Here is a 288,358-nt window from a genome sequence, read left to right on the forward strand (position 1 = left end):
GATGTCCTTAAACAAAGTGAACTTACTGCACTGACCTTAAAATATTCAATTTTAATTTCAATTTATATTCACAGTACAATACATATGTACCTACATATGTATGTTACACTAACAATAACAACACCCAATAATAACCAAGAAAAAAACAAAACAACATTGAAAAATAAATAACGGTTATTTGCGTGATTTAGTTCAGAAAAAATATGATGCGGGTCTGCGGGTTGGGTGTTTTGTTTTTTTGTTTTATGTAGCACGAGAGGTTGCGATGAAGTATAGGAAGAAACAAAAACACGAACAACAATAGCAAAGACAAGGTGTTGGTGTGATATCAAGTTCGTTCGGATTGTTTTGTGGTTGTTACAGTTATTATCTCTCGGTGCAAGGTAAAAAAGATGGCGTGTGCTTCAATGGTTATATCATCTGCAGCCACAGCAGCGCCAGCCACCATTAGGTCACCGACAAACGGTGCAGTGCATCAGTCAGACACTTTTGATTGATATATTGACTCATTAATTACCCACCATGTGAGATGAACTGAATAACGTAATAGATCATTTGGGCTCAAGATGAAAAGTATGTTTTAAAAACTTGAACGATGCCGTTATATGGAGATATACCTAAAAGTTGGATTGAAAGTCGTAATTCCCAGCTAAGCATGCAAAAATCAACAAAATATGTATGGAACCTTATAAATGTCGAAAATAGGATTAAAAGTTTTTCTGTCTGAAGAAGAAATGCCGAATGTCCTTGGTCTTTCGAAGAATACAGGATCCGTATGTAGAAGTCGTGTACAAAGTATGTGCAGGGTTTTTTGTTTTGTCTAGAGAAGTAAAAGTTTATAGAAGAACTGTTGGAAGCCTTCAGGCTATAGAAGACCAATGATATTACTCTCTAATGAGTTTTTGTTTACAGCAAGAATATATGATTTTTTTCCGATTATGGGATCTATCAAAATTAAATAGGTTTCAAGAATAGACAATAGACTTAAAATGCAGTACCCTCCACCATTTGGAACGAATTTGGAAATTTTCAAAAAATAAAATCATTAAAACATTCTGTTAAAGTTTTAAAAATACCAAATATAGCCGTTATATTAGGGTTTATACGACGTGGACCTACATAGGCACTGTTTGCTTAAGCCATTCCATATTAAAATTCGAAACTTGAAATAAACGGTGAATAATGTAGCTAAAATCATCAAAATATCGTATATAGGGAGGTACCATTACATCGGAGCTGTGCGAAGACCTGGACCTGCATAGACAATTTTCAGTCACAGGCTGTAGCATCCATTACGAACTTCAAATACCACATCTCAAACAACTTCGGTGGGTATTCTACCTAAAATCGTCAAAATACCGAATATAGGGATGTACTGATATATGGGGCCTATACAAAGACCTTGACCTGCACAGACAATTTTCTGTCTTAGGCTGTAGTATCCATTACGAACTTCAAATATCAAATTTGAAACAATTTCGATGAATAATGTAGCTAAAATCATCAAAATACCGAATATCGGGTGGTACCGTTGTATGGTGGTTATACGAAGACGTGGGCCTTCAAAGATAATTTTCTGTCATAGGCTGTAGTATCTATTTCGAACTTCAAATACCAAAGTTGAAACAATTTCGGTGGGTATTGTACCTAAAATCGTCAAAATACCGAATATAGGGATGTACTGATATATGGGGCCTTTACGAAGACCTAGACCAGCATAGACAATTTTCTGTCACAGACCGTAGTTTCCATTACGAACTCTAAATACGTAATTTGAAACAATTCTGGTGAATAATGACGCTAAAATCATGAAAATACCGAATATTGGGAGGTTCCGTTATATGGGAACGTGGACCTGCACAAACAATTTTCTGTCTTAGAGTGTAGTATCCATTTCGAACTTCAAATACCAAATTTGAAACAATTCAGGTGAATAATGTCGCTTAAATAATCAAAATACCGAATATAGGGGGGTACCGTTATATGGGGGCTATACGAAGACGTGGACCTACATGGTCCATTCACGAACTTAACGTGCCTACTGGCAAAATATACATGTGTGCAAAATTTTAGCCTTCTATCTCAATTTGTTCGAAAGATAGCGTGATTACAACAGACAGGCAGACGGACAGACGGATATCTCTAAATCGACTTAGAATTTTACGCTGATCAAGAATATATATACTATGTTGGGTCTGACACGAGAATTTCGAGGAGTTACAAACGGAATGACAAAGTTGATAAACCCTCCATAGTATGGTGGAGGGTATAGAAAACGGATCAGTAGTGGAATTTTCAAAGTCATTTTTTCATCAAAACATAAGTTTGAGAGTCCCACTACAGGTCGTGAGAAGTAAGAAAAAGTACTAAAATTTACTAAAAATTAAATATTTTATATTAGACAAACGGAATTTTGAATTAAATTTGGAATGAGAGTCACTGACGGAGTGCAGGATAGATGTACCAAAGAGTTGTTAGAAATTCGAACTTTTAGGGTTACGAAAAGTTCTAAAATTGTACTATATTCAGTTTAAAATGGTACCATTTGGTACTATATGTAAACCGATGTAGGCAAAAATTTGAAATGTGGTATGGGAATCAAGGTTGGAAAGAAAGTTTGAAAATGGTTTCGGAAATGTGTACATAGCATATGAACTGTACTAAATGGTACTAAATTTGGAACAGTTTGGCTTAGAGTGAACGAATAAAGTAGGCATTTTGAAAATTTGTATTCCGGTCCCTGTTGGTGGTAGGTTTTAGAATTTGTAATTGTAGGTGAAGTATTAAACAGTACTAAATTTGTTATTGGGGGAAGGAGTAGAACTTAAATCCTGAAACTTAGTACTGAAGTATCTGTTGGTATCTGAGATTGAGATATGGAGGTGGTTTTAAAAAAGTGTATTTTAATTGTACGAAAAGTACTAAATAGTACTATATTTGGAAAAATGTGATTGCGCTAAAAATCTGAAATTTGGTATTAGTGTAGCCCAGACGTATGGAGGTGGTTTCGGAAATATGTGCTCTAATTTTACCGAAAGTACTGAATGGTACTAAATTTGGTATTGGATGAAAGGATAAAGATAAAATTCCGAGATTTGATGTTTATATTACCGATGGTATATGTGTTTGAGATTTAGCGGTGTTTTGGAAAGACGTCCTATATTTGTACGAAAAGTACTAAGTAGCACTAAATTAGGTATTGGGTTAAGGTTAGAATCCTCAAATTTGATATTGAGGTCTCTGTTGTTATGTGGTATTGAGATTTCGAGGTGATTTTAGGGATTTGTACTAAAATTATACGAAATGTACCAAATGTTACTAAATTTAGTATTAAGTGGATGTATGGTGGATGTGGTTTGGAACTGTGTCCTGTATTTGTACGAAAAGTACTAAATAGTACTAAATTTGGTATTGGGTGAAGGGCTAGGGCTGGAATCCTCAAATTTTATGTTGAGGTCTCTGTTGCTATTTGAAATTGAGATATGGAGGCGGCTTTGGAAATGTGTACTATAATTCTTTTCGTACAATTATAGTACAATTTCCAAAGCTGCCTTGTACTAAATTTGGTATTGGATGAAAAGATAGAGATACAATTCGAAAATTTGGTACATGGATTATTGATGGTATCTGTGTTTGAAATTTGACGGCGGTTTGAAAATGCATCCTATATTTGTACGAAAAGTACTAAATTTGGTATTGGGCGCAAGGATAGGTCTGGAATCTTCAAATCCAATATTGTGGTCTCTGTTTCTATCTGGAATTGGTTTGGAAATGTGTACTAAAATTATACGAAAAGTACTAAATGTTAGGAAAATTTGGTATTGATTGGATGTATAGAGGTGATATCCCGAAATGTGATATAGATTTCACTGTTCGTGTCTGTCGTTAAGATATGGAGTTGCTTTTGGAAATTTGTACTATAATTATTGGAAAAGTACTAAATGGTACTAAATTGCTGGAATCCCGAAGTTTGATATTGAGGTCTCTGTTGGTTTCTGGCACTAAGATTTAGAGGTGGTTTTGGATATATTGCTATTGTATTGTTCGTACTGTTCGAAGTGCTATTAAATGAGGTATTGGGTGAAGCAATAGAGATAAAATTCTGAAATTTGATATTTTGGTGTCTGAGGCTAAGATTTGGAACTGGATTTGAAAATGCGTGCTATATTCGTTCGAAAAGTACGAAAAGCTACTAAATTTGGTATTGGATGGAAGGTATATCCCTGAAACCGTAAAATTTTATATTGCGAGAACTGTTATTATGTACTCAAATTATACGGAAAGTACAAAATGTTACCAAATTTGGAATTGAGTTCTCATCATCTCAAACTGGAGTCCTCAAATTTGATATTGAAGTCTCTTTTGGTATCTATTGTTGAAATCTGGTGGTGGTTTTGCAAATGCGGACAAATAGTTATGGATGGAGAGAAGTAGACTGTTTTTGGATATGTGTACTAAATGTATCTAAATTTGGTAGTTCTGCTAAATTTTATAGAGACCTGTTCAGACCGGTATGAGTCTAATAATCCATACCTTTAAAAGGGTTATTAGGCTCATACGACATCTATTTTTTACTGGGTATTAGATTATTTTCACTTCCCTCAACTGTTCTTCACAACCTGCCTTATGACGTTTTTCACCACTTTTATCCGACCACCATGAAATCTCTAATCCGCCTCTTATTCAGCTAGAATCTTACCAACCGCAACAAATGTAAAAAATTGCAATAATTTTGCACAGGTAAAACATTAATTTGAAATGAGAACCTCCAACAAAGAAAAGCAAATACAACAAAAAATGGAATATTCATACCATAAAAAATCCGTCATAATAAAATATAAAAAAGAGGCTGGCTGGCTGACACAAAAGAATAGACATTTGAAACCAAACTATAAAAATCTTTTTGTTAACAGAAAAAAAAATTAGGTTAATGTGCTTGTGGCACACGCTATTTGCACGGAGACATTCCCTCAATTTATCCAGCATTCAGACAGGTAGCCAGCCAGCGAGCTAGACACACAAAACCTTAGATTACCATCCAAGCGCGCCTGTGCCCCCACCATTTCAAATGTAATGCGAATCAGATTTTTCAAACGTGATGCCATAAGAGTTCTCGTCATCTCAAACGAACAACAACCACAGCCAGAGACCCAATTTGAACTCTCCATGACTGGCCGTGAAGATCTACATAGAACGATTCTTGATGAAAGCAACAAAATTTCTTCGACTCATCATCATGGCATCTCTAAATTCATTGTTTTCTTCTCTTCAGATTGTCATGCCATGTTGATTTCGATTTTGTTCTTTTGTTGTTGCCTGTGCTTTGTTGTGAACGTCAGACCAAGATTAGCCAACTTCTTGGTGATATTATCTCTATGGAAATTACGCTTTTGTTCTGGATCGAAATAACATTAGCCAAAGAAGGCGAGGTCGGCAAGCTTTGTCAATTCGATATGGCACGTCATACTTGAAGGGTACTTAGGGCATTGGGTTTATAAGGCGTACATAGATTTTTATACCCTCAACGATATGGGTAGAGAGGTTATATATCATTCGATACCGCTAAAACGTGCCTCATCACTCTCAGGGATCTTCTATAGAGTAAAAGAGTCCTCAGGGGTCTTCTATAGAGTAGAAATGTCCTCAGGGGTCTTCTATGGAGTAGAAATACCTCAGGGGTCTTCTATGGAGTAGAAGAGCCCTCAGTGGTCTTCTATGGAGTAGAAGAGCCCTCAGGGGTCTTCTATGGAGTAGAAAATCCCTCAGGGGTCTTCTATGGAGTAGAAGAGCCCTCAGGGGCCTTCTATAGAATAGAAGAGCCCTCAGGGGTTTTCCATAGAGCAGGAGAGCCCTCAGGGGTCTTCTATAGAGTAGCAGAGCCCTCAGGTCTTCTATAGAGTAGAAAACCCCCTGGGGTCTTCTATAGAGTAGAAGAGCCCTCAGGGGTCTTCTATAGAGTAGAAGAGCCCTCAGGGGTCCTCAATAGAGTAGAAGAGCCCTCAGGGGTCCTCAATAGAGTAGAAGAGCCCTCAGGGGTCCTCAATAGAGTAGAAGAGCCCTCAGGGGTCCTCAATAGAGTAGAAGAGCCCTCAGGGGTCTTCTATAGAATAGAAGAGCCCTCAGGGGTCTTCTATAGAATAGAAGAGCCCTCAGGGGTCTTCTATAGAATAGAAGAGCCCTCAGGGGTCTTCTATAGAATAGAAGAGCCCTCAGGGGTCTTCTATAGAATAGAAGAGCCCTCTGGGGTCTTCTATAGAATAGAAGAGCCCTCTGGGGTCTTCTATAGAATAGAAGAGCCCTCTGGGGTCTTCTATAGAATAGAAGAGCCCTCAGGGGTCTTCTATAGAATAGAAGAGCCCTCAGGGGTCTTCTATAGAATAGAAGAGCCCTCAGGGGTCTTCTATAGAATAGAAGAGCCCTCAGGGGTCTTCTATAGAATAGAAGAGCCCTCAGGGGTCTTCTATAGAATAGAAGAGCCCTCAGGGGTCTTCTATAGAATAGAAGAGCCCTCAGGGGTCTTCTATAGAATAGAAGAGCCCTCAGGGGTCTTCTATAGAGTAGAAGAGCCCTCAGGGGTCTTCTATAGAGTAGAAGAGCCCTCAGGGGTCTTCTATAGAGTAGAAGAGCCCTCAGGGGTCTTCTATAGAGTAGAAGAGCCCTCAGGGGTCTTCTATAGAGTAGAAGAGCCCTCAGGGGTCTTCTATAGAATAGAAGAACCCTCAGGGGTCTTCTATAGAATAGAAGAGCCCTCAGGGGTCTTCTATAGAATAGAAGAGCTCTCAGGGGTCTTCTATAGAATAGAAGAGCTCTCAGGGGTCTTCTATAGAATAGAAGAGGCCTCCGGGGTCTTCTATAGAATAGAAGAGGCCTCCGGGGTCTTCTATAGAATAGAAGAGGCCTCCGGGGTCTTCTATAGAATAGAAGAGGCCTCCGGGGTCTTCTATAGAATAGAAGAGGCCTCCGGGGTCTTCTATAGAATAGAAGAGGCCTCCGGGGTCTTCTATATAATAGAAGAGGCCTCCGGGGTCTTCTATAGAATAGAAGAGGCCTCCGGGGTCTTCTATAGAATAGAAGAGGCCTCCGGGGTCTTCTATAGAATAGAAGAAGGGTCTTTTGTAGAGTAGAGGAGCCCTCAGGGGTCTTCTGTAGAGTAGAAAAGGCCTTTTGTAAAACTCTCCGAAAACCCTCTGCACTTATGTTGTCAGTCAGATTTTTTTCAGATTTTCTATTGACCGACGACTCTCTAGGGACTTTAATAAACAAAAGATCAATAACACATTTTCCCTCTGTCTCCAAATTAATTAATTTTCTAAATTTTATTACAAAAATAACAACACACCTTCCCTCCCCTTTTAATTACAGATTATCACTGCGGATTTCGTTTCAGACAACCTCACAAAAATGGCGACCACACTTGGTCCCCTTAGCAGTAGCAATAAACTACACACACATACACCGCCAACAAAATCGGGACCCTCTTCACTGCAGCAAGGATCGCCCACGTTAATGAATGGCAACAACAATAACAACAACAAACGTGGTCACATACGTTCCGCCTCGCTGGAGAATGCCAATGCTTTGGTATCAAAAAACACCCTTGGCCTACCCATGGTGCCATCACACAGTCACACCGGGACCCTTAAGTCGCGCAATGAACAAAAACGCATGCGCAACAAATTCGGCAGTCACAGCAACCTGGACGACTTTGTGCAACAGGGTCGCAACAAATTCAATAACATTCGGCAAATGTTTGAACTAACCAAAGGTAGTAAGGGCGGGGACGATGCCAACACCAACAATGAACCACAATCTATGCAATCCTTGCCACCAATGATGACAACATCACTGACATCGATGACAAGCTGCACCTCCACCTCCTCATCCACCACCAATTTATCCGCATCATTGAATCAAAAATACTCACCAATGATGACAATGCCCAAACGTTCGCCGGTGACACGGAAACCTCCAATACCCACACCCAATGCTGGCCCGGCACAGGCGGGAAAACCAGAAAACGGATTCGGCGGAATGGTTGGTAGTCGCAGCAGTATTACGGAAGTCAGTGAGCGTTTAAATATTAATGAACAACAATTGGATGTAGCGACATCGAACAATAAACTACAACAACAAGAACAACAGCGGCAGCAACAACACCACCAACAACAACAGCGACAAATATTACAAGCTCAGCGTACCCAAACCCATACAGCCTTGGTTCATAATACCCAGCAGCAACAACAACAACATGCAATGCATCAACATCAACAACAGCAGCAACCACAACCACAACGGAGTGCAAGTGATTTGTCTCACATTCAGACCATTGACGAAAATCATGAGCAACAGGTTCGTATGGATATTGCATTACGGGAGAACCGACGTTAGGTTGCATTATACAAGAGGTTAGGTTGCAAGGGACTTTTGTAGAGCAGTGCTTTGAAAGGGTCTTCTCTAGAATAGAAGTGCCTTGAAAGGGTCCTCGATAGAATAGAAGAGCCCTCAGGGGTCTTCGGTAGAATAGAAGAGCCCTCAGGGGTCTTCGGTAGAATAGAAGAGCCCTTAGGGGTCTGCGATAGAATAGAAGAGCCCTTAGGGGTCTTCGATAGAATAGAAGAGCCCTTAGGGGTCTTCGATAGAAAGAAGAGCCCTTAGGGGTCTTCGATAGAATAGAAGAGCCCTTAGGGGTGTTTGATAGAATGGAAGAGCCCATAGGGGTCTTCGATAGAATGGAAGGGCCCTTAGGGGTCTTCTATAGAGTAGAAGAGCCCTTAGGGGTCTTCTATAGAATAGAAGAGCCCTTAGGGGTCTTCTATAGAATAGAAGAGCCCTCAGGGGTCCTCCACAGAATAGAAGAACCCTCAGGGGTCTTCTATAGAATAGAAGAGCCCTCAGGGTCTTCTATAGAATAAAAGAGCCCTCAGGGTCTTCTATAGAATAAAAGAGCCCTCAGGGGTTTTCAACAAAATAGAAGAGTCCTCAGGTTTCTTCTACAGAATAGAATAGCCCTCAGGGGTCTTCTATAGAATAGAAGAGCCCTCAGGTTTCTTCTATAGAATAGAAGAGCCCTCAGGTTTCTTCTATAGAATAGAAGAGCCCTCAGGGGTCTTCTATAGAATAGAAGAGCACACAGGGGTCTTCTATAGAATAGAAGGGCTCACAGGGGTCTTCTATAGAATAGAAGAGCACACAGGGGTCTTCTATTGAATAGAAGAGCCCTCAGGTGTCTTCCATAGAACAGAAGATCCCTCAGGTGTCTTCCATAGAATAGAAGAGCCCTCAGGTGTCTTCTATAAAATCGAAGTGAACACAGAGGTCTTTTATAGAATCGAAGAGCCCACAGGGGTCTTCTATAAAATCGAAGAGCCCACAGGGGTCTTCTATAGAATAGAAGGGCTCACAGGGGTCTTCTATAGAATAGAAGGGCTCACAGGGGTCTTCTATAGAATAGAAGGGCTCACAGGGGTCTTCTATAGAATAGAAGAGCACACAGGGGTCTTCTATAGAATAGAAGAGCACACAGGGGTCTTCTATAGAATAGAAGATCCCACAGGGGTCTTCTATAGAATAGAAGTGCCCTCAGGGATCTTCTCTACAATAGAAGAGCTCTCAGGAATCTTCTACAGAATAGAAGACTACTTTTCGGCCTTCGATGCAATAGAAGAAACCTTTGGGGTGTTCGATAGAAAAGAAGTGCTTTGAAAAGGTCTTCTCTCGAATAGAAGAGCTTTGAAAGTTTCCCCAATAAAACAAAAGAACCATGAAACGTTCTTATATAGAGAACAAGTAAAAAACATTAAGTTCGGCCGGGCCGAATTTTTAATACCCTCCACCTTAGGGTAGTACTAACATTAGAACTAATTATGACCCACTAATACCAAATTTTAGACATATTCGTGGAAAATGTGGCAAAAATCATCAAAATACCGAATATCGGGAGGTACCGTTATATGGGGGCTGTACCAAAACGTGAACCTATACATGCAATGTTTCGCCACAGGAACTAGGACCCATTATGACCTACAAATACCAATTTTGAGACAAATCCGTGAAAAATTGGGGCAAAAATCATCAAAATACCAAAAATCGGGAGGTACCGTTATATGGGGGCTATACCAAAGCGTGGAGCCATACATACAATATTTCGCCACAAAAACTAGGACCCATTATGACCTACAAATACAATTTTCAGACAAATCCGTGAAAAAGTGTGGCAAAAATCACCAAAATACCGAATATCGGGAGTTACCGTTATATGCGGATTATACCAAAACGTGGACCGATATATCTCATTTTCAATACCAACCATCCTAGACGCAATACAAATTATTCTGCTAAATTTTGACGCTCTACGTCAAATAATGTGGCCTATATCGTGATTTATACAGAGAGACAGACGGACAGACAGTCAGACGGACGTCGTTAAATCGACTTAGAATTTTATGAATTTATGAATATATATACATGGGGTCTACGACGAATATTTAGGGATGTTACAAACGGAATGACAAAGTTAATATACCCTCCTTTCCAAGGTGAAGGGTATAAAAAGGTTCTTTACAGCTTCCTCTATCAGAACCTCCGAGGATATTTAAATTTGTTTTATAAACTAAAATTTATTTTTAATAAATTCCATATGCAAGACTCCATGTATGTAGTCAATTCATCTGGGTATTTCTTTCAAATAGAACAACTACAACCGCATTTGAATAATATCTCTTGCCCTAGACACTTGTCCGCTTGTATCCGCTTGTCGTTTGGCCTGTCCGGAATATTTCATGGGTGTGTCATTAGAGTTGGGTTGCACTTTGCTCACAAATGAAACGCTTTTTTTTGCTCTTAACTGTCAATATTTAGGAGATAAATATTTTTATTAATCACAGCATTTTTTATGACTTTGAAATGTGTTTTTTTAAATTCAATGTCTGGAATAGGGTACATCAAAGGGAGTGATAAATATTATAATATTAATTATGAAATTACAATAAATTGTATCCCCCTTTTTTTAATCATCTTATAGGCACGATCTTTGTAAACACGTAGAAAATCTCATCTTTCCTCTGACACCACCCTTTTCCCGTATATTTTTATGTCCACACATTCTTTTATAATTACCTTCAATATTTTATCAATATTTCTGGTTTCTCCCCTTCAATTTCTTTTATCATTGATTTGTTTGACTTTGTGTGTTTTTTTGTTTTTTTTTTGTTTTTTTTTTTTTTTTTTTTGTTTTTGTTTATTCCATTTTTGTTCTCTTTTTTGCGTTTGTTTAGACTACAAATCTTTTACGGCCGATTGCCTTCAAGCCGATCCCTTTCGAGCCGGACTATACCATTCCCAGTCGTTATTGTGACGTTGTTGCGTCTGCTCAGTCAGCAACGGCATCGGCTAATAGTAACAACCCCAGTTGTGGTTCAACAACAACAGCGATGAATAATAACAACAACAACATCAGTGGCAGCAACAATCACATCACCAATTCAACAACAAATTCCCACCACCACAACCACCATCACAATATGGTTGTGGGCGATCGTTATGGTTCAACGCCATCATTGGCGGCCGTCCAGGGTTCTAACATGAGATTTGGAAGTAAGTATTGAGTTTTTGATTTAATTCGATTATTATTACAATTTTCTAGATGAAATGGAGCGCGTAAATTTGTCAATATGTTCTTAAAAGGCCTGGACACATTTTTTGGTGGGAACATCGATTTTTTTTGTCCAGAAAAAATAAATGTCAGAAATATCCACTAAATGTTTTGATATTCTTGAATATTCAATTCTATACTTGGCACATCCATAAATTGAAAAGACAGTCGTAAAACGTCGGAGTATCTGATACCCACCAAAAAGATTGAGGTATTTTAACCGTATCATTCCGTTTGGAAGCATTTTGATTTATTCGTCGGAGAGTCCACAAAGTATCTAGGTATATTCGTGATCATCATAAAATTCTAAGTCGATTTCAGGATTTTCGCCTCCTTTGTCCGTCTGTTATTCGAAAAAAAAATGATTTCAGAATACAAGAATGAAATCTGGCATAGATGTTTGTTGTGTCCCTAAGCCGTTTAGTATTGGGTTACATCGGTCCACATTTATGTATAGCCTTCAGATTTAGGGTATTTTCAAGGTTCCGTCCCCATTTACATCCAAAATGACAGCAATTAGATATTTCGAATTCTCTCAATAATATTCGGTATATCTATTTTACACCCCATCAGAGACCTTCGGTACAAATTTCATTCTAGCTTTATCCGTTAGACCTATCCAATCGATTTTATTATACCCTCCACCATACTACGAAGGGTATATTAACTTTGTCATTCCGTTTGTAACTCCTCGAAATACTCATGTCAGACCCAACAAAGTACATATATTCTTGAACAGCGTAAAATTCTAAGTCGATTTAGCGATGTTCGTCTGTCTGTCCGTCTGTCTGTCTGTCTGTAAGCCTTTCAGCCTGTCTGTTGTAATCACGCTATCTTTCGAACGAATTGAGATAGAAGGCTAAAATTTTGCACACATGTTTATTTTGCCAGTAGGCAGGTTAAGTTCGTAAATCGTCCATATAGGTCCACGTTTTCATATAGCCCCCATATAACGAAAACTCCCGACATTCGGTATTTTTAAGATTTTAGCGATATTATTTACCGGAATTGTTTCTAATTTGGTATTTGAAGTTCAAAATGGATACTACAGCCTAAGACAGAAAATTGTCTGTGCAGGTCCACGTCTTTGTATAGCCCCCATATAACGGTACCTCCCGACATTCGGTATTTTGATGATTTTAGCGACAATATTCACCGGAATTTTTTCAAATTTGATATTTGAAGTTCGAAATGGATACTACAGCCTTCTTCTTCGTATAAGCCCCATATATATCAGCACCTCCCTATATTCGGTATTTTGACGATTTTAGGTACTATACTTACCGAAATTGTTTGAGATGTCGTGTTTGAAGTTCGTAATGGAAGCTACAGCCTGTGACAGAAAATTGTCTATGCAAGTCCAGGTCTTCGTATAGCTCCGATATAACGGCTGTATTCGGTATTTTTAAGATTTTAACAGAATTTTTAACGGATTTCATTTTTTTAAAATGTCCAAATTCGTTCCAAATAGTGGTGGGTATTCAAAGTTCGGTCCGTTCGAACTTACTGCTTTTTAACTTGTTTTTAGTACACTTACAGTACGAATTTCCAGCCTTTTATCTCACTTACTCCCACACACCAATATTGACGTACATGCAATATTCGAAAATTATAGTTTCAGCCGTTTCGCCTGTGCCTTGATTCTCAGTCAGTCAACTATTTCACTACTCTTTATATTTAGGGTGAGATAAAAAACTGCAACAAAGTCAAACGCCATAATTTTAATTTTTTTTTTTTTAATTTTTTTAAATGAAAGAAAAAAAGTCGGAAATAGCATCCAATTTTAGAATAAGTTTAGATTTGTTCGAATTGGTCATCTTTGGCACGAATTATGGCCTTCAAATGGCCAATGAAACCATCACACGCTGCCCGAATGTTTCTATGCGGTATTTTGGCCCATTCCCGGCGAAGCGCTTATTTAAGGTGATCGACTCTTTGGTATTTTTTAGTGCCAACATTGCTTTCCAAAATACTCCACAAACAATAGTCTAACGGATTGGTGTCCGAAGATTTTGGGGGCCATTGTGCGCTGGAAATCAAACAAGGAACCTCATTTTGTGCGATGGTGTTGAGTCCTGTTGGAATGTCCAAGGTCTGTGGCCATAATGTTTGCGTGTTCAAGGCTTTAATACACCCTCCAGAATATTTTCGCGATAATATTCGGTATTTATTCAGATGCCACGGTCGATTAATGCGAGTGGAGAGCGACCATCGGCTGTTGTGGCGGCCCACACCATCACCCTGGCTGGCGCTTGAGTTCTGGTGGCCAACGGAAGGTGCACATTTTCAGCTGACCTCTTTGGCAAGTAAACACGATCACTTTGTTTGTTTACAAACTGCTGGACAACGAATGTTTTCTCATCGGACCGGAGAAAACCAAATTCGGCAGTTCACCACTTTCGGCCAAGCGAAGCAACTCTTTAGCTCTTTTGAGTCTATTTTCTTTCTGTTGCGGTGTAAGTTCTTGCACTTTTTGGAATTTCAATGGATTTAGCCCGAGCTCATTTTTTAATATTTGCTGAATGGAAAGTTGCGATATGTTCAGCCCACGAGCAATTTTTCGGCCACTGCGAAGCGAGTTTCGATCAAGTTGCTTCTTTACTTTTCGAACCATTTCTGCGGATATTGCTGTTTTCTCCATCGGACAACTTTCTTGACGTCGGGCTACGCTACTAGTATCACGGTAACGAACGATGGTACGAGACACAGAAGATTTATTCACATTAGAATGCTGGAGTGTTCTTACGATAGCCACTTGTGGTTTTCCAGCCAAATATAAAGAAGTTCCATTATCACGCTTGAATTCCATCACGAATAACTTGTAATACCCTCAACCATATGGCTACAGAGGGAAGGACCAAATCTGTTTCTGGACATTTGGAGTCGATCTAGCGATGTCCGTCCGTCCGTTCCTCCGTCTGTATGGCTGGTGCCCACGATAACTCTCGAAGGGAGTATGCGATTTGGTCCAAACTTGGTACATCGTAATATTTTTGTCAAACTTAGATCGAGTTCGGAGATGGTCAACATCGGTCCACTCCTTCTGGTACCTCCCCCACAAAAGGTCGAAATTTCCAAAAAAAAAAAAAAATACTGTCTGCACAGAAAGGGAAGCAATAGTCCAATTTTTCTCCAACTTTTCAAATCCTAATATTTGCGTCAGTTCTAGATCAGGTGCAAAAATGGATAATATCGGCCCACTACTTCAAGTACCTCCCCCACAAAGGGTCAAAATTTTTCACTGGAATAATTTTAACTGTGAGTGACTCTGAAATGACAGCAGTCTGAAGTTGGTTGCAGTTTTTTCATCTCACCCTGCATTTAATACAAGTCTCTGTAGAATAGTGTACTACTGGCAATAAGACTCCTTGAAATCAGAAACACACACAAAACAAATATCATTGCAAATCGCTCGAAAAAAGAAAAACAAGCATTGGGCCATAAGCCAAGTTAATTACCATTGCAGTTTTGCTAATTCGGTTTTATTATTTGTTGTGGTTATATTTTTTGGATTAACACTTATTTCATTTGGAAACTTACCCTCTCTTTCTCTCCTCCCTTACTCCTCTTGCAGGTACAACCGACTTAAGGCACAGTGGTAGTGGTGCTGGCGGTGGCATGACTCTTATGACAGCTGGCGGACTCCATGGCAACTGCAGTGTCGGCAGCGGAGTTATTGTCGGTGGTTATTCAAGCAATAATTATTGCAACAGCCTGATGGCACGTCGTCGCGGTTCCAGATCGTTGAAAATCAACGATAGCGTGGAATCTATTCGACATACACCGGACTCGGATATCAACAGTCAAACAGGCACCCTGTAAGTAGCGAGTCCCAAAATGCATCGACGTCAGTTGCAAGGCAGACACGCTCCTAAATGGCAGCAAACCTGTCGTGATATTGCCGACGAGCACACGTCTCTTGATCTGTCTTGGTGTCTTAGCTTAGAAATCGGTCAGTCTCAGTTGGTCATAAATGTTTGTTTATTTTTGTTGTAGAAAATCCAATGACAGTGGTGGCAGTGGCCTCAACATGGCCATGAGCAGCGTCGGTGGTAGTGGTGGCATCCACACCAACACCATGGCCAGCAACAGCAGTTGCAGTAGTTCGAGCAGCAGCAGCAGCACCACCAACAAATACCACCTGTCCAATGACGATATGACACCATCGCCCTCCGACTCGGGTATATCGGATTTGGAGGCCGCCCTAAAGGATCGTGATTCGGAGTTGTCGTATCTACGCCAAACCATGGAACACAATGAGAAAGTAATTTTCAAAGTACAAAAGGTTTAGAAGAATACTTTTGAAATGCAAACATTTCGAATAATGATATTAATGTTGTTATTTTTCTCTCTCCCTCTCCCACTCTCTTGCTGTATTGTTCTCTCTGGCTCTCTAGGACAAAGAATCGTATTGGGAAAATGAAACAAAACGCCTGAAATTGTACTACGAAGCCCAGCAGCGTGAGTACATGTTGAAAATCAAGAAAATGGAACAAATGGTCGCCATGCAACAGTTCCAATTCAAGCAACACAAATTGCGCCACAACGAACAAACGCAAAAGCTGAGAGAGCAACTCGCTGAGCTGAAAAGTGAATATGAAATGTTGAAGTGAGTATTTGGGCTATTTGAGTATTTAATGTAGATAATTAAAAGAGTAAAGTAATTGACTGATTGACTTAAGGATTCAGACGAAAGGGCTGGAGCTATAATCTTGAAAGTGTGGGTGAGGATCACTCTTGGTCCGAAGGGGTCAGATAAGGCTGGGTTTTCGGAAATTCGTACTAGAACGGCACGAAGAGCACTAAAAAGGTACTAGAATCTTGAAATTTTGGGTGAGAGTCACCCTTTCTCCGAAGGTGTCAGATATGGCTGGGATTTTAGAAATTCGTACTAGAACGGTACAAAAAGCACTAAAAGGTACAAGAATCTTTAAATTTTAGGTGAGGATCACTCCTGCTCCGAGGATTTCATGTATGGCTGGGTTTTTTGAAATTCGTACTAGAACGGTACGAAGAGCACTAAAAGATACTAGAATCTAAAAATCTTGTATGAGGATTACTCTTGGTCCGAAGGTGTCAGATATGGCTGGGTTTTCGGAAATTCGTACTAGAACGGCACGAAGAGCACTAAAAAGGTACTAGAATCTTGAAATATTGGGTGAGGGTCACTCTTGGTCCGAAGGTGTCAGATATAGTTAGGTTTTCGGAAATTCGTATTAAAACGTTACGAAAAGTACTAAAAGCTACGAAATATGATAACCTTTGTATTTGAGGAACCAACAGAGCTATATTTGGAATGAGGTTCACTGATAGTGCATGTTGGGTATACCAAAGGGTTTTTGGAAAACTCGCACCAAAAGTGTACGAAAAGTACTGAAATGTACTACATTTTGTACAATTTTGTATTATATGAACGGTTAGAGCTAAAAAACTTGAAATTTTAAATGGAAATCAAATTTTAGGGGTGAAGTCGATGAAAGGAGCTAATTTTGGAAGTGTGTACTCATGTATACGAAAAGTACTAAACGGTACTAAATTTAGTAAAATTTTGAATTTGAAATGACGGATGGATTTGGAATCCTGAAATTTAAAATTAACACTACTGGGGGAGTGTAGGATTGGGGTGTGGAGGAAGTTTCCGAAATTAGTACTTATGTGCACGAACAGTACTAAATGGTAGGTATTTTAAAAAAATCGTACTTGTTTGTTCTAAATTTGGTGCAATTTGAATTTTGGTAAAACCAGTAGAGTTGGTATTCAGAAATTTTTGAAAATATGATTTCTATTGGACTGTCTGATGTAGGTAGCTTTGAAAATTTGTACTTAAATGTACTAAATGGTACTAAATTTGATACAATTTGAATTTGAAGGAAATGATGGAGCTGGAATCCTTAAATTTGAAATTAACACTACTGGTGGGGGGGGGGGGGGGGGGGGGGGGGGTGTAGGATTGGGAAAGGAGGAAAATTTGTACTTAAGTGTACTAAATTTGTGACAATTTCGATTTGAGTGAAGCGACAGAGCTGGAATTCTGAAATTTAGAAATAAGATTACTATTGCATTTTAGGACTGAGGAATGTAGGTAGTTTTGAAACTACTAATTTATACTAAATGGTACTAAATTTTTTACAACTTTAATTTTGGTAGAGAGTTGTAATCCTGAGATTTGGAAATAAGATTTCCTTTCGACTGTATGATGTAAATAGTTGAGAACTTTGTACTTAAGTGTACTAAATTTTATGCAATATGGTTTTGGGTCAACTAATAAAGCTGGTACCCTGAAACATCGAAATAAAATTACTGTTGAAGTGTAGGATTGAGATATGTAGGTAGTTTTGGAAAATTGTACTTATATGTACTAAAACCAAACAAAGTACAATTTTTATTTGGGCCAATCGTTAGGGGTGGAATCCTATGTAAACGAATAAAACTAAAAACTTGAAATTTTGTATGGGAATGGAGGATGGAAATTTGGTTTGATATGCGAAGATAGTTTTTGGATATGCGTATTTTAATTGTACGATAAGTACTATGTGGTACTTAATGGAGTATTGGGTGAAGGAATATAGTTCAAATCCTCAAAATTTGATATTGACGTCACTGTTGGTACTTAGTGTTGAGATATGGAGGTGGTTTTGGAAATGTTTACTACGTGAGGGAACTGTACTAAATAGTACTAAATTTGAAACAGTTTGGTTTAGGGTGAACGGATAAAGCTAAAATTTTTACATGTTGTAATGGAGTTCCTGTTGGTGCTAGGTTTGTGATAAAGAGGTGATTTTGGAAATGTGTACTACAAATGCACGAAAAGTACTAAATCGTGCTATATAGCTGGTACAATGAACTAATAATACTTGAGTTCTGAAATTTGGCATTAGGGTCGCTGTTCATGTGTATCCTGGAAATATGGAAGTGATTGCGGTAAAGTGTTTTTAATTGTATGAAAAGTACTGAATGGCACTATATTTGTTATTGGGTGAAGGGTTAGAGATAAAATTGTAAAATTTGATATTTAGATTAGTGATAGTAACAGTGTTTGATTTTTGGCAATGGTTTTGAATTTGGTGCTGGTTGGTTAATGCATCCTATTTTTGTACCAAAACAACTAAATTTGGTAATGGATGAAGGGATAGGCTGGAATCTTTAAATTTTATATTGAGGTCTCTGTTCATTCATTAGGTGATAGGATAGAGCTGGAATCCTGTAATTCGATATTGGAGTCACTGTTGGTTTCTAGGGCTTACATATGGAGACGTTGAGATATTAGTGGACAGAACAATTAGATGTGGGTCTATATTCTGCAATAAATTTAAATCCTTAAAAGTCTGAAAATATATAACAATATATGACGTTTTATTTAAAGAAATATTGTCAAAGTGATCAAATTGTGAATTTTGAGTACTAAAATTCTAACACAAACTGTTGGAATGAATCTAAAATGTTAAGGTGGACTTTTCGCTGGCGACATTGCGGGAAATTTCTTGATCATATAGCAATGGTCCCCAATATTTTAAGATATACTTCGTATCATTTTATATAGACCTTTGAAAATTTATAAAATAATTGGGATTACTTCAAGCATCATTGGTCTAAAAACTGGGTCATATTGGTCCACCTTTTTGTATAGTCTCCATATAAAGGTACATTCCGATTTCAAGTATTGTTTACATTTTAGTATTATATTTTTCATTTAATTTCCCAAAATTTTGTTTTATTTTTAACCAATTATTCTTGAAGTAATCCAAAGCTTTCTATTATATTATACAGACCTATACTAAATGCTGCGAAAAAAATTTCTCAGAATATTGGGGTTCCCTTTTATATTGTCAAGTCTATATGAAGACCTTAAATGAGTTTGGCCCAAGAATTCGATTCTGTTTTGGGATTTTGATCTACAAATCGAGTACGATTAAAGTCTCTAGGAATTGGACAGTGAAATAATAAGTCAAATTGCGACAAATTCGGAAAATATATTAAATTTGTCGTTAATGAAAAAAGTTGTTAATAAAAACAATTTTTGCCTAAAACTTAATTTCATGTTAGTTTCCGGTGCGACTCAAAAGAATTCCGAGAAAAAATTATTCAAAAAAATTATAAAATATTTTTGCGTTTTTTTTTTTTTTTTTTTCAAAATAATGATGTAGATATTTTCTTGACATTTATAAAAATATTTGTGTCCCTTATGTCATAATTCTGAAATTATGTTTTGTAGAAAAATTTTGCATAAGCTCAGAAGGAGTACGGCTATAACCCTAAATGTTTTTTATTAATAGGAATTCCTGTCATTTAGGTAAGATTTAAATTTTATGGCAAATAATTTTCTATAATATTTTGACTTGCTACCTTTCTATAATATTTTGACTTTCTACTAAGGGGGTTTTGTTGACTCGTATGAGAGTTAACATTTCTACCGAAATATTCTCCGTATTTTTATCTGCAATACTGCCGAAGACGATATATGCCTAAAACGCACGGATTCCAAGAAATCTTAATGCAAAAATTCCAAATAAATGTAGAAGAGGGGGTAACTTGCCCCCTCTATTTAGGTTTTTTTTGCGATGTAAACTTTCAAAACGCCGATACACGAGTTTTCTATTTTTAGCTCTACTATCAGAATCTACTTAGTTTTTCCTGTAATTATTGAAAATATTGAATTTTGTAGCACAGTGTAATTTAAGGACCACCAAATTACAACAAAAATTACGAAATCCATTAAAAGTTTTCAAATTTATTTATCAAATTTTTAATTTTTTTCCAGAACCAACAACATTAGCATAAAGAATTCGGAAAGAAATCTAAAAGATCGTTCCGCTTACATTGAAGAACAATATGAAGAGAGTCAAAATGCGGTCATACGACTCAAAGCCCAGTTGGAGGAGAGCGAATGGAAGGTGTGTGAGAAAAACGGAGAAATAGCTTTACTCAAAACCCAGCTCAAAGAGGCAACTGTAAGTACAAACAAAATTCGCTCTCATAGCTCTCCCATTAATCACTCTCTCTCCTCTCTCCCCCTACAGAACGAATTAACCCTTAAAGAACACGCTATAGTCCATCTGAAACATGAAAATACCAATGCCGAAACACAAATTTACCAAAGTCTACAAGAGAATCAAAAAATTACCCAACAACAGTTGCAGGAGGAGCAGCAAAATGCCCAATCCCAAAAAGAGACTCAAACGGAGTTGAAGCAACTGAATAAAATCATTATCCTCAAGGATCAAGTCATACTGGCGCTGACCAATGAATTGGCCAAGTTGCGTAAAGAACTCTCCGATTTGGCGATATTCCATGAATACGGTGAAGAGCCATCGGGTAAATATACCCGACTAAAGCAACAGCTCGACAATCTAACAGATATTTGCAATAAAACGCGCAAACATACCCAACAACGTATTGAGAATCACAAGAACGAAGAGAAACAGGATCATCCGTGTGCGGAAAAAGTCATCGATGAATCGAATTTAGAGGTTATCATTAATTGTTTGAAAATCACCCCTCCCCAGCTGGATGAAAGCGAGCAGCTGGAGGATAATCATGAACGTGAGCTGAACAAATTAAGCTGTGAACTGCGTTTAGCCAAGATGACATCGGATATACAAAATTTTGTCTATGGTTCGCAGAATTTACCCGACATAACTCTGAATACCAAACTCTCATCGAAACTGGCCAATTGCCCGCTAGAGGAGGCCACTCTCGATACCCTGATTGAGGAATCGGCCAGTTATGCCGAAGAAATTGCCAAATTACGAAAACAATTGGATGTGGTGAGAGTGAATTTCGAATTGGAGAAACGCCAATGGTCCCAGGAAAAGGAAAAGGTGCTGCAGTATCAGAAACAACTGCAAAGCCACTACATTAGTATGTATCAGAAGTTACGGAATCTGGAGAAATCCAATGAGGTTTAAAACGTAGTAGCTAAATATTCTTAATTTAGGATCTAAAGATTAATTATATAATCACTTTATATATTAAATGTCATTGTTAAGTTTATACACCTACATACCAACAAAATTACTTACTTAATTACTTCCTATGTAATGCATCATCTTTTCCTCTATTCACCACCTTGAACACAATATTCCTTAAACAAAAATATTATTTATATTTATTTCATTTGATATTTATTCAATACAAAACCCAAAATACTCCAAATATTTGCCAAGGGAAGGGAAGGTCAGTCGTATCCTGAAGAACTTGCCATGATCGAATCATTGGGCATATCAAAATAAAAAAAAAACATATTACACATCGAAATAATTGTTTTCAGATGTAATCACCTTCAGAATAATATTTAAGTTGCATTTCTGTAAAGTTTTAAAGAAAAATCTAAATAAATATTCACACAAAATTAAATATTGAAAGTGTTTATTTATATTTTCAAAAGAACATCGGAAAAAACTCCTTTGATTTAGATATCCTCTGCAATTGGATAACCTGTCAATTTTATTACTCCATTTATAACACGAGGAAAATACCCCATATGAGTATGGAAATTTCAACTAAACCAGTAAAGAAAGTCTTAAAGTCGGGCGGGGCTGACTTTATAATACCCTACACCACTTCGCTAAATTAGTAGAGCTCCACATAACAATGAAAAGTTTTTATGGGAGAATTCAATCATATACCCCATGACTATAATTTTAATTTAAAGTTCAAAAGACTAAATATGCCGAAGCATTTGTATCTTTTAAATTCGGCCTTGTATTGCCCATTTGATATATATGGAAGCTATATCCAAATCGTAACCGATCTCGATAAAATTTGGCAAAGATATGTCTGAGCTGTGTTTGATATATTTCCCTGAATATCGTTGTTACGGAGTGCATATTACGGCTGTGGGTAACAAATATAACAAATCGGATTAACAATATATATGGGAGCTATAGCTATATCTGAACCAATCTTCACCAAATTTGGCATACTAGCTTCTAGACTCAATTCGGTCGTAAGTGCCAAAATTCATCACATTTGGACAATTATTAGACGTTTGGTGCACAATAAAAGGTAAATCGGACGAAGTTATATATGGGAGCCATATCCAAATCTGAACCGATCTAGATAAAATTTAGCAAAGGTATTTCTGACCTGCGTTTGATATATTTCCCCAAATATTGTTGTTAGAGAGTGCATATTACGGCTGCGGAGGACAAAAATAACAAATCGGATGAACAACATATATTGGAGCTGTAGCTATATCTGAACCGATTTCGATCAAATTTGGCATACTTATTTTCAGGTCCAATCTGATCGTACTTGCAAAATTCCATACTATTCGGACTGATATTACACGTTTGGTGTGAAGATATATATGAGAGCTATATCTACATTTTTACCGATTATCTCCAATTTCAAAAGGGTTCGTCCTTGGGCCAAACAAATGATCTGGACAAATTTCATCTGGATAGGGGAATAAATGCGAACTGTACTTTGTTTACAAAAATACATGGACAGACGGACGGACGGACATGAATAAATCGACTCAGAATGTGATTCTATGCAAACCATCAAAAGGAACTATGGGTCTATCTCGTTTCCTTTTACCTGTTACAAACAAATGCACAAAGTCATAATACCCTGACCACTTTGTGGTGTAGGGTATAAATATAAAAAATTAACTAACTACGACAGGATGTCAACGATCAATGAATGTGCGAAAAATTAAAAAAAAAAACTTATTTAAAAAGCTTAACTTTGAGATCAATAAACGTGGATTTTAAGAGAAAGGACTATATGACTTACAAACCTGGATTTTGTAAGAAAACTTCTCCAAGGACTTTCATATCAACATACGTAGATTTCCCAAAAAAAATTTTCAAAGGAACTGTAACCTTGAATCTTTTAAGAAAATCGTTCAGATCAGTAAAGGCGATCTTAAAAAATGCTCATGAACTCTCAGGCCAATTAATTAAATTTTCTTGGACCATTTTATCAAGGACTTTTTTAGACCAATAAACGTGGACTTCAAAAAAATGTTTATGGACTCTCAGGCCAATTAACGAGATTTTTTTTTTGAAAATTTCCTTAAGTACTCTTAGACCAATAAAACTGCAATTTTATAAGAATATTTCCCCCAGGATTATAAAACCAAAAAACGTAATTTTTTAAAGGACATTTTTCCAAGGACTGTCAGGCAAGGATTTTTAAGAAAATTTTCAAAAGGTTATTGGTCCTTTGGATTTTTTGAAAAACTCATTCAAGGGCTATCAGAACAATAGATGTGGAGTATTTAAGAAAACTTCAAGAAGGACTATAAGATCAATGAAAGTAGATTAAAAAATCTTCAAGGATTATGAGACCAGTAAACTAGGATTCTTTAAGAACAGGGACTTTGAGATAAGGAAACATGAATTTTTAAGAAAATTTCCTTAGGGAATATCAAACAAATAAACGTGGATTTTTAAAAAGAATTGCTGGCCATTTAAAGTAAATTGTTTAAGAAAATGTCCTTAAGAACTTTTGGACTAATAAACGTAATTTTTCAAGAATAAATTTAAATTTGTTTTGTTTTTCGCACAGCTCCGATATAACGGTACCTTTTAATGATTTTAGCTACATTACTCACCGTTTATTTCAAGGTTCGAATTTGAATATGGTAATGGCTTTTGACAAACAATGCCTATGTAGGCATTATATTATATATATATATATATATATATATATATATATATATATATATATATATATATATATATGTATATCGTATGGACCCCAATATAACGGCTATATTCGGTATTTTTTAAATTTTAACAGAATTTTTTAAGGATTTTATTTTTTGAAAATTTCAAATTCATTCCAAATAGTGGAGGTTAATCAAAGTTACTTACTACTGAACTTACTGCTTTTTAACTTGTTTTTTTTTTTTTTTTTTTTGAAAGTTTATCCAAGTAGTTTCAGGGAAATAAACGTTAAGTTTTAATATTTCTACAAAGATTTGCGAACCATTGAACATGGATTTTTAAGACAATTTCTTCAAGAACCATCAGACTATATATATATATATAAATATATATATATATATATATATATATATATATATATATATATATATATATATATATATATATATATATATATATATATATATATATATATATATTTATATATATATTTCTATATATATATATATATATATATATATATATATATATATATATATATATATATATAGGATTTTGAAATTAAAAAAAAACAGTTTTTTACAATTTCTCCAAAAAAAAATTTTCTTAAATTCTTAAATTTGACATGAGGGGCTCTTCTTGTCTGTAGGGATCGAAAACGACTTCGTGAATGGTCATTATACCCTCAGCCAGAGGGTATATATATATATTGATATGGCCAAAAAGTGCATTGTTGAAATAAAGATTTTAGCCCCTAGGTTTCTTTAGACCAAATTCGTTTAAGAACATTTAGAGTCGATTTAGAGGCCTGGCTGGTTGGTGCACAATATACACTTTGGTCTAAACTAGGTACACCGTAAAATAATTGTGAAACTTACATGAGGCTCGGAAATAGGGAACATCCGCCCACTCCTTCTGGTACCTCCACCACAAAAGGTAAAACATTTCGAAGAAAATTCACCTCAAAGAATGAGAAAGCACCATTCGTTTTTGTTCAAATTTTACAAATCCTAATATTTGTATTAGTGTTAAGTCAGGCGCTAAAAAGGACAACATCGGTCCACTCCATCAAGTACCTCCCCCACAAAGGGTCAACATTTCGAATAATTATAAATCTTATAAAATGTGAGATAAGAGTCCGATTGTCCGAAAGTTTCACACATCCCAATAGTTTTGTTAACAAAAGATCTGGTGTGAAGATATATCGGTATACTCCTTCTGGTACCTCCCACACAAAGGATCAAAATTTTAATATCAATATAATATTCGATTCAGACTTGCCACATTTCAATATTTCTACCAACACAAGATCTTTTATAAAGATAGATATCGAACCATTCCTTCTGGTACCTCCCCCACAAAGGGTCAAAGTTTTGAATAACAAAATATCCGAAATAAGCATCCGGTTCTCTTCAAATTGCACAATATTTTTGCTAACGCAAGATCTATTGTAAAGATAATATATATCTGCCAACTCTTCTGGTACCTCACCCACAAAGGGTCACAATTTCCAATATTTATATATGTCATAACTTGCAAAACAAGTCGGCGATTCTATGAAACTAGCTATATTTAAATATTTCTCTTAAACAGAAATCTGATATTAATATGTAATTTATCGGAATTTATGATATCGCATAAAACTGTATATAAAGGTTCGATTTACCTCAAATTTTGCACATACCAATATGTTTATCTGTATTAGATGAAGTATGAAATGGAAAATATAAAGTATAGGAAGTAGTCGATATAGTTCAAACCTTTATATACTGTTTATATCAGTTTTAGGGCAGATACGAATTATTGGCCAACTGCCTCGGAACATCCCCCATAAAGGGTGAACAGTTTGAAAAATAATAACTCAAGGCTGGGGAAATAAATCTGTCGGCAAAGCTATTTGCTCTTTATTATATGGCCAGGGTATGCTTGATTTATTTGTTAAAATAATTTACTCAATTTTAAGTAATATATTATTGTTGCCGGCAATAAATATACAATTGTAAAAATTATACGAATGAGTATCAAGCACTTTTGGTTTCTTGTGGAGCGCCATCTGTCACTGAATAGATGTAACGGCAATAGTTTGTGGCTACAATAAACATTTGTTATTGTAACTACTTCAATCACAATAATTCCATATTCGTAGTATATTAAAATGGGTATAGAAGTTATTACAGTAGACTACAATTATGCATATATTAACAAAAATAAAAAACGGATGTAAGAAACCTTTTTCAAAACACCATATCATATTCTCCACAGCAAAATTAGTTCATATAAGAAACACACTACAGTGAAACCTACCAATAGTGTTTATTTAACAAAATGTGAACATTCTCATTACAAAAAAAAAAAAAAAATAAGATAAAAAACAAGTAAAAAAGTATCGGTCGGTTTTGCCGGACAGATGTATAACCTCAGCCAATGTTCGGTTTTTTTAAAAATTTGTTGACTTCTGTTATGATTATTCAAACTCTTGACCCTCTATGGAGTGGGTTTTGAAAGAATGGGCCAATATTGTCCATTTCGTATCGGACCTAAATAAACATGATATAAATATTGCGACGTGCCAGGTTTGGACTATATTGGTAACTTCCTTTACTTTACATGGGATATATGATAATATTTAGAACATGTTAACATATGCCAGATTTACCAGAGTTAGTCGACCCAAGAATTCCATTTTAGACTTCATCTATTATAAGAAAATCGAACATTTATATCCAATTTATGGAAAATCATATATTCCATATTCATCTGAGGTTTCTGGTTGAGAGACATATTTTGAGATATAGCAAAGTGGGAAGAATCGCTGAGTTGTTTCGCAATTCATGACAGATTGTGACCCTTTGTGGGTGAGGTATCAGAAGGGGTTCGCAGATAATAGCATCTTCACAACAGATTTTGTGTTAGCAAAAATGTTGGTACGTGTGATATTTGAAGAGAGTTGGATGCAAATTTCGCCTGCTTTGAGCGTTTTGTGGGGCAAGTGGCAAAATAAATTGTCCGATTTATACCATCTTTATAACAGATCTTGTGTTGATGGAAATACTGAGATGTACCAAGTCTGGGATGGAATCGGATATTGATTTCGCTTTTTATAAACTTCATGGGTATTCAAAATTTTGAGCCTTTGTGGGGGAGATAACAGAAGGAGAGGACCGATATATCCCAATCTTCACAACAGATCTTGTGTTAGCAAAAATGTTTCTAAGTGAAATATAAAGAGAACCTAATGCTTATTTCGGATTTTATAAACGTTTTGGTTATTCAAAACTTTGACCCTTTGTAGGGGAGTTACCAGAAGGAATGGTCCGATATCTACCGTCTTTATAACAGATCTTGTGTTGATAGAAATATTCAGATGTGCCAAGTCTAAATGGAATCGGATGTTAATTTCGTGTTTTTTCGAGCCAACGAATTTTCAGTAGTATGACCTTTGTGGGGGAGGTACCAGAAGGAATGGACCGATATATCGCATCTTAACACCAGACCTTGGGCTTATAAAATTATTGGGATGTGTGAAATTTGAAGACAATCGGACTCTTACATCACATTTTATAAGAGTTGTAATTATTGAAAATGTTGACCCTTTGTGGGGGAGGTACTTGATGGAGTGGACCGATATTGTCCATTTTCATACCTGACTTAGCACTAACGCAAATATTAGGATTTGCAAAGTTGGAGCAAAATCGGATTATCCTTTCTCTTTCTGTGCAGAAAATATATATTTTTTAAAAATTTTGACCCTTCGTGGGGGACGTACCAGAAGGAGTGGACCGATATTATCCATTTTCACACCTGGCCTAGCACTGATGCAAATATTAGGATTTGCAAAGTTGGATCAAAAATCGGATTATCCTTTCTCTTTCTGTGCAGTAAAATATTTTTTTTGAAAATTCCGACTTTTTATGGAGTGGACTAATATTGCCCATCTCCGGACTCGATCGATGTTTGATAATATATTACGATGTACCATGTTTGGATCAAATCGGATACTCCCTTCGAGAGTTATCGTGCGCACCAGCCAGCCAGACGGACGGACATCGCTAGATCGACTCCAAATGTCCTGAAACGGATTTGGTTCAATGAGACCTAGTTTCTAAGACCGTTATTTCGATGAGGCACGTTTTGGCCGTATCAAATGAAATATACCCTCTCTAGCCATATGACTGAGGGTATACCTAGCCATATGGATGAAGGTATAACTAGCCTCGTTGTCGAGGGTATAAAAACATCGCTAGAAAAAAAAACACAACATATTTATATTTACTCAAAATTTATTTGAAATATTTACAATTTGTTTCTTTGTATTCTACTGAAACCATATTCCATGTGTGGAGGGGTTCGACTCTTAAATAACTATGTGATATTCTTCTTAATCGTTTGGCTTAACTCTAAAAAAGGCATTAAATCGAAAATCATATGATTACTAGCTAAATAAGTAAATATTGCATTTGTTTTTTTTTTTTGTTATTGTTGTTGTAGAGCTGCATGTGGGGGACATGTCCAAATGAAGACAACATTAATCTGGTGTACAAAATCTTCATTACTTATTTTCAATTTGGACCTCCAGTCATTGGATGTCTACTCTATACAGGCAGAAATTAAACTTTGAAAATGGAAGCTTTGGGAAAAAGTAGGTTTAATATGCTAAGATTTACATTAGATTTCGAATCTTTTTATTAAGAAATAGTTTCGAACGAACATCATACAATGATAACTCAATTGTTTTTTTTTACAAAAATAATAAATTTAAACGAAATTTTTAAAAACTTAAAGAAAAAACTTGCTAAAACTACATCATGTAATGAACAACTTATAGCCGAACTAGTTTTTTGGGGTTTAAATAGTTTAAAAATTAAAAGACAGTGTTGAGATGACTTAATATAATTAAATTAAATAATAATAATAACAGTAACAACAAAAATAATAATAGAATATGAATGCATTAAAAGTAAAAATATTCATTTTGTTTTGTTTTTCGTGTTTTTGGTTTAGAAGAGTGGGTAGAAGGGGTGGGGTGGCTTATTTATAGTTCTTAAAAAATACACAATAATTATGCGAATTTTATTCGTCTATTAAAACCTATGAAAATGAGAAAAATCATTTTTCTTTTATTTTTGTTCTTTTTACGGCCATTATTCCACTTGCCAGCGCTTTCGTAGAGCAAGACGAAAACGAGAAGGACCTGTTGTAGATCCTCCTCTCTGACACTGCAAGTGAAAAAAGCTCCTTTTATATAACAATTTCCTTTCAATGTGATGTGTTCCTTTATGAGATACATGATTTTCCTAAGGAAAACAACAAAAGGCACTACAAGTTTTCACTAATTTTCCTCCCCCGACAGAGTTTTTTTTTTGTTTCGAATATAATTTTCTATCGTTTTAAATGAATTGTTGGCAATTTAATGGTTTATAACTTGGATTGTAGTAAAGGTAGAGTAAATATTTTGAGGGTGGTAGATTTTAGGGTCCTTAGCAGGCCTTACTGGAAGATAATGGAATCTTTATAACTTCAAGTACATTTTAGGGTCCCAAAGAGACCTTAGAGAAAAAAAAGGAATCATTATAACTTCAAGTAGCTGAGTTATTCATAAAAATCAATTAATTAATTATTTGGATTGAAAAAAACTTAAGCTTAAATATTTAAAAAATTATAACTTTAATATAAGATTTGGAGGTTTTTTTCATGATTGCTGCAGGGATTTATAAAATGTTAATTAAAGCAAAATTAATACCCATGGCTTTCAAAACAATCTAATTCTGTGTGTCAAGAAAATAAGTTCCAATGTTTGAAGGATTTGTATCCCAACTATCTTCCCTTAAGTCATTTTAGACCTGAGCTATTAGTTTTTTGTAAAATATTTTAATTTGGATGGATAATTATAATTTTAAAATATTAAAACGTTCAGTTTTCTAGGAATATTTGTAAAAATGTGAAATCTTTTAAGGAAAGTGAAGGAGGTCTAATTAAGAAAAAAAAATTAATTCCAATTTTTGAACTATTTTGGAACAGAGTTAGACATTTCATTCAGAAAGATATGAAATCAATCAAATGGATTATGAAAACTGATTTTTAGAAGAAAAAAATTATTAAGCCTCTAATAGGTCTCTCAACAATAAATCAGGTCCCAATGTTTTCAAGTCGCAAAACTGCCGCCTTTTAGGTCGTCTAAGGAAACTGAAGAAGGTCTAATTTTTGAAACGAACTTAATTCCAATTTTTGTATTATTTGTCATTCAAAAACATATGAGAGTGATGAGGGTATGATAGGTGATTTTTGAAAGCAACATTGTTAAACCTCTAATAGGTCCCTCAACAATCAATCAGATCACTAGTCTTCAAGTCGAAAAACTAGCGCCTTTTTGGTCGTCTACGGAAAGGGAAAAAGGTCTAATGTTTGTAAGACTAAACTCCAATTCTTAAATTAATTTTGGAAAAGAGTTACATATTTTATTCAAAAAAATATGAATACGAACAAAGAGGGTATGATAAATTTATTTAAAAATATCAATCAAAAATAGCCCTTTTAGAAACTTTCAAAATCTATTATATCAATTATTCTTGGTATCTAACTCACTCCTTTGCTCGGCTCATTAAAAGCATAACGAATTGAGTATTTAAGGAATCCTTTTTTAAGGAAGGAATGATACTAGACAATATCCTTAGAATTGACGATTGGTGATAAGGATAGATTTATAAATCATCTCATTTTTCTGCTCAAAAAATAGGGATAAGGACCTGATTTTAGGTGGAGTTTTTAGAAACCCTGATTATATCGTGGAAATATACTAGACCGAATGGAAATCCAAGATATTATTTAAAGGATCAGTACTATGAATTAATAGAAATAAAAAAAAATAATATTTAATTGAAGTCGCTGGGAAAAAAATTTAAAACTCATATAGGAGCGCAGCTCCCAACAAAGATCAATTTCAGGTTTTTGGACAATTTTTTCGAAATATGAAAGTAACAAAATTTCCAAAAACTAAGGGTTCTTTTATGCATGGTCTAAGTTGTTAGTAACCAATCATCCAAACTCGATTAAGAAAATCCAGCGAAACCACAACCAAGAAAACGGGGTTGGAAAAATTGGCGGGGGAGAGAAGGCCTTGTTGTCATGCTTAACGAGGTCTTCTCTCTCTCGGCTATGAAAGCGAATTCAGAATAATTATTCTCAGGATGAAAGGGTGAGATTTGCTGAGGATTTATGCTAATGAATGCGGTGAATTTTGGAAATGTAGACTCTGTTGATTTTGACTTCTCAAGGCGAATTTAGAATACTTATAATCAGGATGAAACGGTCAAATTTGTTAAGGATTTAAGGTAATGAAAGTGGGAAAAGAGGACTCTTTTGAGCTTGATTTACTGAGGATTTGATTTAAGCAAAACTTTCTATACCATTATGATTATCAGTGACTGACTTAAGAAACTGAAATACTAAAGCATACTTTTAGGCTGATTTAAATAATATTTTCATTGAAAAGTCTCGGAATTTTTTGTGGCTCATTCCTAAAGATTAAACGATTATAATTGGATAAAATAAATGCAAGCGATTTAAAGGAACCCGCAAATGAATTACTAAATTTTTTACAATTTTTTTTCTCATTAAAAATTTTAGTTTATAGCTCATGCAAAATACAATTTTTGAACAGAATTTTTATAGATTAAAGAGGACCCTAAATTAATTTTTTTTCAATTGATTTCACATAATATTTCCAAGGGTATAACTCAGTTTATGAAAGTGTTTTCAAATCCAAATTCAAGACATTATACTTTTAGATTACATGGGACCCTAAATTACAAAGAATATACATTCTACAACTACTTCACTCTGAATAAATAACAATATTTAAATTTTAACAATTAATTTAAAACAATCGTTAAAATGCCAATAATTCATTTAAAACGAATTACAAAATGTTTCTACTTTTCCAAAACAAAACCTTTGGGGGAGTAAGTACATACAACGACGACACTACAATACAATAACAATTGGCAGTCGTTTTGATGATGGAGTTTTGGGTGAGATGGAAAATGTCATCTTTCGAATGCTCTTTTTCCAACATAGCCTTCAAAACACACACACACATAATTTGAACCTCAAATAATTGCTAATTTTTCTGTGCCTTCTCCTCAGGCAATCTCTTCCACATACGTTGCCGGGAATATGCCCACTTGATTGCGCAGGGCACCCAACCACCAGCCATCCTCCTGTTTGGCATGAACTTCAATGATATCGCCAGGAATCAATTCAAGTTCATCGTACAATTTTGGTGTATAATTATAGAGGGCCTTACATCTACCTAAAACTACATGATGATGGGGTGTTGAAGATTCATTTAATGCTGGTACTGTTGCTGTCGTTGTGGTGTTATTGTCACTTATGTGATACTGCTGCTGCTGTTGTTGTTCCTGTTTAATTTCCATTGAATTTTGATAATAATTCTCGGCATTCTGCAAGGACTTCTCAATATTCGCCTTATGTTCTTTACGTCCACCCACTCCCACTGTTGTTGTCGACGACGTCAGCTGACCCTCTTCATCTTCGTCCTGTGAACTGAACTCATCAAAATCGGAATCTTGTTGATTGGAACCACCATCGGCCTGGCCACGATCATCACTGCAGGCATCATCATAGATATTTGCCGTTGTTCCAGACAAGGTTTTAGTTTTTCCATTTACCGCTCCCACCGCCGCCGCATTTGTTGCAACACAAACTTTGGCCTTATTCGAAAATGTTTCAATATTACTTTTACTGCGATTGAAATTTTTCATTGGAAAACTGCCTTCGGTCGACCCATTGCCATCCACACAGCTAATGTTTGTTGTCGATGTTGTGGTGTTACTCTGTGACATACTGTCGTAATCGTTGTTCGGATCATCACCATACTGGGGATTGCTGATCTTGTCGTTGTTCTTTAGCCATAAGGGTACTTTGAGTATGCTTTGTTGCAGGCCAGTACGATCCCGGGTTATCTGAAAGGGAGAAAAGAGGAGAGATTGGGATGTGTTTTAATGAAATTGCAAAAAACAACAAGGCCTATCGACCAAAAAGACAAATTTTGACAACAATTTGATTTTCTTCATATTAGCCATGGTCAATAAAAACCTTTGACATTGTTATTACACTGTGCAACAGAAAATATAAATAATAAAACAACAAAAATAATAACAGTAGACAATGACAGCAACATCAGCAGAAATGGTTCGAAAATTAAAGAAGCGACTTAAAATGGCTCGTGAGCTGAACATATCGCAATATTCCATTCGGCAAATATTGGAAAATGAGCTCGTGGTAAAGCCATTGAAAATCCAAAAAGTGCAAGAACTTACACCGCAACGGAAAGAAAATAGAATCAAAAATGCTAAAGAGTTGCTTCACTCGGCCGAAAGTGGTGAGCTGCCGAATTTGGTTTTCTCCGATGAGAAAACATTCGATGTCTAGCAGTTTGTAAACAAACAAAATGATCGTGTTTACTTGCCAAAGAGGTCAGCTGAAAATGTCCACCTTCGGTTGGCCACCAGACACCAGAACTCAAGTGCCGGCCATGGTGATGATGTGGGCCGCCATAACAGCCGATGGACTCTCTCGACCGTGGCATCAGAATAAATACTGAATATTATCGCGAAAATATTCTGGAGGTTGTATTAAAGTCTTCTCATTTGGTAGCAGACCTTGGACATTCCAACAGGACTCAGCAAGCGCCACCCAAGTTAGTTACAAAATGAGATTCCTCGCCTCATTTCCTGATACCAATCCGTTAGACTATTGTGTCTGGAGTATTTTGGATAGCAAAGTTGGCACTAAAAAATACGAAAGTTTCGATCATCTCAAGCAATCACTTCGCAGGGAATGGGCCTAAATACCGAAGGGAAACATTCGGGTAGCGTGTGACGGTTTCATTGGCCGTTTGAAGGTCATAATTTGTGCCAAAGGTGACCAATTCGAACAAATCTAAACTAATTCTAAAATTTGATGCTATTTCCGACATTTTTGCTTTCATTCAATAAAATTAAAAAAAAAAAAAACAGAAAAGAAAGTCTTAAAGTCGGGCGGGGCCGACTTTATAATACCCTACACCACTTTGCTAATTTAGTAGAGCTCCGCATAACAATTAAAAGTTTTTATGGGAGAATTCAATCATACACGCTATGATTATAATTATAATTTAAAATTCAAAGGACTAAATATGCCGAAGCATTTGTATTTTTTAAATTCGGACTTGTATTGCCCATTTTGTGCACAATTGATTTGAAATCGGATAAAAATATATATGGGAGCTACATCCAAATCGGAACCGATCTCGATAAAATTTGGCAAAGATATTTCTGAGCTGTATTTGATATATTTCCCTGAGTATCGTTGTTACGAAGTGCATATTATGGCTGTGGGTAACAAATATGAAAAATCGGATGAATCGTATATATGGGAGCTATAGCAATATCTGAACCGATCTTCACCAAATTTGACATACTAGTTTCTAGACTCAATTCGGCCGTAAGTGCCAAATTTCATCCCATTTGTGAAAATATTTAAAGTTTTATATATGGGAGCTATATCCAAATCTGAACCGATCTCGATAAAATTTAGCAAATATATTTCTGAGCTGTATTTAATATATTTCCCCAAATATTGTTGTTACATAGTACATATTACGGCTGCGGAGGACAAAAATAACAAATCGGATGAATAATATATATGGGAGCTATAGCTATATCTGAACCGATCTGGATCAAACTTGGCATACTTATTTTCAGGCCTAATTTCGTTGTATGTGCAAAATTCCATACTATTCGGGCTGATATTACACGTTTGGTGCACAGTAAAAGGCAAATCGGACGAAGATATATATGTGAGCTATATCTAAATTTTGACCGATTATCTCCAATTTCAATAGGGTTCGTCCTTGGGCCAAACAAATGATTTGTGCAAAATTTCATCTGGATGGGGCAATAAATGCGAACTGTACTTTGTTTACAAAAATACATGGATGGACGGACATGCATAAATCGACTCAGAATGTAATTCTATGCAGATCATCAAAAGGAACTATGGGTCTTTCTCGATTCCTTTTGCCTGTTACAAACAAATGCACAAAGACATAATACCCTGACCACCTTGTGGTGTAGGGTATAAAAATGTAAAAGTTATGGCGTTTGACTTTGTTGCAGTTTTTTTATCTCACCCTGTATGGTCTGTATTGCTAGGGAAAGGAAATACCTCTAATATGATCATAAAATACTTTTTGACTTAAATCATCTTGGCCGTTATGGACTTTGAAGGTCTATATAAGTGACTCCGTCTTGGACTTTCCTTATAAATCGTACTGTCTAACGAAGTTTTTTTGTCCATAGAAACAGAAAGCGAGATTCCATAAATGGGCTTTGTTTCGTTTGACCATTGGGCTTTCCGAATTGGAACATTTCCATTTATGACTGCATCCCTATCCTTGAGGGATATCATCTTTTCTGATTTTAATTTGAGTAGAAGTCTGGATAAAACTCGTTGGGGACATAAAATCAATTATCGGAGTATAGTAAAAATCCTAACAGGACCTGCTACTCTCTAATGCATTACGAAGCCTATTCCTGATTGCGACCACACTCTCCATAATATTCACCTGTATATGCTGGGCCAAAGGATGTGATGATCTAGGCTTATGATCCAATTCCAACAAAGCTGAGTGAAGCTTGAAACGAGCACCCTCCAAATAAGTAAGCATTGAACGAATCTGCAAAGAAAATTAATTTGAATCAAACATTTTTCAAAATACCCTTCCCCCAAACCTCCCCCAACTCACATGATACAACTTGTCGGTAATATTTTGATGTTCCTGGCTATTTAACGACTGTGACAGACCCTTTAGGCCATTACGCGAACGTCTTTCCCTTTCCAAATCCGTTTTGACCAGCTGCAAAAGTTTCACCAGGGCATGTTTGCGCCTCTCGCGATTCATGGCCAGTGTGGTGTGTTCGCAGTAGAAATCTGGCAGCAACTGTTCACTTGGACCCTCAGCATTACGGCGAATATTTTTAATGATTTGCATATCCTTGACCACATTACAATTATCAACCTGCGGCTGTAGACGTTGCATAAGACTTTCCATAATCGGATTCATGTTGGCCGTCAGGGCGGCATAGTTCGAGACGAAATTTTTCATATTGATGAGACGTTGATTTTCAATATTCTGCAAAAGAGAAGATCCCCTCAGCACTGCCATTTCCCAATCGACTCGGGCCCTTTCGGCACGAATGCACAGGGTGTAGTATTCCACATCAGCCTTCTTGACAGCTTCTTCGGCCTTCTTCCGTTTATTATCCAATTTGGCACAATCTTTTTCGGCCAATTTGATTTCCTTCTCGGCGGCTTGTTTGTTCGCGCTTTGATGGAGCAGGGCAATGGAGGGGGATTTTTGTATTCTTACATCCAACATGGCATCTTGGAGTTTTTCATTTTCCCGAGCAGCTGTGTGCGAGGCTTTTTTGCCCTTGGCCTCACTGGCACGCCATTCCGCCAGGACGCGTGCAGCCTTGTCCACATTACTTTCGACCTTTAAATAAAAAGAGAATTAGAGGTACCGAATAGTGGGATTATGGTTTATTGGCTTACCGATTTCCTGGTCTTATGATGCCCCTCTACAATTGATTTTAGTGGCTTAACAACCTCCTCGGCCAGAGAAGCTGATAGCTGGCGATGTATATCACTGCGTGTTTCCATTTCAGTAGCCACACCACGCCAGGCATCAGCAATGGTACCGGGTAATTCACGACATGCCTTGTTCAATTTATTGGCCATTTTCGAGAGAGATTTCGAGTACATAAGTTCAGAATCGATTCTGCAAAAGAGAGTGGAGTTATATAAGCTGTGAAATGCGGAAACTGGTTTAAGACTTACCTTTCTTGAAGTATAACAATAAGTTCTTTGCCAAAATCTCCACCTTGTTTGACATATCGACGCAATTCTTCGAAGCCATTTTGGCCCTGGAAAGAGAAATAGGAAATTTCGGTAGGTTAGAATTTTGGTAAAATTTGGGAGTCTTTGAAACTTGAGAATAATTAAAAATCTGGCCACATTTTCTTAACCTCAAAAGGTATTTTTTAAAAAAGAGATAAACAAAATTTGGACTGATATTTCAATGGATTCTCTATGAATAGAGGGCCTTTTAAAGGTCTTCTAAGGGTAGAAGGCCTTCAGATCTTCTGAGGATAAAAAACCCACTGTAGGCATTTTGGGGATGGAAGACCAAGTCTTCCATGGATTGAAGACCTTCTACAAGTCTTCTATGGATAGAGGTCCTTCCACAGTTCTCCTATGAATGGAGGACCTTCTAAAGGTCTTCTGGGGATGGAGAACCCTTCTGGATATAGAAGACCTCCTCCAGGTCTTCTATGGATAGAAGACCTCCTCCAGGTCTTCTATGGATAGACGACCTCCTCCAGGTCTTCTATGGATAGACGACCTCCTCCAGGTCTTCTATGGATAGACGACCTCCTCCAGGTCTTCTATGGATAGACGACCTCCTCCAGGTCTTCTATGGATAGAAGACCTCCTCCAGGTCTTCTATGGATAGAAGACCTCCTCCAGGTCTTCTATGGATAGAAGACCTCCTCCAGGTCTTCTATGGATAGAAGACCTCCTCCAGGTCTTCTATGGATAGAAGACCTCCTCCAGGTCTTCTATGGATAGAAGACCTCCTCCAGGTCTTCTATGGATAGAAGACCTCCTCCAGGTCTTCTATGGATAGAAGACCTCCTTCAGGTCTTCTATGGATAGAAGACCTCCTTCAGGTCTTCTATGGATAGAAGACCTCCTCCAGGTCTTCTATTTATAGAAGACCTCCTCCAGGTCTTCTATGGATAGAAGACCTTCTTCAGGTCTTCTATGGATACAAGACCTCCTTCAGATCTTCTGTGGATAGAAGACCTTCTTCTGGTCTTCTATGAACAGAAGACCTCCTTCAGGTCTTCTATGCATAGAAGACCTCCTTCAGGTCTTCTATGGATAGAAGACCTCCTTCAAGTCTTCTATGAATAGAAGACCTCCTTTAGGTCTTCAGGAATCCTACAGGTCTTCTGTGGATAAAAATCCTTTAACGGATCCTCTATGGATAGAAGACATTCTACAGGTCCTCTGTAGCTAAAACACCTTGCATATGATAGAATACCTTAATTCCTCTTCTCGCCATCTTACCTCTTGTCCCGGCTTCTTTGTGCCCGGCGACGATTGTTCCGCCTCACGCGAATCATTCAGCTCATTGCTGCTATCAGCAGCAATGTTGTCACTACTCAGGCACTGGCTGTCATATAAATGCATGGATGAGGTCATTTTCGACTCCCGACCACTTTCATCGAGACTTTTATCCTGCGACGCCCCTCGACTGGCAGCCTGCCGCAGAACCGTGCTACCATTCAACGAGGGAGAATTTCGGCATTCAGCATTGCTTAGATTCAACTTCGACGAACCGATTCTTTGCACCAATGGTTGCCGCTGTACCACCTCCCTTATTTTATGGCCCTCCTCACCGATCCAATGCTTGACGCCCGTCCATCCCTTCTTCAGCTTCTGCTTGTTATGGGTGAAATTTATGAGGCGGGCATTTTTATTCTTCAGCAGAGTTATGCGTCTTTCACTCGGTTTTAGCTGATCGCGATGCATGCAATACTCCAAATCAATGTCCTGATTGAAATCCTCCGATTCATTGATTTGACGAGTGATCTCGTTGAGCTCATCTATGGAGACGAACAGTGATTGGGGATTCAAACTTTGACAGCTAACCGATTTCAAATCGTAATCATCAAAATTCAGCGAAGCTTGGCTACACAGGCTGTTTTTGGAGCCCAGGCCAATTGCGGCCCCATTTCGATGGTTGATGGATGTACTACTGCTGAAGACCACACTACGTCGTTTGGTGCGTCTTTGGTGGATGTTTTCGGCACTTTGGAAAAGCTTTTTCTGGCTCAAGAAACTGCTGCGTTTCGGTTCCAAAAAGAAGGGGGTATTTGGTTCACTTTTGCTCTTCAAAACCCCTGCAGCAACCACAGAGGGGGAGGAATTCTCCTTGTCTGCATCGTTGTCCTCCTCTTCTTTGCCGGTCATTTCATCATCCTCATCGGCATTCAATTCGTTGTCTGTTGTGGCTGCCAAATCACATTTACTTTGGCCATACAGTTCTGGTAATTTTGGCAAGGCCATATTTTCAATGTCCTCCTCCTCCTCCGTATTGGTGGTCATTATTTGATCCTCTTCCTCCATGAGATTCATGGAGGGCGCTTTTTGCAGATAAACCTTGATTTCGGAACGATGTAAATTCTGTGCCGACTGGGAATGGCCCTTCTGAGCCAATATTGATTTCGGTCGCTGATGATTTGTGGTCCTTGTCGTTTCGTAGTAATTGGACATTTGATTGACGGGTGTCATGTCACTGTCGGAGGATTTTTCAGAGCTGGGGGAGGCGCATTCCAATTCTTCTCTTTTCACAATTTTCTGAGGCGTGTCAAAGGCCATTTCGAAAACATCCTTTTCCTGTTGCTCTCCTCCATCGGCAGTTACCACCACCACCGGTGTACTGCTAAGGGCATCCACGAAAATCTCATTTTCACTACCCGACGACGAGTGAATGGCCTTGTTTTGTTCCAATTCCTGCAGGGCCTTAAGGTTGCTGTTGATGGGCAAGTCAATGGTCTTGATTTTACTGCAATTCGTGGCCGCAATACCACCACCAATCATTTTCAAACGTTCCTCGCTAACATCGAAACGTTCCGCATCCAGTGTTGTGGATGATATCAGAACTGGAGCACCGATTTCCAAACGATGATCCTCGGATAGAGAACCGGTCATATCATAGCTACCGGAAATTACTTTTTGTGGTGACACCGCCCGTCTTCCAGTCTGGCTGCGACGTGTAATTTTACTGCTAAGGGTGGAGTAGCGTTTGCTGATTTTATTGATGAGGCTGTTGTTGAGTAGACCACTGCCATTGTTGCTATTACTGCTGCTGCTGTTGTTGTTGTTGTTCGCCTCAGGCACATCTGGGGCACTGTTCAATTTGAACTTATGGGATCGGAGGCGATTCATTTTGATGGTGTTTTTACTATTGTGGGGAAGGGTTTTTTGTCTTAGGTTGTGGGTTGTATTTTGGATTGTTTGTAGGGTTTAAATTGTCCTTAGCATTTTTCCGGATTTTGACCTTAGTATCGCAGTTTTTTTCCTTTTATATTTCTATAGTTTAAATTATAAGTTGTTATTTAGAAGTTTTTTTTGTGTTTTTGTTTTAAATTCAAGCACAACAACAAAAGCATGATTTCATTTTAAGTTAGTTACAGTGAAGATTTCCAAACTAAATAAAATATTTGAGTCGGATCAGGTGCTAAATCAAGTCAAGATTTAGGGGCTAAATTGTATATTTAAATTATATTGAATCGAGACCTGCAGAATTTTCTTGTCAGGAGACTTTTTAGCAGCACTTTTTATGGGTTTTATTGACATAGGATCTTCAATAGGTTAAAAATCTAAGTATTATTCTCTAACTCCACCCAACAATGAACATTTTTTTGGTTTTGTCAAAACCGATTATCTATTTATAAAGGATCGTCAACTAAGGGGCCTTCTCCAGATAAACTTCTAAAGACGTTAAACCTACCCAGGCTATTCAGACCTTATCGAGATAAATTTTTTCATAACTATTTTAAACATTTTGTAGAAATCTATATTAGACGATCTTCAACTGTCTTCCCTATATATATGCAGGCCTTCATATTTCGTTGGAAGATGTCTATTTTATTGGAGTGTCATGTACTGGCTTCTATGCACGAAATGCATTTACTATATCCTATATACGAAAACCTCTAAAGATAAAATAATTTCTCCAGCAAGATTACTTTTCTTCTTTTGACAGAAAGACCCCCTAAAAGTCTTCCACCGGCAAAGGATCTCTAAATATTGTTTTCGGCAGTCGCTGGACATAGAATCTCGTCACAATGTCTTCTAAAATAAAAAAAAAAACATCAGATATATGATTCCGTGGGTAGAAGTCCTTCCTGAGGTCGTTCATAGGTCAGCGATTTCCTTCAGGTATTCTATAGATAGAGGTCATCCTGCATCTATCATACATATAGTTATAGATATTCTATAAATAGCATTTCGGATATTCTATAGATAAAAAACTCTTCACATATTCTATAGGTAGGTAGACCGGAAAAGCTTTCTTGGTAAGTCTTCTATTGAACCTCTCTCAGGTCTTCTTTAGAAAAAAAAAACACCTTTTCCAGGTTTTTTTCTGGGATCTGAAAAACTTTCTCAGGACTTCTATAGAAAAAAATGACCTTATCTAGGTTTATTTTTGAATTAAACACCTTCAATATAGGTAACAACCATTTTCAATCATAATCTTCTTCAGGTCTTCTACATATAAGATTATATTTTATGCTTAGAAATCCTACTCCAGGGATCCATTAGAAACAAGACATTCTCTAGGCTTCCTTTATTTCGAATGCCTATTTCAGATCGTCTATTGTTATAAGAGCTTTTTCAGGGTTTCTATAGACAAATAGCCTTTTCAAGGTATTCTAGAACTAGAATAACTTTTCTGGGCATTCCAAAGATATAACACTTTCTCATAGTCTCCCATAGAAATCTAACCTAAAAATATAGAAACCTTCTTCAGACCTTTTGAGGATAGAAGATTTTCTTTACAATTTTTTTTAAGGTAACGAACTTTTTCACATCTTCTGCAGATAGAAGACATTCTCCAGGTCTCCTGTATATATGATATATTCTTCAAATTCGATGGGTATTTATAAAATATCATCTTGAGAAAATCTTCTCAAGGTCTTCTAAACATAGGAAATCTTCTTGAAATCTTTGGAGGATTCCAGGGTCCAAAACCTGAATCCAGGGTTCAGGGACTTAGCCACAAATAAAAAAAAATATTTAATGGCGCCCAACATCCTATATAATTTCCACATAAAATGTGCAAAAAATTTTTTTAATCTTTTGATTACTCAGGTCCCATATTAAATTGTCATTCAGTTTGTAATATTCCTAAATATTCGTCGTAGACCCCATAATGTATATATATATATGATCAGCATAAAATTCTAAGTCGATTTAACGATGTCCATCTGTCTGTCTGTTGAAATCACGATACAGCCCACATTATTTGACGTAGATCTTCAACATTTTCCCACGAATTTGTCTAAAAATTGGTATTTGTTGGTCATAATGGGTCATAACTCCGGTACAATGTTTTGGGATAGCCCCTATGTAACTGTACCTCCCGATTTTCGTTATTTTGATAATGATAGCCACTTTATTTGACGGAATTGTCCCAAATTTGGTATTTAAAGGTTGAAACAGGTTCTAACTTCAGCGGCTAAGTAGTGTATATAATGATTCACGTTCTCATGTAGCCCCCATATAAAAACGATACATCCTGATATTTGGTAATTTAGTCATTTTAGCTACATTTTTATCGGATTTGTTTTAAATTTGGTAATTAGAGTTGGTACATTTTCGAACATTTTCTATATACAGGGTTGCCCATATTCGACGGACATTTGGGCCCTTTGGGCCGATTCCAATCGACGAGGCTTGTCCACAGGCAACATTCTTTGCGTCAATTGAATATTGTACGGAAACAAATGCAAATCAATGCGAATAATCCGTTGTAAAGTGGACCGAGCCATGCCCAACTGCTGAGAACGGCGTTTTTGTATATCCCACATACAGGTACAGTATCTTCTAATTTTCGATTTAAAAAACGTTTTGTCCATAATATCCGATCAAATAAGTGGAATTTTAGCATTTCGGTTTTAGCATGGAAAGAAGTTTGATACTGATTGACCATCCGCATACTTTCTCAGTGAATTATTTTTCTTCCCACAATTTGGGGATATAATACTTTTGGACTTAAGTAGAAGTTATACTTTAAAAATCGAAAAACAGTAATAACAATCATATTAGAGTGCTACACCGTTTAATAGTTGCTATCACGGGTTTTTGATAGAAATATTCTGTAGCACTTCCATAAAATAATTAACATTTGATTAGACGCCATTGCTCTTCTTTCAGGGTTTTGAAAAAAAACATAAATATCTTAGTAAAGGCTGCATTTCATTGGGCGCCATTTTCTATTTTTCATTTCAGAAGCAAATTTTGCCGAAATTATAATAAACATTATTTTTGTTAAACTATTCTCACGCTCCTTTGCACCTTCTTGCTCAATCTGATGGAGAGTAGAGGGCAAAGGATGTAGTACTTCTAGAAAATTACCTAAATTTGATTGGGCTCCATTTCCTATATTTCTCGTTTATGTCCTACTATTCTCTCTCTCTCTCTCTCTGATAATTCATAAAGATTGCCAAAAAAAAAAAAAATATATATATATATAGAAATTTGTTTGGGCGCCATTTTTATTTTTCATTTATAAAAATATTAGGTGTCAAATTTAAAAAAATGTTAATCTCTACGATTCTCTCTCCTTGCGATAGTGCATAATAAAGAATTCAGTACTTCTGCAAAATTGGACAAATTTGATTGCGCGCCATTTAATTTTTTCATATCCAAAAGTATTAGGCACCGATTGTTGACAAAGTTAATGTTAGTCTCCTACGTCCTTACTCTCTCTCTCTCTTTATTACCTGAATTTGATTGGGCGCCATTTCTTTTTTTCGCTAGTCTCCAAATTTGACAAACAAAAACGTTATAATCCTACAATTCTCTCTCTATTTAATCCTCTAATTGTCTCTTGTGAAGCATATATTTTTCAGATTTTTCATATTACTTGAAATGGATTGGGCGCCATTATCCTTTTTCTTTTCAAATCAAAAACGATTGGGCGCCAAAATGTTGGCAAACATTAATCTTCTACTTCCTCTCTCTCTCTCTTTATATTTCTTCCTCTCTTTCTCTCATTTGAAGTATCTATGATGGAAACTTTCTTCCACCAATCGATATTTACGTTTTGACCACCCACAACTAACAATTGGGTCAGATTTAATCTCTATTTTTTTCTGTTCTTTATTATGTTATTCTCTAAAGTAGCTAAGACTCCGCACTGGCATCTATTGAGGAACCTTTGTTTTCTTTGTCATTTAAGCAGCTCACGTGGCTTAATGTGTGTTGCCAGCCATTAGTACTCATGTCATTTGGAATTATTGTTTGATGTCGGGTGATTCTAGTTGTCTATGAGTGCCGACTATTAGCCATACAATCAGCGTTAATGCCTAGAAATCTCTGTCTTTCTACCTCTTTTTCTCTTAGTGCGGGGGAAATCCATTCATTAAAATGGCAGCATACACCCGCTTATGAATGAAAGGGTCATAAAACGGTCTTTTTAGCGGCTAACGCATGCCATGCAACATTAGTTGCTAAATAGGTCTTTCTTTTTCTAAAATCATTCCGAAAATGGGAAACCCTGGAGTGTTAGGCATGATACCTGAGTAGTCATCAAAGCCATTCAAAAAAAAAATGTAAAGAGGATGCAAGTAAATCATGCCAGAAAAAAATCTATGGAAGCCAAGTGAAAAAAAAAACGAAACAAGCTCTGAACCGAACATGACACAAAACGCATGCTTAAGAACAACAAAACTTGAAAAAGAGACCCACCTGACCAAAAGCCACACACGCGTGTCTGAGTGTGTGTGTGCACGCGCGGGATGGAAGGAGAGTGGGTGTTTCAGTTTTGAAGAAAAAAAATGTGGAACATTTCTAGTTGCCTCATCTGAAAGCTGATTTTCCTCGGAACAATGAATGGGGCTCCTCTTCAGTGGAGGAAGAATGTAGAGGAGGTTGTTGTTTTGCCCACCTTCACAGAGCGCTGAACTAAATTCCTGGGCATAAATCTACCCCAAGAGGTTAAGGCGTTTTGGGAAAGAGGCCAGCCAGTCAGCCAGCCAGTTCGTCGCTTTTAAGGTGGAATGGCATTTGAGGCACAGGTGGGTGATTTGGTTGCTGGTCGGCTGTGTTTGTCATTGATAGCAAGCAGCCTCAAATCGATCGATACATAAGTTCGAAGACTTCTCTGCATTTGTTGCATTCAAATGCAATGACGACCACACGACGACGTCGAAGACAACGATGGTGGGGAGGGGGAGACATCAACATAAGAAGGCAGTGAAGTGGCTGGCGGTTGCACAAAAAAACACCAAGTGAATGCAGGTCGCCCAAATCACTTGTACCAAAGTATGAATGGGAGGAGGTGGTAAAGCTCGTTGCTTGTTATTTAAGCGGTTTACAAAATCGAAAAAAAAAAAACACAAATCAAAAAAAAAAAAAAAAAAAAACGCAAAACGAAACAGGGTCGTTGGGTAGTTAGGTTGTACGATTCTGGGGATTTGAGTAATGCTGTTGTGGTCGCCGCGCCACCGCCACGACAGCGACATCTGTGGTTTCAATTATTCCAGCCAGCCAGTTTCTTCAAATCATTGAAGAACAGCAGACAAAAAGTAAATACCTCGATAATCACACAATAGATAATTGTCATGGCATGGTATTGGATGCGAAGCCTTAAGGGGAGGGCAGCCGGTCTTTGCTGTGCCATTGCCGCTTCTTCGCCAAGCGCTGATGCCGTTGCAGTTGGACCATAAAGACATTTGAGTTTTTTGTGGCGCGTGTGATGATGCATTGAATTACAATGGGGGTTTCTTTTTTCTTCGGTTCTCTAAATTACAGTATTATTAACGACAACTAGTTAAATAACAATAAAAACAACAACAAAAACAAAAAGTTATGTTTAAATTATGAACAAGATTATTGGAGTTTGCTTCTTAGCCAGTTTTTGTGCGGAAAAATTGAAAATATTTTCAAGAGAAAAAATTATGAGTTTTTTTTGGAGAAAAAACCGAGCGTTTTTCTTAAGGAAAACTGTAGACGAGTTTTGTTAATGATTTTAGGAATCACCTAAAAGTGACTTTAGAAAAAAATATTTTAAAAAAATCCAAAATCCACTTTAATTGATGTCATTTGAAAAAATATTTTTAAAAAATCCACTTTTATAGGTGGCGCCTGAAACAATATTTTTGAAAAATTCAGGTTTATAAGTATCCTTTAAAGCAATATTTTTGAAAAATTCAGGTTTATAAGTATCCTTTATAGCAATATTTTTTAAAAATCCACGTTTATTGATGACCATTGAAAAAATATTTTTTAAAAATCCACGTTTATTGATGACCATTGAAAAAATATTTTTAAAAAATCCACGTTTATAAGTTGCCCTTGAAACAATATTTTTGAAAAATTCACGTTTATTGATGACTTTCAAAAAATATTTTTAAAAATCCCCATTTATAAGTGTACCTTGAAAAAATATTTTTACAAATCCCCATTTATAAGTGTACCTTGTAAAAATATTTTTAAAAAAAATCTAAGTTTATATATGTCCTTTAAAATAATTTTTAAAAATCCACGTTCCTATGTGGCTCTTGAAAAAATATTTTTAAAAATCCCCATTTATAAGTGTACCTTGTAAAAATATTTTTTAAAAAAATCTAAGTTTGTATATTTCCTTTAAAAATAATTTTTAAAAAATCCACGTTCGTATGTGGCCCTTAAAAAAATATTTTTAAAAAATCCACGTTTGTAAGTGGCCCTTGAAAAAATATTTTTAAAAAAATCCACGTTCGTATGTGGCCTTTGGAAAAATATTTTTAAAAAAATCCACGTTCGTCTGTGGCCATTGAAAAAATATTTTTAAAAAATCCAAGTTTGTAAGTGGCCCTTGAAAAAATATTTTTAAAAAAATCTTATTTATATATGTCATTTGAAAAAATAATTTTAAAAAATCCACGTTTGTAAGTGACCCTTGAAAAAATATTTTTAAAAAAATCTTATTTATATATGTCCTTTGAAAAAATATTTTTAAAAAATCCAGGTTTGTCAGTGGCCCATGAAAAAATATTTTTAAAAATCCCCGTTTATAAGTGGCCCTTGAAAAAATATTTTTTAAAATTTTTTATACATTCAGCATATGGCTAGATAGGATATAGACCGTAGGTTGGAGTCGATTTAGCGGTGTGCGTCCGTCCGTATGTATATCTGGTTGGTACGCAAGGTTTCTTTCGAAGGAAGTTTCCGATTTGGTCTAAATTTAGACATAGACAGAAGGAATTGAAGCCCGTTGCACCTTTCTCTACTTCTTCAACCGTTAAGTGGTCACGGACCTTGCTCAAGGCCTTCCATAAATAGGGATGTACTAGAGATCTTTTTTTGGGGGATTTATAGGTGTCTTATAAAAAATCGAATTCAGATTTTCCACATATTGAATGTAATAAATTAAGTTAAAAATAAATTTTAAAGTAATAAAGAGTACTCCATACTTTAATAGTTGCCATCGCGGTGTTTTATATAGAAATATTCTGCAATACTTCCATAAAATCGTACAAATTTGATTGGGCGCCATTTATCTTTCTTCCATGTCAAAAACGAAACTGTGTAAGATATAAATAGTAAAGACTGCTATAATTTCACAAAATTTCTACCAACACCAGTCTTTTTGTGAAGATTGGCCACTCCATCAAGTACTTCCACCGCAAGAGTTAAAAAATGTTTGAATTATTATAACTCCCATAAAATGCGAAATAAGCATCCGATTACTTTCATACTCGGGACATTCCAATATTTCCTCCAAATCTAGATCTGGTGTGTAGATGGAATATATTGGACCACTCCTTATGGTACCTCCCCCACAAAGGGGTCTAAATTTTTTAATAATTGTCAATGCCTTAAATGCGAAATAAACCTTCCAAATCTCTTCAAATTTCTCACATCCAATTATTTTCTCCAACTCTAGATTTGGTGTGAAGATGAAATATATTGGACCACTCCTTATGGTACCTCTCCCATAAAGGGGTCTACATTTTGAATATCTTAAATGCTCATAAAGTTCGAAATAAGCATCTGATACTCTCTAAACTTTGCACACTTTAATATTTCTACTAACACAAGATCTGGTGTGAAAATGGTAGATATCGGCCAACCCTTCTTCAAAGGCGTCTAAATTTTGAATAACCAAAATGCTCTTAAAATGCGAAATATGCATCCGATTCTCTTTATTCCAAGACAAAAGCTAGTGCGAAGATGATAAATATCGACAAACTCCTTCTCGTATCTTCTTCACAAAAGATTAACACATTATCTCTATCCTTTCACCCAATATCAAATAATGTACCATTTAGTACTTTTAGTACAATTATAGTACACATTCCCGAAACCACCTCTATATGTAGAGGCGACACATGCACAGAGACCCTAATTTCAGATTTCAAACACCGTTTGTTCACCCAATACCAAATTGTACCAAATACAGTACTGTATTTAGTACTTTTCATGCACTTGTAGTACAAATTTCCAAACCCACTTCTTTATTACGAACTTATCACCAACAGCGACTCAAATACAAAATTTCAAAATTCCAGCTTCTTCTATTTATCCTAAACCAAACTGTTCCAATTGTGATACCATTTAGTACAGTTCGAATACTTAGTATACACTTCCGAAGGCCCCTTCATATATCAAACTAACTTTCTAACCTTGATTCTTATACTAATTTTGAAGTTTTTAGCTCTATGCGTTCACATAATACCAAATGACACAATTTTAGAAGTTTTGTACCATGATATAATTTTTCGTAACCTTCGAAGAACTCTCTGGTACATTTACTCTGCACTCCATTAGTGACGCTCATTCCAAATTTCCGAATTCTAGTTCATTCCGTTTGTTCAATTTCAGGTACACTTTTAGTACGAATTTCCAAAAACACCTACATACCAAGATTGATCCTCGTGCAAAATTTCAAGGATATTAGTAAAACAATTGCCACCTATATTGTCCATTTTCAATACCGAAAATCTTGCAGACCTAACACACATCTCAGTAAACTTTTATTAACCTACATCACTTCATTCGGAAGCTCGAGTAATTTTCACAGACGAGCAGACAGAGGTCTCGGACATTTTATGTAGCCCATTTTCAATACCAAAAATCCTGCAGACCTAACACACATCTGAGTAAACTTTTATTAACCTGCAGGGTTGTCCATATTCGACGGACCCATCTGGCAACGCCATAACTTTTGACAGAGATGTCACATCGCTTAATGACATACCGCGTTTGAAGCATCATCCAAGCAGATTTTTACCATGAACCAAGTGTTGAGCCAGTGTTGAGAGGTCCCCAAGAACATTCCAAAAACGCCGTTCTCAGCATTTGGACATGGCTCGGTCCACTTTACAACGGATTATTCGCATTGATTTGCATTTGTTCCCGTAGAAAATTCAATTGACTCAAAGAATGTTACCTGCGGACAAGCCTCGTCGATTGGAATGGGCCCAAAGGGCCCAAAGGTCCGTCGAATATGGGCAACCCTGTACATCACATCATTCGGAAGCTCGAGTGATTCCCATAGACGGGCAGACAGAGGTCTCGGACATTTTATGTAGCCCATTTTCAATATCAAATATCCTGCAGACCTAACACACATCTGAGTAAAATTTTATCAAACTACATCACTTCATTCGGAAGCTCGAGTGATTTTCATAGACGGGCAGACAGAGGTCACGGACATTTTATGCTGATCATGAATATATTTCGAGGTGTTGCAACGGATGGGATGGAGGGTATAAATATTAAACTCTGTTTTTTACACAAAATGGTCCTCATTGGTCTGGAAAACGTTAGGACGTTTTCCCTTGCCCTCACCCAACCCTAACAAAGGCTGTCGACCGTTACAGTATTTTTTTGTTGTATTGTGTTATATCCTTTTTAAATTTCATCCATTCAAAACACCTCCAGCACATGCCGAGGGTATTTCTCTATTTGAGTCTAAAAATAGAATCCTTTCGTTTTGAGTGAATGTTGTTTACATGAAGTACCATTCGTTGGGTATTCCTTGTAATAAGGACACCATAGCATATTCAAAGGATGTATTAAAAACCCTGCCGTGATGTATTTAAAAATAAACTCTAATTATTAAAATGGACTGGCAGAAGAAGGAGTTTTTTTCAGTTTAGCTCCCCAGGGCAGGATAGTCCTCATTCCCCATTTATGCAGGAACATAATAATTTTATTTGTCTATTTCATTCAGTGTTTATGCTGCATCCTCTTAAGGCAAGACATAATGTAAGGCATTCTCGGCATAGCTCACTTGCTTTTGCCTTATTGGCGGAGTTGGTTGTTTTTGTTTCTCCTATTTCTTTTATGGCGTTAAAATTACGCGTACGTGATTTTTGTTTAAATTACCACCTTTTGGCTCAGACCAAATCAACTAGCCGGGCAGCAAGCCAGTCAGTCAACCTGATAAAGTGCAAGAGCAACAGGAAAAATGTCATCGTTGTTTTCAGTGGTGTTTTTGTTTGCGAAACTTGCAGCCACAGATGAAGGGTATCTCTTTTGGCAAGCAATGTCGGTTCGAAAGAACTCCTTATAAATGCACATGATAACTGCCCTTCTCCATAATTGCACCTTAAGATTTTTCCATTTATTAATTCTTATGCTACTTCAGCTAGGCATACACATATAACTTGTTGTTGTGTTTTGTTGAAAAAGAAAGGCGAGTTGCAACATTGCTTTGGTGTTGCATTCGCCTTTTTCCTCTCCCTCTCTCCCTCTCTCTCCGTTGAATTCCTACTTGACTTTTTAAGGAGTTTGTTATTTTCTTTTTCTAATAGTCTTAATGCATGTCCTCACATATAGGCATCCCTAATGGGCTGTTCATTGTTTCTTTTGTCTGAAAGGGTGTTGACTTTCTTTTCATTTCTCCATTCCCATTGGTTACCACTGGAATGGTATATCGGGGGTTAAATCACAAAATAATAGGGATGTCAAGAAAAAATATGATTACTTTATTTTATATACTCAGTTTTGCTCGCAAATAATCTCATTACCAAATAATGGGTTTATCAAGTATTATTTTGTTCACCGATAAGTAGTTACAAACTAACACTATAACCCCTTATTTCAACATGGACATTTCTATAAAGTAACTGCCACCGAAAAGCAATAAATTATTAAAAAACAAGTAAGCAAAGGCTATAGTCGTGCGGGGCCGACCATGTGATACCCTACAACACTACAATATATAAGAAGCTTTATCGCTTTTGAAATTATGTCAAAGAGCACTGTCCAGATATTAGATATTTTTGAAAACAATAGGCCTAGCCCTTCTGAGCTTAACCCTAACCTTGTGAAAATTTTCGTGAGGATCGGACGATAATTTCAATCTGAATATAGTAATCCCAACCTGTGTTGTAAATTGAAAAAATATTACAAAATATATACTTCAATATTATAAGTCAAATTGAAATAATCGCATGCGATAAAAAATATGAAAAATAAAAAAAATGTCACAAAATACTACAAACTCTATATTAACATCAAAACAGACATTTTTTTATGCGATTTTTTTAGATTTTATGCTTTTAGGCCAAGAGGGCATTCTGAATTGACAAAATTTGTCAAAATCGGTCCGGCCATTCTTGAGATATAAGCATTCTAGCTAACATCCCCTTCCTTTGTATATACACATTGTATGTATTACTATTAGCATTGGCACCGGTCAGAATTGACCCTTTCGTCTATTTGCAATTTCGCCGGGATTAAACATATTCGCAGTTTAATGGAAAATTTAACTTTTATTTAACACAAATGTTGTGGCCTATTTCACCCACTAAATATTATCCGATTTCGTGAAGATCGGGCCGGATTTTTTTTCTATAGAAAATATGACCAGGCAACAAATGAAGCCAGATTTCTTACTGTGGAAAAAATTTTTTCGACAGCTACCGAGGTCATATTTTTAATACAATAAAATGCCTAAGGCGACAACTTAGGTCGGATTTTTTTTTTCTATAGAAAAAATGCCGAAGGTGACAACTTAGTCTAGATTTTTTCTATAGAAAAAAGAAATGGCTCAGAGGACTGAGGAGACCATATTTCATTCTATACGAAGGCAGAAAACTGTTCGTCAGCTGCTTGAGATAATTATTAATATGTACCAAGTTTACAATGTTTGTTCGCAAGTTATGAGAGACCCTGTGTGGGGGAGGTAGCAAAAGGGGTGGGCCGATATCTATCAACTTCATCCGAGATCTTGTAATTATTTATAACTAGCAAGTGCCCGCTTTATCGGCAACGAAAATTCCAACTTAGTACTCAAAATGCAAAACTTGGCAGAAGTTCGGTAACACTTTATTCATATTCAAGTTTTTTTCTTTTTTGAAAAGGAAACTTGTAGCAAAAGGTCTTCAAAATATTTCGTTTTGAGGTTAACCGTGGAGGATATTAGAAAAACCTTTGCACAACACATCAAGGTTTCCTGTTCGCCTCTATTTCAACGTCTCCATGTGTAAACCCTTAGAAACCAAAAGTGACCTCAATATGAAATTTCAGAATTTTAATTCTATCCCACCACTCATGTTCAAAACCGTTTCATATTTCAATCTTAGACTCTCCCCTAAACCCTAGAAACCAAAAGTGGTCTCAATATGAAATTTCATAATTTAAATTCTATCCCTCCACTCGTGTTCAACCCCGTTTTATATCTCAATCCTAGACTCCAACAGTTATCGCAATATAAAATCTCATGGTTTCAGCTCAATCCCTTCATCCAATACAAAATTTTGTTAAATTTAGTACTTATTTTTGCAAAACCATCACTAGATCCCAATCCCAGATACCAACAGAGACCTCAATATAAAATTTCATGATTCTAGTTCTATCCTTTCACCCAGTATCGAATTTAGTACCAGTTAGTACTTTTCGAATAATTATGGTACACAATTCCAAAATCACCACCATATCTTCCCCTTAGTCAAATTTCAAGATTAAATCTCATTTACTTTATCCAATACCAAATTTAGTACTATTTCGTACTTTTCGAACAATTATAGTACACATTTTTAGAACCACCTCCACTACCTCAATTCCAATTCAGTATCAAATTTGAGAATTTCAATCCTATCCCTTCGCTCAATACCAAATTTGGTACCATTTAGTACTTTTCGAATAACTATAGTACGTATTTCCAAACTCATCCCAAATCTCAAAACACAGATACCGTCAATAATCTGAATATAAAATTTCAGAATTTTATCTCTATCCTTTCACTTAATATCAAATTCAGTACCATTTTGTACTTTTCGAACAATTAAGGTACACATTTCCGAAACGACCTGCAGATGTCCAGGCTACACATTAATGGCGAACCTAACACCTATTTCAGATTTTAAGCACTGCCTATTCACCCAATTCCAAGCTGTACCACATGTAGTACAATTAAATACTGATCTGACACTTCTAGTACACATTTCCGAGACCACCTCTTTATCACAAGTTTACCACCAATAGGGAGTCCAATACAATATTTCAAAATTCCAGCTTCATTAGTTCGCCCCAAAAGCCAATAGTTCCAAATTTAATACCATTTAGTATAGTTCGTACACTAAGTACTAATTTCAAAAATCACTTTCACATATCAAACTTATTTTCCAACCTTGATTCTCAGGTGTTTAGCTCTATCGGTTCACATAATACCATTTTAGAAGTTTAGTACCATTTTATAACTTTTCGTAAACTTAAACTTTGAATTTCCAAAAACCCTTTGGAACATCTATCCTACACTTCATCAGTGATTCTCATTCCGAAGTTCAAAATTTTAGCTCATTCCGTTTGTCCAATAAAAAGTTTGGTACATTTAGTACTTTTTAGTACGAATTTCCAAAAACCCAGCCCTATCACCAAAAAATCACATAAAACTCAATGTCTTATAGGAAATCTTTAGACATCGGAAGCCTAATTTCGAAAATTCCTCCGATAATTGAAGATTAATCCTGTGCAATATAAAAAATACTCATGTCATTGTGGCCTATTTGTCCCCCGCAAAATATTTCCCATTTATTTTGAGATCCAATTTTCCCATTAATTCAAATAGGGTATTTTTGTAATCTACCATTACCATCACATTTTTATATATTTTTCACAATTTTACACCAGTTTCCCTTTCTCTCTCTCTCCCTCTCGCATTCCTTGGAAATATGTGTGATTATAATGTACAACATTCTCGGCATATTGAACTGTCCCCGCTATGAAGTTGTAGCTCTCCGAATGCGTAATAACAACATCATCAGCAGTGAGCAATTTTCGCAAAAATATCCTGTGCAGCATTGTTCTTTTGTCTTCTTCTTCGACAACTCCTTAAGGCAATGGAACTACCTTCAATGCGATTATTTTCTTATTTTATTGGAAGTGGGGTTCAATTGCCCACTGACAATTATTGGCCAGTTTCAAGGTTACTCAAATAATAGCCATAATTTCACAGGTACTTGGCCGTGGCCGTGGCCGTGGCCATGGCAATTGTTTTGCCACTAAAGAATAGCTTCCCTTGCAGTTAAATGGAGTGAGGAGTTAGTTGGCTTTTGCCCCTATGATTTGTGTAGAATTTAATAATGCGTTTATATTTAAATGGTACTTTAATTGTACGCAATTCTCAACTCGTACCAGATTCTTAACGATGCGATTTCAAAAAAAAAAATATTGTTGGATGCAAGCGAAAAAAGGAAAGATAATTTTGCATGATCATCAAATAAGATAAGAATGTAAAATTACAGATTATGAATTCCGAGAAAAAGGCAAATGAAATATTATCGCCATTGTGATATCTGCAAGGTAGAAAATCAAAAGTGTTGCCAGAGTAGCTGGAAACCCGTCAAAAGGTGATATAATTGTCATATTATCAAATGATTGAGGGCATAAAGGACCAGAAAAATTGTAAAATACCTTTAAAAGGTCGACTATCTGTAGAAAACCAATAAAGGTTCATTTTATTTCCAGAAAACCTATGAAGGGACTTCAATTCATTTCGTGGAAGACTGGAGGAAAAAAATGTTTTCTAGAAGACTTTTGAAAAGGCTTCTTTTGTCTATCATTTAAAAAAAGATCTGCAAAACATCTTTCATTCATTAGAGACCTGTAAAATGCCTACTATTTATCGAAACCCTGTAGAACATCGTTGAAAACCTGTGAACGCAGGTTTTCTCTCCTTGAAAGATCTTAAATCCCTGAAAGGCATATGAAAAGTTTTCCATTCGTCAAAGGTCAGTGTAAGATTTTTTTCACTTGTGCAAGATCTTCTTTTGACTGGAGGTCCTTGAAATTAATTCAAACTAAACATCTTTAAAAGACTTTAAAAGGTATTCTATTCCCAGAGGACTTGTCAAAGGTCTTATATTTGTAGAAAAATTTCGAAAGTTCCTACATCCATAAAGGATATGGTTTTTGATGTAAAGGAGGACTGCAGAAAGTCTTCAATCTCTACTCGATAAAGATTTTCTATCTCTAGAAGACCTTTGAAAAATCCTCTATTCTTAGAAGAAATGTGAAAGGTCTTCTATCCCTAAAAGCTCTAGACCTAGACCTTCGAAAGTTCTTCTGTTCCTAGAAGAGTTGTCAAAGTTTTGGTATCCAAAGAAAACGTCAGATATTCTTTCTATAAAAAAGGCCCTACTCAAAGTAGAAGACGCGTAAATAGTATTCTGTCGCTAAAAACTGTCATGATCAGTCTCTTTTTTTTTAAATTTCATTAATGGGTCTTTCATTCATAGATCTAAACAACTAACCAAAAGCATAACTCTTCCCTACCACATACCAAAAATATCGGAAAATAAACATTTTGGAGGAAAATCCATTTCCCCAGGCTCCCTAACCTGCGTGCGTCCCTCGTAGAACGTATCTAAAATTTCAAGCAATGAACGAGCAATTTATGAACTTTCGACGTAATTTGGACATTTCCAGAGGTATCGTTAAAACACTCGAATGGTAATATTAACAGGCTATCGATTAGCTCTCGAATCATACTGTCGATGAGCAATCGCCTGACGCTCTGATATTAAAAAGTTATAGATGAGCTGTCCGTGAACTGTCGACGACCTATCAATAATGGACTAGTTGATACTCCAACCAGTGATTAACGATAACCTATCGAGCTATCAATGATATATCGACAAGCTATCGCTGATCTAAATACATATGAGTCATCGACTCCCTTTCGATTAGCTCTTGAAGTTATTTATTAATTCTTAATGAACTAGCTTTCTATGGACTATCAATGAGCTAACAACGATCTATTGACGAGCTGTCAATAAACTAAGGATGAAGTATCGACAAACTATCTATGAGCTATCGACGAGTTTTAAATGAGATTCAGTTAGCTATCAAAGATTTTACGAATTATAGATGAGTTTTCGATGAGCAAGACGTACTATCCACGAGATATCAATAAAATATGGATGAGCTATCGATATGAGACAAAAAAGTTATCGATGGGCTGTCTATGAGTTATCGAAGAGCTATCAAAGATCGGAATAACCTATCGAGCTATCACTGATCTATCGGCGAGTTATCGATGAACTATAGACAAGTTACCGCTTTAGCTTTATATGAGCTGTCGATGAGTCATCGATTCCCTTTCGATTAGCTATTGACGAACTATTTATAAGCTCTTAATGAACTAGCTATGTATGGGCTATCAATTAGCTATCGACGATCTATTAACAAGAGCAATGAATTAGTTATGGATGCGCTATCGATGAAATTTTGACGATCTGTCAATGGACTAAGGAAGAGCCAACGACAAACTCCCTATAAGCTATCCACATGCTAATAACAAGCTATTGACGAACTATCCACATTGTATCGAAGTGCTATTGTAGAACTATCGAAATCCTATCGATGAGCTATAAATTAGCTAAGAATGAGCTCTCGCTGAGCTATCTACCTGCTATCAATAAGCTATTCACGAACAATCAACCTGATATGAGCTATTAACGTACTATCAACGTGTTATCGAAGAGCTATCGATAAACTAAAGACGCGCTATCGGTTCACTTTATACTATCCATCAATGAGCTACTGGTAAGATATAGCTATCAAATAGCTGGGATGCCGACTAGTTATCGAAATGCTATCGATTCACTTTCTATCAAATTACAGCGATAAGCCTTCCGTAAACTATCCACTATCTATCGATGAATTATCGACGAGCTATCGACTTCCTATTGAGGATCTATCAATGGACTATCATTGATGTCTCGAACTATTTCGAGCAATAACTTTCTATGAACCAACAACGTGTTAACAACGACCTACTGACGAACTAGATATTGTTAAGCGATCAACATTCTATCGATGTGGCATTGTTAAGTTATCGATGTCGACGAGTTATCGGCCATCTTTCGCTAAAATAACGATGAGCCATAAAATATCCATACTAGGATAATCGACCAGCAATGAGATATCGTCAGATTATCATTAAACTATCGCTAATGTATCAATGACTTATCGATGATCAAACGATGATGTTAAGCTATCGACGAGTACTTGATGTCTTTCAACGGGCTGCCGACTTGATCTACCTACCGACTCGCTTTAAACTAGCCATCGACAAAATAATAACGAGATATTACATATCCTTAGTAGGGTAATCGACCAGCATAGGTGAGCTTGGTATCAAGGCCTCATAGAAGATCTATCACTGATCGAATTGTTGAGCTATTGACAAGCAATCTATGAGCTTTAGAGAAACTAAACGAATTATCGACAGACTATCTACTAGAAATCGACCCGGTTTCGATTACCAATCAATGATCTATCAAGTATTCATTTTGGCAATGAAGTGACAGAAAATTGCCTAATTCACCAGAATTATTTCAAATTTGGTATTTGGAGTACGCAATGCGTATTTCTTCCTATGCATGTCCAAGACTTCATATAGCCACAACCTTTACATTATTCGGTATTTTGATGATATTAGAGTCGTCTATTTCTTTCTTTTGTTAATTACCTTGGCATAATCAATTCTCGTTACAATTGGAACAATGTCGAGGCTATTTAATGTGTAGAATCAATTTATTTTGCATTCCAATCGCATTTCTCTGTCGATTTTGTCTATCTCTTATCAGTTTCCAAAGTAAATATTTGTTTTGCGTGCATTCGAAATTTAATTACTAAGGCTTCGCAGTGCGCCAAAGTAACAAATAAAAAAAAACACCAAATATTTTTATCACCACAAACTGTGGTGGCAAGTGGCAGCAACAAAAAAAAAAACAGATTCATGGCGATTATGAAATTTATTTGAATATGATAGATGTGGCTCCAAGTGCTTATAAAGCAATTATGACGTTTATTTTTATTAACAAAAAAAACCTCATGCACTTCTAAAATGGTCAGTGTCTTATCAATTTTTGGAAGAGATTTGTGTTTGGAATTTATTGTCATTGAATGAACTTAAGGGTCTACTGTGTGATTACTATTTTTGAAGGTTGAAAATTAGAAAAAACAAGTAAATAAGCAGCTAAGTTCGGACGGGCCGAACTTTTAATATCCTCCACCATTTGGAAGAAACTTGAATATCTGAAAAAAAAAACTTCCGGAAACTACCAGTTAAATGAAAACTGTTATATGGAGACTATACGAAGAACCTGCTTGCAAATTTTTTTTATCATAGCCTGTAGTTCCCATTACGAACTTCAAATAAGAAATTTGAAATTTTGAAATTCCGGTATTTAATGTCGCTAAAATCATGAAAATACCGAATATAGGGAGGTACCGTTGTATAGGGATTTTACGAAGACGTGGACCTGCTTACAAAAATATTTGTCATAGGCTGAAGTACCCATTGCGAACTTTAAATAAGAAATTTGAAATAATTCCGGCAAATAATGTCGCTAAAATCATGAAAATACCGAATACCGGGAGGTACCGTTATATGGGGGCTATACAAAGACGTGAACCTGCACAGACAATTTTCTGTCATAGGCTGTAGTACCCATTACGAACTTTAAATGTGAAATTTGAAATAATTCCGGTAATTACTGTCGCTAAAATCATGAAAATACCGAATATCGGGAGGTACCGTTATATGGGGGCTATACGAAGATGTGGACCGGCATACAAAAATTTTTGTCATAGGTTGTAGTACCCATTACGAACTTTAAATATGAAATTTGAAACAATTTCGGAAAATAATCTCGCTAAAATCATGAAAATACCGAATATCGGGAGGTACCGTTATATGGGGGCTATACGAAGACGTGGACCTGCACAGACACTTTTCTGTCATAGGCTGTAGTATCCATTACGAACTTTAAATGTGAAATTTGAAATAATTCCGGTAAATACTGTCGCTAAAATCATGAAAATACCGAATATCGGGAGGTACCGTTATATGGGGGCTATACGAAGACGTGGACCTACATGGCCCATTTTCAATACCAAAAGTTCTGCTAACATAAAACACATTTGAGTAAAATTGTATCAACCTACTTCATTTCTTTTGGAAGCTAGAGTTATTTCCACAGACGGATAGACGGGCGGACATTGAAAAATCGACATAGAATGTTATGCTGTTCAAGAATATATACTTTGTGGGGTCTAAAATGTATATTTCGAGGTGTTACAAACGGAATGACAAACTTAATATACCCTTCATACTATGGTGGAGGGTATAAAAACGTTTTAAGGAAGCATTATGAACAAATTAATACCCACTCACTTAAGGACTGCAACAAATAATTCTCATTTACTTAAAATCCTTATGGAAATCAAGACAAAGTTTTAATTTTTTCTATTATTTTACTTTATTCCATTAAATAAAAAAAATTTCCCGATTTTTATACAACACACCTCGTCAGCAAAATGTTAATATGACACAGACAGCTTTGCACCATTACATTGCATCTCTGCAAATAGGAGCAGCAATAAATCTCATTCATGGCCTAAACTATCCGAAGAATAAATGCCATGAAATATGTTAATTTATATGGAAAAATAGTTTATAAAACATTGATGTTGATATCTTTTGATGACAGTCAGTCAACCAACCAGCCAGCCAGGCAGCCATCCAAACAACCAACCAAGTCAACAGAGGAGTCCATGAGAAACACCTGAAGTAGATAAACAATGAAAGCGAAACAAAACGTTGCAAAATGAAAACAGAAACACATCAATGACATCTCTGTTATTTCAGAGAAATTGACATAAACTGTTTATTTTTGTTGTAGCTGATATTTTGTTACTATTGAAGTAATAGCAGAATCAGCCAGCCAGCCATCCAGCATGTGACACCAGCAGTGGCATTACATTTTCATGCCAGAGGATTTTAGCTTCTACCTTGGGCCTGTTAGCAGTGCTATCTGGAATCACATGATCAGTTCACTTCACCCTCTCCTCCAGAAATGGAAAGTCTTTTTTTTTTGGTACTTTTTGTAATAAAATGAAAACAAACATAACCCAAAGCCTTAAAGATAAATCTTGAAAATAACGAACAAAAACTGCGAAAGATTTATTGCATGAAATGAGATCAAGATTTGTTTTCTCTCGCATGCTATACAATTTTCGTTGAGAGAGAAATTTACACACAATGGGGTGCCAAAGGCAGGGAAATCGTTCTATTACTGAATGTTCTCAAAGTATTTTTTTCTCATAAAAGACCGTCGAAAGCCTTTTTTTCAAGACCCAGCAGAAATCTTTTTTCGGTAGAAAAGAGTTAGGAAATCTTTTCTGCATAAATAATAGACAGGAGGTCTTCTATCCATAAAATACCATTTAAAAGCGCTCTTTCCGAAGAGGATGGACCCATTTCATAATAGCCTTCAAAACGACTTCCAAGCATAGAGGACCGAGAGAAGGTCGACTGCATCCATATCAGGCTGTCTGGAGATACCCCATTCCTAGAAGACATAAGAGATCTTCTAACTTAAGGAGCCCTGTAGAAGACTTCCAAAGCAAACAAGGCCTTTGGAGAGCTTTTAGAAGGAGATCTTTAGGTCTACTAAGAAGGGACTTACACAGAAATGCATTTCGAAAAAAATTTCTATGTAAAAATATACAAAATATGACTGAAAAATAGCCATCCGGAGGGGGGGGGGGGGGGGGTGGTTCTAATCCTAAGAGACCTGGAGAAGTTATTCTAACGATATGAGATCATGGAAAGTGTTGCGTAAGAACAGTAAAAAAATAATTTTATTCATAATAGACATTTAAAAGGCCCTTTACAAGGACTCCATAGATCCGTTAAGAAAAATTTCAAGGTAGATCTTTGAAAGACTCCAATGCAAAGAAGGCCTTTAAAAGCTATTCTAGTCACAGAAGATTTGTAGAAACTATTACATCCATTGGTGCCCCTTATGGTAGACATTAGAAGGCATTCTATTCTGATCCGGACTTCTATCTTATCTATAGAAATTCTTCTTCCATAAGAGTAAATCAATCAAAAGTAAATTTTAGTATTTCAGATCCACCTCTACACCCTATACCCAATTTAGTAACATTTGATACGCAGATCCCAAACAATCTACATCTCATTATCCTAGACGCCAACACTGATGCAAAATTATTGACATTTTGTACTTTCCGAACAAATATAGTACGCGTTTCGAACAATTGTAGTACCACTACCAGATCCAACAGAGACCCCAATATCAAGTCCAGCTCTATAAATTATCTTTATATCCAATTTAGTACCACTTTGTTGATACTAAATTTCAAAGTTTCCCTCCCTTCATCCAATACAAAATTTAGTACTTTTTGTGCACTTGTAGTACTATTATTATTATTATTATTATTATTATTATTATTATTATTATTATTATTATTATTATTATTATTATTATTATTATTATTATTATTATTATTATTATTATTATTATAATTATTATTATTACTATTATTATTATTATTATTATTATTATTATTATTATTATTATTATTATTATTATTATTATTATTATTATTATTATTATTATTATTATTTTATTATTATTGTATTATTATTATATAATTATTATTATTGTTATTATTATTATTATTATTATTATTATTATTATCATTATTATTATTATTATTATTATTATTATTATTATTATTATTATTATTATTATTATTATTATTATTATTATTATTATAATTATTATTATTATTATTATTATTATTATTATTATTATCATTATTATTATTATTATTATAATTATTATTATTATATTATTATTACAATTATTATTATTATTATTATTATTATTATAATTATTATTATTACTATTATTATTATTATTATTATAATTATTATTATTATTGTTATTATTATTATTATTATTATTATTATCATTATTATTATTATTATTATTATTATTATTATTATTATTATTATTATTATTATTATTATTATTATTATTATTATTATTATTATTATTATTATTATTATTATTATTATTATTATTATTATTATATTATTATTATTATTATTATTATTATTATTATTATTATTATTATTATTATTATTATTATTATATTATTATTATATTATTATTATTATTATTATTATTATTATTATATTATTATTATTATTATTATATATTATTATTTTTATTATTATTATTATTATTATTATTATTATTATTAATATTATTATTATTATATTATATTATTATTATTATATTATTATTATTATTATTATTATTATTATTATTATTATTAGTTATTATTATTACTATTATTATTATTATAATTATTATTGTTATTATTTTTATATATTTTTTATTTATTTTGTTTTAATTTTCATATTTCTTTGAAGAAATAGGCAATTTTTGTATATTTTTTAATACAATTTTAATCCAAGATCGTTTTTCAAACAAATGTACACATCCATTTGTAAACAATACACATATTACACATTCTCCGCACATCCCATACTCTTTGTACTCTCTGTAAACATCGACACCATGTAGGAGTATCTCAAAATATTCTCTCACAGAGATGGTGAGATGCCGGTGGTGGCGTATTCATTTCACATATTTACTTTTTTCGCCAACAACTCTGAGGGAGGTTTATTTACCTAGAAATGTGTAAATGTAAACGACTACTTAAATGTTGTTGCTGTTTTTGTACTTCATCTGTTACAAGTGTAATTTGGTGGTGTGTTGTTGTTGTTGATGAGGCGGCATTTTGCTTTCCTCATTGTTTTTGGGGTCTTTTGTTTTGCTTTAATGTTGGATTAACATGAATTGTTGTTGTAGTTGTTGCTACAGTAGTGTATTATTAGTATTTTGTGAATGGGGTACAAATTAGGACCCCTAAAAGCGCATCGAAAACACTTTCATTTTTATTTCGTTGAGGCAGACAGACAATTTCACCAAAGCAGCAGATGCTGACTGGGGTTAATTGCGGTGTGCGCTCAATTTCAAAAAGATTTACTTTTTTTCGTGTAATTTCGTTTTTTATGATTCGAATTGGTCTATTTATTGCAACTGCCCCTGGTAATTTTTTAATGGGGCATAATTTTTGCTCTGACCCATTTTAGAAACACTGATTTTCTTTAAATTTAGCTAAACAGAAATATGTTTTCTTACGTCCACTCTGATGAGCGAATATTGCCAAAAATAAAATGGCCTCGTTTGGGGACAAATTTTATAAACAAAAATTTCATATTTTCCTTCTATTTGCTTTTTGAAAAAAAGAAGAAATAGAAAATAATAATTTCTGTGCCAAAATTATCGAGAAACATTTTTATGACACCATATTTGTGTTTTCTTGAATGGCATTTGAAAAAAAAGAACGAAATAATAAAACAGAAAAAATGTAATGTGTACATCGCTTACATCATTTGTCATTTTTTTTAATTGAAAAATTTTTGTTAATGATCTCAACCTTTTATAATGGAAAATTTTGGTATTTTTCGATTCTTCATGAGGAAAGAAAGTTTGTGTTTTTTTTGGATATTACTAAGAAATGAACATCATTACAACATTTGAGAATCTGTATAGGCCATATTCCACATGGACGAGGCTATTACATATAAATTTACGTTCGAAAATACATGCATATAATCAAAAATATTGTATTAAAAAATCGAGTTAAATTAAATATCTAAAAAATATAATAATAACAATAATAATAATAAAATAATAATAATAATAATAATAATAATAATAATAATAATAATAATAATAATAACAATAATAATAATAAATTCGGAGAAAATCCAACAGATTATAAAAGTAGAGGTAATTGCAAAGTTACCAAAAAAGAGGGGGTAAGTTCACACCTTTTCCAAAAGTTTGACAATTTTTGGATTGAGATTCCTTGAATCTCCCTTGATTTTAGCTATACAGTGTCTTTGCAATATTACAGGTAACAATACAAGGATTATAGACAATGGGTTCTTTTTGGTCCTTTTCTAAAAATATGGTTAAAATCTCCATTTAAACGGCACCGTAGCAAATCAAAATATTCCACAAATTGATTTGTCATAAGATTCTACTAATGGTTCCAAAGGACATTAAAAGTGTAAATCTTACGCAAACACCAAGAATTAATATTTGTTAAAAACACATTTTGGGGTTAAAGCCATACTTTGTGATCTGAGTTTATGCAAAATCCCCATTCCCATTGTATATAAAAAAAAATTCATCAATTTTCCAAAAAATTCCCCGAAATATTTCCCATTTCCTATTTTTTTTTTTTGATCGATTTTGCCTGTGCCTTTTTAAGGTTGATCCATGAAAGTAACATAAAACTTAGTTTTGGGCAAAAAGTGCCAAGAGAGGAAATATTCTTCATATTCTTCTGGGAGGCGCGTGCTGAGTGCCATGGTGGATGATGAAGTCCTGTTGGAATGTCCAAGACCTGCGGTCAAAATTTTTGCGTGCACAAGGTTTTACTACCCCCTCCAGAATTTCTCAGCATTTATCGATTTATCGGTCGATTAATACGAGCGGAGAGCGACCATCGGCTGTTATGGCGGCCCACACCATCAGCATGACCGGCGCTTGAGTTCTGGTGGTCAACCTAAGATGCACATTTTCAGCTGACCTCTTTGGCAAGTAAACACGATCATTTGGTTTGTTTACAAACTCCTTGACATCCGAGAAAATCAAATTCAGCAGTTCACCACTTTCGGCCAAGCGAAGCAACTCTTTAGCTCTTTTGAGTCTATTTTCTTTCTGTTGCGGTGTAAGTTCTTGCACTTTTTGGAATTTCAATGGATTTATCCCGAGCTCATTTTTCAATATTTGTCGAATGGAATATTGCGATATGTTCAGCTCACGAGTCATTTTTCGGCCACGGTGACGCGGGTTTCGATCAAGTCGCTTCTTTACTTTTCGAACAATTTCTGCTGATGTTGCTATTTTCTTCTGTTCTCTTCCTTGACGTTGGGCTACGCTACCAGTATCATGGTATCACGCTTTTAATTCCATCACGAATAACTCTTTTTGTGGAAAATTCTCACCAAAATGCTTTTGTACACTTGTAAACAATATAATGAGCTGTGACTGGAATAATTTTAACAGCTGTCGGACGAGTGGCTTAGAAATGACAGAAGTTTGAATTTGGTTGCAAGTTTTTCATCTCACCCTGTATTTTCGGTTTATCTTTGGTGACTTATATTGAAATTTAATGAAGAATATTTTTGTTTTTGACGTCATCCATGTTGGGTGATGTTTTGTTGGAGATTTCAACACAAACTCACACAGGGTACAGCATTAACCCTAAAATGTGTTTTAACAAATATGAGTTCCTGGCATTTAGGTAAGATTTAGACTCTTGTCGTCTTCTAGAACCCATAGTAGAATTTCATGGCAAATAATTTTGTAGAAAATTTTGACATGCTACGATCCCGATTAATTTAAGATTTAACCATATTTAAAAAAGCAACAAAAGGACCCTTTGTCGACTCGCTTGAGGGTTAAAATGTTCGAATTTTTATATACAATACTGTCAAAGACTATGTATTTAAATTGCAAGAATTCCAAGAAATATTCATCCGAAATTTTCAAAAATATGTAAAAGAGGGGGGATTTACCCCTTCAATTTAGAATACTTAGTGAAGTAAACTTTCAAAACGCCGATACACGCATGGTACAATGAAGAGAAGGTAGGTCAACTTTGAAAAAATTGCAAGTATAAAGGTCTACCTGTTTGGCTTGTAATGTCAGAATTACTATCAAAACAATAAAAAAGCAAACAACTTGTTGCATTGGTTTTGAATAAATAATTTAAAACCGCGAAAACTGAATGAATGCTCAAAATTTCTTTTCAATATCATGTTCTATATATCACTTATGGTTTATTTCGCGACAAAAACTGTAGATTTTGTCGATGCATTCGTTGCAATAAGCATTTTGAAAACACCCGAATTTGAATATTTTCTGAACAATTTTTTATTATTGAAAAGATGACACACACATAAGCAAATGAAGTTGACATATTAAGCCAGAAAAATAAAAAAATTTAAATCATATGGTAGTTCTGCCCTACCTTGAATTCATTGTACCATGGATACACGTGTCTTGCATTTTTAGCTCTACTTTCATAATCAGCTGAATTGTTCCCGTAGAAAAATGAATTTTTTGGCACAGTGTTATCTACCGATTTTTTTCATTAATTACTTCCTAAGTTACCCAGTATATTTTAATAAAACATATTTCAAAATACTTTTTGCTAATTAGTAGCGTCATAACTAAATATTAAAAATTGTCGCAATGGAATTGACGTCAAACTAAAGCAAAAAAAAAATTGGCAAACTGGAACATAATGACGATTATTTAGCTATCGTCTAAAGCGAAAATAAAGGCCCAACAACTCCCCCAAGATAAAAATCTGCATAAAATTATATAAAAAAGCCATTACTCACGAGAAAATTATAAAAATATTAAATAAATAATAATTTTTTATTTAAATTTATATCTATGAATGTATGTTCAAAAATTGTTGCTAGTTTGACTAACATCCCGTGGAGCAGAATAATTTTACTCGAAATAATAAGCATTTTTTATCTCTTGTTTAAATACAGAATTAAATTAAACATTCGGGCAATCAAAATGCGTGAATAAATGCGGTTATTTGTTTTGCAAAAAAAAAAAAAAAAGACGCCGAGAGGGAGAGATAAAATAATTTTGTTTGTATATATGTATCTTTAAATGTTTACACAAAGAAATTATATCAGCGTAAAAGCAGATAATAAACGATAAGTAGCAACAAATGAAAAAGGAGAAGAAATTACCTAATGGGGGAAAAAATATTCAAATATATATTTTTCTTAACAAATAGCCTAATTGATGGAATCACCGAGGGGGATTCCAGCTGATAGAAATAGATTAATTTTAGACACATTTTTTATTTTTTTTTTTTCAATTTTATTTTTACAAAAACAAATTTGTATAAAAGTACTCATTTCAGGTTTATTTCTTTTTAATTAATTTTTTTTAATTTAAATTTCGAGTTTTCAGTTGAAATTCCCCAATTCTAATTCTAACAAGTAAAGAAGCTGTTAAGGCCTGGTCGAACTTTAATACCCTCCACCATTTGAAAAGTAATTCATGTAAAAATATGTCTCTACATGCAGAAAATCCAGTATTCGAGGGGTATGAGTCACTTCACTGTTATTAGGAACATCCAATCCAAATTTCAAATAATTCTGTAAAGAAATTGACTACAATCATCAAAATATCGAACATTGGCAATATACAGGGTGAGGTAAAAAAACTGCAAAAAAGTCTAACGCCATAACTTTTACATTTTTTTTAATTTTATTGAATGAAAGCAAAAAATTTCGGAAATAGCATCAAATTTTAGAATAAGTTAAGATTTGTTCGAATTGGTCACCTTTGACACGAATTATGGCCTTTAAACGGCCTATGACCTTTAAACCGTCATACGCTGCCCGAATGTTGCTCTGCGGTATTTTGGCCCATTTCCGATGAAGGGCTTGCTTGAGGTGATCGACACTTTGGTATTTTTTAGTGCCAACCTTGCTTTCCAAAATACTCCAGACACAATAGTCCAACGGATTGGTATCCGGAGATTTTGGTGGCCATTGTGGGCTGGGAATGAGGCGAGGAACGTCATTTTTTATTAATTCTTGGGTGGCGCGTGCTGAGTGCGATGGTGCTAAGTCCTGTTGGAATGTCTAAGGTCTGCGGGCAAAATGTTTGCATGCCCAATGCTTTAATACACCCTCCAGGATCTTTACCAAGAGGTAAGTGAAGCCATTATAGCTGATATTCGAATTGGAACCTGCGGAATAGACTCCGTGGAGGGCTACAACTCTCTAAGAGAACTCTGGGTAATTCCAAAGGGGAGCTACCCCGACGCATCGTATCGCGACCCCTGTGCAATGGTGCAATATTCGGCATTTATTCTGAAGCCACGGTCGATTAATACGAGCGGAGAGTGACCATCGGCTGTTATGACGGCCCACACCATCACTATGGGCGGCGCTTGAGTTCTGGTGGCCAACCGAAAGAGCACATTTTCAGCTGACCTCTTTGACAAGTAAAGACGATCATTTTGTTGGTTTACAAACTGCTGGACAACAAATTATTTCTTATCGCAGAAAACAAATTCTGCAGTTCACCACTTTTGACCATGCGAAGAAACTCTTTAACTATTTTGAGTCTATTTTCTTTCTGTTGCGGTGTAAGTTATTGCATTTTTGAGATTTCAATGGCTTTACCCAGAGCACATTTTTCAATATTTGCCGAATGAAATATTGCGATATGTTCAGCTCACGAGCCATTTTTCGGTCACTGCGGCGCGGGTTCTTTACTTTTCGAACCATTCCTGCTGATGTCGGCGATGGCGGGCTACGTTACCAGTATCACGGTATCAAGCGATGGTACGAGACACAAAAGATTTATTCACATTTAAATGCTGGAGTGCTCTAATGATATTCACTTCTGGTTTTCCAGCCAAATACAAAGAAATCACACTATCACGCTTGAATTCCATCACAAATAACTTTTTTTTTTTGAAAATTCCAAACTCCAAACTCCTTTTGTACGCTTTTAAATAATGTAATGAATTGTCATTGGAAAAATTTTAACAGCTGTCGGACGAGTGGCTTAGAAATGACAGGAGTTTGAATATGGTTGCAGTTTTTTCATCTCACCCTGTATATATATGCAGATAAACTAACATTGGCTGAGGCTATACATCTATCGGGAAAACCGGCTAGTACCTTATAAATTGTTTACTTGTTTTTATTTAGTTACCTATTTTTTTTACAAATTCTAAAATCCGACATTCAATGTCATTGAGTTTCCCCAACATTATGTAATTGTATTCATCTAATTTTAGATTATGAAAATTTATATACTGATATCCTCCACATGATAGCCTCATTCCTCCCTGGTATCCATTCATTGCATGAATGATATAATCCAAAAAAAAGAAAAAGATCTATTGAGGTTTAGAAAAATGTTCTAACCACAGAACCTAATCATTGTTAAAATAGGGAGAATTTATAGATTATTTTCTTTTAACCATTTCAACTGTCTATTGAGTAATCTAGTTGCAATCATAATCGCGTAATAATATCCAAAGAGATAATAGATTATCCAACCATACTGGTGGATAACCTTTCAGATTTAACCACAGCAGTGTTACATATCAGAGCACACACACGTCATGACGACCTGACAACAATTTGCCAAAGATTTCATTGCGATACGAGTAAATATACTGGAATTTGAAGGGATAATATCTGCAGGCATTTGAAGAATAAAAATACAAAAATTGAAAAAAATACTGAAATCGACTTATGAAGTTGGTTCTAGATTAATTTTATTTTTTTAATTTAATTTAAGTTATAAAAATAGCCTATATACTACAATTAATGACTGACTTAAAAAAATTGAAAAATTCCAGAATCTGTTTTTATTTAAATTATTTTACAACACCTCTGCTACAAAGCTTGTACTAAGAATTTTCACAGGTAGCGGTACTTGCATGCTTATAACTTATATTAAAAAATTACTTCAATTTTTGAAGAAAAAAATAGCCATTTAAATTTTAAAAGAGTCATTATGAGTTCACTACATTGCCTTGTTTTATTTCAGAAAAAAACTCGATCTCTTTTGTAAATCACATTTCAAATCCATAAATTTTTCTTTGTCTAATTTCCAATAATCTATGGATTGTCATAAATTGTCTCCGAATTTAATTCAATATCACACTGTTTACCGATGAGATGAATGAACCGAAATGCAACATTTGTCATTGTCTCTAGCCGGACAATGGGGACTTCAAAAGTCATCGAAAGAGAGAAAAATAAAAACAAAAACAAACACTAACAAACAAACACTGATTGGGCATCGATTTTCTGTAAGCAATTTATGTCAAAAGATTAGAAACCAGATAAGAAAAATGTTAACACAAAGAAAGAAAATATTTTGTGGGCCATTGGAAGTAAATCAAATGACATTGGTGTGAGGGAGAGCGGGTCCTAAGGGACCATCATAAAAGACTCAAAAAAAAAAAACAAAAAATCTACAGCAACCACTACCAAAAAATGCAGGTGAATACAAGACCAACAACAAAAGTTGTGAAATTTTTTTCGGTGGAGAAATGGCCATAAAATCTAAGAAAAATGTAATTTCATTTCTTCCCCATGCTTCCCGGTTTTCCTCACCTGTATGACCAGCAAAAATATTATGAAAAAAAAAATATATGTTTTTATTATTTTTCTATAGAACGAATTATTATTATTTTCGAATAAAACAAAACCGAAAACCTTGGCCTTTGTTTGACAAAAGAAAAAATAAAACGAAAATAATGCCAAGTTTTTTCGACATTTGTTGGGTCATCATTTTTTGGAAGTTTGTTTTTTTTTAACGTTTTCTTTACAAAATTTTATTATAGGTCGATGTCATGGTCTTTTGGGGCTATTGGAGATTTTGTCGTCTGCCCCAAACAATAAAAAAAAACATATATGAGTTTCAAAAAAATTTGTTATCTATGTTAGTGCTGTTGTAAAAAAGGTGGGGTGGGTAGGTTGGGATAGGTGACCGTATGTGCCACCTAGCCTTAATCCAAACACAAAAATAAATGCCGACAGATTCTTGGCAGGCAAGTGAGTTTCACACTTGATAAAAATGTCGAAGAGACCCATTTTTCGACTGGCGTTAAAATTCACACCTGTAAAGGGGAAAGAAGACCAAATCTTGATTTATTCTGCTTTTCAAAATAACAAATTGATCATGAAAAGTAAAATACAATTTTCATTTTCAATGTAAAGAAAATTTCACACATATGTTTTCATTTTTTTTTGTTTGTTCTTCTCGACAATTTTCTCTAAATTTATTTAAATTTGTAGCTTGGCAAAATGTGTGTATTTTTTGTTAATTTGTAGATTGTATAGACGTTTTATCCATTGCTTTTTGGCAAATTTTCAAAATGTTGTCTTTTTTTTGTTGGTTTTGGTTTTGTCGAAGATTTGAAAAATAAAATTAGATTTTGTATTAAATAAAATTGAAAACAGCAGACGATGGCACATATGGGGTTTACACTAAGGTGGGGCGAAGTAAAAATAAATAAACAAAATAATAAATAAATAAATAGCAAATGAATAAATCATAAATAAATGAATAAATAAAAAATAAATAAATAAAGACACAAAAAAAAAATAATTAATAAACAAATTTAATTTAAATATTAATACAAACAAATAAAATAATACATAATTAAATCGAGAAATAAATAAAGTAATAAATTAACATTATAAATAAAAATAAATTAATATTATATATAAACAAATAAAATATGAAAATTATAATGAAAAATAAGTTAAAAAGCAGTAAGTTCGGCCGGGCCGAACTTTGAATACCCTCCACCACTTGGAACAAATTTGGAAATTTTCAAAAAATAAAATCCTTAAAACATGCTTTTAAAATTTTAAAAATACCGAATATAGCCGTTATATTGGAGTCTATACGACGTGTACCTACATAGGCATTCTTTGTCATAAGCCATTACCATATTTAAATTCGAAACTTGAAATAAACGGTTAAGCTAAAATCATCAAAATATGGTATATAGAGAGGTACTGTTATTTCTGAGCTGTGCGAAGACCTGGACCAGCATACACAATTTTCTGTCACAGGCTGTAGCATCCAATACGAACTTTAAATACGACAACTCAAACAATTTCGGTGGGTATTGTACCTAAAATCGTCAAAATGCCGAATATAGCGAGGTACTGATGTATGGGGCCTATACGAAGACCTGGACCTGTATAGACAATTTTCTGTCACTGACTGTAGTTCCCATTACGAACTCTAAATACGTAATTTGAAATAATTCCGGTGAATAATGTCGCTAAAATCATCAAGATATCGAATATAGGGAGGTCCGTTATAGGGGGGCTATACGAAGACGTGGACCTGCACAGACAATTTTTTGTCACAGGTTGTAGTATCTACTACGAACTTCATATACCAAATTTGAAACAATTCCGGTGAATAATATCGCTAAAATCATGAAAATACCGAGTATTAAGAGATAACGTTATATGGGGGAAATACGAAGAAGTGGACCTGCATACGAAAATTTTTTTCATAGGTTGTAGTAACCATTAAGACCTCCCAAAACGAAATTTGAAAAGATTTCGGTGAATAATGTTGCTGAAATCATCAAAATACCGAATATTGGGAGTTACCGTTATATGGGGGCTATACGAAGACGTGGACCTGCTATACGAAGACGTGGACCTGCACACAACAATTTTTGGCATAGGCTGTAGTATCCATTACGAACTTCAAATACGAAATGTTAAATAATTCCGGTAAATACTGTCGCTAAAATCATGAAAATACGGATTATCGGGAAGTACCGTTACATGACGGCTATACGAAAACGTGGACTTACCCTACCTACTGCTGAACTAGGCATGTATGCAAAATTTTAGCCTTCTATCTCAATTCTTTCGAAAGATAGCGTGATTACAACAGTCAGACAGACAGACAGACGGCCATCGCTAGATCGTCTTAGAATTTTACGCTGTTCCGGAGTATATATACTTTGTAGGGTCTATTATGAACATATCGAGTAGTTATAAACCCAATGACAAAGTTAATATACCCTCCATAGAATGGTGGAGGATATAAATATACTAAATAAGAAATAAATAATATCAAGGTAAAAGGTCTTCTGTCCATGGAGAATCCGTAAAAGATCTCCTTTTATTAGAAAATTTCTTTGATACGTTAAAGAACGTTAAATGTCCCCAAATACCCTCAGCAATATGGCTACAGAGGGTCGATATCATTTGATACTGCCAAACGTATCTCATCGAAATAAAGGTTTCAGGCCTTAGATATCTTTGGACCTCATCCGCTTCAGAAAATTTGGAGTCGATCTAGGGGTGTTCATCCGTCCGTCTGTCTGGCTGGTGCCACTGTAACTCTTGAAGGGAGTATCCGATTTGGTCCAAACTTGATGCTTCGTAATATTATTATGAAACTTAGATCGATTTCGGGGTAAATTCTAATATTTGCATCAGTGCTATACCAGGTGCGAAAATGGACAATATCGGTCCACTCCATCAAATATCTCTCCCACAAAGGGTCCAAATTTTGAATAATTATAACTCTTATAAAATGTGATGTAACAACCCGATTGTCTTAAAATTCCACATATCATATTAAGCCAAGGTCTGGTGTGAAGACCACTACTTCCGATACGATACTAACATCTGATTCCATTCAGACTTGGCGCATCTCAATATGTCTATTAATAAAAGATCTGTTATAAAGATGGTAGAGATGGGATACAACGGTCCACTCCTTCTGGTACCTCCCCCACAAAGTGTCAAAATTTTAAATATCCATTGAGCACATAAAACGCGAAATTAAGATTCGATTTCATTCAGACTTTTTGCATCTCAATATTTCTGTCAACAGAAGATCTGTTATAAAGATACAAGATTTTAAAGAACAAAACGCTCTAAGAAAGCGAAATAATCATTCAACTCTCTTGAAATTTCACACACAACATTTTTGCTAACACAAGATCTATTGTGAAGATCATATATATCTACGAACCTCACCTCAAAAAATTATCACATATCTCATATAAAGTGAGGGAAATAAAAAAATATAGCCCAATCCTGGCACGTCGCAATATTTATATCATATTTATTTAGGTCCGATACGAAATGGACGGTATTGGCCCATTCCTTCGGAACCTTCTCCACAGAGGGTCAACAAATGGAATAATAATAACAGAAGTCAAAATAAATTAAAATAATCGAATATGGGCTAAGGCTATACATCTGTCGGTAAATCCGACTGATACTATTTTACTTGTTAAGAGAAATTTCAATAAAAAATTAAATTTTAAAAATGTTAAAAAAATATTTTTTTTTATTTTAATTTATTTAATTTTTGTCACAAAATTTTATTCCGGCTGAAAAAAAACTCACATCGCCCTGCCTTCGTTTAGCTTACACTTAATGAGTTGCCTGCTGTGAGGTTTTCTTTTCGTAGAGAACCCTTTAAAGTTCTTATGTTTGCGGAAAACTGTCACAAATTGTGTTTCATAGAAATTCCGGAAAAACCTACAAATGATAAAAAAGGCTTCTGACAATAAAATAACTGATGCTGTGGAGCCTCTGCAGAGAACCCCATCCAGATATATTCAGTAAAATCTCACCTTTATATTCAATGACTGTAACGGATCTTCTTTCAATGAAAGATAAAAAAAGTTGCGGAAGAGCATCTACGCCTAGAAGACCGATAAAGCCATTTTAAAATGAGACCTTGGACTGTTTTTCAAGAACACTTATTTACAGGTCTTTCTGTAAAAGAAGACGTCTTGCAGCTCTTCGAGGCTTAGAAGACATTCTGCAGCTTTTCTTGGTATAGAAAATATCTGGCAGTTATAGAATACCTTTTTCTTAGCTCATCTGGCTATACAAATCCTCAAGCATCTTTTGAACACAAAAAAAATCGGAAATTTGTTGAGGGTACACTATATATCGGCTCCTCTAGGCATGAATGGCATCCGAAAGCTTTGCTTTGAAAATGACAATTCTTGTAGCTTCTCTTGGCATAAAATAGCGCTTATAATTCTTTTAGGCACAAGAGACCTCTCTTTGCTATTCTATACACCCTAGAACACTGCAAATCTACAGGGCATATAAGGTCTAAATTTTAGGCTATAAAAGCTCTTTCAAGTCTTTTCTTTCATCATGAACGACCTTTTTACAAATCTACAAAATTAAAAAGGCCTATTTCATGGCTAATCGGCATAAAAAGTATCGAAAATTGCCACATATTTTTAAACTTCTTCAACGACCATATCTCCAATGCAAAAAGTACGTGAGTAAATGACACCAACAAAGAGAAGAACAACAAATATACAAAAAATTATAAATATTATTTGTTTTTGTTTAAACCTAAATACTCCCCACTATTTTTTGCAGATTTATAAACAAAACTATTAACCAAAAGAAATTTTTTGTTTAAATCAACAGAAAATTTCGTTTTCGCTACGGCCCAAACCAAAGCCAAAGCAACAGATCGCACACAGAACGTGTGAATTAACGCAAATAGAATGTGATCTGAATGATCTGTGAACATACCATCATCATCAACATGACCAGCACGACCATACATTTATAATTAGACCCCCCCCACCCCTCCAAAAAAAAAAAGAAGAACGAACGTCAGACAAGTAGAACTTCTCAAAAATGCTTTCCTAAATGGTTCATGGTTTTTGGCAAGCTTTGGCAATCGGCAAATGTTGTCCCCAAAAAATTAAAAATAAATCCTAACATTGTCTACATAGAAAATACAATTTTAGTTTAATCCAAATGTTACTTGATTGTTCCACATCAGATTGGATATTTTCTGGGTCAATAACCAGAATTTAGAGAAACAAAAAAAAATATGAGAAACAAATTGAATGAGAATATGGGGCTTTTTGATAGGTATGTGTCAAAGCTCTTTTGTAAAAAATAGAATTTTTAAGATTTTCTTCAGTGGTTTTTAAATTTAAAAAATATTAAATTGCTATAGTCGACCTATGTATCCCATTTTTATACTTCGTATAATATATGGGCAAAATTTGGAGGAAAACTAACATATATATCCAATTTTATGCAAAATCATAAATTCCATATTCATCTCAGGTTTCTGGTTGAAAGAAATATATAGATATAGCATAGCCGACTTGTTTCGCAAGTTATGACAGATAAAGGTATTGAAAACGGTGAACCTCTGTAGGTGAGGTAACAGAAGGGGTTGTCAGATATATATCATCTACACAACAAATCTTGTGGTAGAAAAAATGTTTATATGTGTGAAATTTAAAGCGAGCTGGGTGCTTATTTTGCCTGCTTTAAGCGTTTTGTGGGGCAAGTACTAAAAGAAATTGTTCGATTTCTACCATTGTTATAACAGATCTTGGGTTGATGGAAATATTGAGCTGTACAAAGTCTGAATGGAATCGGATATTAATTTCGACTTGTAAAAGCTTCATTGATATTCAAAGTTTTGATCCTTTGGCGGGCGGTACCAGAAGGAGTGGATTTATTTCGAATTTTACAATCGTTTTTGTTATTCAAAACTTTAACCCTTTGTGGGGGAGGTACCAGAAGGAATGGTTCGATCACTAGCACCTTTATAACATAACTTGTGTTGAAAGAGATATTGAGATATGCCAAGTCTGCATAGAATTTGATATTAATATCCCATTTTATGAGCTTCATGGATATTGAAAATGTTGACCCTTTTGTGGGGGAGGTACCAGAAGGAGAGGACCGATATATTCCATCTTTACACCGGACCTTGGATTAATAAAAATATTGTAATGTGTGTAATTTGAAGACAATCGGACAGTTACATCAAAGTTTATAAGAGTTATAATTATTCAAAATCTTGACCCTGGGGAGGTACTTGAAGGAGTGGACTGATATTGGCCATTTTCGCTCCATATCTAGCACTGATGGAAATATTAGGATTTGCAAATTTGAGCAAAATCAGATTATTCTTTCTCTTTTTTGCAGTAAAATGTTTTTTGAGAATTTTGAGAGGGAGCCACCAGAACGTGACCGATATTGCCCATCTCCGAACTCGATTGAAGTTTGATAATAATATTACGATGTACCAAGTTTTGACCAAATCGTGTACTCCCTTCGAGAAAAATCGTGCACGCCAGCCAAACAGAGAGACGGTCGGGCGGACATCGCTAGATCGACTCCAAATGTCCTGAAACGGACTTAGGGTCTAAAACCGTTATTTCGATGTGGCACGTTTTGGCCATATAAAATGATATACAGGGTGAGATGAAAAAACTGCAACCAACTCTACTGTCCTTTCTAAGCCACTCGTCCGACAGCTGTTAAAATTATTCCAGGGACAGCTCATTTTATTGTTTACTGGTAGCGTAGCCCGACGTCAAGGAAATGGACGAAAGAAAACACCAACATCAGCAGAAATGATTCGAAAAGTAGAGAAGTGACTTCATCGAAACCCGCGTCGCAGTGGCTACAAAAATGGCTCGTGAGCTGAACATATCGCAATTTTCCATTCGGCAAATATTGGAAAATTAGCTGGGGGTAAAGCCATTGAAATTCATAAAAGTGCAAGAACTTACACCGCAACAGGGAGAAAATAGACTCAAAAGAGCTAAAGAGTTGCTTCGTTTGCAAAATACCGCAGAGCAACATTCGGGAAGCGTGTGACGGTTTCATTGGCCGTTTGAAGGCCATAATTCGTGCCAAAGGTGATCAATTCAAACAAATCTAAACTTATTATAAAATTTGATACTATTTCCGACATTTTTTTGCTTTAATTCCATAAAATTTTTGAAAAATGGAAAAATTATGACGTTTCACTGTGTTGCAGTTTTTTTTTTATCTCTCCCTGTATACCCTCTGTAGCCAGATGGCTGAGGGTATAAAAATGGAATTTTTTAACTGAAACAGTTATAATCTTATATTGTTTTGTGGATAGAGCGTAGTGCTTTTATAACCCTTCTCAAAAAAAACCGAAAATATTTCTTAATTTTTTTTTATCAAATTTTTCTCGAGTTGACGCCTGAAAGTAACATAAAATTTGGTTTTAGGAAGAAAGTGTCCAAAAAGGTTATGTTCTACACGAAATTTCATTACAAATCTTAGAATGAACCACTTATCTAGGTACAATAGTTTTTATGAAAATTAAAAGTGCTAAAAGTGAAAATTATATTTTTTTATTATTATTTAATTCATATCCCAGTCAAAATTTCCCCTTATAGTTAACTTTTTGGGAAAAGTGTAAAAGGAGGAATTGTTCTGGATCGAATTTCATTATGAGTCTCCGAACAAAAGAAATTTATATACTTAACTAGCAAGTGCCAGCTACTTCGTCAGCGAAAAGTTCACCCTACAATTTTTAAGATTTTCTTCGGTAGCGTTTAAATTAAAGAATTTAAAACCTACCCAAGGGGAAACTTTTCCTAAATTTCCCAAAAAAATTTTTTTTTTTGTTTTCTGTGCCAATTTCTAATGAATTTGAAATATCTAATTTATCAATTAAAAAAAAACATAATTTTATTGAATGTCAAACAAACAGTTAAAGTTTATTTCATTTATTAATTTTTCATTATTTTATTTTGTTAACAAAAACTAGATTTTTGTTTAATTTAATTTTTTTTATTTATCTATTTATACCCTACAACACTATGTGTTGGGGGTATTATAAGTTTGATTGGGCCAAAAATTATGTAACACCTCGAAATATTGGTTTCCCACATAGGAAAGTATATATGGATCTTCCTAGCTCGCCGAGCTGAGTCGATCTAGCTATGTATGTCCGTCCGTCCGTCTGTCCATGTTAATTTGTAATCACTCTACAGGTCGCAATTATGGTCCGATCTTCACGAAATTTAAAATTGAGGTGGGGCTAGAGTCAGAATAGAACCCTATTGCTTTTGGAGATGATCGCCAAATGTTTAGGGGTAAAAATGGACCAAATACTGAAAAAATGTCGGATTTTGCAGGTCGCAATTATAGACCAATCGACGCGAAATTTCGCATGTAGATAGAGTTTAGGGATAGGAAGAAGCCTACTAATTTTGGTGGTCATCGGATAATATTTAGCGGGTAAAATAGACCATATCTTTTGTGTTGAAAAAAATCAAAATTTTTCATTAAACCGCGAATATTTTAAATCCCGGCGAAGTCACAAAGCCATCACTAGGTTACTTCTGACCTTTACAATGATGTTATTATCCAACAAATCGGATATATAGCAAAATTTGTGCGATATATATGTCTATCAAAGGAGATATGCTTGAAAGATCTCTTATAAGTCGAGAACGGCTGAAATGATTTCGACAGTTCTCATTAATTCAGAATGACCTCTTGGCAGGAAAGAAAAAACGTCTAAAAAAATCGCATAAAAATAAGTCTTTAGAGATGAAAATATTGATTTTGTAAAATTTTCTCATATTTTTTCAATTTTGTCATATTTTTGGCATATTTTCATTTTGAATTAAACATTTGATAATATTTCTACAACTAACAAAACTAAGTAGTTAGGATATCAGGATATCATATACAGATCTCATTTATGGCCCGATCCTTACGAAATTTTGCATGGGGATAAGATGAGGGTCAGAATAGAAGCCTACTCTTTTTGGAGATGATCGCCATATATTTAGGGGTTGAAATGGACCAAAAAACTGCAAAATTGTCAGCAGGTCGTAATTATCGCCCGATCCTCACGCACATTTGAATGGGGGTTACCGCACATGGCAAAAGCCAAGCATTTTCGGATGGCCATCAAAAAATTTTCAATGTGTGAAATAGTTTGCCAACTTTTGTAGACAAAATACGAAAATGTCCATTCCAGTGACTTTTTGGAGAATTCACAAATACAGGAAAGACGCACTTCCGACTATTTCGTTAACGCTGATTTCGTTGAAGAATATAGTCAAATGTCTGTATCTCATATAGATGCGTTTAAGTCAAAAACCAATAATAAATGTCAATCTTTTGCCACTTCTTAGAGATTATAGGTCTTTGGGAAATATTGGTTCCACATCTAGGAAGACCATTTACGTGCAACATCTACCAATAAATTGGAAATGAGCAAATTAGTTTAAGTTGCTATTATTCGAAAATTAGAGAACGAAACCTGATGGTTTTCTTTTATTATTTGTCACAATATCTTATGGAATTCTTTCGAGTATCTCGCCTATATAAACTGTATCGTTTATTATAGTGTTGTAGGGTATTCAACGGTCGGCCCCGCTCGACTGTAGCCTTTGCTTACTTGTTTTTTTTTTTGTTTTTTGCTATAAAAAATTTTTTACAAGAATACATTGTAAGCATAAATTTGATGACCTTTTCCAGAACTGAAGACTAAAGAACATAAAGCAGCAGACAACCATGGAGGCTGCTGATTGGCTGACTGCTGGCTGAGATATCACTCATTACTGTCAAAACACGATTTTTCTTTGTTTTTTTTCGCGTTTCTTTTGAATAACACCACGATCGAGCCCACAAGAACAAATTATTCGCACAATAATGTGACCTTCACGGCCATGATCATTATCACTTCATAAATAACGAAAATCGAATTTTTCGAAAATTAAAATGCAATTTTCGGACAAATTATTGAACATTTTTTTTTCTTACAAAAATTTGAATTTCCTAGGAATAATATAAGTTGTTGACAAGTAATAACTATTTTTGTTTTTTACAGAAAAATTATCCATTCCGTATTATACAAATTTGAAACATGAAGAATGTGATTGAAAATACCAATAATAATACAAAAATTATTTTTCAGACATGAAAATATAATATGAGAGTTTTTGTTGTTCTGGCATAGCAAAGACATAGACCTCAACTAAAAATAACACTGTGCTAATAAAAATTAAATTTTTACAGGGAACCCCCAATAGATTCTGAAAGAAGAGCTAAAAATAGAAGACACGTGTATCAACTTTTTGCAATTTCACATCCCAAAGTAGCCTAAAAAGATGGCGGAAGTTTCCGCCATCTTCCAGATATTTTTTGATATTTCCGGATTAGGAATCCTTAAATCGAAAATTACACTGTGCGACTGAAATTATTTTTTTGCATAATAACGAGAAAATTCCAACTGACTATAAATGTAGAGCTAAAAAAGAAAATATGTGTATCGACGTTTTGAAAGTTTAAATGGCAAAGTAACCTTAATACAGAGGACAGGTTACCCTCTCTTCCAAACATTTGAATTGGATGAATTTGTATGTATCGTTGAATTTTCGGATTAAAATCCTTCGGGATCCCTGCAATTTAGGTATATAGTGTCTCCGGCAATATTGTAGATAAAAACAAGTAAAAAAGCTGTAAGTACTTTGAATACCCTCTAACATTTGGAACTAATTTGGCCATTTTCAAAAAAATAAAATCCGTTAGAAATTCTGTTAAAATATTAAAAATATCGAATTGAAGTTATATTAGGATCTTTACGACGACGTGGACCTGCAAAGGCAACTTTTGTCACAAGCTATTACAATATTCAAATGTGAAACTTAAAAATTATCAAAATACCGACTATAGGCAGGTACCATCATATGGGGGCTATACGAAGACTTGGACCTTGGACAGACAATTTCCTGTCTTAGGCTGTAATATCCATTACGAACGTCAAATACCAAATTTGAAACAATTCCGGTGAGTAATGTCGCTAAAATCATCAAAATACCGAATATCGTGAGGTACAGTTATATGGGGGCTATGCGAAGGCGTGAATCTGCACGGACAATTTTCTGTCACAGGCTGTAATATCCGTTACGAACTTCAAAAACCAAATTTGAAACAATTCCGGTAAATAATGACGCTAAAATCATCGAAATACCGAATATTGGGAGTCACAGTTGTGTTGGGGCTATACAAAGACGTGAACTTGCACAGAAAATGTTGTCTTAGGCTGTAGTGTCCATTTCGAACTTCAGATACCATATTTGAAACAATTCCGCTAAATAATGTCGGTAAAATCATCAAAATACCGAATATCGGGAGGTATCGTTATATGGGGGCTATACCAAAACGTGGACCGATATATATCATTTTCAACACCAACCATCCTAGACACAAGGTTTGAAAAGGCTATGGTGTCAACCATAATTTGGCATATGTTTCGTGGAATGTCAGAATGTGGGCTTTTTCGACTTTTGGGTGATTTTTTGTTAATGTTGGTCCAAAAAATTGAATGACTTCAAAGTCCTGTACCTTTGGCTCCAGGAAAAATAATAAAATATATTGTGGCTTTTTGAAAAGGTAATGGTGTTAACTATGAATTGGCATTTATTTCGTGGACTTTCAGAATCGAGATTTTTTGAACTTTTGATGGATTTTTTAAAACAAAAAAAAAACGGTTCCAAATAATCGACAGGTTTCAAAGACCCATTTCTCTGGATTCAGGAAAAATGGTAGCACATATTGTATGTCAAGTATAATTTTGCATATATTTCAAGAACTCCCAGAAGGGGGCCCTTTTCAACTTTTCGGGGATTTAAAAAAAAAAAACGGTTCCAAATAATCGGCCGGTTTCAAAGACCCATTTCTCTGGATCCAGGGAAGATAATAGCACATATTGCAGCAAAGGTTAAGTTATTAACTATAGTTTGGCGTATATATTGTGGAATCTCAACATGGGACCTTTTTCGACTTTTAAAGGATTAAAAAAAAATCTGGGTCCAAAAAATCGAACGGGTTCAAAGACCCACTCCTCTGGATGTAGGAAAGATAATAACACATATTGCAGCATTTTAGAAAGGTTACAGTGTCAACTATAATTTTGAATGTATTTCGTGGAATCTCAGAATGGGGCTTTTTTCGACTTTTAGGGAATTTTTTCAAAAATCCATGTAGAAAATATCGATATATCTTTGTTTCAAAGACCCAAACCTCTGGATCCAGGAAAAATAATCACACATATTGTAGCATTTTGGAAAGTTTATGGTGTCAACTATAATTTTGCATATATTTCAAGAACTCCCAGAAGGTGGCCCATTTCGACTTTTCGGGAATTTTTTTTAAAAACTACGGTTCCAAATAATCGGGCGGTTTCAAAAACCCATTTCTCTGGATCCAGGGAAGATAATAGCACATATTGCAGCAAAGGTTAAGTTGTTAAGTATAGTTTGGCGTATATATTGTGGAATCTCAACATGAAACCTTTTTCGACTTTTAAAGGATTTAAAAAAAATCTGGGTCCAAAAAAATCGAACGGGTTTCAAAGACCCACTCCTCTGGATCCAGGAAAGATAATAACACATATTGCAGCATTTTGGAAAGGTTATGGTGTCAACTATAATTTTAAATGTATTTCGTGGTGTCTCAGAATGGAGCCTTTTTCGACTTTTGGGGGATTTTTTCAAAAATCCAGGTCCAAAATATCGATAGGTCTTTGATTCAAAGACTCACAACTCTGGATCCAGGAAAGATAATGACACAAATTGTAACATTTTAGGTTATGGTGTCAAAGGTTTGTAAAGGTTATGGTGTCAACTACAATTTAGCATATATTTTGTGGAATCTCAAAATGAGATCTTCTTCGACTTTTATGGGATTTTTTCAAAAATCCAGGTCCAAAATATCGATAGGTTCTCGTTTCAAAGACCCAAACCTCTGGATCCAGGAAAGAGAATAACGCATATTGTAGCATTTTAGGAAGATTAAGGTGTCAACTATAATTTCGCAAATATTTTGTGGAATCTCAAAATGAGATCTTCTTCGACTTTTGTGTGATTTTTTTCAAAAATTCAGGTCCAAAATAACGATAGGTCTTTGTTTCAAAAACCCACACCTCTGGATCCAGAAAAGAGAATAACACATATTGTAACATTTTTAGAAAGGTTATAGTGTTAGCTATATTTTGGTATATATTTCCCAAAATGGGACATTTTTGGAAAATTTGGGGAATTTTTTTCAACAAAAAAAAAAGTACGGGTCCAAAAATCGACCGTTTTCAAAGACTCACATCTCTGGTTTCAGGGAAGATAATATAACACATATTGCAGCATTTTGGAAAGGTTACAGTGTCAACTATAATTTTTAATATATTTTGTGGAATCTCAGAATGGGGCTTTTTCGAATTTTGGGAATTGTTTTTAAAAAATCCTGATTTAAAAATTTTACATTTCGATTTAACCCCCGTTTCAAATAATGCAACCACTTGTTGGAAAGTATTTTTATTAGATTTCATATGGTACCTACATTGGCCATATCGGTTGAGGAGATTCGGGTCTAGAGCTCATCAAGAAGAAAATTCCATTCCCGCATCATGGATGGGGCCTTTTTCGAATTTTGGGAATTTTTTTAAAAATCCGGTTATAAAAATTATTTATTTAGAAAACCTTGTTGGAAAGTATTTTTATTTTTATTATGGTACCTACATTGGCCATATCGGTAAAGTAGATTCGGGTCTAGCCCGGGTCTAGAGCCCGCCAAAAAGTATGTTTTATTAGATTTCAAATGGTACCTACATTGGCCGTATCGGTTAAGTAGATTCGGGTCTAGAGCTCATCAAGAAGAAAATTCCAATCCCGCACCATGGATGGGGCCTTTTTCGAATTTTGGGAATTTTTTTAAAAATCCGGGTATAAAAATTATTTATTTAGATAACCTTGTTGGAAAGTATTTTTATTTTTATTATGGTACCTACATTGGCCATATCGGTTAAGTAGATTCGGGTCTACAGCCCGCCAAGAAGAAAAATCCTTCCCCGAATCTGAGAAAAAATTTCAAAAAATCTCAGAGTTTTTATTAAAACTTGTTTTGATAATTAATAGCTTTGGATCTTAGCATTTCCTTTTGGGGTACCCTGTATGTTTAGGTCTCCAAAAATATATGAAATATAACTATTAAATCTGCTTTTGTTGTTGTGCGCTTTTCTTAGATTTTCAAAAAATTTTTTTTCAAAATTATTCATCCAAATCTTACACTTTATTTTTAGTATATTTTTATCTTCTGAATTTTCAAATTAAAAAAAAATTGTAATTAATTTGATGGTGGTTTTCCGGCTCAATAACTTTGTTTGGATAATTATGATTATTTTTTTCACGCTTGTTTCGTTCGGTTTGTCTTCAGTTAACAATTTGTTTTTAAAAATAAACAGCAAATTACTTGTTTTTTTTTAAATTTTGATTTTTTTCTCAAACTTGGTTGTTGTTTATTTTTTATTTCGATTTCAATTGGTTTTTAACAACAACATTTCAAACAAAAACAGGTGAACATATTTTCAAATAACCGTAAATTTGCATTCATTTAACATGCAAACAATTTGACGTTTTGTTGTTCTTTTTTTTCGAATTTTCGTTGGTTTGTTTTGTTTATAAAGTTGGCAGTGCACTTGTGTTGCTGTTGTGATTTTGTTTAACAAATTTGTATTTTTTTTTTTATTAAACTGATCGGATTTCATATGTATTTAACTTTTTTCGTACATTTTTCTTCTCCCCTGGATTGTTACATTAACGATGGGTTCAATTGCATTGACTGGAAGTGGCCTTCACTTTTCGAATCATTTTTTTCGATTTTTTGATTTTTAATTTTAATTTCCAAGTGGCTATATTTCATCAAAAAATGTGAGCTAAATAAATGATCTTTATGTTTGTAATTTGTAACAAAACCGAAAATATTGAAATAATTTCAAAATTTTTTCTACGGAGGTCAAATTGTAATGAAACCAAATGCATTTACTCCACACACACAATAGGCGGAGGGGGGTCTAATGAGCATGGGTTGGTGGGGGGAAGAAGGTTGCTTTGCTTTTCTTTAGTAATTGTTGTTAATTTGTTTCACTTCACTTCACTGCAGCAGTTGTTGTTGTTGTTACAACGGTATTCACTCTCAAAACAATGTTAATATTTAATTATTCGATAATTAACAGACTCTTTGGATTTTCTAATTTTTTTTTCTGTTTTTTCCTTCTCTTCTTTACCGATCATTAGGCATTATTTATTTGTAGTTGTTGTTATGATTTTTTAAAAAATTGCATTCATTAATTATTTTTTATATATTTTCTAATTTTTTTCAATATTTTTCTTCTTCTGCTTTTTTTCCTCACACACGAGAGAGAGAGCATCCCATCTCAAATCCATCACTCACAAATTAATTAGTTGTTATTTTTTCACTTGTCACCAATAGTGAGTCTTTAAAATAAACGCTCGAATTTTAAAAATAAAAAAATGCTCGCCGTTCTCAACACTGGAAAGAAGAACATCCACAAAACCGTACCGTTCGACCGTAGCGTACAAACGCCCTGTGCAAACTGAATCTGTCGCTTGCCAAGAGAAAAACAATCACCGGCAGCCAGACAGTCAAAGCAGTGAGTTGTTGTTGTTGGTGGTTTTGGGTTTTCTAATAGGACCGGTAGGTAGGTGCTCGCTCCACACGGCAGAAAACACATGTTCATGCAACGAGAGCACACAGTGTACCGAAATGGAAAATGAGTTAAAATGTTCTTTCTTTAGAAAATATATCGGCTAACTTCGGTTTAGCAAATATTCTCTAATAATTTTTTTTTTAATTTTTTTCTGGATGTGGGAATTTAACCCTGGGGGATTCCGTTTTCCCTGACATATATCGGCTAACTTCGGTTTAGCAAAAATTATTCGATTTTTTTTGAAATTTTTCTGGATGTTGAAATTTTACCCTGGGCGGAGCCGTGTTCCCGGACATATATCGGCTAATTTCGCTTTAGCAAAAATTCTCTGTTTTTTTTTTAATTTGTTCTGGATGTTAGAATTTTACCCAGAGCGGATCCGTGTTCTCGGACATATATCGACTAACTTCGGTTTAGCAAAAATTCTCAGATTTTTATACCCTACACCACAAGGTGGTCATGTCTTTGTGCATTTGTTTGTAACAGGCAAAAGGAAACGAGATAGACCCATAGTTCCTTTTGATGATCTGCATAGAATCACATTCTGAGTCGATTTATGCATGTCCGTCCGTCCGTCTGTCCATGTATTTTTGTGAACAAAATGCAGGTCGCATTTATTATCCGATTGAGATGAAATTTTCCAAACAACATTTCTTTGGCCCAAGGACGAACCCTATATGAAATTGGAGATAATCGGTAAAAATTTGGATATAGCTCCCATATATATCTTCGTCCGATTTGTCTTTTGTTGTGCACCAAACGTGTAATATCAGCCCGAATAGTATGGAATTTTTAGGCCTGAAAATATGTATGCCACATTTGATCGAAATCGGTTCAGATATAGCTATAGCTCCCATATATATTGTTCATCCGATTTGTTATTTTTGTTCACCGCCACAGTAATATGCACTATGCAACAACAATATTTGGGGAAATATATCAAATACAGCTCAGAAATACATTTGCTAAATTTTATCGAGATCGGTTCAGATTTGGATATAGCTCCCATATATAACTTCGTCCGATTTACCTTTTATTGTGCACCAAACGTCTAATATTTGTCCAAATGGGATGGAATTTGGCACTAACGACCGAATTGAGCCTAGAAGCTAATATGTCAAATTTGGTGAAGATCGGTTCAGATATAGCTATAGCTCCCATATATATTGTTCATCCGATTTGTTATATTTCTTACCCACAGCCGTAATATGCATTCGGTAATAACGATATTCAGGGAAATATATCAAATACAGCTCAGAAATATCTTTGCCAAATGTTATCGAGATCGGTTCCGATTTGGATATAGCTCCCATATATATCAAATGGGCAATACAAGTCTGAACTTAAAAGATACAAATGCTTCGGCATATTGCGTCCTTTGGACTTTAAATTATAATTATAATCATAGCGTGTATGATTGAATTCTCCCATAAAAACTTTTAATTGTTATGTGGAGCTCTACTAAATTAGCAAAGTGGTGTAGGGTATCATAAAGTCGGTCCCGCCCGACTTTAAGACTTTCTTTGCTGGTTTTTTTTTATTTTTTTTTTTCTGGATGTGGGAATTTGTCCAAGGTGGATTCCGTTTTCCCTGACTTATATCGGCTATTTTCGGTTGAGCAAAAATTATCCGACTTTTTTGAAAATTTTCTGGATGTGGAAATTTTACCTTGGGCGGATCCGTGTTCCCGGACATATATATTCGGTTTAGCAAACATTCTCAGATTGTTTTGTTTTTGAAATTTGTTGTGGTTATGGGAATTTTGCCCTGGGCGGATCCGTGTTCTCGGACATATATCGGTTAACTTCGGTTTAACAAAAATTATCCGATTTTTTTGACAATTTTTCTGGATGTGGAAATTTTACCATGGGCGGTCATTTGACACGATTTTTAAATCCGGTTCAACCTCCATTTACCTAAACTATATAGACAATATACAGGATGAAATAAAAAAACTGCAACAAATATATAAAATAGCATCAAATTTTAGAATAAATTTTGATTTGTTTGAATTGATCACCTTTGGCACGAATTCCAAGGCTTTAATACACCCTCGAGAATATTTTTGCGATAACATTCGGCATTTACTCTGATGCCACAGTCGATTAATACGAGCGGAGAGCGACCATCATCTGTTATGGCAGCGATTGAGTTCTGGTGGCCAACCGAAGGTGCACATTTTCAGCTGACCTCTTTGGCAAGTAAACACTATCATTTTGTTTGTTTACAAACTGCTGGACAACGAATGTTTTCTCATCGGAGCGGAGAACACCAAATTCGGCAGTTCACCACTTTCGGCCAAGCGAATATACTCTTTCTTTAGCTCTTTTGAGTTTATTTTCTTTCTGTGGCGGTGTAAGTTCTTGCACTTTTTGGAATTTCAATGGCTTTACCACGAGCTCATTTTTCAATATTTGACGAATGGAATATTGCGATATGTTCAGCTCACGAGCCATTTTTCGGCCACTGTTATGCGGGTTTCGATCAAGTCGCTACTTTACTTTTCGAACCATTTCTGCTGATGTTGCTGTTTTCTTCCGTCCACTTCCTTGACGTCGGGCTACGCTACCAGTATCACTGGTAACGAGCGATGGTACGAGACACAAAAGATTTATTCACATTTAAATGCTGGAGTGCTCAAACGATAGCCACTTGTGGTTTACCAGTCAAACATAAAGAAATCACACTATCACGCTTGAATTCCATCACGAATCAGTTTTTTTCTGGAAAATTCTCATTAAAATGCTTTTGTACGCTTGTAAAGAATATAATGAACTGTCACTGAAATAATTTTAATCAATGAAGGACGAGTGGCTTAGAAATGACAGCAGTCTGAAGTTGTTTGCAGTTTTTTCATCTCACCCTGTATTTTCTTGATCAGCATAAAATTCTATGTCGATTTAACGATGACCGTCCGTCTGCCCATCTGTGGAAATCACTCTATGTTCCGAACAAAATGAAGTAGGTTGATACAATTTCAATCAACTGTATATTATGTCTGCAGGACTTTTGGTATTGAAAGTGGGCCGTGTAGGTCCACGTTTAGGTATAGCACCCATATAATGGTACCTCCCTACATTCGGTATTTTTGTGATTTATACGACATTATTAACCGGAATTGTTTCAAATTTAGTATTATAAGTTCTTCATGGATACTAAAGCATAAGACAGAATATTTTACGTGTATATCCACTTCTTCGTATAGCCCCCATTTAACGGTACGCCCCGATATTCTGTATTTTGATGATTTTAAAGACCTTATTCAGTGGAATTGTTTCAAATTTGGTGTTTGGAGTTCCTAATGGATACTACAGCACATGACAGAAAATTGACTGCACAGGTCCACACCTTCGTTTAGCCCCCATTTAACGGTACCTCCCGATGTTCGGTATTTTGACGACTTTAGTAACATTATTCACTGGAATTCTTTCGATTTTGGTATTTGAAGTTCGTAATGGATATTACATCCAATGGCAGAAAAGTGTCCGTGCAGGTCCACGCCTTTATATAGCCGCCCCTATATAACGGTAACCCCTGATATTCGGTATTTTGATAATTTTAGTGACATTATTCACCGGAATTGTTTCAAATTTTGGTATTTAAAGTTCGTAGTGGATGCCTAAGCCTAAGATAGAAAGTTATCTGTGCAGGTCCACGTTTTCGTATAGCTCCCATATAACGGTATCTCCCGATATTCATTATTTTGAACATTTTAGCGACAGCATTCACCGGAATTGTTTCAAATTTGGTATTTGAAGTTCGTAATGGATTCTACAGCCTAGGACAGAAAATTATCTGTGCAGGTCCACGTTGTCGCATAGACCCTAATATAACGGCTAAGTTTTTAAAAATGTCAACAGAATTCTTAATGGATTTCATTTTTTTGAAAATTGTCAAATTCGTTCCAAATGGTGGAGGGTATTCAAAGTTCGGCCCGGCCGAACTTACAGCTTTTTTTACTTGTTTTCATTACAGCCGAAGCTGCAGAGCAATAGGTTATTATAGGCCGAATAACTTGCTTTTAGATAAGCATTGGGAACAGCATCTGGTAATCGTAGTTCATCTTTATGGCTTTTTACAGCACAAAGTCCATGTGACGACAGTAGTCAAATCTGGATTCCAAGGTATTTCATGCTATCGAAAGTTTAAATTGCGTATCTCTTTGCTGTAGACTGTGATTTGGCTTGGTAAACGTTGAGGATAAGTCACCATTTCTTGAAGTAGTTGTGGGTCGTATTCATATAAACATTTAATATTTGTTCCACTGTATTGATCCCGCAACGCCAATAAAATGTCATTGGCATTCATGAGCACTATTCCTCCTTCAAGTGGTCCAGGGATGTCGCTGACAAACAAGTTGTCCCAGTAAAGATTCTTAAGAAACCCCGCTCATGGCAGCCGTTGCTAAAACAGCGATTCGTGAACTCTAACCTCAAAGACTCGTCTCTGGAGGAAGATTGCTACCATGCGACAGGTTTGTCCTTCCAATCCAAACGAATGCATTTTGTATAAAATTCCATTTTTAACGTTTTTTTTTTTTTCGTACCGAACCATTTCGAAGTGTTAGGATCCACAATAGATAAAATCTCTTGCAAAAAAATTCTTGAATGTCGGTCTACTACACTGAATTAGATGTAGTTTTGCGCTTTAGGCTTTTCAGAGAATAGTAGCTAGACCTGCAGAAAACTATTGAAAATTTCCGTCACAATGTCCAACTGAATTGGCTGTAATAAGACATTTTGGAAACTCTCTGCATGAAAATTGGTTCTCAAAAGTTCTTAATGTCGCTTCACGCTTTTAAATGTTGAATATCAGTAGGCAATTATTATTATTACCGGAATGAATACCTGACAATTGATGCCTATTTCCTATATTTTCAAAAATTACATTTATTTTTCTGAATCCAAACACTGTGCCCTGGCGACATTAACTCTGTGTGCGAGAGTATAGACGGCTTAGGTTTCCCCCACACGTTGTATTCGGAGTAGGCAAGAAAACATCGCAGCACATACAACACCAACAACAATTGGAACTCCATTAGTGTGCCAACAAAACGCACACACACACACACTTACAATGCACTAAATAGGCGATTTTTACCTCGTCGGATGCATTATTGCATGCTGAGAGTGAATATGGGGGACAAACTAAAGAAGAAGAGCACAGCGATGAGCCAAACAAATAAAAACATCGAATTTTACACAGCGAGAGAGCGAGTTAATGTAACGAATGATGGAATCAAAACAAACTCAAGAAAATAAACAAAATCAATGAAGGGAAAGATGAGGGAAGACGGAGGTCGCAAACAATGCGATTCATTGACACATGGAGTGATATGTGAAGGTTGTTGGTCTGAAAACCACGATGTTGGGGTGGGTTCTATGGCATAAATGCCGCTTGGATGTGGTTGGAGATGAATCCAGTTGGAGGGAACAAAATTCTAACATTGTAGGGAATTTTTTTTTTATAGAAAAAAAAAACCCGCGGAGCCTCGGTGAACTGAGGTCGCCGAATTTTTCTCTATCGAAAAAAAAAAACGGCGGAGCCTCAGTGAACTGAGGTTGCCGAATTTTTTTCTATAGAAAAAAAAAAAAACCCGGCGGAGCCTCAGTGAACTGAGGTAGCCGAATTTTTTCTATCGAAAAAAAAACCCGCGGAGCCTCAGTGAACTGAGGTTGCCGAATTTTTTTCTATCGAAAAAAACCCGGCGGAGCCTCAGTGACCTGAGGTCGCCGATGTTTTTTTTTCTATAGAAAAAAACCCGGCGGAGCCTCAGTGACCTGAGGTCGCCGATGTTTTTTTTCTATAGAAAAAAACCCGGCGGAGCCTCAGTGAACTGAGTTTGCCGAATTTTTTTCTATTGAAAAAAAAAAAAAAAAAAACCGGCGGAGCCTCAGTGAACTGAGGTTGCCGAATTTTTTTCTATAGAAAAAAACCCGGCGGAGCCTCAGTGAACTGAGGTCGCCGAATTTTTTTCTATGGAAAAAAAAACTTGTGGGCCCTCGGTGAACTGAGGTCCCAATTTTTTTCTAAAGAAAAAATTCTGGGGTCCTCAGTGAACTGAGGTCCCAATTTTTTTCTATAGAAAAAAAAAGCCGGCGGAGCCTCAGTGAACTTAAGTCCCAATTTTTTTCTGTAGAAAAAATTCTGGGGTCCTCAGTGAACTGGGGCCGAAATTTTTTTCTATAGAAAAAAATCCAGGAATCCTCAGTGAACTGAGGTCCCAATTTTTTTTAAAAAAAAACAAAAAAACCAGGGCCACTGTGGACTGAGGTCCCAAATTTTTTTTCTATAGAAAAAAGCGGGGGCCTCAGTGTACTAAGGCTCCCGATTTTGTTATCGAGAGGTCCAAAATTGTTTTCTATAGAAAAAACTGTGGTCTCAAATTTCCATCCCTGTCCGCTATGCCGTTTATAACTCTGACCACTTTAAGAATGCTAATGGAGAGGCAAACACAATGGAGTTAATCTCCAGAAACAAGAAGATGAAGTGACCAAATTAGTTAAGATCAAGACGTGTTTTGTTGTTGATGTTGCTTTTGTTGTTTAAGGCAAATTTAGTTCAGTGTGACAATCGTACGGTGGTTACATAATAAACGAGGAGGATGGATAGTCCAAAACAGGTTGCAGCGAAAATAGATGGACTCACGCGAATCGGAGCAAGACATGTGTGATGTTGGATGGCTGCAATCTAAGCCCCTCAGGCGGTTAACTAACCAGAATTTAAAGAAGTTGCTAACTGCTTCTTGAAAATAATTTCAATGCAATTATGGCAGGGTGGATGGTGTGAGGGGGAAATAGCAAAAAAATCTGCTAATAATTTCATGAAGCCACCTCTATGGTTCTGCAGACTTTTTGTTTTTGTTCAAATAAAAAACCGTTAAAACACATTTTGTTAAGTGGTGCAGCATTTTTGTGTGTTTTGTGGCTGCAGTCATTTTGGCCATATTTGCATTCTCTAATCTTTGGCAAAAGATCTGCTAACAACAACAGCAAATGTTAGACAAAAATGCCTGAGACTTTGGTGCGTATTTGGATAATTTTGTTTTGTGTGTTTTTTTTTTTCGCTGCGGAATTGCCACAAGACTTATTGTTCAACTGACTTCTTTTGGAGTGTGGCAGTTAGTGGCGACACACTGGTTCCTGGTATTTATATCCGAACAATGTATGATGACGACTGACATTTATTTTGGTGTGGCCGTGGGTGTTGCAGCATACCATTTAAGGAAGATTGATTATGTGCAGTAGATTATTCTGTAGAAAATATTTTGCATTTTTTTTTTGTTAAACTTAAATAATTGCCATCAACTATGGGAAATCATAAAAAATGAAATGAAATATTTAAAAATATTTTATGGAAAAAAATTATAAATAATTACAATCGATTGTGAAAGTAGAGCTAAACCAGTAAAGAAAGTCCTTAAGTCGGACGGGGCCGATTTTATGATATCCTACACTACTTTGCTAATTTAGTAGAGCTCCACATAACAATTAAAAGTTTTTATGGGAGAATTCAATCATACACGCTATGATTATAATTATAATTTACAACTCAAAGGACTAAATATGCCGAAGCATTTGTATCTTTTAAATTCGGACTTGTATTGCCCATTTGGTGCAAAAATAATTTGAAATCGGAAAAATATATATATATGGGAGCTATATGCAAATCTGAACCGATCTCGATAAAATTTGGCAAAGATATTTCTGAGCTATATTTGATATGTTTCCCTGAATATCGTTGTTACGGAGTGCATATTACGGCTGTGGCTAACAAATATGACAAATCGGATGAATCGTATATATGGGACCTATAGCTATATCTGAACCGATTTTCACCAAATTTGACATAATAGCTTCTATACTCAATTCGGTCGCATGTGCCAAATTCCATCACATTTCGGTAAATATTAGACGTTTGGTGTACAATAAAACGTAAATCGGACGAAGTTATATATGGGAGCTATATCCAAATCTGAACCGATATCGATAACATATAGCAAAGGTATTTCTGAGCTGTATTTGATATATTCCCCCAAATATTGTTGTTACAGAGTGCATATTACAGCTGCGGAGGACAAAAATAACAAATCGGATGAACAACATATATGGCAGCTATAGCTATATCTGAACCGATTTCGATCAAATTGGGCATACTTATTTTCAGCCCTAATTCGGTTGTATGTGCAAAATTCCATACTATTCGGGCTGATATTACACGTTTGGTGCACAACCGGATTGTGGAATAATAGGAATTTAAAAATGGCCATAACTCCTTAAGTATTGAGTTTTCAGCGTTTTTAGCTATTATTTGTGATCACTTTTTAAGTGTGAAATAATAGGCAAATCGGACGTATATATATATGAAGATAAATATATCTAAATTTTTACCGATTATCTCCGCTTTCAATAGGGTTCGTCCTTGGGCCAAACAAATGTTTTTTGGAAAATTTAATCTCAATGGGGTAATAAATGCGACCTGCATTTTGATTGTTTAGATTGCAAAGTAACGTAAATAGAGGGGGCAAGGGGGTTCAAGTGTCTTCTGCAAAATTACAGATAACAGTACAAGGATTGTTTTGATGGAAAATGTTTATTAATAGAGTCAAAAAAGTGTCTTTTTGGCACTTTATTCGAAATATGGTCAAAATTTACATTTAAACGGAATCGTAGCCAATCAAAATATTCCACAATATTATTCGTCAAAAAATCTACTACAGGTCCTACAAGAGAACAGATGTCTAAATCTTACCTAAACGTCAAGAATACATATATACAGGTTGACATGTAAAAACGTGCAACCAACTTCAGATCGCTGTCATTTCTAAGCCACTCGTCCGACAGCTGTTAAAATTATTCCAGTGACAGCTCATTATATTATTTACAAGAGTACAAAAGCATTTTGGTGAGAATTTTCCAGAAAAAAAGTTATTCGTGATAGAATTCAAGCGTGATAGTGTGATTTCTTTATATTTGTCTTTATTATTTCTCGTACCATCGCTCGTGATACTGGTAGTGTAGCCCAACGTCAAGGAACTGGACGGACGGAAACAGCAACATCAGCAGAAATGGTTCGAAAAGTAAACAAACGAGTTGATCGAAACCCGCGTCGCCGTGGCCGAATAATGGCTAGTGAACATAACGCAATATTCCATTCGGCAAATATTGAAAAATGAGCTCGGGGTAAAGGCCTTGAAATTCCAAAAAGTACAAGAACTTGCACCGCAAGATAAAGAAAATAGACTCAAAAGAGCTAAAGAGTTGCTTCGCTTGGCCGAAAGTGGTGAACTGCCGAATTTGGTTTTTTCCGATGTGAAAATATTCGTTGTCCAGCAGTTTGTAAACTAACAAAATTATCGTGTTTACTTGCCAAAGAGGTCAGCTGAAAATGTGCACCTTCGAATGGCCACCAGAACTCAAGCGCCGGCAATGGTGTTGGTGTGGGCCGCCATAACAGCCGACGGTCTCTCTCCGCTCGTATTAATCAACCGTGGCATCAGAATAAATGCCGAATATTATCGCAAAAATATTCTGGAGGGTGTATTAAAGCCTTGGACACGCAAATATTTTGGCCGCAGACCTTGGACATTCCAACAGGACTCAGCAACATTGCACTCAGCACGCGCCACCCAAGAATGGTTACAAAATGAGCTTTCTCGCTTCATTTCCAACGCACAATAACCACCAAGTATTTTAGACAGCAAGGTTGCCACTAAAAAATACCAAAGTGACGATCACCTCAAGCCATCGCTTCGCCGGGAATGGGCCAAAATACCGCAGAGCAACATTCGGGCAGCGTATGACAATTTCATTGGCCGTTTGAAGGCCATAATTCATGTCAAAGGTGACCAATTCGAACAAATCTAAACTTATTCTAAAATTTGATGCCATTTCCGACACTTTTGCTTTCATTCAATAAAAAATAAAAATTATGGCGTTTGACTTTTTTGCAGTTTTTTCCTTGGTCCTTCAGCCTTTCAATGAAGATTCTTTGGAAACCCATGAAGATACGCCCTACAGCTCATCTGTAGAAATACAGATACCAGACATACCAGATCATCTGTGAAGAGATTCCCTGCATGACACGCCAAATCGTCTATGAGAAAAAATAATTCCTCCTTGTCCAGCCAGTCTTTAGGTCATCTATAAAGACACTCCCTGCCTGGCTCACTAACTCGTCTATGAGGACACACCCTGCCTGACCCACCAGCTTGTCGGTAAAGAGATCCCCTGCCTGGCCCACCTGCTGATCTATGAAGATGCTGACTGTCTTATATTATATGACAGATGAATGCATAGTCAACCAAGTCTTCCATCAAGTCTTCGGGGCCTTCCCCAAATTGGTCCTGCAGGTTGTCAATAAAGACTCTTTTGGTCCTTAAGCTAGCCTACAGGATTGTTCATGATGAGACTCTCTGCCTGGCCCGCCCAATCGTCTATGAGTAAAAACAACTTCCTTCCAGTATGGCCCACTCTCTCGTCTTTAAAAAGACACTTTGCCCTCTATGAGAAAAAAGTCCCTACCTGTCTGGCCTTCTTTTTACATTTTCATGGAACGAGACTTGACTTTCAGGCCCTTCTGCCTTTTCGCATAGAATTCCAGACTCGTTCAGCTAACATATAAGAAATGTTTTTCCTAAATAATAAATTAATTAGCCCAAATTTTTTATTACAAAAATACATTTCAAGCCTATCTCCCTCTCCATCTTTCCCGCAAAATAATTATGAATATTAAATGGAAACAATCGTAAGAAAATACAAAAGTTCAAAAACTCCACCTTAAAAAAAATTAATGACAGAAAAACTCGTGAAAATCGTAATTCAAGCAATGGCGCCCAACATGCAATTCCACAACGACAAACATTAAAAGCAGTTTAAAAGAGATGATAGAATAAAGCCCAGGTTTCTGGTGTTGTTATTGTTGCTGGTGGTGGTGGTGGTTGCAGGTCGTATGCTTGACATGCACATTTTTCATTGCTTCCGATTGCAGTGATCGATAGTTCTTGGCTTTTTGCTTGATTGCATGTTCTGCATGATTTGAAAAGCTCTGGCAATGGAAGGGGTTTTAAATCAAATGCAAGAAGTGAGAATTTCTATGGTGAATATATGAACGAGAAGGGAAATTTTTAGCCATTCGAACCACATTCTCTTTGATAATGAGAAGCAATATGACTGGAATGTGTCGCTTCAAATGCTATGCTTGGGGCAAAAAGTAGGAAGACATAAAAACTTCATAGGCTGGAAAAAAATTTGAATCGAACAAATTTTCATATCTCTTTTTTTTGGTTGTCTGCTGAAATGATTTTTGGCATTACTGCCTCATGAGACCGTAAAAAAATTATCATCGCTAAAAAATCCGCAAATGCTGAAAAGTGTTTTCTCTAATCAAGCTAACTATTTAACTATACTTGTGTACCTCCCAAGTATCTAACCTATTCTCAACAAATTGTGTTCGAATTGTGCTTTATCAAACATTAGCTATTTTTCAAACTCTCCATCCTTGAGTGAATGGCATGCAGCGGAATTTAGTGGTTTGATTCGAACTAAATGTGTCAGACTTGACAATTTATTGAATGTGTGTTACTTTCTAATGATTTCGTTTTGCTGTTCTAAGCATGCCTATGGATGTGGAAAAATAACTCACAAAGTTAAGGCAGCATTTGTTCAAACACGTATGAGAAGATAGTTTTTGAAACCATTGAGAAAAATATAGTTTGTATATTTCGTTCGATAATTTAAGTAAAGATAGAGGGAGAAGATATTTTGCTTTAAAATATACATTTTCTGTCTTGTCTTCTATAGGAAGACCAACCTCCTGGCCTTCTATGAGAGACCGACCTACGAGTCATCTATGAGAAGACCGACCTCCTGATCTCCTATCAGAAGACCGACCTCCGGGTCTTCTATCAGAAAAGACCTCCTTCTGGTTTTCTATGAGAAGACCTTCTGGTCCTCTCTGAGAAGACCTTCCGGTCTTCTATGAGAAGACCTTATGGTCTCCTCTAAGAAGAACTTCTGGTCTTCTATGAGAAAACCTTCCGGTCTTCTATGAGAAGTCCTTCCGGTCTTCTATGAGAAGACCTTCCGGTATTCTATGAGAAGACCTTCCGGTCTTCTATGAGAAGACCTTCCGGTCTTCTATGAGAAGACCTTCCGGTCTTCTATGAGAAGACCTTCCGGTCTTCTATGAGAAGACCTTCCGGTCTTCAATCACAAGACCTTCTGGTCTTCTATAAGAAGACCTTCCGGTCTTCTATGAGAAGAACTTCCGGCCTTCTATGAGAAGACCTTTTGGTCTCCTCTGAGAAGAACTTCCGGCCTTCTATGAGAAGACCTTTTGGTCTCCTCTGAGAAGACCTTCTGGTCTTCTATGAGAAGACCCTCCGGTCTTATGTGAGAAGGCTCTCCGGTCTTATGTGAGAAGGCCTCCGGTCTTCTATGAGAAGACCCTCCGGTCTTCTATGAGAAGACCCTCCGGTCTTCTATGAGAAGACCCTCCGATCTTCTATGAGAAGACCCTCCGGTCTTCTATGAGAAGACCCTCCGGTCTTCTATGAGAAGACCCTCCGGTCTTCTACGAGAAGACCCTCCGGTCTTCTATGAAAAGACCCTCCGGTCTTCTATGAGAAGACTCTCCCGTCTTCTATGAGAAGACCCTCCAGTCTTCCATGAGAACACCCTCCGGCCTTCTATGAGAAGACCCTCCGGTCTTCTATGAGAAGGCGCTCCGGTCTTCTATGAGAAGGCGCTCCCGTCTTCCATGAAAACACCCTCCGGGCTTCTATGAGAAGACCCTCCGGTCTTCTATGAGAAAACCCTCCGATCTTTTATGAAAAGACCCTCCGGTCTTCTATGAGAAGACCTTCCGGTCTTCTATGAGAAGTCCTTCCGGTCTTCAATTAGAAGACCTTCTGGTCTTCTATAAGAAGACCTTCCGGTCTTCTATGAGAAGAACTTCCGGTCTTCTATGAGAAGACCTTCGGGTCTTCTATGAGAAGACCTTTTGGTCTCCTCTGAGAAGACCTTCTGGTCTTCTATGAGAAGACCCTCCGGTCTTATGTGAGAAGGCTCTCCGGTCTTATGTGAGAAGGCTCTCCGGTCTTATGTGAGAAGGCCTCCGGTCTTCTATGAGAAGACCCTCCGGTCTTCTATGAGAAGACCCTCCGGTCTTCTATGAGAAGACCCTCCGGTCTTCTACGAGAAGACCCTCCGGTCTTCTATGAAAAGACCCTCCGGTCTTCTATGAGATGACGCCCGGTCTTCTATGAGAAGACCCCCCGATCTTCTATGAGAAGACCTTCTGGTCTCCTCTGAGAAGACCTTATGGTCTCCTCTAAGAAGAACTTCTGGTCTTCTATGAGAAAACCTTCCGGTCTTCTATGAGAAAACCTTCCGGTCTTCTATGAGAAAACCTTCCGGTCTTCTATGAGAAGTCCTTCCGGTCTTCTATGAGAAGACCTTCCGGTCTTCTATGAGAAGACCTTCAGGTCTTCTATGAGAAGACCTTCCGGTCTTCAATCAGAAGACCTTCTGGTCTTCTATAAGAAGACCTTCCGGTCTTCTATGAGAAGAACTTCCGGCCTTCTATGAGAAGACCTTTTGGTCTCCTCTGAGAAGACCTTCTGGTCTTCTATGAGAAGACCCTCCGGTCTTATGTGAGAAGGCTCTCCGGTCTTATGTGAGAAGGCCTCCGGTCTTCTATGAGAAGACCCTCCGGTCTTCTATGAGAAGACCCTCCGGTCTTCTATGAGAAGACCCTCCGGTCTTCTACGAGAAGACCCTCCGGTCTTCTATGAAAAGACCCTCCGGTCTTCTATGAGAAGACTCTCCCGTCTTCTATGAGAAGACCCCCCAGTCTTCCATGAGAACACCCTCCGGCCTTCTATGAGAAGACCCTCCGGTCTTCTATGAGAAGGCGCTCCCGTCTTCCATGAGAAGACCTTCCGGTCTTCTATGAGAAGTCCTTCCGGTCTTCAATTAGAAGACCTTCTGGTCTTCTATAAGAAGACCTTCCGGTCTTCTATGAGAAGAACTTCCGGTCTTATGTGAGAAGGCTCTCCGGTCTTATGTGAGAAGGCTCTCCGGTCTTATGTGAGAAGGCCTCCGGTCTTCTATGAGAAGACCCTCCGGTCTTCTATGAGAAGACCCTCCGGTCTTATGTGAGAAGGCTCTCCGGTCTTATGTGAGAAGGCCTCCGGTCTTCTATGAGAAGACCCTCCGGTCTTCTATGAGAAGACCCTCCGGTCTTCTATGAGAAGACCCTCCGGTCTTCTACGAGAAGACCCTCCGGTCTTCTATGAAAAGACCCTCCGGTCTTCTATGAGAAGACCCTCCGGTCTTCTATGAGATGACGCCCGGTCTTCTATGAGAAGACCAGAAAGTCTTCTATGAGAAGACCTTCTGGTCTCCTCTGAGAAGACCTGCTGGTCTTCTATGAGAAGACTTTCTGGTCTTCTATGAGAAGACCCTCCGGTCTGATGTGAGAAGGCTCTCCGGTCTTATGTGAGAAGGCTCTCCGGTCTTATGTGAGAAGGCCCTCCGGTCTTCTATGAGAAGACCCTCCGGTCTTCTATGAGAAGACCCTCCCGTCTTCTATCAGAAGACCCTCCCGTCTTCCATGAGAAGACTCTCCCGTCTTCTATGAGAAGACCCTCCCGTCTTCCATGAGAAGACCCTCCGGTCTTCCATGAGAACACCCTCCGATCTTCTATGAAAAGACCCTCCGGTCTTCTATGAGAAGAACCTCCCGTCTTCTATGAGAAGACCCTCCCGTCTTCCATGAGAAGACTCTCCCGTCTTCTATGAGAAGACCCTCCGGTCTTCTATGAGATGACGCCCGGTCTTCTATGAGAAGACCCCCCGATCTTCTATGAGAAGACCTTCTGGTCTCCTCTGAGAAGACCTGCTGGTCTTCTATGAGAAGACTTTCTGGTCTTCTATGAGAAAACCTTCCGGTCTTCTGTGAGAAGACCTTCTGCTCTTCTATGAGAAGACCCTCCGGTCTTCTATGAGAAGACCCTCCCGTCTTCTATCAGAAGACCCTCCCGTCTTCCATGAGAAGACCTCGCCGTCTTCTTCTCTAAGAAGACCTCATCGTCATCTTCTATGAGAAGATCTTCTAACCTCTATGAGAAAACCTTCTGGAGGTCTACAAGAAGACCTCCTTCTCGTCTTCTATTAAAATACACTTCCTAGTCTTCTCTTCTGGTCTTCTGTAAGATGATCTTCTGGTCTTCATTCGGGTCTTCTATAAGAGGAGCTTTGGTCTTCTATAGGAAGATATTCTGGTCTTCTATAGGACTAATATAACTCTAATATAACAACAAAAATCCCAGGCTTTGTGGCACAGTTACCAGGAAAAGCGGCAGCACTTCACACACTTGCCAAGTCAAAACAAAAAAAGAAAAAACAACAGCAACACTTTAGGTGATGTATGGCAGGCATAACGAGAAAAGAAAAACTGAAGCTGTTCTCAAAAGCTGTGGTGGTGGCGGCGGCGATTTAGATGAAAATCTCGGCTGTTTCACCGTCACACGCTAAAGAATTGCATAATCATGTAGGCCAACAACAGCGACAACCAGAACAGACCGGAGAGGCAGGTGCTCGAAGGCAGTCATTAATGCGTTTGTTTGAAATGCAACAACAACAACAAGAAAAGCAGCACTGATGATGCCGATGATGTTGGTGCTCTTGTTGTCGCTGGCATGGAAAATATACAAAACAGCAACAACAGGTGGTGTTGGTGTTGTCAACAACAGCAACAACAAGAACAATAACACCAACGCCAACATCATTTAGTGTCGTTTTCAAGTTTCTTGTCCTGATTCCATCTCTCCAAATCAACATTTGAGGTAGCTTTCAAAACTTTTTTTGTTGTTATCTTTTCAAGTTCTAGTTTATGCTTTGTGGTTAGGCCAGAAAATAAAATCAGAAAACACAACATATGTGCAGCCACTCAACTTTTTGTTGGCCCACATGTGTTAAATGTGCAGCATCCAGTGGTGGCCAAGAAGTTTCCGAAGCGACAAGTGTTTGTTGGACCAACTACCAACCAACCAACCGGCAATTCAAACAGAGCAACCAACGGTAATCGAAAATAAATTGGAAAATTTGGTTAGGTGAACGAATGACCGAACGATCGGCGGACCGACGATATTGCATCACCAAAGCCACTTCCACCGAGACCAAAAGCGCTGCAAGTCTATGCTGTGCATCTTAGCGGATTCTAGCTCCATATGAGTGAGTGACTGGCTAAATTGGTGTTCCTCTTCGGGTTTGGTTATCTATTCATCTCTTGTAGAGTCAGCCACAAACAGCCAGACTTGTTTACAGAAGTTAGGAAATAATTTTGTATGCTTTGGCTTTTTTCGTTGCTGGTAATTTGGCCAAAAGAACTATCCAGAAACCACATAGAATTCTTCAATAATTGGCATAATGTTCGCAACCAGGCAGTGGGAATTTTGTAAATGTCAATTTGTTTATAAATTAAAAAAAATGGTAAACAATTTTAATTATTTTTTTTTTTATTGAAAAAAGAAGGGTATCTTATAGAAGACCAGAGGGTCTTTTGCTCATAGAGGCACAAAAGATCGTCTCATAAGACCATAAGGTCTTCTCCTAAAAGACCAGAAAGTCTTCTCCCAGAAGACCAGAATGCACTTTCATAGAAGACCAGAGAAGTTCTACTCATAGAACACCAGAAAAAGGTCTTCAAATAGAAGACCAGGGAAGGTCTTCTCAGAGAAGACCAGAGAAGATCTTCTCATAGAAGACATCTAGAAGGTCTTCTCATAGAAGACATCCAGAAGGTCTTCTCATAGAAGACCTCCAGACATCTTCTCATAGAAGAACTCCAGAAGGTCTTCTCATAGAAGACCTCCAGAAGCTCTTCTCATAGAAGATCCGAAGGTCTTCTTATAGAAGATCCGAAGGTCTTCTCATGGAAGACCAGAAAGTCTTCCCATAAACGTCCAGAAGGTCTTCTCATAGAAGTCCAGATGGTCTTCTCATAGAAGACCAGAAGGTCTTCTCATAGAAGACCTCCAGAAGCTCTTTTCCTAGAAGACCGGAAGGTCTTCTTCCAGAAGACCAGAAGGTACTTTCATAGAAAACAGAAAAGGTCTTCTCATAGAAGACCAGATAATGCCTTCTCATAGAAGACCCAAAGGTCTTCTCATGATAGACCCGAAGGTCTTCTCATAGAAGACCAGATGGTCTTCTCATAGAAGACCTCCAAAAAGTCTTCTCATAGAAGACTTCCAGAAGGTCTTCTCATAGAAGACCCGAAGGTCTTCTCATAGAAGACCCGAAGGTCTTCTCATAGAAGACCCGAAGGTCTTCTCATAGAAGTCCAGAAAGTCTTCTCATAGAAGACACGAAGGTCTTCTCATAGAAGACCCGAAGGTCTTCTCATAGAAGACCCGAAGGTCTTCTCATAGAAGACCCGAAGGTCTTCTCATAGAAGACCCCAAGGTCTTCTCATAGAAGACCCGAAGGTCTTCTCATAGAAGACCCGAAGGTCTTCTCATAGAAGACCCGAAGGTCTTCTCATAGAAGACCCCAAGGTCTTCTCATAGAAGACCCCAAGGTCTTCTCATAGAAGACCCGAAGGTCTTCTCATAGAAGACCCGAAGGTCTTCTCATAGAGGACCCGAAGGTCTTCTCATAGAGGACCCGAAGGTCTTCTCATAGAGGACCCGAAGGTCTTCTCATAGAGGACCCGAAGGTCTTCTCATAGAGGACCCGAAGGTCTTCTCATAGAGGACCCGAAGGTCTTCTAATAGAGGACCCGAAGGTCTTCTCATAGAGGACCCGAAGGTCTTCTCATAGAGGACCCGAAGGTCTTCTCATAGAGGACCCGAAGGTCTTCTCATAGAAGGTCAGAAGGTCTTCTCATAAAAGACTAGTAGATCTTCTCATAAGAGACATCCAGAAGTTATTTTCATAGAAGACTTCCACAAGGTCTCGTGGAAGGCCTCCAGAAGGTCTTCTCATAGAAACAGCCAGAAGGTCTTCTCATAGAAGACCTCCAGAAGTTTTTTCTAAGAAGACCTCCAAAAGGTTTTTTTTTTGATAGAAGATCTCCAGAATGTATTCTCATGCAAGACCTCCACTCATAGAAGAGCTCCAGAACGTCTTCTCATAGAAGACCTTCAGAAGGTCTTCTCATAGAAGACCTTTAGAAGGTCTTCTCACAAAAGAAAACCTCAGAAGAAAACCTCCAGAAGGTCCTTCTCATAAAAGACCAGAGGGTCTTCTTATAGAAGACCTCTAGGTCTTTTTATAGAAGACCTCTAGGTCTTTTTATTGAAGACCTCTAGGTCTTTTTATAGAAGACCTCTAGGTCTTTTTATAGAAGACCTCTAGAACTTCTTAAAGAAGACCTCTAGGTATTCATATAGAAGACCTCTAGGTCTTCTTATAGAAGACCTCTAGGTCTTCTTATAGAAGACCTCTAGGTCTTCTTATAGAAGACCTCTATGTCTTCTTATAGGAACCACTATGTCTTCTTAGAGAATATCTCAAGGTCTTCTTATGGAATACCTCAAGGCCTTTTTACATAATATCTTCTTATAGCAGAATGTTGTTATAGAAGACCAGATTGTAATTTTATATAGGAAGACCTCCATGTCTTCTTATAAAAGTCCTCCAGAAAGATCTCAAAGCCCTTCTTTAGAAGATAAGAAGATTTTCTGATAGAAGAACGGTATTCTCCTTATAGAAGACCAAATGGTCATTTTATATTGGTCCTCCAGATTTTCTAATAGAAGACAACAAGGTCTTCTTATAGAAAATATGCTTGTTTTCTTATGGAAAACCTCCAGTCCTTCCTCAAAATAGCTTGTTTCCATAAAATACTTCTTGTCTTTAAATGTTCATTCCCACCATTGAAATCCCACAGCTTCTAATGCCGATCATGGCCAGCTATCATATGTCATGGTAGTAGCGCAAAAGATTTCCTTTGTTCTTGTCATGGCACATATGTGTTAAGTCTTTTAGAAGGTAAACTACTTAGATGGAGATTTCAGGAAACCTTTTCCATATTTGCATACCAGACACTCAGCCAGCCAACCAATCAGCCATTCCGTCCCACCGACCATATCAGCATCGACTTATGATGGTAGGCTGGCAGGTGTTGGATTACAACCTGGAGGCTGTAATGGCCGAAGTAAAAGAGATAGAGACGGCAACTGGAAAGTATCAACAACTGTCACCCGAACATGTTCTACAGCCACCGCAACAACATTCTCAGACTCATTATGTCCCAGGCCTACTCGACAATTCAGTCGATGGTCATTAAAAGAAATTTGCATAGCTGCACAAGACAAGAGGTGAGAGACGCCAGCCAGCCAGCCTTCCATCCTCCGTCCAGACGAGACAACATCATGGTTGGGTTTTCCTTCGCTTGAAATTGATATTAGAATTTCCAATGGAGTTGAATATCTAATGAGGCTCGGATTACCACTATTAACCCAGTGAACGATTTACACACTTCTCTTTTTGTTGTTTTTGCGGAATCTTAACGCCATGCCGTGTTTGGCAAGAAAGGCGTTTTTGTTGTTGTTGGATGGTTGGTAAGACCATAATCAAGACATCATTATGTCACAATGTATCATTAACTCTTGGAGAGCAACAACAACAACTAAAACTACAATAAATGCAACAACGAAACAACACAGCAACATTTTAAATGCTGCAATTTCAGGTTGTTCATTGTAAACACCATTAAGCTAGGGTACCCTCTCGGAAGGGGAAAAGGGGGAAATGCATAACTTTAATCATTTGTTTAGAATCGCTTGCATTTGCCGGTTTTTTTTTTTTTTGGTCTATGGCAGGTAGGAAAAATGTATGCGCATAAATTTGAAATTGTAAGTACGCAGATCTATGTTGTCTAAAATAGTTTAGAGAGGGAGGGGAACTGGAGGGGAGCAGAATATAATTCGGAACGGCAGTTCACTGAGACCTATATGTTTCTATAACTAAAAAAAATAATAAGGACCCGATTTCTGTCTTACAGGACGTAGAATTTTGAATACATTTCACAAATAGTTTCAACAGAAAAATGTTTACCTCAGATACCTAGGAGGGATAATTATTGTCTATAACAGCAAGTGCTCCCTACCTTGTCTGCGAAAAGTCCACCATAATACTTTAAATAAGTTCCAACAGACCGTGTAAGGCCTTTTCATACCCTCCACCTTGGAGAGGAGGGTATGTTAACTTTGTCATTCCGTTTGTAACATCCCTAAGGATTCGTCGTAGACCCCATAAAGTATATATATTCATAATCAGAATAAAATTCTAAGTCGATTAAACGATGTCCGTCTGTCTGTCTGCCTGTCCGTTTGTCTGTCTGCTGAAATCACGATACAGCCCACATTATTTGACGTAGAGCATCAAAATTTAGCAGAACAATTTGTATTGTGTCTAGGATGGTTGGTATTGAAAATGAGATATATCGGTCCACGTTTTGGTATAGTCCCCATATAACGGTACCTGATGATGATTTTTGCCACATTTTTTCACGGATTTGTCTGAAAACTGGTATTTGTAGGTCATAATGGGTTCTAGCTCCTTTGGCGAAACATTGCATGTGTAGGTCCACAATTTGGTATAGCCCCCATATAACGGTACCTCCCGATATTCGGCATTTTAATGGTTTTTGCCATATTTCTTCGCGGATTTCTTTTGGCGAAACACTGTATGTATAGGTCTACGTTTTTCTATAGCCCCATATAGCCGTATTTCCCGATGTTCGGTATTTTGATAATTTTTGGCAAATTTTCCCATGAATATGTCTAAAAATTGGTATATGTGGGTCATAAAGGGCTCTAATGTTTCCTTTACGCTAAGCTGGAGGGTATTGAAAGTTTTTTTCAGTCTTGATAGAAAAGTCTTTAAAATCTTTCATTTTTAAATTTACCGAGGGGGATATTAGTAAAACCATTGCACAATAGACCCACATCCAATTTTTCTGTCCAAAACTATTACAGCGTATCCATATGTTAAACATAGAAACCAGCAGACACCTCAGTATCAAATTTTAGGATTCCAGCTCTATTCTATATCAAATTTAGTATTATTTCGTACTTTTTGTACAATTACAGTACATATTTCCAAAATCACCCAGCATAGCTTAATTCTAGCTACCAACAGAGACATCAATATCAAGTTTCGGGATTTCAACTCCATATTTCATCCAGTTTCGGGATTTCAACTCTATTCTTTCACCCAATACTCAATTTAGTACCACTTAGTACTTTTTCTACAATTACAGTTCACAATTCCAAAACCATCTCCATATCTTAACCACTGACACCAACAGTGGCATCTATATCAAATTTGGTAAATTCAGCCCAATCCTTTCACCCAATAACAAATTTAATCCCATTTAGTACTTTTCGTACTAATATAGGACGCATTTCCAAACCACCGCCAAAACTCAAACACAGATACCATTTGTCATCTAAATATCAAATTTCAGACTTTCATATCTATCCCCCACCCAATACCAAATATATAGTACCATTTAGTACTTTTCGTACAATTATAGTACACATTTCCAAAACCCACCTCCATATGTCCAGGTTCCACATGTAGTACTATTTAGTACTTTTTCACATTCATATCTATACCATACATATTAAGATTGACATCGTTATCATTTTTATACCCTCCACAATACTGTTGAGGGTATATTCATTTTGTCATTCCGTTTGTCTGTCTGTCCGTCTGTCTGTTGTAATCACGCTATCTTTCGAACGAGATAGAAGGCTAAAATTTTGCACACATGTCTATTTTGCGGTACCTCCCGATATTCGGTATTTTGATGACTTTAGCGACATGATTCACCAGAATTGTTTCAAAGTTGGAATTTGAAGTTCCTGATGAATACTACCATCTGTGACAGAAATTTGCCCATGCAGATCCACGACTTCGTATATCCCCCATATAACGGTACCTCCCGATATTCGGCATTTTGATGATTTTAGCGACATTATTCACCGGAATTGTTTCAAATTTGGTGTTGGAAGTTCGAAATGGATACTACAGCCTAAGGCAGAAAATTGTCTATGCAGGCTCACGTCTTCGTGTAGCCCCCATATAACGGTACCTCCCAATATTCGTTATTTTCGAAAATTCGCGATTTTAGCGTCATTATTCACCGTAGTAGTTTCAAATTACGTATTTAGAGTTCGTAATGGGAACTACAGTCCGTGACAGAAAATTGCCTATGCAGGTCCAGGTCTTCGTATAGGCCCCATATATCAGTACCTCCTTATATTCGGTATTTTGACGATTTTAGGTCCAATACTCACCGAAATTATTTGAGATGTCGTATTTAAAGTTCGTAATGGAAGCTACAGTCTGTGACAGAAAATTGTCTATGCAGGTCCAGGTCTTCGCATAGCTCCTATATAACGGTACCTCCCTATGTACGGTATTTTGATGATTTTGGCTGCATTATTAACCGTTTATTTTAAGTTTCGAATTTGAATCTGGTAATGGCTTGTAACAAACAATGCCTATGTAGGTGCACGTCGTATAGGCCCTTATATAACGGCTATATTCGGTATTTTTAAAATGTTAATAGAATTTTTGGCGAATGTTATCTTTTTCGAAAATTTTCAAATTCATTCTAAATGGTGGAGGGTATTCAAAGTTCGGCCCGGACGAACTTACTGCTTTTTTACTTGTTTAATTTAAGGCGTATCCTCACCCATTACAAATATATAGGACGTATTTTCAAAACCAAACCCATATCTCCATTTTTGATATCAACATAAACCTTAATATTAAATTTGAGAATTCCAGCTCTTTTAGTACTCTTTTAGCACGAATTTCCAAAAACCCAGCCTTATCACATGCCTACGCACCAAGACTGGCCCTGGTGCAAAATGACAAGATTCAGCCGTTTCGTCTGGGCGGTGATTCTAGATTAGTCAATTAGTTATGTCACTACTCTTTTATGAGTAGCTGGAAGAATATGGCCCGTAATCTCGAGGAGAATAACAAGTGTCTTTATATTACTTAGCAGGTCTGATCTAAGAACTGACTGACCACTGCTATATATAAGATAATAGACCTTAAGATAGGATAACAGTGTTCCTGACTACTGTAGACTATGTGGAAAAATTGAGATTTGGCATTTGAAGTTCGTAAAAGGTACTACTTCCTTTCTGTACAGATCCACGCGTTCGTATAGTCTTCATACAACGGTTCCTCCCAATATTCGCTATTTTGAGGATTTTAGCTACATTTTTTAATGGAATTATCTCAAACTTGGTGTTTTAAGTTCGTAATAGTTAAAGCCTCATATAACCGTGCTGGCAAATTTTTGGTAAATTTTAGCCTGAATGTGCTGTAAATAGGCAGTCTGTGGTCCCAGTATGTAGGAAATATCCTTGAAGTGTCTATATAAGTCTAAGTTTTAAAATAGTCCGCATGGAACTGGTCCTCCGGATATTTAAAATTTCCTTTTCACCGGAATTATTAAATACTTGGTGTTTCGAGTTCGTAATAGGCATCATCTTCTCTGGCAGATAATGGGATGTAGAGGTCCACGTTTCATATAATTCCATATAACTGTAGCACAAGATAATCGGATTTTTTTTAATTATAGGGGGTTTTAATTAATTTTACATTTCCAAGCTCCTTTCAAGTGGCCCAGCCGAATTTAGCTGCTTTTTGTACCTGTTATTCCCTCAGCCATATGGCTAGAGAGGGTATATATCATTTGATACGGTCAAAACGTGCCTAGTCGAAATAACGGTTTAAGACCCTAGGTCTCTTTGGACTAAATCCGTTTCAGGACATTTGGAGTCGATCTAGCGATGTCCGTCCGTCCGTCTGTCTGTCTGGCTGGTGCGCACGATAACTCTCAAAGGGAGTATCCGGTTTGGTCCAAACTTGATACATCGTAATATTTTTGTCAAACTTAGATCGAATTCGGAGATGGGCAATATCGGTCCACTCCTTCTGGTACCTCCCCACAATTGGTCGAAATTTTCAAAAAATATATTTTCTGCACAGAAAGGGAAAGGTTAATCTGATTTTTCTCCAACTTTGCAAATCCCAATATTTGCGCCAATGCTACGTCAGGTGCGCTGATCAAGTATCTCCCCACAAAGGGTCAACATTTTGAATAACGATTTTCTTCAAATTTCATCCATCCAAATATCAAATATTCCATCTTAACACCAAATATCCACCCAAGGTCTGGTGTTAAGATGGAATATATTGGTCCTCTACTTCTGGAACCTCCCCCACAAAAGGTCGAGATTTTCAAAAGATATTTTTGCACAGAAGGAGAAAGGATAATCCGATTTTGCTCCAACTTTGCAAATCCTAATATTTGCATCAGTTCTACGTTAGGTGTAAAAATGGACAATATCGGTTCACTCCTTCAAGTACCTCCCCCACAAATGGTCAAAATTTTGAATTATTACAACTCTCATAAAATGTGATGCAAGAGTCCGATTGTCTTCAAATTCCACACATCCCAATCATTTTATTAGCCCAAGGTCTGGTGTAAAGATGGAGTATATCGGTCCACTTCTTGTGGTACCTCCCCCACAAATGGTCGAAATTTTAAAAATATATATTTTCTGCACAGAAAGGGAAGCAATAATATAATTTTGAAAAAAATAACGCTCAATGAAAGCGATCTGTTGTGAAGATGCTATATATCTGCGAACACCTGCTGGTACCTCACCCACAAAGGGACACAATTTTCAATATTTTTATCTGTCATAAATTGCGAAACAACTCAGCGATTCTTTACAATTGATTCACCGTCTGCTATTATAATATTTATATCATATTTATTTAGGTCCGATACGAAATGAACAATATTGACCCATTCTTTCAAAACCTACTCCATAGAGGGTGAAGAGGGCTGAGGGTATACATCTGTCGGCTAAACCGACCGATACTTTTTTACTTGTTTTAACTTGTTTTTCTTTAGAAAACAACCTCCCTCCCTCATAGTTTTTGTCTACGACCCTGCCTAATTATCACCTTACTGCACAGTACATCTAAATAATCTCCATTTATTTGTTGTTTTCATTGCAATTCATTTTATTTTATTTCATTTTTTTTTTTTTTTTGTTTGCTTTTTGCATTGTGTAAATTAGAACTAAAAAACATTGTTTGTGCGTTGCGGCTTTTCGAGAAGATTTGTTTATTTTGTTTTGCAAACCCGCCAAGAAGAGGGTCTCTCAACAGCCTCTATGGAGTGGAAACAAATCTGTTCAAATACTTTAGTTCTCTTTCTGTACCGCATGGTGAGAATTGGGTTGATCTTCGATAAAAATCGCAATAAATCAACAATAAAAAAAATTAGCAGAACAAAAGTAGCAAATCGCATCGCAGAAGCTAGACAAGTAGATTGCGGTGTTGGTAATAACATTAACAAGACCAGATGATAAATTACTTCTATAATTACTAAACAAACAATTAGAGGAAGAGATGTGATAGAATGAGTAAATAAGTTGCAAGACGTTTTAATCAGCCCTGCTCAAAACCGTGTTCTAGAACATGAGCCAAAAAAGAGATATTTAAGAGAAAATTAAAATTTTGATTTTCTTTATATTTTAGGATTCCATTTAATTGTTTTTAAAACTAAATGTTTGCCAAAATAATTTATAAAGCAAATGGATAAAAAATATTGGTATAAATAATGACTTAACACTGTTTTGTTCTTGATTTAAATAAGAAAGAGAAGAAATTTGACTGGAAAGAGATATTTTTTCCGTGAACAGCGCTGCTTTAATTAACCACATAGAAGAGAGAGAGAGAGAGGCGAAGATACTCATTACAAATTTTTGGGAGTAGATTTGTAATACGAGAGAAATTTTGAGGACAAATTACAAGTTTATGCAACAAATTACTTTAGAAGGTATTTGAGTATGAGAAATCAATTTTCACCTTCAGGACTATGTAATACAAATCAGTACTTACCTTAAAAAATTGTATCTCAATAAAATGTGGCCAGTTTTAAATTAAGAAAAACTCGATATAACTTACCTAAAAATAAAGGAAAAAACAAAACATATTTATTTAATATAAACTTTTTGTTAGATCAAATTATGCAATTTTTATTAATTTAATTGAGTTGTGGTTAAAGTTTTAAATAAACAAGTACAAAACGATGTTATATTCCATAGAACAGAAACCTTTATATCCTCCACCATCAGAGAAAAATGTCAAAAACATGCACATATACATGGTACAATAAAATTATTTTTATTTTCTTGGTTTATTTTCAACTTAATTTGGTTATGTGTGTGTTTTCTTTTCAATAATAACAAGTTAAAAAGCAGTAAGTTCGGACGGGCCGAACTTTGAATACCCCCCATCATTTGCAACGAATTTGGAATTTTTCAAAAAAAAAAAAAAAAATAATCTGTTAAAAATTCTGTTAAACTCTTAAAAATACCGAATATAGCCGTTATATTGGGGTCTATACGACAGGCATTGTTTGTCATAAGCCGTTACCATATTCAAATTCGAAACTTGAAATAAACGGTGAATAATGTAGCTAAAATCATTAAAATACCGTATATAGGGAGGTATCGTTATATCGGAGCTATACGAAGACCTGGACATGCAAAGACAATTTTCTGTCATAGGCTGTAGCATCTATTTCGATCTTCAAATACGACATTTCAAACAATTTCGGTGAGTATTGTACCTAAAATCGTCAAAATACCGAATATTGGGAGGTACTGACATATGGGGCCTATACGAAGACCTGGGCGAGCATAGACAATTTTCTGTCATAGGCTGTCATAGGCTTCAAATACGACATCTCAAACAATTTTGGTGGGTATTGTACCTAAACACGTCAAAATACCGAATTTAAGGAGGTACTGATGTATGGGTCCTTAACGAAGACCTGGGCCTGCATAGACAATTTTCTGTCACAGACTGTAGATCCCATTACGAATTCTAAAAGCGTAATTTGAAACAATTCCGGTGAACAATGACGATAAAATCATCAAAATACCGAATATCGGAAGGTATATGGGGGCTATACGAAGACGTGGACCTGCGCAGACAATTTTCTGTCGTAGGCTGTAGTATCCATTACGAACTTCAAATATCAAATTTGAAACAATTCTGGTAAAAAGTGTCCCTAAATTCATCAAAATACCGAATATCGGGAGGTACAGTTATATGGGGGCTATACCAAAACGTGGACCTACATGGCCCATTTTCAATACCAAAAGACCTGCAGACATAAGATACATTTATGTAAAATTGTATCAATCTACTTCAATTCGTTCGGAAGCTAGAGTGATTTCCACAGACGGACAGACGGACGGACATCGCTAAATTGACATAGAATTTTATGCTGATCAAGAATATATATTCTTTGTGGGGTCTAAAATGTGTATTTCGAGGTGTTACAAACGGAATGACAAAGTTGATATATCCTCCATAGAACGGTGGAGGGTATAAAAATGTCATATACAAAAATACTTCATACAATACGAAGGAAGCGACCTACGTAGTCCAAACTAGGCATATGGCTATTTTTATACAATCAGCCATATGACAGCCATATCAAATGATATATACCCTCTATATCATTTGATATGGCCAAAACGTGTCTCATCAATATAACGATTTTAGACCCTAGGTCTCTTCGGTCCGTCTGTCTGTCTGGATGGCACGCACGATAACTCTCGAAGGGAATATCCGATTAGGCCTAAACCTAATACATCGTAATATTATTATCAAACTTAGATCTAGTTCGGAGATGGGTAATGTCGGTCCATTCCTTCTGGTACCTCCCCCACAAAAGGTCGACATTTTCAAAAACAAAAAAAATATTTTACTGCACAAAAAAAGAATGGATAATTCGATTACGTTTCAACTTTGCAAATCATTATATTTGCATCAGTGCTAGGTCAGGGGCGAAAATGGTCCATATCGGTCCACTCCATCAAGTACCTCCCCCACAAAGGTCAACATTTTGAATAATTAAAACTCTCATAAAAAGTAAAAAAAAAGATTCCGATGGTCTTGAAATTAGAAACATCACAATACTTTCACTAACCGGAGGTCTGGTGTGCAGATGGAATATATTGGTCCACTCCTTCTGATACCTCCCCCACAAACGTTCAATATTTTGAATATTCATGAAGCTCATATAACACGAAATTAACATCCGATTCCATTCAAACCGCATCTCAATATTTCTATCAACACAGGGTCTTTTATAAAGATGGTACAGATTGGACCACTTCTTCTCGTACCTCCTCCACAAATGTTTTGAATAACCAAAACGATTATAAAATCCGAAATAAGCTTCTTTAAATTACACACTTCACAATATTTTTATTAACCCAAGTTCTGATGTGAAGATGGAATATATCGGCCCACTCCTTCGGGTACCTCCCCCACAAAGAGTCAAAATTTTAAATATTCACGAATATTAACATCCGATTCCATCCAGACTTGGTACATCTAAAGATCTGTTAATCTGAGATCGGAACATTCCTTCTGGTAACTCCTCACAAAGCGCAACGATTAGAATATCCATGAAGCTCATAAAACGCGAAATGAACATCCGGCTCTATTTAAACTTGCCATATCTTAATATTTCTATCAACACAGGGTCTGTTATTCTTCTGGTACCTCCCCCACAAAGGGTCAAACTTTTGAATAACCAAATCGATTATAAAATCCGAAATAAGCATCCGGTTCTCTTTATATTCCACATATCCCATTATTTCTACAAATACAAGATCTTCTGTGAAGACGAGATATATCAAGCCTCTCCTTTAGGTACCTCCTCCCCCCAAACGGTAAGAATTTTGAATATCCTCATTTAACCCACATGTTCTAAAAATTATCACTTATCTCATATGAAGTGAAGGAAGTAACCAAATATAGACCAAACCTCACACGTCGCAATATTTATAGCATATTTATTGATGCCCGATACGGAATGGACAACATTGTCCATTACTACATACAAAATTGATAAAACTTGACACTTGTTCGGTTTTGTATAGATAAAAATATTTGAATATCTAACTTTTAAGTGGTTGGCAATACTTTTGACCACAATTGGCAACACTTGAGGTTATGTAGTTAAGTCAAAAACCCTATGGAGATAAATATACCCGACATCCACCAACATTGGTGAAAACTAGTAAATTGACGGTTTGTGGCTCGACTGGGTTGGTGTGTCAATATTCAAGACAAATGTAAGATAAACTGAAAAACAGGTTGGTGAAAAGATAAACTACGATAAAAAGCATTAAAGCAAAGACACACATATAGATAATATAAAATTATTTTGCTGTTATCGTACATTGACCAAGTTACGATAAAGAAAGACGATTTAGATTTAGGCCAGAGCTCTTTAATTGTGAACTTTTAAAAATTCTAAAATTAAAAAAAAATCAATCAATGAAATTATTTTGAATCATAAAAGAAAATTATATGAGACAGCAAAAAAAAAATGAAAACATATGTATTCTCGAAAAATTATAGATAAGTTATTTCCAAACTAATCGATAATCAAAAAATTAAACCGAAATCGAGCTTCCCGTTTTTAACCACACATTTATCGAACCGATGCATACAATTTTTAAACGAAATCTAAATACAGCAGAAATTATTAGCTATATGAAGTCTGAAGAAAATCAGGAACTAGTTCGATCATCCAAAATTTTTTACTTTCTGTAGGGGGAGGAGAAAAACTTGGTAAATTTGCCCAAGTTTGCATCTGAACTCAATGTTGTTATACTCTCCACCATACATGGTATGGAGAGTAAATTAAGTTTGTCATTCCTTTTGTAACACCTCGAAATGTACATTTTAGACCTCACAAAGTTTATATGTATACTCTTGATCAGCATAAAAAATATCTAGGTCAATTTGGCGATGTCCGTCCGTCTATCCATCTGTGGAAATCACTCTAGCTTCCGAACGAAATGAAGTAGGTTGATAAAATTTTACTTAAATGTATATAATGTCTGCAGGACTTTTGGGCCTCATAGGGCCACGTTTTGCTATAGCCGCCATATAACCGTTGATGATTTTAGCGACATTATTTACCGGAATTGTTTCAAATTTGGTATTTGAAGTTGGAGATGGATACTACAGCCTATGACAGAAAATTGTCTATGCAGGTCCACGTCCTCGTGTAGCCCCCATATAATGGTACCTCCCAATATTCGGTATTTTGATGCTTTAGCGACATTATTCACCGGAATTACTTCAAATTTGGTATTTGAAGTTGGTAATAGATACTACAGCCTATGACAGAAAAATGGTTGTGCAGGTCCACGTTTTGGTACAGCCTCATATATTCGGTATTTTGATGATCTTAACGTCATTTTTCACCGGAATTGTCTCAAATTACGTATTTAGAGTTCGTGATGGGAACTACAGTCTGTGGCCGAAAATTGTCTATGCAGGTCCAGGTCTTCGTATAGGCCCCATATATCAGTACCTCCCTATATTCGGTATGTTGACGAGTTTAGGTACAATACCCACCGAAATGGTTTGGGATGTCGTATTTGAAGTTCGAATTGGATGCTACAGCCTGTGACAGAAAATTGTCTATGCAGGTCCAGGTCTTCGCACAGCTCCGATATAACGGTACCTCCCTATATACGATATTTTGAAGATTTTAGCTACATTATGCATCGTTTAATATGCTGATGACTTATGATAAACGATTGGTATGTAGGTTCACGTCGTATAGACCCCAATATAACGGCTATATTCGGTATTTTTAAAATTTTAACAGAAAGTTTTAAGGATTTTTTTTGAAAATTTCCAAATTCGTTCCATATGGTGGAGGGTATTCAAAGTTCGGTCCGGCTTTGATAATACCTAATTAAAGTTTAATACCTAATTAAAGTCCGATTTGACGAAAATATGTATTTTGGAGTATCAGGATTTTAGACTCCGATTGAAGACTGGTTTACACATCATGCAAGAATCATATGCAAAGTTGCTTTTCCACATTCAGATTTAGCATAATTGTAGCATACTTTTAGGCGTATAATCGTTGCATTAATGAAAACGCATAGCTAGACATCGGAGTAACTTTGATTCAAAAAACGTTCATTGTGTAACCCAAAATTTCGAGAACATTTCCTTCAAAAAATTTCGACTTTTTCATTGTCGTGGGCTATATACTCAAACAGATTGGATTTTAAAACAACTTGGTAAATTAGCAATTTTGTTATTTTTTTTGGCCAAGAATTTATTATAGATTCGCTCTCTAAAAATTATTAAAATATATATTTATAATTTTCAAAATTGTCAATACTATAGTTCCGAATTTTTAGACTTTTTTCAAATAAAGTTTTCATTTACATCAAGTTTTTTTATATATTTGCATAAGTGTGATCGCACAAGACGCCACGTTACCCATTCCATGGATTCCATTCTAAGCGGGCAACATATCGTGTTGCACACCAAACGGAAATCGAATGCTTTGTGAATCATTCATGAGTTGTCTATTCATTAGAATTCTATGAATTCCCATTGATGAATGATCGTCGCTGATCGCCAACTACTCGTATTAATTAGATGTCAATTGTTGAGATTTATTTGTGGTGCAACAAATATAACAAATTTGCGACACACAACGAATATGTGTGAGATAAATGCAATTAGTCAGGAAATAAATGCAATGATTAAATCGGCAATAGAATAATTTCTTATGAAAAAGAAAGAAATTGTATTAGAATAAAAATTATCCACAGAAATGAGAAAAATTTAGTTAATCTAAGGCAAAGAAACAGATACTTAAATGGCTTCTTCTCAAGCAAATTTCAGTTGTCAAAAATTTAGCATGCAGAAAGTTTATCTTTCAGCAATATCCAACGTGCAAAAAGATCGTTGATATGGTCCCAAAAAATGTATCCAAAGGAGTGACATCTATTACTATTGGGCAAATTAACAGTTACATGCGAAAAAAATCTAAAAGAGCATACTTTTAGGCAAAGTATTTAAAACGCCATCTACTGGCATCGGGCAAAAATTTGTTTGTCTGAAAAAAAGGACGAAACGAAAATAGTACCTTTCAAAAAAGAGATCTGTTGGTCTCATGAGAATATTCATTGATATCCATTAGTCTTCTGTGAGTATATTTAAAAAAATCGAATAAGTATCTTTTATAAGGAGACGTAATCATTTTCTATAAAAAAGACCCATTACTCCTCGAGAAGACTGTATAAGTTCCATCATATGGTCTCCATGAGAAGATCTTTTCGGCCTTAATGGGAGCTGTTAGTCTCATATGAAAAAAACTTTTTAATACTGTATAAAAATGCTATCAAAGAGGTCTTCTATGAAAATATCTATGAGGTCCCATTGGGCTTCTATAAGATAAGCTTTTGTTTTTCTCTAAAAAAAATTCTTCGGCTTCAATTTTATAATCTCTTGGTTTTTCTTGAGAACCTTTGATTTTATACTAGATTATTTTTAATAGACGACCAGTAGACCTTTTAATTGAACATCGTCATGTATTTTTATAGAATATAAAGAAGTCTTCGTATAGATGACTGAGGAAGAGTTTTTCCTATAGAAGACTAATAACTTTGTTGATACCTTGCCTGTGGTTTTTGTCTGGTCTTAAGGCTAATTTAAACATCACTTAAGTGTTGCATTTTTATACAATACTTTTAGGAAAATTCATAATTTTTTTCAAAGTCAAGTAGAGGCTTTTTGCAGCCTTAATACGCAAAATTTATGTAGCGCCCTCTATTGAAAAAGAAAATAAAACTTCTCTCAATCTATACTTTGGCGACATCTTTCGTCAATTAGCCACTGGTTGTAGCCTTGGCTTCTTTGCTAATCGAATCACTACTACAACCCAAATTGAATCTCTCACAAGAAACCCCATTTTCGAACTACTTATTTGAGCTATGCTTCTTTGAAGCAAAGACATGAAATAATAAAAGTGATAATACAGCTACTATCTGTTTGGCAACACTGGTTCAAACAGCTCACGCACATTAAAGCATTTATTCATGAGAATAAATATTGAAAAGAGAATACCAAAATTGGACCGAGACGGTAAAGCCATTTAAGGCGTATTCGCGGTACATATTTGCATGCAATAATCATTTTTTTAAGAAACTTCTTAAACGTAAACTTTCCTCCCTCCCTACTGAACCAATAAAATGTCTCATCTCATTATTATTAAAAGTTGTTGCAATGAATTAATCGTTTTTAAAGTTCCATTTTGCAGAAGTAGCTGGACATATAAAATATATGATGACGTCGACATTTTAATTAAAGAAACAAATAGAATTGTAGAGAAAAATACAAATTTCTTCGAAGTCGGGTAGACAGATTGAGTTCTGAAAGCAGAAAACTGTTGTGACGCTGTCTATAATCAGCTCTGCTCAAAACTGAAGTCAATAATTAACAATAAAGAAATAAATACTGTTATAACATTTGTAAAAGCAAAGAGGAATTGACTGGTGAGAGGGCTCTTGTTCTTGAGCAGAACAGGTATTAGGCAATTTGACTTTGTCCCTACATTATTTAATCATTGGTCAATGCCTCTCTACAACGAAAAAGACGACATCTTGCGCCAATTAATCACCGTGGTTTACGAGGTAGCTCAATGAATCAGTTGCTAAAAACCCCATTTTCGGCCTATTTTTTTCCGATATACCGGAAATTTTTGTTGATGACAAAATACATGATCTAAATATTCAAACCTATTTCATTTGTCCGTAAATAAATAAAAAAAATCGACCTATGATAAGCTCAGAATGCACTTGAGGGGAAGAAGCACCCCGCACCGATAGAAAAAAATCATAAATGCTTTGTGTAAACCTACTGTGATAAACAGTAAGGGATTAAAGAACTTCACGCAACCCCATTCAGCACCTACCTATGCCTATGGGTTATATCTTTGCTAAGTAGAGTATTCGCTTCTTCCACTAGATGTCGTGCTGATTGTGATGTCGAAGCAATGGTCAATATTTGATTAAAAATCAAAAGAATAAGATATTTCGTTGTTGTCCGGTAGATGACATTAATAGTACGACGAAATTTTATGATATTGTAACAAACATATCATAACATAGTTCTATACTTTTCGCTGATGCTTTTGAAGGGTTTTACTGATTTTGTCGATTCAATGTTCAAGGAAATTTTCTGGAATAGATTTTTGAGTCTTTGCTTTTTCTTTGTAATTTTACGTTATAATTGGAGATTTCATAATAACATATTGATGCAATGTTTCTATATCATCATTCATATCATTGGTCATTTATGACCCCAAAGTAAAATGCATTGTTTCATCCTTATTGTTTTATGTGTTTGTGTACAGGATACAGGATAGGATTATGGAACTTCACGTATCCCCATTTTGCGCCTACTTATGCTTTAATGTAATTGTGGATGTTGGTTTGGATCTGAGCTAAGTAGAGTAGTCGTTTCTTCCACTAGATGTCGTGCTACCTTAAAAATTATCATGCGGTGCAAATATTTGAATATAAATCCTTTGAGAAACTACGTTTTAATGTAATTTATAATAAGTATCAGATAAGAAAAATGTGGCTCCAAGATTCTTTCTAGGTTTTGCAATTAATTTTTTGTTATGGAAAATACGAGTTAAGTTTTTAATAGTGCTTCAACTAAAGGTAAGATTACATGGCATGTTAGAGTCATATATAAAGAGATGTTTGCCACATTTATTTTAAGCGTTTTCATTACATACTTTTAGACGGTTTTTATATTTTTTTTTTCATAAAAAAATATTTTACTGTACATTATAAATTACTACATACACAAAAATGTAGTATAAATTTAGTACATGCACAAGTATTGTGTTTTTATATAGGATAGCGGTTTGTTTAAAATTAAAAAAGAACGTGGAAGTATGCTGGCTAAATTCTAAAAATAAATTGTGAAAATTCTCTTTACATATGACTCTAACATGATGTGTAAACTGCCGGTAAATTGTGTTAATTACAATGGTGATATATTATGTTCAATTTTGAATTTAGGTTACGAAAATGCTCAATTTAGTTTTTTTTTTTTTTTGGAAATCCAATTACACAGAACAATGGGGAAGAACTTTCTTGTGGTTAAGATCTGGTCATTTACAGATGTTAAGATTCCAGGTGAAAATGGAAACGAATTGGTGGATTAGAATTTGATTTTTATTGGTGGTGGTGATTGTGGTAGTAGTTCTAGTGGTGCTGGTGAACATTTTGCTGCCAAATGTTGAGAGTACGGGGCCAGGAAGACATTTCTTATTTGGCTTACCTGATCCTGACCAGATTCTTGACCATCATTGTTGATTGTGGAACCAGCTGCTATCGAAGAGGCACTGTCACCATTCAACACCTTGTGTAAATCGGCCGACGATTTCGAACGAGACTTCGAGCGTCCAGATGAACGACAACGTAGACTTTTTAGCACCGATTTGGAGCGTGAACCATTTAACTTTGGAGATTGAGAGTTTTTGCGAAAAGAATAATAAAATATTAAAAACATTGAAAATCCATGATTCATAAATCAAAACAAATCATAAAGGTTAGAGACGTTTGGGCATGCCGAGGCCATGACATGAAGGAAATGATCATTTATGCTGTATATTGTTATTGGATTTTACACACACACATAAAAAACATGATGGGTGAAAAGTGATTTTCCAAATTGGGGGGAAATTGAGGCTTAGCCGTTTTTTCTTCTCCCTCTCTTTGATTAAAAATTTTTACTTTATTTTGTGGTATTTTCTTATTATTATTTTATTTGTTTTTTATTTTCTTTTCCACAGTCATGTAAGTGTCAGTCTATAATTTCATTTCCGGCCAATGCTTTTTGGTCATCACTGACCATTTTTATTTACTTTTTTTCAACTACACAACTGTGGTATTTCATAGTGCAATTGGTATTAGCCATGAAGTGTGGAGAAAAAATGTGTTATTTCTTTTTGGTGGCATTGCTGTGTTAACTTTTATTACATACTTTTTTAACGCATAAAATATTGAGATTTTTTTTTAATTATTGAATTTATTAGTTATTCCGCTCTATGAAAAAAATAAATACCGACAATGCGCCTGCATGAAAATATTATAAATTTTTAGAAGGAATATATGAAATGTCATAAATATAAAATATTATTAAATTTAATAAATATAAATTTATACAAATAAAATATTATTTTATAATTTAATTTGTTCCAACGGAGTAACTAAAATATATTTTATGAGCAAACTCCCCATACAAAAATTCTGGAATATACCTAAATATCTATTTAAGATAATATGCGGAAAATATTCATATATTCTCAAAACGCATAACATAGATCCTGTACGAAACTCTTTTGAGTACGGTTGAGCCGCTGGCAATAAATAATAAATATTCTAAAATTACATATTTCCCAGTTGCCATAAAATATCACATGTGAACAATTCGGTGCGCATGCGATAATGTGTTAGATAATAAAGGTTATGACCCACGCGCCTAGATATCGATTCGCTCAGTAGATGTACAAGACCACTTGAATGAAATGACAAGCAGCCCTGCAATTTTCTCTATTCAATATTAGAATAGAAAAGAATAATTGTGTGGCTGCGATTAGGTTAAGTTAGGTTAGTTTCAGTAGTACTTAAGCAACATATTTTCAAAAAAAAAACCAGAATTGACACTAAACCCAAACGAAGCGGTCGTGTTCTTTTTTCACTTTACATTGCTCCAGTCGAGCCGGATAGAGAATAGAATTGACAATCGAAGAGGGAGAATGGATTCCGTTCTCATTATTAAAAACATTGATCCTTCAAGCAGAATTAGAATTAAAACTACATCCAAAGAATATAGTTGTTCTTTCTTTTCTCACATTTTGTATGTGGTACTTCGAGCCAAATACAAGGAATTGAATTGATAACCGAAGAGTGAAATTGGATTCTCTTCTCATTACTTTTGGTCCTTCGAGCCAGATCCTGAATTGAAACTACATCCAAAGAATAAAGTTGTTCTTTCTTTTCTCACATTTTATATTTGGTACTTCGAGCCAAATATAAGGAATAGACTTGACAACCGAAGAGTGAGATTGGATTCTCTTCTCATTACAATTGGTCCTTCGAGCAGGATCAGAATTGAAACTACATCCAAAGAATAAAGTTGTTCTTAATGAATTATGTTTTTTCGACTTCTTTGTGTTTTATGAATGATCTAAGACTTTGTCTTATTGGGCTTCTAGGTCTGGGTTTTATTAAATGAAAATAAAAAGTATTTATTTCATTTTTCATCCGACGTTTCGTTGGGATTTTCCAACTTCTTCAGGGATAGTTTTAGTTGTTCTTTCTTTTCTCACATTTTATATTTGGTACTTCGAGCCAAATACAGGGAATTAAATTGACAACCGAAGAGTGAGATTGGATTATCTTCTTATCTACAGTTCCAGTACCCAAAATATCAAATTAAAAGAACATCAATGATTTTAGACTAGTTTCAATCTTAGAAGTAATCGACCAAGTTTTTTAGAAGATTATTATAACCTCTGCCATATGGCTATCATTTGATACGGCCAAAACGTGCCTCATCGAAATAACGGTTTTAGACCTTAGGTCTCTTTGGACCAAATCCATTTCAGCACATTTGGAGCGAACGATAACTCTCTAAGGGAGTATCCGATTTGATCCAAACTTGGTACATCGTAATATTATTATGAAACTTATATCCAATTCGAAGATGGTCAATATCGGGTCACTCCTTCTGGTACCAACCCAACAAAAGGCGGAAATTAAAATATTTTAATTTTTCTATAAAGAAGGAGAAAGTATAATCTGATTTTGCTCCATCCTAATGTAAATCCTAATATTTGCATCAGTGATAGGTCAGGTGCGAAAATGGACAATATCGGTGCACTCCATCAAGTACCTTCCCACAAAGGGTTACAATTTTGAATAGTTATAACTCTTAAAAAATATAATATAAGTGTCCGATTGTCTTCAAATTACACGCATTGCAATCTGGCGTAAAGATTGAATATATCGGCCCACTTCTTCTGGTACATCCCCCACAATGTGTCAAGATTTTTGGTATACATGAAGCTCATAAAACGCGAGTTTAACATCCGATTCTCTTCAGGCTTGGTTCATCTCAATATTTCCATCAACACAAGATATGGTTTAAAGAATAACCAAAACGATTATAAAATCCGAAATAAGCATCCGGTTCTCTTTATATTTTACACACCCCATTATTTCTACCAACACAAGATCTGCTGTGAAGATGGAATATATCGGTCCACTCCTTTTGGTCAAAGGGTCAACATTTTGAATATCCATGAAGCCCATAACATACAATATTAACATCCGATTCCATTCAAACTTGGCAAATCTCAATATTTCCATCAACACAAGATCTGTTATAAAGATGGTAGAGATCGGACAATTTCTTCTGGAACCTCCCCCACAAAGGGTCAAAATTTTGAATAACCAAAACCATCATAAATCTGAAATAAGCATCCGATTCAAATTACACACATCAGGACATTTTTATTTACCCAAGGTCTGATGTGAAGATGGGATATATCGGTCCACTCCTTCTGGTACCTCCCCCCACAAAGGGTCAATATTTTGAATATCCATGAAGGTCATAAATTACGAAATTAAAATCCGAAGATCCCATTATTTCTACTAACACAAGGTTTGTTGTGAAAATGGGATATATCGGTCTACTTCTTCTGGTACATCCCCCTCAAAGGGTGAAACTTTTAAATATTTATGAAGTTCAAAAAACGCGAAATTAATATCCGATTCCATTCAGACTTGGTACATCGCAATATTTCTATAAAAACAAGATCTGCTATAAAGATGGCAGAGATCAGACCACACCTTCTGGTATCTCCCCCACAAAGTGTCAAAATTTTGAATAATAATATCTCTAATAAAATTTGAAATAAGCATCCGACTCTCTTAAAATTCCACACATCCCAATATTTCTACTAACACAAGATCTGGTGTGAAAATGAGATATATACTAATACTACTATATACTACTCCTTCTCGAATCTCCCCCGCAGAGAGATCAAATTTTAAATAACAAAACGCCCTAAAATGCGAAATATGCTACCGATTCTTTTCAATATCGCTGCACTCCAATATTTCTATTAAGACAAGATATTGTGGGTAGATGATAGATATAGGCCTACCCTTGTAGAACCTCCCCCACAAACGATCACAATTTTAAATACTTAAATCTCTCATAACTTGAGAAACAAGTCAGCGATTCCATTCAAACCTGGTATATCTTGGTATTTCCCTTAACAAGAGAACAAAGAGGATTTGGACAATATTGGCCAAATGACCCGGAACCTTCCTTGTTTCAAAAAAAAAACTTCTAAACTTAATGATACCAAATTCGAGTTATATATTCCTAACTTAAAGTTGCCGTTTGCTTCAAAATGGGCATAGGTAGGGTTGATGTAATAACCAAATAATAACCAAATAACCAAAAGAATGCGGGAACCGTCACCAACCGATTGAACTGAATACTTCTCTGCATTTTAAACCGAATGTAGGTTCGATATACCAAAAATCGCCGCTACAGTCAACATAGATGCTACCAGCCATTTTATCAGGGAAACCCTCGTTACCCGGCTCAGTGATGTTATACGACGGATTTCCTTCAATGAAAACGTGACCTTAGCCGATAGCTCCCATAGAGAAGTGCAACATGCTTTCGAGACCGCGATCGTTCTCGGCAACCAAATCATACCCGACACCTTAACCTTTGGTCATGATAACAATTCCAGTTTTCTGATTAAATATCAAAAGTAACAGCTTGCGCAATTAATTCGTCCCATTAAATGCGTTATTGTCTTCTAGCCCGCAATAATGTTTGCAAAACAATTACCGTTGTTTACCTTGCATGCTCGACTCGGTTTACACCTACACTCCTAATTAAGCATTTAATTAGCTTAAACGGTAATTAAGAAGATTCCTTTCCATTTACAGGCCAGCTAAGGCTGAATATGTTGTCAACAACAATGGCTACAATAAAAATAACCATTTTAGGTGACAAGCGCATTAAAAACTTTTGGTATTATATCACCCAGAGCATATGCGCATATATGAATGTATTTCAATCGAGCATCATAAGATGCGCTTTGTTAATTGTGACAAATCAGACGACAGCCAAGTTGAAATAATACCAACCAACCAACTGAGCGCAACTCCAACATACAATGAAATGATTACCGCCAACAACATTTAGAGCATGACAAAACAGATAAAAAATGCCAAACAATAAACAAAATGCACGCAACAATTCAGCAACACCCAGAAACCCCAACAACAATAACAACACCAGCAACTGATCAACGACCTCTAACGCTAACTGAAATTCAATGATGTTTGTAGCAGATTTCCATTCGACATTTTCATGTCAATTTTTTTGGAGGGGTATTCATACAAATTACATGCATGAACATATGTTGTTGGCGTTGTTCGACATGTTTGTTGTAGTCAATGAAACTTCGAAAAAAACAGAAAATTATTTTAATGTGTGGGTGCAGCCACCTTTGGGTAGTGGTGGAAACACTGGTAATAACATGCGAATAACACCGAAGTATCTTAGTGATGGGCAATGGGATGGGAATCTAAAGAGGTCTTCTAAAGATGGACGATGATTGTTTGGGAGAAGAGTGAAAAAAGCTCGGGAAAATGTAGTAGATGAGAAGAAAACACAACCTTATGCTTCGATTGCTGATTTATTTCTCTATCCGGCTCCAAGAACCAAATGTTTTTGAAGGAGAGTGAAAATGCCCGGTTTGATGGCTGGAAGGACCAAATGTGTGGGAGGAGAGTGAAAATGCTCGGTTTGATGCTTGATTCGACACTTTTCCCGGCTGGAAGGACCAAATATTTGGGGGGAGAGTGAAAATACCAGGTTTGATGGTTGATTCGACACTTTAGCCGGCTCGAAGGACCAAATGTTTGGGGGGAGTAAAAATGCTTGATTTGATGATTGATTCGACACTTTTCCCGGCTCGAAGAATGAAAATGCTCGGTTTGATGGTTAATTCGACACTCTATCCAGCTCGAAGGACCAAATATTTGGGAGGAGAATGAAAATACCAGGTTTGATGGTTGATTCGACACTCTAGCCGGCTCGAAGGACCAAATGTTTGGGGGGAGTAAAAATGCTTGATTTGATGATTGATTCGACACTTTTCCCGGCTCGAAGAATGAAAATGCTCGGTTTGATGGTTAATTCGACACTCTATCTGGCTCGAAGGACCAAATGTTTGGGAGGGGAATGAAAATGCTCGATTTAATGGTTGATTCGACACTCTAACCGGCTCAAAGGACCAAATGTTTGGGAGGAGAGTGAAAATACTCGATTTGATGGTAGATTCGACACTCTATCCGGCTCGAAGGACCAAATATTTGAGACGAGAGTAAAAATGCTCAGTTTGATGGTTAATTCGACACTCTATCCGACTCAAAGGAACAAATTTTAAGAGGAGAGTGAAAATGCTCGGTTTGAAAGTTTATTCGATTCTCCATCCGGCCCGAAGGACCAAATGTTTGGGAGGAGAGTGAAAATGCTCGGTTTGATTGTTGAATCGACACTCTATACGGATCGAAAGATCAAATGTTGGGTGGGGAGAGTGAAAATGCTCGGTTTGATGATTGAATCGACACTATTCCCGGCTCGAAGAGTGAAATTGCTCCATTTGATGGTTGATTCGACAATCTATCCGACTCAAAGGAACAAATTTTAAGAGGAGAGTGAAATTGCTCGATTTGAAAGTTTATTCGATTCTCCATCCGGCTTCAAGGACCAAATGTTTGGCAGGAGAGTGAAAATGCTGGGTTTGAAAGTTTATTCGGCTCTCCATCCGGCTCGAAGGACCAAATGTTTGAGGGAGTGTGAAAATGCCAGGTTTGATGATTGATTCGACACTTTTCCCGGCTCGAAGAATGAAAGTGCTCGATTTAATGGTTGATTCGGCACTCTAGCCGGCTCGAAGGACCAAATATTTGAGTGCAGAGTGAAAATGCTCGGTTTGACGGTAGATTCGACACACTATCCGGCTCGAAGGACCAAATATTTGAGACGAGAGTGAAAATGCTTTGTTTGAAAGTTTATTCGATTCTCCATCCGGCTCGAAGGACCAAATGTTTAGGGAAAGTGTGAAAATGCCAGGTTTGATGATTGATTCGACACTCTACGCTGCTCAAAGGAAAAATTTAGCAGCTGCGAGGAAGTGCAACCTTATGCTTCGATTGTTGTTTCGATTCTCTATGCGGCTTCAAGGACCAATTTTTTGGCAGGAGAGTTAAAATGCTCGGTTTGATGTTTAATTCGACACTCTATCCGGCTCAAAGGACAAAATGTTTGGGAGGAGATTGAAACTGCTCGGTTTTATGGTTGACACAACACTCTATCCGTCTCGAAGGACCAAATTTAGCAGATGAAAAGGAAACACAGCCTTATGCAGCGATTGTTGATTGGATTCTCTATGCGGCTCGAAGGACAAAATATTTGGGAGGACAGTGAACATGCTCGATTTGATAGTTGCTTCGACACTATCCAAAATTTGTACTGTAATATCCTTTCCAGCTTTGCCCTACGTCGAATGGGTAATGCCACTGAAATGGGGTTTTCAACAGGATAATGACTCGAAACCTACATTGCAAAAATGGCTAGCCAACGGGTAGTTGGTGATTATTTGAATCATTTTCCGTCCTTCGACATAAAAAAGAATTGGTACGGAATACCTTCTTAAAGACTGTTTCTCCTTAAGTTGAGTGGCCGGTAATTCTTTTACACAGGGATTTCGGTTCATTGTTCGGCAATGAGTTTCGTCTGGCTGTTCCGTAGGAGTTTCGGTCGCTGTTTTGTTGCAGTTTTAGGTCGCTGTTCCACATCGAAGCTCAAACATTGGTAGTGGATTAGAGGTACTCGTAATCCGTAATGCTGACTAGATTAGTTTACTAGCCATTGTAGACGACCCAAATAGCTAAACCCGAGCATACCTTCAGCGAGCTGCCGATCCGAACGAGCCCCTGATCCATTTGCGAAGGCCTGGACATCGCTTGCCGTACATACCCTCAGCGAGTTGCCAAACCCGAACGAATGCAAATCAATCTTAGAAAACCAAGACAGCTGCCCCCGAGCGTATCCACAGTGTGTTTCCCAAATCGAATGAATCCCGATCCATCTTAGAAGACCTGGATATATCTACACTAAACCTGAATATATCTACAGTGAACTGGCGACCCCTAACGATTGAACCTCGAATCCCAACCCCATATCCGAAGACCTCAACATCCTCATACCGACCACCTACATCGTAAACCCCGATAGTTAAACGCTTGTCAGCCCGAGGACCATTCACTGAAGTCGCCGATTACCTTAAAATCGACAACATCCCAAACGCCAACGTCACTAAGAGCACCAACCTCCTTATTCCTGATAATCTTCAACCCCCTAAGCAACCGACGATGATAAGTTCGCGATTACCTTCAAATCGTGAACATCCCGAAAGCAAACGTCACTGCATCGCAATTCCTGATTGCATTCAATCCGTCGACGACCATAACTTCCCGGTCACCCACTAATACCTTCGATGATTGATTCGACTCTTAAGTTCACAGAGGATCTATAAAAGGGTCCTTCCACGACGCGATAGACGTGTTAAAGGTGTTCTATGAAAAAAGACATTTTTGAAGAGAATACCTGCAATAAATCCTGAACCCAGAGAAGCCCTTTTAAAAATCTCCAGTTAATAGAAAAACTTTACGAAGCTTTCCAACAACCTTTTATCAGCAGATATTTATACAATGAATCTCTAGTTTATTTTTTTTTTTTTTTTTGATTTTCTGTCACCCCTTCCTTGACCACCCTATTTACCACCGGTAGCACTATCACACATAATTAAGTGCTTTTAATGGACTTTAAAAAATTATTTTTTCAACATTTCTTTGTGTCACAGACCACCAACCAGTCCTTATGCTGTGGCTACTGGTTTTCTTTCTTGCCAACCTTAACTGGCTTCAAATGGATGTTAGCCAGTTTTTTTTCTTGTCAAAATTTCTTCAATTGTTTATTTGTGTAATAGAAAATACAATTGTTATCTGTCTGTCCGCCTGTGTGTAAGTGTGTGTCTATGTGCCGAAATAAACACAAAAATAATGTTAACTTTCTACACCATTGGCTATAATAATTGTTACGATGACAACAATAGCAACAACAACAACAACAATAAAAACAAATGTCGTGTCAACGGCTAAAATCTCCTCATTGAAGGCTGTCGAAAAATGTTAACAATTTTGCTGTGGTATTGTGTTTTTTTTTCTGTTTTTTGTAGCTGTTTTTTTGGCTACTAAATTATTTGGCGTTACGAGCCATATGTCCATCAAGTTGTTCAACGCCGGCTCGCAAACTTTTAAGGTGGCTTGTAATTGCTACGAAATAATTGTTGGACACCTTACTTGGCTATTGGAAGTTTGTAGAAATCAGGGATGGATGGGAGGTATTCGGGGACGAATGTTGGAGTATTTTAGAAAAATTCTCCAAAGTTGGCATTATGTGATCTGGGAAAGAGGCTTTTGGTAAATTCATTCACTCTACCCAGCTAGGAATATTCAGTTTTCATATTTTCCAATGTTCGATTATTTAAATCTTATGGGGGAGGTACCAGAGGGAGTGGATCGATATATCCCATCTTTACAGCAGATCTTGTTTAAGTAAAAATAATGGGATGTGTAAACTATGAAGAGAACCGGAAGCTTATTTCGAATTTTATAATCGTTTTGGTTATTCGAAACTTTGACCCTTTGTGGTGGAGGTACCAGACGAAATAATAGGATCTTTACCGTCTTTATAACAGATCTTGGGTTACTAAAAATATTGAGATTTGCCAAGTCTGAATAAAATCGAATACTAATTTCGCTTTTTATGAGCTTCATGTATCTTCAAAATTTTGACTCGTTGTTTGGGAGGTACCAGAAGGAGTGGACGGATATATTCCATCTTCACAGCAGATCTTGTTTTAGTAAAAATAATGGGTTGTGTGAAATGTGAACAGAACCGGCTGCTTATTTCCGATTTTATGATCGTTTTGGTTATTCGAAACTTTGACCCTTTGTGGGGGAGGGACCAGAATGAATGATCCGATCTCTACCATCTTTATAACATATCTTGTGTTGATGGAAATATTGAGATGTACCAAGTCTAAATGGACTCCGATCTAATTTTCGCGTTTTAGGAGCTTCATGACTATTCAAAATATTGACCCTTTTGTGGGAGAGGTACTAGAAGGAGTGGACCGATATATTCCATCTTCACAGCAGATCTTGTTTTAGTAAAAATAATGGGTTGTGTAAAATATGAAGAGAATCGGAAGCTTATTTCGAATTTTATAATCGTTTTGGTTATTCAAAACTTTGACCCTTTGTGGTGAATGTACCAGAAGGAATGGTCCGATCTCTACCATCTTTATAACAGATCTTGTGTTGATAGAAATATTGAGATGAGCCAAGTCTGAATGGAATCGGAATGTAAGCTTCGCGTTTTATCAGCTTCATGGATATTCAAAATGTTGACCCCTTGTGGGGGAGGTACCAGAAGGAGTGGACCGATATATCCCATCCGATATATCCCAGATCTTGTGTTAATAGAAATAATGGGATGTGTAAAATATGAAGAGAATCGGAAGCTTATTTCGAATTTTATAATCGTTTTGGATATTCAAAATTTTGTCCCTTTTGTCTTGGAGGTACCAGAAGAAATAGTCCGATCTCTACCGTCTTTATAACAGATCTTGTGTTGATGGAAATATTGAGATGTAACAAGTCTAAAAGAAATCTGATCTTAATTTTGCGTGTTATCAGCTTCATGGATATTCAAAATGTTGACCCTTTGTGGGAGAGGTACCAGAAGGAGTGGACCGATCTCTACCATCTTTACATCAGACCTTGTTTAAGTAAAAATAATGGGTTGTGTGAAATATGAACAGGACCGGATGCTTATTTCGAATTTTATAATCGTTTTTGGTAATTCGAAACTTTGACCCTTTGTGGGGGAGATACCAGAAGAAATGGTCCGATCTCTACCGTCTTTATAACAGATCTTGGGTTGATAAAAATATTGAGATTTGCCAAGTTTGAATGGAATCGAATGTTAATTTTGCATGTTATCAACTTCATGGATATTCAAAATATTGACCCTTTTCTGGGAGAGGTACTAATGGGGGGGGGGGGGGGGAGTGTGTCGATATACCCCATCTTTACAGCAGATCTTGTTTTAGTGGAAGTAATGGGATGTGTGAAATATGAAGAGAATCGGATGCTTATTTCCGATTTTATGAACGTTTTGGTTATTGGAAAGTTTTACCCTTTTTGGGGGAGGTACCCGAAGGAATGGTCCGATCTCTACTATATTTATAAAAGATTTGGTGTTGATAGAAATATTGAGATGAGCCAAGTCTAAATGGAATCGGGTATTAATTTCGCGTTTTATCAGCTTCATGGAAATAAAATATTTGACCCTTTGTGGGGGAGGTACCACAAGGAGTGTGTCGATATACCCCATCTTTACAGCAGATCTTGTTTTAGTGGAAGTAATGGGATGTGGGAAATTTGAAGACAATCAGACTCCTACATCACATTTTATAAGAGTTGTAATTATTCATAATTTTAAGCCTTTGTGGGGGAGGTACTTGATGGAGTGGACCAATATTTCCATTTTTGCACCTAACCTAGCACTGACGCAAATATTAGAAATATCGTTTCTCTTTCTGTGCAAAAAAAAATATTTTTTGATAATTTCGACCTTTGTGTGGGAGGTACCAGAAGAAGTGGACCGATACATTTTTACACCAGACCTTGGATTATTAAAATTATGGCGATGTGTGAAATTTGAAGACAATCGGACTCCCACATCACTTTTTTTAGAGTTATAATTATTCAAAATTTTGACCCTTTGTGGGGGAGGTACTTGATGGAGTGTACCGATATTGTCCATTTTCACACCTGACCTAGAACTAACGCAAATATTAGGATTTGCAAAGATGGATCAAAATCGCATTATCCTTTCTCGTTCTGTACAGTAAATTATTGTCATTGAAAATTTTGACTTTTTTTGGGGGAGGTACCAGAAGGAGTGGACTGATATTGCCCATTTCCGAACTCGATCTAATATTGTACTATGTACCAAGTTTGGACAAAATCAAAAACACCCTTGGAGAGTTCTCGTGCGCAGCAGCCAGCCAGATAGAGGGACGGACGGACATCACTAGATCGACTCCAAATGTCCTGAAACGGATTTGGTCCAAAGAGACCTAGGGTCTAAAATCGTTATTTCGATGAGGCTCGTTTTGGCCGTATCAAATGATATATACCCTCTCTAACCACATGGCTGAGGGTATGACTATGTTTTAGAAGAAAAGTGGAAAAATGGAAAATGTACCTCCCTGGGCCCACCACCAATTTGTAGGGTTAATATATTATTTTCATTTCTGATGTTGTCTTTTTTTTGGGTTTCTGTAAATTGTTTTTGGTAATTCAATTTTTTGCCCATGTCGATGTATTTCAAAAGAAACCAAAAACAAATACTTTGATTTGGTCCAAGTTTCCAATGTGAGCCATGCATGGTTAGGCATTTCATGCTGTCCATTACCAGCATTTTGGAGACAAGTACAAATTGTTTGGCCAGCTTTTCAATTATCTGATGTGATTTATAATTATGTGGGTTATTGTGTTGAGATGATGACTTACATATATATTTTTTCGTCGAGATACAATCGCAGTAGTGAAAATAAACACCAATGGCAAACTCAATGTTGCCTTTAAAGCTAAAGGCCATAACTGTGATTTTTAAAATATTTTCAAATCTAAATAAGACGGGACAGGGTCTTTTGCGATTTCCATTGACAGGAGTCTTTTTGGAGCCATTCTATAACTAGGTAAGCCTTTGCAAATCATCTGTAGAAAATTACCTCTTAAAAGGCTTTCAAAAATAGAAGATTTTTTGAAAATCTCCTGGAAAATTAAGACCCTCCGAGGCACAAATTTAATAAATAACAAATTTTGAATAATATTCTTCCCCTAATTTGTATTCAGTTAAAAATTAACCTATTTATTATCCTATCCTATTATCTATTTTACCAGCAGAAACAGAATCATTATATTTTAATTTATTCCACTGCAATTAATTAATCTAGTTTGAGCGAACTTTCTAAATAGAAACTGTTTGCCAATTTTTTTTTGTTCCCCAACAACATTATTAAATATTTAATTTATATTGGACTATCAATTGATCACTCAATTGGGCAAACACTTAAAATAACACTTGAAAGTCATTTAATTGTTATTTTCTAACAATTAACAAACTTGAAATACTTAACAATAAAAAAAACTGAAGAAAAAAATATTTGAAATAAAGAAGACAGCACATCTCTTAATTTATTCAGACACTTAAAAGTGACAAGGCAAAAAGTCCACCATAACAAGATTTTTAAAAATTTAACAAAAATGTCCAAAATGCCTAGAAAACATTTAGGTGAAATATTTTATGGAGGTCTTCTCCCTATTGGAATTCTATATGGATACCTAAGGGTATTCTAAATTGACCTTTTGATTTTCAATAAGAAGACCCCATTGGTATTTGATAAAATAAACTATCTTCTATAAGAGGACCAATTGATCATCGGTAAGAAGATACAAGAAGACTCATAGGTTCTCTGGTTTACTATAAGATCCTGGAAATCTCATCGGTCTTCTATAAGAATGCCCATTGATTTTTTTTTATAAAGAGACCCAGTGTTCTTCCATTAGTAGACCCATTGGTTTTCAATAAAAGAATTTATTTGCCTTCTATAACAGATTTTACTGATCGTATTATGAAAGTGGACCCATTGGTCTTTCCAAAAAAGATCCATTGATCGTCTATAAGAAGACCTATTGATCTTCTATTAGAGAACCCATAGGACTTCCACAGGAAGACCCATTAGTCTTCTATAGACGGCCCACTGATATTGTAAAAAAAAACTAATTGGTCTACTAAAAGAAGACCCATGGATCCTCTATAAGAAACCGCACTGGTCTTCAATAACAAGAACCACTGGTCTTCATTGGTCAAAGAATGTCCTTCTATAAGAAGACTCCCTCGTCTTCTATATGAAAACCCATTCGTCTTCTATAAAGAAGACCCATTGGTCCTCTAAGAGAAGGCCCATTGATTTTCTATGAGAAAACCCATTGGTCTTCTACAAGAGGCTGTTGATATGTTATCAGACGAACCTCTGGACTTTTAAAACGATTGGCTTTTTATATGAACACTCATCTTTCATTTATCTTCCATAAGACAGCCTTCAATGGATCTTCTTGTAGAAGACCAATCGATCTCTTCAGGAAAGGTCATTGGGACATCTTATAGAATATCAATGGGTCTTCTAATAGAGAAGATCGGTGGGTCTTCTTAAAGAGAAGATCGGTGGTTCTTCTTAAAGAGAAGATCGTGGGTCTTCTTATAGAGAAGATCGGTGGGACATCTTATAGAATAAAAACGGATCTTCTTATAGAAAATCAATGGGTTTTCGTATGAAAAATCAATAAGTCTTTTTATAGAAGTAGGAAATACTTATTGCTTTGTCAGCGAAAAATTGTTCAGTTTGACAACATTTTTCGATCAAAACATCGAGGGTCGCACTATATTTCAAGGTCTTATATATAGAGTAATGGGGAAATGTTTACAATTTACACCAAAAAATCTTCAACATCTTTTATTTTAAAATTCGACAAGAAGGATATAAGTAAACCCATTGCAATATGGACCATATCCAATTTTTGTGATATGTCAGCTCTATCCCTTTACCCAATACCAAATTTAGTACCATTTAGTACTTTTTGAACAATTATAGTAACGCATAAACCACCACCAGATCTCAACATCACATATCAATAGAGACCTCTACATCAAATTTCGGGACTCCAGCTCTGTAATTTTCTCAAAAACAAATTTAGTACCATTTACTGCACCTCTAGTAGGCAAATCAAAAACCAGCTCCTTCTATCAACCACAGACGCCAACAGTGACATCCATATCAAAAATCAGGATTCCAGCACTATTGATTCACACAATCCTAAATATAGTACTATTTAGTACTTTACGTACCGTTAAAGTACGAATTTTCAAAACAATATCCATATCTCAACACCAGAAACCAACAGAAACCTCAATATCAAATTTCAGGATTTCAGCTGTGTATTTTAAACAATTACCAAATTCAGTACAATTATAGTACGCATAACCACCTCAATAACAAATTTCAGGATTCCAGCCCTATCCCTCTACCCAATACCAAATTGAGTACCATTCGTCGTACAAATGAAAGACGCATTTTTCAACCAACGCCAAATCTCAAACGTAATTACCAAAAGTGACCTAACAATCAAAATTCTCAATTTTATCTCCATTCTTACACTCAATATAAAATATAGTACCATTCAGTATTTTTCGTACAAATATCGTATTTCCGAAAACACCTCCATATATCCAGGCTACAAGTGAACAGCGACCCTAATAACAAATTTCAGATTTCAAGCACAATCTGTTTCCCCAATACGAAATTGTACCAAATTTAGTACTATTTGGTATTTTTCGTTCAATTTTAGTACGCATTTCCAAAACCAACTACATATCTCCATTTCAGATATAACACAGACCTCAGTATCAAATTTAAGGATTCCAGCCCTATTCCTCCACCCACTACCGAATTTAGTACCATTTAGTACTTTTCTTACAAATGTAGGACGCCCTTCAATAGCACCCCCCCAAATCTCAAACAAAGGTACCATCAATAATCTAAATATTAAATTTCAGAATTTGAATTCTATCCTTTCACCCAATACCACATCTAGTAACATTTAGTACTTTACGTAAAAAAATACTGATATTCAAGCACTATATGTTCACCCAATACCAAATTGTACTAAATTTAGTACCATTTTGTTCTTTTTGTGAACTTGTAGTATACATTTTCAAAACCACCTCCATATCTAATTTTCAGATATCAATAGAGACCTCAATATCAAATTTGACAATTTCCGTCCTATCCTTTCACCTAATACCAAATTTAGTACTATTTAGTACTTTTCGTACAATTATTGTACACATTTCCAAAATCACTTCCATATTTCAATTCCAGATACCAACAGAAACTTCAATGCCAAATTTGAGTATTCCAGCCCTATTTCTGCACCCAATACCAAATTTAGTAGCATTTCAAAACAACTGCCAATCCCAACATAAATATCAAATTTCAGAATTTTATCCTTATACCTTCAACCAAATTTAGTGCTTTTCGTGTACTTGTAGTATACATTTTCTAAACCACCTCCTTATCACAAACCTACCACCAACAGGGATCCCAATACCAACATTTAAAATTACCACCTTTCGTTTCGTTGACCCTGAACCAAACTGCTCCGGATTTAGCACAATTTAGTACAGTTCGTACACTCAGCACAAATTTTCAAAGGCTCCTCCTTACATCCTATTTCCATGAATTGATTATCAAACCAAATTTCAAGATTTCACCACAATCCACATCTTTATCACACATTTGCCACTATCATGGACTCCAATACAAAATTTCACAATTTCAGCTTCATCCGTTCATTCTAGACCAAACTGTTCCAAATTTCGTAACATTTAGTATAGTCCGCCGCACACCTTAATTTCATACCAAATTTCCAGTTTTTAGCTCCGTCCGTTCACATAATACGAAATGGTACTTCTTTATAAGTTTAGTACCATTATAGAACTTTTCGTAACCTTAAATTTCAAATTTCCAAAAACCCTTTGGTACATCCATCCTGCACTCCATCTGTGACGCTCATGTCAGTTCAGAACTCTAGCTCATTCCGTTTGTCCATTTAGTACAATTTAGCACGAATTTCCACAAACTCAACCTTATCACACGTCTACGCACCAGGGCTGACCCTCGTGCAAACTTCTAGGTTCAGCCGTTTCGTCGGGTCGTTGATTCTCAGTCAATATTTTATGTGTGATCTTATAAGACTCATTCAGATGGGTCTTTCAGTTACTTGAGACCCATCCAATTGAGTCATTTGACGTCTTCTGTAAGAAGATCGACGGGTATTCTATGGCAAGTTCAACTAGTCTCTATTAGAAACACATATTCTCTTTTATCAAAAAATTCATATTTTATGCTTCACGTATCTTCCATAAAATACCTATGCAATTGCTTTACGAAATTCGCCGTCTTTTTCAAATCCAATCCAATTTTGTTGCTACTACTGCCGTTTAGTGGTCCACACCTTAGTATTACACATGTAACTTTAACTTTGCTTCATATATCGCTTGGCGCTTATCGCCGCTACTGATTCTCTTACACGTCTTACAATCCCAAGAAGCATATCTAAGTCAAGAAAATCTTCAAGCGCCAACACTAAAATCTCAATTTGCTTTTACATTTGCGGCGTTGTAATCGAATACCTGCCACACTGAAAATCTTGGCTTAAGTTGTTAGGTGTTTGTTTGTGTGTTTTATTTTAAACGCCCGAAGATTGAGTGGCTGGCGCTGGTGTCTGCTTTTTCGAATTTGAAACATAAAATGTTGCGTAAAGTTTGTGTTTGGCTTGAGAGCAGTTTAATCCAAATAATGATTGTAATAAAAGTGAAGCACACAAAAAAGCGAGGTGGAGGGGGAGAGGTATAAATGAAAACAAAATTAACGATTTGTAAGTTGAGGAAAAGTGGTGGAGAGTAATTACAGCATCACCAGTTTCGTGGAAATGTACACGGAGAGAAGATGCTCGCATGATGGGAAAATTCTATAATAATATATAATTATATAATTAATAAATAATAATAATAATAGTAATAATAATAATAATAATAATAATAATAATAATAATATAATTAATTTATAAATATTAATTTGATTTTTATTATATTATAATTGTTATAATTAAAATTCTATTCATAATTAATTATTAATTTCAATTATTTTTATTAAATAATTATTTAATTAAATTAAATTATTGATTTTAATTAATTATTAATTTTATAATATAACTTGCAAGTGTCCGCTACTTCGTCAGCGGAAATTACACCTTAAAATTTTAGATTCGTTCCAGCCGTTCATTTTAGGCCTTTTTAGTACTCCAAATGCACAATTTATTCAGTATAAAAAATGTTTTAATCAAAACGTCATACGTTGTACTAATTACTCAGACACTCAAGGTTTATATTAAAGTTTTTTATATTATTTTTTATTTTTCGATTTTATTATTATAATTATTTTATTATTATTTTTTTTCGAAAAGAATTTCCAAAATTCAGTTCATTCTTTCTCCCAATACCAAATTTAGTAACATTTAGTACGCAATATCCAAAATAATCTACATCTCTCCATCCTAGGCACCAACAGTGATGCGAAATGAGTACAATATAGTATTTTTCCAACAATTTTAATACGCATTTGCAAAACCACTACCAGATCTAAACACCAAAAGAGTCTTCAATATCAAATGTCAAGATTCTAGCTCTATTCCTTCACCCTACACCAAATTTGGTACCTCTTAGTACTTTGCGAATAAGTATGGGACGCATTTCCAAAATACACAAATACAGTCACCAACAGTGACCACAATATCAAATTACAAGATTTTAGCGCTATCCCTTGACCCAATGCCCAATAAAGCACCACTTAGAATCTCCGAATATTAATCACATAAATCCGAATTTTATCAATTTTAGAACACATAAATATGAATTTCCAAAACCTCCGACATACTCCAATCCTATACTCCAAGTTTCCGAAACTAATTTCGTACCTCTATCATACAATCCCAGAGAAATCTCATTACCCAATTTCAGCCCCATCGGTTCACCCAAATTAAATTGTTGCTAAATTTACTACTATTTAGAACACATAGTACGAATTTGAAAAACTTCATATATACCCCAATCCTATACTCCAAGTTTCCGAAACTAGTTTCGTACCTCAATCATACAATCCAAGAGAAATCTCATTACTCAATTTCAGCCCCATCGGTTCACCCAAATTAAAATTGTACTAAATTTAGTACACATAAGTACGAATTTCCAAAGCTTCCTACATACCGCAATCCTGCACTTTCACAGTAATACCAATTTCAAATTTTATGATTCCAGCCCTATTGGTACAAATTGTACCAAATGTATTACCAAGCAGTACACATAAGTAAACATTTCGAAAACCACCTCCATTTCCAATTCATACACCCCAACAGTATTCTTAATTCCAAGTTTTAGGATTCCAGCTCTATCGGTTCACCTACATCCAAATTCTAACTGTACCGCTTCACCCAAAATTTAAATTGTACCAAATTTAGTACCATTTAGTACACATAAGTAAGATTTCCCAAAAACTACCTACATACCTCAGTCTTACGATGCAATAGTAACCTTATTCCAAATTTCAGGATTCCAGCTCAATCGTTTCATCGAAATCCAAATTGTACCAGATTAAGTACCATTTAGTAATTTTCGTGCACATAAGTACACATTTCGAAAACTATCTCCACATCCAAATTCTACACTCCAACAGTAACCTTAATGCCCAATTTCCGGATTGCAGCTCTATCGCTCCACCTAAATCCCAATTGTAGCAAATTTAGTACCATTTAGTACACTTAAGTACAAATTTTCACAACTGCCTACACCATACGGTGCAATAGAAATTTTATTTTCGTACTTCAGGATTTCAACTCTATTGTTTTCCCCAAAATTTTTATTGTACCAAATTTAGTACCATTTGGTACTTTTCGTGCACATAGGTACGCATTTCGAAAACTACCTCCACATCAAAATCTTACACTCCAACAGTAATTTTAATTCCAAATTTCAGGGTTCCTGCTTTATCGGTTAAATCCAAATTGTACCAGATTTAGTACCATTTAGCACACTTAAGTACAAATTCTCACAACTACCTACCTCATACAGTGTAATAGAAATTCTGTTTGCAAATTTCAGGATTCCAACTCTTTTGGTCCCTCCAAAATTTATATTGTACCAAATTTGGTGCCATTTAGTACAAATAAGTAGGAATTTCCAAAACTAACTACATACCTCAGTCTTACAATTCAATTTTATTTGCAAAATTCAGTATTCCAGCTCTATCGGTTCACCCAAATCGAAATTCTACCAAATTTAGTACCATTTAGTACTTTTCGTGCACATAAGTACAGATTTCGAAAACTACCTCCATATCCCAATTCTACACTCCGCAGTTCCTCCAAATTCACATTGTACAAAAATTAGTACCTTTTAGTAGTTTTCGAATACATGAGCACACACTGCCATAAGTACCTCCTTACATCGACTTTACTCCTCATCCTTGATTCCTATTCCAAATTTCAAGTTTTAGCTCCAGCCGTTCACATGATACGAAATGGTATCAACTGTTGTACATTTCAGTAATTTTCATAAACTTTTAGTGCGAATTTCCAGAAACCCAAATTCTAGAGTTCTAGCTTTACTGCTTCCTCAAATAAAAGGATACCATATTTAGTACATTTTAATACTTTCCGTACCATTCTAGTACGAATTTCCAAAATCCCAGCCATATCTGACCTCATCGGATCAAGGGTGTCCCTCACCCAGAATTTCAAGACCTTAGAGCTCTAGCTCTATTGCTTCCTCAAATACAAAGGCTACTATATTTAATACTTTCCGTACCGTTCTGGTGCAATTTTTCAAAATCCCAGCCTTATCTGACCTCATCGGATCAAGAGTGTCCCTCACCTAGAATTTCAAGATTTGAGAAAAAACTGCTTTTTCTGACACCTTCGGATTAAGATTGACCACCAACCAAAATTTCAAGATTCTAGCTTCAGTCGTTTCGTCTGGGCGTTGATGAATCGACAAGTCAGTCAATTACTTTGACTTTTTATTAAAATAAATAAATAATAATATTTTATTAAATTATTATTTTTAATTATATTATTATTTTTTTATTATATTTTCCTCTAGACGAAAAATGCTCCAAAATTTCTCCACCTGCTTTGTACAATTTTCCCATCCAACCAAAATAGTCCTGTCAATTTTCCACATGATGTATGGTCTCGTTCCAACGATTCCGATTACAATTGTCCACCGAAAACGGGTCAGGTTGGCTGGCGACGGTGTTACAACGATTGTAAATCGCTTTTCATTCCGCAGCCATTTATTGGCCACAATAAAACAATAAAAATCTCGCTTTGTTTAAGAGTTTCTTTTGGTTTAGCAGCAGTGCAACACAGCTAAGTTACCCTTCTCTGAGGGGAGAGGGATATATCTTATCTCTGCCTTTGTGTGTGACTGCGGTGGCATTTGCGGCCCGCAAGAGCTTAATAACAATTTAAAATCGATTTTTTATGGCTTAATTTGTAAATGTTTTTTGCGGCAAAAGTGGCGTGTTCACCTGAGGAGACGCATAAATTATGGATAATGGTTAGATTTCATTGTTCAGTTTTGTTTGCCAGATTTGGAAAACCAAAAATTAATTCGAAACAATTTAAAATACCTTAATAGGGTCTTTAATTAGAAGGGGACTAAAATCAAATAATAATTGCGTGAGAAAAATCTTAGATGCGGTTGGTTTTTTTATGGAAGAAGGAGTTTCCCATGGAAAAAAGAAGATCTAATGTCTTCTCTTTCAAGAAAATGAATAGGCATCTTTTCAAAGAATATGTACAAAAGAATAGTGAAAAAAAGTACTAAACGGTACTAAATTTGGTACAATTTTAATTTGGACACATGTATGGAGTTGGAATCCTGAAATTTTAAATTTTAAATATAATAATAAAATATTAATTAATGGCAGAGTGTAGGATATAGTGGTAGTTTTCGAAATTTGTACTTATGTGCACGACGAATACGAAGTGGTACTAAATTTGATATCATTTGCATTTGGGTGAACCAATAGAGCTGGTATCCAGAAATTTGGAATCAAGATTACTGTGGGAGTGTAGGATTGGGGTATGTAGGAAGTTTTGGAAATTGGTATTTATATGTACTAAATGATACTAAATTTGGTACAATTTAAATTTTGTGGATGAACCGATAGAGTTGGTATCCTAAAATTTTGAAAAAAAAAAAATCTATTGGATTATATGATGTAGCTGGTTATGTAAATTTTTATTTATGTGTACTAAATAGTACTCAATAAGGTACAAATTGGAATTGTGATGAACCGATAGAGCTAGAATTCTGAAAGTTGGAATAAAAGTCACTGATGGAGTGCAGGATAGATGTGCCAAACGACTTTTGAAAATTCGAACTTAAAGGTTACGAAAAGTTCTAAAATGGTACTAAACTTCCAAAAGATAACATTTATAATTATGTGAACGGTTAGACCTACAAAATTGATATCAAGGTTCGAAAATAAGTTTGATATATGAAAGTGGTGTTCAAAATGTGTACTAAGTGTGTGATGAACTGAACTAAGTGGTACTAAATTTGGAATAGTTTAGGGTGAACGGATGAAGATGTAAATTTGGAATTTTTTATTGAGGTCCTTATTGGTGGTAAGTTTGTGATAAAGAGGTGGTTTCCGAAACTTGTACTACAAGTGCACGAAAATTACTTAATAGTACTATATTTCATATACTTTGGTATTGGGTGAACAGATAGTGCTTAAAATGTGAAATTTGGTATTAGGGTCGCTGTTCATGTGTAGCCTGAACATATGGAGGTGGTTTCGGAAATGTGTGCTATAATTGTACGAAAAGTACTGAATGGTACTATATTCAGTGTTGGGTGAAGAGAAAGAGATAAAACTCTGAAATTTGATATTTAGATTACTAATTTGATTTTAAGGTCTTTGTTGGTATCTGGGATTGAGGTATGGAGTGGAATCTCAAATTTGGTATTAGGATCGCTGTTCATGTGGAGGTGGTTTCGGAAATGTGTACTATAGTACGAAAAGTACTAAATTGTAATATATTTGGTATTGGGTAAGGGTACATGGCTGGTTTTTCAAATTTGATATTGAGGTCTCTGTTGGAATGTGGAACTGAGATATGGAGGTGGTTTTGGAAATGTGCACTATAATTGTACGAAAAGTACTAAATAGTACTATATTTGATATTGTGGGAAAGGATAGAAATGAAATTCTGAAATTTGATATGGATGTCACTGATGGCGTCTATGGTTGAGAGAAGGATCTGGATTTGGAAATTCGTAGTATTATAGTACCACACGGTACAACATTTGGCAATGTGGGAAATTACAAAGCTGAAATCCTGAAATTTAACATCAAGGTCACCGTAGGTATCTGAGCTGAAGATATGGAAATTGTTTGGAAAATGGGGTGAAGGGAAACTTGATATTGAGATCATTGAAGGTCTCTAGGGTTCACATATGGAGATGTTGAAATAGTTATGGACAAAGAGAAATTAAATGTGGGTCAATTGAAAGTTTTTGAAGATTTTTTTTCCGAAGAAAAGTCCCGCATATACTGTACATCCAAACATTTTAATGTTTTGTTACACAGCTTTCACCGGAACTGTTTCAAATTTGATATTTGGGTTTGTTATGGGTGCTACTTCATATGACAGAAAATTCCCTATACAGATCCCCACCATATTACAGTACAACCCAAAATTAAGTATTTTCATGATTTTAGCTATATTTTTAACAGAATTATTATTGGTAGGCATCACCTTCTCTGGTAGATAATTGGCTTTAGAGGTCCACAGTTTCGTATAGGCCCCATATAACTGTACATCCAGAAAATCGGTATTTGATTTTCACATGAATCATTTCAAATTTAGTATTTGGAGTGTGTAATGGGTACAATAAGAAAAAAAAACAGCTAAAATCGGCCGGGCCGAACTTTTAATACCCTCCACCATTTCGAAAGAAAATTGAAAATTTAAAAAAATTTCGAAAACTACCACTTAGATGAAACCCGTTATATGGGAACTATACAAAGACGTGGACCTGCATACGAAATTTTTGTCATAGGCTGTAGTGCCCGTTACGAACTTCAAATTCAAAATTTGTGAATAATGTCGCCAAAATCATGAAAATACGGAGTATCGAGAGGGGCCGTCATGTGGAGGTTATACGAAGATGTGGACCTGCATATGAATATTTTTGCCATATGTTGTAGTACCCTTAAAGAGCTTTCAATACGAAATTTGAAACGATTCCGGTGAATAATGTTGCTGAAATCGTCAATGTACCGACTATCGGGGAGGTGCCGTTATATGGTGGATATACGAAGATCTGAACCTGCATACAAAATTTTTTGCCATAGGCTGTAGTATTCATTGGTATCTTTCAGTACGAAATTTGAAACGATTCCGGCGAATAAGGTTGCTGAAATCATCAAAATACCGAATATCGGGAGGTACCGCTATATGGGGGCAATACGAAGACTTGGACCTGCATACAACAAATTTTTGTCATAGGCTCTAGTACCTATTACGAACTTCAAATATGAAATTTTAAATAATTCCGGTAAATAATGTCGCTAAAATCATCAAAATACCGAATATCGGGAGATACCGTTATATGGTGGCTATACGAAGATCTGAACCTGCATACAAAATTTTTTGGCATATGTTTTAGTACACATAAGGATCTTCCAGTAAGAATTTGAAACGATTCTGGTGAATAATTGACTGTAAGGGTCTATGCCATATGACAGTAACACTTGATATTGGGAATTTTTGCAAGTTACTTCCAGTAATGGAGGATAATATTAGCTAATTTTTTATTGGATCTCATGGTTTTTCGTTTAAAACACTGTGCTCTCGTTGTCTACTCCCCGAAGATAACGATGCTATGGTTTGTTACACCAAAAATCGATAGATAAAAAGAAAACAAATGAAAAGAAAATCAAAAACTTCATAACGCTCCATATCTTCGCAATCCCCTCTTTCATTCCGCAAGGCAGGCAGACGGACAGGCGAACACCTATTTCCAAATAAAATGCATCATTTACGATATTTGTTAACACAAAAGATGTTACATGATGTTAACGATGATCATCATTTGTGCCTTGTTGTTATTGGCAACGCCAGGTTACGAATGATGGAATCCGTCAATGATTGGTTGGTTGGTAGGTTGATTTGTGAGGCAGCGATGCATCGTTTTGAAATTTATGCCAACAGCAATCGGCATAATTTGTTGCAGCCCATCATTTGACATGCAAAACGACAAAATAGTAGGATGACGTTTTTGACAAGCGGTGTTGGCGTTAAACAAAATTATTGCTATTGCCGATTTAATGATGAGCATGAATATAGCCACCTACCCAAGTATCGAACTAATGGTATAAACGCTTCAAGGGATGGTAATTTTCTTGAGAGACACAATTTTATTCATTCATTCATTCATTATTTTGAGTTAATTATTTCGATTTTGTAGTTTTGTCAAAAATGATTAGTATTTTTTTTTTTTTTGTAGCAAATGACAGTGTGACTAGACTGCCCAATGAGTCTGTCAATTCCATTTGACCATTTGTTAACTAAGTTTATTTTCCCACATTAACGGCGGACGGCAAATTGAGGTTACAAACAGCAAATGTCAAAAACTAATATTTGCGGCGCATCATCATATTAGCCGATCTTGACAGCGGATTGCTTTGGAACGGAAGCTTCAATGCCATTGATGATTGGGGAACAGAAAAAGCGCTCATACTTCCGTTATGAGGCTGGCAATTTTGTGCGAACTTTAGTCTGATATAGGTCGAGATATTTAGACGTTAATTACTATTGAACTTGAAACCTTGTAATCTACTTAATCTCAAGATATAAAGAGAAGAGCGATACTGGATGATTTATTAAACAATCGAAAACAGTGTCAAACTCAAAATATACGAGAAAAAGTAGCTGAGGAGAGGAGGTAAACTTAATGAAAAGCGTCTTGGAGAATTTAGAATGAAGGTCGCTGATGGCGTATAGGATAGATGTAGAAAAGGTTTTTCGAAAATTGGAACTGAAATCGGACAAAAAATCACTCAATTTGTAGCATTTGGTTTTGTATGATCGGATAAAGCTAAAATCACAAAATTTGTAAGTAATATAGTATCAGTCGGTTTTGCCGACAGATGTATACCCCCAGCCTTGAGTTATGATTATTCAAACGTTTGACTCTTTATGGGAGAGGTTCCGAAGCAGTTGGCCAATAAATCATCTTCACAACAGATCCTGCGTTAGCAAAACTATTTGTATATGTTAAATTTGAAGAGAGTTGGGTGCTTATTTCGCTTTCTTTGAGCGTTTTGTTATTCAACATTTTGAACCCTATGTTCGGGGAGGTAGCAGAATAAATGGTCCGATCCCTATAATCTTCATAACAGATCATTTGGTGATGGAAATATTGAGACGTGCCAAGTCTGAATGGAGTCGAATGTTAATTTCACGTTTTATGAGCCTCAAGGATATTCAAAATTTTGACCCTTTACGGGGGAGGCACCAGAAGGAGTGGACCGATATATTCCCTCTTCACACCAGACCTTGGGTTAATACTTTGAAGACAATCAGCCCTTACACCGCATTTTATAAGAGTTATAATTATTCAAAGTTTTGACACTTTGTGGGAGAGGTATTTGATGGAGAGGACCGATATTGTCCATTTTCGCACCTGACCTAGCACTGATGCAAATATTAAGATTTGCAAAGTTGCAGCAAAATCGGATTATCTTTTCTCTTTTTGTCAGGTAAAATTATTTCTTTGAAAATTTCCACCTTTTGTGGGGGAGGTACTAGAAGGAGTGAACCGTCCATTGCCCATCTCCGATTTCGATCTAAGTTTGGTAATAATATTACGATGTACCAAATTTGGATAAAATCGGATAATCCCTTCGAAAGTTTTCATTCGCACCAGCCAGACTGATGAACGGACCGACATCGCTAAATCGACTCCAAATGTCCTGAAACGGATTTGGTGCAAAGAGACCTAGGACCTATCTCCAGGTCTTCTGTAGGCGGAATATCCATCTTCAGAAGATCTTGAAAATGTCTTTCGTTTACAGCATATAGAAGACCCTGAAAAGGCCTCTTAAGGATTAACAATTCTTTGGGAAGGTACTTTCTCAAAAGAAGACCGCAAGAACGCCTTTCCATACAATATCTTAAAAAACCTTTGCTTCTAAAGAAGTCTTTGAAATGGTCTTTTTACTTCGGTAAAGGTCTTCTATTAGGGCTTCTTTCCTTGGGTTAGAAACCTTCTCACAGCTATTCTAGGGATAAAATATTTAACCTTTTTTTAACAGATCTTCTATAATAAATCCCTTTAACCCTCAAAAACTGCGAATTGCTTAATTTTCTTTAAATTTTGCACATTACAATATGTTTTTTTTTTTAATATTAGATGAAGTGGAATACTTCGCTCCACTATACCTAATAACTCAAACACACCACCAACCTTTCCAAAACATCACATATCTCATATGAAGTCAAATAAGTAGTCGACCTGGCACATTGAAATATTAATATCAGCCTTTATTTTGCATTATTGGCCCAATCCTTGAGAACCTTCCGCACCATGGGTAAAATTTTTGAAAAATCGTCAATATATATGGAGATTGGCTGAGAGTATACATATGACTGACTGATACTTTCTAACTTTTTTCATCAAAAGATTCCAAGGCTAAGGACCACCTTAAAATTTTACATTCGTTCCAACAGTTCGTGTTGGACCTTTTTGGTGCTCAAAATGTACAATGCAACAGATACCAATAGTGATCTCAATATCTAATTTCACAATTTTAGATCTATCCATTCACCCAATCCACATCTCTCCATTCTAGACACTAACAGTGATCCAAACTTAGTGTCATTTTGTACTTCTCGAACAATTATAGTACGCATTTGCAAAACCATCTCCATATCTCATTCTAGATAGCAACAGATACCTTAATATCAAAATTGAGCATTCCAGTCCTATCCCTTCACCCAATACCAAATTTAGTTACATTTAGTACTTTTCGCACACATGTAGAACGCATTTCCAAACCACCACCAAATCTCAATCACAGTAATCTCATACCATCAATCTAAATATTAAATTTCAGAATTCTATCTCTACGCCTTCGCCCAATACCAAATATAGTACCATTCAGTACTATTCGTACTATTATAGTACACATTTCCGAAGACACATCTGTAGTTTCAGGCCACACATGAACAGTGACCCTAATAACAACCTTCAGATTCCAAACACTATTTGTTCACCCAATACCTGATTGTACCAAATATAGTACTATTTACTACTTTTCGTATACTTGTAGTACACATTTCCAAAGCCATCTCTCTATCACAAACCTATCACCAGCAGGGACCAAAATTCAAGCTTTCAGCTCTTTCACATTCACATAATACCAAATGGTACCGTTTTAGAAGTTTAGTACCATTGTAGAATTTTTCGTAACCTTAAACCTTAAGGAATTTCAAAAAACCCTTTAATACATATATCCTGCACTCCATCAGAGACTCTCACTTCAAATTTCAGAATTGTAGAACATTCCGTTTGTCCATCTCTTATCCAAAGTATTAAATTTTAATATATTTGAGTACTTTTCGTAGTACGATGTTTCGAAACCCCAACCTTATCACACGCCTACGCACTCGTGCAAAATTTCAAAATTTTAGCTTCAGCCTGGGCGTTGTCTTGGCGTTAATTCTTGGTCAGTTAGTTATTTTATTTACAAACTTTTGAATTGTTGAGAGAGAGTTACCAAAAAAAGTGGCCGGTTACTGCCCATCTCCGAAATCGATCTAAGTTGGCTAAAAATATTACAAAATGTCAGATTTGGACCAAACCGCACACTCCACTATTCCAGAGTACTAGACATTTTGTCCTCTTTGCCCTCTTTATAAAGCTAAGGGTATATGGACCTTTAGGACGATTATCAGCATCGGCAGACCTTCAATCTGAACTAGACCTTTGAAATGAAGACGCAGAACAAAGCAATTTTAGTACACTTCTTGTTTGACTCATTTGAATTTCTTAAGTGCCAGCTGACTTCTGTAATTACGCTCTATTAAGCATAGAGTTTGAAATTCTTTATTTCAAGCTTCACTAAAAAAACTAGTATTATACATATTCATATTCCAACAAAATATTGAGAATTTTAATTACACTATTCTCAAAACCAAGATGGTGAGCTTAAGGCCATTGAAAACAAGAACCGTTGAATAAGAAATTAAATATTAAAAAATACAAAATTATTGCTGCACAGCTGGTGTACCCACCGGTGGTTGTTCCGTTGATGGTGTTGGCCACCTTCCAAGCCAAAGCAAAAACCAGTTCAGCGATGTTACAGTTTTGATGTCATTACGCTTAAAACAACAAAAAAAAAAAAACAGGTAGGCTTGCAATAGGGCATAAATGGTCATAATGTTAAGCGAAACTAAAACAACAACTACACGTTTTACGTTAAGAACACATAAACGGTAATTTAAACTAGATCGACCCCGCCTCGTATTTGGCAAGACTGTTCATAATTCAAAAGAACATTTGGGGAATTTTTAAAAGACCACTATAAAATTTTAATATTTTGGGAAATTTTATTTTTCAGTTTTTAATATTTTGAAATTTTTATTTCGAGTTATCCCCTTTTGAGTTAGTAATTTTTATACCCTCCACCATAGTATGGAGGGTATATTAAGTTTGTCGTTTCGTTTGTAACACCTCGAAATATACATTTTAGACCCCACAAAGTGTATATATTCTTGATCAGCGTAAAATTCTAAGACGATGTAGCCATGTCCGTCTATCTGTCTGTCTGTATGTCCGTCTGTCTGTCTGTCCGTCTGTCTGTCTGTCTGTTGTAATCACGCTATCTTTCGAACAAATTGAGATAGAAGGCTAAAATTTTGCACACATGTATATTTTGCCAGTAGGCAGGTTAAGTTCGAGAATGGGCCATGTAGGTCCACGTTTTCGTCTGGCCCCATATAATGGTACCTCCCGATATACGACATTTTGATGATTTTAGCGACATTATTCACCGGAATTGTTTCAAATTTGGCATTTGAAGTTCGTAATAGATACTACGGCTTACGACAAAAAATTGGCCATGTGAGTCTACGTCTTCGTATAGCCCCCATATAACGGTACCTCCCGATATTCGGTATTTTGACGATTTTAGCGACATTATTTACCGGAATTGTTTTAAAATTGGTATTTAAAGTTCGTAATAGATACTACGGCTTAAGACGAAAAATTGGCCATGTAGGTCTACGTCTTCGTATAGCCCCCATATAATGGTACCCCCCGATATTCGGTATTTTGAGTATTTTAGCGACATTATTTACCGGAATTGTTTCAAATTTCGCATTTGAAGTTCGTAATGGATACTACAGCCTATGATAGAAAATTCTCTGTGCAGGTGTACGTCTTCGTATAGCCCCCATATAACGGTATACCCCGATATTGGGTATGTTGATGATTTTAGCGACATTATTTACCGGAATTATTTGAAATTGGTTTTTGAAGTTCGTAATGGATACTACAGCCTATGACAGAAAATTGTCTGGGCAGGTCCATTTATAACTCCCATGGTAGCACCCTATATTCGGTATTTTGTTGATTTTAGCTACATTATAAACAGATTTTTTTTGCAAGTTTTGCATTTGAATATTGTAATAGCTTGCGACAAAAGTTGCCTATGCAGGTCCAAGTCGTCCTATAGACCCTTATATACGGCTATTTTTGAGATTTTAACAGTATTATTAACGGATTTTTTTTTTTTTTTTTGAAAATTGTTAAATTTTTATACCAAATGGTGGAGGGTATTGAAAGTTCGGCCCGGCCGAACTTATAGCTTTTTTACTTGTTTAATTTCCCCTTAATTCTGAAAACAAACTTACCAAATTCTCCCAGAGTATGGCATCTGTCCCGCCATATAAAAACTGTTTACGTTTCTTGAAAGGATTCTTGAGTAGCTTAAATTTCAATTTAAGTTTTTGTTTTCAAATTTCATTTTTTCAAAGTTTCACGAAAGGGTTAGTAAAGGAAGTATAGAAAGAGAAGAAGAGAAGAACATAACACGTGTTAATTAGTTTTTGAAACCTTATTTTATATTTTTTTCGGCTCAAATATGAATGGGGTTGTATTCTTACTAATTGGACAAACACGCTGACTAAAATGTATCTGTAAAAAAATGCGAAGACGTCTTGGAACAATGGCTTCAATTCAACAGTAGACAATTGTACAATTTACGGCATTTGGACATCAACAACACTTATGGTCTTGTTTGGTACAAGGTATGATTTTTTTTTTTTTTTTTTTTTGGTAATTTGATGATTGACAATAACAAATGTTGAAAATTGTTTGTAATGAAATGTGGCAATACAATAAAATTTATGAAAAGGAGGTGGAGGGTGAAGAATGCTTCAATAGAAGGCAAACCTATTGATGGGTATCCACAGAAGCTATTATAACTTTAGCATAGATGTGCAGGGCCAAAAGACTTAGAGGTTTGACTCTCTTATTTTTGGAACATTAAAACCAGCAAAGAAAGTCCTAAAGTCGGGCGGGGCCGACTTTATGATACCCTACACCACTTTTCTAATTTTGTAGAGCTGCGCATAACAATTAAAAATTTTTATGGGAGAATTCAATTATACACGCTATGATTATAATTATTATTTTAAGTTCAAAGGACTAAATATGCCGAAGCATTTGCATTTTTTAAATTCGGTGCACAATTAATTTGAAATCGGATAAAAATATATATTGGAGCTATATCCAAATCTGAACCGATCTCGATAAAATTTGGCAATGATATTTCTGAGGTGTATTTGATATATTTCCCCAAATATTGTTGTTACAGAGTGCATATTACGGCTGCGGAGGACAAAAATGAAAAATCGGATGAACAATATATATGGGAGCTATAGCTATATCTGAACCGATCCTCACCATATTTGACGTATTAGCTTCTAGACTCAATTCGGTCGTATGTGCCAAATTCCATCCCATTTGGACAAATATTAGACGTTTGGTGCACAATAAAAGATAAATCGGACGAACTTATATATGGATGCTATATCCAAATCTGAACCGATCTTCACCAAATTTGGCATACTAGCTTCTAGCTTCAATTATATGGCATGTGCCAAATTCCATCCCATTTGGGCAAATATTAGACGTTTGGTGTACAATAAAAGGTAAATCAGACGAAGTTATATATGGGAGCTATATCCAAATCTAAACCGATCTTCACCAAATTTGCCACACTAGCATCTAGCTTCAATTACATGGCATGTGCCGGATTCCATCCCATTTGGGCAAATATTAGACGTTTGGTGCACAATCCAAGTAAATCGGACGAAGTTATATATGGGAGCCATATCCAAATCTGAACCGATCTCGATAAAATTAAGCAAAGGTATTTCTGAGCTGAGCAAATGTTGTTGTTACAGAGTGCATATTACGGCTGCGGAGGACAAAAATAACAAATCGGATGAACAATATATATGGGAGGTATAGCTATATCTGAACCGATTTCGATCAAATTTGGCATACTTATTTTCAGGTCTAATTTGGTTGTATGTGCAAAATTCCATACTATTCGGGCTGATATTACACGTTTGGTGCACAATAAAAGGCAAATCGGATGAAGATATATATGGGAGCTATATCTAAATTTTTACCGATTATCTCCAATTTCAATAGGGTTCGTCCTTGGGCCAAACAAATGATGTTTGGAAAATTTCATCTAAATCTGATAATAAATGCGACCTGCATTTTGTTCACAAGAATACATGGACAGACGGACGGACGGACATGCATAAATCGACCCAGAATGTGATTCTATGCAGATCATCAAAAGGAACTATGTACTATTTGTACAAACAAATGTACAAAGACATAATACCCTTACCAGTATGTGGTTTAGGGTATAAAAACAACAAGTAAAAAAATTACAATAGATGAGCGGGAAACCATAATATGCTGGAAGCCCCCTTAGGTCCAAATCCTTTTTTGTAGATTTCGTTTTTGAAGCAATGCCATACAGCCCTGCACAAATATTATCTTTGGTTTTGGACCGGGTGTATTTGCTCAATATTTATGCCCTCTGCCGTGCTGATAGGTATTCAAAACTATTTCACACCAAAGCTATGGTCACGCTTTTTTACCCGCTTCGTATAATCCAATGGTCACCCAAAATGCTAGACTTCTGTCCCGGCCTAAATTCTAACCTCATGGAAAATTCTGTATAGATTGGGTTTTAATTGTGACCTGTAGAGCGACTGAAAAATCAGGAAAATGTTTACCTTTGGGCTCATTTGGTTTCAATTCCTAGAAAAAACTGCAGCCAACTTCAGACTGCTTTCATTTCCAAGCCACTCGCCCGGCAGCTGGTAAAACTATTCTAGTGACAGCTCATTATATTGTTTACACGCCTACAAAAGCATTTTGGTGAGAATTTTCCAGAAAAAAAGTTATTCGTGATGGAATTCAAGCGTGATAGTGTGATTTCTTTATATTTGGCTGGAAAACCGCAAGTGGCTATTGTTAGAGCACTCCAGCATTTAAATGTGAATAAATATCTCGTACCATCACTCGTTGCCGTGATACTGGTAGCGCAGCCCGATGTCAAGGAATTGGACGGAAGAAAAAAGCAACATCAGCAAAAATGGTTCGAAAAATCAAGAAGAAACTTGATCTAAACTCGCGTCGCAGTGGCCGAAAAATGGCTCGTGAACTGAACATTTCGCAATATTCCATTCGGCAATTATTGAAAAATGAGCTCGGAGTAAAGCCATTGCCATTGAAATTCCAAAAAACGCAAAAACTTACACCGCAACAGCTAGAGCTAAAGACTTGCTTCGCTTGGCCGAAAGTGGTGAACTGCCGAATTTGGTTTTCTCCGCTCCGATGACAAAACATTCGTTGTCCACCAGTTTGTAAACAAACAATATGATCGTGTTTACTTGCCAAGGCGGTCAGCTGAAAATGTGCAGCTTCGGCTAGCCATCAGAACTCAAGCGCCATGGTGATGATGTGGGCTGCCATAAAAGCCGATGGTCGCTCTCCGCTCGTATTAATCGACAGTGGCATCAGAATAAATATTATCGAAATATTATCGCGAAAATATTCTGGAGGGTGTATTAAAGCTACGCACGCACGTAAACATTTTGGCCGCAGACCTTGGACATTCCAACAGTACTCAGCACCATCGCACTCAGCACGCGTCACCCAAGAATGGTTACAAAAATGATGTTCCTCGCTTCATTTCCAGCGAACAATGGCCAAATTCCCCGGATACCAATCCGTTGGACTATTGTGTCTGGAGTATTTTGAAAAACAAGGTTTGCACTAAAAAATACCAAAATGTCGATCTTCCCAAGCAAGCGCTTCGCCAGAAATGGGCCAAAATACCGAAGAGCATTATTCGGGCAGCGTGTGACGGTTTCATTGGCCGTTTGAAGCCAATAATTCGTGCCAAAGGTGACCAATTCGAACAAATCTAAACTTATTATAAAATTTGATGTTATTTCCGACATTTTTAGCTTTCATTCAATAAAATTTAAAAAAAATGTAAAAATTATAGCGTTTGTCTTTGTTGCATGTGTAGACTTGACTGGTCGAAATTTCGAAAACTATTTTCTGGAAAAACGAAAAATTGAAAAACTTTTCTGAATAAATTTTTGACATCAAAAAATTTATAAAATTTTTTTTTTTTTTCAAAAATAAAAATTAAATCTCCGAACGAAATAGGTCAAAACGCCGTTACATGTGTTCTCCCTTATAGGTCTAGTTTCATAATAAACTAAAAACGTAATCAAAATATTTTGACTTTTTAAATATCTAAATGCAACTCCCCATCACGTGATGGGGGATGCACGGCACACAGAGATATTAAATTTCAAAAGCTGCCAAGGTATTCAAATACATTCTTGAAGAAGAACAAACATATGGCCCTAAGAAGAGGGGCATAGTGATACCATATGCAATGTTCTAGTTTAACCTAAGTAAATGAATGACTGACTGACTGACTGACTGACTAACAATCACAACAGGCATTGAAGAAAGCCCCCCAACAAAAAAAAAAACTAATTAAGTCAAGAACCAAATACCTTGGTTTTGAAAACACACACACCTCTCCCTCCTTCATCTCCAACAACAATGGCAAACAAATAAAACACTTGTAAAGTACAAAAACTATTTGGATAAGTAATGCAACTCCATAGAAGCTCCAATGCCTACAAAACCAAAAAAAACAAAATAGAATGTGGCACACAATGCAGCTACACGAAATGGAAGATAAGATTTCATAGATGTGAACAGTAGATGGGGTCGAAACACTTTGGGTGGGGGGAAGAACATAATATCGTATACCAATTTAATTTTAACTCTTCAGTTTTTTTATTCGCATATAAGAAAATTCGTTGTTTTTTTTTTCGACCCCATCTAATATCCAACTGCATTTCTATATACCCGGCGATGTCTCATACGCTGTACAACTGTATTACCAATACCTCGTTGACCTCATTTCCGGAGGAGTGTCTGGCCGTTATTGTCAAAGTCTGTGAGAGCGAATGTTTGAAAATGATTTAACAAAAAAAAAACAAAACGAGAACACAAAGAATAGAACAAACTGAAGTCAAAACAAATGAAAAATACTTTCTACCAAAAAAAAGAAGTCATAAAGATAAGAAGCCGAGTGGAGAACAGAAAACGCTTCATTAAACAAATTAAAGATTGGTTAACCGACAATGGTCAACAATTTATACAAAACGAAAAAAAAAATAAATCAGATACACAAAAAGGAAGAGGATTTTTTCTATAGAGAGGTATTTTTTCTACAGAGAGGTCTTTTTTCTACAGAGAGGTCTCCAGGTGAACTGAGGACCGGTTTTTTACAGAAAAATCTGCGTCCTCAGGTAAACTGAAAACCAACATTTTTCCATAGAAAATATTCCATCCTCAGGTGAACTAAGGACCGATTTTTTCCGCAGTTAAAAAATCCGAATTTTTTCTCAGAAAAAAGTACGCATTTTTCAGGACCGATTTTTTTGTATTGAAAAAAGTTTGTCCTCAGGTGAATTGAAGACCGATTGTATTTTAATTGATTTTGATTTTAATTTTTATACCCTCAGCCATATGGCTAGGGAGGGTGTATATCATTTAAAACGGTCAAAACGGTGCCTAGTCGAAATAACGGTTTAAGACCTTAGGTCTGTTTGGACCAAAACCGTTTCAGGACATTTGGAGTCGAGCTAACGATCTCCGTCTGTCTGTCTGGCTGGTTGATCCGTACGATAACTCTCAAAGGAAGTATCCGATTTGGTCCAAGCATGGTACATCGTAATATTTTTGTCCAACTTAGATCGAGTTCGGAGATGGGCAATATCAATCCACTCCTTATGGTACTTCCCCCACAAAAGTTCGAAGATTCAAAAAATATATTTTCTCGAAGGAAGTATCTGATTTGGTCCAAACTTGATACATCGTAATATTTTTGTCAAACTTAGATCGAGATCGGATGTGAGCAATATTAATCCACTCCTTCTGGTATCTTCCCCACAAAAGGTCGAAATTTAAAAAAAAAAATATATTTTACTGCACAAAAAGGAAAAAGATGATCCGATTTTGCTCCACCTTTGCAAATCCTAAAATTTGCGTCAGTGCTAGGTTAGGTGTGAAAATGGACAATATCGGTGCACTCCTTTAAGTACCAACCACACAAAGGCTCAGAATTGGCCGTCGTAGTGCCTCGTGAGCTGAACATATCGCAATATTTCATTCAGCAAAAATTTAAAAATAAACAGAAAATAGAGCTAAAGAGTTGCTTCGCTTGGCCGAAAGTGGTGAACTGCCGAATTTGGTTTTCTCCGATGAGAAAATATTCGTTGTCCAGCAGTTTGTAAACAAACAAAATGATCGGATGTTTACTTGCCAAAGAGGTCAGCTGAAAATATGCACCTTCGGTTGGCCACCAGAACTCAAGCGCCAGCCATGGTGATGGTGTGGGCCGCCATAACAGCCGATGGTCGCTCTCCACTCATATTAATCGACCGTGGCATCAGAATAAATGCCGAATATGATCGCGAAAATATTCTGGAGGTTGTATTAGAGCCTTGGGCCAGCAAAAATTTTGGCCGCAGACCTTGGACATTCCAACAGGACTCAGCATAATTGCACTCAGCACTCGCCACTCAAGAATTGCTACAAAATGAGGTTCCTCGCTTCATTTCCAGCGTACAATGGCCACCAAAATCTTCGGATACCAATACGTTGGACTATTGTGTGTGGAGTATTTTGGAAAGCAAGGTTGGCACTAAAAAAAAAAAAAACAAAGTGTCGATCACCTCAAGCAAGCGCTCGCCGGGAATACCGCGGCCAAAATACCGCAGAGCAATATTCGGGCTGCGTATGACGGTTTCATTGGCCGTTTGAAGGCCTTAATTCGTGCCAAAGGTGACCCAATCGAACATATCTAAACTTATTCTAAAATTTGATGCTATTTCCGACCTTTTTTGCTTTCATTCAATAACATTTAAAAAAATATATAAAAATTAAGCCGAAAAAAAGTGCCGACCTTAGGTGAACTGAGGTCCGAATTTTTTTTCTATCCTAAAATCTGACGGTCTCATTTGAACTGAGACCGAATGATTTCTATAGAAAAAAATTCGCGACCTCAGTTGAACTGAGTTCCGTTTTATTTTCTGTAGTAAACAACTCGCAACCTCAGTTGAACTGAGTTCCGATTTTTTCTATAGAAGCTAACTCGCGACCTCAGTTGAACTGATGTCCGGCTTTTTATACCCTACACCACAAGGTGGCCAGGGTATTATGTCTTTGTGCATTTGTTTGTAACAGGCAAAAGGAAACGAGATAGACCCATAGTTCCTTTTGATGATCTGCATAGAATCACATTCTGTGTCGATTTATGCATGTCCGTCCGTCCGTCTGTCCATGTATTTTTGTAAACAAAGTACAGTTCGCATTAATTGCCCTATCCAGATGAAATTTTGCACAAATCATTTGTTTGGTCCAAGGACGAACTCCATTGAATTTGGAGATAATCGGTCAAAATTTAGATATAGCTCCCATATATATCTTCGTCCGATTTGTCTTTTATTGTGCACCAAACGTGTAATATCAGTCCGAATAGTATGGAATTTTGCACATACAACCAAATTAGGCCTGAAAATAAGTATGCCAAATTTAATCGAAATCGGTTCAGATATAGTTATAGCTCCCATATATAATGTTCATCCGATTTGTTATTTTTGTCCTCCGCAGCCGTAATATGCACTCTGTAACAACAATATTTGGGGAAATATATCTGATGCAGCTCAGAAATACCTTTGCCAAACTTTATCGAAATCGGATCAGATTTGGATATAGCTTCCATATATAACTTCGTCCGATTTACCGTTTATTGTGCACCAAACGTCTAATATTTGTCCAAATGGGATGGAATTTGGCACATACGACCGAATTGAGTCTAGAAGCTAGTATGTTAAATTTGGTGAAGATCGGTTCAGATATAGCTATAGCTCCCATCTGTACTGTTCATCCGATTTGTCATATTTGTTACCCACAGCCCACTCCGTAACAACGATATTCTGGGAAATGTATCAAATACAGCTCAGAAATATCTTTGCCAAATTTTATCGAGATCGGTTCAGATTTGGATATAGCTCCCATATATATTTTTATCCGATTTCAAATTAATTGTGCACCAAATGGGCAATACAAGTCCGAATTTAAAAGATACAAATGCTTCGGCATATTTAGTCCTTTGAACTGTAAATTATAATTATAATCATAGAGTGTATGATTGAATTCTCCCATAAAAACTTTTAATTGTTATGCGCAGCTCTGCTAAATTAGCAAAGTGGTGTAGGGTATCATAAAGTCGGCCCCGCCCGACTTTAAGACTTTCTTTACTGGTTTCTATTGAAAAAAAACCCTGTAGTCCATATTTTTTTCTATAGAAAAAGTCGGGCCTCAGTTCTTGTAAGGTCGGTTAGGTTTTTTCTATAGAAGGTCGGATAGTATTTTTTTTTTTTGTAGAAAATATTACCTCAGAAAATTAGCTGATATTTTTTAATTATTTATCCACTGTGTATCAGGCTTTCAAACGTTCTAGGAATACCAAAACTGGTTGATCTACTTGGCCACTGGATTTAGATTATTTTAACAAGTCAAATATGTGTGTCAACCATTTCCAACGCTCAAAATAAACGATCAACGTGCCACCGCTGCCTCTATGTTGGCCATGTGTTACAAAATATCCGTAGAAAGAGACCACATCGAGGAAAAATGGAACGAAAGAAAATGAGGCTGACATTGCAGCAATTGCCAAACACGTTTGAACTTTCATTACAAACATGCGGCCAACGAACATGTCTGATGGTCTGAACAACACAATGCGTCGTGTGGTTAACCACAGTTTATTCTATGTCACCAGCCATCCATCAAGTATGGAGTTTACAAATAAAGCCCTGTTTTTCTACGGTGCAGGGTGGGAACCAAGAAAGAGAGGTAAAACGACGATGACGAAATATGAACAAACGTTTATTTGGTTTGATGGCTGTTAGAGGTTACGAAAAAATACAGCTAGTGAATATCTCTGCATTAAATAATGCCAAGACTTGGGATAGCCCTAACTCACCTACCAACAAAAATCTATGAGGTTTGAACTTCAAAACCGGTTTTATTGGCCGAAGAAATTTCAAAAATGCATTTTCAAAACTTGCGTTGCTTCTTCGAAATAAATTCATTGAATATTCATAGAAAAATTATGGCCACTTAAAAGACAATGGCCAGACGTTGTGATAATGGCTTGAATGACGATTATGATGATGGCCAAGCAATGACGCCCGCCGGTAGTTTAGAGAGACAACAAAAATAATAATAAAAAACATATAAATATTCTCACGGCAACGAAGCCGAATTAAAACTGCATAATTTCGGCCTGATATTGGAAAAAATATTATTTTTATTAATTTAAATATTTTTTTCAAAATTTAATGCAACCTCTCTGACATGAGGTCGAATTTGGAGTATTTAAAAAAAATTATTGTCTTAGGCCACATTTGAGCATCTGCAAAAAAATATTGCACTGCCCTCTCTCAATACCTCATAAATAAACATATCGCCTTCAGAATCTGGTGCAAATTCTTGACAGCAGCCGCCGTCGTACAACAACTTTGATTTTCTAGTTCAGAGCAAAATTTCAAAACAAAATCAAAAACTTGTTTACTTTTTATTCTCCTCCGGCTTGAGTGATACTTAAAAATTCGTTGTGATTTTATAAGGCGGTCTGCTTTAAACAGTTTGCCTCTTTTCAAGGTCACCGCCTGAGATGTTGGTGTTGTTTTGTGGCCGGCAGATCGATCGTTAATTAAAGTCATAAGTTTTGGTGTTGTATAAGTGGCATGGTATAGAAATAAAAAAAAACAACGAAAACAAAATACGAATCAGCAAATAAAAGAGAATTGGGAATTACAAATTTAACCCTTTGCGCGAAACAAAAATAAAATGTCTGCAAAAATTTTTGGTAACATTTGAAAAGATAGAATTCTGAAATTTGGACAGATTGGTACATCTGGGGTTTCATGGGGGAAAATTCAAACTTTGAGGTTACGAAAAGTTCTGAAATGGTACTAAACGTAAAAAATGGTACTATTTGGTATTATGGGAACGGATAGAGCTTAAACCATGAAATGTAAGATTAGAATCAAGTTCGATGTTGTTTTGGAAATGTGTACTATGAGTGCCAACTGTACTAAATGGTACTCAATTTGTAAACAGTTAGGTTTAGCGTGAACAGATGAAGCTTCAATTTTGAAATTATGTGTTGGGGTCCCTGTTAGTGGTCGGTATGTGATAAAACAGGTGGTTTTGGAAATGTGTACTACAGGTGTACGAAAAGTACTAATATTTGGTACAATGTGGTATTGGGGGAACCAATAGTGCTTGAAATCTGAATTTCGGTATAGGGTCGATGTTCATGTGTAGCCTGGATATATGTATGATGGTGGTTTCGGAAATTATAATTGTACGAAAAGTACTAAATGGTACTAAATTTAGTATTAGGTGAAGGGATAGGTATGGAATCCTCAAAAAGTACTAAATAGTACCATATTTGATACAATTTGGTATTGGGTGATAAGATAGTGCTTGAAATTTGAACTTCGGTAAATGGACTATACTTTATATGTAGCCTGGAGCTATGGTGATGGTTTCGGAAATTTGTACTGTAAAGGTTTGGTATTTGGTATTGGCTGAAGGCATAGAGCTGAAATCCTGAAATTTTATATTGAGGTCTCGAATGATATCTGGTATTGAGATATGCAGGTAGTTTTCGGAGATTTCATTGAGGTCTTGGATGAAATCTGGAATTGAGATATGGCGATAGTTTCGGATACAAGTACTATAATTGTTCAAAAATTACTAAATGGTACTAAATTTGGAATTAGATGAAGGAATAGAGCTGGAATCCCGAAATTTGATATTGAGATCACTGTTAGTATTTGGAATTGAGATATGGACGGGCTTTAGAAATGTTTGCTATAATTGTACAAAAAGTACGAAATGGTACTAAATTTGGTATTGGGTGAAGGGATAGGGCTGGAATCCTAAAATTTGATATTGAGGTCTCTATTTGTATCTGGATTCAAGATATGGAGGTGGTTACGGAAATGTGTACTATATGTGTTCAATGGTGAAGGAATAGAGCTGAAAACCTCAAATTTGATATTGAGGTCTCGGACGATATCTGGAATAGAGATATGGAGATGCTTTCGGAAATGTGTACGATATTTGTTCCAGAAGTTGTAACGTGGCCATTACATTTTGCCCCGTAAATACAATAAATACGTAATGTTCAATTATTTACCTAAACCATCTAATAAACATAGTCCCGCTAATAGTAAATTCACCTTTGATCATACAAAAACACTACTATAGAGTTATTGTAGTTCAATTTGAATTATTACCCAGTTGTGGGAAATAATTCTCATTCACTTCATTACACAACCCGGATAAGTAGTTCTGTTGTTGACTCTAGAAGGTGTGTCGTTTCGGTGTCAGACCGAGGATACACGAAGTTGACTTGTGGCAGTGTCCGCAGTCGACCCGATATCCAACGTAGACGAAGCTTCTTGGGATTCGTTCTCTTCCGCGATTTGATCGCTTCCTGCATTTCTGTCATTCGTTTGATTCCTTCAGTCCGTTCACTCCTTGCCTAAAGCCGATAACACGACTCTAATAACCGAGTGGCAGCACCCGAATACGACAACCGAACACGATTGCCACCCAAAAGAGCCGAATACCACCGTTCCGACGACAAGAGCCGAACACCAACAAAACGACTTCAATATCCGAGTGACGGCACCCGAATACCACAACTGAGCGAACATACCCGTATTGGGTGAAGGGATCGAGCTAAAATTCTGAAAATTAATATTGAGGCCTCTATTGCTATCTGGAATTGAGAAATGGAGGTATATTGTAAATGTTTACTTTAATTGTACGAAAAGTACTAAATGCCCTCAAATTTGGTACTGGGTAAAAGGAATAGAGCTGAAAACCTCCAATTTGATATTGATATCTGTAATTGAGATATGGAGGTGGTTTTGGAAATGTATACTATACCTGTACGAAAAGTGCTAAATGATACTAAATTTAGTATTGAGTTAAGGAATAGAGCTGAAAATCTGAGAGAAGCAGCTGGCTTTAGAAAAGGCGCATGGTACTTGTATATCAAGGTATCTGCCAGTATCTGAGGTGAATATATGGAGATTGTTTTCAAAATGCGTACGGTAATTGTACGAAAAGTACTAAATAGTACTATATTTAAAATTTGGTGGAGGATAGAGCTGGAATTCTAAACATTTGATATGGATTGTGCATTTTGAGTACTAACAAGTGAAAAAGCTGCAAGTTCGTCCGGGCCGAGCTTTGAATACCCTCCACCATTTGGTACAAATTTGGCAATTTTCATAAAAATAAAATCCGTTAAAAATTCAGTTAAAATCTTAAAAATACCGAATGTGGCCGTAAATTAGGGTCTATACGACGACGTGGACCTGCATAGGCAACTTTTGTCACAAGCTATTACAATATTCAAATGCGAAACTTGAAAAAAATATGTTTATAATGTAGCTAAAATCATCAAAATACCGAATATAGGGAGGTACCGTTATATGGGGGCTATACGAAGACGTGGACCTGCACAGGCAATTTTCTGTCATAGGTTGTAGTATTCATTACGAACTTCAAATACCAAATTTGAAACAATTCCGGTAAATAGTGTCGCTAAAATCATCAAAATACCGAATATCGGGAGGTACCGTTATATGGGGGCTATACGAAGACGTGGACCTGCACAGGCAATTTTCTGTCATAGGTTGTAGTATTCATTACGAACTTTAAATACTAAATTTGAAATAGTTCAGGTAAATAATGTCGCTAAAATCATCAAAATACCGAATATCGGGTGGTACCGCTATATGGGGGCTATACGAAGACGTGGACCTACATGGCCCATTTTATGTTTTATGCTGTAGTATCCGTTACGAACTTCAAATACCAATTTTGAAACAATTCCGGAAAATAGTGTCGCTAAAATCATCAAAATACCGAATATCGGGAGGTACCGTTATATGGGGGCTATACGAAGACGTGGACCTACATGGCTCATTTTCAATACCAAAAGTCCTGCAGACATAATACACATTTGAGTAAAATTTCATAAAATTTACTTCATTTCGTTCGGAGCTAGAGTGATTTCCACAGATGGATAGACCGACAGACGGACAGACATTGCTAAATCGACATAGAATTTTATTTATATTTATACTTTGTGGGGTCTAAAATATATATTTCGAGGTGTTACAAACGGAATGGCAAACTTAATATACCCTCCATACCATGGTGGAGAGTATAAAAAGACCCAGCACGATCAAAAGATGTCAAAATTAACTTACTCATACAGCTCTCGGTAGTTTGAGGGTTAATAAAGTCTGCACACAACCTAAACCGAAGCAATTAATCGAAAAGCCCGCGGGAAATGCGAAATTGTCTTTTAATTAAGTTCTCTCTGGCTACCGATATTTTGATCAGCAATCAATTAATTTCCGATCACCATTTATGTCAATTTAGATCCATTCCAAAGAAAAGTAACGTATTTTCTGAAACAAAAACATTAACAAATTTCGAAAAAGGTATTCCATTAAATTCGAAGGTATTCTTCGGTTTGTCGACTAAGATCTAGGCTTATTGATTAGTATGCATATATGCGAACCATAGATATTATTTTCAAATATTAAAAAAAAAATTGTCCCATTGACCACTAAACGAAAAAATTAATACATTTTCAGATTTCGAAGTAAAACGTGCAAAAACATCTGATTTTGAAAGAAAAGTCCAAATGCTATTTGCAAAAAATATACACCCTTAAAAATGGAAAATTTTCGACATCCAACTTCTGGCATCAAATATATACATCAACAAAATAGAATCCGTTCATCTTGTTCTCGAGAAAAAAAGCAAAAAATTTCTTCTTCATTATGAGTGGGAAATTAACACCTCAGGCTTAAAGAAATCTCTATAGAACATTGGCACAATGCGTATCATTGTTCGAAGCCAATAAAACCATTCAAATTCAAAAGAATTAACAGTTCTTAACGGTAGCAATGACTTTGAATAAAAAAGCACTCGTAAAATCCGTTTCGAGACAATGGCATACCTTTGTTTCTATTTTTTTTTTTTTTTTTCAAATTATTAATTCATAAAAGCAAATGAATAATACGATTTTGTATTGAAATACAATGCCGTATCAGTAGATCTCTTCAATGCGATCATGAGGAATTTTTTAGCAAATCTATAATTATATCTCTGATCTTTGCCTTGCAATAGTAAATAATGGTGTTTTTTTTTTTTTCTTGGGTGTTTGTCTTGCAAGATTTTCCACATCCGGTAGCAGAGAATGTAAAAATGTCCAAATATTCGTTGCACTTCAGTGATTTTTCTTTGGATTCGAGACAAAAATGTTTATGCGAATTGGCCAATACGTATGGAGTTGGTCTTGTAAAATCATACACGATAGCATATTTAATGGTGGAAGACAAGTTGAACAACTTATTTTTTCCGGGCACAATTATTTGTCAATAATTTTTCTCATGCGTTATTACAAAGGGTGTGTGTACTCGATTTGGTTTGGCATGATGATAATAATTTCCAACAAAAATGAATTCATAAGAAAATTTCCAAATGAATGAATTTTTTCCGCAAACGGCGCCCAACTTAAAAGTCAAAATGGTAAATGCCCATGATTCCATCGTTATTACAAAGGGTATGTGTACTTGTTTTCGTTTGGTATGATGAGGTTACAACATAATGATTTCCAACAAAAATTAACTCATACTTTTATTTCCAGTTGAATGAATTTTTCCTCAAATGGCGCCCAACGTAAAAGTCAAAATGGTTAAAATGCCCATCATTCCCCCAAAAATCAATACCCTTTGTATTCGCCCTAATGAAGACATACAACGGCGTTACTACAAAGGGTGTGTGTACTTGTTTTGGTTTGGCATGATAAGGTTATAACTTCATAGTTTCCAACATCAATTAATTCAAAGAAAATTTTCAAATAAATCAACTTTCCCTCAAATGGCGCCCAACGTAAAAGTCAAAATGTTTAAAATGCCCATCACTCCGCCAAAACGTACACCCTTTTTATTCACCCTATATACATCTTACAATTAACGCATCATCTAGTTTAATGAATAGATTTTCCATACATTTCCCTAAATAGCTGGACGGTTGGTTGGATGCAATCATCAAAAGCTTAAGACAACGGGAAGATACGCCAGCAGACGATCACTTACACATGCGCCAATAATAGACCGGTCACTTTACATATGCTGTTACTGGATGGAAGGGCCGGCCTGCTGGCCCAGCCATTATGGTAACATTTTAACAGCATGCTTAAATTAACGAACCGCATCGAACAATATAACAGTAATTGAAGCTCCCTTTTTAGGTAATACTGTTATACAACAGACAGCAACAGCAACAATTTATACTCCAATTGTAGGCAATTGTTTGAAGCTTTTCTGTTTGCTTCGTTTGTGGCGTTTGTTTTGATATCCCCTGACTCAATTGCGAATTGATCTCTTTAGCAAAGGTTGAAAAGATATCATCTTAACAGAAATTTTGGCAGCTATATGTGCCGAATACCCCTTTACAAATTAATGTAAACAAACATTGCCAGTAGGATAAAAATAATGGGTTACTCTTACTCCATCCATAAAAGGCATGTGAAATGTTTTCTGACCTTGGGAGACCAGCAAGAGATTTTTATCTAAAAAAGGAAGTCTCATAAAATCGTTCCTATCTAAAGATGACTTCTGAACGTTTTTATACCCTCCACTTTGGAAAGGAGTTACTTAACTTTGTCATTCCGTTTGTAACATCCCTAAATATTCGTCGTAGACTCCATAATGTATATATTCATAATCAGCATAAAATTCTAAGTCGATTTAACGATGTCCGTCTGTCTGTCTGTTGAAATCACGATACGTAGTGCGTCAAAATTTGGCAGAATAATTTTTATTGTGTCTAGGATGGTTGGTATTGAAAATGGGATATATCGGTCCACGTTTTGGTATAGTCCCCATACAACGGTACTTCCCGATATTCGGTATTTTGATGATTTTTGCCGCACTTTTTCACAGATTTATCTGAAAATTGCTATTTGTTGGTCATAATGGATTCTAACTCCGGTGGAGAAACTTTGAACGTATAGGTCCACGTTTTGGTATAGCCCCCATATAACGGTACCTCCCGATTTTCAGTATTTTGACTTTTGTCTGAGAATTGGTATTTGTTGGTCGTATGGCGAAACATTGTATACATAGGTCCACGCTTTGGTATAGCCTCCAAATAACGGTATCTTCCGATATTCTGTATTTTGATGGGTTTTGTCACATTTGGATTTGTCTAAAAATTGGAATTTGTTGGTCATAATAGGTTCTAGCTCCGTAGGCGAAACATTGTATATATAGGTCCACGCTTTGGTATAGCCCTATATAGTGGTACCTCCCGATATTCGGTATTTTGATGATTCTATTTCCACATTTCCCCACGAATATGTCTAAAAATTGGTATTTGTGGGTCATAATTGGTTCTAATGTTTCCATTACCCTAAGGTGGAGGGTATTAAAAGTTCGACCCGGCCGAACTTAATGTTTTTCTACTTATTTTTTATCAGAGAGTCTCTAAATGGTCATCTCTCTTGGGGAGGTCTCTTTAAGGTCTTCCTCTTCTATAGAAGAGCAGCGAAACTTCTTTTTTCTACAAAAGACCGGTAAAGGTTTTTTCCTTAAAAAAAAGTCTTCTTAAATGTCTTCCACCTACAGATGACCTTTGAAGTCTCTTCTAGCTATGGAAGACCCCTAAAGCCCTTACGATTTGTGAAAAACCTTTTTAAATCCCTTAATCTTTACAGAATACCTACTCTGAGGATCTTTATATCCTTCCTTTTTGCCATAGCTGTGTTTTTATACTCTCAGCCACATGGCTAGAGAGGGTATATTTCATTTGATACGGCCAAACGTTCCTCATAGAAATAATGGTGTTAGACCCTCGGTCTTTTTGGACCAAATTCGTTTCACGAAATTTGGAGTCGATTTCGCGATGTTCGTTCCGCCTGTCTGGATATGCGTACGATAACTCTTAAAAGAAGTATCCGATTTGGCCTAATACTATTACTAAACTTAGATCGAGTTCGGAGATGGACAATATCGGTTCACTCCTTCTGGTACCTCCTCCACAAAAGGTCGAAATTTTCGAAAAAAAAAAAAATATTTTACTACACAGAAAGAGAAAGGATAATCCGAATTTACATCCCCAACAAGGGGTTAAAATTTTGAATATCCATTCAGACTTTCTACATATCAATATTACTATCAATACAAGATCTGTTATAAAGATGGTAGACATCGAACCATTCCTTCTGCTACCTCCCCCACAAAAGGTCAAAATTGTGGAAATAAGCATCGAGTTCTGTTCTAATTTCACGCATCCAAACATTTTAGCTAACGCAAGATATGTTGTGAAGATAGTAGATATCTGCCAACCCTTCTGGTACCTCAGCCACAAAGGGTCACAATTTTCAATACTTATATCTGTCCTAACTTGCGAAACAAGGCAGCGATTCTGTACAACTTGCTGTATCTAAATATTTCTCTCAATCAGAAATCTAATATGAATTCTACACGACCTGTCGGAACGGATCTACCATTTTAAGCTTCTAACTACACGCGGTCTGTGCAGGCTCACTCATTTTTAGAGGAAGATAAAATGTATTCTGTATAGAGAAAGTCTATCAGGGTTTTTATTTGTACAGAAGACCTTCTATGGGACGGCAATGTATAGAGGATCTTTAAGGAGTCTTCTTATTACAGAAGGCCTGTAAAGGCTCCTCCATTCATGGAAGATCTTTTAAGTCTTTTATCCACACAAGGCTCAAGAAGGATTTTCTTTCTGCCAAAAAAACCTCTGAAGGGTAAAATTTTAGATATTTTGAAAAAGTTTTTGATTGAAAATTCTCATTTTTTAGTCTGTTGGACCAATATGAAAAAAATACTATACACCCCCTCTCTATAGGAGGTATTTAAAAGTTCAAGTTTTTACAGAAGACCTGCTAAAGATCACCTCTCTTGGGGAGGCCTCTTTATGGTCTGCTTCTATGGAAGAGCTGTTAAATGTCGTTTTCTACAAAAAGACCGGTGTAGTTATTTTCCTAACGAATCCCGGTCTTCCAAAAAATATAATTTATAACGAGAGGCTTTGTCTTGGGCTGAGGTAAGCTCAAGCTCTGCCAAGGTCGACCTAGGGACCCACATACCTTCTAATTTCAATATTTTTTATACTACTCTGGTGTCTACAGTACGAATAATATGTGAGGAATAAGAATTGGGTATCGTGATCTAATACTTCCTTTGCCTCGTTAATAATCAAATGGTTTTTGCCGGCTCGTCGGTCATCAGTTTGGTGGTATCTGGTTGTTGGAAATCGGGTTGTTGTTGTCGGTTCGATGGTGGTCGATTTGATGGTAATCAAGTTATCACCGTCGGCTCCAAGCTCTTCGGATGCTGTCGATTCGGGGGTGGTCAGTTGGGAGCTTGTCAAAAAACTGGGATCTCGCTAAGAGGTGGGATCGTGCCAAGCGGTAGAAGCTTTCTCAATGGTGGAAACTTGCTAAGAGCTGGTAGCGTTTTAAAAAGTGGGCGCATGTTAAGCACAGGATCGAATCATGTCTAACTAATATCGAGATTGAGGACGAGTCACATGTCTATTCGTAAAGAGTGATTTGTTAAGAGCTTGATAACTTTTTTAAAAAAAAAAGCATAAAATTTGCAAAATCTCATCGGTTCTTTATTTGAAACGTTAGATTGGTCCATGACATTTACTTTTTGAAGATAATTTCATTTAAATGTTGACCGCGGCTGCGTCTTAGGTGGTCCATTCGGAAAGTCCAATTTTGCGCAACTTTTTCGAGCATTTCGGCCGGAATAGCCCGAATTTCTTCGGAAATGTTGTCTTCCAAAGCTGGAATAGTTGCTGGCTTATTTCTGTAGACTTTAGACTTGACGTAGCCCCACAAAAAATAGTCTAAAGGCGTCAATACCGGTCCATTTCTTGAGATGAATTGTTCTCCGAAGTTTTCCCTCAAAATGGCCATAGAATCGCGAGCTGTGTGGCATGTAGCGCCATCTTGTTGAAACCACATGTCAACCAAGTTCAGTTCTTCCATTTTTGGCAACAAAAAGTTTGTTAGCATCGAACGATAGCGATCGCCATTCACCGTAACGTTGCGTCCAACAGCATCTTTGAAAAAATACGGTCCAATGATTCCACCAGCGTACAAACCACACCAAACAGTGCATTTTTCGGGATGCATGGGCAGTTCTTGAACGGTTTCTGGTTGCTCTTCACTCCAAATGCGGCAATTTTGCTTATTTACGTAGCCATTCAACCAGAAATGAGCCTCATCGCTGAACAAAATTTGTCGATAAAAAAGCGGATTTTCTGCCAACTTTTCTAGGGCCCATTTGCAATGATTTGCAAGTAAGTCTATTCATGATGAAATGTCAAAGCATACTGAGCATCTTTCTCTTTGACACCATGTCTGAAATCCCACGTGATCTGTCAAATACTAATGCATGAAAATCCTAACCTCAAAAAAATCACCCTTTACTTTGTCAGCTGTTGATCGACATCCTCGGTGGATAAAATTAAAATACATATTCCAGTAGTTGCATGAAGTGAATGAGAATTACTATTGAATGGGATTGTCGTTGACTGCATTGAAGCTAATATATGCTATACCACAATTAGACAACATTGAGTATGGGATAAGTTTTATACGGAGGGTGGCGGATATTCATGCGAGCCAAAAGATATATAAGGATTATGTGAAACAGCCACGGTAAAAAGTTCTCTAAAGAGCTTTCTGTCTTCAGAAGGCCTTTAAACCTTTTATTCCTAAAAATATATTTTTTACGACCGTCTATCTCTAAAGAAAACCTCTTCTACATATCGACGATTTAGTGAAAGGTCTTTCTTCGTCCCTGTGTATTTTTACAAATCTACCAAGACATCATTCACTTTCAGTCTAACCTCTGCCTGACCAGACCACCCAAATGTCCATACCACATCAAATCGATTGAAAGACCACATCAAACTCGGAGGCAATTTCAATTATTGTTATTATGCCTTTTTCTATGTTTAATAATATTTTATTTTCTTTTTGTATTTTTCCTTCTCTTCATCATCATCATCTTCTTCTACTCTATTTTTCGTTCATAACAATAAATTACATTAATTCGCACATCTTTTATGTTTTTCAGATTTGCCGTTCCAATGAAGTGCGACCGACTCATATTTCACCTTCCGCATTTCATCGGCTTGGAAAGTAAATAAAGAGAAGAAAAGCGAAACAGAAATTGTTGGGGTTTTCAAGAAATCATAATATTGTCGTTTTTTTCATAATTGTCCGCTCGAATGTCTGTCTGCCTGTCTGTCCCGATGCGGATAACTAACTGTGATGTGATGTCGGATACCGGTGATGTATGTCTGTCTGACCCGTAGCTATGTGAGTGGAACAATAAAACTAAGTGAAAAACTTTCTTGTTAAACATTTGAAAAATTATGACAGCAATTGTTTAGTTCATGTGAGAGAATTTGAAAAAATCCGAAGTGTTTTGTATTTGAAACAAAAAAAAAAAATATGAAGCAGAGATATGTATTTGTCTACAGTGTAAGAGGTGAGAGGTATGATTTTTTCTCTTTGGGAAAATAGTGTCCATATAAAGGTGGGTATTTCCGAAAAAAAATTATCGGTGAAACAAGGTCAGATTTTTAGGAAAAGTACAACTCATTTGGAGGGAAAGGGACGGATTTTTTTGGAGTCTTATTGCTTCTATAGATAAAATGTGGTCCGATTTTTCATTTTCGACGGCAAATTTTTTTATATCCTCCACCACACTATGGAGGGTATATTAACTTTGTCATTCCGTTTGTAACTCATCGAAATACCCATGTCAGACCCAACAAAGTATATATATTCTTGATCAGCGTAAAATTCTAAGTCGTTTTAGCGAAGTCCGTCTCTCTGTTGTAATCACGCTATCTTTCGAATGAATTGAGATAGAAGGCTAAAATTTTGCACACATGTTTATTTTTCCAGTAGGCCGGTTAAGCTCGTAACTGGGCCATGTAGGTCCACGTTTTCATATAGCCCCCATATAACGGCACCTCCCTATATTCGGTATTTTGATGATTTTAGCGACATTATTAACCGGAATTGTTTCAAATTTGGTATTCGATGTTCGTAATTGATGCTACAGCCTAAGACAGAAAATTATCTGTGCAGGTCCCCGTCTTCTCGTAGCCCCCATATAACGGTCCCGCCGATATTCGGTATTTTGATGATTTTAGCGACATTATTAACCGGAATTGTTTCAAATTTGGTATTTGAAGTTCGTAATGTATACTAAAGCCTATGACAGAAAATTGTCAGTGCAGGTCCACGTGTTCGTATGCGCCCCATATATCAGTACTTCCCTATATTCGGTATTTTGACAATTTTAGTACAATATCCACCGAAATTGTTTGAGATGTCGTATTTGAACTTCGTAATGGATGCTGCAGCCTGTGACAGAAAATTGTCTATGCTGGTCCAGGTCTTCGCACAGCTCCAATTTAACGGCACCTCCTTATATACGATATTTTGATGATTTTAGCTATATTATTCACCGTTTATTTCAAGTTTCGAATTTGAATATGGTAATGGCTTATGACGAACAATGCCTATGTATGTCCACGTCGTATAGACCCCAATATAACGGCTATATTCGGTATTTTTAAAATTTTAACAAAATTTTTTAAGGATTTTATTTTTTGAAAATTTCCAAATTCGTTGCAAATGGTGGAGGGCATTAAAAGTTCGGCCCGGCCGAACTTACTGCTTTTTAACTTGTTTTCTTTGGAAAAATAGTGTCTATATAAAGTTGGGTATTTCCGAAAAAAAATATCGATGAAGCAACGTCAGGTCAAGGTTTTTAGGAAAAGGACAACTCATTTAGAGGGGAAGGGCCTTTTTTTTTTTTGAAGCCTTATTGCTTCTATAGATAAAATGTGGTCCGATTTTTCATTTTCGACCGCAAATTTTGTCAACGAAGGGATTAAGTTAACTGTTCTCTTCGATTAAAAACAGAAGTATCGAAAACTTTTTCTATCGAAATTTATTTCAATATGCCAATTATCGCTTGATTTTATTGAAAATTTCGTTAGAAACAACAAAATATCGAATGTCGGAGTTGAACATCAGATGTTTCTAATAAAATTTTATTTGCTTTAATCTAAACTGATATATTCATTTCAATCGAAAATTACTCCATATCGAATGCAAGAATTTGGCCCAGTCCTCTGTCACCGAGGTAGCCAGACCTGCCTTTGGGAACCTTTTTGGAGGAAGGATCAACAAAAAAAAAGAGATTTTTCAAGCAAAATATCAGAAATTATTCAAGATTTTTTCCATTTCGAAAGAGGCTAACTACGTTGGAGGTATCTCCATCTAAGGAAACTGTAGTCCGATTTTCTTGTAGAAAAAAATTATATTTACAGTATGCCGAGACCTGAAATGTTCTAGGCAAATCAGCAACGTACTCTGAAATGCATTTCATTTGGAGGGAGGTTGTCGGTATGGACTTGCAAAAACAAGATTTTCTTCGTATAACGAAAAAAAAATGACAGAAAACGTAGACATTTTGGTGGGTGCCGGGTCACCCGATAGGATAGGTCACTGAGTCAAATGACCAGAATCTTGAAATTTTAAATGAGACTTATTTTTAGTGCAAACTGATAAGATAAGACAGGATTTTTGGAAATTCCTACATTAAGGGTACGAAAAAGTATAACAAGCTTAAGCATCGTAGTGACCAAAAAATGCCTAGTGGGCTGAACATATCGCCATATTCCATTCGGCAAATATTGAAAAATAAGCTCGGGGTAAAGCCATTGAAATTCCAAAAAGTGCAAAAACTTACACCGCAGCAGAAGAAAAATAGACTCAAAAGAGCTAAAGAGTTGTTTCGCTTGGCCGAAACTGGTGAACTGCCGAATTTGGTTTTCTTCGATGAGAAAACATTCGTTCTCCAGCAGTTTGTTAACAAACAAAATTATCGTGTTTACATGCCAAAGAGGTCTGCTGAAAATGTGTATCTTCGGTTGGCCACCAGAACTCAAGCGCCGGCCATGGTGATGGTGTAGGCCACCATAACAGCCGATGGTCGCTCTCCGCTCGTATTAATCGACCATGGCATCAGAATTAATGCCGGATATTTTCCCGAAAATATTCTGGGAGTGTATTAAAGCCTGGGGCGCGTAAACATTTTGGCCGCAGACCTTGGACATTCCAACAGGACTCATTACGCGCCAACCAAGAATGGTTACAAAATGAGGTTCGTCGCTTTATTTGCAGCGCACAATGGCCACCAAAATCTCCGGATACCAATCCGTTGGACTATTGTGTCTGGAGTATTTTGGACAGTAAGGTTGGCACTAAAAAATACCAAAGTGTCGATCACCTCAAGCAAGCGCTTCGCTTCGGCAAAGGACAAAAATACCGCAGAGCAACATTCGGGCCGCGTGTGACGGTTTCATTGGCCGTTTGAAGGCCATAATTCGTACCAAAGGTCACCAATTTGAACAAATCTAAACTTATTCTAAAATATGATGCTATTTCCGACATTTTTTGCATTCATTCAATAAAATTAACAAGTAAAAAAGCTGTAAGTTCGGCCGGGCCGAACTTTTAATACCCTCCACCATTTATTACAAATTTGGCAATTTCCAAAAAAATAATAAAATTCGTTAAAAATTCTGTTAAAATCCTAAAAATAGCGAATGCCTATAAGACGATGTGGACCTGTATAGGCAACTTTTGTCATAAGTTATTACAATATTTAAATGCGAAACTTGAAAAAAAAATCTGTTTATAGCATCGACAGTTTTCTGGCATGGAAACAATCCCGGTAAATAATATCGCCAAAATCATCAAAATACCGAATATCGGGAGGTACCGTTATATGGTGGCTATACGAAGACGTGGACCTGCAAAGATAATTTTCTGTCTTAGGCTGCAGTATCTATTACGAACTTCAAATACCAAATTTGAAATAATTCCGGTAAATAATGTCGCTAAAATCATCAAAATACCGAATATCGGGAGGTACAGTTGTATGGGGGCTATACGAAGACATGGACCTGCACAGACAAATTTCTTTCAAAGGCTGTAGTACCCATTGCGAACTTCAAGTGCCAAATTTGAAACAATTCCGGTGAATAATGTTGCTAAAATCATCAAAATACCGAATATCGGGAGGTACTGTTATATGGGGGCTATACGAAGACGTGGGCCTACATGGCTCATTTTTTGACTTAGGATGTAGTATCCATTAAGAACTTTAAATACCAAATTTGAAACAATTCCGGTTAATAATGTCGCTAAAATCATCAAAATACCGAATATCGGGAGGTACCGTTATATGGTGGCTATATGATAACTTGGCCCTACATGGCCCATTTACGAACTTAACCTGCCTACTGGCAAAATATTAATATAATAATAATTTCAAGAATATATATACTTTATTGGGTCTGACATGAGTATTTCGAGGAGTTACAAACGGAATGACAAAATTAATATACCCTCCATAGTATGGTGGAGGGTATAAAAAAATTTGTAAAAATTATCGCGTTCGACTTTGTTGCAGTTTTCTTATCTCACCCTGTATAGCTCACAAACAGTACTGAAAGGCACAATGTGGTAGAGCTTCAAGATTTAATATGAGCGAAACTATTGTGAAGGGGTGAGTTAAGGTGAGGCCTTTCAAAATTCATAACAGGTATTAAAAATACATATATTATTGAATTTGAGGAACGTACACAGCCAGGCATTGGAAATAATTTCTAAAAAATCGTTTTAAAAGTGGACGAAAATACTAAGGGGTAGTAAAAATTTGATATTATTAGTTAGCGTAATTTGTATTTGGTAAAAATATTGAATTGATATTCTGAAATTTGGTATTAGGATCATCGCTATTATTTATTGTGTTCTAGAAGGGTACAAAATGTATTTATATCTACTAAATTTTTTACTTATATATGATAAAGTACAACTAGAATTTTCTTTTCGAAACAATTAATAATACTTTTCTATTCATTTTTCATTTCTTTTTTCTAGTTATTTTTTTTCTCTGCCTATGAAAAATCTTCACAAAAAATTATCCAATTAACCGAAGACAAATTAACCTATTACGTGAACTTTTTTAATTATAAAATTTGTGATGGTATGATGGAGAATTGTACAAAAACATCGACGAAGTTCATTCACACTTTAACCCAAGAAAATGGGTTAAAAAGAAGAACAGAAGAAGCAAAGAAAACACATTTTCCAAAACACCTCCATTCGAACAACGATTGAAACTCATAATAAACTATTACATACATGTACCCAGCAAAGACCCCCATCTATGACCCTTTCGGTTTTTTTCTTGTTATTGTTGTAATATTTAATTAAATTTGTCAAGTCATCAACGAGTTCTGTAAGCTTTAAAATTTAGAAAATAAGACACACACAAAAAACTGGAACACTCATTGAAAATTTCTAACGGCCGGCTGGCTGGCTGGCCTTTCGTCAAAGTTCAATTCAATTCGATTTTGACACACATTTGAAAAAAATGGAATTTCACTTTTTCTATTTCATTTCAATTATTTACAGTTAGCAGCGCGGAGATGAAAAGAAGAATTGTTCTTAAATTGGAAGACATTGTATTCTTGATAGAGAACAAAGAAAAAAAGAGTTCCTTTTATTAGAGTGGGGCTGCGAATCAAAGCAACAACACATTTGTCCGCTAGAAAGTTTTTGCTGTTGTTCTGCTTTTGATTTATTAATTTCTGTTTTTCGTTTTCGGTTGCCCAGCTGAAACAAATTAAATACAAATCATAAATCATTTACAACAACCACTTGAAGAATGGCTATGGGAAACAAACACTGAATTATTCATGGCAAGATGGTTGGCAAAAGAGTTCCGTAGAATGTGGGCCACCTCAGACACTGAGGTCGATACTTTTTTCTTTAGACAAAAAGACCTCAGAGGTCACTAGCGTCGATTTTCTTCTATAGAAAACTGAGGTCGCGAACTTTTTTCTATAGAAAAAAGCCATCATGGACCTCAGGTGAACTGAGGTCTGGTGAACTTTTTTCTAAAGAAAAAAGCCATGGACCTGAGGTCGCGAACCTTTTTCTAAAGAAAAAAGCCATGGACCTGAGGTCGCGAACATTTTTCTAAAGAAAAAAGCCATGGACCTGAGGTCGCGAACTTTTTTCTAAAGAAAAAAGCCATAGACCTGAGGTCGCGAACTTTTTTCTAAAGAAAAAAGCCATAGACCTGAGGTCGCGAACTTTTTTCTAAAGAAAAAAGCTATGGACCTGAGGTCGCGAACTTTTTTCTAAAGAAAAAAGTCATGGACCTGAGGTCGCGAACTTTTTTCTAAAGAAAAAAGTCATGGACCTGAGGTCGCGAACTTTTTTCTAAAGAAAAAAGTCATGGACCTGAGGTCGCGAACTTTTTTCTAAAGAAAAAAGTCATGGACCTGAGGTCGCGAACTTTTTTCTAAAGAAAAAAGTCATGGACCTGAGGTCGCGAACTTTTTTCTATAGAAAAAAGCCATCATGGACCTCAGGTCGCAAACTTTTTTCTATAGAAAAAAAGCCATAATGGACCTCAGGTGAACTGAGGTCTGGCGAACTTTTTTCTATAGAAAAAAGGCATCGTGGACCTCAGGTGAACTGAGGTCTGGCGAACTTTTGTCTATAGAAAAAAGGCATCGTGGACCTCAGGTGAACTGAGGTCTGGCGAACTTTTTTCTATAGAAAAAAGGCATCGTGGACCTCAGGTGAACTGAGGTCTGGCGAACTTTTTTCTATAGAAAAAAGGCATCGTGGACCTCAGGTGAACTGAGGTCTGGCGAACTTTTTTCTATAGAAAAAAGGCATCGTGGACCTCAGGTGAAATGAGGTCTGGCGAACTTTTTTCTATAGAAAAAAGGCATCGTGGACCTCAGGTGAACTGAGGTCTGGCGAACTTTTTTCTATAGAAAAAAGGCATCGTGGACCTCAGGTGAACTGAGGTCTGGCGAACTTTTTTCTATAGAAAAAAGGCATCGTGGACCTCAGGTGAACTGAGGTCTGGCGAACTTTTTTCTATAGAAAAAAGGCATCGTGGACCTCAGGTGAACTGAGGTCTGGCGAACTTTTTTCTATAGAAAAAAGGCATCGTGGACCTCAGGTGAACTGAGGTCTGGCGAACTTTTTTCTATAGAAAAAAAGCCATAATGGACCTCAAGTGAACTGATGTGGCGAACTTTTTTCTATCGAAAAAAAGCCATGGACCTCAGGTTAACTGAGGTGGCGAACTTTTTTCTCTAGAAAAAAAGCCATCATGGACCTCAGGTGAACTTTTTTCTATAGATAATATGTCTAGATCTCAGGTAAACAGAAGTCGTTTTTTTATTTCAGTGTGGCCTCCGAGGCCGAGTTTGTTTTAAATATAGGGTCTTTCTTTCCTTTAGAATAAATTGCTTTAGATATTGAGGTTGATTTTTTTTTTTTTTGCTTCAGCCTTCATTTCCCATTCCTGCCAACAATTACTGGTCTTTTTATCAATTCATGTCGAATTCATTGGAAACAATGTTTGTTTTAGTTATTCATTCATTTGCTAATTACATAGTTGGTTATTTAGTTCGTACTTGGTTTTACTTCAATTCAATTGGAATAAATTACCAACATTCTGATATATCCAACTACCTACCTACCTACATACATCGGCATAGATAGTAATTTACTGGTTTTGAAATTGAAATCTAAGTGCGAATTATTACTACACCTGACTGGCGGAATGACTGCTTGCAAAAAAAAACAGACAGTCGGGTCTTGTTAAAGGTCAAGTGGAGAGTAAAAAACAAAAAAAACTATTCACAAACTGAGGAACAATAGCGGTCGGCGAGTGCAATGACGGTTTGGGGGGCGGAAGAGAGGGTGGTATGGAAATTTTGAGATTCTGAAGAGATTATTATTATATTATTATTATTATTATTATTATTATTATTATTATTATTATTATTATTATTATTATTATTATTATTATTATCATTATTATTATTATCTTATTATTATTATTATTATTATTATTATTATTATTATTATTATTATTTTATTATTATTATTATTATTATTATATTATTATTATTATTATTATTATTATTATTATTATTATTATTATTATTATTATTATTATTATTAGTATTATTATTATTATTATTATTATTATTATTATTATATTATTATTATTATTATTATTATTATTATTATTATTATTATTATTATTATTATTATTATTATATTATTATTATTATTATTATTATTATTATTATTATTATTATTATTATTATTATTATTATTATTATATTATTATTATTATTATTATATTATTATTATTATTATTATTATTATTATTATTATTATTATTATTATTATATTATTATTATTATTATTATTATTATTATTATTATTATTATTATTATTATTATTATTATTATTATTATTATTATTATTATTATTATTATTATATTATTATTATTATATTATTATTATTATTATTATTATTATTATTATTATTATTATTATTATTATTATTATTATTATTATTATTATTATTATTATTATTATTATTATTATTATTATTATTATTATTATTATTATTATTATTATTATTATTATTATTATTATTATTATTATTATTATTATTATTATTATTATTATTATTATTATTATTATTATTATTATTATTATTATTATTATTATTATTATTATTACTATTAAGCAGTCCTCAAAGAAAATTGTTTCCTATACTGCCTGAACTCCTTTTTTCATCACTTCCCCTAATACATCCGAATGGCAAGCTTCCGCCCTCCAACTCAACATATGACAGACAGTCAACACCTTAAGTTTTTTGCAACGCATTAGGCCAAACAACAAAAAAGACCGGCTAAGCCAAAGTGGATGTGGCTGGTTGGTGAGTTTCCTCATCATCGGCAACTTGTCTATTGGCGGTTGTTAATTAAAAAAGGTCATTGTCACCTTTTTTGTCATATTTTTTGTTTCAGCCACGAAAACACTACAAAACAAACAAACTATTAACTTGTTTTCCTCCGCTTAAGCCAATATGGCTTAGAGGCGGGGGAAATCCATAAAAACAATTGTCAAGTTTTCCTTCATATTTGTTTGAACAGCCATCGAACCAACCATCCAGCCAACCAACCAACATTTGTGTTGGGCCGTATTTAACAGCTGTATGTCTCAGTGGCCTTTCTTCCCAAAACAAACCATAAAAACAATGTTTTCATGTCTCCCTCTCTGTCTCCAATGAAGTGGAAAACATCGACAAACACACGCTCGTTTTTCATTTTGAGAAAAAGGCGTGTTGTGTGATTTTTTCATTTGGACGACAAAGACTTCCACTGCGCATGCGCTCACGTTTGAATAACATGTTGGGATTTTTTTGTTTGTTTTTTTCTTTTCCTAACAAAAATGAATTGTTAGCTCCTATGGACATGGACTTTCCTTGGGAGACACTTGTCGTTTTGGATCACCAACCAGTCGACATGGACAAAATGATACAAACTGGCCATCTGTCATTGCTGCCAATAGATTAGGAACTAAGAGTTTTGGGACGTTATAAACTTAGATGTTAAAATGTTTTGTTTTAAATGGAAAGATCACAACACCTTGAGAGAAATGAAAGTGCTTTGGAGAAAATTGGTATTGCAATGGGAAAGGTGTTTTCCGAAAGGTCCTCTCTCTACAGAAGACCTCTGAAAGATCTTCTCTACATAGAAGACCTCGGAATGAGCTTCACTCTACTGAAAACCTCTGAAAGTTCTTCGCTCTACTGAAGACCACCGAAAGGAATTCTCTCTATAGAAGACCTCTGAATGAACGGTTTTCTCTCTAGAGAAAACCTCTGAAAGGTCTTCTCTTTATAGTAGCCCTCTTTGAACAGAAGAGAAAGCCTTTGAAAGATCTTCACTCTTGAGAAGATCCTTAAAGTTCTTCTCTCCACAAAAGACCTTCGAAAGGTCTTCTCTCCACAGAAGACCTTAGAAAGGTCTTCACTCTACTGAAGACCTTTGAAAGTTCTGCTCCCTACAGAATATCTCTGAAAGGCCTTCTCTGGTCAAAGGTTTTCTCTCTACAGAAGGCCCCTGAAAGGTCTTTACTGCACAGAAAAGGTCTTCACTCTACAGCAGACCTCTGAAAGTCTTCTCTGTACAGGAGACCTCTGAAACGTTTTCACTCTAGAAAAGACCTCTGAAAGGTATATACTCTAGAGAAGAACTTGGAAAGGTCTTTTTCCCACAGAGAACTCTGTAAGATCTTCCCCTCTGAAAGGTCTTCACCCTTCTGAAGACCTCTGAAAAATCTTCTCTCTACAGAAGACCTCTAAAAATGACTTCTCTTAACAGAAGACCTCTGAAAGGTATTCTCCTTACAGACCTCCTCTGTCTTCATTCTACAGAAAACCTCGAAAAGGTCTTCTCTTAGCAGAGGTCCTCTGAAAGGTCTTCTTCCTATAAAAAGACCTATGTAAGGTCTTGGCTCCAAAGACCTCTGAAACGTTTTCACTCTAGAAAAGAACTCTGAAAGGTATTTACTCTAGAGAAGAACTTTAACAGGTCTATTTCCTACAGAGAACTCTGTAAGATCTTCCCTTCTGAAAGGTATTCACCCTTCTGAAGACCTCTGAAAAATCTTCTCTCTACAGAAGACCTCTAAAAATGACTTCTCTTAACAGAAGACCTCTGAAAGGTATTCTCCGTACAGACCACCTTTGTCTTCATTCTACAGAAAACCTCTTGGTCTTGGCTCCAAAGACCTCTTAAACGTTTTCACTCTAGAAAAGAACTCTGAAAGGTATTTACTCTAGAGAAGAACTTTGACAGGTCTATTTTCTACAGAGAACTCTGTAAGATCTTCCCCTCTGAAAGGTCTTCACTCTTCTGAAGACCTCTGAAAAATCTTCTATCTACAGATGACTTCTCTTCACAGAAGACCTCTGAAAGGTATTCTCCGTACAGACCACCTCTGTCTTCATTCTACAAAAAACCTCGAAAAGGTCTTCTCTTAGCAGAAGTCCTCTGAAAGGTCTTTATTCTACAAAAAAACCTCGAAAAGGTCTTCTCTTAGCAGAGGTCCTCTGAAAGGTCTTCCCCCTATAAAAAGGCCTCTGTAAGGTCTTCGCTCAAAAGCAGATCTTTGATATGTCTTCTCCATACAGGAGACCTCTGAAACGTTATCACTCTGAAAGGTCTTTACTCTAGAGAAGACCTCTGAATGTGTTCTCGCTACAAAAGACCTCTGTAGACCTCGTACTACAGAAGACTTCTGAATGGTCTTCGTACATAGAAGACCTCAGAAAAGTTTTCACTCCACAGAAAACCTCTGAATTATCTACTCCACACAGAAGACCTATAAAAAGTGGTCTCTTAACAGAAGATCTCTGAAAAGTCTTCCCTCTACAGAAGACCTCTGAAATGTCTCCTGCGCATAGACGACCTCTGAAACATTTTCTCTCTACAGAAGACCTCTGAAATGTCTTTCCTACGTAGAAGACTTCTGGAAGGTATTCTGCCTACAAAAAACCTCTAAAAAATTCTGTTCTCTACAAAAGACTTTGAAAAGTCTTCTCTCTACAGAAGACCTCTGAAGGTGTTCTCCCTGCAAAAAACCTCTAAATGGTATTTTCTAAACGGTCTTCTCCATAGAAAAGTATTTTGAAAGGTATTCTCTCTGCAGGAAACCTCGAAAAGGTGTTCTCTGTGCAGAAGACATCTGAACACCTTACTCTACTGAAGATATTCTCTCTATAGAAGGTCTTTTCTCTACCCAAGACCGCGGTAAGACCCCCAAATGGTCTATCTCCCTCAAACAAACATTTAAGCCTTTTTTTATTCGTTATAGAAATTTCTCAATAAAAATGTTCGGCTTATGTCTAGTTCCGCATTGAAAGTAGTTTTACCAGAAACTTTTCGCTAACTTTTCCGAAAATGGAAATCTGGTTATTTTTCATTTCAAATATTTTTATTATGTGTCATTATTATGATGCCGCCACAAAAATTTGGTTTTCCTCAATCAGTGTTTAAACACTAATGGTCGGTTGGATACCAGTCCAGACAAAGAGACGGCCATAGACGTTCACAACAACAACAACAGCAAAAATATGTTGTAATCTTTCCTCCACCGAAAGTGGTTAAGACCAATAACGTTGGCTTTTGGAAAAAGTTTTCCCATTTTCCAACGCAAATTGATGGGTAAACAATTTTGAACTTGAAAAAATCATAATTTATGTTCCGCAAATTTTCTTTCGAAACTCTAACAAAAATTGAGGAAGTTTGGCCAATGATTATGGCCATAAATGATGCTGTTGTTGTTGATGGTGATGATGATGATGGCAATGAGGATGCAGATGAATGAATTTGTGTTGTTTTTCATCAAATTTTCCCGCTGAGGAGGAGGAAACTAATTTGAGGTGTAATAATTTAATGCAGCCATTGCCAATTTGAGGGAATTTCATAAGGAGCAAGCCCGCATCAAGATGTCAATCAACTTTTTGGCATATTTGGTGGGAAGTCATCCGAGGCCTATAAGGAGGATATCTTGGCATCCATTTGGTAAATAGCTGCATCAAGTGTTGTTTATGTCTAACTCTATTGATCAATCAACGCGTTTGAGGGGAGCGTAGGCTGCACCAGCCACCCGAACTTAGGGGGCATCAACTCCACATATTTGGTTGGTTGGATGAGAGGTGGGGTTTTGGCTGTTTTGGTACCTCATTGTTTTGTTGTCGTTTTGTAGTTTTGCATAATGGCATTGCAGGTGGGTTGCCTATTCGCGGCACGACCACATGTGACATTTGGTGACTCCTCTACAAAAACGTTTCGAAACGGAAGTGAATAAATTTTGCCAGCGAGACAATAGAATATTGTTGTTGTTGTTGCTGTTGTGGTCGTTTACATTGCTCTCTGTGGATTTTCTTGAACGAAAGTGAAATGAAGTCTATCTCCCCCCCCCCCCCCCCCCCCCCCCCTCTTCTTTGGATTACCACCATCAAAGGTCAAGGCAGGTTTTGAATAATTTAAAAAAAACCATAGCTAAGCTTGTAAAGGGGCTTCTGGTTTTTTTTTGGTTTCTTATATCCGGTTTAATTGCTCTCCAATAGAAATGACTGCAAGTGTCGCTTAAATGCGCTCCAGCCAAGAGTGAAAGTGAATGTCTATTTCTTTTTCTAATTTTTTTTTTTTTTCTGGTTTCAAAGGCAAATTCAATGACAACTTCTTCTGCTTTACTTTCTTCATCGTCTTTTTTTGGCAAAGGGAAATGCGTTTTTTTATGGTTGCCACAGCGGAAATAAAACACATTCACTTTCAATTCCGAAAAAATATGTAATTCTCAAATACAGAAATTGGAAAAAATTAAACCAATGTGATCGGTAGACGACCGTTTGCCATAGGATCTTCAAACAAGAAAGCTAAGGCTATGACCAGTATAAATTGGCGTAAAGTTCCTGTAGATCTGAAAGCCATTGTTCAGAAATAATTACCAGGACAATCCAGTAGATTATGGAAGCTCTCTGACTCTCACACTACAGAAGACCTCTAGAGATCTCCACTTCACAGAAAGTCTTCAATAGAAGACCTATTGAAGGCATTCTCTCTACAGAAGACCTGTGAAAGATCTTCACTCTACAAAAGATCTATAAAAGGCCGTCTCTCTACAGAAGACCCCCAAAAGATCTTCTCTTTACAGAAGTCCTCTGAAAATTATTCTCTTTAAAGAGGTCTTCTGGACAACCCAGTACATTATGGAAACTCTATGAAAGCTCGTCACTCTACAGAAGACCTCTAGAATTCTCCACTCCACAGAAAGTCATCATTAGAAGACCTATGGAAGGCCTTCTCTCTACAGAAGACCTGTAAAAGATCTTCACTCTACAAAAGATCTATAAAAGGCCGTCTCTCTACAGAAGACCCCCAAAAGGTATTCTCTTCACAGAAGTCCTCTGAAAATTATTCTCTTTAAAGAGGTCCTCTAAAAGGTCTTCTATTCACAGAAGTAACTCAAATAGAGAGGAAAAAACTCCACCCTCACCACATTTTTAAAATTTTCGGGTTACGATTTGTTGAAATCCATACATTTCAGCAATTCTTCAAAAATTGACTGAAAAATATATTTTTCTTTAATTTTCAAAAAAAAAATACCAAAAGGGTATTTTTGGTACTTAAAAACAAGTAAAAAAGCTGTAAGTTCGACCGGGCCGAACTTTTAATACCCTCCACCATTTGGTACAAATTTGGCAATTTCCAAAAAAAAAATAAAAAAAAAGAATCAGTTTACAATTCTGTTAAAATCTTAAAAATACCGAATGCCTATACGACGACATAGACCTGCATAGGCAACTTTTGTCATAAGTTATTACAATATTTAAATGCGAAACTTGGAGAAAAATCTGTTTATAATGTAGCTAAAATCATCAAAATACCGAATATCGGGGGGTACGGTATATGGGGGCTATACGAAGACGTGGACTACATGGCCCATTTTCTGTTTTATGCTGCAGTATCTATTACGAACTTCGAATACCAAATTTGGAACGATTCCGTTAAATAGTGTAGCTATATCGGGGCTATACGAAGCCGTGGACCTGTATAGATAATTTTCTGTCTTAGGCTGTAGTATCCATTACGAACTTCAAATGTCAAATTGGAAACAATTCCGGTGAATAATGTCGCTAAAATCAATAAAATACCGAATATCGGAAGGTACCGTTATATGGGGGCTATATGATAACTTGAACCTACATGGGCAATTTACGAACTTAATCTGCCTACTGGTAAAATATACATGTGTGCAAAATTTTAGCCTTCTATCTCAATTTGTTCGAAAGATAGCGTGATTACAACAGACAGACAGACGGACATGGCTAAATCGTCTTAGAACTTTACGCTGATCAAGAATATATATACTTTGTTGGTTCTGACATAATTATTTCGAGGAGTTACAAACGGAATGACAAAATTAATATACCCTTTATAGTATGGTGGAGGGTATAAAAAAACAATTAAAATCTTTCTTTATGTCGAAGTTCAAACATTCTAAAATATTGTTTGCCACTCAACCAGAGGTCTCAAAATACTTTAGAACTCCAAACATTACCTGAACACCAGAAGTTTATATATATTTAAAGCACATTTTGAAGGGTTAAAGTCGTACTTCATTAAAATTTAAATTTAGTAAGATAATAATTTTTTTAATAAAAATCTCGAATTAAAAAAAAATTAGATATTCAAAAAGAAACTGAATATTGAAAAAAAATTTAATTTTTTAAAATTTCAAAAAAATTGTAACTCTTTTTTAATATTAACTTTTTTGAAAGGACACTAAGGGTGAAATGGAAAAACTGCAACCAACTCCAGACTGCTGTCATTTCTAAGCCACTCGTCCGACAGCTATTAAAATTATTCCAGTGACAGCTCATTATATTGTTGACAAGCGTACAAAAGCATTTTGGTGAGAATTTTCCAGAAAAAAAGTTATTCGCGATGGAATTCAAGCGTGATAGTGTGATTTCTTTATATTTGGCTGCAAAAACCACAAGTGGCAATCGTTAGAGCACTCCAGCATTTAAATGTGAATAAATCTTTTGTGTCTCGTACCATTGCTCGTCACCGTGACACTGGTAGCGTAGCTTGACGTCAAGGAAGTGGACGGAAGAAAACAGAAACATCAGCAGAAATGGTTCGAAAAGTAAAGAAGCGACTTGATCGAAACCCGCGTCGCAATGGCCGAAAAATGGCTCATGAGCTGAACATATCACAATATTCCATTCGGCAAATATTGAAAAATAAGCTCCGGGTAAAACCATTGAAATTCCAAAAAGTGCAAGAACTTACACCGCAACAGAAAGAAAATAGACTCAAAAGGGCTAAAGAGTTGCTTCGCTTGGTCGAAAGTGGTGAACTGCCGAATTTGGCTTTCTCCGATGAGAAAACTTGGAAAATTAGCTCGGGGTAAAGCCATTGAAATTCCAAAAAAGTGCAAGAACTTACACCGCAATAGAAAGAAATTAACTCAAAAGAGCTGAAGAGTTGCTTCGCTTGATCGAAAGTGGTGAACTGCCGAATTTGGCTTTCTCCGATGAGAAAACATTCGTCGTCCAGCAGTTTGTAAACAAACAAAATGATCGTGTTTACTTGCCAAAGAGGTCAACTAAAAAAGTGCGCTTTCGATTGTCCAGCAGAACTCAAGCGCCGGCCATGGTGATGGTGTGGGCCGCCATAACAGCCGATGATCGTTCTCCGCTCGTATTAACCGACCGTGACATCAGAATAAATTGCGAATATTAACGCGAAAATATTCTGAAGGGTGTATTAAATCCTTGGCCACTCAAACATTGTGGCCGCAGACCTTGGTATATTCAAACAGGATTCAGCACCATCGCACTCAGCAGCGCACTCACCCAAGAATGGTTACCAAAACAGGTTCCTCGCTTCATTTCCAGGACCTAATGACCACAAAAATCTCCGGATACCAATCTGTTTGAGTATTGTGTCTGGAGTATTTCGGAAAGCAAAGTGTCGATCACCTCAAGCAAGCGCTTCGCCGGGAATGGGCCAGAATACCGCAGAGCAACATTCGGGCAGCGTGTGACGGTTTTATTGGCCGTTTGAAGGCCATAATTCATGCCAAAGGTAACCAATTCGAACAAATCTAAACTTTTTCTAAAATTTGACGCTATTTCCGACATTTTTTTTCTTTCATTCAAAAAAATTTTAAAAAAATGTAAAAAGAATGGCGTTGTACTTTGTTGCAGTTTTTTTTATCTCCCCCTGTACATAGATACCTCATATCAAATTTAGTACCCCTTGGTACTTTTCGTTCAAATAATTATTCATTTCGAAAACCACTTCATATCTCAACCCGAAAAACCAATATCGACCATAATTCAAATTTTAGTACCATTTAGTACAACTATGGTACGTATTTTTAAAACCACTATCATATCTCAACAATACACACAAATTCTGACCCCAGCACCAAAATTCAGAAATCTAACTCTATCCGTACAATCGATACGAAATTTTGTACCATATATCATATTTTGTACTCTTGTAGCACTAATTTCAGGACTCCAGCGCCAAATACAATTTGTTCCAAATTTAGTACCATTTAGAAAAACACAAATTTCCAAAAATTTCTTCATAACGCAATCCTGTACTCCAACAGTAATCTTAATTTCAAATTTCAGGATTATAGCCTCAATAATCCAAATTATACGACATTTAGTACCATTCCGTATATACCGAAACCCTAACCTTCAACAGTAATCCTAATTCCAAATTTCAAGATTCCAGCTCTATTGGTTTACCTAAATCTAAATTGTACCAAATTTAGTACATTTTAGTACTCATAAGTACAAATTTCTGAAACTACCTACATCATACTATTCAATAGAAATCTCACTTCCACATTTCAGGATTTTAAATCTCACGACTCTCCCAAATTTTAAATTATACCAAATTTAGAACCGTTTAGTACACATAAGTACGTTTTTCCAAAACTACCTACATCATACAAGAAAATAGAAAGCTTATTCCCAAATTTAAGGATTCCAACTCTACCGGCTCCCCCAAAATTTAAATTGTACCAAATTTAGTACGCATAAGTACGAATTTCCAAAACTACCTACATTCCTTACTCCTAGAATGCAATAGTAACCTTATTCTCAAATTTCAACATTCCAGCTCTATCGATTTCCTCAAATCAAAATTGTGCCAAATTTAGTACCATTTAGTACACATAAGCACGAATTTCCAAATCTACCTACATTCCTCAGTCCTAGAATGCAATATTAATCATATTTCCAAATTTTAGCATTCCAGTCCTATTGGTTCACCCAAATCCAAATTGTGGCTTATTTAGTACCATTTAGTACTCTTCGTGCACATAAGTACAAATTTCGAAAACTACCTCCATATCCCAATCTTACGCTTGACCAGGAAAGTTAATTTTGAATCTCAACATTCCAGTTCCATCCATTCCTCCAAATTCAAATTGTACTAAATTTAGTACCGTTTAGTACTTTTCGTATACATGAGTACACACTTCCAAAACTACCTCCATACATCGACCCAACTCCTCGATCTTGATTCACATTCCAATGATCAAGTTTTTAGCTCTAAAAATTCACATGATACGAAATGGTACCAAATGTATTACATTTTAGTACTTTTCGTACACTTATAGAGCAATCTTCCAAAAAACGTTGGTACATCTGTCATACACTCCATCAGTGACCCTCAATCCAAATTTAAGAGTTCTAGCTCTATCGGTTCACTCAAATCAAAATTGTGGCAAATTTAGTACCAGTTAGTACACATAAGTACAAATTTAGTACACATAAGTACGATTTTCCAAAAATACCTACATGCATCAGTCCTAGAATGCAATTTTAATCTTATTTCCAAATTTTAGCATTCTAGCCCAATTGGTTCACCCAAATCCAAATTGTGGCAAATTTAGTACCATTTAGTACTTTTCGTATACATGAGAACACACTTCCAAAACTACCTCCATACATCGACCCAACCCCTCAACCTCAATTCCTCTTCAAGTTTTTAGCTCTAACCGTTAACATAATACGAAATTGTTCAAAATGTAGTACTTTTCGTGCACTTATGGTGCGAATTTCCGAGAACCCTTTGGTACATCTGTCGTAAACTCCATCAGTGACCCTCATTCCAAATTTAAGAGTTCGAGCTCTAGTGCTTGCTCAAATACCATATTAATATCTTTTAACACTCTTCGTGCCGTTCTAGTACGAATTTCACAAAAAAAACCCAGCCTTCACAGTCCGGCATGAATGCCCCCGATGCCCAGCACACACCCAAATACATGGATGGCGGTTCAACGGGCAGCATAACACCGGTTGCCGGTTCGAATGGTAATGGCGGCGCAGGTGGTCCCGGTGGTCCCATAGGCCCTGGTGGTCCCGCCGGTCCCACAGGTGGCAATATACCATTCGGACCAAGTGTGACCCTCACCCGAAATTTCAAGATTCTAGCTTCTGCCGTTTCGTCTGGGCGTTGATGAATCGTTAAGTCAGTCAGTCTAGGGGTCTTCTATCTCCCAAATTAGTCTAGACTAAATCTCCGACCAAGAGTGGCCCTCGGACCAAGTGTGACCCTCACCCGAAATTTCAAGATTCTAGCTTCTGCCGTTTCGTCTGGGCGTTGATGAATCGTTAAGTCAGTCAGTCTAGGGGTCTTCTAACTCCCGAATCAGTCTAGAGTAGATCTCCGAATTTCTAAATATTCCTCGGATTTCCAAAAAAAAAAAAACAATTTTTCATGTAGATCGACAGGTTACAAAGCTAAAACAAAACAGACAACGGGAATCTGTCAGCGGGTTTCAGAACAGCGTTCGAAATGAATTGAATTTTTCGTATTGAAAGCAGCTACACAATCTCGAATTAAAAACGTGACTTGAACATTTGACAACTAGCCGCCGGCAAAGGTCTGACAACAAGCAAACACAGAGACGGGCGGACAGACAGACAGCCAAACAAGCGCATACATAGCAATCTCTGGTTGTGGCTACTTAAAGCTCCATGCAGGTACTTACTTTCTTTTTTCTTTGGCATCGAGTTTAATTTTTTTTTTTTGGTTTTCTGAGCGCTTAACAATGATTTGGTAGAATTTGTGGCCATTGCCGATGAATGAATGGCAGAAATGTAATTCGATGATGGCGCTGATGATTGCCCACCTTCTATGCCATACATTTAACCAACGCTTGTATTTAGATCGATGAACTATAATAAATGTTATAGTAGTTAAATTTTTGATTGCCTTAAAAATAGCAGCCGGACAGGGGGACCGTGGTAGAAGAAATAACAAAAATTGGGAAGGAAGCGAGAAATGCAATTTCATTTTTATAAAATTTCCTCTTTGTGACCAAAAATATGTTGGAAGAAATTTCAAAATTGGTTCTGGGTTCCATTTAACCTGGTTTTACTGTCTTCATTGTAGACCAATGAAAGTTGATTGTTTCGAGATTTTCATGTCACAAAACAAAAATTCTTTATCAGAATTTCAATGAAAGCAAAAAAAATCCCACTGGCCCGAAAACCTTTCACACTCGCTTGGATGACAGGCCAAAACAAATAAAGAAAACGAAAACAAAACACAAAGCCTCTGAAGACCACGAACAGAATAATAAGCAAGTGTGTTATTCTAGCTGTTGTTTCAAAACGTTCTGGCATTTTAACAAGAAATTTAAAATCAGATTATTTGACATTTCATTGGTGCGGTGCCCAGGAAAAGAGAAAGTTTTTCGTTATTCCAACAAATTTTCAGAACTTCAGGGGTGGTGCGAAAAAATTCATTTTTTTTTTTTTCATTTCTCTTCTTTTGGCCTATCATTTGCATATTTCCATACATCAAGTGTTTGTTTTATTGGTTTGGTTTTATTCTTTTTTTATGAGCTTGTGGATTGACCTGATGTTCCATTTCTCACGGACTTCTTCTTCATATTTTTGCAGTATTTTATTGCCGCTGGAAACATTTTGCTTGGAAATGACCTCTCACCTTTTTTCATGGCTTAGTTTGGTTTTGAAAAGATTGAGATTAGATTTTTTTTGATTAAAAAATCATAAGCAAAGCTTTTTTTGAAAAAAAAATACAGATCGCATTTCCATTAATGTGATAGATAACTCCTTCCTATTTTTCATAGAAAAACGTCCTTCCCAAATTTATTCAACAGAAAATTCTTTAAACTTAACCCATTCCCAAGCCTCTATAAAGAGTATGACTTTTCGATAAAAAAAACAACCCCTAAATAGGTCTTCTAAGAGAAACCCTTTCGAAGATTTTCTAGACAGGGCAGAACTTTTTGGTTTTTATACCCTCAGCCATATCCCTGTATTCAGGGTGATATAAAAAAATGAAATAAAGTCAAACGCAATGATTTTTACCTTTTTTTTAACTTCATTGAATTTAAGCAAAAAATGTCGGAAATAGCATCAAATTTTAGAATAAGTTTAGATTTGTTCGAATTGGTCACCTTTGCCACGAATTATGGCCTTCAAACGGTCAATGAAACCGTCACAAACTGTCCGAATATTGCTCTGCGATATTTTGGCCCATTCCCGGCGAAGCGATTGATGTTGATGTGTTCGACACTTTGGTAATTTTTTAGTTCCGACCTTGGTTTCCAAAATACTCCAGACACAATAGTTCAACGAATTGGTATCCGGAGATTTTGGTGGCCATTGTGCGCTGGAAATGAAGCCACGGTCGATTAATGCGAGCGGAGAGCGACTATCGGCTGTTATGGTGGCCCATACCATCGCCATGGTCGGCGCTTGAGTTCTTGTGGCCTACCAAAGGGGCAAATTTACAGCTGGCAAGTAAACACGATCATTTTGTTTGTTTACAAACAGCTGCACAACGAATGTTTTCTCATCGGAGCGGAGAAACCCAAATTCGGCAGATCACCACTTTCGGCCAAGCGAAGCAACTCTTTAGCTCTTTTGAGTCTATTTTCTTTCTGTTGTGGTGTAAGTTCTTGCACTTTTTGGAATTTCAATGGCTTTAGAACCAGGTTAATTTTTCAATATTTGCCGAATGGAATATTGCAATATGTTCAGCTCACGATCCATTTTTTGGCCACTGCGACGCGGGCTTCGATCAAGTCGCTTTTTTACTTTTCGAATCATTTCTGCCGATGTTGAACTGTCACTGGAATTATTTTAACAGCTGTCGGACGAGTGGCTTAGAAATGACAGCAGTCTAAAGTTGGTTGCGTTTTTCCTTAGGAGGTATACACACAAGACTTTTATATAGAAAAAGCCCTTTGAAGGTCTCCCATACACAAAATACATTTTTATAAGGAGAAGGTCTTTCAGAGGTCTTCTACAATTATTTGGCATTTCAGAGGTTTTCCTAGGAGTCCCTTATTTAGAAAATATCTCCTAAATGTGGAAAATGTTTCACAAGTTTTCTATACAGCGAAGATCATTTAGTGGTCTTCAAAAACATCGGAGGCCTATAAGAGTTCTGTTGTAAAGAGATATCCTACCAGACCTTAAATAAAGAGAAGTCCCTTTAGAGGTCTACGGTAGATGGGAGACTTTCAAAGGTTCTTTAGAGGTCCATAGAGGCACTCTTTATAAATCAATTTTTAAAGATCTTCTATAGAGAGACGATTTAATGTCTTCTATGTATAGTCGAAATATCAGGGGTGTTCTCTGTAAGTAATGGCCTTTAGAAATAGTCTCAAAAAAAAAACAAGACCGTATAGAGAACGTCTCTATAAGAACATCCTTAAAAGCCCATCTCTGCAAGGAAGGCCTGCATGTTTCATTCTTCAGTAAGCTGAGGACTGAATGTTTCATGTCTCAGTAAAGACCTGAATGTTTCATGCCTCAGTAAAATGAGCCTGAATGATTTTTTTTGGAGGAAGAACTGTCATGGCTCAGTAAATTGAGGCCTTAATGTTTTTCTATAGAAAAAATGACATGCTTCAGTAAGACCTGAATGTTTCTATGAGTAGACTAAGATCCCAATGTTTTTCTATAGAAAAAGTGGCATGCCTCAGAAAATTGAGGTCTATTTTTTTCTATACAAAAACTGACATATCTCAGTAAACTGAGGCCTGAATGTTTTTCTATAGAAAATGATTCATGCCTCAATAAACAGAGACCTTATTGTGTTTTTATAGAACAGGTAAAATGAGGCCTGTGTGTTTTTTAACAGTAAAAGAGTCATGCCTCAATAAACTGAGGCCTGAGTGTTTTTCCATAGAAAAAGAGTCAAACTCAGGCCTAAGTGTGCCTGAGTGTTTTTCTATAAAAAAGCGGCATGCCTCAGTAAACCGAGGCCTGAGTGTTTTTCTATAGAAAAACAGCAGAGACATGATTTTTTCCATCGAAAAAAATCATATCATGTCTCATTAAACAGAGGCCTGAGCTTTTTCCATAGGAAAAGAGTCATTCCTTAATAAACTGAGGCCTGAGTGTTTTTCTATAGAAAAAATTGGCATACTGAAGCTGAAGCCGGAGTATTTTCTATAGGAAAAAAGTCACTCCTCAGTAAACTGAAGCCTGAGTATTTTTCTATACAAGAGGTGACATGTCTTAGTAAACTGAGGCCTAAGTGATGACTCCGTAAACAAAGGCCTGGGTGTTTTTCGATAGAAAAAGACTCATGCCTGCCTAAACTCAGGCCTAAGTGTTTTTCTATAGAAGTCATGCCTCTAAAGATTTTTGCCTGACTGAGGCCCGATCGATTTTCTATAAAAAAAGAGTCACGCCTTAGTAGAATGAGGCCTGAGTGTTTTTCTATAAGAATAGATTCATGCCTCAGTAAATTGAGGCCTGAGTTTTTTCTCTTGGAAACAATATTGCCAGTTTAAAGTGAGGGTTCCGTAAACTGAGTCTTGAATCCTTTGAAATAAATCCAGGCCTAAGTTTACCTAGTCGAGAAGGAGTTTCTGTAGAAAAACGTTTGTTTACCTTGCCATAAAATATTGTCGGATCTTTTCTTTTTTGTTGTTATTATTCATTATTCCCATTATTTCCGTCTTTGCAAAACTGTACTTAGTGGCAAAGATAATGTCAATCAACACAAGAACTGATTCATCGGCCGAGACATTAAACACTTTCCTTATGTGATTAATATCACAAAGCTCCCCGGGCTAGCGTCTCAACGGGTGTTCAATCGGTGTTTACTCATGACAAACAAAAATAGAGGCTAAACTAAGAAAACATTCTCAACAATTCAGAAGGACAACGACAAACAATTAACACAAAAAAAATTGGAGATCGATGAAGTGTTACAAACAATTAAACGGCCGTATTGTCTGAGGTCGTTGACTGATTTTGAAAAACCTTTTCGATTAGAAATATTTTGATTGATAAGTCCAATTGCGGGAAAGTGCAGTCGACAAGGTGAAGTTATAATTTTGCAAAAACACTTTGTTGTCCATTCTATGGCGTTATATTTATAAAATCTGATTGTTATTTTCTGTTGATAAGGGGAAAAATTATTTTTATTGGTTTTCTCATAATTTCTATTGTGCCGCTTTGTAGCAGATTTGTCTGTGAAGTGGTGGTGGCACTGCCTCATAAAATGGTGAAATTTTTGGTATAACGTTGTTAAATTCTTTTCGCCCTTTTTTTCAAGAATGTTTGCTTGGAAATTGGCTTAGTAATCCAGTTGATTGAACTTCGTAGCCAGTTATTGTCTGCATTATCGTTAAAAAATAATCATCATCATATCGGGTAGTAAAATGCTCAGTTTATTATTCAGGGGACGTGCATATCGTCATGTGGAAATAATCTACTCTACGGGATATTCAAGGGTCCCACATTTTAGAAGAGCTCAGCAGGGCGTGCTCAACAGTCTGTGGGGGATATATGGAGGGTATTCTATATAGCAGAGACCTACAAGTGTTGTTTTCCATAGAAAAAAATCATACCTAAGTAAACTGAGGCCTATGGGTTTTCTATGGAAAAAGAAACATTCCTTAGTAAACGTAGGCCTGAGTGTTTTTCTATAGAAAAACTGTCATGCCTCAAAAAACTAAGGCCTGAATGTTTTTCTACAGAAAAACTGTCATTCCTCAGTAAACTAAGACCCGAATGTTTGATGAATGAAATAGACTTCCGACTCGTCCACATTGTCAGTAACTGCTACTAGTCAGTCAAGCCTTCAATGGGTCATTCTGAAAAAAAAAATCTGGGTTTTGATTCAAGTACAAGGTTGCCCATATTCCAATCGACGAGGCTTGTCCGCAGGCAACATTCTTTGCGTCAATTGAGTTTTGTACGGGAACAAATGTAAATCAATGCGAATAATCCGTTGTAAAGTGGACCGAGCCATGCCCAACTGCTGAGAACGGCGTTTTAGGGATGTTCTTGGGGACCTCTCAACACTGGCTCGTACGGCAGCGATATTCTCGGCCGATCGCCTTGGTCGACTTTTATATGGCCTCTTCGGATTAGAAAGAGCCTTACCAGTCGAAAATTTTTCGTATACACGCTTAATGGTGTTCTTAGAAGGCGCACTTCTCACAAAATTTTAATGTTTTAAAAGCACGTTGAGTTTTTACAAAAACTTGCGGCTAATTCGGCATAATGGCTTAAATTTTTGAAAATAAAAAAATGTTTTTTATAAACGAAAATTGATGATATTTTTTATTTGTTACATTTTAAATATACCAATTAATTTTGTTCCGAAACCCACCATGAAATTCGATGAAGAATAGCTCTTCCTTTGATACTTTCCCCAAAACATGAAATATTAAGGGAGATTTGGGCTTAGAATTGAAATGTGTTAAATAGCATGAATCTACATACAGGTTGAGATGAAAAAACTGCAACCAACTTCAGGCTGCTGTCATTTACAAGCCTCTCGTCCGATAGCTGTTAAAATTATTCCAGTGATAGCTCATTATATTGTTTACAAGCGTACAAAAGCATTTTGGTGAGAATTTTCCAGAAAAAAAGTTATTCGTGACGGAATTTTGGCTGGAAAACCACAAGTGGCTATCGTTAGAGCACCCCAGCATTTAAATGTGAATAAATCTTTTGTGTCCTGTACCATCGCTCGTGTCTCGTACCATCGCTCGTTACCGTAGCCGGATCTCAAGGCAGTGGACCGAAGAAAACAGCAACATTAGCGGAAAATGGTTCGAAAAGTAAAGAAGCGACTTGATCGAAACCCGCGTGGCCGAAAAATGGCTCGTGAGCTGAACATATGGCAATATTCCATTCGGCAAATATTGAAAAATGAACTCGGGCTAAAGCCATTGAAATTCCAAAAAGTGCAAGAACTTACACCGCAACAGAAAGAAAATAGACTCAAAAGAGCGTTAGAGTTGCTTCGCATGGCCGAAAGTGGTGAACTGCCGAATTTGGTTTTCTCCGATGAGAAAACTTGAAAAAATGAGCTCGGGGTAAAGCCATTGAATTTACAAAAAGTGCAAGAACTTACACCGCAACAAACAGATAAATAGACTCAAAAGAGCTAAAGAGTTACTTGGCTCTTGGCCGAAAGTGGTGAACTGCCGAATTTGGTTTTCTCCGATGAGAAAACATTCGTTGTCCAGCTGTTTGAGGTCAAAGAGGTCAGCTGAGAATGTGCACCTTCGGTTGGCCACCAGAACTCAAGCGCTGGCCATGGTGGTGGTGTGGGCCGCCATAACAGCCGATGGTCACTCTCCGCTCGTATTAATCGACCGTGGCATCAGAATAAATGCCGAATATTATCGCGAAAATATTGTGAAGGGTACGCAAACATTTTGGCCGCAACCCTTGGACTTTCCAGTAGAACTCAACACCATTGCACTCAGCACGCGCCACCCGAAAATGGTTACAAAATGAGGTTCCTCGCTTCAATTTCCAGCGCATAATGGCCATCAAAATCTCCGGATACCAATCCGTTGGACTATTGTGTCTGGACTATTCTGGAAAGCATGGTTGACACTAAAAAATACCAAAATGTCGATCAACTCAAGCAATCGCTTCGCCGGGAATGGGCCAAAATACCGCAGAGCAACTTTCGGGCAGCGTGTGACGGTTTCATTGGCCGTTCGAAGACCATAATTTGTGCCAAAGGTGACCAATTCGAAAAAATCTAAACTTATTCTAAAAGTTGATGCTATTTCCGACATTTTTTGCGTTCATTCAAAAAAATTTAAAAAAAATGTAAAGATTATGGCGTTTGACTTTGTTGCAGGTTTTTTTTATCTCACCCGTACTTTCACGTTTAACTTTGGTTTGGATATTGATGCAAATATTTTCTTGATATATAATGAAAATAGAGATTTCTTTTCTTTGGTGACTCATAGTAAAATTTGATCTAGAATATCTTTTCCTTTGAAACCTTCCACAAAAAATCGAGTATTAAAGGAGATATTGGCTTAGAATGGTAAAGTGTGTAAGAAACCAAAAAACACGTTATTCTCCCAATTTTTGGCAACATTGTTGCAAATATTTTCCTGATATATAGTGAAAATAGAGATTTCATTTTTTTCGGGACTTATAGTGAAATTTGGTGGAGAATATTTTTGTCTTTGACATCATCCTTCTAAAATGATGTTTTGTAGGAGAATTTTGCATCAACTCACATAAGGTGCGGCTTTAATCCTAAAATGGGTTTTCTTATATTTATGTATTAATGGCATTTATGTAAGATTTAGACTTTTGATGTCTTCCAGAACCCATAGTAGAATTTTATGGCAAATAATTTTGTAGAATATTTTTTCTTGCTACGATCCCGTATAATGGGAGTTTGTAACCATTTTTTTTAAAAAAGTACCAAAAAGACCCCTATGATGACTGGTTTGAGGGTTAAAATTTCCCACGAAAATAATCTTCGAATTGTTCTCTGCAATATTGCCAAAGACACTATTGAACAAGGACCCAAGGATTCCAAGGAATCTTTATTCGAAAAATATGTGAAAGGAGGGGGAACCTACCCCACGTTTTCATATAGCCCCCATATAACGGTACCTCCCTATATTCGGTATTTTGATGATTTTACCGGCATTATTCACCGGAATTGTTTCAAATTTGGTATTTGAAGTTCATAATGGATACTACAGCCTATGACAGAAAATTGTCTGTGCAGGTCCACGTCTTCGTATAGCCCCCATATAACGGTACCTCCCTATATTCGGTATTTTGATGATTTTGGCGACATTATTAACCGGAATTGTTTCAAATTTGGTATTTGAAGTTCGTAATGGATACTACAACCTAAGACACAAAATTATCGTTGCAGGTCCACGTCTTCGTATGGGTCCCATATAACGCTACCTCCCAAAATTCGGTATTTTGATGATTTTAGCGACATTATTAACCGGAATTGTTTCAAATTTGATATTTGAAGTTCGTATTGGATACTACAGCCTATGACAGAAAATTGTTAGTGCAGGTTCACGTCTTCGTATAGCCCTCAAATAACGGTACCACCCAATATTCGGTATTTTGATGATTTTAGCGACATTATTAACCGGAATTGTTTTAAATATGGTATTTGAAGTTCGTAATGGATACTACAGCCTATGACAGAAAATTGTCAGTGCAGGTCCAAGTCTTCGTATGGGCCCCATATATCAGTACCTCCCTATATTCGGCATTTTGATGATTTTAGCGACATTTTTAACCGGAATTGTTTCAAATTTGGCATTTGAAGTTCGTAATGGATACTACAGCCTATGACAGAAAAATTTCAGTGCAGGTCCACGTCTTCGTATTGGCCCCATATATCAGTACCTCCCAATATTCGGTATTTTGATTATTTTAGCGGCATCATTCACCGGAATTGTTTCAAATTAGTATACGAGATTCGTAATGGATTCTACAGCATAAGACAGAAAAATGTCTGTGCAGGTCCACGTCTTCGTATAGCCGCCATATATCAGTACCTCCCTATATTCGGTATTTTGACGATTTTAGGTACAATACCCACCGAAATTGTTTGAGATGTCGTATTTGACGTTCGTAATGGATGCTATAGCCTGTGATAGACAATCGCCTATGCTGGTCCAGGTCTTCTCATAGCTCCGATATAGCGGTATCTCCCTATATACGATATTTTGATGATTTTAGTTACATTATTCACCGTTTATTTCAAGTTTCGAATTTGAATGGTGGTAATGGCTTATGACAAACAATGCCTATGTAGGTTCACGTCGGATAAACCCCAATATAACGGCTATATTCGGTATTTTTTAAATTTTAACAGTATTTTTAAAGGATTTTATTTTTTGAAAATTTCCAAATTCATTCCAAATGGTGGAGGGTATTTAATGTTCGGCCCGACCGAACTTACTGTTTTTTAACTTGTTAACTCTATTTCCATAATCTGTCGGATTTTCCCGGGATTTTTGTCTGTTGCACAGTGTAATTAATGGCACCACAGTTCTGTTTTTTTTTTTTCACCCACAAATTGATAAGACGAAGAGTGTCAAAAAATGTGTCTTATCACTGCTAATTGGGCTAATATGTCGAAAATGAGGTGGACACTGATAATATGTTAGTGCTTCGTCGGCGGGTGATCGATGGGTAACTAACTAATTTTCTAATCTGCTTTGCATGCGAATTAGATAACAATGAGTTGGGGAGAAAAACAGCAAAAATTGTAACCAAACAAAAAGGGCGTAGCTGGTTTCTAGGGAGAGGGTACAAAACGAACTCCCCGCCATCCCCGCCCATTTAAAAAAATATTTCAGATTCCTTTAGAAATTGATGTTCCCAAATTGTTTTTTTTTTTTTTTTTTTTTTTTGCAAAATATAATTTTTGACCCCCCTCCCCAGAGTTTGAAATAAATTTGCTACGCCCATGTTAATACTCAAATCATAACAAATAATTAACTAGGTGACAAAAAAAAACAAATCCAACAAATTTGTGATAAATTAATAAATTAAATGCTTCAAATATCCGAGATAATCGACAAGCTGCGGGACAGAGACACAAACATAACGAATAACAAAAGCAGAACAATTTATGCAAAAAAAAAAACGCACACAAAAAAAGGCGGTGTAGAATATGACCCACAGAAAAAACAAAACCACAGTAAACGGAAATAAATTTTGAGCAAAAAAAAAACAAATTCTGAAATTTTATTTCCCGCGATCTGGCATTCACTCGAAATTTGAAACATTTGGCATTAGAGTTGGTGCGACACAGTTTGGTTATGAAAATAGCAAACAACAAAAAAAAACAAGCAACAACATGAGATTGTAAGGTAGAATTCTAATGAGGTCAGATCTGTGGTGAACTGGCAGAATGGGTGATATTAAATGGGTGATAGTTAGAGGCAAGTTATTCTTGTTGGAGTTGTTATTGTTTTGATTTTGCAATTCGACTTACCCAAGAATTATCACGAAATTGTGACATTGTGTTGCTGTTGTTGTTGTTTCCTATTGGCAGCCAGTTGTGTAGATGTAATTGTAGCAGTTCCCTGAGGCCTGTAAACCACGAAATTAAACGACAAAAGGTATTAACGTTTTGTTGTTGTCGCCGCCAGACAGCTTTAATCAAATTTCAAAGCTTATGCTGCAAAAAAAAAAAAAAACAATAAAATGGATTAAAAACACTTGGTTATACGAAGTGCTAGTAATATGGTTATAATTTTGGAAAAATGTAAAATTTAATCGAAAGTCTTCTATAGAAAGAATACACCCTTTAGAGATCTTGCGAAGACAGAAGATCTCCAATAGGCCTCCCCTATGCAGGGTGCGATAAAAAAACTCCAACAAAGTCAAACGCCATAATTTTTACATTTTTTATACCCTCTACCATTCTATGGAGGGTATATTAACTTTGTCATTCCGTTTGTATCTCCTCGAAAATACAGGGTCTAGCAAAGTATATATATTCTGGATCATCGTATCTTTCGAACGAATTGAGATAGAAAGCTAAACTTTTGCATACATGCATAGTTTACCAGTATGCAGGTTAAGTTCGTAAATGTGCCATGTCGATCCACGTTTTCGTATAGCCCCCATATAACGGTACCTCCCGATATTCGGTATTTTCATGATTTTAGCGGATTTTATTATTTACCGGATTTTTTTCAAATTTCGTATTTGAAGTTCGTAATGGGTACTACAGGCTATGAATAAACTGTTTGTATGCAGGTTCAAGTCTTCGTTTAGCCCCCGTTTCAAATTTCGTACTGGAAGATCCTAATGGGTACTACAACCTATGGCAAAAAATGTTGTATGCACATACAGATCTTCGTATAGCTCCCATATAACGGTACCTCCCGATATTCGGTATTTTCATGATTTTAGCGACATTATTTACCGGATTCTTTTTCAAATTTCATATTTGAAGTTCGTAATGGGTACTACAGGCTTGAATAAACTGTTTGTATGCAGGTTCAAGTCTTCGTTTAGCCCCCATATAACGGCACCTCCCGATATTCGCATTTTTGATGATTTCAGCAACATTATTCACTGGAATCGTTTCAAATTTCGTACTGGAAGATCCTAATGGGTACTACAACCTATGGCAAAAAATATTGTATGCACATACAGATCTTCGTATAGCTCCCATATAACCATAGCCTCCGATATTCTGTATTTTGATGATTTTAGCGACATTATTTACCGGAATTGTTTCAAATTTCGCATTTGAAGTTCATAATGGATACTAAAGACTAAAACAGAAAATGGGACATGTAGGTCCAAGTCTTCTTATAACCCCCATATAACGGTACCTCCCGATTTGCGGTATTTTAATGATTTTAGGGACATTATTAACCGGAATTGTTTAAAATTTGGCATTTGAAGTTCGTAATGTATATTACAGCCTGTGACAGAAAACTGTCCGTGCAGGTCCACGTCTTCGTATAGCCTCCATATAACGGTACCTCCCGTTATTCGGTGTTATGATAATTTTAGCGACATTATTTACCGGAATTATTTCAAATTTCGTATTTGAAGTTCGTAATGGGTACTACTGCCTATGACAAAAATTTTGGTATGCAGGCCTTCGTATAGCCCCAATATAACGGTACCTCCCGATATGCGGTATTTTCATGATTTTGACATGACATTTTTTAAAATTTTCAAGTTCCTTTGAAATGGTGAAGGGTATTAAAAGTTCGACCGGCCGAATTTAGCTGCTTTTTAACTAGTTTTTTTTTTAATTTTATTGAATGAAAGCAAAAAATGTCGGAAATAGCTTCAAATTTTAGAATAAGTTTAGATTTGTTCACCTTTGGCACAAATTATGGCCTTGAAACGGCCAATGAAAATGTCACACGCTGCCCGAATGTTGCTCTGCGGTATTTTGGCCCATTCCCGGCGAAGCGCTTACTTAAAGTGATCGACATTTTGGTATTTTTTTTAGTGCCAACCTTGCTTTCCAAAATACTCCAGACACAATAGTCCAACGCATTGGTATCCGGAGATTTTGCTGGTCATTGTGCGCTGGAAATGAAGCGAGGAACCTCATTTTGGCGCGTGCTGAGTGCGATGGTGTTGAGTCCTGTTGGAATGTCAAAGGTCTGCGGCCAAAATGTTTGCGTCCCCCAGGCTTTAATACACCCTCCAGAATATTTTCGCGGTAACATTGAACATTTATTCTGATGCCACGGTCGATTAATACGAGCGGAGAGCAACCATCGGCTGTTATGGCGGCCCACACCATCAGCATGGCCGGCGCTTGTGTTCTGGTGGTCAACCGAAGATCCACATTTTCAGCTGACCTCTTGGGCAAGTAGACACGATCATTTTGTTTGTTTACAAACTGCTGGAATGTTCTCATCTAATCGGAGAAAACCGAAGCAACTCTTCATCTCTTTTGAGTCCATTTTCTTTCTGTTGCGGTGTAAGTTCTTGCACTTTTTGGAATTTCAATGGCTTTACCTTGAGCTCATTTTTCAATAATTGCCGAAGGGAATATTGCGATATGTCCAGCTTACGAGCCATTTTTAGGCCACTGCGACGCGGATTTCGATCGAGTAGCTTCTTTACTTTTCGAACCATTTCTGTTGATGTTGCTGTTTTCTTCCGTCCACTTCCTTGACGTCGAACTACACTACCAGTATCACGGTAACGAGCGATGGTACGAGACCCAACAGATTTATTCACATTCACAAATGCGGGAGCGCTCCAACGATAGCCACTTGTGGTTTTCCAGCCGAATATAAAGAAATCACAATATCACGCTTCAATTCCATCACGAATTACTTTTTTCTGGAAAATTCTCACCAAAATGCTTTTGTACGCTTGTAAACAATATAATGAGCTGTCACTGGAATAATTTTAACAGCTGTCGGACGAGTGACTTAGAAATGACAGCAGTCTGAAATTGGTTGCAGTTTTTTCATCTCACACTGTATATAAAAGGGAAGTAAGAAAAATGACTGACAGACTGAGAATCAACACCCAGACGAAACGGCTAAAGCTGCAATCTTCAAATAATTCACGAGGATCGGTCTTGGCGCGTAGGCGTTTGATAAGACTGTGCTTTTGCAAAGCCTTTAAACGTGGATTTTTTAAAGAAGTTTTCCAAAGATCTTCAAGGCTGTTAAACGTGGATTTTTTTAAAGAAGTTTTCCAAAAATCTTCAAGGATGTTAAACGTGGATTTTTTAAATAAGTTTTCCGAAGATCTTCCAGGCTGTTAAACGTGGATTTTTTAAAGAAGTTTTCCAAAGATCTTCCAGGCTGTTAAACGTGGATTTTTTAAAGAAGTTTTCCAAAGATCTTCAAGGCTTTTAAACGTGGATTTTTTAAAGAAGTTTTCCAAAGATCTTCAAGGCTGTTAAACGTGGATTTTTTAAAGAAGTTTTCCAAAGATCTTCAAGGCTGTTAAACGTGGATTTTTTAAAGAAGTTTTCCAAAGATCTTCAAGGTTTTTAAACGTGGATTTTTTAAAGAAATTTTATAGTCCTCTTCAAGGCCTTTAAACGTGGATTTTTTTAAAGAAATTTTATAGCCCTCTTTAAGGTCTTTAAACGTGGATTTTTTAAAGAAATTTTATAGCCCTCTTTAAGGCCACTAAAAGTGGATTTTTAAAAAAAAATTATAGTCCTCTTCAAAGCCTTTATACGTGGATTTTTTAAAGAAATTTTATAGTCCTCTTCAAGTTCTTTTAAACGTGGATTTTTTAAAGAAATGTTATAGTCCTCTTCAAGGCCTTTAAACGTGAATTTTTTAAAGAAATTTTATAGTCCACTTCAGGGCCTTTAAATGTGGATTTTTTAAAGAAATTTTATAGTCCTCTTCAAGGCCTTTAAACGTGGATTTTTTAAAGAAATTTTATAGTCCTCTTCAAGGCCTTTAAACGTGGATTTTTTAAAGAAATTTTATAGTCCTCTTTAAGGTCTTTAAACGTGGATTTTTTAAAGAAATTTTATAGTCCTCTTTAAGGTCTTTAAACGTGGATTTTTTAAAGAAATTTTATAGTCCTCTTTAAGGTCTTTAAACGTGGATTTTTTAAAGAAATTTTATAGTCCTCTTTAAGGTCTTTAAACGTGGATTTTTTAAAGAAATTTTATAGTCCTCTTTAAGGTCTTTAAACGTGGATTTTTTAAAGAAATTTTATAGTCCTCTTTAAGGTCTTTAAACGTGGATTTTTTAAAGAAATTTTATAGTCCTCTTTAAGGTCTTTAAACGTGGATTTTTTAAAGAAATTTTATAGTCCTCTTTAAGGTCTTTAAACGTGGATTTTTTAAAGAAATTTTATAGTCCTCTTTAAGGTCTTTAAACGTGGATTTTTTAAAGAAATTTTATAGTCCTCTTTAAGGTCTTTAAACGTGGATTTTTTAAAGAAATTTTATAGTCCTCTTTAAGGTCTTTAAACGTGGATTTTTTAAAGAAATTTTATAGTCCTCTTTAAGGTCTTTAAACGTGGATTTTTTAAAGAAATTTTATAGTCCTCTTTAAGGTCTTTAAACGTGGATTTTTTAAAGAAATTTTATAGTCCTCTTTAAGGTCTTTAAACGTGGATTTTTAAAGAAATTTTATAGTCCTCTTCAAGGCCTTTAAACGTGAATTTTTTAAAGAAATTTTATAGTCCTCTTTAAGGTCTTTAAACGTGGATTTTTTAAAGAAATTTTATAGTCCTCTTTAAGGTCTTTAAACGTGGAAATTTTATAGTCCTCTTCAAGGCCTTTAAACGTGGATTTTTTAAAGAAATTTTATAGTCCTCTTCAAGCCATTTAAACGTGGATTTTTTAAAGAAATTTTATAGTCCTCTTCAAGCCATTTAAACGTGGATTTTTTAAAGAAATTTTATAGTCCTCTTCAAGGCCTTAAACGTGGATTTTTTAAAGAAATTTTATAGTCCTCTTCAAGGCATTTAAACGTGGATTTTTTAAAGAAATTTTATAGTCCTCTTCAAGGCCTTTAAACGTGGATTTTTTAAAGAAATTTTGTAGTCCCCTTTAAGGCATTTAAAAGTGGGTTTTTTTCCAGAGATCTTCAAGTCCTTTAAAAGTGGATTTTTTAAAATTTTTTTTCAGAGATCTTCAAATCTTTAAAAGTTGGATTTTTTAAAGAAGTTTTATAGTCCTCTTCAAGGCTTTTAAACGTGGATTTTTTAAAGAAATTTTATAGTCCTCTTCAAGGCCTTTAAACGTGATTTTTTTAAAGAAATTTTAAAGTCCTCTTCAAGGCCTTTAAACGTGGATTTTTAAAGAAATTTTATAGCCCTCTATAAGATCTTTAAACGTGGATTTTTTTAAAGAAATTTTCTAGTCCCCTTTAAGGTCTTTAAAAGTGGATTTTTTAAAGAATTTTTCCAGAGATCTTCAAGGCTATTAAGTGTGCATTTTTTAATGAAATTTTATAGTCCACTTTAAGGTCTTTAAACGTGAATTTTTTTAAAGAAGTTTTCCAAAGATCTTCAAGGCTTTTCAAAGTGGATTTCTTAAAGAATTTTTCCAAAGATCTTCAAGGCTCTTAAATTTGGATTTTTTAATGAAATTTTCTAGACCCCTTTAAGGCCTTTAAAAGTGGATTTTTTAAAGAATTTTTTTTAGAGATCTTCAAGGCTATTAAATGTGATTTTTTTAAGAAATTTTATAGTCCACTTTAAGGTCTTTAAACGTGGATTTTTTTAAAGAAGTTTTCCTAGTATCTTCAGGTCAAGTTTTCCAGAGATCTTTAAGGCCTTTAAAAGTGTTTTTTAAAGAATTTTTCCAAAGATTCTCAAGGCTGTTCAACGTGAATTTTTTAAAGAATTTTTCAAAGATCTTCAAGGCTGTTAAAGGCGTGAATTTTTTCAATAAATTTTATAGTCCTCTTTAAGGCCTTTAAAAGTTAATATTTTAAAGATTTTTTTCCAGAGAACTTCAAGGCCTTTAAAAGTTAATATTTTAAATGTTTTTTCCAGAGAACTTCAAGGCCTTTAATGGTGGATTTTTAAAGAAATTTTCTAGTCCCCTTTAAGACCTTTAAAAGTGGATTTTGTTTAAATTTTCAAGAGATTTTCAAGTCCTTGTGGGTCCATTTTGTGATGGTTTTACTAATATAACACTTTGTGATCTTCAAAATTAAAGATATTGAAAATTCCGAAAAAGAAAAAAACCTTGAAATCTGAAAATTTAGTACGACATATGAAGTTTTGATTTAAAAAATTTTGTCAAACTGAACAAATTGTGCATTTTGAGTACTTAAAAGGCCGAACACAAGCTGTGGGACCGAATCTAAAATTTTAAGGTGGACTTTTCCCTAATATAGAATTTTTAACGGATTTTATTTTTTTGAAAATTGCCAAATTCGTTTCAATTGCTGTTCGGCCCGGCCGAATTTGCAGCTTTTTTACTTGTTTTGATTTATTAAGTTTTCTACCCCCCAAAAGAAAATATGGCCAAGATCCTCGAAATAATTTAAATCAGGCTGTATCTCTTTATAAGAACATACCAAAACAGAATTTTTTTCCAAGTTTGATTATCCAAGGGTTTGATTATTTAAATTTATTTTATAATTTTCGAAGGCCTCTTATATCCCAAAAAACTTATTAAAAGTCTTTTGTTTATAGTTGACCTTTGCAATATATTTTATTTAAGTTACTCAAATAATACTTTACTACCTGGTTCTTATTTTTTATTTGATTTCTCGATAGTCTTTCCAGGAATTCCCCAAAATAACAATCCTTAATTCGAACTGCGTAGTTTTGAATATTTGAAAAAATTAATATGTATTAATAAATGTGACACACTCTGTAGCCGTTTGTATTAGTTCGAACAAAGCGCATTTGTTGTAATCCCCTCAAAACAATTACCACGTCAATTGTCACCTAACTGAAATTAGTACCTATTCTAAGTGAAATATTGAAAAAATAGAAATATTTGCTTGGAAGAAGCTTTTAATATTTGATCATCAAAATGACCTCACTGCAGCGTGAATCATCCGCATTGCTTGCAGGTATTTTTTTGTTCCAAAATAATTATAGGAAATATTGCCGCAAAAAAGTTATCAGTTACTGCGATGCCAAGATCGATTAGTTAATAACATTTAAGCGAATTGTTTTTTTAAGTTTTGATTACTAGGTGTTTTCTAATATCTAAAAAAATTTCACCACTGATAAAATATTTGATTTGGATTTTCAAGTGAGCATCATATGCTAATTGTTATAATCAATAAATTAGAGGTGAGAAATTTTCAGAGCGGAACATTTTGATCTTCTGTGACGCATCACAGTTAAAAGTCGTAAAATATACGGAACAATATTGGGGAGAAATAAAATAAAAGACACATTTTTATAAATACTCTCATTATATAAAGAACTGATGAAATCTAAAGACAAACAGGGTGAAATGAAAAAAAAAACTGGAACATACTTCAGACTGCTGTCACTTCTAAGCCAATCGACAGACAGCTGTTAAAATTATTACAGTGACAGTTCGTTATATTGTTTACAATCGTACAAAAGCATTTTGATGAGAATTTTTCAGAAAAAAAGTTATTCGCGATGGAATTCAAGCGTGTTAGTGTGATTTCTTTATATTTGACTGGAAAACCACAAGTGGCTATAGTTGGAGAACTCCAGCATTTAATTGTGAATAAATCTTTTGTGTCTCGTACCATCGCTCGTTACCATGATTCTGGTAGCGTAGCCTGACGTCAAGGAAGTGAACGGAAGAAAACAGCAACATCAGCAGAAATTGTTCGAAAAGTAAAGAAGCGACTTGATCGAAACCCTCGTCGCAGTGGCCGAAAAATGGCTAGTGAGCTGAACATATCGCAATATTCCATTCGGCAAATATTGCAAAATGAGTTCGGTGTAAAGCCATTGAAATTCCAAAAATGCAAGAACTTGCACCGCAACAGAAAGAAAATAGACTCAAAAGAGCTAAAGAGTTGCTTCGCTTGACCGAAAGTGGTGATCTGCCGATGAGAAAACATTCGTTGTCCAGCAGTTTGTAAATAAACAAAATGATCGTGTTTACATGCCAAACATGTCAGCTGAAAATGTGCACCTACGGTTGGCCATCAGAACTCAAGTGCCGGCCATGGTGATGGTTTGGGCCGAAATAACAGCCGATGGTCGCTCTCCGCTCGTATTAATCGACCGTGGCATCAGAATAAATGACGAATATTATCGCGAAAATGTTCTGGAGAGTGTATTAAAGCTTTGGACACGCAAACATTTTTGTCGCAGACCTTGGTCATACCAACAGGACTCAGCACGCGCCACCCAAGAATGGTTACAAAATGAGGTTCCTCGCTTCATTTCCAGCCCACAATGGTCGCCAAAATCTCCGGATATCAATCCGTTGGACTATTGTGTCGGGAGTATTTTGCAAAACAAGGTTGGCACTAAAAAATACCAAAGTGTTGATCACCTTAAGCAAGGGCTTCGTCGGGAATGGGCCAAAATACCGCAGAGCAACATTCTGACAGCGTGTGACGATTTTATTGGCCGTTTGAAGGCCATAATTCGTACCAAAGGTGACCAATTCAAACAAATCCAAACTTATTCTAAAATTTGATGCTATTTCCGACATTTTTTGCTTTCATTCAATGAAATTTAAAAACAAATTTAAAAATTATGGCATTTGACTTTGTTGCAGTTTTTTATCTCACCCTGTATATATGACGTAATGTAATGACATAAATAAGTCACTTGCTTTGCATATTTTGCGGACAATATCTGGTAACATTCATTCAAACAACAAGATGACAAAGAAGTATAAAAAACATTTAAGACGCGATTAATCAATGACATGACAGAAAATAATGAAGCGTGAGAATGTTTGGAAAAATGCTAGGTATCCATAACCGAATGGGAATTAATGACAGATCATGCCAACAATAAATGCATATGTGTTTTATTTTTGTTTTTTTTTTTTCTTGAAGTGGTAAATCCATTCGAGGCTTTTTGTAAATTATGTACTTTATTTTCATAATCATCGTCCTTATACGCTAAATATAAGTGTAAATAATCCTGGATGTTATTTATTTAATCTATACCAAACAAGTAATCAAAAATTAAGTTCGGCCGACATTTTAATACCCTCCACCTTTAGGTAAAAAAAACATTTTGATATAAAAGTATCTGAATCCAAACGTGTTCCACTTTAAACTACAAATACCTGAAAAAACGTTCGGATAATGCTGTTAAACTTTTAATAAAAAACATAAAGTGGATGAGGCCGTTGCATGGGGGCCCTTACCAAAACTGGAACCTCCATAGACAACTTTATACTTCAAGAATTTTCATCAATCAAATCTTGTTAAATACCAAATTTGGAACAATTTCGCGGGTAAATGTGACTAGGATTATCAAAATACCTACTATCGGTGGGTATCGTTATATGTGGGCTATAGGAAAACGTGGACCTTTAATTTCAATGTTCTGCCGCCGAAGCTAGAACCTATTATGAACTACAAATACCAAATTTAAGATAAATCTGTGGAAAAATGTGGCAAAATCCATCAAAATACTGAATATATATGGAGGTACCATTGTGTGGGGAGCTATACGAAAACGTCGGCCTATACATACTATGTTCCGCCACAGGAGCTAGAAGCCAATACGAACTACAAATACCAATTCTTGGACAAATCCGTTGAAAAATGTGCCAAAAAACATCAAAATACCGAATATTGGGAGGTACCGTTATATGAGGGATATACAAAAACGTGGACCGATGCATGCAATGTTTCACCACCGGAGCTAGAGCCCATTGTGGCCTACAAATACCAATTTTCAGACAAATTTCGTGAAAAAATGAAAATACCGAATATCGGGATATACCGTTATATGAGGACTATACAAAAACATACAATGTTTCACCACCGGAGCTAGAACCCATAATGGACTACAAATACCAATTTTTAGGCGAATTTCGTGAAAAAATGTGGGAAAATCGTCTAAATACGAATATCGGGAGGTACCGTTATATGGCGGCTTTCCAAAACAACCAACCATCCATGGTAGAAAAATACGGGTAGTCGCATCGACACAAATTTTTAAGCTCTACGCCAAATAATATAGCCCACATTATATGACGTGATTTCAACAGACGTGTAGACAGACGAACGGATGAATATGATAATGGGGTCTACGACGAATATTTAGGGATGCTTCAAACGGAATGACAAAGTTAATATATCCTCCTTTTCAAGGTGTTGGGTATAAAAATATCAATACTGATCTGTAGATGATCGGTATCAAGGAAATTCCCACTAAATTATATCTTATCAAATAATGAGTAATAAGATAGGCACGTCAAATTTTTTATTGTTGGCCTGCCTGACTGTTTTTGCCGCAGCTGACGCTCAAAAAAAGATTTTTGGTTATTTGCAGGCATAACAATTTACCTTTGCCAATTTAGACATTCTTTAGCTCAAAATAAATAAATTTCACAGTCCTCATATAATTAACATAACGGCACTTAATTCTAGATTTTGTTTACTTTATCAGTCCTAAAAAATAAATAATCCTTAAAACTACAGATGCTAATCAGATGAGTAAGTTCTCACTAAATGATATCTTATCAACTAACGACTAATAGGGTAGTCACGTCAAATTTGGCATTGAAAAGTGTAAAATTGTTGTTGGCATACCCGATCCTTTTTTGCTGGTTCAATAATCGATTTTTGGTTATTTACCAGAAAAATTACTCGGCCTTCAGAACGTGGGTTTTCCTTAGCTCAGAAATAAAATAGTTTTTTTACATTTTACAAATGGTGAAGTCTGTTAAAGCTCTTTGTATTTCTATACTCATATTGTCATATTCATCGTCCTTAACATAACGGTACATAATCCCAGATTTTGTTTACTTAATTTATCCTTAAAAAGTAGCAATAACACTCCTTAACACTACAGATATTAATCAGATTTTCTACAGATAATCGCTATCATGGCAGAAGAATACAGGTAGATGCATCAACGCTTGGGAGCATTGATGTGTCAAAAAATTTAAATATTTTTTTAAATATAAGTAGATTTTTACATGTTTTCTTATACTACGTCATTCGGAGGCTATTATAATTCGCGTTTTTCAACAATTTTTGCAAATTGAAAAACTTTTTCATTCAACATTTTCAATTCCAAAATTGGTTTGACAGTTCATTGTCCCAGCAGCTGTGTCGACGCGTCTACCTATATTCTTCTACCATGATCGCTATTAAGGAAATTCTCACTGAATGATCTCTTATCAGCTAATGACTAATAGGGTAGTTCACATTAAATCTTACATCGTTTAACAATACTTCGTTAATATAATAAAAAATCTTAAATGACTCCAAGGATTAGAGGGCATTTCATGACTGAACAATACTCTGACCCCCCAAGCAAAGAAATAAATACAAACAAGTAAAAAAGCTGTAAGTTCGGCCGGGCCGAACTTTTAATACCCTCCACCATTTGGTACTAATTTGGCAATTTCCAAAAAAAAAATAAAATAAATAAATAAATAAAATAAAAAAATCCTTTAAAATTCTGTTAAAATCTTAAAAATACCGAATGTCTATACCACGACGTATACCTGCATAGGCAACTTTTGTCATAAGTTATTACAACATTTAAATGCGAAACTTGAAGAAAAATTTGTTTATAATGTAGCTAAAATCATAAAAATACCGAATATAGGGGGTACCGTTATATGGGGGCTATACGAAGACGTGGACCTGCACAGACAATTTTCTGGCATGGGCTGAAGTATCCATTACGAACTTCAAATGCGAAATTTAAAACAATCCCGGTAAATAATGTCGCTAAAATCATCAAAATACTGAATATCGGGGGGTACGGTATATGGGGCCTATACGAAGACGTGGACCTACATGGTCCATTTTCTGTTTTCTGCTGCAGTATCTATTACGAACTTCAAATACCAAATTTGGAACGGTTCCGTTAAATAATGTCGCTAAAATCATCAAAATACCGAATATCGGGGGAGGTACGGTATATGGGGGCTATAGGAAGACGTGGACCTACATGGCTCATTTTTTGACTTAGGATGTAGTATCCATTACGAACTTCAAATACCAAATTTGGAACGGTTCCGTTAAATAATGTCGCTAAAATCATCAAAATACCGAATATCGGGGGGTACCGTTATATGGGGGCTATACGAAGACGTGGACCTGCACAGATAATTTTCTGTCTTAGGCTGTAGTATCCATTTTGAACTTCAAATGCTAAATTTGAAACATTTCCGGTGAATAATGTCGCTAAAATCATCAAAATACCGAATATCGAGAGTTACCGTTATATGGGGGCTATATGAAAACTTGGACCTACATAACCCATTTACGAACTTAACCTGCCTACTGGCAAAATATACATGTGTGCAAAATTTTAGCCTTCTATCTCAATTTGTTCGAAAGATAGCGTGATTACAACAGACAGACAGACAGACAGACAGACAGACGGACAGACAGACAGACAGACAGACAGACACACAGACAGACAGACGGACATGGCTAAATCGTCTTAGAATTTTACGCTGATCAAGAATATATATACTTTGTTGGGTCTGACGTGAGTATTTCGAGGAGTTACAAACGGAATGACAAAATTAATATACCCTCCATAGTATGGTGGAGGGTATAAAAAAAAAACAAGTTAAAAAGTAGTAAGTTTGGCCGAATACCCTCCACCATTTGGAACGAATTTAGAAATAATATCCTTAAATAATTCTATTAAAATTTTAAAAATACTGAATATAGCCGTTATATTTGTGTCTATACGACGTGGACCACATGGGCATTGTTTATCATAAGTCATTACACCATAATCAATTTCGAAACTTAAAATAAACGGTGAATAATGGAGCTAAAATAATAAATCAAAAAGTTGTATATAGGGAGGTAGCCTTATATCGGAGCTGTGCGAAGACCTGAACCAGCATAGAAATTTTTCTGCCATAGGCTGTAGCATCCATTACGAACTTCGAATACAAAATTTAAAACAATTCCGGTTAATAATGTCGCTAAAATCATCAAAATATCGAATATCGGGGGGAACCGTTATATGAGGGTTATACGAAGACGTGGACCTGCACTAACAATTTTCTGTCATAGGCTGTAGTATCCATTACGAACTTCAAATACAAAATTTAAAACAATTCCGGTTAACAGTGTCGCTAAAATCATCAAAGTACCGAATATAGATAGGTACCGTTAAATGGGGGCTCTACGAAGACGTGGGCCTGGACAGACAATTTTCTGCATTAGGCTGTAGTATCCATTACGAACTTCAAATACCAAATTTGAATCAATTCCGGTGAATAATGTCGCTAAAATCATCAAAACACCGGATATCGGGAGGTACCGTTATATGTGGGCTATATGAAAACGTGGACCTACATGGCCCATTTACGAACTTAACCTGCCTACTGGAAAAAATAAACATGTGTGCAAAAATTTAGCCTTCTATCTCAATTCGTTCGAAAGATAGCGTGATTACAACAGACAGACAGCTGGACAGACAGACGGACATAGCTAAATCGACTTATAATTTTACGCTGATCAAGAATATTATTATAATATATTTGTTGGGTCTGACATGAGTATTTCGAGGAGTTACAAACGGAATGACAAATTTAATATACCCTCCATACTATGGTGGAGGGTATAAAAATTGACAACATCCACTCTAAGAAAATTACCATAGTATGTAGAGAAACCACTGATGTCAGTGGCATGTTAATGGTAAAAATTCTTAGAACTATTGATATATATAGCAGGATGACAAATAAAATTTACATTGGACCAAAAATATGAACACAAAATATTATCCCTTTAGAGTTACCAGCTAATTGAACATTGGCTTAGCAATTAAAATCACTTAACATTGATAATTATGTCGTTATGATATCAGATGATCGGTTATATCCAACCGATGTCAATATTTTGACTCTGATTTGTCCCATCTTTATGTTTTTATGCTTTGCTACCAGCTACTAAAATCTTCCTATTGTAGTCTAATTGCCCTACTCCGTATTTATTGCTGCAATAAATATTTGTCAATTCTTTTCACCCAATCATTGCTTTCCCATAAAAATAATTAGAGTTTAAATTTATTATTTCGTTTTTAAAGATTAGAAAAGTTGTTCGTTAGTTTTGAACAGCAACTTTTTAATGAAAAAATAAAATTAAATGTTTCTTAGTTTCGATATTATCTATCAATGTTATTTTTTTATTTATTATTGCCAACTTATTTTTTTTCATTTTATTTGAACACCTGAAACCACTAATTCACACACTTGCATTATTTTCTGCATACCCGTTTTCAAATGAAAATTAATTAATAGCTGGCTTATAACTGTGCATATCTGTTAGAAAAAACGTAAATTTTTCTCTTTTAATTCAGTTTAATTTGATGTAGAATATTAGTATGGGGATTTAAATACCAGTGGTGGTAAATATGTAGAATTGTTTGGGCACTGAAAACAAGTATAGATCATTAAACAACTAAATTAATTATAAAGTAGACATATTCTGATCAAATTTAGATCGAATAAAGGAAGGTATAACAAATAGTCTTAGATCGGAATTCATCGCTACCAAATTGAGCAAATTTTTGGTCAAATGGTTTATAACGCACATCTACACAGTATTCCAAGATAATGTAAGCTGTAGTGTTCTTAAACGATAACTGATTTAATGTGAACTACCCTATTAGTCATTTGTTGACAAGATATCATTTAGTGTGAACTTCTATCATACCGATCACCTGCAGATCAGCTGATTAACATCTGTAGTTTTAAGGATTGTCATTGTTACTTTTTAAGCATGGATTAAGTAAACAAAATCTAAGATTACGTACCATTATGTATAGTATATAAGGACGATAATTATAAAAATAAAACATAAAAATTACAAAGAAGCTCAACTCGAATTAAAGTTTTTTTTTAATTTTTTGTTGAAGAATGCCAGCATCTGCATAGGCATCTACTTGTGACAGCAAATAACAAAAATCTATTTTTGAACCAGGTTACGCTGCGGAAACCCAATAAGGCAGGTCAAGAAAAATGTTACACTTTTCAATGCCAAATTTGATTGATAAGATATCGTTTAGTGTGAACTCCCTTAATACCGATCATCTGTAGATCAGCTGATTAAAATCTGTAGTTTTGAGGATTTTCATTATTATACCCTCCACCATACTATGGAGGGTATATTAATTATGTCATTCCGTTTGTAACTCCTCGAAATACTCATGTCAGACCCATATATTCTTGATCAGCGTAAAATTCTAAGACGATTCAGCCATGTCCGTCTGTCTGTCTGTGTGTCTGTATGTCCGTCTGTCTGTCTGTCTGTTGTAATCACGCTATCTTTCGAACAAATTGAGATAGAAGGCTAAAATTTTGCACACATGTATATTTTGCCAGTAGGCAGGTTAAGTTCGTAAATGGGCCATGTAGGTCCAAGTTATCATATAGCCACCATATAACGGTACCTCCCGATATTCGGTATTTTGATGATTTTAGCGACATTATTCGCCGGAATTGTTTCAAATTTGGCATTTGAAGTTCTTAAGGGATACTACAGCGTAAGACAGAAAATTATCTGTGAAGGTCTACGTCTTCGTGTAGCCCCCATATAACGGTACCCCCGATATTCGGTATTTTGATGATTTTAGCGACATTATTTAGCGGAATTGTTCCAAATTTGGTATTTGAAGTTCGTAATAGATACTGCAGCATAAAACAGAAAATGGGCCATTTGGTCCACGTCTTCATATAGCCCCCATATACCGTACCCCCCAATATTCGGCATTTTAATGATTTTAGCGACACTATTTACCGGGATTGTTTCAAATTTCGCATGTGAAGTTCGTAATGGATATTTCAGCCCATGCTAGAAAATTGTCTGTGCAGGTCCACGTCTACGTATAGCCCCCATATAACGGTACCCCCCATATTCGGAATTTTGATGATTTTAGCTACATTATAAACAGATTTTTGTAATTGTAATAACTTATGACAAAAGTTGCCTATGCAGGTCCACGTGGTCGTATAGGCATTCGGTATTTTTAAGGTTTTAACAGAATTCTTAACGGATTTTATTATTTTTTTTTTTTGTTTTTTTTTTTGGAAATTGCCAAATTTGTACCAAATGGTGGAGGGTATTAAAAGTTCGGCCCGGCCGAACTTACAGCTTTTTTACTTGTTATTTTTTAAGGTTAGATTAAGTAAACAAAATCTAGGATTAAGTACCGTTATGTTTAGTATAGAAGTACGATACTCATGATAATAAAAACAGAAGTTACAAAGAGCCTCAACTGGGATTATTGTTCTGCAAAAATTGTCATTTTTAAAAGTATTCGACATTGGTTTTCAGTAATAAAAATTTAGTCTGAAAGAGCATAAAGTATCTTAATATCGGATGTATATCTCTGTTCAAATTTTAACAGTGTCATTCATACTACAAAATGGCCTCATATTTTTCAACATTATTAAATATTTTTCGAGGATTTTCATACAAAAAAATCTCACATCATAATTTTCAAAAATATTTATTAATTTCTTTCGTTCAATTTAGGTTAGGTTAGGTTAAAGGACTCGCAGTTACCATATGGCAAACGCTCCACTCGGAGACCTATAGGTCCATTGTGTTCATCATAGAAGAATAGGAAGAAAAAAGGAAGGAGTGATTGATAGAAGGGGGGTGAAGATAAGAGATAGAGTCGTAGAGTGTGATCTACGGCTGAGGAATTTGCCTTGTCGTCTTCAGCCACTTGAATCTTCTGGCTAATTGAAGGATTACTATAGGATCAGTGTTAGAAAAAGAAGACAGATCATGTGACACTAGTTCTCCCACCAGTCTCACATTATTGAGTGCTGGTCAGTGGCAGAGCAAGTGTTCGACTGTCTCGATTTCTTCTTCATCTTGACAGATCCTACAGTAGTCAATGTCGTCGCTGTTTCATTTCGAGGTCATTGCCCCCACCCTACAGTGACCTGTGATGATACCCACCACAAGTTTTACATCAAGTTTCGACAATGACAGTAGCGACTTTGTTATCTTCTCTAGGAGTGTGGGCAGACTCTTTTGGAGAGCCATTTTTGTTGGATTCTCTCAGAGTAATGTCTATGAATGATATGATATGATAATAGGAAGTGTGGTTAAACCGAGTTATCTACTTCAATTGTAGTTGAGTCGGATCCCAGCCTAGCCAATTCGTCTGCAGTCTCGTTACCTGGGATATTATAATGACCAGGAACTCAACAGAACTTAATGGACAACCCAGTGTTTTCCAAGGCTTTCCAGGAGTTCAAAACAGCCCTAGACTTGATAGTAAATGAATTTAAGGCCTTCAGTGCCGCTTGACTATCGACATATATAGTCACCGGACCGCTGACCTCAGTATTCCTCGTGACCAGCAGGTCTGTGGCCTTTTTGACCGCAAAGATTTCCGCCTCAAATACGCTACAGTTGTTTCCAAGTTTGTAGCATTCACAAACATTAAGGGTATCACTGAAGACACCAGCTCCCGTTCCACACTCCATCTTTGAATCGTCGGTATAAATTGCTATGCCGCGGAAAGGTGGGTTGTTATGGACCCAATTTTCCATGGGATCAATTTTATCTTAATTTTTATTGAGCGCGAAATATTTAATATTTAACCAGATTAACTCAGATGATATCTTCTCCAATATATAATCTAGATAATTGGGATTAAAGGTGTTTGTCAACGAGTTGTAGAGCATCTTTACAGATCGTTTATAGTTCATAAAGACGCTCTACAAGTCTCAATCGGGACACCATTTTTACAACAGTTAAAACTCTCTACCACAAAGCAACAAGAGTGATTTTCCGTAAGCTACTCAGTCACAGGTTTCCAATCCATAGAAGTTCTCCAGGTTGCTTCGCAGAAGAGTGAGTAATAGAAAGCTGCTCTGGAAAGGAAGAACAGTACGAGGAGGCCCGTATTATCGAACTGTCACGCGAGTTGGACAGCCACGGGAGACTGCGTACTCCACGGTTCCAGAACCTGAATTAGAACCCCTGATATTTGAACCAGAGAGAGTCCCAAGCCACAGGGAGACAGAGCCCCCGAATATTGGGCGCCTCTCCACAGCTTCCTAGGACTCCTAAACATCAATTTTGCCAAAAATAATAATTAATATTTGGATAATAAAGCGGGATATCTCCCGCAATGTAATATATCAAGCTTTTCAACTTAATCAAGTCGCTGACATAAATAAATTTCTGTGACGCACCTTGGTCAACGCGAGCTTACCTCACGGTTTAGATATAGACCCTTCATAGGGGAGGTAGCAGAAATTGAGTTCCGGCATTTTGACATACAACTATTACCTCTTGCCAAGCTTCAACTTAATCTGATACTTGCTGGGTTTTATATAGGACTAATATATATTTTAAAATGTTTTCAAAAGTCGACGGCTGCAATACCAACTCCTCGAAAAGTTATAGATCGACCTATAAGAGGGATATTACTCCCTAACGTTGTTATATCTGACTGTTCTGAATAATCTGTGCATGTTGCATCATTCTTTATGTAATCATCACTGAGAGAAGTAACGAATCACAGTGTTAACCACCCCTCTGCTATAGCCGCTTTTTACTTCATTTCAGTAAAAAATATTTGAATACATAAATATACATTGTACATAGGTCCGTAATATATGTTGTGTTTCGGTGGATATTTGTTGCTGTTGTTATTAAACATTTCAAAACATGACAGCAAATTCATCCAAGCATTTACTAATTCATTCATCTATGGCCACATACCTTACTTACATGCAGCAGCTACTCTCTGTCTGTCAGTCAGTCGATCTGCCTGAATGTTCGCTTTCAGTCAACCATTAGCATGTGCATACGTACGAGCGTACATATGTCCAAAAATACATCAAATTTTGACTCGTCACAACCATTAAATTTCGATGTAGTTGATGTTCAACCGTATAAATCGTAATAGTAGTTTTTCCGCCGTATACGATATCTACATTCTCGTAGGTTATGTTCGATAAAATGAAACTACTATGAATGTTGACAGCGACATTCCATCCATCGATCGATAGCATTTTGGACGTACGTACTTATGTTAGAAACGTGTTGAAACCCCCTAAAACTTTGAAGCAAAATCCAGCAGTAGAAGGACAGGAAATTACTCAGATGCCTATTGAGAACTTTAAGAGCCAAATAGAGGCTAATTTTAACGAAAATGTGATGAAACCAGTCAAAATACCAGAAACCAGGAGATTTTCTTATTAAAATGACATGTGTGACATTTTTAAACTGGGCCAGTGCCTCAAACAGCTACTATTTTTCAGGACAATGTTTAGTGGGTAAAAAGTAATAAAGAAGAGGCACAAAACATTTGCTGAATCCTTCAAAGTAACCAAATGATAAGTCCAGCTCGTGTAGAAGAAATTTTCGAATTCGAAGAAATATGGAAGGCGATAGCAAGAAATCTGCTGGATTCGATTTAATAAAGGGAACCATGATTAAGCATTTATCATACCATGGAGGAATAGCGAAAGTAAATATTATAATGAACTCTGTTTTAAAACTGAAATATATCCGGTCAGAAGTTATTATTAGAGCCAAACCAGGAAGAAATCCAAACGATATTAATTGCTATTGGCCCATAACATTGCTATAAAACGGGCACCAATTTGGTTTTCACAAAAAAAAAATCAACTATTGTAGAAGTGAACAGTTTTGCACAAACGATCGAAAATGCATTCGAAAACAAGCTGATATGTTCAGCTATATTCCTGGATATGTCACAGGAATTATTCTACCACCAACCTATGTAGACATCTCATCATATCTTAAATATAAACTCCTTAGAATCATATATGACATTGAATACTCTGACTTGAACCGAATAACATCAAGGGCAGCACAGGGATCAATTCTTTACACTCTATACAGTTATGACATCGGAACTTTTGCAGACGAGAGGACAGGATATAGCTGAGTCTTTAATAAACTGCAGTCAGCTCTGGACAATGTTTATCAATAGACCATAAGGTCTGGTCTTGAACTTAATAACTCACGACTTCTCATCAGAACCTATAAATTATGCACCACCGTACAGGGTGAGACATCAGACTGCTTTCATTTCTAGGCCACTAGTCCGACAGCTGTTAAAATTATTCCAGTGACAGCTCATTATATTGTTTACAAGCGTTCAAAAGCATTTTAGTGAGAATTTTCCAGAAAAAATGTTATTCGTGATGAAATTCAAGCGCGATTGTGTAATTTCTTTACGTTTGGCTGGAAAACCACAAGTGGCTATCGGTAGAGCACTCCAGCATTTAAATGTAAATAAATCTTTTGCGTCTCGTACCGTCGCTCGTTACCGTGATACTGGTAGCGTAGGAAGTGGATGGAAGAAAACAGCAACATCAGCAGAAATGGTTCGAAAAGTAAAGAAGGGACCTGATCGAAACCCGCATCGCAGTGGCCGAAAAATGGCTTGTGAGCTGAACATATCGCAATATTCCATTCGGCAAATATTGAAAAATGAGCTCGGGGTAAAGCCATTAAAATTCCAAAAAGTGCAAAAACTTACACCGCAACAGAAGGAAAATAGACTCAAACGAGCTAAACGAGTTGCTTTGCTTACCCGAAAGTGGTGAACTGCCGAATTTGGTTTTCTCCGATGGAAAAACATTCTTTGTCCAGCAGTTTGTAAACAAACAAAATGATCGCGTTTACTTGCCAAAGAGGTCAGCTGAAAATGTGCACCTTCGGTTGGCCACCAGGACTCAAGCCTCAATCCGGCCATGGTGATGGTGTGGGCCGCCATAACAGCCGATGGTCGCCCTCCGCTTGTATTAATCGACCGTGGCATCAGAATAAATGCCGAATATTATCGCGAAAATATTCTGGAGGGTGTATCAAAGCCTTGGGCACGCAAACATTTTGGCCGAAGACCTTGGACATTCTAACAGGACTCAGCACACCCCACCCAAGAATGGTTACAAACTGAGGTTCCTTGCTTCATTTCCAACGCACAATGGCCACCAAAATCTCCGGATACCAATCCGTTGGACTATTGTGTCTAGAGTATTTAAGAAAGCAAGGTAGGCACTAAAAAATACCAAAGTGTCGATCACCTCATGCAAGCACTTAGGCGGGAATGGGCCAAAATACCGCAGAGCAACATTCGGACAGCGTGTGATGGTTTCATTGGCCGTTTGAAGGCCATAATTCGTGCCAACGGTGACCAATTCGAACAAATCTAAATTTATTCTAAATTTTGATGCTATTTCCGACATTTTTCGCTTTCATTCAATAAAATTTAAAAAAAAAATATGTAAAAATGATGGCGTTTGACTTTGTTGCAGTTTTTTTTATCTCACCCTGTAGACCCTACAAAATTACATTTATTCTTGATCGACGTAAGATTCTAAGTCGATTCAGTGATATCTGTCTGTCTGTCAGAGCACATATTTGCGGAAGTGAAAATTGCTCGCTAACAGGAAAGAGTGAGAGTTTTTACAGAGTTTACTCCTCTGAGGCACTCCTGTTTAAAAGTGAGAGCCAAATATCTCGAGATAGAGTGAGAGTTTGCTCCAAGTAACAATCGAAGGAGAGAAAAACACAGGAAACCAAAATTAGAGTTTTGCTCGTCTTGTCTTTCCCACTCCCAGGAGTGCTCCCGTTAGAATTCGATCGAGTTCCACTCTTTAGTCGAATTCGAGCGAATTCTTTGGGGGTCTGTTTGCAATAACGATATATTTCACACGAATTGAGATAGAAGGCTCCAATTTTCGTATAGCCTCCATGTAATGGTAACTCCTGATATCGGATATTCAAACAATTTAAACCACATTTTGTAACAGAATTTTCTCAAATCTGATGTTCAATACTCCCAATAGATAACAAAAATTGCAGCAGAAAACCGATAATATCCTCCCAGGTCTTCCTTCCGCTTCACCCTGCTAGTGATAGCAGACGATCCTGAATCACTGCCCTCTCTTAAGGTGATTTTTGTTGAGGTGGAGGTAAACTTCGCACTTTTAGCTTTGTTGACTGAAGGTGCCACCAGTCGAAATAGGATCGTTTTGTTTTTTGTCATTGTCTTCTGAAGGGACTTAGGTCGACCTTGGCATAGCCTCCGTACAGTGATAAGAACTCTGTAACTACACCTAATATTCGTTGAGGATCGTTTTGTTTTTTGTTATTGTCTTCTGAAGAGACTTAGGTCGACCATGGCATAGCCTCCACACAGTAATAAGAACTTGGTTACACACCTAATATTCGTTGAGGCACTCAGGTATCAACGAATACTGCCGTAAGAATACAGTCGGAACAATGACTACGAACCTGTAACACTGATGGGCACGTGGTCGGACAACATCCCAGCGTTAGAGAGTCCTCTTTATGTGAGGACTAGCACAGAGGTTTGACTATTTTTGGAAGGCCAAAACATCCCCTCGTCAGTCTAAGGATCAGTGGAACTCGGGTATTCAGAGACCCATATCTCTGGATCCAGGAAATATAATAGCACATATTTTAGCATTTTGGAAAGCTATAATTTGCTATAAATTTTATGGACTCCCATAATGGCCCTATTTTGGGTTTTATAAAAAATCAGGTCCAAAAATCAATAAATAACTACTTGTTAGATAGGTATTTTCATTAGCTTTCAAATAGGTATAGATATTTTCAGTAGCTTCAAATTCAAAAAATCCGAGAGTTTTTACTAAACTAGAGATATTCCAATATATAATATCAAGAATCTGCCTGCGTGCATTGGTTTTGGCCGATACCATAGTTGACTGAATTAATACCCCTACTTAAAATTCAATTGAATTTTCAAATTTAACTTCCATGTTGAAGGTGTTAATTAAACATTGATGGTCAGGGGAAATTTTTGCAAGTCGCAAGCCGTCGCCGTAATCCGCATGTGAACGGGTAAATAACAAATTTTATTATTACTATTTTTTTTTTTTTTTTTTTCAAAAAAATATAGTTACTTGCTTTAACAAAAATCAGTGAAGCATTAATCCATTGCTGAAATTAAGGTACACACGAATGCACACACTCACACACACACATACGCGCATTAAAACAACACCAAATTTATTTTGATCCACCATTGACGGGTGCTCACTTGGATTATTTTAGTTGGCGGCAATTGTATCAATGACTGACTGTTGTTGTTTTTTTTTTTTTATTTTTAAATTGTTGTTGCTGTTGTTATTTCACTTGTTGCCGCCGAAGCTATTGTTATTTTGTGTGTTTTATTTAACATTATTTTCCATTATAATTAACATTCATTAAAATGTAGTATGAAAAAAAAACACTGTCAAAGTATTAAAAGGTGATTTTTCCCCTAATCAAAACACAGACTAAAGAGAACTTCACATTTACTCCCCTTTAACAATCTCAACTTAAATAATAACAACAACAAAATAACACAGGTCACTGTTATAGGGAGAAAAAGGAGAGCAGCCTCCCCATTACAATTGGCTCCCTTAACAAACCACTGTTAACTAAAATAAATAACTTGGTTTTAATAAAACACATATGCACACACCTTGTTTTGTTATATTATCAATTAATTTGGGTACATAGAATTGCAATAACAAAATTGTTGTTATTTTTTCCACCACACTTTTATTTCTTTATCTCTTCAATTGAAAGTTGTGTTTGACAGCACAAAGGCAACTTTCTTTTATTATCGATTGGCAGCAAAAAAAAAAAAAAAAAGAATTGCACAGCAGGTTTCAAAACACAAATTGAACACTAAATGACTTTTCTTGATTTAATTGAAAATTTTTCAATTATTTTACTTTTATATAATATTTTCAAATTTTATTTTGTAAACACGGACGTTGCAATCGAACCGAGGTTTCTCACAAAAATCAATCAATCGATCTTTCGTTATAGGTATTTCGTTTTATTTCTTTTCTATTAAAATTCGCGCAAACCTTTACCGTACCGCACACACGCATTGAACGGAGTCTCGTCATAAACTGATAAGACAACTAACTGCCGCAAATAAAACACTGCTCCCTCGTAGCTTGATCTACAACAACAAAGAGCTCCAATCTCTTAATTTCCCCCATAACTGAAGCATGATGAGAACTAGCTAGCTAGCCATAAGCGGCAAACAAACGGCCAACGAAAATAACAGTCAAAGGAAATGAAAAAAAAAACACAAAAACAAACAATAAAACAGAGTTGCCGTATGTTGGTGAGATCGATCTCTCTCTATATTCGTTCATGTGAATGAAATTTGTAGCGTTGCCAGTATTTCTCAAACTGTAAATGCCCAATATGCATGTCTCGCCGAAGACTAGTTAACTAAGCGATAGAACAACTTATGGTACATTAACTGAAGGTAGTAAAAGGTGAATTTCAGAGAAGAAGAGATTTTAAGAATTTAAGTGCTATAGGAAGTCCATTGAGCTGTATAGCATGTTGAAGCCACATGTTATGTAAGTCAAGCAAAGCAAACAAGTTGGATATCATCTCACGGTAGCACTCATCTATAACATTTATATACATCTTCGCAGCATCTTTGAAGGAGTACGATCTAATGATACCACCAGCCCGTAACCTGCCGCAAACAGTGACTTTCTGGATGCGTATTTAACTTTCATAAGGCTTATCGCTGATCTGCACTACAAAATCGACAACTCTGTTTATTTATGTACCCATTGGACAAAAATGAGCTTCATCGCTTAACAAAATAAAATTTAATAATTTGCAAGCGTTGTTCGTTTTTAAGACTATTCATAGTTAAATTATAGACCAAACTGTAGATAAACACGAAAAGTGCTTGAACTGTTTAAACCAGTGTTGCCAAAGTGATAATAGCTAAAAAGTCGACCTTTATAAAATTTTAGTAATGATCTAATAGTAACAATTTCGTTACTCGATTAAAAAATAGATGCGAATTATTATGGCTAGTCTAAACATGGCTTTATTCAAAACGATACAAACATAGAGGGTGAGATAAAAAAAAAAACTGCAACAAAGTCAAATGCCATAATTTTTATTTATTTTTTTAAATTTTATTGAATGAAAGCAAAGAATGTCGGAAATAGCATCAAATTTTAGAATAAGTTTAAATTTATTCTAATTGGTCATTTTTGGCACGAATTATGGCTTTCACGCTGCCCGAATGTTGATCTGCGGTATTTTGGCCCATTCCCGGCGAAGCGCTTGCTTTAGGTGATCACACTTTGGTATTTTTTAGTGCCAACCTTGCCCTAAAAGACACGATAGTCCAACTGATTGGTATCCGAAAATGTTGGTGGCTATTGTGTACTGGAAATGAAGCGAGGAACCTCATTTTGTATCCAATCTTGGGTGGCGTGTGCTGAGTGTGATGGTGCTGAGTTCTGTAGGAATGTCCAAGGTCTGCGACCAAAATGTTTGCATGCCCAAGGCTTTAATACACCCTCCAGAATATTTTCGCGATAATATTCGGCATTTATTCTGATGCCACGGTCGAAGAGCGACCATCGGCTGTTATGGCGGCCCACACCATCTCCATGGCCGGCGCTTGAGTTTCAGCTGACCTCTTTGGCAAGTAAACACGATAATTTTGTTTGTTTACAAACTGCTGGACAACGAATGTTTTCTCATTGGAGAAAACCAAATTCGGCAGTTCCCACTTTTGGCCAAGCGAAACAACTCTTTAGCTCTTTTGAGGCTATATTTGGAATTTTAATGACTTTACCCCGAGCTCATTTTTCAATATTTGCCGAATGGAATATTGCGATATGTTCAGCTTACAAGCCCTTTTTGGCCATTTCGGATTTCGATAAAATCGCTTCTTACTTTTCGAACCACTTCTGCTGATGTTGCTGTTTCCTTGCGTCCACTTCCTTGACGTCGGGCTACGCTACTAGTATCACGGTAACAAGCGATGGTGCGAGACACAAAAGGTTTATTCACATTTAAATCCTGGAGTGCTCTAACGATAGCCACTTGTGGTTTTCCAGCCAAATATAAAGAAATCACACTATCACGCTTGAATTCCATCACGAATAACTTGCAAACAATATAATGAGGTGTCACTGGAATAATTTTAGGCTTAGAAATTACAGCAGTTAGAAGTTGGTTGTTGTTTTTTCATCTCACCCTGTATATTATGGTCCGTTGTTATATCTTTTCTTTATAGTCCAGTTTTGTTATACCCAACTTTAGGAAAAGTAAAAGATATAATTCACATTATCGGATTTTCATTATTACACCTTTCCCATGGCAGAAGAATACAGGTAGATGCATCAACGCTTGGGAGCATTGATATGTCAAAAAAATTTAAATGTTTTTTCAAATGTAAGCAGATTTTTATATGATTTCTTATACTACATCATTCAGAGGCTATTATAATTCGCGTTTTTTCAACAATTTTTACAAATTTAAATAATTTTTCATTCAACATTTTCAATTCTAAAATTGGTTTGACAGTTCATTGCCCCAGCAGCTGTGTCGACGCGTCTACCTATATTCTTCTACCATGACCTTTCCATTAAAATAAGCGATTGTTTTACAGAGATATGGCAAGATTTTTGTAAAAGTAACTGATACTCACTGCAGTTTTCCCACAATGGCATCTTCATTTTATCTTAAAAATGATAACGCTAATTTGTATTTTTTTTTTCGTACATGTTTCCATTAAAATCGACAAAATAAACATTTAAAAGAAGAAATTATATTACAATGAATTACGATTCATGGCGTATGAACAGGTTAATTCGTGTACCTAATTCCGAGAGCGAACAAAGTAATTGAAATTGCAATGAGACCATAGCATAAAATTGTTCATATTTCCCTGGTGTGTTTTGTTAAAACTGTGTGAATCACCCTGTCGCCTTGTTAGTTATCGCCAATAGTTATTGTTATCGAAATTAAAGAAATCGATAATAGTTGTAAAGATCGTTTGAGTGGAAATAACGCTCAAGTTACATTTTGTGATAAGCTTTTAATTGCAGTAGGCAACAAAGCGGGCGGCGCATTGCAAATCGAATATTAAAAAATAGTAATCTTTACATTTGTTAAGTGTATTGAACTGTTTTCTGTTAGTAAAAGCGACAACTTCTTTGTGAGGTAGGTAGCACAAATCGTGTTTTATATTGGATACCAGCAATTGAGCTTTTAAATTCTATCTATTTTTTCCGAGAAGTGCATTTTTATTATGCATTTTTAGATTTATGGCGTCATGCAATTTCATTCAATAATGTTATTTTCTCAATAATCTATAATTACGTTCATATAGATATCCGGCTTAAAGCTAGTAAAAACTTCAAATTTTTTTTGAAAATGTTCCTAGTGGTGGGTATTTTTACCCTGATTCCGGGAAACTATTTTTTTTCTTTGAGGACGGACCTGGGACCCCAGACTTTTACCCGCTAGTCCGGTTTCAAGACCTGGTTCCTCTTATCCGATATAGACAATACCTACTTCGTCGCGATTGGAAAGGTGTGGAAAAACCCATATCTCTGGACCCGAAAAAGGTATTAGCACAAATTGTAGCATTTTGGAAAGGTAAGAGTGTCAGCTATAATTGACCCCCATCATGGGCCCTTTTTGGGGTTTTATAAAAAAATTGATAATTTGACTATAACTTCCAACGATACCTATATTGTCTATATCGGATAAGTGCATCCGGATCTTGAACCCGGACTTACATATATTGGAGCAAGTTGAGTTTAGGGGCTATGCTCGGATCGTTTTGAAATTTTTACCGCAGGTAGGTATTTGTAACCTGATTACGGCAATGTAATTTTTTTGTGGGGGAAATACCCGGTTACCCGGTTATTCGACCCAAAAGTTCGAATACAACATCCGGTTTGTATCAGGTTCTACGTAACCGATATCAATAAAATGGGTATCATTTGAAAGCTTATGAAAATACCTATCCAACAAGTGGTCATATGACGGGGTTGCTGGAACCGGTTTCGGAGAAATTTAGGAAAATTTGCATTTTTGTATGAGTACTTTTTGAAAAACCTATAAAAACTCGAAAACGGACCCATTATAGGGTCTTAAAATCTATACACTATATTATAGCTAACACTATTGCCTTTCCAAAATGGTGTCATATGTGTTGATATCTTTTGTGGTTCCGTGGATATAAGAGATAGAATTCATTAAATTATATTTTTCTCCAGTCTAGATGCATTTGACTTTGACCTTTATAGCTTTTTTAAGCAACCGGCCTTCGGCCGGGGCTTAAGATTTTCTCCTCTGGGGTATGTCCAACACCGGCTACGCGATCCATAGTTTTTCTAAAAATTGTACATTTTGTAAGTAGCCGGCCTTCGGCCGGGGCTTAAGATTTTCTCCTCTAGGGTATGTCCAACACCGGCTACGCGATCCATAGTTTTTCTAAAAATTGTAATTTTTGTAAGTAGCCGGCCTTCGGTCGGGGCTTAAGATTTTCTCCTCTAGGGTATGTCCAACACCAGCTACGCGATCCATAGTTTTTCTAAAAATTGTAATTTTTGTAAGTAGCCGGCCTTTGGCCGGGGCTTAAGATTTTCTCCTCTGGGATATGTCCAACACCGACTACGCGATCCATAACATTCTAACAACACCAAATTAAAAACAAAGCAGATTAACAAGAACGTTAAACCCGACACAAAACTTGGGTTCACTCAAACTGCTTTCATAAGTAACGACTTTAAAAGTCAATATCTTCGGAACTACAAAAGATATCAACACATATGACACCATTTTGGAAAGGCAATAGTGTTAGCTATAATATTGTGTATAGATTTTAAGACCCTATAATGGGTCCATTTTCGAGTTTTTATGGGTTTTTCAAAAATTACTCATACAAAAATGCACATTTTCCTAAATTTCTCCGAAACAGGTTCCAATTACCCCGTCATATGACCACTTGTTGGATAGATATTTTCATAAGCTTTCAAATGATACCCATATTATTGATATCGGTTACGTAGAACCGGATATAAACCGGATGTTGTATCCGAACTTTTGGGCCGAATAACCGGGTAACCGGGTATTTCCCCCACAAAAAAATTATATTGCCGTAATCAGGTTACAAATACCTACCTGCGGTAAAAATTTCAGGTCAATCCAAGCATAGCCCCTAAACTCAACTTATGCCCATATATTAAAACACATTCATATCCACATTTGTACGTATGTACATACTTTAAGGGAATTTCCAAGCTTAAATAAAACTACAGCTATCTTAAATTTGATATTCAATTGTGGAAGTTTTTTTTTTTTTTTTTTGCAGCTTGAAATTGTATATCTATAAACACTCATACGAACACGCTCACAGAATCAAGTATTTGTGTAAGCTTTTTTTATTTTCTTTATGCTGCAGACTGTGTTTGAAAAATCATCCAATATTTCCGAACAAATTGAAGTAGATTGATAAAATTTTTCTCAAATGTATGTTATGTCTGCAGGACTTTTGGTATTGAAAATGGGCCATGTAGATCCACGTCTTCGTATAGCCCCCATAAAATGGTACCTCCCGATATTCGGTATCTTGATGATTTTAGCGACATTATTCGCCGATATTGTTTGAAATTTGGTATTTGAAGAGCCTAAGACAGAAAATTGTCTGTGCAGGTCCACGTCTTCGTATAGCCCCCATATAATGGTACCTCCCGATATTCGGTATTTTGCTGATTTTAGCGACATTATTAACCGGAATTGTTTCAAATTTGGTATTTGATGTTCGTAATTGATGCTACAGCCTAAGACAGAAAATTATCTGTGCAGGTCCACTGCTTCGTGGTGTTCGTATACATCCCGATATTTGGAATTTTGATGATTTTAGCTACATTTTTCACCTATTTTATTTTTGAAATTTCGCATTTAAATATTGTATGGCTTACGACAAAAGTTACCTATGCAGGTCCATGTCGTCGTATAGAACCTAACAGCTTCATTCGGTATTTTTAAGATTTTAACAGAATTTTTAATGGATCTTTTTTTTTTTTTTTTTTTTTTTGAGAATTGCCAAATTCATTTCAAATGGTGGAGGTTCTCAAAGTTCGGCCCGACTGAACTTACAGCTTTTTTACTTGTTTTTCTGCCTGGATATTTGACCCGAAACTCGGATCTACTATACCAATATGAATAATATATCATTTGATGTATCAAAATTATTATTATCTTATCAAAATTATAGATTTTTTGGATATATATATATATATATATATATATATATATATATATATATATATATATATTTCTAAATCCCCCAGTAGTCAAAAATGTCCTATTTTGGGAAAAACCGAGAGTTTTCCGAAAAGTTAAAAAAATCACATATGAAGAAAAATGTTTTGAATCTCCATTTGAATTTATAGTAGGTCCATATAATTTAATGTTTGATTATTATTTCATCCAAATGTTGACCGCGGCGCAGTACATCCGCTTAGTCAAAATTTGGCATACTTTTTCCAGCATTTTGGCATCTCACGATTAAATGTTTAGATTTTGTCTCCCAATTGAGGTCGTCTGCATATTTTTTACTATTTAACATAACCATTGGCAGTGGCGGCTTTATGGCCTGTGACAACGGCTTGCTGAAATTATGTTTCATTCAAGTCAAGCTCTTGCATTTTTCAATTTAATTGAAAAAACTAACATTTTTCTTTTTGTATTTCAGAAAAATGCCTCCTAAAACTTGCCAAAAAACCACAGTGTCCAAAGTTACGGTTGAAAAGTCAGTGGTCGCAGCAAAACCAAAACCGAAAGCAGCAGGTTCAAATGTCCGAAACATCATTTTATTCTGAATTCACACAAATGCTAATATATATATTTTTTTTCTTTCAGGTTGCCATGGTCCCCATCAATATTACCGTAGTCAATGGCGGCAGATCTGGGGCCACCGGTGCCAGGCGCACACCAACTGTAAACGTGAATATAATGCAATCATCTGTCAGTCAGACGAAAAGGGTAAGATAGATATGTACATTGTCTTATACTGCAACGTTTTCAAAGAGAATTTGTTCAAAACTCTTCAATGACGAAAATCGTGTGGTACAGAATTAGAGGAGCTATTCGAAACCTCGTGGACATCAGTGGGGATTTACTACTACTGCCCTCCATGCAACGTTACGGTGATAATGTCTCCTTTGATGAAATTGAAGATAAATATTATTAAGATTTAAGTTTTTTTTTTTCGCAACTATAAAGGTTCTCACCTTGTCCCCAACAAACGAAAGCAGTCGCTAAGATCTACCGATAATAACAAAGTTTTTAACTTATATTTACATTTTCATGCAAAATTAGAATTTGAATTTTACCAATTTTTGTCGGTAACTGTACAAACTAAAAATACATTTTATAATCTCTGTAAATTCCAGGCCCCTGCTGCCAGTAGAGTCCAATCGGTAACCACCACAACTGTTAAAAAAACGGCGATTGAATCAAAACCTGTAACTACAAAGAAACCAGCCATTAAAGCTAAGTGCATAATGTTTGAAGTATCCAGAAAGTAGTAAATGCCAATGGAGGAATATCCAGGCCATTATTGAATTAAACTTCTCAATCATGGGTTTTTGTCCATTCGATGACTACAAAAAAAACATTAAATTTCTTTTTAAAATTAAGGTGCAAGACCTGTAAGGTCTTTCATCCATAAAAAAAACGTATAAAATAAGCTTTATCCACAGAAGGCCTGTCGAATGTTGTCTCCTGTCTATAAAACTCTTGTAAATGTTTACAACTCCTCCTTTATAAAATGAAGTATTCTTTTATCATTTCTTTTCCAAATTCGAGGAATATTATTAGAATTACAATTTTTAGATAAGAAAAAACAATGTGCAAAATTGTTGTGTAAGACCTGTAAGGTCATCTATCTATAAAATGCGTTTTAAATAATCTTTTTAACTCTCGTTAAATCAAGTAGTCTGTAATATTTTCTTGTCCATTCTTGCAGTATAACTAAACTTAATTTTTTAAAATGTGATATGAATGTGTAAATTCATTGTATAAGACCTGAAAGGTCTTTTATCTATAAAATACCCATAAAAAGTTAATACTTAATATTAAATGAATTACTAATTGAATTTAATGAAACTGAGTGTCGTAATATCTTGTTCGTTGTAATAATATTAAAATAAAATTTCTCGGATGAAAACAATGAAGTAAATTTATTGTGTAATATCTTTAAGGGCTTCTAACTATGTGTAGGGTAAGTTTGTATAATCCGATTTAAACGCCGTACACACCTAACAAATCCAATATATTATTAATTCCATATCGTCGCTTTGTTTTTTTGCAGAAAAGTGATTTCTATCGATAATTTCGCAAACACAACAAGATAACTAATAAATGTAAAAGTTAATACAAAAGACACTTGAAACTTATCACCATCTTATCAATTTGTACATTTTAATAGATATATGATTGATAGGAAGGAGGTCTTCATCAACAGTACATTACATTTTTAGATACTTGAAATTGTTAAAGAAAAGAATCAGTCAGTTTTTACTGGTAAAAATACCTGGTAAAAATATGCCACATATAAATAATTCTAGGCCCATTTCTTTTTAGATAAAAACCGATTCAGGACATTTGATTGAAGTCGGTCCAGCCATGTCCGTGTGCTTTGCTGATAAACACTCTCAAAGGGAGTATCCAATATCATCCAAATCTTATACATAATAGGATTATTATCATCTTGTACCTTCCCCACATGTTTGAGTCAGATTAAGATCGGTGTACAAGTTCCTATACGGTCGAAAGGACTTGTAGGGATTCTAATTCTACTGAGTAGATTTAGAATCGAAGATTATTGTTGAACAGGACGGACAACAATATAAATTTGCAAACTACGACAACACAACAAGTATTCTGACGATACTTACGTTTGTTGTCTGCAAATAAAACACAAAGAAATAAACTTTTAAATTCAAACGTATGACGCTGGCGGTCAATTTATTCGTAATTTAATAGATCTGGCGATCGACACTTTTATTTCTTTTTACTTCAAGAAGAAGAGTGGTAGGTTTTTTATTGTTGGTGGTGATGGGACCTCATCGATTAATTATTTATCCAGGTCGATGAGGTCCATTTCGATATCATCATCCAAGGGGTTGGGAAGATTCCCAACATGCCGGGCCCCTTGCACTGGTGCAACTGATAGTGCAGTCGCTATCCTCTCCAGCACATCTAAAACCCTATCCAATCTAACAGGTTGTTGTTGAGCTTCCGAAATGTTGTGATCTTGCTCAGTTTGTTGTTGCTGATTTTTATTCTCTTTTTTGGATAGTTGACTTTTTGAATGTGGATTTTTGTTGGCTGTCTGTTCTTTGCCTCGATTTTGCTGCATTTGGCCTTGTTGCTGAATCTTTTTAGCTTGGTTTTGCAGAACCCTCGCCTTCTTCTGGAGTTTTTTGGCTTCCTGTTGAAGTCTTTTTGCTTCTTGTTGTGAAGTTGAATTTCTTATCTGCTCTGGTGTATAATTTCTTTGCAGACCACTTAGTATTTGTTGTTGTTGTCGGCGTTGTGCGTCCCTTTGATTGGCGTATGGATGAAATTTTGTTGCCGGTAAGTTTCCAATTATGAAGTTATTGCCACGTTCTATTTTTGTTGGTTGCGATGAATGGTGAAGCAGAGTGTTGTGCCGAGCACCACACAGTCTACAATTGCCTGGCCATAAACAATTGCGGACAAAATGATTTTGCCCCAAGCAATTAATGCAGTACTTTCGGGATAGTACTACGCTCTCTCTCTGCTCCACAGACATCATCTTGAAGGCTGCGCAAAATCTCAATGGATGCATGCCAAAGCACACCCTGCATTGTTCCATTTGGCCCATATTCATGATTATACAACTGTAATTAATGTAAAGAGAGAAGACAATACAGACGAAAAGGGTGCCATTTAAGGCATGACATGTTAGTCAGAGTTATATCTTTTCGAAACACACACACTACTTTCTACTAACAACCACTGACTGGAAGTACACACAATTTAACAATTGGACGAGATATGATACCTGTTGTAGTTTTTACATCAACTACTCTTACGTGGTCATCATGTCCCTTATATACTTTTAAAACTCGTCCCATCTTCCAGTCATTCGATGGCAAAAGTTCATCTTTTATCAAAACCATGTCGTTTTCCTTCAGACTCCGTTGGGGATACTGCCATTTATATCGCTTATGCAGCTCTTGAATATATTCATTTTTCCATCTCTTGCTGAACATGTGGTGAAGAGCTTTAATCTTTTCCCACCGATTTATAAGTGATAAATCTTCCGTTGGCATTTCTGGAGCAAATATCAGTGACCCTCCTCTCAGAAAGTGCGCTGGTGTTAAAGCTTCCAAATCCTCTGGATCTTCAGATAACGGTGTTAACGGTCTCGTATTTAAGACACTTTCAATTCTGACTAAAATCGTTGAAAATTCCTCAAAATTGAATTTTCTATCTTTCATTATCTTTTGGAAATGAGATTTAAAACTTTTAACACCTGCTTCCCATAATCCTCCCATATGTGGAGCACTGGGAGGGATAAATTTCCATTCGAAGCCATTGACTATGTACTTTTCACATACTTCTTTGGAGCATTTTTTAAGAAATTCTTGATATTCTCTCATAAGTATACTATTCGCCCCCACAAAATTTGTTCCATTATCAGACATTAAACATCTGGGCAAACCTCGTCTACCTATGAATCTCGCAAATGTCGCAAGAAAAGCATCACTTGTTAATGCTGAACAAGCTTCGAGGTGAATCGCCTTTGTCGAAAAGCATACAAATATACAAACATATGACTTTTGGTAAGGGGAATTTCTTAAAGAACCTGCCTTAATCTGAAATGGGCCTGCGAAATCTGCTCCCACATATGTAAAAGGAAGAGTGAAAGACGTTCGTTCCAAAGGTAGTGCTGCCATTATCTGTGATTTAACCTTATGTTTATATCTTGTACAAATCAAGCACTCATGAACAATTTTCTTTATTGTCCGTCTTAAACTTGGAATGTAAAACTGGCTTCGAACGGTTGACATCATTAACGATATGTCTGCGTGCAGCATAGTTTTATGGATGAATTCTAAAAATATTTTACAGAAATGCGACGAATTTGGCAATATTATTGGGAATCGTTCATCATAGGAAATGTTAGCGTTCGCTAATCGACCATTCACTCTTATTATGCCATCTTTATCCAAAAACGGATTTAGTGCGCGCAATGTGCTTTGACGTGAAATGTCTTTCGAATTGCTTAAATCATTATACTCTTGCGGATAATGAAACATTTGGGTTGTTCGGACAAGAACCAATTTTGCATGATTTAACTCATCGCGTGACAGAATCTTACCATTTGACAACTCAGACTTTTCATTTTTTTCTTTACGCTTTTTCATACGAAATATGTATCCTACTACCCACAATGCTTTGTTGTAAGAAGAAAACTTGTTTATTATCAAATTATCTTTATCAATAATTGGTGCACAATGAACAACTATTTTTCGTTGTTCTGGTGGATCTTGTAGAATTATACTTGATTTTGGCCAATTATTTTCAGTACTAAGTAACCATATTGGACCATTCCACCATAGCGAATTACTACATAAATCTTCAGTACTGGAACCTCTAGTTCCAAGATCTGCTGGATTACACTTTGTAGAAACGTGTCTCCATTTACCATTTTCAACATTCTGAAATATTAATGCAGTTCTGTTTGCAACATACGTATTCCATGTGGATGGATGTTTTTGCAACCATCCCAATACAATTGTTGAATCTGTCCATAAATGAACAGAATAATTTTTAATAGTCAAATTTGAGACAACATATTTTACCAAAGATGAGAGCAATACGGCACCACAAAGCTCTAGTCTTGGTAAACTTATTTTTTTCAATGGCGCAACTTTGCTCTTGGCCATCAATAATTTTACAGTTGTGCTGTTCTCTGTATTCATACGAATATATATTGTAGCACAATAGGCTTTCTCAGATGCATCACAAAAACCATGTATTTGAATTGTGCCCTCTAGGCAAAAATTAATCCATCTTGGGATTTGTATTGAATCAATTTTTGAAAATTGTTCCACAAAATTTTTCCATTTAATCAATGTGGATGATGACACTTTATCATCCCAATTAATGCCTTCTAACCAAAGGTCTTGCAACAAAATTTTAGCTTGTACGATTAAAGGCGTTAACCACCCTGCTGGGTCAAATAATTTTGAAACTGTTGACAAGATTTTCCTTTTAGTTATTTGGCCAGTCACCTCTAGTGACTTCATACTATAAGAAAATGAGTCGGTAATGGCATTCCACCGAATACCTAATGTTTTTGTTGAACTCATATCTTCAATTCTCAAAAATTCTTCATTTAATAAATCCTCTGATCGGACGTTTGAAAGCAAACTCGGATGATTTGCCGTTATCTTTTTTAACGGAAATCCTGCCGAATGCAATGTATCAATTAGTTGTTTTTGCGCCTCTAGCGCTGAAGCAATAGTATGACCTCCAGTCAAAACATCATCTACATATAGCTCGTTTTTTATTATTTTAGACGCAATTGGACTTTTTTCACTTGACTCTTCTGCCAATTGCAACAATGTGCGAATCGCCAAATAAGGAGCACAATTTATACCAAAGGTAACTGTGCATAACTCATAATCTTTAACTTCTTCATTAACGTCTTTCCTGAATAATATTCTTTGATACTGCCGATCAGAAGGATGCACATAGATCTGTCGGTACATTTTCTCAATGTCACCGTTAAACACATACTTATACAAGCGCCAATTTAAAATTACAGATACTAAATCATTTTGTAATATTGGCCCTGTATGCAAAACATCATTTAAGGAATACGAGCTTTTCGTTTTACTCGATCCATTAAAGACCACTCTCACTTTTGTGCTAGTACTTTCTGGTCGAAAGACAGCATGGTGTGGTAAATAATATGAATAATATTTTCCATCGTTACAAATTTCTTTTGAATTGGTAGGCTTCATGTGTCCTAATGACAAATACTCATTCAAAACATCATTATACGATTTTTCTACTTCTTTATTTTTCCTCAATTTTGCTTCCATATGCTCATATTGCCTCTTTGCTTTAAATCTGGACGAATCTAAATATTTTTTATTGGGAAATTCATCTTTAAATGGTAATTTTACAACGAACTTTCCATCTGAACGACGGTAAGTCGTATTTGCGTAAAATTCCTCACAATAGTTGTCCGATTCTGTAGCAATTGGAACGTTATTGACTTCTTCTTGTTCCCAGAATTTCTTTAAGGCGGAACTAATGTCATCTTCGCTATGTTCTTCTACTTCTACTGAAGCTAAACAAATTTCATTTGATTTTATTGGCCCATAGATGTACCAACCATAAATGGAATTTTGAGCTACCATGTTTCCCAATATGTTCTTCTTAACACCTTCCAATATTATTTGTGGGATAACATCGCTCCCAATTAGCATATCTACTTGGGCAGAAATCATAAACCCAGGATCTGCTAATTTTAATTCTTTTATACTTCCTAAGTCCGAAATTGATACTGTTTGTGTCGGCAACAAACTCGTTAAATTTTGAACAATTAATGCTTCAGTTTCAATTTCGTTGTTGATTGTGTCTGAACACAGCGTCAGCATACATTTTTTATTGGAGTTTGCAACGACTGTTCCACTCAGACCACTTATTTTAAAATTTGCCTTTTCTGTGCAAAGTCCAATTCTTTTTACAATTTTCTGGGTTATAAATGTTCGCTTAGAAGCAGAGTCAATGAGCGCTCTAACAGTAAATAGTTCCCCAGCATGTTTAACTTTTACTAATGCTGTTGGCAACATAATGTCATCATGACACACTGAAACATGTGTTTCCACATTGGAAGCTTGAACTATCGAACTAGATGAACAAGGCATTTCATCAATAGTATTGTCAGTGGTAACAAGAGTATTTGTTTGACGCCCATTTGCTGAACGGACAGGTGCTTGGTTATCCCTTGTTACATTTCTTGGTTGTATAGATCTCTCCTGCCCATTACTTTGTAGGTGCAATTTAGTATGATGTTTCTTTTTGCAAAACATACACCTATGCACACTCACGCATTCCTGCGAAATATGTCCACTTGTTAGACAATTATTACACAACCTCTTTTCTCTTGCGAACTCTATTCTCTGATTAACAGTCATATTATTAAATCTCATACAATTTTTCAAAATATGGTTCTTATAACACATGACACATCTGTTTGATTGTGTCAAATGAGCATTTTGATGCGATATATGATCATTGCTAAATGAAGTTGAAGCTGTTTGACTTCTGAGACCATCTATTCGCTCTAGAACCCGATGTCTGTTCTTAAGAAAATCTTCCATTTGCGACCATTTGGGTAGCTCTGAATGTGATTCGAGTGATTGTTCCCATAGGGTCAGCGTATCAACCGGAAGCTTAGTTGAACATAAATATATTAAAATTGGATCCCATTGATCCACCTTTACACTATGAGCTCTCAATATAGCCAAGCAGTCACTAACTGTCGATTGAATTCTTTTAATATCTTTGCTAGATTCAACCGTTGCTGCAGAAAGATTGAATAATATCTTCAGTTGGTTATCAACTAGTACCCTAACATTTTCGTATCGCACCGATAATGCTTCCCATGCTAACGAAAAATTTTGATCAGATAAAGGGTACCGATCTACAATTCTACCAGCCTCACCTTTAGTTTTATTACGCAAATGATAAAGCTTTTGCGCTGGTGTGAGTCTGGGATGATTTCCATAAATAGCCGTAAACATATCTCTAAATGTTGGCCATTCTTCATAACTTCCGTAGAAGTCTTGAGTGTCACAAGGTGGCACTTTAATACAAATCTCAGACATATCAAACGTTGTACCCGGAGGATAAACAGCTGAGCTGTGAAACAACGATGGATTTGTAACTTCGCCTCTAGCGTTATTACTTTGGCTCTGCGCCTTTCGATTTTTTAATATTTCCAATAATGTAGCTTTAGTCACTTGGTAATTATCTCTGACTGACTCATAATATTTTTTTACCTTTATTTTATATTGTTTATCTTCCTCATCTTCTGTGCCCGCAAAAAATACACTCTCAAACGCACTACGTAAATTTTGCCAATCTTCATCAAGCGATTCTAATTTTGTTTCTATTAAAGAATCGCTTAAATCCTTTTCTGGCATATTTCTCAATTTTTTGCATTCTTCCAAAAGGTTGTCCGCTTCATACTCGAACTTAGCACAACTTACTGACTCCATATTTGATTATTTTTTTTTTTTTTTTCAAAATGTTATCTAAATTTTTTTAATTTATGAATTTTATTAATTTATTAGTATTTATTTTTTAAACGTTTTATGATAGTTATATCGTATTTGCTTATACTTGTTATTATTTATATTACACTTTCAAACTTTAACGTTCAATTTATTTACTAATTAATAAATAAATGAAGTTATTCCACATAGATTTCTAAATGTTTGAAGTATAATTATATTTGTTTCTCAATAAATATTTAATATATAAAAATTTATTGAAAAATTATTAATATGTTTTAAATTTTGTTTTTAATTAAATATATATTTTTTTTTATTTTTAATTTATTATTTTTATTGTATTTGTTCTTGTATTTTATTGTTATTATTAGTTTTATTTCTATTCAATATCAATTTATGATACGTTCAGTACTTGTGCTACGTTAAGATACGTTTACGACAACCTTTCGTTACGTTTCACTAACTTGCTCACTTTTCCTGAACACTTCCTAAAATAATCGATGGTCAGTATGACAGCTGACAGATGTAAACAACAAGGAACAGGTGATAATGACTTGTTCGATGTTGTAAAATGGCAGATGATCAAAACAAAGAGCAAATGCCAAAATGATGGAAAAAATAAATGGAGTGAGAGTGATCTTTATAAATGTGTTAGTGTATATGTGTTATTTTAAAGCGGAACACCGCTATCAAAGTATTTCACAAATTACTTCAATTTGTTGTATGTATTAGTGACAACAAACAACACAAAGCCGCCACTTTCAAATGCAAATTACAAAACAACAACACTTCTCACTACTTTACAATTAATTTTAAATTATTATTTTTTTTATGATTTTGTTGGCAAATCAGCCGATTCTTATTTTTTTTGGACTCGAAGGACCATGTACAAGTTCCTATACGGTCGAAAGGACTTGTAGGGATTCTAATTCTACTGAGTAGATTTAGAATCGAAGATTATTGTTGAACAGGACGGACAACAATATAAATTTGCAAACTACGACAACACAACAAGTATTCTGACGATACTTACGTTTGTTGTCTGCAAATAAAACACAAAGAAATAAACTTTTAAATTCAAACGTATGACGCTGGCGGTCAATTTATTCGTAATTTAATAGATCTGGCGATCGACACTTTTATTTCTTTTTACTTCAAGAAGAAGAGTGGTAGGTTTTTTATTGTTGGTGGTGATGGGACCTCATCGATTAATTATTTATCCAGGTCGATGAGGTCCATTTCGATATCATCATCCAAGGGGTTGGGAAGATTCCCAACAATCGGGTATGAAAATGGACAGATGGGGTTAACATTTTAAATAAATCTTCGAACTTCGTACATCCAAGTATTACCGCCATTTAGAGTCTGATGAGAAGTTGGACTATATAGGTCCACACTGATTGGCAGATTCGCCATAAACTGTCAAAAATTAAAAGAATGAGTAAGGAAGTGTGGAAAAGTCAAAAGTCGGGCGGGGCCGACTATATGATACCCTACATCACTATGCATATTTTGTAGAGCTGCCGTAACAAAAGAATTTATTTTAAGTAGATCATACCACCTATCAATATTTGACTTTAGAGCAGTTATAGTTTGGTTTCTGAGGGAACTAATATATAGGAGGAATATACAATTCTGGACCGTTTTCACTAAATTTTACGGAAACATTTTTATCTTCTATATCGAATAACATTGCTATAGAGTGCATGATAGCACTTCGAGAAGGTTTATATTAAAACATATATATCAGAGCGGAGTGACACAAAATGGAAACCTACGTCATGAAATTTGCTCCATTTGGGCTGATATTAGCCATTATTTGCACAATAAACCTGAAATCGGATTAAGGATGTATATGGGAGCCATATCCAAATCTTAGCCGTTCTCGATAAAATTTGGCGAAGGTATTTCTGAGCTTTATAAGATACCTGCTACCAAATATCATTGTTGTCGAATGTATATTACTAGTGTGAGGGAACTAAACACCAAATCGGATGAAACATATATATGGGAGTTAAGGCTATATCTGAACCGATTTTCTCCAAATTTGATGTACTTGCTTCTAGACTGAATTCGGTCTGATGTACCAAAATTAAGGTCATTTGGACTGATATTGACCACTTGGTGCAGAATTAACCCGAAATCGAAATATGGGAGCTATATCCAAATCTGATTCGATCTTGACAAAATTTGATACACTTATTTCAGAGCTGTATCCGATATCTGGTATCAAATATGATTGTTGTGGAATGCATATTGCGCTTTTGAAGGACTTTAAACTACATGTCGGATAAAACATATATATGGGAGCTATAGCCATATCTAAAGTGAAAGTGTTTCTATGAATATCCTCAAAAGTAATTGTGGGTTTATGTCGCTTCATTCTCCATGTTACAAACAAATGCGCCACACAGTGGGGTATAGAAAATGATTTTCGATTTGTTCCAATCTGACGTTAATATCCTTAGTACCCCATAGAAAATTTTAAACGTTAGCATCGCGTTCAATGATCAGATGATCTTTGTTATCCAGCTCCATGAGCAACTTCTCTGTTTCTTGGCCTGGCGGGTCGGGTTACTCATACGGCAGATAGAGGGAAGTAAAGATAAGGGCCCTCCCGGAGTGTGTCTCCTCCGCTGAAATTACTGACAAAGATTAGGATTGAGTTCTTTTTAGCTACTATACAATAAGTGTGGACCGCTTACTGCCTAACCCAGTCAATATATTCGGCCCTATTACGGTTATCGTCGGCGTCGCAAAATGAAGTCGAGGCGACAATAATGATATTAGGGTTGTCGTTTTTTGTCGATAGCGACAAATGGTTGCCATTATCATTGTCGATACAACAGTCGAAGTGATGTCGATTTTTGAGAATATCTGTCGCCGTAAAAAATTGTGACGACTAGTACTTTTTAGTCGACGTTGATATTGTGAGCATTTTGTATTTGATATTTGACCATGAAAATAACAATAGCAAAACAATTTGAAATTTTGGTTTCCGAATTGGATAAAAATCCATGTTTGTCAAAAGGTCATGTTCCAGCAAATTTTAATTCAGATTGGGAATCCATTGCTACAAAATTAAATGTAAACGGGCCTCCGATTAGAGACTCCGATGGCTGGCAAAAAGTATGTAAAAATTAAAATTATTTTTGTATGTTTTTATTAGATAGTTTTCCAAAATTCTTCTAAATTTGGAAAGATTTAACATTTAAAACTAAAAAGAAACTTGTGCACAACAAGGGTGAAGCCAGCAGCAATGGAGGTGGCATTTTTAAGCAAATGTCTTTGTCGCCTTTGGAGGAGTCTGTCGCGAATATAATGCAGTTTCCAAAGTTATTGAATCCACCAGGTCGTGCACTTGGAATAGAAAATAAGGAAAACATAAGTGTAATAGACTAACGTCTATTCATGAAATGAGCAGGTGGACAATGCTGATGACGAGACTGATGTAACCTACTATTGAAGCTTCTCGATCGCCCAGAAAAAACAATGGTAAAAAGTCATAAAGGAAAGTAGAAACTATTGAACTCTTGAAAGAGCGGCGTAAACTTTTGGAACAACACAATCAAGAGCCAATCAAGAGAAAATATGTTTGTTGGCTGCCTTAACACTCGCCGCTGCACTTCTAATACATTCTTCTCTTCATCCTCACTTGAACTTAAGATATGTAACGCATTTATAATCTTCATTTTTTCACTATATTTTTTATTTTTCCGAAAGAGTCGAAATTAGAATTCAAAATACCAAAAAAAAAATTATCTTTTTTCGTCAATAACAAGGGAGTGTTGCCAACGTTTTTTTAAAATGTTGCCAACTTTTATTTTAAACTGTCGATGTCGCTTCTATGCCTTACCATAATACTATTTTTGAATCGAAGCGACGGCGAGGGCGACTCGCACATAAAGTCGACGACGACTATAGTAACGACAACCGTAATTGGGGCGATTATAAATATACGATTCATAGACTGGGTGAAATTTAGAAGGAAGACGGTAACAAAGTCTGCCTGATTAAAGCAGTGAATCAACTTGTGATATATTTATAAGATTGTTATCCATAGATCTTGACCTCATTGATGGGTAGATCAGCAGTTTTTGAGACAAAAATAAAATATAAATTAATGATGTTGACTAAGTCATACGATCCGAAATGAAAGAGTTTTAAGTCGGAGGCCCCATGATTTGTATACGCTACACCACAGAGTGAAACAAGAAGAAAAAAGAAACATAGTTACTTTTGAGGATCCTCATAGAATCACTTTCTGAGTCGATTGATGCATGTCAGTCAGTCCGTCCGTCCGTCCGTCCGTCTGTCCATTTATTATTGTGAACAAAATACAGATCGCATTTATTGTCCGATTGTGATGAAATTTTCCACACAAGATTTGTTTGGCCCAAGGATGACCCCTATTGAAATTGATGAGAATTGGTTCAAATTTAGATATAGCCCCCGTATATATCTTCAACCGATTTCGGGTTAATTGTGCACCTAATGGCCAATATAAGTCCAAATGAGCTGAATTTTGGCATATCCGACCGAATTCAGTCTAGAAACAGGTACCTCAAATTTGGTGAAAATCGGTTCAAATATAGCTATAGCTCCCATATATATGTTTCATCCGATTTGGGGGGTTGAGTCCCTTACATGCATAATATGCCCTCCACAACAATAATCCTTGGTACAAGATATCAGATACAGCTCAGAAATAAGTGTTTAAAATTTTGTCAAGTTCGGTTCAGATTTGGATAGAAATCCCATATACATATATTTTTATCCGATATCAGGTTTACGGTGCTCCAAATGACTAATGTCAGCCCAAATGGAGTGAATTATGGCACTTCCGACCGAACTCAGCATAGAGACAAGTACTTCAAATTTGGTGAAAATCGGTTCAGATATAGCAATAGCTCCCATATATCTGTTTTATCCGATTTGGTGCTGATTTGTCGATCACATATTATATATGTGAGGGATACATATATAATATGTGATCGACAACAATGGCTCCATATACTTCTTGAAAATATCTTTATAGAGATTTCTGTTCAGATTTTTATATAACTTCGATTTTTCACATTTAAGCGAATTTTTCAATTTGGTGAAACTCGATCCGGCATATTTTTTATACCCTCAGCCATATGGGTGGGTAAGAAGGTAGATTTCATCGAAATAACGGTTTGTCTCTCTGGTTGGCTGGTGAAGGGATTTGATCCAAACTTGGTACATCATAATGTTATTGTCAAACATAGATCGAGTTCAGAGGCGGACAATATCGGTTCACTCCTTCTGGTACCTCCCACACAAAATGTCGACATTTTCAAAGAAAATAATTTACTGCACAGAAAGAGAAAGGATAATCCGATTTTGCTCCAACTTTGTGAAACCTAATATTTGCATCAGTGCTAGGTCAGGTGCGAAAATGGACAATATCGTTCCACTCCATCAAGTACCTCCCCCACAAAGGGTCAAAATTTTAAATAATTCTAACTCTCATAAAATGTTATTTAAGAGTCCGATTGTCTTCAAATTTCACACATCCCAATATTTATATTAACCCAAGATCTGGTGTTAAGATGGAATATATCGGTCGACTTTTTCTGCTACCTCCCCTACAAGTGGTCGAAATTAAAAAAAAAAAATATTTTTCTGCACAGAAAGAGAAACGATAAGCCGATTTTGCTCCGACTTGGCAAATCCTAATATTTGCGTTAGTGCTAGGTCTGGTGCGGAAATGAACAATATCGGTCCACTCTATCAAGTACTTCCCCCACAATGGGTCAAAATTTTGAATAATTACAACTCTCATAAAATGTTATGTAAGAGCCCGATGGTCTTCAAATTTTACACATCCCAATATTTATATTAACCCAAGGTATGGTGTGAAGATGGAATATATCTGTCCACTCCTTCTAGTACCTCCCCCACAAAGGGTTAAAATTTTGAATATTCATGAACCTCATAAAACACGAAATTAACATCCGGTTCCATTCAGTTTTGGAACATCTCAATATTTATATCAACACAAGATCTGTTATAAAGATGGTTCTGGTACCTCCCCCACAAAGGGTCAAAGTTGTGAATCACCAAAACGATCATTAATATCGAAATAAGCATCTGGTTTTCTTTAAATTACAGACATTACAATATTTTTATTAACGCAATGTTTGGTGAAAAGATGAAATATAACGGTTCACTTCTTCTGGTACCTTCCCCACAAAGGGTCAAAATTTTTAGTATCCCTGAAGCTCATAATAAGCAAAATTTAAATCCGATTCCATTCAGATTTGGTGTGTCCCAATATTTCCATCAACACAAGATCTGTTATAAAGATGTTACAGATCGGACCATTTCTTGTGGCACCTCCCCCATATAGGGTTCAAGATTTTGAAAAACGAAACGCTCAAAGAAAGCGAAATAAAAATTCCCATCAATATGGGATTTTTATTTTCATCGCCCCTTGTTCTAGGACAATAGCTCAGCCCTGCTATTTAATCAATATGGGATTTATTTTCTTCGCGCTGCTGTTTCATTCACCGCAAATAGTACACACAAAAACAAGCGGTACTTTACCGCACGCAATGAAATAATACAACAGCAATCCGATCATAGCTTCCATAAATAGCCGAAGCAACATCTTCATTAACCGGGCCGGAGTATATAAAAGAATACTCGAGTCACTAGTCATCCGTCATTTTAATTACACCCTTTTAAGACAGACGGCGACGTCTTGAAATTAATATTGTGCGATTTTGAACGAAACGTAATTTTCGGGAATATCTATTTACCTACACAAGTGGAGTGCAATTACTTTGAAATGAGAATATCGTTGATTTTATTATTTTGCTGTGTGACAATGGCTGTAGCCTTTAGCAGAGGCGGTGCCAGCGGAAGGGTATGTATCTCTTTTCTTTTGGGATGTTATCAGAAAGTTAAAGAACAGTAAAGATAAAAGTGCAGAGAAAAATAAAACATCGACAAGATTGTAATTCCCAGAAGGGGTGGATCCCCATTAAGAGAAACAAATGTAGAGATGAGCGGAAAGGGATTTATAATTGTTCAAGCTCTTTGAATAAGATAATTTTTAGGAACAATAAAAAAAGACACCTAAAAAACTGTAAGTTCGGCCTTTCCGAATTTTGAATACGCTCCACCATTTGGAACGAATTTGGCAATTTTCAAAAAAAATAAAATCCGTAAAAAAATCTGTTAAAATTTTAAAAATACCTTATGTAGCCATTATATTAGGGCCTATACCAAAACGTGGACCTGTACAGACTATTTTCTGTCATAGGCTGTAGTATCCATTACAAACTTCAAATACCATATTTGAAACAATTCCGGTGAATAATGTCGCTAAAATCATCAAAATACCGTATATCGGGAGGTGCCGTTATATGGGGGCTATACGAAGGAGTGGACCTGCACAGACAATTTTCTGTTAAAGGCTGTAGTATCCATTATGAACTTCAAATACCAAATTTGAAACAATTCCGGTGAATAATGCCGCTTTAATCACCAAAATACCGAAAATAGGGAGGTACAGGTGAGAAAAAAATGCAACAATGTCAAAAGCCATAATTTTTATACCCTCCACCATACTATGGAGGGTATATTAAATTTGTCATTCCGTTTGTGACTCTTCGAAATACTCATGTCAGACCCAACAAAGTATATATATTCTTGATCAGCGTAAAATTCTAAGACGATTTAGTCATGTCCGTCTGTCTGTCTGTCTGTCCGTCTGTCTGTCTGTTGTAATCACGCTATCTTTCGAACAAATTGAGATAGAAGGCTAAAATTTTGCACACATGTATATTTTGCCAGTAGGCAGGTTAAGTTCATAAATGGCCATGTAGGTCCAGGTTATCATATATCCCCCATATAACGGTACCTCCCGATATTCGGTATTTTGATGATGTTAGCGACATTATTCACCGGAATTGTTTCAAATTTGGTATTCGAAGTTCGAAATGGATACTACAGTCTAAGACAGAAAATTGTCTGTGCAGGTCCACGTCTTCGTATAGCCCCCATATAACGGTACCTCCCGATATTCGGTATTTCGATGATTTTAGTGACATTATTCACCGGAATTGTTTCAAATTTAGTATTTGAGGTTCGAAATAGATACTACAGCCTAAGACAGAAAATTGTCTCTGCAGGTCCACGTCTTCGTATAGCCTCCATATAACTGTACCTCCCTATATTCGGTATTTTGGTGATTTTAGCGTCTTTATTCACCAAATTTTTTTCAAATTATGCATTTAGAGTTCGTAATGGAAACTCCTGTCTGTGACAGAAAATTGTCTATGCAGGCCACATATACCAGTACCTCCCTATATTCGGTATTTTGACGAGTTTAGGTACAATACTCACGGAAGTTGTTTGAAATGTCGTATTTGAAGTTCGTAATGGATGCTACAGAATATGACAAAAAATTGTCTACGCAGGTTCAGGTCTTCGCACAGCTCCGATATAACGGTACCTCCCTATATTCTATACTTTGATGATTTTAGCTACATTATTCGCGTTTATTTCAAGTTCCGAATTTGAATTTGGTAATGACTCATGACAAATAATGCCTGTGTGGGTCCACGTCGTATAGGCACCAATATAACGACAATATTCGGTATTTTTAAAATTTTACAAAAAATTTTTTCGGGATTTTATTTCCAAATTCGTTCCAAATGGTGGAGGGTTTTCAAAGTTCGGCCCGGCCGAACTTACTGCTTTTTAACTTGTTTTTTTTTCTGGAAAATTCTCACCAAAATGCTACATGGAAACAATATAATGAGCTGTCACGGGAATAATTTTAACAGCTGTCGGACGAGTGGCTTAGAAATGACAGAAGTCTGAAGTTGGTTGCAGTTTTTTCATATCACCCTGTATACCCTCTAGCCAAATGGCTGAGGGTATAAATAGTAAATACTTCCGGTTTTTGGGAGTATTGATGCAAATATTTTTTTTATACACTATGGAAATACAGATTTCATCCGTGGGTGACTTCTTGTAAACTGATGATCCCTTGGTTGACAAGCTTGAGGGTTAATATTCCCGAAGACATTATATACCTAAAATGCACGGTTTGCAAGGAATCTTTATTCAAAAATTTCAAAAAAAAAATATTTAAAGGGGGGGAACTTGTCCTCAATTTAGGTAACTTTGCGATGTGAGCTTTCAAAACGCCGATGCACGTGTCTACTATTTTTAGCTCTACTTTCATAGTCCGCTGGACTTTCCCCTTCTTGATTTTTTGTGTTGCACAGTGTTATAGTTCTAGAATTCCTTGAAAAAATCCTCTAAAAATATTCTTTATTTTTTATACCCTACAATACTATGTGTTGGGGCTATTATAAGTTTGATTGGGCCAAAAATTATGTAACACCACGAAATATTGGTTTCCCACAAATGAAAGTATATATGGATCTTCCTATCTCGCCGAGCTAAGTCGATCGAGCTATGTATGTCCGTCCGTCCGTCTGTCCATGTTAATTTGTAATCACTCTACAGGTCGCAATTATGGTCCAATCCTCACGAAATTGAAAATGAAGGTGGGAATATGGTCAGAATAGAACCCTATTGTTTTTGGAGATGATCGCATAATATTTAGGGGTTGAAATGGACCAAAAACTGAAAAATTTCCTGATTTTGCAGTTGTTCTACAGGTCGCAATTATAGACCAATCGACGTGGAAGTTAGCATGCGGCTAGAACTTAGGGCTGGGCAGAAGCCTTCCAATTTTACTTTTGTGTGAAAAAATACCAACATTACTTACAGGCCATATCCGAAATACACAACAGGCGAACTCCTGGCTTTTTTATGCTGATTTCGTTTACGAATATAGTAAGCAAATATAATAAGCAAATCATATAGATGAGTCTAAATTTGGAGACACAGAGGGGCCTCTTGCTTTTAAAGATGATCGCAAAATATTAGGGGGTTCAAATGAACCAAAAACACAAAAAAATTCCTGATCACACAATTGAAGCCAATCGACACGCCTGAGAAGGTAGTTAAGCACAGGGAAGAATTCTGGCATTTTGGATGACCATTGGATTTTATTTAGCCGTAAAATGGACCACAAAAACTAACAGCACGACGGAGTGCATAAATATTGGGAAAATGTCTCTGGTCAAAATGCTAAGGGTAATATCTGGGCAGTGCTCCGTAACATAATTTCAAAAGTGAAATTTTCCAAAATGGATTTGGACATGAGGCGGCTTCTCACATATTGTAGTGTTGTAGGGTATCATATGGTCGGCCCCGCACGACTATAGCCCTTGCTTACTTGTTTTATTTATTCTTTTTTTTCTCTTTATTCTTTATTTTTTTTTATTTATTTTTGTTTTTGTTTTTATTAATTATTATTGCTTTTATTTTAGTCAAGCATGAGATCTCCATCACGATCTGCACCTAGGGTAAGTTCGTTGTAATGCATTTTGCTTGAGTCTTAGTTTTGAAATTCAAATCGATTTTTTCTATAGACTAGTGTAAAAGCACCATCACGATCAGCTGTGCGGCCGGCATCGCGACCTGTTGTGCGAGCTGCACCCCGACCCGTTGTGCGGGCACCATCTCGACCAGTGGTAAGGGCGCCGCCAAAACCAGTAGTGAGGGCTGCACCGAAACCAGTAGTCAGGGCTGCTCCAAAACCAGTGATAAAAGCTGTTCCAAAACCAGTTATAAAACCGGCTCCAAAACCAGTCATTAAACCGGCTCAAAAACCGGTGGTAAAAGTTGCACCCAAAGTGAGTGTCACACACATATTCTTTGTAACTTCTTAGTTTATAGGACCAAATTTTCGAATATTAACGTGTTATATGATGATTTTAGCCCGTTGTCAAGGTTGCTGTAAAGCCTGTAGTTAAAGCCCCTCCAAAGCCAGTTGTAAAGGCCCCCGTAAAACCAGTTGTCAAAGCCCCTCCAAAACCAGTTGTTAAGGCCCCAGTAAAACCAGTGGTTAAAGCTCCTGTAAAGCCTGTAGTTAAGGCGCCCGTAAAGCCAGTAGTTAAGGCCCCCGTAAAGCCTGTTGTGAAGGCTCCCGCGAAACCAGTTGTCAAAGCTCCTGTGAAGCCAGTAGTGAAGGCCCCGGCGAAACCAGTTGTCAAAGCACCTGTAAAACCAGTTGTCAAAGCCCCAGCAAAACCAGTTGTCAAGGCTCCTGTGAAGCCAGTAGTCAAGGCCCCTGCCAAACCAGTTGTCAAAGCTCCCGTAAAGCCAGTAGTTAAGGCTCCTGCTAAGGTAGGACCCATTAAATCAATGAAAAAAGAATGAGAATCGAATTTCTAATCTAAAATCTGGACATTTTTTAGCCCCAGGTTAAACCGCCAACGGTGACCAAACCCATCGTTAAGGCACCGGCCACCAAGGTGAATCCCGCGCCAAAAGTTGTTCCCAAAGTAAGACCTCAACAGTTGTATTTTTTATTTTTTTAATAAACAATAACTTTTTTGCCACAGCCTGAGGTAAAACTTGCAGCCCCTAAATCACCTGTAAAGGTAAGTTGACACCTTAAGATAATCAAGATACTTAACACAGAGTTTCAGATTTCCATAAAAATAACCTAAAAGTCTCTTTGATTTGCTTCTATACAAAAACCTTTCCGTTTTCTTTAATAACAACCCTTGTTAACTTATTTTTTGAGAAGGAAGATCTTCTGTAGATTTCTTCTATATAAAAAATAGACCAAAGGACCATCACATGTGGATTTTTCAAAAAATATTTTTTCAACGACCAATCAATCGTGGATTTTTCAAAAAATATTTTTTCAACGACCAATCAAACGTGGATTTTTAAAGAATATTTTTTCAAGGACCAATCAAACGTGGATTTTTAAAGAATATTTTTTCAAGGACCAATCAAACGTGGATTTTTAAAGAATATTTTTTCAAGGACCAATCAAACGTGGATTTTTAAAGAATATTTTTTCAAGGACCAATCAAACGTGGATTTTTAAAGAATATTTTTTCAAGGACCAATCAAACGTGGATTTTTAAAGAATATTTTTTCAAGGACCAATCAAACGTGGATTTTTAAAGAATATTTTTTCAAGGACCAATCAAACGTGGATTTTTAAAGAATATTTTTTCAAGGACCAATCAAACGTGGATTTTTAAAGAATATTTTTTCAAGGACCAATCAAACGTGGATTTTTAAAGAATATTTTTTCAAGGACCAATCAAACGTGGATTTTTAAAGAATATTTTTTCAAGGACCAATCAAACGTGGATTTTTTAAAGAATATTTTTTCAAGGACCAATCAAACGTGGATTTTTAAAGAATATTTTTTCAAGGACCAATCAAACGTGGATTTTTAAAGAATATTTTTTCAAGGACCAATCAAACGTAGATTTTTTTTAAAGAATATTTTTTCAAGGACCAATCAAACGTGGATTTTTAAAGAATATTTTTTCAAGGACCAATCAAACGTGGATTTTTAAAGAATATTTTTTCAAGGACCAATCAAACGTGGATTTTTAAAGAATATTTTTTCAAGGACCAATCAAACGTAGATTTTTTTTAAAGAATATTTTTTCAAGGACCAATCAAACGTGGATTTTTAAAGAATATTTTTCAAGGACCAATCAAACGTGGATTTTTAAAGAATATTTTTTCAAGGACCAATCAAACGTAGATTTTTTTAAAGAATATTTTTTCAAGGACCAATCAAACGTGGATTTTTAAAGAATATTTGTTCAAGGACCAATCAAACGTGGATTTTTAAAGAATATTTTTTCAAGGACCAATCAGACGTGGATTTTTTTAAAGAATATTTTTTCAAGGACCAATCAAACGTGGATTTTTAAAGAATATTTTTCAAGGACCAATCAAACGTGGATTTTTAAAGAATATTTTTTCAAGGACCAATCAAACGTAGATTTTTTAAAGAATATTTTTTCAAGGACCAATCAAACGTAGATTTTTTAAAGAATATTTTTTCAAGGATCAATCAAACGTAGATTTTTAAAGAATATTTTTTCAAGGACCTAGCAAACGTGGATTTTTTTAAAGAATATTTTTTCAAGGACCAATCAAACGTGGATTTTTTAAAGAATATTTTTCAAGGAACAATCAAACGGGGATTTTTAAAGAATATTTTTTCAAGGACCAATCAAACGTGGATTTTTAAAGAATATTTTTCCATATGCTTCTGTTTGATGTCCTACAAAAAAAGGCTTTTCAATGAAAATTTATTTATTTATTTATTTTTTAATTTCTGTTCTATTTACAGACTCCAGTCAAACCTGTTGCAGTTGTAAAGCCTCTTACAAAGGTTTGCAGATTTTAATATTGATTTTTTTCAAATTAAAAACGATTTCCCTCTCTCTTCCAGCCCGCTGTCGTTACGCCAGTGAAGACACCTCCTAAACCTGTCACACCACCCAAGGTAATTTTAAATAATTTTAAAATACAGAATATTTTCTTAGACCTTTCTTGATCAAAAAAATTAGGAAATATTTTTGCATTTTTGCAAAAATTTTAATTTTTATTTTTTTTTCGAATTTTATTGAATGAAAGCAAAAAATGTCGGAGAAAGCATAAAATTTTAGAATAAGTTTAGATTTGTTCGAATTGGTCACCTTTGGCACGAATTATGACCTTCAAACGGCCAATGAAACCGTCACACGCTGCCCGAATATTGCTCTGCGTTATTTTGGCCCGTTCCCGGCGAAGGGCTTGCTTAAAGTGATCGACACTTTGGTATTTTTTAGTGCCAACCTTGTTTTCCAAAAAAACTGCAGACACAATAGTCCAAAGGATTTTTATCCGGAGATTTTGGTTGCCATTGTGCGCTGGAAATGAAGCGAGGAACCTAATTTTGTAACGATTCTTGGGTGGCGCGTGCTGAGTCCTGTTGGAATATCCAAGGTCTGTGGCCAAAATGTTTGCGTGGCTAAGGCTTTAATACACCCTCCAGAATATTTTCGCGATAATATTCGGCATTTATTCTGATGCCACGGACAAGTTAATACGAGCGGAGAGCGACCATCGGCTCTTATGGCGGCCCACAACATTACCATGGCCTGCGCTTGAGTTCTGGTGGCCAACCGAAGGTGCACATTTTCAGCTGACCTCTTTGGTCAGTAAACACGATCACTTCGTTTGTTTACAAACTGCTGGACAACGAATGTTTTCTCATCGGAGAAAACCAAATTCGGCAGTTCATCACTTTTGGCCAAGCGAAGCAACTCTTTTGGTCTTTTAAGTCGATTTTCTTTCTGTTGCGGTGTAAGTTCTTGCTCTGTTTGGAATTTCAATGGCTTTACCCCGAGCTTATTTTTCAATATTTGCCGAATGGAATATTGCGATATGTTCAGCTCACGAGTCATTTTTCGGCCACTGCGGCGCGGGATTCGATCAAGTCGTTTCTTTACTTTTCGAACCATTTCTGCTGATGTTGCTGTTTTCTTCCGTCCACTTCCTTGTCGTGGGGTTACGCTACCAGTATCACGAGGAGTGGTACGAGACACAAACGATTTATTCACTTTTAAATGCTGCAGAGCTCTAACCATAGCCACTTATGGTTTTCCAGAGATATATATAGAGATCACACTATCACGCTTGAATTCCATCACGAATAACTTTGTTTCTGGAAAATTCTCACTAAAATGCTTTTGTACGCTTTTAAACAATATAATGAGCTGTCACTGGAATAATTTTAACAGCTGTCGGACGAGTGCCTTAGAAATGACAGCAGTCTGAAGTTTGTTGCAGTTTTTCATCTCACCCTGTAATGGAAATGGATATTTCTTTACTTTGGCAACCCATAGTGAAATTCGATCTAGAATATTTCTTCCTTTGACATATTTCTCCAAAAAATTGAGTTATTACGGGAGATCTTGTCTCAGATGAGAAACCTCTTCGAACTTGACCTGCCTGCAGACAAAAGACTGATCTGTGCAAAATTGTAGATTCCTATACTTATTCGTTTTGACTCTAGCGTGATTACAACAGACGGGCGAACGGATCGTCTTAGAATTTTACACTGATCAAGAGTATATCTGCTTTGTAATGTCTAAAATTATTATTTCGTTGAGCTACAAACGGAATGACGAACTTAATATACCCTCCATACTATTTATGGTGAAGGGTATAAAAATATGGAAGAGGGCCAAAACAAACACCGATACATGTGTCTCCTCCTCAGCAGAATTTGTCCTGTAATTATTAAAAAAAATGAATTTTGTCGCACAGTGTAATCGATTTTTGGATTTTGCAGTTATAGGTTAATTTTAAAATATTCTGCATGCCCAAATGTATGCAACGATTTATTCTGATTTTTACTCTTAAATATTAAAAATTAAATATTTGGAAGAGGGCCAAAACAAACACCGATACATATGTCTCCTTTTTTTAGCTCAACTTCCATAATCTGCAGGATTTGTCGTGTAATTATTGAAAAAATTGAATTTTGTCGCACAGTGCAATCGATTTTTGGATTTTGCAATTATTGATTGATTTTACAATTTTTCTGTATTGCCTAAAAGTATGCAACGATTTATTTTGATTTTTTACTTTTAAATATTAAAAATTAAATATTTGGAAGAGGGCAAAACAAACACCGATACACGTGTCTCCTGTAATTATTGAAAAAAATTGAATTTTGTCGCAGAGTGTAATCGATTTTTGGATTTTCCAATTATAGCTTGATTTTACAATTTTCTGCATGCCCAAAAGTATGCAACGATTTATTTATTCTGATTTTTTTACTCTTTAATATTAAAAAGAAACTATTTTTTGTCTCACTTCCCCCAGACTCCAACAAAACCATCAACACCCGTGCAACAGCCCAGAGTGGATCCCAAGCTAAGTGGAACCATTAAATTCGATCAAAGCCTTTTACCCAACAAACAAGGACAATTGAATATTGATGCTAAGCAGAATGTGTGGGAGAGTAAAAACAAACAACATTCCTTGGATGCTACGTTGAATGTGAACAAGCCACTGGGTGGTCCAAACGGGAATGGTAAAACCGATGTTACCCTGGGTGGCCAGTATTCTTATAATACGGACAAGGTGGGTGTGGAGATTACAATTTTTTGATATGTTTTAAAAATTAATCATATTTTTTCCTCAGACACAACTAACAGCCTCGGCAAGTGGCAAGCCGCATCAGGGTGTTGATCTCAATGTCCAAGCCAATCAAAACATTTGGAAAAGTGGCAACGAAAAACACTCCCTAGATGTGAATGCCGATGTCTCGAAACATTTGGGTGGACCCTTGGGTAATACCAAGACAGATGTTACCCTGGGTGGTCAATATAGTTTCAACACGGATAAGGTAAAAAAATCACCGAATATTTTTAAAAATGTTTCCACTTAAGTAAGTGTTTGTCTCCCCGGCACAGACCCAAATAACAGCTGGCGCCAAAGGAAAACCAGGCCAAGGAGTAGATTTAAGTGTAAGTGGCCAGCAAAATATCTGGGAAAGTGCCAATAAACGCCACTCGTTTGATGTCAACGCAGAGGGCTCCAAACACCTGGGTGGACCCCAGGGCAATGAAAAGACCCAAGTTAATTTGGGTGCCCAATATACCTATCAGAATCCAAAGGTAAGTAGAGATTTGTGAGAATAACAAATATTTTGTAATTAATGATCTCCTCTCCTCTAGACCCAAATAACGGCCGGTGTAAGTGGTTCTCCCGGCCAGGGTGCCCAAGTCAGCATCGATGGCCGCCACAATATCTGGCAAAGCGACAATGGCAATACCAAAATCGATGTTACCGGTGGTGTATCGAAACAAATAAGTGGCCCGAATGCCAATGAAAATCCAAATGCCCAGATTGGCATTGGAATAAGTCACGATTTTTAAGATAATGGAAAAGTATTTTGTATAAATTGTTGAAATATTGATTAGTTAAGTGTATAGTTAGATTTTTAAAAGCTTTTAATAAAAAAAGTTTGAAATTGATAAGTGACGTACCCAGTTATATTTTGGTCGTAGCGAAGCCTTTTTGCGAAGCTTAAGACGACAAAGGAATCATAAGTCAAATGTTCTCCCATAGCTCGTAGTCTTTCCCTTGATAGAGCAGGACAGTGGCATAAAAGGTGTTCGACGCCACAATTTTTACTTTTTTTTTAATTTTATTGAATGAAACAAAAAAAGTCGGAAATAGCATCAAATTTTAGAATAAGTTTAGATTTGTTCGAATTGGTCACCTTTGGCACGAATTATCGCCTTCAAATGGCCAAAGAAACCGTCACACGCTGCCCGGATGTTGCTCTGTGGTATTTTGGCCCATTCCCATACTCCAGACACAATAGTCCAAGGGATTGATATCCGGAGATTTTGGTGGCCATTGTGCGCTGGAAATGGAGCGAGGAACCTCATTTAGTAACCATTCTTGGGTGGCGCATGCTGACTCCTGTTGGAATGTCCAAGGTCTGCGGCCAAAATGTTTGCGTGCCCAAGGCTTTAATACACCTTCCGTGGCATTAGAATTAATATTCGGCATTTATTCTGATGCCCGGTCGATTAATACGAGCGGAAAGCGACCATCGGCTGTTATGGCGGCCCACACCATCACCATGGTCGGCGCTTGAGTTCTGGTGGCCAACCGAAGATGCACATTTTCAGCTGACCTCTTTGGCAAGTAAAAATGATTATTTTGTTTGTTTACAAAGAAGAAAACAAAATTCGGCAGTTCACCACTTTCGACCAAGCGAAGCAACTCTTTAGCTCTTTTGAGTCTATTTTCTTTCTGTTGCGGTGTAAGTTCTTGCACTTTATGTAATTTCAATGGCTCCCCGAGATCATTTTTCAATATTTGCCGAATGGAATATTGCAATATGTTCAGCTCACGAACCATTTTTCGCCCACTGCGACGCGGGCTACGATCAAGTCGCTTCTTTCCATCACGAATAACTTTTTTTCTGGCAAATTCTCACCAAAATGCTTTTGTACGCTTTTAAACAATATAATGAGCTGTCACTGGAATAATTTTAACAGCTGTCGGTCGAGTGGCTTGGAAATGACAGCAGTCTGAAGTTGGTTGCAGTTTTTTCATCTCTCCCTGTATAAGTCAGTATAATCTCTTCCCATATTCCCATAGTATATACACATGAGTGATACAAGTAAGCGTTCGAGAATGTCGTATACCAGCGATGATGACATCTTTAATTTATGCCAAATTTGAATCAATTCCGGTGAAAAATGCCGCTAATATCATTAAAATATCATTATGTAGTATCTATTACGAACTTCAAATAGCAAATTTGAAAATTTTCCTGCAAATAATACCGAATATCGGGAGGTACCGTTATATGGGGTCCATACGAAGGCGTAGACCTCTTCGGTCTTAGGCTGTAGTACTCATTACGAACTTCAAATACCAAATTTGAACAATCCCGGTACCGAATATCGGGAGGTACCGTGGGCTATACGAAGACGTAGACCTGCACAGACAATCTCCTGTTTTAGGCTGTAGTATTCATTACGAACTTCAAATACCAAATATGAAACATTTCCGGTGAATAATGTCGCTTAAATCACAAAACATACCGAAAATATGGAGGTACCATTATATGGGGGCTATACCAAAACGTGGACCTACATGGCCCATTTTCAATAGCAGAATTTCTACAGACATAATATGCATTTGAGTTAAATTTTATCAACCTACTTCATTTCGTCCGGAAGCTAGTGTAATTTCCACAGGAATATACACTGGTGGCCAAAACTAAAGCAACTTCAATCGCAAAGACAATAAATGTCCTGTAACTTTTACAAAAATAAACAAATCGTAATTATTTTTCCAGTTTTAAATGAGGGGTTTAATTAACTTTTAAGAAACTAAAAATAAAAATACAAAAAAAAATTTGAACGAAAATTAATATGTGGAAAACTAAAATGACCCAATTTTTGATTGGTCAAAACTTGGTCAGCAACTTTTGATTTGATTCAATTTTGGCTAGTAGTCGATAGCATCCATTATTTTTGATAGCAGCTGCACACCTACGAGGCATTGAATATATAACACGCTCAATTTGATCCTTGGGTGTGCTTTCCCAGGCACCCCGAATTCTTTAGAAAATGTTGTGCTTATTTATTTCCGAATATCTCTTGATCTTCCTATCTACGATACTCCAAAGGTTTTCTAAGGAGTTTAGGTCAAGTGATTATGTCGGCCATAACAAAACATGAATTTTTGACTCCCGCAACCAATATTTGACAAGTTTTGATACAAGTTTGGGATCATTGTCATGCTGAAACACCCAAATCATCCGAATATTTTACTCAGCGTAAGGGAACAACGTGATGTCCAACACATCTTTGTAAACAAACCGATCCACAACGTTCTTTATTTTATGGATAGGCCCAAGTCCATAGAAAGAAAAACAGCGCCACGCCATTTTTGACCCTCCCTCATGCTTCACTGTACCTTTGCAACACTGCGGCTTGAGTCCTTAATTTTTTGTCTTCTCACCGTAAAATTTTCACGTCTGAGCCTTTTATATTAAACGTAGACTCATCGAAGAAATAATGTTTTTTCCATTGAGCTTGATTCCACTTAATATTATCGTTTCCGAAAGCCTTTTTGATTTTTTCAGATATGAATGGTTTTTTGATGTCTTACGGGCATGCAGACCAGCTGCCACTACTCGTCTACGCACTGATCTCGAGCTTATATCCAATGATTGCTCTCTCACCAATCCAGTTGAACTCTTAAATAGTTGTTTTTTATTTCTCTCACAATTTGTGGATCAGTACGGGCTATAGTTTTTCAGGGCCTTCATCCGTTATAGACTGTTACTATTGATCCAGTTTCAAAAAACCGACTTAGTTTACAGAAATAATTATGAAATCACATAAATATTTATGAAATATTTCTCGGAAATCACTTTCTGTGATATATTGTTTTGATAGTCACTGATAATTTGCTGTTTTATTCTGTACTGTATTTGCTTTTAGCCATTTTTAAATTTTTTTTTGCGCAGTACTCAAAAAACGAAAAGAAAAACACATACTGTTGTAAAAAACTTCTCAAAAAGGATTTATGACAAGCGAAATTGTCGAAGGAAGCAAAAAGCGATAAATATCACAGTAAAAACAACTGAAATTGCAGCGGTTATATGAATGTACAACAGAGTTGCTTTTGTTTTGTCCAAGCCAAAATCGGGTTAATTGACTTTACCAAACATTATTTTTTATATAAAAATGAATTTTGGTTTTATGTTTTAAGTTTTTAAAAAGTGAATAAAGTACCTAATTTAAAACAAGAAAAACTTTCTCATTTTCTTAATTTTTGAAAAAGTTACAGGGCATTCGTTGTTCTTGTAATTTCAGTTGCTTTAGTTTTGGCCACCAGTGTATATACTTTGTGGGGTCTAAAATGAAAAAATTTCGAGGTGTTACAAACGGAATGACAAACTTAATTTACCCTTTATACTATGGTGGAGGGTATAAAAATACATTTTAGGATAAAAGCCTTAACTTATGTGTTTTCATGAAAAATACTCCTACAAAGCATCATCTCAGAAAGATGACGTCAAAGATAAAATTATTCTTCATCAAATGTAACTATAAGTCACCAACGAAGAAAAACTTCTATACATCAAAAAAAGATTTCCATCAATGTTGCAAAAAAAAAAAGCGAAAATGTTTCCCAATTGTTTTTTTACCAGATTTTCCATGGTCTTTTTTATGGGAGAGATTCCAAATTGAATGACAAAATATTTTTAAACAATAATTTTTACTTTTTTATTTTGGAAAAACAACATAGTTTTGTTTTATTTTAATCTACCATCTGTAGGTGTAAATGCCACCGCCACGGTAATCAGGACGACTATTGCCATAAGGTCCACCCAAGTGCTGGCCATAACCTGCTGTGGCATCAAACGAATGTCTGCCATTGTCGCTGGTCCAAATATTTTTACGGACATCGGCATTTACATTGTAACCATCCTTGGGAGAGCCTCCCACATCGACGCGGACTTGGGGGTCCTGAAAGGAATAACAAATATTATTTTACATTTTATAAAAAACAAATTTGTGTTTCCTTGTTCGTACCTTAATTTGTGAAGGAGGTGGCTGTGACTTATCGTCGGCAACCACAAATGTTGCACTCAGAGCACACAAGAGAACAATGGCACAGAGATATTTCATTTTGTTGTTCTATAATCGACTCAGTGGGGTTGTGGTAGCTGAGAAATGTTTTTAGAAACTGTGTAGACTTGGAGAATGCCTTTGGCTATTTATTCGATTGGATGTGGTGTAGTAAACAAATTTGGTCTGCAAATAACTGAGGGGAATCACTGGCAATACTTCCCCGTTTAAATATGTATGTTTTTTGTTTTTCTTTTTATTATCTCTATGTGTGGGGGGATTTCTTAAACTAAGACGGCATCTTGAAAAGTCAATAACAGATAACCTAACATATGAACCGTTATGAATGATATACAGAATTGCAAATTGTTTTATAATTCAAAATTTAAGTGATTCGAAAATAATAATGAATTTCCACAAGATTTCAAATTTAATAGTAACAAGTAAAATAGTATTAGTCTGTTTTGCCGACAGATGTATACCACCAGCCTTAAGTTATAATTATTCAAACTGTTGACCCGTTATGGGAAGGGTTCCCAAGCAGTTGGCCAATATTGACCAATTCATATCTGACCTAAGACTGATATAAATAGGTGTGTCTGGTTACTTTTCCTGCAGGAATTGTCCAGTAACTTCTTTCTGAGAGAGTAAGGTAGTTTTATTCTCTTTTGCAAGGAAAATGCGAAAAGTAAACAGACGGTATTCCTGCAGAAGCTTGCAACTAATCAGCTGATCAAATCAAAACAAACCAATTTGTCCCCCATAAGGAGAATTAAAACAAAGGAAGCAATACTAATTTTACAAGTTTTTTAAATAAAAATGTTAGAAATAGTCTTTTATTTTCTTATTACATATTAACATTTACGTTTTTCACATTTTGTAAAGTTTTTCTCCAAAAACTATTAGTCTTGCTAATTCCAAAAAAAAAATTCAAATTGAAAGCACAAAAATAAATAAACAAACAATAGAAAACATCTGATTGAATGTCGATGAATGAGAAGAAGAAGAGTTGCAAGTGATTGCAAGAAGAAATTTTTCCAGCAAGAATTTGCAAACTCTCACTGAAAGAACTGTCAAAATTTCTCTCTCCAACCGATCTCTTTTGCAGATCTTTCGGGTTAACAGACGACTTCCAGTAACAATTTGTAACAATTTTTACAAATTTTATGGTTACCAGACACACCTAATATTACAACGTGACAGATTTGGACTATATCGACTACTTCCTGTACCTGATATGAGATATGTGCAAATTTTTGGAAAATGTGGAAATGTGTGTGAAGTAGCAGATATAGTGGACGAAAATATTCCGTTTTCATACTTTATCTAATACAGATAAAAATATTGGTATGGGCAAAATTTGCAGGAAATCGAACATTTATATCCAATTTTATGCGAAATCCTAAATTCCGTTAAAAAACATATTTATATCAGATTTTTGGTTAAGAGAAATATTTGGACATAGCAAGTTGTAAAGAATCGCCGACTTGTTTCGCAAACTTATGACAGATATAAGTATTGGAAATTGTGACCCTTTGTGGGTGAAGTACTAGAAGGGGTTGGCAGATATATATTATCTTCACAAGAGATCTTGTGTTAGCAAAAATGCTTATATGTGTGAAATTTGAAGAGAGTTGGATGCTTCCTTCGAATTTTAATATTCAAAATTTTGACCCTTTGTGGGGTAGGTACCAGAAGGAGTGTGCCGATATATCCCATAATTTCACCAGATCTTGGCTTAATTAAAATATTGCGATGTGTATAATTTGAAGGGAACCGGATGCTTATTTCGGTTTTTATGATCGTTTTAGTTATTCAAAAATTTGACCCTTTGTGTGTGGGAGGTACCAGAAGGAATGGCCCAATCTCTACTATCTTTATAACAGATCTTGTGTTGATGGAAATATTGAGATGTGCCAAGTCTGAAAGGAATCGGATGTTAATTTGGCGTTTTATGAGCTTCATGGGTATTCAAAATTTTGACCCTTTTTGGGGAGGTACTTGAAGGAGTGGACTGATATATTCCATCTTAACACCAGACCTTAAGTTAATAAAAATATTGTGATGTGGGTAATTTGAAGACAATCGGATGCTTACATCACATTATATAAGAGTTGTTATTATTTAAAACTTTGACCCTTTGTGTGGGAGGTACTTGATGGAGTGAACCGATATTGTCCATTTTCGCACCTGGCCTAGCACTGATACGAATATTAGGATTCGCAAAATTGGAGTCAAATCGGATTAATGCTTCTCTTTCTGTGCAGAAAATGTATTTTTTTGAAAATTTCGAACTTTGTGGGTGAGGTACCAGAAGGAGTGGACCGATATCTTCCATCTCAACCAATGTTGCCGTTAGAAATTTTTATTTCAGCCCAAATTTTTTATAAAAACCGCCCAAAATCGACCATATCCGCCCAAACTATAAAAAGTTGAATAATTTAAATATAGTTTGTATTCAAGTACATTTTATTGAAAATTTTACAATATACATAAAGAAGGTACTCAAAGAAGGTGTCAGAATAACCCTTATTTCTTTTGGAGATGATTGCATAATATTTAGGGGTTGAAATGGACCAAAAACTGAAAAAATTACTGATTTTGCAGTTGATCTACAGGTGGCAATTATAGACAAATGGACACGAAAGTTAGCATGGGGCTAGAGCTTAGGGCTGGACAGAAGCCTTCCAATTTAGATGGTCATCGGGTAATATTTAGTGGTTGAAATAGGCCACAACATTTGTGTTAAATAAAAGTCAAATTTTTCATTAAACCGCGAATATTTTTAATCCCGGCGAAATCACAACTAGACGAACAGATCAACTCTGACCGTTACGTAGATGCCGATAGTAAATATATCGGATGTTTATAGCGAAATATATACAATGTATATATAAGAGGGAGGGGGATGTTAGCTAGAATGCTTATATCTCAAGATTGGCTGTACCGATTTCGTCAAATTTTGTCAATTCAGAATGCCCTCTTAACATAAAAGTATAAAATCTAAAAAAAATCGCATAAAAAGATGCCTATAATGATGTTAATATAGATTTTGCAGTATTTTGTGACATTTTTTTATTTTTTCATATTTTTTATCGCATGCGATTTTTTCAATTTGACTTATACTACTGAAAAGATAGGTAAGCACAGGGAAGAATTCTGGCATTTTGGATGACCATTGGAATATATTTAGCCGTAAAGTGGGCCACAAAAACTAACAGCACGACGGAGTGCATAAATATTGGGAAAATGTCCCTGGTCAAAATGCTGGGTTGCCCATATTCGACGGACCCATGACTCTTTGGGCCCATTCCAATCGACGAGTCTTGTCCGCAGGCAACATTCTTTGTGTCAATTGAATTTTGTACGGGAACAAATGCAAATCAATGCGAATAATCCGTTGTAAAGTGGACCGAACCATGCCCAACTGCTGAGAAGGGCGTTTTTGGGATGTTTTTGGGGACCTCTCAATACTGGCTCGTACGGCAGCGATATTCTCGGCCGATCGCCTTGGTCGACTTTTATATGGCCTCTTCGGATTAGAAAGAGCCTTACCAGTCGAAAATGTTTCGTATAAACGCCTAATGGTGCTCTTAGAAGGCGCACTTCTCACATTTTTTAATGTTTTAAATGCACGTTGAGTTTTCATAATTGACTTCTTCTGTTAAATGTAAATTTCAACTATTTCGCGTGGCGTGTATTGGTTCATGGTAAAAATCTGCTTGGACTGACAGTAGTATGTCATTAAGCGATGTGACATCTCTGTCAAAAGTTATGGCGTTGCCAGATGGGTCCGTCGAATATGGACAACTCTGTATGTTGGAGTGCTCCGTGACATAATTTCAAAAGCGAAATCTTTCAAAATGGATTTGGACATGAGGGTGCTTCTAACATATTGTAGTGTTGTAGGGTATCACATGGTCGGCCCCGCACGACTATAGCCTAATGTATTATATATATATATATATATTATTAAAAAACTTAACAAAAATCTATAAAATAAATAACGATTCATCTCAATAAAAAAAATATAAAATTCAGTTAGTAATAAAAAAATTAAATTACATAAAAATAAACAATGAAAAATAAATTTGTACCCAATATGGAAAAAATCCGCCCAAAATCCGCCCAAACCACAAAATTTATCTTTTTTCCGCCCAAATTTGGACGGAAACGCCCAAAACGGCAACACTGATCTCAACACCAGACCTTGGTTTAATAAAATTATTGGGATGTGTGAAATTTGAAGGCAATCGGACCGATATTGTCCATTTTCTTACCTGACCTAGCCCTGATGCAAATATTAGGATTCGCAAAGTTGGAGAAAAATTGGATTATTGTTTCTCTTTCTGTACAGTAAATTATTTTCTTTGAAAATGTTGACATTTTGTGTGGAAGATACCAGAAGGAGTGGACCGATATTGCCCATCTCCGAACTCTATCTAAGTTTGACAATAATATTACGATGTACCAAGTTTGGATCAAAAAGAATACTAGAACGGACATCGTTAGATCGACTCCGAATGTCCTGAAACTGATTTGGTCCAAAGAGACCAAGGGTCTAAAACCGTTATTTCAATGAGGCACGTTTTGGCCGTATCAAATGATATATACCCTCTCTAGCCATATATCTGAGGGTATAAAGAGGATGTGTGGAGGGGTAGACAAATGTGACTCTAGAGTCTATACCAGTAATTGGAGCGAGAAATATTGGGGGCCGTGTCAAATGATACTCTTTGCAGCTGAAATACAATTCTTCATTCTGATCTTCATAAAATCGTAATCACTTGAAAATGTATATTTAATTTTTTTATTTACTCTCATTAAAAGTAATACAATTTGTAATTTATTTATTAATTAATTTTAACGGTTCATACAATAGGTTATCAATTTAGAATTTTCAAGATGCTAGCTAAGAAATCCCCCCACACAGATTAAATAAAAAGAAAAAAAAACATACATATATTTAAACGGGGGAAGTATTGCCAGTGGTTCCCCTCGGTTATTTCCCGCCCTTATTGGCTTTAGAACATTAAATCTAAATCAATAAATAATGAGTGACAATCTCAAAGTCTTTACAGTTTTCGAACACATTCCGCAAGAACCACAACTTATCGGAGTAAAATGAAATATCTTTGGGCCATTGTTCTCTTGTGTGCTCTAAGTGCCGCTCTTGTGGTTGCTGATGATAAATCACAGCCGCCACCACCACAGATCAAGGTACGAATCAGAAAAAAATTTTTTTTTTTTCAAAATATTTAAAAAATTATTAAACTCCTTTCAGGACCCCCAAGTTCGTGTCGATGTGGGAGGCTCTCCCAAGGATGGTTACTATGTAAATGCCGATGTCCGTAAAAATATTTGGACCAGCGACAATGGCCGACATTCGTTTGATGCCACAGCAGGTTATGGCCAGCATTTGGGTGGACCTTATGGCAATAGCCGTCCTGATTACCGTGGTGGTGGCATTTACACCTACAGATGGTAAACGTGATTTTTAAGGCAATCTAAATTGTGCATTATTTTCAATAATATAGAAATAAAGATTATAATTTAGACATTTATATGTTCAACTCGGTTGTTGTTTGTGTTGTAGCAGTAGTACACATGGATGTTTGTATTCATGCTCTTCTGGAGTGTGTTGGGTAGGTTAAGCTGTGCAATTAAAAAGGTGCAGCGTATGGTGATTGGAATGACTCTCCCGGTAACACCCAAGCAGATACTGCAACGAAAGCATATGTTATGTTGACGTAAGGGAAGGCCTTTCGCCTCCTCATGTGGATGGACCACTGGTTTCATGAGTACCCTGTCGCAGGCACCCTGTCGCAGTTCTCCGGGCAGCATTCGCAAACCACACTGGAGCTGCATAGCTGACCACAGATCGACATACCGCGTTATAAGAGGTCAACAAGGTTACCTTGTCCGCACCCCAAGTGCTGCCGGCTAGCGCCTTGAGGACCTTGTTCCTATTTTTCATTTTGTCGCAGATACGTGTGACTTGCGCGGACGACTTGAACATGCTGTCGAATGTGACCCTTAGAATCTTGGGGTAGTCGTGGTCGGTATAAAATTTTCCTCGACCTGCACATTCAGCTGTGTTCTCATTTCCGCAGACCCTGTGGTAAAGAGTATGGGCGTTGATTCCGTGGCGGATATTTTCATATTCCTTGCGTGCAAGTATGCGGCAAGCTCCGCGAGATAGGGGTTACACCTTTCACACATGTCATCGACCACTGGGCCCGCATACGTTACGATATCTATGCCGTCTGTATGGCGAAGAATTCAGGAAAGGTAAAAGTTAAGTATAAAATTCTCTATTGAGGTTCCCGTTTTGGTATGTCCTCCATACAATGGCCTTACCCCCTTTATGGTTTTTCGAAAAGTTTAACAGTTTTATTCAAAAGGCCTTACTGGTATTTGTAATTTAAAGTGGAATTCAGATACTTTTATATAAAAATGTTTTCTTTACCCAAAGGTTGAGGATAATAAAAGTTCGGCCTGGGCGAACTTAATGTTTTTTTACTTATTTTTTATACCCTCAGACATATGGCTAGTGAGGGTATATACCATTTGATGCGGTCAGAACGTGCCTCATCAATATAACGGTTAACCCTAGGTCTCTTTGGACCAAATCCGTTTCAGGACATTTGGAGCAAAATGGAGTAAAATTTGGAGTAAATAATTCTCTCAACCAGAAACCTGTGATGAATATGGAATTTATGATTTCGCACAAAATTGGATATAAATGTTCGATTTTCTTATCTTTGCCCATACCAATATTTTTATCTGTATTAGATGAGGTATGAAAATGGTCGGTATTGGTATTTCGGTCGACTAAAAATTATCACATATCTCAGTGCCAAACCTGGCACTTCGCAATATTTATATCATAATTATTTAGGTCTTTCGGAACCTACTCCATAGAAGGTCAACAATTTGAATAATAATTACAGAAGTTAAAATATATTTAATAATAATAATCGAACTAAGAGTATACATCTGTCGGCAAAACCGACTGATACTTTTTGAGTTGTTTTTTCATTTTTGGTATTTGAATGTTGTAATGGCTTATGACAAAAGTTGCCTATGCAGGTCCACGTCTTCGTATAGACCCCAAAATAACGGCTATATTTGGTATTTTTATGATTTTAACATAATTTTTAACAAATGTTACTTTTTTGAAAACTTCCAAACTCGTTCAAAATGGTGGAGGGTATTCAAAGTTGATACTAAACTTTGGAAACATTTATAGTTGAATTGTAAGCTCCACTTAATTTTTTTATATAACATATATTTTTTTCAAAATGTGCTATTCAGGGCTGTCATAGAAACCAATTTTGTCACTATTGGTTTTAAAAACGACAAGAAAAAATGCTTTGGTGGCATGAAAATCAGTATTATTTTCGAATTAGAATTTTATCGGTTTTGGTTGTCATAGAAGCCAATGTTATTGGTTTTGTTATTGGAAATAAACCAAGTTGCTTAGAGTTGTCACTTTTCATTTGCTTTGGATTTTTTAAACAATTTTTAAAAGATATTCAGAGGACTAAAAATGTGTTTTTTTAAACAATCTTTAAAGGATATTCAAAGGACTAAAAATGTGGATTTTTTAAACAAAGGACTAAAAATGTAGATTTTTTAAACAATTTTTAAAGGACTAGAAACTTGGAATTTTTAAAGAATTTTTAAAGGACATGTAAAGGACAATAAACGTGGATTTTTTAAAGAATTTTTAAAGGACTATAGACGTGGATTTTTTAAAGAATTTTTAAAGGACTGTAGACGTGGATTTTTTAAAGAATTTTTAAAGGACTGTAGACGTGGATTTTTTAAAGAATTTGTAAAGGACTGTAGACGTGGATTTTTTAAAGAATTTTTAAAGGACTGTAGACGTGGATTTTTTAAAGAATTTTTAAAGGACTGTAGACGTGGATTTTTTAAAGAATTTTTAAAGGACTGTAGACGTGGATTTTTTAAAGAATTTTTAAAGGACTGTAGACGTGGATTTTTTAAAGAATTTTTAAAGGACTGTAGACGTGGATTTTTTAAAGAATTTTTAAAGGACTGTAGACGTGGATTTTTTAAAGAATTTTTAAAGGACTGTAGACGTGGATTTTTTAAAGAATTTTTAAAGGACTGTAGACGTGGATTTTTTAAAGAATTTTTAAAGGACTGTAGACGTGGATTTTTTAAAGAATTTTTAAACGACTGTAGACGTGGATTTTTTAAAGAATTTTTAAAGGACTGTAGACGTGGATTTTTTAAAGAATTTTTAAAGGACTGTAGACGTGGATTTTTTAAAGAATTTTTAAAGGACTGTAGACGTGGATTTTTTAAAGAATTTTTAAAGGACTGTAGACGTGGATTTTTTAAAGAATTTTTAAAGGACTGTAGACGTGGATTTTTTAAAGAATTTTTAAAGGACTGTAGACGTGGATTTTTTAAAGAATTTTTAAAGGACTGTAGACGTGGATTTTTTAAAGAATTTTTAAAGGACTGTAGACGTGGATTTTTTAAAGAATTTTTAAAGGACTGTAGACGTGGATTTTTTAAAGAATTTTTAAAGGACTGTAGACGTGGATTTTTTAAAGAATTTTTAAAGGACTGTAGACGTGGATTTTTTAAAGAATTTTTAAAGGACTGTAGACGTGGATTTTTTAAAGAATTTTTAAAGGACTGTAGACGTGGATTTTTTAAAGAATTTTTAAAGGACTGTAGACGTGGATTTTTTAAAGAATTTTTAAAGGACTGTAGACGTGGATTTTTTAAAGAATTTTTAAAGGACTGTAGACGTGGATTTTTTAAAGAATTTTTAAAGGACTGTAGACGTGGATTTTTTAAAGAATTTTTAAAGGACTGTAGACGTGGATTTTTTAAAGAATTTTTAAAGGACTGTAGACGTGGATTTTTTAAAGAATTTTTAAAGGACTGTAGACGTGGATTTTTTAAAGAATTTTTAAAGGACTGTAGACGTGGATTTTTTAAAGAATTTTTAAAGGACTGTAGACGTGGATTTTTTAAAGAATTTTTAAAGGACTGTAGACGTGGATTTTTTAAAGAATTTTTAAAGGACTGTAGACGTGGATTTTTTAAAGAATTTTTAAAGGACTGTAGACGTGGATTTTTTAAAGAATTTTTAAAGGACTGTAGACGTGGATTTTTTAAAGAATTTTTAAAGGACTGTAGACGTGGATTTTTTAAAGAATTTTTAAAGGACTGTAGACGTGGATTTTTTAAAGAATTTTTAAAGGACTGTAGACGTGGATTTTTTAAAGAATTTTTAAAGGACTGTAGACGTGGATTTTTTAAAGAATTTTTAAAGGACTGTAGACGTGGATTTTTTAAAGAATTTTTAAAGGACTGTAGACGTGGATTTTTTAAAGAATTTTTAAAGGACTGTAGACGTGGATTTTTTAAAGAATTTTTAAAGGACTGTAGACGTGGATTTTTTAAAGAATTTTTAAAGGACTGTAGACGTGGATTTTTTAAAGAATTTTTAAAGGACTGTAGACGTGGATTTTTTAAAGAATTTTTAAAGGACTGTAGACGTGGATTTTTTAAAGAATTTTTAAAGGACTGTAGACGTGGATTTTTTAAAGAATTTTTAAAGGACTGTAGACGTGGATTTTTTAAAGAATTTTTAAAGGACTGTAGACGTGGATTTTTTAAAGAATTTTTAAAGGACTGTAGACGTGGATTTTTTAAAGAATTTTTAAAGGACTGTAGACGTGGATTTTTTAAAGAATTTTTAAAGGACTGTAGACGTGGATTTTTTAAAGAATTTTTAAAGGACTGTAGACGTGGATTTTTAAAGAATTTTTAAAGGACTGTAGACGTGGATTTTTTAAAGAATTTTTAAAGGACTGTAGACGTGGATTTTTTAAAGAATTTTTAAAGGACTGTAGACGTGGATTTTTTAAAGAATTTTTAAAGGACTGTAGACGTGGATTTTTTAAAGAATTTTTAAAGGACTGTAGACGTGGATTTTTTAAAGAATTTTTAAAGGACTGTAGACGTGGATTTTTTAAAGAATTTTTAAAGGACTGTAGACGTGGATTTTTTAAAGAATTTTTAAAGGACTGTAGACGTGGATTTTTTAAAGAATTTTTAAAGGACTGTAGACGTGGATTTTTTAAAGAATTTTTAAAGGACTGTAGACGTGGATTTTTTAAAGAATTTTTAAAGGACTGTAGACGTGGATTTTTTAAAGAATTTTTAAAGGACTGTAGACGTGGATTTTTTAAAGAATTTTTAAAGGACTGTAGACGTGGATTTTTTAAAGAATTTTTAAAGGACTGTAGACGTGGATTTTTTAAAGAATTTTTAAAGGACTGTAGACGTGGATTTTTTAAAGAATTTTTAAAGGACTGTAGACGTGGATTTTTTAAAGAATTTTTAAAGGACTGTAGACGTGGATTTTTTAAAGAATTTTTAAACGACTGTAGACGTGGATTTTTTAAAGAATTTTTAAAGGACTGTAGACGTGGATTTTTTAAAGAATTTTTAAAGGACTGTAGACGTGGATTTTTTAAAGAATTTTTAAAGGACTGTAGACGTGGATTTTTTAAAGAATTTTTAAAGGACTGTAGACGTGGATTTTTTAAAGAATTTTTAAAGGACTGTAGACGTGGATTTTTTAAAGAATTTTTAAAGGACTGTAGACGTGGATTATTTAAAGAATTTTTAAAGGACTGTAGACGTGGATTTTTTAAAGAATTTTTAAAGGACTGTAGACGTGGATTTTTTAAAGAATTTTTAAAGGACTGTAGACGTGGATTTTTTAAAGAATTTTTAAAGGACTGTAGACGTGGATTTTTTAAAGAATTTTTAAAGGACTGTAGACGTGGATTTTTTAAAGAATTTTTAAAGGACTGTAGACGTGGATTTTTTAAAGAATTTTTAAAGGACTGTAGACGTGGATTTTTTGAAGAATTTTAAAAATTTTTTTTAAACCAACATTGGTTTACAAAAACGACAATAAGCAAAACCGACATGGTTTCTGTGGCAGCCCTGATTATTCTGACTGAACATAATCCATATATTTTAGCTTCATGTGTTTTCAAATTTTAGGCCTTTGAGATAGGAGCAACTAAAACTAGAAGATTTCTAAGTTTCATTACTGTTTTGCAGACTTCATCAGTGGAATCGTCCTGGGGTTTGGAAATGTACACATTTCATTAATTCTCCAAAATTAAATGAAACACTATTCAAATTATTTTTAAATTATTGTTCTTTATTTCTATTATGCATTTTACTTGTTAGCTTAAAATTAAATATTATTTGTTTTGTTGTTTTATTTTTTTTTTACATTAAAACATGTAACATTTGAATTTTTCGATACATTAACTTAAAATATTTGAATACAATATTTATTAATAGTTGTTTGTTTGTAGACTTATAAAATAAAATATATGTGAGTTTATTTTATATAAGTTTCCGGTTTTGTATATATAGTATAGTTTATTTTTTAGTATTTTGTTTAATTATTAATTTATAGGTATTATTATTATTTATTTAAAGATACAAAGTAGCACACAGTTAACAACATAAAAAATTTAAAAAAAAATGAAATAATAATACAAAGAAACATATACGAATATAAATTTTAATTATAAATAAAAATATAAAACAATGTTTCATAACAATGTCTTACAAATTTAATCTTTTTATTTTTTTAATAAAATGGCACGATTTAAGAAAATGTATTTGATTTAATAATTTTTAATTTTTTTTCTTGAGGTTATAGTGTGCCTTTTTTAAAGTTATTGGACGAGGTGATATTGAAAAATGGTGATTTAAAAAAAATTAAATGTTTTTAGTAAAAATGTCATCTTTCAGCAATTGTTTGGTCTGCATATTATTTTTAAATACAGACTGCTTGAAAAAAATATATATATTATATTTTTAAACAGGGCAAAACAGTTCTGAGCACAGTGGATCCACATATACGACTTCGAATATAAGTAAACATATAATAATGTGTTGACCCAATAAAAAAATAATTTCCCTAGAAAATCATTCAAAAGTACAATTTTTAATCCTGCAACAATAAAGTTACAAAAACTGCTAACTCAATTCCAAACAAACTACATGCGGACATCTGTCAAAAATATTCCCAAAAAGTCGGCCCCGCCCGACTTTTGACTTTTCTCTCAATAAGGAAAAGTCAAAAGTCGGGGGGATGGGCGACTATATGATACCCTACACCACTAGGTATATTTAATAGAGCTCCCGTAACAAGAGAATTTATTTGATGTAGATCATACCACCTATCAACATTTGGCTTAAGAGCAGTTATAGTTTGGTTTCAGAGAGAACTAATTTATGGGAGGCATATCCAATTCTGAATCGATTTTCACAAAATTTTAAAGAGACATTCAGCCCGATTACTGTTGTCGTTACTATAGTCGTCGTCGACTTTATGTGCGAGTCGCCCTCGCCGTCGCTTCCATTCAAAAATAGTATTATGGTAAGGCATAGAAGCGACATCGACAGTTTAAAATAAAAGTTGGCAACAATTAAAAAACGTTGGCAACACTCCCTTGTTATTGACAAAAAAAGATAATTTTTTTGGTATTTTGAATTCTAATTTCGACTCGTTCGGAAAAATAAAAAATATCGTGAAAAAATGAAGATTATAAATGCGTTACATATCTTAAATTCAAGTGAGGATGAAGAGAAGAATGTATTAGAAGTGCAGTGTTATGGAGCCAACAAACATATTTGCATTGTCTGGCTCTTGATTGTGTTGTTCCAAAAGTTTACGCCGCTCTTTCAAGAGTTCAATAGTTTCTTCTTTCCTTTATGACTTTTTACCATTGTTTTTTTCTGGGCGATCGAGAAGCTTCAATAGTAGGTTACATCAGTCTCGTCATCAGCATTGTCCACTTGCTCATTTTCATGAATAGACGTTAGTCTATTACACTTATGTTTTCCTTATTTTCTATTCCAAGTGCACGACCTGGTGGATTCAATAACTTTTGAAACTGCATTATATTCGCGACAGACTCCTCCAAAGGCGACAAAGACATTTGTTGTTAGTTGCTGTTAGTTTTACAGCTAAATATAATCCAATGGTCATGCTAGACTTCTTCGCTGTCATTAACTCTCTTCTCATCAAAATTCCGTGTTCATTTGTTTTTGTTTCATTTGAAAGCCTAAATATTTTGCGATCATCTTTGAAAACAATAGGCCTAGCCCTTCTGAGTCTAACAGTTATGATATCACCCCATCGCGTCCTAATTTAAATGGTTACCTTTCTTAAATAACACACACGCGTTTCCTGTTCTTCATGCACTTGTTTCTTTATTATTTTTTTGTTGTAATTTTTTGTTTGCTTACTTGTTCGGAAATATAATTCAGCACACTTATGCTGTTGACCCCAGAAATTGCAACTTTAGCAATTTACCTGGCAAGCTAAAATGTTGAGAAATATAATTTGATATAACACGCGTATGCAAGTAATCAATATTTTTGAAATACAATAATAAACGTGCAAAAGAACAAGAACGCTTAATAGGCACTTTGATTTAATAAGTAAAACCAAAATTTTGTTTTTCAATTAGTCTAAGAATAGTACTCAAATAAAGTGGTAGCAGAAGTTACAAGAAAAGAAAACAAAAAGTCTTTTGTTTTTTTTATCGACTATTGAAAGTCAAACCAAAAATGTCGACGAGGATGGGATATCGCGAAAAAGGAATTAATTATTTCCTTTTTAATCACCCTTATTATGGTTGGCGTTGTCGTTCAAGTGTCGTAGACATAGTCGTAGGCGTTGCCGTAACAAGAAATGTTTGGTATTATGTACAATTTTCGACTACGTTTTTTTTGTAATAGGTATGAAAAAGCAGGGTGCTCTGGAATAATAAACATTTTTTGAATTTACGAGCTACCCGGTTAAAAAAAATAAAAGCGTCAGTTGAAATTATTGAAGTAAAACGATTATTTGTTAATTAAATATTGAAATATGTTAAGTCCTGGCAATTATTTAGCTGAGTATGAAGATGAGTATATTCAAAATGATTTAAACGTGAGGCGAAAAATAATGCGGGTTATTTGTGCTTACAGAGGGAAGCGCACAGACATCCTGGATGACCACAACCTGCTTCTGTTGCATATTTCGGTGTAGTCTGTTTACGCTTGGAGGAGTCAGTGTGCAGGTATTGTGGTTTTCTTTGTCTTCACTAATTTCAAACCCTTCAAATATTTCCTCCTCAGTCTCTAGTTCACCAAGTGTTGGACGCTGTTGAATTCAAATTGCTTGGTTCCCTGCATTTACAATTGTCTATAATTGTAACAAGCGTGATGCTGCTTCCTTTCAAGCCATTGTTGTAACCTCTAGCCAAATTTTGATTCATTTGCAAGATCTGGATCATTTCGTCAAATTGTTTCTTCGTTGTGACTAGAAAAAGCGAAATGCTAATAGATGTAACTTCATATATTTTTGTAATGTTGATATATACTTCTTATTCAAATCCATTTTGTATATTATTCTGTTGTAATGTCAATTTGGAAAAACTTTTCTGTGTTGTCGGCAACAAAATCTCTAACGACTAATTTTGCAGTGTTTGTCGAATTAGAACGCCTCTTGTGGTACGAAAATTGTAACAAAATTTCATACAGAGTTGTAATTTCTCGCATACGACACACATAATCCCAATTAGTCGTTACGACGCGTCTACTTGCTATTTTCGATACGACTACGCCAGCCGTAATAAGGGTGAATATTTTATCCATCCAAAGTGACAAAAGTGCTTTACAAAAGTGGTAGTGAAAAAGAATATCGCAAAAAAAGGGACAATAATTAAAGAATTAATTTATCCATTTTATTTTAAAGTGATCCTTAGTGACAAAAGTGCTTTACAAAAGTGACAGTGAAAAAGGATATTGAAAAAAGGGACAATAATTAAAGAATTAATTTACCCTTTCATTTTAAACTGATCCTTAGTGACAAAAGTGCTTTACAAAAGTGAAAGTGAAAAAGGATATCGCAAAAAAAAAAGGGACAATAATTAAAGAATTAATTTATCCTTTTTATTTTAAAACGACCCCAAAGAAAATAACATCTGTCTTACAAAAGACAATAATATTTATTTTACAAAAGTAAAGTAATAAGTTTACAGTACATCGCAAGAAAAAGGAACAATAATTAAAGAATTAATTTATCCTTTTCATTCTGACGCGATATGAAGAACAACGGTAAAAACAAAATAAAAAATTTTGTTAACAAAAAGTGAAATCGAAAAAGTCCCAATAAACATTTTTGAAAAAATGGTGACTTCACCAAAAGTAAAGAAAATCAAAAAATAAAACAAAACAAAAATGTGACCAGAGACCCACGGAAGAATATTACACACAAAAGAAGAAGGATCTGGCAAAGGAGGAAGAAAATAAAAAACGAAAACAAGACAGAAGGAGAAATTACACACAGAGGAAAAAGGATCTGGCAACGAAGTAGAAGATAAAAAACGAAAACGAAGTAGAAGGAGAGACTAAAATGAAATTACAAATAAATATTTTGTTACTCACTTCAATTGTAAACATTATCAACTGCCAACTAATGGAAATACACGACTTATCTATGAACGAAGGATACATCCCATTTAAAGGCGGCAACATAAGGATCATCGATCTTTACCGAAGAATATATCATATTATTAATGTAACAGATTACTACAATACTATAGAAATAATAGAGAATAATATTAATTTGTTACATGGCTCACTATTTGAGTCAACGTCGTTACTGGATACAACTAAAAATAATTTTCATATTTTGAAAATTAAATTAGGGAATTTATCACCAAATTTTAGAATTAGACGAGGTTTAATAAATGGTTTGGGCAAAGGGTTGAAACAGGAACTATGGACAGCGATGACGAACAGGAAATCGGATCCTATCTTACAAATTTAACGACAATTTCTAACTCAAACGATATAGAAAACCCTGCGCGCATAAGTAAAATTCTTTCTATCCAGATTCAAAACATAACAACTCATATAGACAACAATATATAGTTAAAACGTACATCAATAAGTTCCGCAATGAAATTGAAAATAAGATATCTTCATTAGAAGACGAAATAGATTTTCTTAAACACATTTACCAAATTAACAAAGACATAAGTTTACTCAGAAATCATATAGATGACATCGCAGGAGTTATATTTACTAGTAAACTAGACATAATACCAACAGACTTGCTCGATGAACAAGAAATTGAAAAAATAGACGACTTTGAAAAATATACTAAGACAAAAGTTGCCGTTTCCTTTGACCAAAATATCATCATCCTCTCCATTCCCCAATTTTTCAAATCATCCTTTGAACAAATAATCCTCGAACGAATGCCTAATAACACGAATAAATCAATTCTTCTTAAAGAAAATAAAATTTTAATAGACGATAAGCAAAACGCATATTATTCAAATAAAACTTGTTTATATAAAAACCTTAAAAAATTACCGACCTATGTATCTCGGGCATTTTAAAAAATAAAACAGCAAATTGTATACTTAAAGATAACAAGAACACAGAAGTAAAAGAATTGAAGGAAGGAATAATTTTACTTAGAAATTTCTTTGGGAATTTCACTAATACTTGTCATTCTGAAAGAAAATATACTAATGTAAGTAAAAACTTTATAATTAAATTCGAAAATTGTTTAATCAATGTTGGAAACTTAACATTTAAAAATGAAAAACTAATAGTTAAAGAAAAATTAATACAAACTTCTCTTTTAAAGAAAAATAAAAGAAAAAAGAACATATAATGAAATAAATCTAGAAGACCTATATATAAAACAAATAAAATATGAAGATAATTTTACCAGAACCCAAGAAATAAACAGAATATATAATATAGCTACAAATCGCACCACAATATCAATATTAATTATATTGCTAATTATTATTCCTATATTTTGTAAAAGAAGGGCAACCATTCTCCAAATTTCGTCGGAGCCTCAATCTAACGGAGGGGGAGTTACGACATCACCCCATCGTGTCCTAATTTAAATGGTTACCTTTCTTAAATAACACACACGCGTTTCCTGTTCTTCATGCACTTGTTTCTTTATTATTTTTTTGTTGTAATTTTTTGCTGTGTGCTCACTTGTTCGGAAATATAATTCAGCACACTTATGCTGTTGACCCCAGAAATTGCAACTTTAGCAATTTACCTGGCAAGCTAAAATGTTGAGAAATATAATTTGATTTAACACGCGTATGCAAGTAATCAATATTTTTGAAATACAATAATAAACGTGCAAAAGAACAAGAACGCTTAATAGGCACTTTGATTTAATAAGTAAAACCAAAATTTTGTTTTTCAATTAGTCTAAGAATAGTACTCAAATAAAGTGGTAGCAGAAGTTACAAGAAAAGAAAACAAAAAGTCTTTTGTTTTTTTTATCGACTATTGAAAGTCAAACCAAAAATTCTAACCCCATCCCAAAATTTCGTATCGGATCGGACGATAATTGCAATTTGTATATAATAAGCTCTAGCCCCATGGTCTATAATTGCGACCTGTAGAGCAATTGCAAAATCAGGAAAATTTTCAGATTTTGGTTCATTTCAACCCCCTAAATGCGATCATCTTCAAAAGCTTCTTTTCTGGCCCTAGCCCCACCTCCATTCTAAGTTTCGGAAAGATCAGACCATATTTGCGACCTGTAGAGTGATTACAAATTAACATGGACAGACGGACGGACGGACATGCATGACTAGATCGATTCAGCTCGGCGAGATAGGAATATCAATATATACTTTCCTATGTGGGAAACCAATATTTCGAGGTGTTACATAATTTTTGGCCCAATCGAACTTATAATAATAGGGTGAAAAAAAAATATATCGGAATAAAATATATACATGGGGGCTATAGCTGTATCTGAAGCGATTTTCACCAAATTTGTTGTACTCACTTCTAGACCGAATTCGGTCGGATGTATCAAAATTCAGGTAATTTGACTGATATTGCACAATTAACCCGAAATCGGTGGGAAAATATATGGGAGCTATATCCAAATTTGAACCTTTCTCACCAATTTCAATAGGGCTCGTCCTTGGGCCAAACAAATGTTGTTTGGAAAATTTCATTTTGTTCACAAGACGGACGGACAGACATGCATAAATCGACTCAGAAAGATCCTCAAAAGGAACTATGGTTCTATATCGCTTCCTTCTCCATGTTACAAACAAAGGCAAAAAGACAAAATACCCTTACCACTATGTGATGTAGGGTATGAATAAATTTCCGGTAGTTGGCTTCGTCAATCCATGTAACGCTTGGCGCGCAAGTTATATGAAAAACAACGGTGCAGGCTAAGCATTATATTAACAACTGTGCAGCTTAAGCATTTTATTCCAACACGCGCTTCCAATCCAATTACTGAATTACTTTATTTCCCGAAATCGATGGGAAAACAAATTTGCATGATCAGCGTCTACATATTGGCGCATGTTGGTGCAACATGATCGATGAAGCCAACGAATTTTTTCCCGTCGGCAAGTCCTCAATTTGAGGAACGAGATGAGGGAGAAACATATTTTTAAATAAAAACTTTCTCACTTTACATTGCTTCAGTCAAGCCGGATAGAGAATTGAATTGACAGTGGAAGGAGGAGTTTGGATTCCGTTCTCATTGTTTGTTGAAATATTAGTATCTCCTCGATACGATCGTACAACACACCTACAGAGTAATTGCGGTGTGTTCGCAATGTGTGACATCTACAGCCTTGTTAGTGGATTAGTTCTTAGCGTTAAGGTTTCATGTGTAGTGTGTAAGTAGAATAAGTTTCACTCGTAAAAAAAGAACTAAACAGCAGCAATCGTCTTTCAATTAAATCATCTGCAGATAATACGAATAATATTCGACATTATTTAAAACAATTAGTCAATCAATGATTAAAATTTACATACGTGTGTAAGTTATTGAATAAGACATTGTAAGACTCGTAATCTAAAACGAATCTTCGTTTTACTTGGCGTAAATCTCACCGGGATCAAATTAAAACAGAATTGCGTAACAATATAATATAATTTTATAATTGGTATATCTTTTATAAATTTATTTTACACAGGAATTAATTAATATGGTCGACAAAAAATGTCTTTCAAAAATGAAAAAATCCATTGAAAAATATATATAACCTTTTTCAGATTTGCACATTAGAAGTGTCAGGCTAGAATAAAATAGAAAGAAAGAGGAGTCCTTTAAATTCAGAAGAATTTAAAGAAAGGAAGTCATCAACATATTCAAAAACTTATTCTTTAAAGAAGGGTATAACTTAACCAGTACTATGGACATAAAACATGGAATAAGATCAACAAGACAAGAACACATTAAATCTAAATGGTACAGATATCCACCAGAATACGGAGAGAAAGTTAGAAAACAAATTAAGGAAATTAAAGAGAAGGATATAAGCAGCAAAGTTGTTCAAGATACACAAGTCCATTAATTGTTTACTCCGAAGAAAGAAGATCTAGAATTGCGTTAGATCATAGGAAAATAAATGAAATAACAATTGATAAGAGTTTAAACAACAGACGGCAACAATCTTTCGATTTGGGTAGAATGGCCAATGGACATACTCAACAGCAAGCGAAACTGGTAGAGTAGTTGACCAGGCGGGAGCAATAAACTGTAAGCCATTATGCAAGCTTATCTAGAATTAAAAAAAAAAAACATAATAGATAACAGCGAAACGGTAAGCCTTATGTAAACGATTAACAATCTGTCCGTATTCTCCGGGACTGGTGAAATATCCATAAATTCATTCTTTAGCAGCACTGAATACCTACCATCTACAATGATAACACAAAAAAAGGAAGCAGTGAGAACGATATCTTGTAGAACAAATTAGGGACAAACGAAGAATACAATAATACAAAAACCAGATAATTGGCGTCTAATCAAGGAGACACTCAAACTTAGATAACGACCAGATGTAGAACCACATCAACTTTACAGGAACGTGGCCAACCTTAAAGTGAATTATGTAAGTGATCTCATGATGGAATTTAAGATATCAAGTATAAGAAGGTAGAATTGATTGTGTATTATTTTCATGACCATTAGATTGACCTACGCAACATGGACAGTATATTTGTGAATACTATAATAGAAATGTCTCAAGAAGTCTTACTGAACCAAATCAATAATGAAAGAAATTTAAATGACATACTGAAGATAATGACAAGTAGGAGATTCAAAGAAAGTTGTATCAGACCAGAATATAAGAAATCAATAAAATAAAATAAATGGATCCATATAAAACAGAACATATCAAATGAAGACTATAAAAGTAAAAATCAATATCCTAAATACAAAAACAAGGAAATCTATAACTCTGGACAATTTAGACAAAGCATGAAAGAGAACATAATTATAATAATTATGGTGAGGGCAATAGATACAATTAGCGATCAAGATAACAACAAAAATTCGGGTAATTTCCATAGATCACAAATAGGAAACCCTAGACAAAATTCAGGATATCATATATCGCCAGAATCTGTTTCGGCAAGGTGAGATCGCAACCATGGTAAGTGTTTATATTGAATCAAACATGAGAAATCTTTAATTGGCAGGACAACCAAATCCTCAAATTAGCCAATATAGCCAGAAGGAAACTCAAATAGATTATGGAATAAAAGAAGAAATAAGTTACTGTTTTTTTATGAATCCGTAAGAATTACAAATCGGCTATAGATACAGCGAAATAAAGGATTTTCCTAAAATAAAATCAAAAAACCCGATACTAGTATTTGGTTATACAATAAAGGTTCAATAAATTAGAAAGTGTGTACAGGAGCACAAGGAGAGTACTGACTTTAGCAAAAATGGAGGAAATGGAGATATTTTATTAATTTGAATAAAGTCACTCATAATTTGGCACTGGCTTTTGTTTTTAAAAACGCCACAGCTACGAGTAATTCGGCCCAATTACGGTTGTCACTTCTATAGCCGACGTTATGTGCCAGCCGCCATCGTCGTCGCTTCGATTCAAAAAATATAAAATGTTTCCAGCGGCGATTGCTAAGTAAGTACATATTTTAATTAAAATATGTACTCAATGTGTTCTTTTAGATATTTAAATTATTTCAGAATTAACAAGGACTGCTTTCACCATGTGCTAAAAGACATTTCGCCAAAGTTGCAAAATGGGCGCCGGTAATTGGCTCTTAAGACTGAAGTAAATTGAAGTAATTTTTTGAAAAATTTTCCAGAAGTATGTATTTTTATCTGATACCGGGACGGATTTTGGTGTGGGGACCCAAGATTTGACGAAAGTCCGGGTTTAAGACCCGGATCCACTAACCCAATAAATAAAATATAGGTATCGCTTATGAAAATACCTATCCAACACGTGGTCACATGATGAGGTTATTTAAAGCGATTCGGAAGTTATAGTCAAATAATCGATTTTTTAGACCCGGAATTGTATAAAACCCCCAAAAAGTCAAAAAGGGAACATTACGGGGGTCATTGTTGGGTGTCAAAATTGACGCCAAATCATAGCTGACACTCGTAACTTTCCAAAATGCTACATTTTGTGCTAATACCTTTTCTGGGTCCAGAGATATTCTCTTCTGGGTATGCTCAAACGGTTACGCGAATTAAAGTTTTCTAAATTTAACAGTTTTTGTAAGTAGTCGGCCTCATTTTGTTGGATAGCTATTTGCATAAGCTTTCAAACGATACCTATATTCCCAAAATCGGGTAAGTGGGTTCGGGTCTAGAACCCAGACTTTCGAGTCAAAAAAACTGGGGAATCATAGTAATAGTTTCACGGAATCAGGGAAAAAATATCTACCCATGGAAAAAAATCGAAGAGTTTTTATTAAACTAGAGTTTTTCTAATTAGCCACAGAATTAAGACTTTTAGCGCTAGGATATTAGCATACCAGTGTCGGATTTATTTCCGAATATTTCCAAATTGTCTTGCTGTTGTTATTTTTATTGTCAAATGTCGAATCCAAATTGTTAAAATATCAACATCGACTAAAAAATACAATGTCGTTAAAATTTTTTACGGCAACAGATATTCTCTAAAAACGACTTCACGTTGAATTATTCATCGCTATCGACAAAAACGACAACCCTAATAACTTTATTATCGCCTTGACTTCATTTTGCGACGACGACGACGACAACCGTAATAATAACATTTTGTGAGAGGTGGAGTTATAAAATACGCTAGTGGCAATTCTTTCAGCGAGATATATAATATTAGATGCATTTACTTAAATATTTTTCTTGGACTCTCAAGCCATAATTGATGTAGCTTTCTTTTGTTTTAAAAAAAAACCCTGTTCTTAGACCGAATACTACAAAGTGTTTTCATTAACCGCAAAAAAGCTAATCTTCATCAACCACAAAAAAGGCGAAGTCTGTTTAATATTGAGTCTAATATTCAAAAGGATTCGTAGTTCCATAAATATGTGAAACAATTAAAACTTGATCTTTGATGACACATCTAAAATTGGACAATATTATGTAAGATTCAGAAATCGAACTTAGGAGCCACTGTGCATTAAATTGATTTAAACAATTTGGAGTTTTATTTGAAGTAGAAAGATAACATTGACATACTGTTCACTTGATCACGACCTTCTTATTCTTTATACATTTTTTCACATTTCAATTTTTTTTTTTTTTTTTGTTGTTTTGAAACCATCACATTTCTTGTTTCACTTATCTGTTAAGAAAATATTCATCTTATTGATAGTAGATTTCTATACATTGCATACAAGGTACAATCAACCCTTTTTCAGTTTTTCTTATTTTTTCATATTATTTATACATACGTTTCAATTCTTTTTGTACATTATGATTATTTTGAGAAATTGCAATGTAATTTAGATATATACTTTAAATTAAATATTTGGCATAATTCAATATTTATTTCAAAACTACTTTAAAATTTCACTCAATTTTTTTCAAACATTTTTATTTTGTTTGTTTTTTACTTTTAAAGGAATTTTCATTGGTAATTTGAGAGAGGTTAACAGAGGGAGAGGAAATGAGAAAATGTTATTGAAAGACATATTTAAATAATTTCCGAGTAGTCACAATATAGAAAATGTCAATCAGGCTTATGGTAAATGACATTTTCCTTATTCGCTTTTCTCTTGCAAAATCTCGGATTTCCTTTGGGCAAATCTCAATTTTTTTAATGTAACTTGACACCAATTTCGTGGTATTCATTCGTTCATATGAAGTTCTTTTTTCATTTTTTGGCAAATAGTATCCCTAATTAGTTTTTATTTTGTATAAACATAAATATTTTATCGAATCATCTATAATTTCTCATTAAAAGTAATTTATATATTTTTTTTATTTTTTTTTTAAAGAGACATGTAAGTATTTAAAAATGTGCCTGTTTTATTACTAAGGTACACAATTTTAAATGTCGCATTTTTTCCTTTGAAAATATATTTTTGTGGAGGGTAGTATAGGATGTTATCGTAATTATTTCGTTGCCAAATATATTATCAGTAAATAATACCTTTTTTTAATTATTTTAGTATGTAGTATATATTTAAATATGGATAAATAGTTTATTACACATATACATTTTTAGGATTACATATGTAACTTTTATTGTAGTAGATTAGAATAACACACATTAATAGCTTACAGAACATTCAAGAAAAGTCTTCAAAATTGTACCAAAAAATCTAAAAAATAAAACATGGAAGGAAGTCCCGTTTGTAAAGTCGGCAATGGTAGATTAGTGAGAAACTTCTAAATAAAAGCAAAATGGAGAAGAAATATAAATTAGTTTTGCTTTTTTAGGTTAAAATCATATAAAAAAAAAGTCTAAAAACTATGTTTATAGTCAATACCGAATTCGAAACCAAGCAACTAAGTAAAAGCGTTACTTGAGTGTTGACTAAGAGCTGTGTTAAATTAAATATAGCTTTTCCTTTAGATTCCTTTGAGGAATTTGAATGGAAAGGGAATCAAGATATAAATAATTTCTGCAAATGTGTGTGGAAAGGAAATACTTGAGAAGTATCATTAAAAATTACCTAGTTTTTTATTTTAAGGCCGTATTCAAAGTGGATTGGTTGGAGCTTTTAGAAATGCAATTTTAAATTTTAGGCGGAGTGGAACAATGCCTGAGATCGCCATTCGAAAATCTATCATTCCCCCACCATGGGGTGTTAAAATGTAAACGTTGACATGCAATGGAATTATTTCCTTATTCCGATTGTTGTGAAAGGCGGATTTGACGGTAAGTGAATTTAATGTTATATGTTTTAAATGTTTTCTAATGTTTATATTTTAGGTGCAAACCGCCGTCGACCAGGCAGTTGCAATCTGAAATGAAAAGGAACGTCTTTTAATAATTCGCATCTGTCCATTTGTCAAATAATTGTCTTTTATTTTATGCAGATTAAGAGGGAAGACCCTATTTGCAACACAACGCAAGAGACATTTATTGTTTGACGGACTGTGGTGGACTGGAACATTTTATGTAGGGAAGATGTTGTCTTCAGTTCATTCCAGAAGCATTTACAAATAGGCGACCCTGCTAAGGTAGTAGAAATGGATGAATCCAAAATAGTTAAACGGAAATGTCACCGTGTTCATGTTGTTAAAGGGGCAATGGGATTATGATGATATTCAAAGCGAAATAAAATGTTTTATTGTTGTCGTTGAAAAACGCTTGAAACAGATCCTGTTGTCCCTCATTGAAAGGAATATAAGACAAGGGTCTGTGATTATTTCCAAGATAAGTTTAATTTATATGCTGACATTTATGGATTTATAGTAAATAAAGATAGGAGACTTATAAGAACTTGAGCGAATTGATGTACACCCATCATAAAGTTAACCACTCGGAGAATTTTGTGGATCTTGCAGCTGAATGTCATACTTCTGCTATAGAGGATTTCTGGCGCTAACTCATGACGCATATACCAAATAATTGTCTTTTGTTTCATGTTGATTAATAGGAAAGGGTCTCTTAGCGGTATAATGCAAGAAACTATTATTAATTGGTGGACCGGGTGTACTGGAACATCTTTCAACAGAAAGTAGAAATGGATCCAAAATAGATAAACGGAAGTGTCACCGTGGCCATGCTGTTGAAAGACAATGGGTTTTCGGCGGTATTAAAAGGGGGGAAAATGTTTTATTGTATCAGAGGCGGTATTTTGCCTATCATTAAAAACAATATAAGACGTGAGTGTGTGATTATTTACGACTTTGGGAAGATGAGTTTAAACTATATGTTGGCATATATGAATTTATACAAAATAAAGATAAATGAAATGAAGAGGGGGTGTACCTATACCCATCATAAAGTCAAACATTCGGAGCATTTTGTGGATTCTTCAACTGGGTACAATACTAATACTTTTGAGCATTTGCGACGCATCAGTCCATTTACCAAAAAAGGTAGTATAAATAAACAAATACAAAATAGATAAACAGACTGACTGGGGTGTACTGGAGAAGCATTCCATGTGCATTTACAGGTAGGCGGTCCTGGTATAGTTGAAGAAATATAGGAATCCAAAGTAGTTAAACGGGAGCATGCCACCGTGGCCATGCTGTTGAGGGGCAATGGGTTTTCGGCGGTACTGAACGCATATATGACCCGATTTTGCGATGATTTCCGTATTTTTGAAGGTAAGTTTAATTTTTACATGGACATGTATGAATTTATAATAAACATTGTATTTTTTGTAGGCATATGGCACCTTGGACGAAAAGCAGTTCACCCATCATAAAGTTAACCATTCGGAGAATTTTGTGGATCGTGCAACTAATGCTATAGAATTTATGGCGCCAGCTCAAGGTATCACTTTATTCATATAGACGCAGAAAAATATATTTTTTTCTATAGTTATATCCAGAAAATTAATATTCACGGTGCAATGCAAATGAGAAAAATTCATTTAAAGAATTCATGTGGTTTGCGGGTCAACTCTATGATCCTTTTGAAAGAAAAGCGGCAGGAATTCCAAATGGGTTCTTCGGATTCTTCCACTGTAGAATTAGAGGTGAGTGCTT

The 288,358-nt window shown here is 35.7% G+C and overlaps 6 protein-coding genes and 1 long non-coding RNA gene across 12 annotated transcripts in view; 5 read left to right on the forward strand and 2 right to left on the reverse strand.

Moving 5' to 3' along the window:
• LOC101894707 (uncharacterized protein DDB_G0283357) overlaps positions 1 to 21,997 on the forward strand; it is a 167,415-nt gene extending 145,418 nt beyond the window's left edge. Inside the window, exons 5-11 of one of the 2 annotated variants that reach the window (XM_059129388.1) lie at positions 7,363 to 8,349; positions 11,274 to 11,592; positions 15,225 to 15,468; positions 15,647 to 15,935; positions 16,048 to 16,259; positions 20,409 to 20,598; positions 20,668 to 21,997. In XM_059129388.1, coding sequence (XP_058985371.1) covers positions 7,402 to 8,349; positions 11,274 to 11,592; positions 15,225 to 15,468; positions 15,647 to 15,935; positions 16,048 to 16,259; positions 20,409 to 20,598; positions 20,668 to 21,555 — 3,090 coding nt within the window. In that variant the 5' untranslated portion in view covers positions 7,363 to 7,401 and the 3' untranslated portion in view covers positions 21,556 to 21,997. The remainder of the gene's footprint in view (positions 1 to 7,362; positions 8,350 to 11,273; positions 11,593 to 15,224; positions 15,469 to 15,646; positions 15,936 to 16,047; positions 16,260 to 20,408; positions 20,599 to 20,667) is intronic. The other variant, XM_059129389.1, reaches the window with a different exon arrangement.
• A 6,532-nt stretch (positions 21,998 to 28,529) lies between these two features.
• Positions 28,530 to 226,087, reverse strand: LOC101894381 (SH3 and F-BAR domain-containing protein DDB_G0274695). 5 transcript variants are annotated; one of them, XM_011294390.3, is made up of 8 exons: positions 225,601 to 226,087; positions 202,025 to 202,210; positions 121,721 to 121,900; positions 37,168 to 37,253; positions 36,883 to 37,108; positions 36,074 to 36,823; positions 35,894 to 36,004; positions 28,530 to 33,248 (listed from the first exon to the last, which is right to left on the reverse strand). In XM_011294390.3, the coding sequence occupies exons 2-8, from the start codon at positions 202,049 to 202,051 to the stop codon at positions 32,406 to 32,408; spliced, it is 2,223 nt and encodes a 740-aa protein (XP_011292692.1). In that variant the 5' UTR covers positions 202,052 to 202,210; positions 225,601 to 226,087; the 3' UTR covers positions 28,530 to 32,405. The 5 variants fall into 5 exon arrangements, with proteins under 5 accessions (XP_011292692.1, XP_019892443.1, XP_011292693.1 ...); XM_020036884.2 differs by lacking the exon at positions 121,721 to 121,900 and adding an exon at positions 152,296 to 152,370; XM_011294391.3 differs by lacking the exon at positions 121,721 to 121,900.
• On the forward strand, positions 226,087 to 226,779 carry LOC131805762 (uncharacterized). Its single transcript, XR_009343815.1, has 2 exons — positions 226,087 to 226,504; positions 226,583 to 226,779. It is a non-coding gene; the product is annotated as an uncharacterized LOC131805762 (long non-coding RNA).
• A 2,189-nt stretch (positions 226,780 to 228,968) lies between these two features.
• On the forward strand, positions 228,969 to 234,162 carry LOC101894546 (uncharacterized). The gene is made up of 4 exons (XM_005183912.4): positions 228,969 to 229,127; positions 232,675 to 232,777; positions 232,842 to 232,964; positions 233,375 to 234,162. The coding sequence occupies exons 2-4, from the start codon at positions 232,679 to 232,681 to the stop codon at positions 233,507 to 233,509; spliced, it is 357 nt and encodes a 118-aa protein (XP_005183969.1). The 5' UTR covers positions 228,969 to 229,127; positions 232,675 to 232,678; the 3' UTR covers positions 233,510 to 234,162.
• A 13,805-nt stretch (positions 234,163 to 247,967) lies between these two features.
• LOC101897244 (uncharacterized) lies at positions 247,968 to 258,189 on the forward strand. Its single transcript, XM_005187520.4, has 12 exons — positions 247,968 to 248,165; positions 251,656 to 251,691; positions 251,758 to 252,021; positions 252,107 to 252,514; positions 252,586 to 252,672; positions 252,733 to 252,771; positions 254,505 to 254,546; positions 254,607 to 254,660; positions 257,030 to 257,290; positions 257,352 to 257,555; positions 257,623 to 257,826; positions 257,887 to 258,189. Exons 1-12 carry the CDS (start codon positions 248,088 to 248,090, stop codon positions 258,085 to 258,087), a joined length of 1,878 nt encoding a protein of 625 aa, XP_005187577.1. The 5' UTR covers positions 247,968 to 248,087; the 3' UTR covers positions 258,088 to 258,189.
• Positions 258,190 to 261,975: 3,786 nt separating this feature from the next.
• Positions 261,976 to 262,459, reverse strand: diptericin (diptericin-D-like). Its single transcript, NM_001309028.2, has 2 exons — positions 262,285 to 262,459; positions 261,976 to 262,218 (listed from the first exon to the last, which is right to left on the reverse strand). Exons 1-2 carry the CDS (start codon positions 262,378 to 262,380, stop codon positions 262,015 to 262,017), a joined length of 300 nt encoding a protein of 99 aa, NP_001295957.2. The 5' UTR covers positions 262,381 to 262,459; the 3' UTR covers positions 261,976 to 262,014.
• Positions 262,460 to 267,387: 4,928 nt separating this feature from the next.
• On the forward strand, positions 267,388 to 267,884 carry LOC101896897 (diptericin-D-like). The gene is made up of 2 exons (XM_005187518.4): positions 267,388 to 267,540; positions 267,605 to 267,884. Exons 1-2 carry the CDS (start codon positions 267,445 to 267,447, stop codon positions 267,806 to 267,808), a joined length of 300 nt encoding a protein of 99 aa, XP_005187575.1. The 5' UTR covers positions 267,388 to 267,444; the 3' UTR covers positions 267,809 to 267,884.
• Positions 267,885 to 288,358: the final 20,474 nt, after the last annotated feature.

Source organism: Musca domestica, unplaced genomic scaffold (genome assembly GCF_030504385.1).
Source record: "Musca domestica strain aabys unplaced genomic scaffold, Musca_domestica.polishedcontigs.V.1.1 60, whole genome shotgun sequence".
Taxonomy (NCBI): Eukaryota; Metazoa; Arthropoda; class Insecta; order Diptera; family Muscidae; genus Musca; species Musca domestica.

What these genes read in the sequence shown, in the direction of transcription:
- LOC101894546 (XM_005183912.4), top strand. Translation starts at nt 232,679, where the DNA reads ATGCCTCCTAAAACTTGCCAAAAAACCACAGTGTCCAAAGTTACGGTT. An exon ending in CGAAAGCAGCAGGTTCAAAT is followed by an intron (nt 232,778 to 232,841) that starts GTCCGAAACATC and finishes TTTTTCTTTCAG; the next exon opens with GTTGCCATGGTCCCCATCAA. An exon ending in CTGTCAGTCAGACGAAAAGG is followed by an intron (nt 232,965 to 233,374) that starts GTAAGATAGATA and finishes TGTAAATTCCAG; the next exon opens with GCCCCTGCTGCCAGTAGAGT.
- LOC101894381 (XM_059129341.1), bottom strand. Translation starts at nt 40,347, where the DNA reads ATGAATCGCCTCCGATCCCATAAGTTCAAATTGAACAGTGCCCCAGAT. An exon ending in ATCATAAGACCAGGAAATCG is followed by an intron (nt 36,824 to 36,882) that starts GTAAGCCAATAA and finishes TTTTATTTAAAG; the next exon opens with GTCGAAAGTAATGTGGACAA. An exon ending in CTTTGGCCCAGCATATACAG is followed by an intron (nt 33,249 to 35,893) that starts GTGAATATTATG and finishes TCTCCCTTTCAG; the next exon opens with ATAACCCGGGATCGTACTGG.
- LOC101897244 (XM_005187520.4), top strand. Translation starts at nt 248,088, where the DNA reads ATGAGAATATCGTTGATTTTATTATTTTGCTGTGTGACAATGGCTGTA. An exon ending in CCCCTAAATCACCTGTAAAG is followed by an intron (nt 252,772 to 254,504) that starts GTAAGTTGACAC and finishes TTCTATTTACAG; the next exon opens with ACTCCAGTCAAACCTGTTGC. An exon ending in TTGTAAAGCCTCTTACAAAG is followed by an intron (nt 254,547 to 254,606) that starts GTTTGCAGATTT and finishes TCTCTCTTCCAG; the next exon opens with CCCGCTGTCGTTACGCCAGT.
- LOC101896897 (XM_005187518.4), top strand. Translation starts at nt 267,445, where the DNA reads ATGAAATATCTTTGGGCCATTGTTCTCTTGTGTGCTCTAAGTGCCGCT. An exon ending in CGCCACCACCACAGATCAAG is followed by an intron (nt 267,541 to 267,604) that starts GTACGAATCAGA and finishes AACTCCTTTCAG; the next exon opens with GACCCCCAAGTTCGTGTCGA.
- diptericin (NM_001309028.2), bottom strand. Translation starts at nt 262,380, where the DNA reads ATGAAATATCTCTGTGCCATTGTTCTCTTGTGTGCTCTGAGTGCAACA. An exon ending in CACCTCCTTCACAAATTAAG is followed by an intron (nt 262,219 to 262,284) that starts GTACGAACAAGG and finishes TATTCCTTTCAG; the next exon opens with GACCCCCAAGTCCGCGTCGA.